This window comes from Adiantum capillus-veneris, chromosome 22 (genome assembly GCF_014529385.1).
Source record: "Adiantum capillus-veneris isolate H3 chromosome 22, ASM1452938v2, whole genome shotgun sequence".
NCBI lineage: Eukaryota > Viridiplantae > Streptophyta > Polypodiopsida > Polypodiales > Pteridaceae > Adiantum > Adiantum capillus-veneris.
Genome location: NC_140952.1, coordinates 21,128,413 through 21,406,726, shown reverse-complemented (window position 1 = coordinate 21,406,726; position 278,314 = coordinate 21,128,413). Strand labels below are relative to the sequence as shown.

The 278,314-nt window shown below is 43.7% G+C and overlaps 1 protein-coding gene and 1 non-coding gene across 2 annotated transcripts; both read right to left on the bottom strand.

The window, feature by feature from the left end:
* Positions 1-144,251: 144,251 nt before the first annotated feature.
* Positions 144,252-268,275, bottom strand: LOC147429009 (SH3 domain-containing protein 2-like). The gene is made up of 11 exons (XM_086494869.1): positions 268,056-268,275; positions 267,664-267,771; positions 253,218-253,340; positions 253,053-253,122; positions 252,800-252,948; positions 251,659-251,760; positions 251,370-251,567; positions 230,490-230,552; positions 230,207-230,374; positions 229,407-229,481; positions 144,252-144,615 (listed from the first exon to the last, which is right to left on the bottom strand). The coding sequence occupies exons 2-11, from the start codon at positions 267,721-267,723 to the stop codon at positions 144,490-144,492; spliced, it is 1,134 nt and encodes a 377-aa protein (XP_086350995.1). The 5' UTR covers positions 267,724-267,771; positions 268,056-268,275; the 3' UTR covers positions 144,252-144,489.
* Positions 203,514-203,587, bottom strand: TRNAE-UUC (transfer RNA glutamic acid (anticodon UUC)). Its single transcript has one exon. It is a non-coding gene; the product is annotated as a tRNA-Glu (tRNA).
* Positions 268,276-278,314: the final 10,039 nt, after the last annotated feature.

Below are 278,314 nucleotides of genomic sequence, written 5' to 3'. Positions count from 1 at the left end.
GTGAGGTAAACCTCTGAAAGACAAGGTCGATTTGCTCTAGATTGTCTTTGAGCAGATACAATGTGAGTGTGTTTCGCCAATGCAGTGACATACGTTACACATTGTAGCTTGTGCCACAATCAAAGCTATGAAGCTGATTTATGATGAGATTCTAAGGCAACGGCTCTTGCAAAGCCATATTGTGCTGGGTGATGCGCTCATGGACATGCAAATTTGAAATGTCGTCTCTTGGACAATGTCACTCGTGGATGGGAAAGGAAGAGCTATCTTCAAATTCAAATCGCCTATACTTGCACCTTCTAACCTTTTTGCCTTATGCAAGAAATCAACATGGTTGAGAGAATTCATGACGAGATCACCATATGAAGCAGCTTTGGGTGGAGTCTGCAAAAACTACTATCCACAAATTAATCAAGAACCATTGCATGCCAAACTTGCATGCGTGAAAGGTATCAAGCTCTCTCTCTCTCTCTCTCTCTCTCTCTCTCTCTCTCTCTCTCTCTCTCTCTCCATCCATTTTCTTTTTCAGGGATATATACTCTTGTTGAATCTTCAAATGACACAATCATAGCTATGTACTAACGAGGTAATTAGAACCTAGAAGGGAAAAGCTATGAGGGAGAGAGACACACACACACACACACACACACACACACACACAGAGAGAGAGAGAGAGAGAGAGAGAGAGAGAGAGAGAGAGAGAGAGCGAGCTTATGCTTTGTTTTCTATAAATCCTATGACCCGAAGTTAGACACGGTCTTGTGTTTACAACGCCATGATCTTGAATCTTCTTGTGTAAGGAGATTCAAAAATTTTGTTTTCTCTTACCCTTGGACTGACTTCAATTCAATACAAATGCACCTAACAAAGCACTCTAGTTTTCTTCATGCGCCTTTTCCCCCCCCTTCACACTTTCCCTCTTCTTTTTTATGCCTATCACTTGTTCTCTATCCTTTCATTGGAACAATCACGGCGCCGTGTGACTGTTCCCTCGAAGGGAGAACATATTTTCATAAAAAAGAGACTTTGGTTTCCATCCCTTCACACATTATTGGGCGCCCTTATGGTCTTTTTGGGCAGCCACCCCTTAAGAGCTTGGGCGGATACTTATAGTGGATGGCCACCGTTCCTCATTTGGTCCTACAAACTTAGGTGATAGCATTTGGTAGAGAGGCCTTCCTGTTGCATCTAGTGAAAATAGCTCAGAGCTCCTTTGCCGCAGCCATTTTGGACAACGAAATCTCCTTTGCCGCAACCATTTTGGACAACAAAATTTTAAACCAAAATCTCATCGAGAACTTTATGTGCTTTCATAACGGCACCACATTTGGTATACGCATCGGCCAAAACATCATCGAGCACTCAAAAATGTTGACCATAGCAGTATCGAGCTCCATTATTGCCAATCACCACATTTTTCATACATACGGTCCAACGTATTTCTGAGCACAACTCTGGAACCATACCCCGTTACCAATGCACTGCAAAAGATGACATTTCAGACTAGGCTCAAATTGATGAGCCGTAAAAACAGGCTCGTCGAGCACCTTGAGCACTACAGTTCTAGCGCATCAACTTCCATTTTTAGTCACTTTAGATATATCCACTTTTAGCATAAGAAACATAAGTTTTGGCGCCTTAAGCCGCAGCAGCTGGCATACATTTAGCATTAAACTCGGCCTGTTAACAAGCCTTGATCACTGCTCAATAAATGTGTAGCCTTGAAAGAAGCTTACCTTACATTTCTTTGCTCTTTTTCCCATCATGGAAGCGGAGCGGTATGACATCCACCCCCTCTAAAACCTGCACATCCTCCGGCATGTGTCAACCGTCTTTCCTTTAATTTGCATCATCAAAAGCTTCATCTGACACATTGTCCGATGCATAAATATCATCATCATCCCTTGGCTATTGATCTAAGGTTTGATCCTCAAAATTAAACTCACCTTCCCGTTTCTTGAACAGTTTGATCCTTTTCCCTGCAAATAGGCACTCTAAGCTCAGTGCCATCGAGCTCACATAACTTATATGTTGCATTGTCATAAACATGAAGTACAACATATGCTCCAAACCACCACTTGACCATCTTTTGAATAGTAGAATATTGGTTTTCCAAGCTACTGTCATAAACGAGTACCCAATCTCCATCTTTGATAGCATACGGCCGTAGCCTAATGCTTCTCATCAAATGCTGCTTTATTCTTCAATCTGACCTCCTTGAGCTTTTCTTTGGCCTGCTCAATATCTTCTTGATGCCTCTCAAGTTGGCGAATACATAAAGCAAGTAAATCTTCTGTAGACATATCCATTTCCCATGGCATTATAATCCAAGACATAACTGCCTCCTCTGTAGGCATAATGGCTTTTTGTCCATGCATCAATGCAAATGGCATACAACCTGTAACTGAACTATGTGTAGTGCAATCAACCCACAAAGAAAAAGGTAGTAGCTTAGGTCAATCATCAATATGTCCTCGGCATGCTTTTGCTAAAGCCTTAACAATAGGGGGATGCCCTCTTTCACTTTTCTCATTACCTTCTGGATTGTATGCCGTAGTAAGAGCCAATTTGATGCCCAAACAAGTAAAGAACTCACCAGCTTCATCTGCATCCAGCTCTCCTCTGTCAGCAGTGATTTTGCCAACATACCTAAAAATTACATCTTCTAGCAAAAATTTGCATAGAACACTTGTAGCCTTTGTACGCAAAGCTCTTCCTTCAACTTGATTAGTGAGATCTTCTCTAGCAAGAACAATATACCTCATCTGCCAAACACCCACTGGCATTGTAATCAAATCTACTACCCACTTGTAATTCATAGCTAGTGGATAAGTAGGATGTAATCCGTCTCGATGCCATACTTTAGAATACTGCTGGCATACTAAGCATGTCTACAAAAATTGAGCAACATCTTTGTACATTCCATTCCACTAGTAGCGGTCCTTAATTTTGACAAAAGTTGCCCATACCCCTCTGTGTTCGGCCCATAAGCTTTCATGAAACTCTTTAATCACTTGTAAGAGTACTGAGGTAACAGCCTATCAAAATCCATTCTCCATCATACATCCCTTCAGAAAAGACTTCAAAAACTTGATCATGAGTACCACAACTTGCATGTAAATGAAAAGAGGTGTAGAACTTTAAGCCCACATCATCACTAGTGGTAAGCATCTCCTCTTCATCTTCATATCTGGCCCTTGACAACATATCTGCAACAGGGTTATCTCTGCCTGCAATGTGACAAAGCTCTGGGTTAAGAGACTTAATAAAGGCTATTCATCGCAACATCGCAATGTTCGGAGTAGTACATTTTGCAATCATCCCTATCAATGGTAAACAATCTGTCTCTACCACAACCGTGAAGCACCAATGAAATATTCTTTGTCAGACCTCAAGGCAGTAGCAACACCCCAAAGTTCCCTCTTAACTTGTGGGTAACCTCTTTGATGAGCATTTAGCACTTTTGCTCCAAACCGGACTGCATACTTGTGACCCGGGGGATTCACTCTATATATAAAATGGGACGCCATTTGCGAGCGGACACCTTCAATAAAACCCCTATATACGACTCATATTAGGGGATATGACCCCCCTTTCTACACTTATATGACAATTAATGATGAAAACTATCATACCCCTATCTTACATATAAAGTTTAGGTCTCACATGATCTAGCTAAGTAAAACTAGTCAAAGAGTGTGTAGCATAGTGATTTGCAACGTACTAAGGAACCACTTCTGTTGATAACTAGATGTACTCTCAACGTGTCTTAGTTTCACTTTCAAACTATCTACCTAATCAGCTTGCACTCTGGCTACTCATCCAATTTTGACCCATCCAAAGCTGCTGTAAATCAATCCTTGACCTGCTTCAAATTAGCCTTTATCTATGACCGCCTTGATGCAATTTTTGATGTGTGACTTGATTAAAAACTTCCCCAAAATTCATCCAAGTTCTAGTGTGCACACCGGTGAACAATCGTTACAAGTAATCAAAGCATGTTAGTCCCTCCTCCCCCCCCATAAATATGATACCCCCTCCCTTATTTTTAAACTTGGGAGATGAATTATTGGGGGCCTGCCCCTAACTTATACGCTTATGTAATTTGTAAAAAAACCCCCTCCCCTGTACTTACGTGGTGCAGTAAGTTTTCCATGGTGAATCCCCCTGGACTTGTGACCATCTTCATCATCTTGACCTATAGCCCACCCAATACCTGTCGGACTAGTGTCAACGGTTAAGATCACTGGCTTTCCACACTTATAGTCAACTGTTCTCAAGGTAGGAGCCTTGAGAAGCATTGTTTCAATTTTTTGATGGCCATTGTATGAGCTTCTTCCCATATAAACCTTTTACCCTTCCTTAGCAATTGATAAAGCGCCTCTACAACATGAGCAAAGTGCGGCAACCAAATACGCATGCACCTAGAACTTTCCGAACCTCAGTGACCAACGTGCATGTTACTTTCATCTTCTGTATAGCTTCAACTTTAGCCGGACTTGGTCGTCTTCCATGTGGGCCACACATATGCCCCACAATTAAAACCTCTTTAGCACCAAAGATTGATTTTGGCCCTGAAAGTGTCAAGTTAACTTCTTCAAGCCTAGATAAAATGGCATCATAGTCATCAATATGTTGGGCAACAAATTGTCCGTATAGCTTCAACTTTAGCCGGACTTGGTCGTCTTCCATGTGGGCCACACATATGCCCCACAATTAAAACCTCTTTAGCACCAAAGATTGATTTTGGCCTTTAAAGTGTCAAGTTAACTTCTTCAAGCCTAGATAAAATGGCATCACAGTCAGCAATATGCTGGGCAACAAATTGTCGGCACCCCCTATGGTCTTTTTCCTCATCTTTGAGCCCTTCTTCACATCCCTTGATCGGCAAATCATCAATGAAAGGCATAGTAACATGAGGAATAAAATCCCGTACCACCTTATTCATACCATTCATCATATGAGCTACAGAGTTAGTAGCACCCTGCGGTAGAGTGCACATCCTTACTAAACCAAGATGTGTACGCATTGTAGTAAGATCCCTCCTCTTCAAAGCAAGCTGAAACTGATCATATCTTGAGTAAAGATCACCCATAGAGTAGATAGATCTTCTTGCAAAGGCTTCATCAAACTCGTCCACTATTGGACCTATACCCACATTGCAGATTGTTACTTTGTTGATTGGTTGCATATCCTGAATGAACCTTAGGGTACCATTCTTCTTTGGAATAGTAAACCACCGATTAGAGTATGGTGCACATGATGCTTCCAAAATGCCCATCCTTATCTTCTCATTTAACAAATCAATAAGCTTTGACAAGTGAGCTTTGGGTACTGGAATAGGGCGTAAACTCCATGGCATATGAGGAACAATAAATATAACCATAGGAGAAACAACGTTTGGGTCTACACACCGAATCTCATCAGGCTCAAAAGCAAAGGCTTTACCATGATTTCCAAGCATCTCTCAAAGCATTTGATCTCCTCTTCAGTAAGGAAATCCTCCTCTCCAATTTTTAGCTGCTTCAATGTCTCTTCGGTGAACTTATGCCCAATGTGTTTTGGATCTCTCAATATAGGCTGGCGAGGTGTAGCCACCGGCCTCACCTTCTTTGCAATAGATTTATATTTTTTCTCTACGTGGACTTTGACTGCTTTACCCAAATCCTCCTTTATATGAGTAAGTGCTTCATCTAAATCCAATTCTTCATACATGTCCATTGAATGTACTTTAACTATATTAGTTCCACTTTGTAGCCTGTTTTGCATGATCTCTTCTAGCTCTGACATAGTATCCACATAAGAAACTTCTTCAAAGATTCCTGAAATCACATCATTTGGTTCAAGCACATCACATCCTTGCAATTCACTTTGAATACCTGACACATATTGCTTTTCCCATGTAAGTAGCTCATTAAACTTTCTGTATGACACCGAACCCTCAGATGTTAATCCCAAAACCCTCAGAGGAGAAAGTCTCTCTTTGTGAGAGCTTCCCCATCTCTGTACCACCATAGTCTCGCTTTATAGTGGCACCCCGAGAAAATCCTGTGAAAACCTATGATCTTTGAACTCTTTGTGTATCTTCGGCAATGATGATCACGTAGGCTATCTTTGTTTCTGGCATGTTCTACACACACAGTCAAAAACTGCACAGCCCTTTTACTATCCCTGCTCCTGATCCTTGCATAGGCTGAGCCATCATCTAACACCTTTGTTTCCATGCGCACAATCGTAACGTAGGGTTGTCCCAGTATGAGTAAATAGGACGAGTGCTACTGTATATAAAAGTTTTGTGCATCACAAACATCCCCGATGGTTACCTTAACATTTGCACATGCACCATAAAAGATCCCCTGAAAGCATATTGGCAGCTCGAATCCACCAACCGTGATCAACATCAATAGGCCATTTTCCTTTCTTGTGCAATCTCTTTGCCATAAGATTGATTTTTGACCCATCGTCCACAAGTGCTAAAACTGACTCTTCAATGTCCCCAAGTTTCACGATGGTTTCTGTCATTGCTCTGGCCCAATGAGTCCTAGAAAAGTAACTCTGGGCACAACTTCCTCATCTCCATCGTCATTAAAATGAACATGCCTTACCTCAGATATGACTGGATTTGAAACCACCACAGCCTTTGACTTTTTATCTTCAAATGCCTCTTCATAAGCATCCAAAATTGACACAATGTGATGAATCATTTGACTTTTAGCTGCATCAGGTTCCTGCTCACTTGGTATCTGACGTTTCCTCTTGATAATGTCAATAATCTCCTCATGAAACTCATGCTTGGCAATTCCCAAGATGTCACCCAATGTGAGCTCCACTTTGCCATTGAGAATGCGCTCTTCAAAAACCTTCTTTAGATCTGTATCCAACTCAATATATGATTTCAGCTTATAAGAAGGTCCCTTGGGCTTACTCTGCTTCTTATCTTTTGGTGCCTCTTCCATAACCACTTTTGGAGTAGGTTTGGGAACATGCCCTTCATCTTGCTTATTGCTAGATCTTGTTGCTCTTTTTGATGTTCCTATAATATCTTCATCTCTTTTGTGCTTATCTTCAACTATGGCTTCATTAGCTTGAGACCTGGCAATAAATGCATATACTAAAAGTGAATCTACTGGATCTTCCCATCCTGTTTTCCCTAATGAAATTCTAACCTGACATAATTTTCCATGAATCACCTTGCCTGCTTCTGCAGTCTTCAAAGCATAGGGCCACAAATCACCTTTAGTTCTTGCACCTTCATCATCTGCATTATTGTATACCTGCAACCCATATGTAGCTGCTTCTACCATAGCAACATTATGCTGTATCTCCTCCGCTAACTTCTTCATACCACCCCTCCCAAAATTCAAGCGGAGCGGCTCACCTGTTGCTTTGAGATGTATCTTGTTGTCTTTCCAAAAGACCACATTTTTCTTGTAAGCTTCATCAAAATCTTCACAGTCTTTGCGTTCATGATCTTTACTATCACACCACATACAGTGGTCATCCCAATCCTTGCGTGGAGGTCGTTGCCTGGGCTCTAAAGTGGAACCCTTGGTGCCTACCCCTTCAAGATTAATTACTTTCAAATTTAGATTTAATTCTTGTATGCCTTTGATCAGCTCGTTAAGAACAGGCTCCTCTAATTTTTGCTTTCCTAAGGCTGACTTTTCCTTAATTTCCTCATCCGTTGTCTCCATGAGATCAACCACAATCAGCTTATCCACCCTCATCTGCCGCTTTACAATCATGTTAACTGCTTCAGAAACTAGCTTCCAATCAGATGTTAAACCCAATTCACTTGTTGAATCCTTAAGTAGCTGCACCAAGCTCTTTTGAAGCCGTGGATCAGCATCTTGGACAAATAACTCTACCCGTTCTGGTTTCAATGACCGCTGCTTTCCTATAGATAGCTGCTCAAATTTCTTTTTGAATTCTCATAGCAGCTCTCTTGCAGATAAATCCTTGTTTTTCTGCTAGATCCACTTCATAAAACTCTACTTTGTTACCCTTTGAGAATCTTCAAGGAAATACTCCTCCTGTAATGCCTTTTTAAAATTCTGCCAATTGGGTCCTTGTGCATCCTGTATCTCCCCAACTCGAGCCCTAAGCTCTGGCACGAGAATCAATTGGAAACCTTCAACTGATTCAATCTCATTATCCTCCATGGATTGCTAATAAACTTTGCAATATTTTGAAACGTCTTGACCTTTGAACCGTTGTAATTTTTTTGTTACTGCTTGTCAAGCTTTCCGTATCCACTCATGCAAATTAAATTGCTGTTGTGCAGTCTGTTGCTGCTGCATGTAGGGAGCAAATTGCTGCATCACTGCCTCTTGCAGGTGTAGTCATCTTTCTTTGCTCAATTTTCCTGCCCCGACTCAGTTTCACGTCGGGTTCACCAAAGATGTCGGGGATAATGGGTTCGTGAGGTGAACTGGGTCAACACGGGGCTGCTCGCTGTGGGAAACAAGAGAGACAAGATGCAAGATACCAAGAAAATTACTGAAAATGACTCTTGAATTACTTAAAATGGACACCCATAATGCCTTAAACTGCTATTGGTTAGCCAAAGTGGGATTCAATTACAAATGTTGTCCGCTAACGGCACTGCTATGCCATCTCGAGCTTGTGAGAGCTTAATTCTCTCAAGAACCTGCTCGAGAGATCTGTAAAACCCTGGTTGCACCTGTAAAGCTTAACCCCTTTGGTATCCCTCCTATTCAAGCTTTAAAAAAACTCGTATCCAGTTTTCCTCCTTCGCCTCCTACTTGCTTTACCAAGTCGAGAGACTCAGAGAAAGTTCAAGAGAGTACATCCTCTTTCCTTGTCAAAGTCGAGATAGCTCGCGAAAGAGCACCTTTGATGAGAGTGAGAGAGATCTCTTGAGCTCTAAGCCAAGCTTTAGTTTCCTCCTTCTTCTCCTGCTTCCTCACACATATCTCACCAAGTCGCGAGAGCATGCGTGCAGGAGATCCCTCCTCTCACAAAACCTAAACATTAGCTAACAAGTGATAAAATCACAAGGCCTGCAAGTGAAAATCTCAACCCAACTAGGCAAAACAAACAATTAAGGCTTAGTAAGCATAGAATGCATGGGGCACAAATCCCAGTTTCTCCTTTGTCTCTTGTTCATTGCAAAATAACTCCAAGTTTGAGGGCTTAGCCTCCAAGAAAACAAGGCGAACTAATCTAGCAATTAGTTGAAGTAGAGACCAACTCAGAAAGGGCTAGTGCCTTGCCTGACAATTGCATTATACCATCGCACGACATCCACACCTCTCTCTCCCATTGATAACTCATCCACAAACAAGGAAGTTAGTGATGTTTACCCGAGCGTCAAAATAGTCCCATTAGCATAAGGAAGATAGTGGTCCCATTTGCAATATAAATCATTTCAATTACGATAAGCTTGCTGCCACCTCCACGATTTGTCCGCATTGAACTTGGAGCCAAGAGGAACCATTAAGGATAAATTTTTTTCTAGCCAGCTTTCTTTCCTAATTTGAAATACACTCCCTTTGAAATTGTCTTTCATGATGTTTATTTTGCAAAAGTTTGTTGCAGCCTCTATGTATTACGCTGGCTAGCCATCCTTGACCCCCAAATCTTGTGGGCATCTGAAGCTAGCTTTAGATGACAAGTTTGTGGCAAGTTGTTTGCTTGTCCATGCAGGTGGACAAGGCTAGAAGCTGGAAAACCACCTTCGTGTGAGGAACATCCAGCTACTCAACCTCTATTGAAAGGCCCAATCCACAATGTACAGCACAAGCAACAACAAGTATATATTTCTATATTTGAAGCATTTCTGTACAATAAATGCTCACTTCAAATATCATATACATCAGACAAGAAGTGGGCAACGCAACCCGAGTAGGAGGAAGAGGGCAACCGGTGTTGAGTTGTGGGAGGACCGACAGAAGCTACATGGGAGTTTAGTGCATTATGAGGGAAGGACGATGGAGGTGGGGCAGGTATGGGAGCTGCAAGACATACCGGACCGAGCTGTGTGCTTTTATGCTTTGAATTGTGGGTGATGACCCTTCACAATGGCTTAATTAGATGCAAGAACAAGCAGACTCCAAGACATCAAATAAAATTACAAAAACCACTCCTTGTTTCATTGAAGAGCTCAGTATGAGCGTCATGTGCATTCAGACGTTGGAGTCTTGTATGCGATGCACACGATGATGGACAACACACTCAAAAGCGCCACAAGCCCAAGACACAACTCAGATTCTGACAACAACTCACTTGGCTTGCTACATTTTTACCTCTTGCTCTCAGCCAGACATGACCCCCACCATTTGCTTTGCCAACAAGTGCCACCATGATCTCCACAATCGCCTCTACCCGACCTCATATATGAGGCCATTGCCATAGTGGCGCCTGCAACATAGAAGACAGGGGGGAGGGAAATCTCCCTTGAGATTCCCCTTAATGGGGTTGTGAGCATGTAGCGCAACACCTCATGACCCTCTTCTCTCTATTGCCACTTCAATGGAGAGAGAGAGAGAGAGAGAGAGAGAGAGAGAGAGAGAGAGAGAGAGAGAGAGAGAGAGAGAGAGAGAGAGAGAGAGAGAGAGAGAGAGAGATTGTTGCTCATGGTTTCGCCACAGCTCCACCTCTTTCGTTCTCCTACCTCACCCCTTCCCCCATCGGCCTCCTCCTCCTCACCTGATATCACCCTCACCCTCACTGTGCAGAGAAGGGGAGAGAGCTCATCCTCTTTCTCCTTGTGCAGCTCCAGCTATTGCCGCACCTCCCTACCCTACCGTCTAGCCTCCTCACTGCTGCTCTAGATTGCCGCTTCGTTGTCATGTTTCCCCAATACCCCCTTGACCTGTTGTGAGCATGAGAGAGAGAGAGAGAGAGAGAGAGAGAGAGAGAGAGAGAGAGAGAGAGAGAGAGAGAGAGAGAGAGAGATGCGCAGCGGCATGTACGCACATAACCAAGCCCTCTCAAAATTTCTAGAAACCTTGAAATAAGTAAGTGTAGCTCAGGGATTGTACTCTCTCTTTCCATAAGAGCAAAACCTGCTTGGGGATGCGCAGACGATGCTAGGTGAAGGTCCAAAGAGGAGCTGCCCTTGAGAAGTGTGTGCAAGATGGCTCACATCCACCTCTAGCCATGTGTCTTTTGCACCTGCACCTGCCTCAATATATGCATCGACGACGTTGAGCGCGCTCACAGAAGCTCCCGAATTCCAACTCCTGCACATAGAAACTGTGGAAAACATCAACAAGAAAGAAAATTTGCAACCCAACCCTCGAAGCCAGTAAGGGAACCCTGCCATTGACGCTTCCTCCAAGCAGCCCACACCCATGTCCATCCAGCCCGTTTGAATGGCAGGCGGGGGAGGGGCCCGTCAAGCTGATAATGGTAGGCTGTGTGTGTGTGTGTGTGTGTGTGTGTGTGTGTGTGCGCTTCCCTACCTCAATGGTGGCATGGAAAAACCTCAGCGTCGACCTCATCCTGCACAATGTAGACCTCGTCATGCAGGTCGTCAACGAGCATAAAAAAAGATGCAGGCAACAAGGAAGAGAAGAAAGATGTGTGTGTGTGCACGCCTCCATCTAGCTCTACAATTTTTTAGGCTCAAAGGCCTCTGTTTTGATGTGAAGAAGACGCTGTGAAGACAATGAGCTATACTCCTTCCCTCCTTCACAACCTCATAAGCTCCCACGCGTGACATTGCTATGAAGACGATGAGCAAGACCGTGGCCAATGACTTTTGTTGTGAGAGAGAGAGAAAGAGAAAGAGTTGGGCCCTTTAAAGATGTCGCATGCCTCTCCACAAAACAAAAGCACCCTAGTCCCTCAGGCCATATTCGGTGAGTATCTTTTGAATGAATGAAGAAATACATGGTGATATACCATGCATGCTTATTCATCGTTGCAGGTGCCATCATTTTCTTTCATGCATGCTTATTCAACGTGGCAACTTCCATCATTTTCTTTCATAAAATTTAATCATTGTTACAACACTACTGACCACTACTTGGTTCCGCGACTCTCTTTTGAGTGATGCAGTGTACTCATCAATCAAATTTAACCAATCAACATTTTCAGCTTATCAAAAAATGCTTGAAAATACAACTCTATGTTTTTTCTGTTTTAGTCAGCAAAAAGAGAAGGCATCTCTATAGCCTTTGCCCTTTGGGCAGGCCAAAAAGCCAAAATCTCCTCCTTTCTTCTTCCTTTCTCTATGAAGAAAGCCTATTCTTTTTCTCAGCTGGTTGGCACCTCTCTCCCTTTCTTTTCCTTGCTGAAGCCTTTTCCTTTTTTTTCTTCATGCGCCTTTTCCCCCCCTTCACACTTTCCCTCCTCTTCTTTTTATGCCTATCACTTGTTCTGTATCCTTTCATTGGAACAATCACGGCACCGTGACTATTCCCTTGAAGGGAGAACATATTTTCATTAAAAAAATACTTTGCTTTCCATCCCTTTACACATTATTAGGCGCCCTTATGGTCTTTTTGGGCGACCACCCTTAGGAGCTTGGGCAGACACTTATAGTGGACGGCCACCGTTCCTCATTTGGGCCTACAAACTTAGGTGATAGCATTTGTAGAGAGAGGCCTTCCTTCACATCCACTGAAATAGCTCAAAGCTCCTTTGCCGCAGCCATTTTGGACAATGAAATTTTGAACCAAAATCTCATTGAGAACTTTATGTGCTTTCATAATGGCACCACATTTGGTATACACATCGGTCAAAACATTACCGAGCACTCAAAAATGTTGACCATAGCAGTACCGAGCTCCATTATTGTCAATCACCACATTTCGCATACATACCGTCCATCGTATTTCTGAGCACAACTCTAGAAGCATATCCCGTTACCAATGTACTGCAAGAGATGACATTTCAGACTAGGTGCTCCTCGAACACTTATTGCCCTATTAAGTGCACTGTATTTCGGATCCTGGTCGAAGTCCAAAATCACCAAATCACACACTAATCGAGGCGACCAACCTGATACGGAACCGAGCCCCGCTGAAACTTAAATCGCCAATATCTTGGCAGCCAGAGCTCCGATTGCCGACCTAAAAAGACCGACACGCTCCACAAAGTGAGCATTCAGGCCCATGCATTCATACCGACTTTAACCCTTTATCAACAGCTGCCCAAGCCGATACAGATCTGCAATCGACTCAAACTTCTAACTAACATAACGTCTTCACCGTAGCTCAAATTGACGAGCCGTAAAAACAGGCTCGTCGAGCACCTTGAGCACTACAATTCTAGCCCATAAACATCCATTTTTAGTCATTTCACATATATCCACTTTTAGCATAAGAAACATAAGTTCTGGTGTTTTAAAGCCGCATCTGGCATACATTTAGCATTAAACTCGGACTGTTAACAAGCCTTGATCCACTGCTCAAGAAATGTGTAGGCTTCAAAGAAGCTTAGCTTACATTTCTTTGCTCTTTTTTCCATCATGGATGGAACGGCACGACAGTGGCCCGTAGGATTCTTTCCCGTATGATGCCTTAGATGAGCCTTGAGAAACTTTAGCAAGACCCAATCATTTTCCTTAAAGGCTAAGGCTCTTACGTGCTTATTCGCATTAACCCTTTTTTCCTTTGCTTTGAGATGGATATAACCTTTGTAATCTTTGAAAAAGATTCTTGTAATCTCGGCTATATTCATCAATAGGCGAAGATCTTCCCATGTACTTTTAAGTAGTAAGGGACTTTTGGATCTTTCCTCTTTATCCTCGAAAGGTACTCTCCCCATGAAAGTATGTACAATGTCATTGTAAGCATACTCTATAAGAGGTAGATACTTCTATCATTGAGAACGTTGATCTACTTCTATGACATAGGCTTTTAGTAGATCAAGAATCATTACACTAGTTATTTCACTTTGGTCATCCGTTTGTGGATGATAAACCTGTGGGGCGGGTGTCTAACCTCACTCTATCTTATTGTTGTAGACATAGCGAGAACCACGAATAAATTGTCAATCCATGGGATGAAGCTGACTCGACTAGTGCATAGAGGCTACAAGAGGTTGTCAACCTCTTGGAAAACAACAAACATTTCCCATCTAACTCAGGCTACACTCAAATGACTGAACTCACGAAAAGCTAATCGCTCATCTGCAAACAAATCACATTCGTTACAGCATCAAACGGCATCCAGACGTAACGAAACTTCTAGGGCATGTTTATGAGACCTAGGTACACATGCTTATGGTCTCAAACCTCACTTTAGGTCAAGTGTAAAAATCACGATTATTAATAGTAGTGAGTTTTTGACCTAGTCGTTTTCGACGCTGAATGTATCTAAACACTTAGCAATGATGCCTCAATACCCCACCTATACTTAGTTTTTGATTTTGAAGTGTAAACTCCTACTTATGATGAAATTAGGCCGCGGATCGACGACGCCAAAAGCTACGAAATACCATGAAATGCTTACGTCAATGCGTAGAGCTCTTACCCCGTGGTTGCAACGCAACAGACGTGACTGCAATGTGACAACCGAGGAGGGAGTAGGAAGCGCGAGAAGGAGAGAGGTGAGCCCCGTTAGCTCACGCTGTGTTTCTATTATCTAAAACTTATCAAAATCTTACAAAAATTGGCTTTTATACACCTTAGGCAAGGTTTTTGGTGGTCAAAACTAATAATCTGGGAGCTCTAACTAAAGATAGATTGATACAATTTGGAAGCTTGTAGCTCCGGCTCATCAATTACAGTATTTATTTGGAAAATAGGAGTTACAATATTTCCAATTCATTAAAATAATAAATGTTTTTACAATGAGAGCTTTGAAAAATGATATCCAAGTTAGCTTGCTGTTAACATTCCCCCCCTCCTCACCTGTGTCGTCCCTTGACACAGCTTTATGGGCTAAAGTAATCTTCGGGTTGATGGCTGGCAAGGCGGTCTTTAAGTGCATGTAAGGCTTTCTCATATCTGATCTTTCTTTCTTTGTCTGGAACCTGCAAGAATTACATGGTGACCCTGTTTTTGAGCTCAATGGCTTAGTAGCCAACAAATCTAGAGGTAAGGTTGCTTATCATTGGACCAAGAATCTTCGTTCACCAAGTGAAGAACCCTGTATAGACCGCTTCCTCGAACACCAACATAGTGCTAGATGGCAAGAACATGCATCGGACATAGAAGCCATAAAGGACTTCTTCGGAAGATTGGCCCGCTGAGGTCGTAGCAGAGACCCTTATTGCCCTCGAGGAATGACATCCACAATGCTCTTGCTTGCTCTGGCTCGTGAAAAGCTTCAATGCATGTGAGTAGCATTTGGAAAATTTTGTAGACCATAGCGCATGAGAGATCAGGGAGACTTTTGAAGAATGTCATGGCGCCCGTTAGGGTTTTCACCATGTATTCCTCTGTCGGTGTTCCCTCCTGCTCTGGAGCTAGCAATCTTGGATAGTTAATCCATATAGGCCGCTTCTTAGTCATTGCTTCATGTGCTTGCCATGTCCTTACCCGTGGTACAAGACAAAAGGTTGGGTCTTTCTGAAGTGGCGCTGCAGGTGCTCTTGTGAACAGAATCAAATATCGTGGATTCTTGTTCAACCAGCTCTTTCTCCACTTGGGGTGGACTTCCTCTGTGCCTTCTTCCTGCATATCTTTGTATAATCTTTCCTTGAATTGTAAAAGCTCTACCTTGATCAAGGGATATGGCAATGATTGTTAATACCATTGTGCATTAATTTGGTTGGGAGTAAATTGAGTAACATTGACTGAATGGAGAACTCTCAAGTCCCAATCCATCGCTACTTTCCTTGTAGGGTTCTTTATTCTATGTCCCTTTATCTCTTTAGGAACCCACTTTTTTGGGTCCTCTCCTGCAGCTTGGCGGCTTCTTTCATAAGTGTGCTTCTCTTTTTCAAACCTCGCCTTTTTCTGCTGAGGCTCTTCTTGGTGTGCAACCACTACTTTTCTCTTCATCTCTTCTATTCTGGCTTGCCTTTCCTCGTTGTCTGAGCTTTCATTGCTATGTGCGTCATGAGAGCTTTCAGCCGACTCTTCATCAGATTTGTAAACTCTCTTTGTCGAGCTAATGGTTCTTGGAGAAGGCTGTGCAGATACAATTCATGTGTTCTGATCTGGGGCAGGTGGCAAATTGTCTGCCATGCCGATAGCATGGTATTCTATTCTTGTTAGTACCTCAGGTGCACTTAGATACATGATCTTACCCTCTTTCTTGGTACCCTTCAGCGTTGATAGCACATACTGCACGTAATCAATGGGTTGCCTGGTTGTCGACTTCAAAACTTGTGGGAATGTAGTCGCAACTGCATGATTAGGTGTTGTGTACCTTGGCGATCTCTTGGCTAGAAAACGGAAGTGTTGATGATACAACCATGCTGGTTCTTCCACTTGCTTCTGGATGAGATCAACAAAGGTTGCCGCAGCAGTCTCCTTGGTGAAAGTGCATACTGTCTTTCTGTCTCACGGGCCCTCATTGTCATCCCCTCTGTTGGCAACTTCAAAGCCTCGGCCAAAATTTCTTTCGTGATCGCCACTTCAACCTTCTGCCCTTGTTGGTCAATAATTTGGGTTGTTCCACCTTCCTTAATTGTAGACAAGAGCTCATAGGCTTTTTGGAAGTCTACAACACATGGTTCTTGGTCATAGAATTGTTTGAGGCCGAGCTTTTGTTGGCCTCCTTTGTGTCAGGATTTGCTGCGACATCATAGATTTCTTTTGGTAGTAGTTGCAACTCTACCTAATGACCTTCTTCACTTTTAAACCTGCTAGTGAAAACCATTGTATTGTTTTCCTCAAGTTGTTCTCTAGACAGATATGTTGCTTTGGCTGTCTTTACCGAATTGGGGTCCAGTTGGTAGGGTGGCAGCTCTTGCAACTTCTCTTTTTGGGATACCCTTTTCTTGGCCTTGTCCGCAGCTTGCATTGCTCCTGTTAAGTGAATATAGTGCCAACGTTAGATTTTTTTGCAATTTAAGCTCTGAAATGTCCTTCAGTCTGAATTGCTGACAAATTGAGTCCAATTTGCTTTAAATCAATTTTGGAACATGCATAGATGCATAAAAACATGTAAAGATCAAATCCATAAAGTCCAAGCAAAAATACAAACAAAAGTAAATAATCGCAATTATTTACATCTGATGAAATTTTCCAATTTTTTGTAATTTTGGCATCATATGCTTGAAATATATATCAATTAGATACTCTGAATGAAGTGTGGGCTCATTTGAGTGCACAGGGTGAAAATGGTGCCAAATTTAGGCTTTCAGTCTCTAAAACAGTAGATATAAAAGAATTTTGAGATTTTACGGATTGATGAATGTACACATTGATCATCCATATATACTTCCAAGAAATTTCAAAGATATTCTTTAAAAGCATGGCTCATTAATCTTTGAAAGGTGGCAGGAGCATTAGTTAACCCAAAAGGCATAACTCGAAAAGCAGAAATACCCCATTCAGTTGCAAAGGCACTTTTATGCTGATCTTTGGGGTCAACCAAAAGTTGATTGTATATCGAAAAGCCATCTAAAAAGCTGTAAGCCTCTTTTCCTGCAGCTCGTTCTAAAACATGCTTAGGGATTGGAAGAGGAAAGTTATCTCTAATGGTAGCTGCATTCACTTTCTTGAGATTGACACTGTACAAGTTCAAAAGTCAAACCTGGTGTCTTTGTGTAGCAGTAGTAAATAATTACGATTATTTACTTTTCTTAGTTTTTTGCACTTGTGGCTTGATTTGCCAAGTATACAACTTGTTAAGGTCTCTACACTCAAGTTTTCGAAAGTCAGTACATAATTTAGTTTTTACCCAGTTTTTGGTCAGTTTGGTTATCCAAATTCTATGGGCCTTTACAAAAGTTGTTTGCACACATGCAAAGAGTCTGTGGTATCAACCTTGGTCAGTTTTGAGCTGAAAGTAAATAATCGCGACTATTTACTTTAAGCCTAAAATGAACACTTTTTTGAACTTTTTCACACTGGACAGTCTTTTCATGAGCTATTTTAAGCCTCTGAGTCAAGTCAAAACTTAATTTGGTATAAAATATCAAGAAAAAGTAAATAATCTGAGTTTTTGCAAACTCTTGAAATTTTTACCTCAATGTGTCCTTGAGCTTACCCACTGGTTCTTCATACAACTTATAAAGCATACTCTCCAGTCGGATTGAGTGTTTGGCCTGAAAATTTACAACTTCACATAACAACTCACAATTGATTCTTTTGGATAGAGCAATGTTCTGAAATCCACCTTGGATTCTAGTTACCCTACTCCTAGGTTCTACTGCAATGGGGTTGTGCAAAGTGTCCACAAACACTTGTTTTCTTGTTTTTTATGGTTTTTTGTTATGAGTCTTGATCTTAAGACTTGTATCATCCATCAATCATTCTCAAAATACTAATCTAATTCTATAATCCTACAATCCCAAAGGTACTCAGCAAGTACGATTACTTCCAAGCTACCTCTACACAGCAAAAGATGACAATCTTAAGCTATGCAGTTTTAAAAAGAAAGTTTTTACTCTAGGAGACCCTACAGGAAGTTAAAGGATAACTTCACAAGACGCTCGTGTTTTTTCCTAGTTTAGGTCTCTTCATCCCCGAAAACGGCGCCAATGTGGGACGGGTGTTTAACCTCACTCCTATCTTATTGCAGACATAGCGAGAACCACAAATAAATTGTCAATCCATGGGGTGAAGCTGACTAGACTAGTGCATAGAGGCTACAAGAGGTTGTCAATCTCTTGGAAAACAACAAATAACTTGCATCTAACTCAGCCTACACTCAAATGACTGAAATCACCAAAAGCTAATCGCTCATCGACAAACAAATAACATCTGTTATAGTATCAAATGACATCCAGACATAACAAAACTTCTAGGACATGTTTATAAGACCTAAGCACATATGCTTATGGCTCAAACCTCACTTTAGGTCAAGTTTAAAAATTACGATTATTAACAACAGTGAGTTTTTGACCTAGTCGTTTTCGACCCATAATGCATTTAAATGCTTAGCAATGATGCCCCAATACCCCGGCTATACTTAGTTTTTAATTTTGAAGTGTAAATTCCTACTTATGATGAAATTATGCCACAGGTCGACGATGCCAAAAGCGACAAATTACCATGAAATGCTTACGTCAATGCGTAGAGCTCTTACATGCGGTTGCAATGCAATAGACGTGACTGCAATGTGACAACTGGGGAGGGAGTAGGAAGCGCGAGAAGGAGAAAGGTGAGCGCCGTTAGCTCACACTGTGTTTCTATTATCCAAAACTTATCGAAATATTACAAAAATTGGCTTTTATACCTTAGCCAAGGTTTTTGGTGGTCAAAACTAATAATTTGGGAGCTCTAACTAAAGACATGTTGATACAATCTGGAAGCTTGTAGCCCCGGCTTATCAATTATAATATTTATCTGGAAAATAGGATTTACAATATTCCCAATTCATCAAAATAATAAATGGTTTTTACAATGAGAGCTCCAAAAAATGGTATCCGAGTTAGCTTGCTACTAACAAGACCAAAAAAGAAATTTAATATAATTCTTAGATTCTGAAAGATACCCTTCCAAAAATTACTGGTTATTCTAGGATATTTGTCCGACATTATGGATGTTGGCAAGCCAAGACACTTGAAAATTTGACATCTGAAGAGGTTTTCCGTTTGATGTGCCTTAATAGTCTTTTTGATGGGCATAGAGTGTGTTTTCTTGTTAAGCCTGTCAACTAAAACAATCCAAGTTGCTTCCGTCGGTCAAATTTTGACTTTTGGCATACGATGCATTTTGAAACATACTCTTCATGGTAGGCCAACAGAAATACATTTTTACTCCTCGAAGAGTAGATTATGGAATCCTTCTTTGCCCTACATAATGAGAAGCATGGGATTCATAAATGACTTTCTTATTGTATGGGTGAGTAACACATACGTTTGGAAGATAACCATCCTCCAAGGTGAATGGTTCTTTTTTCTTCCCTAATGAAAAGGTTGTAATTACGTACTTAAAGTCTTAGTCAGTAGCATACTTATCTATCATAAAAGATAGATATATGTGAGTTGCTATAGACACCACATTTACCCTTGACCGTCGTGAAAGTGCATCGACCACTTGATTGTGCTTGCCAGCAATGTGAGCAATATGAAATTTAAATTGCAACAGAAAATTTCTTACCTCATTTGTTTGTCGGAGAGCTTGGTTTGCGTCATGAAGTTCTTGAGGCTTTGTGACCCATTAGTAGGATGATTGGGGCCCCTAAGAGATATTGTATCCATGTGTCTAGGGCATACAGAATGGCTAGTAGCTCTTTTTCATATTTGCCCAACACTCGCTTATCAGAGTTGATTCTTTGACTCTCATATGCTATGGCATGCCATTCTTGAAGCAAAATAGCTCCAAGGCAATCACCACAAGCATCACATTGGACCTCAAATGTCTTTGAGAGATCTAGTAGTGTGAGCACAAGTTGAGAGATAAGCTTCTCCTTAAGCTTCTCAAAGGCTTCTTGCACTTTTGCAATCCATGAATACTTAACGTTTTTTTTTGTGAAGTCTTTTAATGGGCTTGCTATTAGCGAGAATTTTTCTATGAAGCATATATAGTATGCACTCATACCTATAAAGCTTCATACCTCATGTAGATTCCTTGAATTAGGCCATCCTTTTATTACCTCTAACTTTGTTGGATCCATACGGGTGCCATCTTTAGAGATAATGTGACCTAAACATTGAATCTCTTGTAGGAAAAATCAACGTTTCTTTTGATTAATAAGAAGCTTATTCTGTCTCACAACTTGAAAGATTACCAAGAGGTGTCGCTTGTACTCCTCAAGAGAATTTGAGTGGCCTGAATATTTTTGTCCATCATGAGTTTGAATGCGGCAAGAGCATTTGTCAAGTCAAAACTTGTAACTTATCAAATAGATCTTCTACTCGCAACATGAGAAATCTTTTTTTTTTATAGTGATCCTATTTAGTGTTGTACAGTTGGCACACATGTAATATGTGCCATCTTTCTTTTGCACTAAAAGTACTGGTGTGAACAGAATGGAGAGGAGCTAGGCCTCACCATCCCTTTTTCCACCAATTCATGCACTTGCCTCATGATCTCCTCTTGTTGAGCTTGTGAAACTCAATAAGAAGGTTTATTAGGTGGCGAGCTTCCTAGTAAAAGCTTTATTGCATGGTCATCATCCCCTCATTTTGGAGGTAGCTCACTAGGGATGTCATCAATGAAAACATCGTGGAATCCATTTAGGAGATTAGATAACTGTAATTCCTCTTGATTCCCTTTATTGCTACTTATGAAAATACTAGAATCATTTACAGATTCTCTAACAAAAATCATACACGCAAAAATGAGTTTTTCATTGACTTATCAAAAGCAAGAATATTTACCAAGGATATGGTGTTCCCCAACTTGTTAGCATCTATGTACATGATCTTTTCCCTGTAGGTGAAGTAGATTCTCCTTTCAGGGAACTTCATGTTGGCAGCCATACGGTTGAACCATGGCGCCCCAACAATAACATCCTCATGTTTGAGAGGGGAGATGAATAAATCCTCTTTGTCCACATAGCGTTGGACATGAAGCCTCTTTTTTCCAATTAAGGGAGTAACTGAGACGTCTTGTCACTTGATAGCTCCATCGACTTTCAATGCATATCCCATATCGTGGGCTTGTATGCCTAGCTTGGTGGTCAACTCCATGGATATGAAGTTGTGAGTTGAACCAAGGTCAAACAAAATAAATGCATCAGGCTCTTGCAACTTTTCCCAAGCATAGGAAAGGAGAAATCCTTGGAAATGAGCATCCTCTTTTGGAGCTTCAACCATAGAGGCTCTAGGTGCCTCATTGTGCACATTTCTTTGGGGGCAAGCATGATAGGCATGTTCTTGATCCCCACACTTGAAGCACATGTTATCTTTGTGATAACGCTCTAGCTCCTCGAGAGAAAGTCGATTCTTGCCTTTGTAAACTCCTTTTTCCTTAGCTTTATTGTTGTTGATAGAGTTGCCTTGGGGAGAATTTTGAGCATTGTTCTTCCCCTTTGCTTCATTTTGATCTTTGTTTCCATGGGCTTGGCATTCCTTTTATCCCTTTGTTGGACATTGATGCGCAAAACAACCATAGTGTGGTGGATTACTTCGGTGATAGAACTAGGCCACTGGGAGTTGACGTACTCGGCACCATCCCACACATACAACACTCTGGAAGGCTAACTAAACCACAATCAAGAAGCTCACTGCTCTCAACTACACCACCCAACCCACATACACATGAACGAAAGGAAACTCACAAAACCATACTAGAACCGTACAAAACTTAAGGAACACCATCCCCTCACTAGGATACACATGTCCCAAAGCCGCTACACACAAAACCCTCACTCTAGACCCATTTGCAAAAACCACGTATGAAGACAACAGAATTTTGGAAGTGCCTAAAACTAAAATCTATGAGTACTTATGCGTAGCTTATTTCGCCATGATTCTAATGCCTACTTGCACACAAAAAGCAGACATTGTTTAATACACTTACGACCACAAATAGCTTGTAGATGCGTTAGTGTGTTTGCTCCATTTTACGTGGAATGCTTGGCGTTATTGTGTAGCTCTCTCCGAGCATATCATGATGGTGTAGTTGGATCTCCATGTGATGAGCAAGCAAGGAGTCGTGTCAGGATGAAGCTCACGTTCTCTCTCTTTCTCTCTCACACACAATGGACAACAGCTCTCAACTTTGATTATGAAAAAGTTCTCTTTACAAAATGACCTAGGTACCTTATATACTAAGGTTACCATAGGTTAAACCAAAAATAGAGTTTAATGGGTTAAATGGCTTTGTATTTACAATCTAGAAGTGCCATCGTACTCCGACTTCTGCAACTAGAATAGCTACTCATTACAAATGATGTTTTTAACCATAATCCATATCATTTCATAACTCTAAAAAATTAAGACGTTGGTACAAAAATTGAGTTATGTCGTACTCTTGACTGTACTGCTGACCCTTGGGTCAACAACAAGTTAATCTTCACATTGCTAACATTGCTAGCAATGTTAGCAATCACAATCAAATGTCCGATGCACTATCACGATGGCCAAGAACAAATGCAGTATCTATAGCAACTCTCAATGATCTATCTTCTATGATACATGTGTATGCTATTGATAGCTAAAGTGAGATAGCTAACCTTATGATTCTAAACTACTAAAAGTCTATGTTATGAAAGTAGATCAATGCTCACAATGGGAGAAGTACTTACCCCTTGTAGAGTATGCATACAATAACACTGTACATACTTCTACAGGAAAGGCACATTTCGAGGTCATAGAGGGAAGATCTAAAAGTCCCTTTCTACTTAGTATACATGGGAAGATCTTTGTTGGTGATGAGTATAGCGGAGATCTATAGTAATCTTTTCAAAAGATTAAAGAGGCTATATCCATCTCACAGCAAAGGAAAAAAGCTACTACTAACAATCACAAAAGAGCCTTAGCCTTTAAGGAAAATGATTGCGTCTTGCTAAAGTTCCCCAAGGCTCATCTAAGGCAAACTATGGGCAAAAATCCTACTGGCCACCAAAAGCATTATGCTTAGATACTATGCTCCTTTTCAAATTCTTAAGCCAATCAACGAGATGGTCTATCAATTAAAGTTGCCTAATCATTGGCTCATACACAATGATTTTCATGTGGGCCTACTTAAGACTTACAAAGGAGAACTACCAAGAGAACCAATAATTGAGGACCCTCCGGATCAAGAAGAGGTGCTCCAGCCCCAATCCATCCTTTGACATGAAGATAAGGTGCTAAGACATGGTAAGATTATCTGAAGGTATCTTATTAAATTCAAGAACTATCCCTTTGAAGATTGTAGATGGATGTAAGAAACACATCTTAAGGATAATATGAACCTTGTCAATGATTACAATGCTATAGTAGAGTAGGCAAATGTAAATGCCCTTCTAAATTAACAAAATTTTTGTCTCATAAGACTTTCTCTCTTTCTTCTACTGTGCACACGTTTAAGCAGCATGCATACTTAGGATGATGTTTGTGGAGACGATGTCTCCCAAACACCAAGTAGAATTTGTCACTCTACCTTGGAGAGTACCAAATGGATTAGTCATCCATTTTGGAATGATTTTTTAGGGTAGAAAGGGATCCTTTACCTGCTAGGAAACCATGGATTAATGACTAGGCTTTACCTTCTCTACCTCATAGTCAAGGACGACTATGATTTCCAGACAGAGGTAATGTCATAAAATCTAATATCTACCTATCCCAAATGATTTGATCATACTAAACTGATCATTTAATATGGGAAGATAAAAGGGAACAAGATTTAGAAGATTGATATGTGATGTTAGATCTATGCTCACCAGGGGACGAAGGGGAGAGATAAACCTTATCTCAATAAGGGTCCAAATGGAGAGAGGTCTACCAAAGAGAAATGTACTTAATGGAGCTTTAAAAGACCTTAGGTTAAGCTTCATTAAAGCCTCCAAAGTTTAGTGTTAAAAGCCTTTAGGCCTAGGACCAATGGGATAGTCTTTTGCCTATGCTAGGTATTTTAAACCTTTTGTTAACCCTCACGGCTCACGGACACCCTATCACCTACGAGACGGACGTTGTATCCTACGGTGGACATTGTATTATTTATTTGGTAGAGTCAGGTACCGGGATTGTCGGTGCAATAGGAAAAGGGTAAGAGTGATCGCCGATGAGAGGCGCACTCTAACTGGGACATTCAAGGGATTAGTTGGCTAAGCATGGGCGCCCAAGTGTGAATGGGGTGAGCTCATATAAAAGCCAACTAAACCTAAATTCACTTATTCTCTCATTTGTGCAATGCAAGAAGAGTGCTCTTGCTCCATCTCCTTCTCCATCTCCTTGTGTACTAGTGTGCGTGTGTGTACTTGAGAGAGAGAGAGAGAGAGAGAGTGTGCGTGTGTGATCGAGCATTGCGGCGGCACGACGGCGGTGAAGCGATTGAGCGGGACGTAGCGGCGTCTCCTTCTTCTTTGCGGCGAGGAATCCTCCACGGCAGGAGCATAGAGCGGTGAGTGACACACCATTGCCCTCTTTTGAGCTTACTAGTTAAGCTAGTTGTGTGCTTGGAGCCGTCTGTGGCTCGCACACAGTGTTAGGTAAGTCCCTTGCTTCGACAGTGCGGCGAGGAGCGCACATTTTTGGCACCGCTGTCGGGGAATTGCCCTGCACTAAGCCCAAGAGGCACTTTGTGCTTCTTCTATGAGTTGTTTGTAGTAGGAAAGAAGAGGAAGAGGAAGAGGAATGAGTTATTTTTCTGCAAGTTGTTAATTTTTGTATTGTCTGCAAGTTCTGTGATTTCTGCATAATCTTGTGTTTTCTGTTTGCACACAATCTTTGCACAATTAGTAGTCGTTAGCTTGTTCGCAGTGAATGAGTAAGTAGGTAGACAGTTAGCAATCTCTGTTTGCACACAGTCTGTACACAGTTTTCTGTTAAGGTTTACCGCACACAGTCTTTGCACAGTAAGGTAGTGAGAGAGGAAGTAGGTGGACAATTAGCTCACTGTCAGTAAGCAGTTAGCAGAGTGGTTAACAGATTAGTTGGTAGATTAGTTAGTGGTTAGCAGCACTGTTAGTAAGTAGATAAGGTAGTGAGCTGTGAGCTGTTGACAGAGAGGTTAGGTAGGTGTTGACAGTGTGTGTGGCCAAGAAAGGGTCACCTAAAACGTGCACGGTCGTCGCCTAAAAAATAAATAAATAATAATTTTTTTATTTTTTTTTGGTAAAAAATCCGAAAATATTTAAGCATGAGTGACTGGGGGGCTACACTAAAATTTTGATCGGGATCAGGATCATTTCCCCAAGCCCAAGCCCAAGCCCAGGCCCAGGCCTCAGTCCTATGATATATGCTAGACTCACTCTTATATATATACCCTACCCCCTCAAGAGGGAATGAGAGCATGTGGGGCAAGTCCTCCACTCTCCTCCCTTCTCTTCCCGCTTGCACCCTTAGACTTTCTAATTTGAGCTTAGTTCCCTACTAGAAATTGACGGTTTTAGGGATTCTGAGGGCATAAAGTGACCAAACGGAGGGCTGTAAAGCAAGGCACGTCCCTCTGACCGAGACGCTCGTTTTGAGCTATCATACGTTCTATTCTATAGCTGGGTCAGAAAAAAAAGGACCAAAAAATAAAAAAAATAAAAAATTAAGAAAAGACTTGGGTTGCAAAACACCCAAAAATACTAGGTGAGCAGCCTTCACGGGCACTTAATGACACTTCTAGGGGATCAAAGTCATATGAACCTACGCTCTGGACAAGTGTTAGAGCACGAGCATATTGGTAGTGCCTCCATTTACGCGGGCACCCATTATTCCTCCACCCTAGGTTCTGGACCTTCGGCCGGGACTCAAGGTAGCGCGACCCAAGATCCTCATATCGCGTCTAGTGATTCTTCCTCTGACTACGAAGTCATGGAGGGGTATCCTACACCAAACCCTGATAGTTCAAGTCAAGACATGCATGCCATGGGCCCACGACCCGGGTCCAGCGTGTTTAGCCGCTTAAAAGAGACCCTTAGTAGAGCTACTCGCTCCGAACATGCGGTTAATGAAATAAATGAAGGGAGTGGGGAAGTAAATTCGTCATTCATGCCTAAAATAGACCCTATGCTTCTTGAGAGTGTGCATGTGAATGTTCCATCCACTGCACCTCTTGATCCTTTAGGACTATCTCCCTCTGAGGTTCTACTACCCGATGGTAGGAGTCTTGCCGAAGTACAAGAGATCGAACGCTATATGCAAGCAACAAGGGAGAGGGAAATTGAGAACCTACGAAGGCTAGAACAAAGTTGAGCCCTGAAATCAAAGGCTCCTATGACAACAATCATGCCAGCCGAGCAACCGAGTGCTCCCAAGGTAGCAGTCACGGAGGGGCAAGCGATGGGGAGCAATAATGCTTCCACTTCGAGAGAAACCTCCAGCACGCCAGGCCTAGATGGGATATTCCTAAACGAAAATTGGGAGTATGAACTACAAGTAGAAGCTTTAACGGATCGGTACACAGGACACACCTATCATGTGGGTTGGTTAGATGTTCTACAATCCACATCGGGTGCTACTAGCATAGATGAGCAACAACAGAAAGTCTGTGATGTCCTCCATAGGATTGTCGAGTTAGAAAGACAGAACACAGGGATCAACATGCCTTCAACAGGCCTAATGAGATTCTTGGATACGGGAAAGGCCAACTAACCAACCCGATCACAAATGGAGACTCCCTTAGTGAGCCCCATTGATCCTCCATATGTTGTTTCGCAAGGAGCCTCAGTACAATCTGAGCCCACAAGTGGCAGCTTTACCTTCCCAGATCTAGCTCATCTTTCTCTTAATGACACTACGGCTACCATGCATATCCCAGTGGTGAGCATGACAAGAAGTACACCATGGAGTTCATTTGTTAATACTGCGCCAATGCCTAGTAGCACACTGCCCCCAACTATACCTACATGTATGTATCAATCATGTGCACCTATCGTACCTCAGCCTCATGTAGCTCCTACACCTCCGATTATTCCAAGAGCTTACAATCCACAATGGCATTATCCAAGCTCTTATACAAGTGGATCCATGCCATTTAATAATAACATGCCATATCAGGCACCCCCTATGCCTAGGGCCACACCTGTAAAGTTTGGACCACCGTCTGGTACACCACCATACGAAATATGGGACCCAAGAGCCACACGTATGCCAAGGCCAAGGCCAACTCCCATCTCACATGTGGTTCTAGGAGCACATACACCCATTATACCTGCTCAAATAGGAGATTTGGCAGCATTTGCTCAAACTATCGGTCGCTCTATTGCGTAAAACATGCGTAGTGCACCTGATAGAGAGCCTAGGAGCAAGGCAATTCAAGTAGCTAAGCTCACACAGAAATTCAGTGGAGACGGAGATGCTAGAAATCATATGGAAGTCTTTGAACATGTGTGCGATTCCTTGGAAGAGCACAATGAGCTACATAAGTGTAAGGCTTTGAGTTTGACCCTAAGCGGAAAGGCTGGAGATTGGTATAGAACCTTAAGAGTAGAAGAGAAAAAGATCTACTCTACTCTTAGGAGACTGTTCTTAAAAGAATACATACGAGAGGGAGTACTTTGGGGTGTAGCCTCTCAGCTCCAGAAAGCCCAACGAGAAGAAGGTGAATCCGTGAGAGACTTCATTAGTCGCCTAAAGAATTTGAATTCTTGATGCAATCCAAACGAGCGATTCAACAACAACCAATTGCTCGATAGATTCATTAGGGGACTACGACATGAAAGTATCTATAATGGCCTAGTCATTAGAGGTATCACTACTTGGGAAGCAGTCACCATGAATGCAATCCAATTGGAGGATAATTTAATGATTGCAGGAGAAAGAGTGTCTGCCGAGCCAAAGTCTAGTAGCTCGCAAGCATCAGGGCATGAGCCAATGAAGATAAAGCCAATCGTGAAAGAGCAAACGATATCTGAGATGACTTTGGCAGATCTCACCAAGGCCATCCAAGAAAGCCTTAGGGGTAATCGTGCTCCACAAAACACTCATATGTATCCAAGAAGGGAGCAACAATGGTGCTCAATTTGCTTGGGCCCATATACTACGAGTGAATGCCCTACTTTCAGAGTAAAGTTTAACGGGACTTGTAACGCGTGTGGTAGGTATGGCCATCAAGCGAAGGATTGCCTAATGCTTAAACGCATCATGGAAAATAGACCGCCTATAGCTTGGGCAGACTCACCTCGAGTTCCTGCGTTGATGCCTACCCCACCCATGGAGCAAGAGTTGCCATTACAGCACATGGTCCCTAGAACCCAAAATGTGGTCCAAACCACACCTTTGCCACCTCCAGTGCTAGGACCGCAACCCCCTCATCCAAGAGTTACACCTATGAACCAAATAGGTTGCGAGTCATCTAGTACTTATGTAGATTGCGAAGAGGACATAGACTCTAGTATCACCTATGGAGTCGACATGCTTGAGGAGTGTCCCATGTACTATATGGAAGACCATTGGGGACAAATAAAACCTGTATATCAAGTAGCTGCTCTTGTGGCAAGAGGCCAAAATATCAACTACACTGCTAAGAGACCACCTCTTCAGTGCTACGAATGTGGTGGACCACATCGAGTAGCTGAGTGCCCCATTAGAATGCAAAAGAATGCTGCACTAATGCAAACAAGTCAAGGGAGTGCATTGGCAATGCCAATACTCACTTGTAATCGTTGTGGCATAGATCATTTGATCGCACAGTGTCCTAACAATCCAAACGCACCGAAAATCACACCATTGAACTCAATAGAGATTGTTGATGGGACACCACCAACTATAAACATAGTACCAGTAAACGCACTCACACGATCGATGCTCCAAAAATAAAATTATATTCTTGAGGAAAGAGACACGGCATCAATTGCCCAATCTCAAAAAAAGAAGAAAACACGAAGAAAGAGATCGCAAAAAGCAGCGAAGTCAGACCCCAGCTCAAAGACCAACATAGGGACTGGTGATGACCCCGTATATATGAACGACGCTGAAGAAGATTTTGATTCAGGTGAAACCATGGAGACCAAAACGACCACTAACATAGAGACCAACAAGGAAGATCTTCATGAGCCACAATGGCCAGGATCCAAAAAGAAGATAGGAACATACCCAAACCCTACAGAGGAGATTGAGCGAGTCAAGCAATTAAGGAGTTTGGTAGAAGATACCCAAAGGGATCTAGAACTAGCACCTAGGAAGATCCAAATTACAGACACCGTGTTCCCTACGCAACAACAACCTCACCAAATCCATAGACCCTTGGACATACCTAGTGTCATCCAAGAAGAAAGTGACTTAAAGTCATGGGAAAGTGGGCGTACTCACTTCTTGATGGAAAGTATGTTTACAGAGGGACTACCTGATCCTATCGAAGAAATGGAGATCCCATCTTCCCCACGTCAAGGGAATGAAGTCCAAAAGGTGCCGTTAAACATTGCAAAATTGATGGATTTCATGTCTTCAGAAGTTAGAACTACCATCATGTCCAAACTATATAAAGACCCTGAGCTAGTCTCAGCTCTTCGAGCCTTCCTCAATGGAGAACTAAAGTTTGGGCTACCACAATTTGCACAGATGGATGGAGCTGCGGAGATGCCAATAGAGGAGGAACACATAGATCCACAACCCAACCTAGATGAGAACCTTGTTATACAAATACCTGTTAACAAGTTGGGGCAATACTTTGAAGGTGATGAATCTAATGCTACTCTACCAATCACTACTAAAGGATTAACTATAAAGGGGGTCCTTGACGGTGGTGCGGGAGTCAGCTTGGTGACAAAGAGTTGTTGGGAGTCTATGGGGAGACCTCACCTTGAAGCCACAAGCGTAGTGGTAAAAATGGCTAATGGATCTATTGTTATGCCTATTGGAATGCTAAAGGATCTCAGGATCAAGGTCTTGGGACACAAGGTAAGGCAAACTTTCATTGTTATGGATTTTTCCAAGCATCCTATGTCATTTGAGATGATCTTAGGGCGTCCATTCATGAGGGAAGCAAAAATGGTGTATGACTGGTCCAAAAACCACGTCTACTTACAGTTCCAAGACTCTATCATTCGAGCTGATCTTTTAAGTGGTCGAACGCATCCTCTAGGAAATAAATTCATCATTGATAATCGATCAGACACAACAATTCACTCAGCTCCATTACAGTATTGTTACACGTGTAACGAAGACACGGATATTGGGGAGAACTCTCCTTATATGGATATCCTACCCGGAATGGCCGAGTCAGACAATGTCGATTGGGTACACCTAGCGGCAACTATAGATACATGGGAAGCTAAAGGAACAACCTGGGTAACACCAGATGGGGAAGAGATACCACACATTGCACCAGTAAACATGTTAGGTGTAGCGCATGTAACATCCGATGATAAGAAAGAGGCACACCTACCTGAGAGTGAAATTGATGATTCCTCAAAGGCTTCAGGCCAATACACATCGGAAACGAAATCTCATGGAGAAATGGATTCAGAACCTGAGGAAACATCGAGTGAACCAAGTATAGAAACTAAATGCTCAAGGCCTAGTACGACCATCTATGGTAATTTATATGAGAGTGAAGAAGATACAATCGAAGACCTATCAGGCGAGTCGAGTTCAAACATTTACCAAAATCAAAACCTTAACAAGAAACAAAGGTCATATAAGAGACAACGATATCGAGCAAATGTGAGAGCTAGGATAAACAAGGAAAGATCTACTGCAGAATGGCTTAGCTATCTAGGGGCATGTGATGCTCATCGAAAGCTAGTAGACAATTGGGGTGGACATCTCCAGAGTGTCATGTGGTGCAGCCCGCGACCCATTGACCTCGCTCAATTGGAGGTTACAAAGCCGAAATTGAGTCGAACTATAAGAAGACGTCAAAACCGAGAGTTAGCACAACAACGAAAGGAGGCAGAACTAAAAGAAAGGTCTCTGTCAGGACAAGAGCCTGCTGACTTACATACGGCTCCTGAACATTTTAAATCTTATACCACGGGGGAGCGAAAGGTTGTGTATGCCAAAGCCCAACGAATACCTACCAATGGAAGCAGTGGAGTCTATGATGGTCGAGCGGTAGTTAAAGAGATAGAATTAGCAGAACCAGGTGAGGAGTTTAAACCAGTATTTATTGCTCAAGACCTTACCGAAACTGAAGAGGGTGTACTTAAGGAGCTCCTCAAGGAATACAAGGATATCTTTGCTTGGACATATCATGACATGAAGGGCGTTCCACCTTCTGTGGTGCAACATACAATTCCCATGATCAACATTGCTAAACCCGTCCAGCAACGACCCTATCCAATGAATCCTAAGTACACCAAAATTGTACAAGAGGAGATTGAAAAACTTATCCAATGTGGATTCATATACCCTATTGAGCACTCAGAATGGGTTTCTCCAATAGTCATTGTGCCAAAAAAGAATGGGAAACTAAGAGTGTGCGTGGACCTCAAGAAAGTTAATGCAGCCACTAGGAGAGATCATTATCCCTTGCCATATTCAGAACATGTGCTTGAAAGAGTTGCGGGCAAGGAAGCTTATAGCTTTTTAGATGGGTACTCTGGTTACAATCAAATCACAATTGCATTAGAGGACCAAGCTAAAACTGCTTTTATCACAGAGTTTGGAGTGTTTGCATTTCGTGTTATGGCTTTTGGCTTAACAAATGCCCTTGCTACATTCCAACGATTAATAAACACTGCGTTTAAAGAATTTCTAAGGGAGTTTTGTGAAGCTTTCCTAGACTACCTTTGTGTTTATTCTCCTTGGGAGAAGCATTTGTTATATCTACGAAAAATATTTGAAAGGTGCAGATTTTATCGCATGTCATTGAACCCTTTCAAATGCCAATTTTGGGTTAAGCATGGAGTCATTCTAGGGCATATAGTGTCCAAGAACGGGATATCCACACATGAGAGTAAGATTAAAGCCATTGCCGATTTGCCACCACCTACGAACTATAAAGGAGTTCAAAGATTTATGGGCCATGTTGGTTATTATCGAAGGTTTATTTTAAACTTTGCCGAGATAGCGCGCCCATTGTACAAGCTTCTTATCGAGTTTCACTGGATGGAAGAATGTCATCAATCTTATGAGTTATTAAAGAAGGCCCTAACAAGTGCTCCAATCCTGCGAACACCTGATTGGAATGTACCTTTTCATGTGCATATTGATGCATCAGACTTTGCTATTGGGTGTGTTCTAACTCAACCAGGAGAACATAAATTGGACTACCCTATTAGCTTTGCAAGTCGCCAATTAAATGATGCCGAGATGAACTACACTACTACAGAGCGCGAAGGTTTAGCTATGATTTACGCAGTAAAGAAATTTTGCTATTACCTTCTTGCTACCAAGTTTGTGTTTTATGTTGATCATCAAGCATTGCTATATTTGGTAAACAAGCCGTGTTCCACAGGTCGAATTACACGATGGTTGTTAATTCTTCTTGAGTTTGACTTCACCGTTGTTGTGAGGCCTGGGAGGAAACATGTCATGGCGGATCATTTATCTCGTATCCCTAATGGCGAAGCTCCTACGGGGGTTGATGATGAATTGCCTGATACTCCTTTGTTCATTGTTGAGACAATGCCTGAATGGAGTGAAAAGATTGTTAACTTCTTAGTTAATGGTTTTCTACCCAAAGACCTGCGAAAAGATATAGCTCGAAAATTAATCAAGAAATGCGAATCCTATTGCTTACTGGCTGGAACTGTCTATAAGAGAGGAAAAGATGACGTTCTTAGACGCTGTGCCCGCGAGGATGAGTATTTATATATTCTACAAGAGGCACACATGGGCGTAGCTGGTGGTCACTTTTCAGGAAAGTTGACTGCCCGAAAGATCTTACAATCAGGCTATTGGTGGCCCACTCTGTTTAAGGATGCATCACTTTTTGCAAAGGGATGTGATGAATGCCAACGCTTCAAGAAGCCACAAAGAAGGGATAGGATGCCTCTACATCCCATGAAGGTAACCCAACCATTTGAAAAGTGGGGCTTAGACTTTGTAGGACCGATTAGTCCGGCTGCACGTAACACACAATCATGATATATCATTGTGGCTACTGACTATGTAACCAAATGGGTCGAAGCAAAAGCAACACGAAAGGCGGATGCAAAAACAACAGCTAAGTTCCTCTTTGAGAACATTATCACACGTTTTGTATGCCCCTTTGAACTTGTGAGTGACAATGGAACTCATTTTATAAATGAAGTAATAAAAGAACTCACATCAAACTTCATGATATCTCACCACAAGTCTGCACCCTATTATCCCCAAGCAAATGGCCAAGCTAAGAGTACCAACCAAACTCTCATCTCCATTTTGACAAAGACAGTTGAGGCTCATCGCACTGATTGGGACCTAAAGCTTACATCAGCTTTATGGGCTTATCGTACTGCGTATAAAGTTTCTATTAATTGCACACCGTTTAAGATGGTGTATGGCCAAGAAGCAGTTATGCCATGGGAGTTTGTCATTCCTAGTCTTCGAGTAGCTTCTCAAGAAGGTTGGGATGGTAACCCCTTAGTGGAGCGATTATATATCCTGGAAAGGCTAGATGAAGAGAGGCAATTAGCTGTGCAAAATGCTCTAGTGGAGAAGGATAGGAGAAAGAAGTGGTTTGATAGCCATTTAAAGGATAAAGACATCAAGGTTGGTGATAAAGTTCTTATGTACGGGGTACGTAATGAAAAGAAGAAATTGAAATACGCTGGTAAGGGACCATATCGAGTTTGTGAAATTACCCCGCAAGGTACCATTCGTGTGGAGACTCTAGATGGAGTTGAAACCATTGGATTCCTTAATGGGAGTAAATTCAAAAGATATTATGATCCTCTAAGCCAGGAAGAGTTGCAAGCCATCTATCAAAAGAAGGCTGCCAAGGAACAAGCAGAGCTTAGAAAAATCCAAGCAAGAGTTGAGGCTCGAGAACAACAACAACGTCTTAGACGCCAACGAGAGGCTAATCTGGGAATCACGCAAGCATTTTTTGAGGACATAGATGACGACTCATTAGAATTTGAGCCACCCCTACGATACGCAATTGAGCTTAATAGCCCCTATGGGAAAGTACTATACAATGCCTTATTAGATACGGGAGCTAAACACAATTTGTTATCCTATGGAGTTTGGTGTCAATTAGGGAAACCGACCCTATCCCCGAGTACGATGCAAGTCAAGGGCATTAATAAAAAGAAAAATGCTATTCTTGGAGTCCTTCAGACCCCTGTTGTCTATGACAATGGAAGCATAGTGCAGAGGTTTCTAGTCATGCCCGCGGGAGCTATGGAAGGCAACCTAAACCTTGGACGCACGTGGATGTTGGCAACCAAATGCACTATTGATTGGGATACTGGTAGTGTCACGACGCGACCACCGACTCTTACCCCTATCATTCAAGCAAAGTCACCTATGTTGCAAACTCTAGCAAAGTTGAAGGATAGCCAACATTCACAAGCCAAGGTGGTTAACTTGTCTTTTCCGGCTACCCATGAACCTAGCACTTCAACACTTGTAGTTGCAGCAAGCAGTAATATTGCAAGTACTCAACCTACACGACCTAAAAGTACATATCAATGGGTCCCCAAGGCCTTACTTCCAACTACCTCAACCCTCCCATCCATTCCAAGAAAAAATTTCCCTGGAAAACCAAGAGCGCGCTCTAGGAGAGTCAAGACCAAATCACGATGGATTCCAAAACGACTATTAGAAGCCCAAGGCTACTATGATGGAAATGAGCAAATTTGGGTACCTAAACGTAAAATGTGTCCTTCCCTATTGACAACAAACCCATATGAGTCAAACAGTGTAACGCTAAAGCCAATGGCAGACCGTGGGAAGGGAAAGATCACAGAATGCTACACACCTAGTCCAGAGCTAGTTTGGGCTCCAAGGCAAAACCAATGTATTCCACCTAGCTCAGGAAGGGGGGAGTTCCATGAAGCTTCTAGCTCCTCATGTAATACATCCATAGAGGTAAAAGATTCTACACAGCCTCCACCTACAATAGTGGACCTCCATGAAGCTACAAAGGAATCCACACCTTCCAGTGTTCAAGAATCACCTGATGAACCACTTCAAGTTCGATCCTGGGAGAGTACCTTACCACCCTTGCAACTCGACGAGGCACCTAAGGTAATAGAAAACTACTGGAAAAAATCTTCACCTATAACAACTTGGAACAACTGGTTTCAAAGGGTGACGACATCATTTCAAACGGTATGATCTACCCAAGGAAGGGGGGAGTGTTTGTGGACATCCATTATTCACTTGCTTCCCTCTCAACCTTTCTCCATGACCTCTTAATCTCCAATCTTAGGGAATGTATATATAAAGCCTTATACACACAAAAACAAGATAAGAAAGTAAAAGAGCAAGAGCCATAACACAAAATCATAAAAACAAATTATGCACAAGAACACGACCCTTGTAATATTTGCACTCTAACCATCATCTATTTGCGTGTACAGATATGGCTAGTACGCTAGAGTCATCCACTCCTGCCTTGGGTGAGAGGTACCCTCGTTACTATTCACAAATATTTCACATGGTCTTTCCAGTGCTTGCATGTGAATGGGATTTGATAGGTACGTTAGCATGTGAGAGGAATTTTGAGGAGTTAGAATGGCTGATACGTCTCTTGACCACGTCTGATCCATACTTAGTAGAGAGCGTTTCTCCCATTGCACAAGCCTATCCTTTTGACCAAGATGACTATAGGCGTTTAGTGACCTTCTTAGTAAACATGGGCACCTATGATGAAGAAGAAAATTTACAGGACTACACGGATGGCACGTATGATCTCATGGATGATGAATTTGTTTATCTCGACAACGAGGATAGGGGTTTAGCCTTAGGGTTTCCCCCCAACCTCTACAATATCCTATTCCCTTGACTCTCTAGGGGGAGTGCAAATAATTAGGTTAGAGTTCCTTATGTTTTTTGTTGTGTTCAATAAGTGTTGGTACCTTTTCCCAGTAATGTGCCTCTTGGAGGTATTCCTTTTGTTTCCTAGTGTGTACAGGAGCGTGTTGCTATTGATAGGATTTGGACCTTCATGGAACCTTTCTCTCGTTCACACTTCAGATCAAGCGCGACCATCAACACAAACAGGTGTTTTTTGTCCATTAGCATTGCCCCTATCTATTTTGCATCCATGTTTGTCTGCTTTAATTGTGATTGGTAGCCTAATATTCACCGCATTTGATTAGTATCAAACATTTAATTCAATGTAATTTTTTGTCATAATCACTTGTCTAGGTTTGAAAATCAAGCAGTCCGACTAAGCTAGTTTGACCAAGCTAGGTGTTAGAAATCTTCTCTTAATACCATGGGGAATGCCTTCCTAATAAGCAATGGTTACTTAGGTTCTTAATCCGATTTAGGCAGCATTGTGTGAAATGTACTAGGGCTTTCTAGTGGGCTTGACCCTATTGACCTTTAGCTTAAGTAATATAAAGGGAGTTCACTAGTGTGATGAGCCTGGGGAGGTGTATCAGAGTTATATGACCCCCCAAAGCTACAAAATTAAAATGATGAAAACAAACAACACAAAAAAATATCAAAGTGCCACAATGTAAAATTTTAAGCTGGAAGAGAAATCCCTGCTTAAATTGGTACTCCACTCACATGTATCGGCTATGGTACTAGAGCCCTAGAGGTTCCCAGTGTGGGCGCTTTTCCTTGAAAAGCAAAAAACCCAAGGCATACAAAATAAGCACACACATCAAAATTGAATCACTGTGAAAAGACTTTGGGGGGTCAAAGCAAAGGTAATCAGTCAGGCGATGATTTCATGAGAAATTCCTTTTATCGTAGCTTAACTACAAGGTCCTCTAGGTATAGCCTCTAGTCAGCCCTCGAACATGAAATACTTGGCTCTCGCGATTAAACAACTTAATTAACCAGAGAAAATTAAGAAGCTTACCCATGGTATTAATAGTCGATCTCTAGTGCCTTTTGACTGTTAAATTAGCGACCCCAGACTTGTTTAATTTTTTACCTTTACATCTGTTTATGCATTTGATTACATTGCAATTTAATGCTTATTGCTGACAAATTGTTTAAAATTCTGTTACCAATCAATTGTCTGCCTAAAATTGCATATGCTTTTTAATCGCTTATGAGAATGCAATTACTGTGCAATGTTGTTTGATTTTGCAGTGACTGAAGAAGGCTAAGGACATTCATCTCAAATGCTCTTCCACCTCGACCAACGAGCTTCAACTCAATAGCTTCTGAGGACGGAATCTACATTAGGAAGGGGGGCATGTTAACCCTCACGGCTCACGGACACCCTATCACCTACGAGACGGACGTTGTAACCTACGGTGGACATTGTATTATTTATTTGGTAGAGTCAGGTACGGGGCTTGTCGGTCCAATAGGAAAAGGGTAAGAGTGATCGCCGATGAGAGGCGCACTCTAATTGGGACATTCAAGGGATTAGTTGGCTAAGCATGGGCGCCCAAGTGTGAATGGGGTGAGCTCATATAAAAGCCAACTAAACCTAAAATTCACTTATTCTCTCATTTGTGCAATGCAAGAAAAGTGCTCTTGGTCCATCTCCTTCTCCATCTCCTTGTGTACTAGTGTGTATGTGTGTGTGTGTGTGTGTGTGTGTACTTGAGAGAGAGAGAGTGTGTGTGTGTGATCGAGCATTGCGGCGGCACGACGGTGGTGAAGCGGTTGAGTGCGACGTAGCGGCGTCTCCTTCTTCTTCGCGGCGAGGAATCCTCCACGGCAGGAGCATAGAGCGGTGAGTGACACACCATTGCCCTCTTTTGAGCTTACTAGTTAAGCTAGTTGTGTGCTTGGAGCCGTCTATGGCTCGCACACAGTGTTAGGCAAGTCCCTTGCTTCGACAGTGCGGCAAGGAGCGCACACCTTTGTATAATTGGACTATGGTCACCAAGTGGCGAAATGGACTATGGTCACCAAGTGGATGCAAGTGGCCAAATGGACATTCCCACTTGCATGGGGAGAGCCCTCTTAGTAGGGAGATGAGAGAGAACACACACACACATGTTGTGCTCTGAGCTAGCCATGGTGGGTGTAGCCTGAGGCAACCCATGGCGTGGAAGATGAGCAGCAGAAAAGCACGAGAGAGAGAAAGACTGGACACAGTAAAAACAACCACACGCTATATGATTTTCTTGTGTATTACTTGTAAAAACTGACCTTACATATAAAGGGTAGCCTTGCCATGCATAACTTGGAGTCCAAGTGAAGTCACCTGCATGCTCCATAAAGGGAATTTCCCATAGGCTAGACACTCAAGATAATCGACCGAGGGCTGAACCCAACAATCCCCCCCTCAAGCCCAAACTGGACAAGCAACTCATGATACCTCGAGTTTGTGGTGTACTCGTCAACCGTGAGTTTTAGGTTTTCTCACAACCAAGGATTTCTGGTGTATCCATAACTTGGTGCTAGACTAGTAACCCCCCCGTGAACAAATAGGGTGTAGGTCAAATATGTAGCTACCAAAAATGGAGTTTTTGGTTCACTGCCAAACCTTGGGTTTAAGGTGTACCCAGTAACCTCATGAGAAGTGACAAAAACAGGCTGAGAACTGACAAAAATTGGGAGGTCTTACCACTTATCTGTGTGGCAGTGTCTATAACCCATACAAATTTGATATGATGATAGCCGACAAGCATGACAATAACTGACAATTTATAGGCAAAAATAAGGCTTTGACTGAAAGTTTATGATGGTTTTGACAATAAAAGAGGACAAATTTATGACACCAAAAGTGACAAAAAATAGTTTTGAAACCTTGTACTGTAGTCTCAAAGGAGATTCTTCTTTGTTCTGGCAATTGTCGATGTGTTCGAACATGTCGTAAAGCTTCCTTGGCACTTGGAACATGCCTATGCACCGCATGTATTGCAACTGCAGGTCTATCACCTTCTTGATCTTCAATACCAAATAAATCTTCATCGATCATAGTCCCAAGAACCTGCCTTGATTTGACACTCACTGGCACATGATGCATGTCATATACCTTTGCTTGGGATGACCAAATGGTTTTACCATTGGACATGTTGGTGTTTACTGCTCACGCCACCAAAAGCAAGGGAGCTGTAGTCCTCCGTGTCGATATGAGCTTAATCGCCACCGTCGTCAAGACCTTGGTTGAGTCACACACCGTCTTGGGAAGAGTGGGATGGTCCTCTTAATTGAATAATTCAATTATTTTCCAAATGGTGTGAAACACCCAAGAAAAGGAAAAATCTGCGTTCCCTGTAGCAACAGTCGACGACAGCGCTTGTGGACAGTTTCGCTCACAGCAGGCTCAAGAGGCCGATTTAGGAGATGATGCAATGTCGAAACTGTCTCAGACAGCCAGGGCGAACAACCTGATGTTGTTTTTGTGTGTTTTTCAGTAGGTCAATTCCGGGTCCTTCTTCTCTGCAGGCAGCGCTTCCCCACAGGGTAGCTTCTTCGAGTCGAGCCGAGACCGGGGCAGGCTCTTATGGCTCTGATACTAGTTGTTGTGCTCTGAGCTAGCTATGGTGGGTGTAGCTTGAGGCAAGCCATGGCGTGGAAGATGAGCAACAGAAAAGCACGAGAGAGAGAAAGACTCGACACAGTAAAAACAACCACACGCTATATTCTTTTCTTGTGTATTACTTGTAAAAATTGACCTTACATATAAAGGGTAGCCTTGCCATGCATAACTTGGAGTCCAAGTGAAGTCACCTGCATGCTCCATAAAGGGAATTTCCCATAGGCTAGACACTCAAGATAACTCACCGAGGGCTTGAACCCAACAACACACACGTGCGTGCACACGTGTGCGCGCGTGGGCACACAGACACACACACACACACATGCATGCACACGTGTGCGCACGCACACACGCACACACACACACACACACACACACACACACACACACACACACACACACACACACACACACACACAAACACACAAGAGCCCCCTTTCACATAAGGCCAATAATAATTAGTATCTCCTATATTCCTATTGGACAATGTACCAAGGGGTTCAGAGTAGACCATGTGCAAGCTTAATTCCTATTGGCCGGTTGACCATGAGAGCGAAAGAATTTAGCTTCATTTAACTAATGAATTAAGCTCTCTCTCAAAGGGGGAAAGAAGGACACTTGTCACAATGTTACACCCCTTGCTTGAAATGAACTAATCCTTTCATTGGCTAGGCCCTGGCTTGGACCAATAGGCTTCAAGCTAGTGTATCAAGCTTGGTTGCACTCTCTCTCTCTCTCTCTCTCTCCCTCGTAGATCACGAGCCCCACTCATGCACACACACTTTTGTGCAATGCAAATCAAGTCTCCATCTCAAGGGAGAGGAATGGAGAAGCCTACATCAACAACTCTTGACCATGGAATGCAAATCCAAGCAAGAGACAAGCTTCAAGCATGCTTATCATTTTCTCCATCTTCATTACTATGCTAAGATATGCTCTAAGAGTGATGATATGTGATGAGAATACTTCTTTCTTGTATGTTATATCTTCTTCCTCTTCACTTCCCTCACTCCTTGTCAGCTCTATCCATCTTTGAAGGTGTTTGAGGTCTTGGGATTGATGCCGGGGACAAGTTCTTGTCTATTGCAAGTAAGTTATTTGTTTTTTTGGTCATAATATTGGTGCATGAAGCTTTTCATATTCATAGCATCAATTGCTCTTAAGGAACACAAAAATTGTATTGTACCAAGTCTCTCTTTATGGGAGAACCTATAATATAAAAGCCTTTTGGAGGGGGACCGCCAACTCCAAATAAATCCGGTCCTCAAATGTTGTCAATTTCTCTATTTCTCTCTCTTTTACAAGTATTGTTCATGCCAAACTAACTAGGTGTAATTTTTGTGTTACTATTTTCAATCAAGCTCTCTCTCTCTCTCTCTCTCTCTCTCTCTCTCTCTCTCTCTCTATTAGGAATTCTCTTAATGTAATGCTCATTGCTATCACTTTAAATCCGCTACAATCAATTTTATCAGCCTAATTGTGTTACATATCGACGATCCCTTCTACTTCTCAAATCCCTAGCTTGCATATTCTCTAAGTCTATGCACCATAATGATGCACGCGCACGTGCGCGTGCACGCACACACACACACACACACACACACACACACACACACACCCACACCTAGATTAAAAAGCATACCTCTGAGATGTAGGTAGCTCTCTTTCTCATAAGTACACAGTAGAAAACCCTCAATCTCTGTCACTCTCTTGCACGTGCGCACACTGTAGTAGAAGACACACACTCTCTCTTTTTTATTTTTATTTTTTGTTGATGAAGAATGACCCTAAGACAAGAAAGTCACTACATTTAAAACCTTGGCACATTTAAGCAAATCTACCTCCCACACAAATGAAAAAATATGACCACCTTTGCTGCCTATGCCTACAGTGGTAATGTTCATTATCAAAATCTAGAGTCCATCACAAAACTTTTACTCATTTGCGAATGGCCTTTCTTCTAGAATTTGTGTGCTTCTTGGATCCTAAATTTTCTATTCGTAGACTTTTGTGCTCAGTGCATAGCTTTGTCAAAGCAGCTGCCTTCAATCAAGGTGATAGCCATTTGTGGTAGCCTGTTTTACTACTATGGCTGCCATCATGCGCCTGACACTCACCTGACATCGCTCTTCATATGGGACTTGTTAACAAAATCCTTTTTCTTGTTGCTTCTCTTTGTTTTGGTGGGAACAATTGACATTGTATTCTTGTTAGTGATACCTAAATACTTGAAGGTGTTCAGGTTGTACAATTCACTCTGTTGAACTACAAAGCGGTGTTGATGATGCCCTTCCTCTTCATAAGGAGCTTGCTGTTCTCAGGAGGGATGCCAACCATAAGAGACAAAGACATTTGTGCTGTCATCTATGAAAATCAATCAAAGATTGCCCAATTGTGTAAGCGACTACTCTCTCTCTCTCTCTCTCTCTCTCAGTCTCTCTCTCAGTGCAACCAGACTAGAATCCTTGATTTTTACTATTTTGAGCTTTCCCCTTTTACCATAAAAAGTAACTCTTGATTGCCTCCCAAGATATCTTGCCACATTTTGTCCACAAAAATTCAAAACGATGCATTAGCACATGCCTCGGGCAGTGCCAAAAAATTATTGTGTGTGCTTGTAACTTTGTGGCTTATTGGGCAGGAGCCTCAATCAGGGGCATAAGGGATCTAGGGTCTCTTTTAAGAGAATGTTCACACATGCCATAGTTATTGTAATAGATAACTAAGACCAACTATGCATTTGCAGATTCTACAAAGGCAACTACATATACATTGTGGTCACGAAATGTTTGTAATGTGAGAATAATAGGCATGTGATGGTGATGCAAACGATGGCAACATGTTATCTTGTGAAGAGAGAGGCAAGAGAGGAGAGAGAGAATATATTTTTTACCGCTACGATAGAGAGCTACAACTACTTCCAGGTAGCTGAAAACGATGAGCTTGTGCACTCTATGCTACCAAAGGTGCTAGGAATCACCTGCATTTAATGAGTCTCCTTGGCATAATTATACAACTATGATGAATTTGGCATACTTATTGAATTTCTTTCATAGTTCTACTATGCCGACTAACTATGCCTCATGTGACCATGACGATGCATAGTTATCTATCAAAGTTACAAATAACTATGCATTGTGTGGCGACCACCTAATATAGGATGCGGATAAGAACCACAGTCTTGCAAGGCAACTGACCCTAAGACTATCGTTATACCTAACATTACTTCATTGCCAAATCTTCATCATAGATCTTCAAGGTCACAATAACCACCCTTGATCCAACCCCCTCATGCCCATTGTATTATTGGGAAGGCTTGCAAAGGCACATCTGTGCATCATTTCAAGGGTGACCATGTACCTTGATTCCTTAAAAGAAAGTTTGATTCTCTTTGTACCAAAAGCAATCACTTTATCACCAAATCTAATTTTTGCTCTACATAAATTGGATTCATCTCACTATAATTATCCATTTGAGAGAGAGAAACTAAAATTAATTAAATGGCCAATGATTACAATGATAGAAAGAAGGTGCTTTTATGGCTTATTAATACCAAAAGGAATTTTTTCTTCAAAAGTGAATTCATTCTTGATTAAAGCGTGTTTCTTTAGAACCAACTAGCAATGAATAGGAAGCACTACAAAAATTATCAATGCAAAGAGAGAGAGAGAGAGAGAGAGAGAGAGAGAGAGAGAGAGAGAGATCGTTCTATTATCGTCCTCGGAGGTCAAATGAACATGTCACGTGGTGTGAGTGGAGGTCATAAGTGACTCTCGATGCTCAAAAATTGCTGAAATGAGCGTCGCAATAGAGAGTCCACCTCGTGATTAGGAGAGGAAGTTATGTAGGGAGACCTCATGGCTGAATATATGGGGAAAAGAGGACCTAATGTGGTCAAAAGCTGAGCACTCAAGTAGTGTGTGGTACTCACTCTCTCGCACTTGCCGAGGGCATAAGGTGAAAAGTCTATGAGACTCCTTGCCAGTGCCCCTACGTCTTGTCTCGTAGCGTAGAGAATGGGAGCAAAGACAAATGGAGGCGATGGTGTGGATAACACTCAACAGGATGGGCTCAAGGATGTAGGGATGGGTTCGGTTACCTCATATGGAGAAGAAGAGAGATTTGTAGTTTGGGGCAATGTGTGTGGTGTAATGGCTGAAGTGAGAACCTCCAGATTTCTCCCAAGCCGTGATACATTGGTGTTGTAAAAAGGCCTCAATAACTTGGGAGTCGATCAACGCATCCTTGACCAAGTGACATGCATCCCATCTTCCAAACCATTTCTTGATGTCAAGCATCCACCCTGAACTTAGTATTTTGCTCTTGCATGTCTTTTGGACCTTTTGACTTGCTTCATATGCGATTCTAGGAAGTCGATACAAAGGGCCACATTGTATCTTAAGCATGTACTCCACAACCCTTTGCATGCCCAAGACCTCAATGGGAAGAGATCCGGACTCATAAGTAAGAGCATGTAGGGTGTTTGTGTCTTGACGTGGAGAAAGTTGGTGAGAAAACGCTTTTGGACATTCTCAAACTCTTTCCAAGTAGACTTCGTGGTGCTACCACCCCACACCTCCGCTCCATAGAGAAGCACTGGTGTCACCAATGTGTCAAAGAGGTACTTTATGAGAGCCCAACACTTGATCTCTCCGGCATTGCACACGTTCTCAAATGCATAATAAGCCTCTTTCCGGCTTCCAAACAACGCATTGCGCAATCCTTCCATTTATGATTGGATGGAACCTCAAGGCCAAGGTACTTGAAGCTATCTACCACTTCAAGTTGCTCATTGTTGTATACAATGCATGGATTTTCATCATTGAGTGTCTTTACAAGGATAATCTTGGTTTTGGATCCATTCAGGAGATCAGCCCGCCATGTAGGCAAAAGCGTTCCAAGACACTCATAAGCTTTTGTGCATCGTCTAAGGTACGTGCCAAGAGCACTACATCATCGGCATAAAGCAAAAGCAAGATCACCGCATTTCCGATCTTAACCTCTTTAATGCCTTCTCGTTGCATAAAATTAAGAACCATGCATTCCAATTCATCAATGAGTAGCCCAAAGAGGTTGGGAAAAGGAATCCTTGTTTGACACCAATGGTGCTTGCAAAAGAATCTCAAATTCCATCTCCCATACATAGTCGACATATCACTTTTTGGTAGATGCGAAATACCGCATGCATAAATTCTCTCGGCACTTGAAGGCTTTGCATACATCTCCAAAGATTTCCTCGCGGTACCATGTCAAAAGCTTTCTTGAAATCCACAAAGCAACATTAAAACTCTTTTCCTTTCAATTGAGACGCTTCCATAAGAACTCGAAGAGTGACAAGTTGATCAATAGTGCTATGATGCTTTCAAAAACCTGCTTGGCCAAGCGCACGTTTGCCGTTCTTTTTAGCCCCATTCACTTATCTTCATCTCCATGATACATCCAAATAACTTTTCCATCAAAGAACCAATCATTATAATGCGATATTTGTTCACATTGTTTATATCTCCTCCTTTGTGCAAAGGTTTGATCCAATTTGCACTCCAATCATGAGGCATGCCATACTGAAGTGCAAGGTTAAACATATCGCATATCCAATATTTTGTTTTCTTACTTGTCCATTTTAGCCTTAACATCTTGAAGGTCCCCTGACTTGCGAGTAGCAAGTTTCTCAAGCGCGCGGCATACATCTTCAATGGTAGAGAAGGGAGGCATAAATGGAAGGGAGCTATAAAACTCCATGTTATCAACATTGGGTTGGTCATAGAGGTTCTTATAATGCGTATACATATCCTCAAGAGTCAAATCACCAAAGATCTCAACACGCTTGCCTTTTAGATTTTGTCAAAACTTGCCACATGCATGTGCTTTCTCTTGCGCTAAAAGAAGTTATTTTTTAACTTCCCACCTTCTTTTCTTTTTTTGAACAAGTGCTTTGTATGTGTGTGAACGTTCCAAGTAAATTTCCTTGTCTTTGATTGCATCACAACCTTAGCGAGTGTTTTTGGGCTTGACTATATTCCATGTCAAACCATTTCTTCTTGGTGCTACCCTTCTTAGACCTTTTGCAAGACATGTGTTTCGCCGAAAAGCATTCCTTTGCACAAGAGAAAATTACCTCTATGAAAAATTTCCACTTGCATTCTAATGTTGGGCTCTCTTGATGCTCTATCATGCTTAACATTTGGTCCACCATATCAGCATCTATAAGTGCTAGTTTGAAGTCTAGACGTAGGTACGAATGATTCACATCATGATTCGAGGCTACATGCTCGGGTCTTTTACCACACTTGATGTCAATACATAACATCCTATGATCCAATTCCGGATTCCATTCGCCAAGTGTAAAGCTTTGTATGCATTCTAGAGTGGCTTCCGAAAACAACATATAGTCAATCACGCTATCACCATTGTGCTTTCTACATGTAAAGTCCTTGGTTCCTAGCCATAAAGATACACCATTTGCAATGAGCATTCCGGTATTATTGCACGTATGTAGAAGTGACTTTCCATAGTGATCCACTTCTTTTGCATCGTTAGAACTTAGATTATACATGTATGAGGCATCCATTCTTCTTGAGACATGCGGCATGTCGACTTGTTGTGTGTCATGTTGTAACATATTTGTGCGAGCATTCATGTCTCCAAAGACAATGACTTCACCCTGGTCTTTGTAATGAGCAATGTCTTCCTCTAGTTCAACAAAGGGCTGATCTCTATCCATATCCAAGCGAGCATAAAAATTGGAGTCATAGTGAGGAATGTTGCAACCAGCCACAAACATGACTTGACCATTTGGTGAGTTGATTTTCAGCCATAAGTAGCGTTTATACTTATCTTCTTTGACAATGGAAACATCTTTCAAACCCTTTTTGATCATACATGCTACGCCTCCTTGGCTTCTATGTTGCTTTGCATTTTTGGCCCACATCAAAGAATGTACATCGTATTTGTCAAATCCAAGAATTCATTGTGCATCATTCTCCCATGTTTTGACAAGAAGTATCACATTGGAATCATTGGTAAGCTCATCAATGCCAATTCCCGCATTCCATGGATACCCGTTACAACTCCAAAAGCTTACGTGCAAGTGTGAGTTGGTCTCATAGATCATGTGTCCCTATTTGTTGGGTGGACTTGCATCCTCCTCAAGTGACTTTTCTTCTTGAGATGACACCTTAACCTTCTTGCTTCTTTCCTCATATGCTTTGCAACGTACATTTTGTTGCATAAGAGTGCGATCCTCATATACATTACAACTTGTTCCTTTGAGGTAGATCCAACTATTGTCAAGGATGATCTTTCCCTTTACCTCATCAGCCATGGTACATACAATAGGTCTTTCTCCCGAGCGAGGGACTCCTTGTTTTCCAAGTTGATGTGCACTATAAGCCTTGATTCCAGACATACCGAAGTATGCAGCAAAAAACTCTTCAATAACAACCACAAGAGATTGGGGTGTTTCCATGCTTGCTCCTTGATTCCACAAATGACGATGTTCTTTGAGCGTTTTTTTCGTTCTTGCAATTCTTGAGTGTCCACACTCTCTACATTCTTTGCTTAGACAACGGCTTGCGTGATAGGAGATGTAGAAACCACATTATCCTTACATGTATCAGCCCATGATTTGGATGCATTTGTCATCTCACATACATCATGTCGTATTGTATCTATCGTTTCCTCTTTCAATACATGATCACTCTCAACTTTGCTTAAGCTCTCTTTCAATACATTCATGTCAACAAGAGAGCACTTACATTCTTGAACTTCATTCTCAAGATGCATCAATCATGCTGTTTGCATTTCAAGAACTTTCTTGAGGTGCTCATTCTCCACAACAACAACTCTTAAAGTGCCATTCTCCACTGCAAGTGCGTGCAACTCTTCACCTTGCTTGTTGATGGTTTCTTGTAATGAGACCAAGTAAGCCATGATCATTGCTTCTGTTGTTGTAAACAATGTGGTTGGATTAGCATCCAAATTCCTTGGAGATTTTTCATCATTGTCCATGGCAAGTGTGGATTTTCCACCCTTGCGAGTTTTGTCCGACATTGCCTTCAAGTCGGCAACAAAAACGCAAAGTTTTGACAGTTTTTTTGAATTCTGAGATGCTATTACAGAAAAGCTTTCCATTGCTAAAAAAATATATGTCTTTACATCAATGTGTAGAGGGCTTCGTGCTCTTCGATTGAGGCTATAGATCACCTAAATTGGAGTTCAAATGGAGAAGTTATGATCAAAAGAGTGAACTGCTGTCTACTAGGTCAAAAAACGGCTGTGTGTGTGTGTGTGTGTGTGTGTGAGAGAGAGAGAGAGAGAGAGAGAGAGAGAGAGAGAGAGAAAGTCTTATAGATCATCTTGTAGAGGTGGCTTCTATCCGCTCCTTGTAGAGACACAAACAACAATAGTCCTTATATTATCAGTGATATTACGATACACATTTGATTACACATATTTAGTGTTGATCATACATTTGTGCACGTCTATGCTATAGTGATTATAGACACACCACACACAATTTTTAGGCAAGCGTGCAAGGGGAGGTGGTGCTTTTCTCCCCTATTAAAGTAACCATGAAAAGGCGTTCCCTCCTTTCCTTAAGCATGGAGGGCTCCTATAGTCAAGAACATGGTTTAGCTTCCACTGTTGGAGCCAAGTCTTTTGGAAAATTGTTAAAATAGTCATCACAAGAACTTATGTTTGATATGAGTCTATTTGTGTGTGTAGATATTATGAAGCAATTTTGGGATGAGGAAATCAAAACGTTACAATGATATCCTCAAGAAAGTGTTGAAAGTCCTTCTATGTTTGACATTGAGAAATTTTGTGAGGGTTTGATTAAAGGTAGAGTGTGGTTTCTTCTTGTCAAGATTAAATTGACATCTAAACATGGCTGGTGGATGCCTTAATATATGTGGACCAATTTTCCTCCTCCTAGTCTACCACTGCCACAAGGCTCTTTAGCTCCTTCCTACAAAAACACTTGAAATAATCTCAACACCATTTTTGATTGGCAGCATTTAGCTTACCATCACACTTGGTGCCCAAGCTAATAAGTTTGATTTCTTGAATAGAATTGAAACCTTGTAGTAAGAAAGTGTTGAAAGTCCTTCTATGTTTGACATTGAGAAATTTTGTGAGGGTTTGATTAAAGGTAGAGTGTGGTTTCTTCTTGTAAAGATTAAATTGACATCTAAACATGGTTGGTGGATGCCTTAATATATGTGGACCAATTTTCCTCCTCCTAGTCTACCACTGCCACAAGGCTCTTTAGCTCCTTCCTACAAAAACACTTGAAATAATCTCAACAGCATTTTTGATTGGCAGCATTTAGCTTACCATCACACTTGGTGCCCAAGCTAATAAGTTTGATTTCTTGAATAGAATTGAAACCTTGTAGTTTTTAGTTTTTGTTAATCCTCACAGACACCCTATCACGTTCGACGGATGCCTTATTATTTATTTGATTGAGTCATGGATTGGGTTTGTCGGTCCAATAGGTGTGTAGGTGATCATTGACAAGAGACGCATCACTTATCTTATTTTTACAGTAGTTTTACAACGATTGACCACCGTTGGTGCCCATGTGTGAATCGGTCAAACTCTTATAAAAGGTACATTTGACCTAAAAATCCTCATTCTTGGAGGTGGAAGTTAAGAAGTGCTCTTGCTCCATCTCTGTCTCCTTATCCTTCGTGTGCTTACGGGTGTGTATGTGTGTGTGTGTGTGTGTGTGTGTGTGTGTGAGAGAGAGAGAGAGAGAGAGAGAGAGAGAGAGAGAGAGAGAGAGTAATCGAGCATTGCGACGGCATCGGCGATTGAGCACAGCAACTGCGGCGGCTCCTTCTTCTTTGCAGCACATGATCCTTCATGACGGAAGCATTGAGCGGTGAGTAACACACCCCTGCCCCTTTGAGCTTGCTAGGATCTTCTAGTTGTGTCTTTGCAGCCTTTCAAGGCTTGCACACAGTGCACAGACAAGTTCCCAGCCTCCAACACGTGCGGCAAAGCGCACATTTTTGGCCCCATTGTCAGGGATTGCCTTGCAGTAAGCTTGAGGAGCACTCAATGGTACCTCTTGAAGCTATTCACTTCTGTCATTTTTGGTTTTTTGCTAAGTTGTGCTAGATCTGTTAAGTGGATGTAATGAGCAGTTTTAGCAGGTTTTGTTAGCTTCTATTAGTGGTTGTAAGGTGCAATTTAAGCAAGATTTGTAAGCTCTGTTAAGTGCTGCAAGTATTTTTGTTAGATCTGTAATGTGCAAATGTTAGCAGATTTATTAGTTAGTGTAAATCTATAATGTGCAGTAGATAGTGAGTAGATTGAGTACTCTGTGAGTGAGCAGTTTTGTTGTGTTAGGAAGTGTAGACAATGTGCAGTGTTGTGTTAGACAATGTGTGAGCAAAGGTAATTAGCATTAATTAGCTCTGTTAGCTGTAGACACGTTAGATAGAGCTGTTAGGAGCTGTTGTGTGTGCGTGTGAGCTCAGCGCCCACATGCAACATTATCCACAAAAACTTTTAATTTTTTTAATAAATATAAAAAAAAACGCTCGAAATATCTGGGACCAAAAAGAAAAACTCAAAACCAAGAAGAAAATAAAAAAATCTTATTTTTAAAAGGAAGGATCAGGATCGGGATCATTCCCCCAAGCCTCAAGCCCCGAGCTCGAGCCCGAGCCCAGGCTAAGTCCTCAAACTTATGATATAGTATACACACTACTATATATATATATATATAAAGACTAGGACCTCAAGTAAAGGGAGGGCATGTGGGACAAGTTCCTCAAGTCCTCCACCGTCCCATTCACACTCACCCTTTGGACTTACTAATTCTAGCCTTCTTCACGACTAGGAAAAGACTGTTTTAGGATTCCAAGGGCTTTACGTAACGGAATCGGGGGCTATAAAGCACGGCAAATCCCTCTAGCCAAGATGCTCGTTTTGAGCTATCACATGCCATATTCCATGGCTTGGTTAGAAAAAAGAACCAAAAATAAAAGAAAAATTGGGTTGTAAACATCTAAAAAACTAGGTGAGCAGCCTTCACGGGCACTCACCAACACTTCTAGAGTGTTGAGGTCACATGCACCTGTGCTCTGGTCGTATGCTAGAGGATGATGACATAGAGAGTGTTCCCGTTTACACGAACACTCATTATTCCTTCACCTTAGGCTCTAGGCCCTCATTGGGAACCCAAGGTAGTACCACTCATGACCCACATATCATGTCTAATGACTCTTCCTCTGACTACGACGTCAAGGAAGATTACTTGATGCCTAATCCTGATAGTTCAAGCCAAGACATGCATGCCTGCATGCCATGGGCCCACGGTTTGAGCCGAGCGTGCTTAGCTACTCGAAAGAGATTTTGAGTAGAGCCACTCGCTCTGAACATGGAGCTAACGATGGGAATGAAGGGGGTGGGGAAGTAAATTCACCATTCATGACCAACGTAGACCCCATGCTCCTGGAGAGTGTGCATGTGAATACTCCATTCACTGTGCCCCTTGACTATTTAGAGCTATTCCCCTCAGAGATTATATCACCTGATGGGAGAAGCCTTGCAAAAGTGCACGAGGTTGAGCGATATATCATTGCGGCTAGGGAAAAGGAAATTGAGAGCCTAGCAAGGCAGAGCAAAGGAGAGAGTAAAAAGCAAAATCCCCTATGTCAACATCCATGCTAGGTGAGCAATTGAGTGCTCCTGAATTAGCAACCATTATGGGTCAACCCATAGAGAGCCACATTGCATCTAGTTCAAAGGGCACCCCTAGCACGTCAATCCTAGATGGAGCGTTTCTAAATGAGAACTGCGAGTATGAACTACAAACGGAGACTTTAACCGGCCTATACACAGGTCACACCTATCACGTGGGTTGGTTAGATATCCTACAATCCGCAACGAGAGCTACTAGCGTAGAGGAGCAACAACAAAGATTTTGTAATGTCATCCATAGGGTTATTGAGCTGGAGAGGCAGAACAAGGGGAGCCACATGCCTTCATCGGGTCTCATGAGATTCTTGGATACAAGAAGGCTAGGCAACCACCTTTATCACAAATAGATACTCCCTCGGTAAGACCGATGGATCCTCCATATGTCAATTTTATTGCCAAGAGACCACCTCTTCAATGCTATGAGTGTGGAGGTCTACATCGTGTAGCTAAATGTCCTATTAGATTACAAAACAATGCCACACTGATGCAAACCAATCAAGCAAGCACATCCACAATGCCAATACTCATGTGTAATCGATGTGGCATAGATCATTTGATTGCCCAATGTCCTCATAATCCAAATGTACCAAAGATCATGCCACTAAATTTAATTGAGGTTACTAGGAGCCAACACAAAGTACGCATGTGACACTAGTAAATATACTCACACGATTGATGCTCCAAAACCAAAATTATATTCTTGAAGAAAGAGACACAACACCAATTTCCCAATCTCAGAAGAAGAAGAAAACACGAAAGAAGAGATCGCAAAAAGCAGCGAAGTGAGACCCCAATTCAAAGACCAACATAGGGACTGGTGATGACCCCGTATATTTGAACGCCGTTGAAGAGGATTCTGATTCAAAGGAAAACATGGAGACTAAAACAACCATTAGAAAAGAAAAAAACAAGGAAGATTGTCATGAGCCACAATGATCAGGACCTAAGAAGAAGATAGGAACTTACCCAAACCCTACAGAGGAGATTGAGTGAGTCAAGCAATTAATGGGTTTGGTAGAAGAGACCCAAAGGGATCTAGAGCCAGCACCTATGCATATGCAGATTATCGACACAATGTTCCCTACGCAAAAGCAACCTCACAAAGTGTGGGGCTTGTCCTAGCGGATTGTGCGTGTGAGGAAGCATGCAAGAGAGGGAGAAGAGAATTAGGAAAGGGGATGAAGCACAGTCTGTTTTGGGTTAGTGGAGAGGAAAGTGAGAAAGTAGTCAACCTTCTCACTAAAGCGTAAACACTTGCTAGCCGTACCCTTCAAGTATCTAAGGATTTTCTTCACTGCTTCCCAATGCTTCTTGCCAGGGTTTGCCATGTACCTAGTAACCACTCCAACTGCATGTGCAATGTCTAGTCTTGTGGCCACCATAGCGTACATCAAATTGCCAACTGCTGAAGAATATGGCACTTTCACCATTTCCTCTTTCTCAACAACTTTCTTTGGAGAATCTTCCTTGCAAAGATTGGAGTATGGTTGCATTGGGATACTCAGTGACTTCCCCCACTGTATACTAAAATGTTGCAAGACTTTGTGGATGTACTTTTCTTGAGATAATTCAAGAATTCCACGTTGCGTGTCTCTCTTGATGCACATACCAAGAAAGTGATTGGTACTTCCCAAATATTTCATGGAAAATTAAGTGCTTAACATCTTTTTCAATTGATTGATCTCATCAATTGATTTGCCTACGATAAGCATATCATATACATACAAGATCAAGATTATTAAGGAACCATCATTCAGCCTCTTTGTGTATAAGCAGTGATCCTTTTGACTTGGGTAACCCTAAGACTGCATGAATTTGTCAAATTTTTGATACCACTGCCTTGAACCTTGCTTGAGGCCATAGAGTGCCCTTTTAAGTCTACAAACCAATTTTTCCCTCGTTGGGTGTCACACACAAAACCCTCTGGTTGTTTCATGTAGACATCTTCATCTAGATCCACGTGAAGAAATCCTGTGTTCACGTCCATTTGGACAAGTTCTATGTCCTGGAAAGCAAACAAGCCAAGCACAATGCGAAGTGTAGTCATCTTGACTACTGGAGAGAAAATCTCATCAAAATCCACACCTTTTTGCTGCTTGAAACCCTTGGCAACTAGACGAGCCCTGTACCTAGGCTCGGGATCTTTCGCTGTATACTTCTTCTTGTATACCCACTTGCAAAGAATTTTTGAGTTTTGGTAGTTCAACCAAATCCCATGTCTCATTAGCCACAATCGAATTGTATTCTGATTGCATAGGTCTGCTCCCACTTAATGCTATCATCCATTTGTATAGTTTCTTTGTAGCAAGTTGGCTCTCCATGTCAATGACCAAAATGTGGTGTATACCTGACTCAAACTGCTCGGGCACATGTGATACTCTTTCAGAGCGTCTTAGTGCCTGACTGCTGGACTTTGCTATCTTCGAAGCAATAGTAGTATCTTGCACTTGAGGATTAGGTGCAACACTACTAAACTGAGTTCGTTCGGAGGCTACATCCACAAAACGAACACGTTTGTACTCAACTTCTTTAATGGGCTTCTTGTGTATTTTTGATTCATTGAAAATCACGTGTGAGCTACAAATGACTTTGTTGGATTCCGGGTGCCAGACACAATAGCCCATCTCTCCATTTGCACCATAGCCGATAAAAATGCATTTGTGTGATCTGGGATCTAACTTGCGATTAAGTTCTTTGGGCACATGTGCATATGCCTCACATCCAAATACACGTAAATTTTCATAGCTTGGCATTTTCCCAGTCCATAATTCCTTTGGAATTTTGAAATTAAAAGGAGAACTAGGTGACCTATTGATGATGTGCACTATTGTTAGAACCGTTTCCTTCCAAAACTCTGGAGTAAGCTTTGCCATAGACATCATAGAGATAAATCTCTCTTGAATCGTGTGATTCATTCTTTCAGCTATCCCATTTTGTGTAGGTGTATAGGGAGCAGTAAACTGCCAAGGAGTGCCTCTTCAATTGCAAAAATCCTTGAACTCCGTGGAGACGTATTCTCCACCATTGTCCATGCAAAAAGCTTTGAGCTTTTTTCCTGATTGGTTCTCAACCATGGCGAGGAATTTTTGGAACGCAGAAAAGACATCTTCCTTACGCTTAAGGAGATACGCCCACACCTTTTTGGTAGAATCACCTATGAACGTCAGAAAGTAGTTTGCCTCCCCTAGAGTTTTATGTGGCATTGGACCACACAAATATTTGTGCACTAAGTGTAGGGGTTTGCCTAGTTTCTTGTTCAATGGCGAAGATGTCAACCTAGTATGTTTGCCATACAGACAATGCTCACACAATGGAAAGTCTGTGTAATCTAACACAGGTAAGTAGCGAAAACGCTGAAGTGTTTTCATTCCCTTTTGGCTAATATGCCCTAGCTGGCTATGCCACAACTCAGTAGAGGATAGCTCGGTAACATAGATAGAGTGTTCGTCGACACTCAAAATAGACATAGAGTACAAGGATCCGTTTTTATGTCCTTTCATCATGACAAGGTTGTTCTTGCAAATCAGCCAAGAACAATTACCAAAAACTGTATTGTAGCCAAGATCATCCAATTGCCCTATAGAAAGCAAGCTCGTTGTAAGCTTGGACACATGTCTGACATTCTGAAACACAAAAGTAGCACCATTATGCATCTGAAGTTTCACATCACCAATGCCAATAATGTCAACCTCATAGGAAGCACCAAGCTTGATATGCCATGCATGGATGCATGAGAGGTAAACAACTCTCTATGCCGTGTGACATGAAAACTTGCACGAGAATCAAGAATCCAATTTTGTGCATAACCCTCATCCTGTGCAACTAAAGCATCTGGAGTGAGATCTGAAGTGAAAATGAGAACATCTGAGGGATCTGCTGTCACCTCTGTATGAATCTCTGTTGGCATAATGTTCATCACTAGAGGAGGAGCATCCTCTACTACAGTGGTAGGTGTGGGAGACTGAACCACATTGAGCTCCTCAATCTTTACCGTACTTTTGCCTTTGCCAAAATTATCTTTTTGAATGTTTTTCTGATCTCTTAGGAAATTGCCACAATTTTTTTTGTAATGAACCTTCTTATGGCAATAGTAACACTCGACATTTCTGGCACTGCGGTCTCTACTTGAGTTCCTGTGTCTGCTAGGACTACGAGGATTTTGCTCTCTAGTTTTGATTTTGTATTTGTTCCTGTCACGGCCTCTTGCCTTCATTGAACTGCCAGCCATATATGGATCTCCATGACTAGCACTGTCGAGAGATTTACGTCGAATTTCTTCAGTGAGAAACACTTTTGTGACAACATTGAACACTAACTTGCCATTTGGAGCGGAATTGCTAATGGCTGTGCAAAAAATGTCCCATAAACTGGGTAGAGAGCATAACAAGAATATAGACTTGAGTTTGTCAAACTCCTTAAAGCCATGAGATGTCAACTGACTGAACAAGGAGTTGAACTCATCTAAGTGACCATAGATTATGCTACCTTCTTTCATATTGAGCTTCATAAGCTTTTTCATGAGAAAAACTTTGTTGGATGCACTTATATCATTATAAACCAAGCGTGCGAGTACTTCACCAAGAGAAAATACGAAAGGGTTAATATGAAAATACACATGATAAAGGGAAAGAGAGAATTTCACTAAAAACATGGCATTTGCCAACGCGTTTCGACTTACAAAGTCTCATCAGGGCATTCCATGGATACAAAAATCTCTCTTGAGGTTTATGCTTTTATAAGCAATTTTGGAGGGAAAAGTGTTAGGTGGAGCATTTATGGGTTTGACATGAGCTGTAGAGCTCTATTGGTGGATGTGTACCCAAAGCCTCTTGATTGGAAGTGAATGTGTTTTACCTTGAGAATGGTAGTCTCTTGATTGAGAGTGAAAATGTTATTTCTTGGGAATGGTAAATTCAAGTTGTCTTGATGAAGTTTTAATTTTAGGAAGGACCATCACTTGTGCTTGGTTTTATGGTTGAAAAAAGGGCTGGAGGTTTTGACGAAGCATACTAGTGCTCGTTGACAACCATCTTAATTAGAATCTAGGAGGATATTATATTGCACCTTATCATTATGTTTGCATGAGGCAAATATTTAACACAAGGACAATCCAGTGCATCCATTGGCGTTCATGAAAGCAAATAGGGAAGCCCAAGACAAGAGAAGTAATCATAGGTGATACGGAGATGAGCTATTTAAAATAGGCTAAGGTGGGCAATTTCTTTGAAATAAAGGTAGAGTGGTGAAGGTATTAGCTTTGGCTAGGTTTTGAGCGTTTATAGGAGAAACATGCATGGTGGGTATACAAGGCTTGCTTGGGTTACGGTTCGGGTGCAAAGAGTGTTGTGTGAATAAGGTTAGTTTAGGTTAAGATTGGTGTTTAGCACAAGTCTGTGGTTTATGCTGGGGTTATCTTCATGGGTTATAACAAGGCGCATATACAAAAGCAACCAAGGTTAAGAATAAGGTACCTATGAGGTTCAGGTTGGGTGCTGTCCATGAAAAAATTGAGGTGTCTATACAAAATTTGTATAGGCTAAGGTTTAAATATCTATGTTGAGGACAAGATTCGTTCTAGGAAGAAGAGTATGTAGGACGTATGTGGTTAGATTTGTTTGTCATGGGGGTCTTTATTAGGACAAGGCTTGCATGAGGCAAAGAATATACAATGCTAGCACAGTTTAAGGTTGGAGTGAATGTAAAGAATGTGGTAAGTATAGGGTGGTTACTCAAGGGTATTGAGGTGCAAAAGATTGAGTTTTTGGTTTATAATCCACATAGCCACTTGGGTCCAAAGACATAGAGCTAAAGGGAAGAAAGGGATAAGATTAATCTGGCATAGGAATACCTGGGGTTAGGCTATTGCGCTATCTCTATTCATATGATTGATGCTAACTCTTGTTTTGATTTGGGTAGCAAGCGGTAAGAAAATTTATGAATTAGGAAATATTTCTTTGAAAGTTCATACAACCCTACTTGGCATACAAGCAAGGTAGGTTACAAAAGGTGGGTAATCAAATGATACCTGGCAGTGGGTGGACTGGAAAGGAATGTATTCCAAGCCGTCCTACCTTATGTGTTGATTGTGTATGACCTTCGATACCTCTGTAGTGTTGGGTCCAAGGGAGTAAATGTAGCACAAAGATAGAGAGCTAGGCTATGAAAAGGTTCAAGTTCCATAGCATGTAGATCATAGGCATGAAATATGGGGCCTTTTGGTGGCTAGTATAGTTTGGATAGAAGCATTATGTTAAAAAAGGATGGGAGACTTAGAATGGGGGCTTGTAGTGCCGAGTATCGTGAGTAAATGGTGTGTATACTTTAGCTCCCATGCCTAAATGCATGGATATAGCAAGGTGGTGATTGGTAAAATGTAGCTTGAGTAGACATGTTGTCAATTGGGTAGATAGGTTTTTTATCGCATCTGTATGAGAATGTAGCATCAATAGGGGCCTAAGATGTAGACTGCTAGGATAAGAGCTTCAATCTGATAGGATGCATGGGCATACCTAGTTCAATCATGGTTAATGATGCATGGTTTTAGCATGACTAGACATGTATACTCGACAAGATTAGAAGCAATATTACAAGCCTACTATTCTCTAAAAATTAAGATTGAATCCAAAAGCAAGCCTTGGAACTTGGATTGAAGGTAGAGGCTTTACCATGGCCTTTGAAACTAGGAGTAAAGGTAAAAGAATCATCATAGGGCTAGCTGAGAACCACAATGTTAGTGGCATGTCCATGTATGGAGGGTAGTTACCTAGCCATTAGAGGTGTTGAAGGATATCTGTTTGTTGGAGGCTGTGACTGCTGCCAGGAATATATTTTAAAGTAGGCAGAATATTTGTGTAATGGGTTGACACTTGCGAAAAGGGTTATGTCTTGGGAATGAGTATATTTAGGTTGTAAAAAGATTCAAGTTCCATATCCTGTAGGTAGTCTGAATCATGGAGTATTTTGGTTGCAAATAGACCTTTGGTAGCAGTATTATGATTGAAAGGGGATGCGAGGTTGAGAAGGGGGTTTGTGGTGCCAAGTATTTTGGCTGCAACTAGACCTTTGGTTGCAGCGTTATGATTGAAAGGGGATGCGAGGTTTAGAAAGGGGTTTGTGGTGCTGAGTATGGTAAATCCAGGGTTGGTAGAGTCTAGCACCATGCCAAAGTATGGGTAAAATAAGATGGTGAGGATAAAGCAAAGGTTAAGAAGATATGTTGCTGATAGCATCAGTAACACATGCCCAAAATGGGAGTATTGGTGGGTTGATGAGGCTTGAGCTAGATGTCCATTAGAGTTTGCGTGGCCATTAGGGTTTGTGTGTCCAGGTGAGCAAACTGTTAGTATTACGGCAGCATTGGCGAGTACTAGTGCTCGTCCTCAAAATTAGAATTGAGCCGTACTGGAAGAATTGGCATGTGCATGGGGTTTATGCAAGTAAGCTTTATACTCAGCTTAATATCTCTGTTCTTTCTCATGTGTCATGTTGGTAACCACACGGACAGAAGTGAGGGCAAGGCATATCCACAACCAAGGGTCAGAGGAGCCAAACAAGAGAAAATTAGAGGAGCTTATCAAAACGTGAGTCCTGGCAGTTAAGTCATGCTGTAGAGGATGCTTAAATGTAGACCTTTCTCTTCACCCTCTATCTCCCCACTAACTTGGTTATCAAATCACCATCATCCCCAAAAAAACATAACTCTATTGGGTACAACATGTCTACCCCAACTCTTTCCCTTTGTACTTTTGTACATTACCATTAACTCACTTGTCCCTAAACTCTTCCACCCTAACTCTTTCCCTATGTACATTTGTACACTACCATTAACTCCCTTGTTTCCCCCCCCAAAATCCACCTCAAGCTGCCCCTCTATAAAATCCCCATTCACCTTCTTCTTTTGTATATGAAATCTCACACCACTGATGAGCTCAACGCGTTTGGTGTCCCACCCTTTTCTACCTTAATCACCCTTTAACCTTCCCGTGTATCCCTATCTACTTCAAGGTTCTTCAACGTCCCACCGCCTTTTTTCTCTCTATACTTGGAGTCGTTTCGCACGCTTTCTTTCGTTTTTATCTTACAACATTGAACACTAACTTGCCATTTGGAGCGGAATTGCTAATGGCTGTGCAAAAAATGTCCCATAAACTGGGTAGAGAGCATAACAAGAATATAGACTTGAGTTTGTCAAACTCCTTAAAGCCATGAGATGTCAACTGACTGAACAAGGAGTTGAACTCATCTAAGTGACCATAGATTATGCTACCTTCTTTCATATTGAGCTTCATAAGCTTTTTCATGAGAAAAACTTTGTTGGATGCACTTTTGCTCTCCCATGTTGAACATAAGCTATCCCAAAGTTCCTCGGTTGTTGTCTTCCCTATGATAGTGAAGAACACTCACTCGGATAGATATAGATGGATCGTAGCCATGGCTCTTGCATTCAAAAGCTCCCCTTGAGCTTGCGTATAATCACCATCCTCTGCACGCTCTTTCAATGGTTCTGATAGGCCTTTGTTTGTCAAAACATCTTTCATGCACTCTTTCCACATTGTGAAGTTGTTGCCATCTAACTTGCAAATGAAATACTCCTCCTTTTCTAAGAAGAAGCCATCACTGACAAGAGGGTTTGAAAGGTGCTAAACTATGGCGAGAAGCTGCAGAAATTTGGGAAGAGTAACCTTTGTATTGGGAGAAAAATCTCAACCAAAATAGGCTCAAAAGTGCCAACAATGAAAGTCACGACTCGCGAGAAGGAAATTCAGCAGAGTCTCCTTTGTATGAGGAGGCAAAAATCAACTCAAAATACGCATAAATGTGCCAGTTGCACTAATTGGGCATGTACTGTACAAACTGTGTGACCGCCAACTCAGTGTTAAAAACATAGAAAATCGTCTTTATACATTTCCTATGGCGAGCGTACCGAAAGTGGGGAACTCCAGCTATCTGTATCACCGAAGGTGTTTCAACATTTGAGCACACCCCAGCTCAAAGAAAACCTCACACTATCGACCCTCCAAAGGCTAATGTATACACAAATGGACTGGCCACAATCTCAGAAAGGGCTCTTCCGGTCCGAGTCTCGAAAATGATCGAGAAAAACTGCCAAAATAGCCAAAAATGGTTCCACACATAGTACAATGGGCAGTGTCTACAACTCAACGTACATGAGTGAACCACGCTCAAACAGACACCAAGGAATGCTTCATGCAGTAAAAGTGATCCCTGTAGTGATATCTGCTCTCAAAAGAGCTCAGTAGCACTAGGTGTACTCACAACAAAATGCATTTGTCAACGCGTCTGTCCGCAAAGGAACTGTTGTTGAAATGACTGCTAAAATCGCCTGAAAAAAGCTGTGTCTGGAAACTTGGAGAATCTATGTGTAAACGGGCTGAAAAAGCCCTCTGTAACCTGTAACCTGCGTGTCGGTGCTGCTATGTGCCAATTTTTGCCGTCGAGAAGAAGTATGCTAGTCGAGTAGCCGCCAAAGGTGCCGTAGCAAAAAACCGTGCTGTACAGCGCGATTGGTGCACTCGGTGCTGATGCCGAGCGTCACTCCTCTATGGTAGAGGCACCTCACCGATGCATGTGACAAGTACGACTGTCGAACGCGGAAAAATGTCATCCGCGTGAAAACGGTGTCGGGTCGGATGTCAAAAATCCGTTTGTAATGGGAGTAATGTCAAGCTGATGCCGAAGCGTGAGAGTCTGTGTCAAAACGGCTCTAATCGCCGATGCCATCTAAGTCGATGTCAAAATGCCAATAGTTGATGCTCAAAGCCGAGACCGACGAGCCGATGCGAAACGCCAAGAAGAATGCTAAAGCTGAAAACACCGATGTCGATGTCGTCTCGCACCGTCGGACGGGAGTGGCTAGCCAAATAGCCATAGATCGGTGTCGATATTGATGTGCCAAGCCAAGCCGTCAATGTTCAATGCCGTAGAGGAGGAATGCTGAGAAGCTGAGAAAAAAACACCAAAATCGATGTCGAAACCGATGTCGGGTCGCCGAAATCCAAAGTCGAGAAGAAACCAAAGAAATAGGCCAATGTCAGGTGATGTTTGGGCTTACTCGTCACATGTGTGTATGTGCATGGACACACACTCCTAGTTGTTTTCTCGAATGCCAGAGTAAGAACGCCCACCAACTCTCCACTCCTTGTTTTTCGTAGTTGTTTTTTTTTTGGTTTTCGATATCGACACTTTCTCTCTCTCGCTTGCATGTGTATGCACACACTCTTAGAGTTGAGAGATTTTTTTTTTTAATTCTTTGTTTCACAAAACTTTGGCCAGTGCTATGAAATGGCTTTCAATTGCAAGATGCCCCAAAATTTCCTCCTTTGTAATCTCCTTGCTTCACTGTGGACTGTGTGTGCGTGTGAGAAATACACACACCCTTTGCTTTAATTTCCCCCCCCCCATAAGCTTTCAAAGCACTGTCAAATTAGCTTTGCTAATGTTCCTTCAAGTACAACACTCATCAAGCTTCCAAGTTGAAAAGCCTTCTTTCACTTCCAAGGTAACAATTCCTCCCTTTGTTTCAATCTCAACCGAAATTGAACATTAACGTTCAATTTCACTGCAAAAGACACAGGCTTTGATTTTTTTTTTAATTTTTATTTTTTTGCAGCTTTGCTCCATTTCTTTGCACATTCTCTTGATTCTTTCTCAAGATCCCTCTCAAAAAGAAGGGCTCCACACACAGGGATGCATCGAAGCTTGAGATTTTTCGATGTCACCAATCCTTGGAGGATCTACTTCGCGAAGCTCAAACTCAAGCTCCGAGCTTTGCCATAGCCAGTGAGCTCACCGTCGCCACTAAGGGATCGTCGCCAATGACCATCATAGCTCTGATACCAATTGTGGGGGTTGTCGTAGCGGAGTGTGCATGTGAGGAAGCATGCAAGAGAGGGTAGAAGAGAATTGGGGAAGGGAATGAAGCACAATCTGTTTTGGGTTAGTGGAGAGGAAAATGAGAGAATAGTCAACCCTCTCACTTTTTCTCCCTATATTGATTAGGAAAGAAAATGAGGAAGGGTGGTTTCCCACGGCCACTAGGCCTACATCCCAACACAAAGTCCATAGACCACTAGCCATACCAAGTGTCATCCAAGAAGAAAGTGTCATGGGAAAGTAGGTGTACTCCCTTCTTGTTGGAGAGAATGTTTACAGAGGGAGTACTTGACCCTATCAAAGAAATGGAGATCCCATCTTCCCCATGTCAAGAGACTAAAGCCCAAAAAGTGCCATCAAATATTACCAAATTGATGGATTTCATGGCTTCAAAAGTTAGAACCACCATCATGTCTAAACTATATGGAGACCCTGAGCTATTCTTAGCTCTTTGAGCTTTCCTCAATGGAGAACTGAAAGTCGGGCCACCACAATTTGCTCAGAATGGATGGAGCTAGGGAGGTGCCAATAGAGGAGAAACACTTAGATCCACAACCCAACCTAGATGACAACTCTATTGTTGAAATACCCGTTAACAAGTTGGGACAATACTTTGAAGGTGATGAATCCAATGCAACCATACCAATCACTACCAAGGGACTGACTAACTGTGACAGGAATCCTTGATGGTGGCGCTCCGGTTAGCATTGTGACTAAAAATTGATGAGAATCTATGGGATGACCTCACCTTGGGACTACAAACATAGTAGTAAAGATGGCAATGGGACGCCTATTGGGATGCTAGAAGATCTCAAGATCAAAGTATTTGGACACAAAATAAGGAATATCTTCATTGTTATGGATTTTTCTACGCACACTATGTCATCTGAGATGATCTTAGGACATACTTTCATGAGGGAAACAATAATGGTGCATGACCGGTTTAAAAACTATGTCTACTTGCAGTTCCAAGATTTTGTCATTCGAGTTGATCTTGTAACTGGTCGAGCATGTTAAGTATGGAGCCTGATTTACTCTTGTAATTTTCTGTGGTAAAAGTGCACATTTGTAAGGCCCCCATTATGAGGAGAAGCCATCGTGCGTGAAGGAAAATCACTCACCGGAAACCAAAATTTTCACAGACAAGAATCAGGGGCAACTTTAGAGGAGACTTTTTTTTGCTGGAATATTCCTTTTGGTCGAAATATTATGGCCGGCCGGCGGCCAGAAAGTGGTCGGAAAACAATCGGTCGGTTGGCCGGTAGACAATGGCCGATGGCCGGTGGTCAGAAGTCAATGGCCGGTGGCCGGTGGTCGGAAGTCAATAGCCGGTGGCCGAATTCAAAAGCAGACTTGTCTTCTCAAGGGCGGCCACACATGGGTGGATTGGAGGGTCCGATTTGGACTTATTCGCACAAGGGCGGCTACACATGGCTGTCTCTCATAAGACAGGGCAACCCTTTTGGCCTATAAAAGGATGCCATTTCTACACACATTTCAGAGTGTGAAGTTGATGCAACAAGGTGAGTGTGAGGTGGTGAGAGTGAAGCAAGGCGGGAGCTCTATCAAGGGTTTAATCCCTTTGTAAACTACTTCTTCTTTTGAAGTGCTAAAGCCATTGAGTGGCTGCTTTCCCGTGGACGTAGCGCACATTGGGTGAACCACGTATATCGTGTGTACTCTCTCTCTCTCTCTACTCTATGATCTCTTGTGTGTGAAATCTATCTCTTTCCATTAAGTAATCTACTCAAAAATCTATTTAGCTACGTCTTATTTCCTAACAACTGGTATCAGAGCAAGGTTTGCTCTTAAATAAATTTCTCAAGGAAAGGATTCCTTGAATTGAGTGGGAGTTATGGCGGAGGAAGGGAAGCTCAAGATTGAGAAGTTCAACGGCAAAAACTACCAACATTGGAAGATGCAGATTGAAAACTATCTCTACCAGAAGGACCTCTATTTGCCACTAGGCGGTCTTGCGAAGAAGCCTGCAACAATGGCAGATGAAGCATGGATTGTCCTTGATCGAAAGGCACTGGGAACAATCCGGTTAATCTTGGCATCAACGGTGGCCTTCAATGTTTCGGAGATGAAGACCACGGAGGACTTGATGAAGTCACTTGACGACTTCTACGAGAAACCATCAGCATCCAATAAGGTATTTCTTATGAAGCGCTTGTTCAATCTAAAGATGGCAGAGAATGGTTCAGTTGTTGAACACCTAAATGACTTTAACACAAACATAAGTCAACTTCGATCAGTGAAAATCAATTTCGATGACGAAGTGCGAGCTCTCCTTATACTATCATCTCTACCGGATAGTTGGGACAGCCTTGTGATGGCTGTAAGTAATTCTATCTCTGGCACAAATACTCTTAAGTTTGATGATATTGTGGGTGTTCTCCTAAGCGAAGAAATGCGAAGGAGAAGCACAGGAGAATCATCAAGTGCTGCACTATCAGTGGAAACAAGAGGAAGGCCTAAGGAGAGGTTCAAAAACCAAAAGGGTCGTGATCGCTCAAGGCAGAGCAAGTCACGCACAAAGTCAGTTCTTGAATGTTGGAACTGCGGCAAGAAGGGCCACGTCAAGAAGGATTGCTGGTCCAAGAAGAAGAAGGAGACAGAGTCTCAAGACAACAAGCCAACATCGGAGGCCAATGTGGCAGGTAAAGTAGAGCAAGATGCTCTAATTCTCTCATTAGACAATGTGTCTAATTCCTGGATAGTAGATCCCGGGGCTTCATTCCATGCGACACCACACAAGCAACATTTCCAAGACTACACCAAAGGTAATTTTGGGTATGTATACTTGGGAGATGATGAAGCTTGTGAGATTGTCGGCAAAGGTACATTTTTTGTCAAAACTGCTAACGAAAATGAATGGAAGCTTAAAGATGTTAGGCATGTTCCTTCTCTTTGCAAAAATTTGATCTCTACAGGATAATTGGACGATGAAGGTCACAACATTGCATTCGGAAACAAACGGTGGAAGATCTCAAAGGGATCTTTGGTGGTTGCCAAAGGAGAAAAAGTCGGTACACTTTACTTGTGTACTGTTAGCACGCAACCTTCAGCTTGTGCAGCAACTACAGAAGTTGACAGTGCGGTGTGGCACTACCGACTTGGGCATATGAGTACCAAAGGAATGCAAATCCTTCAAACAAAGAAGCTTCTACCATGTTTGAAAGAAGTGGACTTGGAGTTCTGTGAAGATTGTGTTTATGGTAAACAAAAGAGGGTAAAATTTCAAAAATCAGGAAATGAAAAAAAAAAAAAACTTGAGTTGGTTCATTCTGATGTTTGGGGTCCTGCAAGTACACCATCACTTGGTGGTTCATTGTACTATGTAACATTCATAGACGATGCGAATAGAAAAACATGGGTTTATGTCATGAAGAATAAATCCGATGTATTTTCCATATTTCAAAGGTGGAAAGCCTTTGTGGAGAATGAAACAGGTACCAAGGTTAAATGCCTCAGATCCGACAATGGAGGCGAATATTGCAGCCAAGCTTTTGAAAGCTTTTGTGCTAGCAATGGCATTCGGAGGCAAAGGACAACCCCAAGGACACCTCAACAAAATGGGATTTCGGAAAGGATGAACATGACAATCATGGAACGAGCACGAAGCATGCGGCTACATGCAGGCCTACCGCTTGAGCTTTGGGCGGAAGCTGTAAGTACGTCTGTGTACTTAATCAATCGGTCACCCTCAATGGCATTGGATGGGGGAGTTCCAGAAGAGGCATGGACAGGAAAACCGGTGAATTATGCATTTCTCAAAGTGTTTGGGTGTGAGGCTTTCATGCACATAGATAGAAGCCTAAGATCAAAGCTAGATGCAAAGTCCAAAAAGTGTTTCTTCATTGGCTATGGAGAAGGAGACTTTGGGTATCGCCTATGGAATCCTGAAGATGGTAAAATCTTAAGGAGTAGGGATGTAATTTTTAATGAACAAAATATGTACAAAGATTACTTGGAAAGAAAACAAACAAAAGAAACAGGTGATGAGTACATGGAGCTTGAGGACGGTGAAGACTCAAGGACTGCAAACGGTGACAATGTGCAAAAACGTCAACCAAATGAGGAGCCTCAATCTATTCCCCGAAGATCTACAAGAGTAGGTAGACCTCCAGAAAGGTTTGTTCCTTCCTTCAACCATCTCTTGATCTCAGATTCTAGAGAGCCGGAATCATACGAAGAAGCTATGCAACATGAATCCAAAGAAGAATGGACGAAGAGCATGCAAGTGGAGATGGACTCACTACATTGCAACCAAACATGGGAGTTGGTTGACTTGCCTAAAGGTAAGCGGGCACTTCAAAAAAAATGGGTGTACAAGCTGAAGGAAGAAGAAGGTGGGAAGAAAAGGTACAAGTCTAGGCTTGTGGTAAAAGGTATTTCTCAAAAGAAAGGTATTGACTTCAATGAAATATTTTCTCCTGTTGTAAAAATGAACTCAATTAAGCTTGTCTTAAGCCTTGTGGCTGCTCATGATCTAAATCTCGAGCAAATGGATGTAAATACGTCATTCCCTCACGATGACTTAGAGGAGGAAATCTACATGCTTCAACCAAAGGGGTATGAAGTAAAAGGTAAGGAGAAAATGGTTTGCAGATTAAAGAAGAGCATGTATGGTTTAAAGCAAGCATCAAGACAATGGTACTTGAAGTTTGATCGATGGATGTTGGATCATGGATTCACAAGATGCAACTCGGATCACTGTGTCTACACGAAGAATTTGGGAGATGGGAAATTCATCATCCTAATGTTGTATGTTGATGACATGTTGATTGCAAGTGCTCACATGCAGGACATCAAAGACCTAAAAGAGGAGCTGTCCAAATCTTTTTCAATGAAAGATTTAAGTGCTGCAAAGAGGATACTTGGCATGAAAATATCAAGGGACAGGACGAAGAAGACAATAAAGCTATCTCAAGAAGATTACATCAAGAAGGTACTAGAAAGGTTTGCAATGCAAAATGCAAAACCAGTTTCTACACCTTTGGCTGGTCATTTTAAACTAACGAAGGATATGTGTCCAAAGACACAAGAGGAGATAGCCTACATGTCTAAAGTTCCATATGCTACAGCGGTAGGTTCTCTAATGTATGCTATGGTCTGGACAAGGCCAGACATTGCACATGCAGTGGGAGTTGTGAGTAGGTTCATGGACAACCCAGGTAAAGAGCATTGGCAAGCTGTGAAGTGGATACTTAGGTATCTAAAAGGGACAACAACAAATGCTTTGTATTTTGGAGGAACTGATATTTTTCTAGAAGGGTATGCTGATGCAGATATGGCAGGTGACAAAGATACTTGAAGGAGCACTACTGGCTATGTGTTCACGGTTGGAGGCATAGCAGTAAGCTGGGCTTCAAAGCTGCAGAAAGTGGTTTCACTTTCTACCACGGAAGCAGAGTATGTAGCAATGACGGAGGCAAGCAAAGAAATTCTGTGGCTTCACAGATTCTTAGAAGAGCTTGGATTCAAACAAGACAATTGTGTCTTGTACAGTGATAGCCAAAGCCCTATCCATCTTGCGAAGAACTCAGCCTTTCATTCAAGGACAAAGCACATTGAGGTGAGATATCACTTCATACGCACTCTTTTGGAAGAGGGACAACTAAAGCTAGGAAAGGTGCATACAAGTGAAAATCCTGCAGACATGTTTACAAAGGTGGTCAACAAGGAGAAGTTGAGCTTTTGCTCATCTTCAATCGGCATTCAAGGATAAGAATCCAGAAAGGAAAGCAGTCACAGGTTTGGTTTGGAGATCATAGATATGACACCACAATTCACTCGGCCCCATTGCAATATTGTTACATGTGTAAAATGGACACTGATTTGGGGAAAGATTCTCCTTATATGGATGTTCTACCTGGGATGACTAAGTCTGACAATGTGGATTGGATCCACCTAGCAACAACCATAGACACTTGGGGAGATAGGGGGACAACTTGGGTAACACCTGAGGGGGATGAAATGCCACCACTTGTACCTTTAAATATGATAGGAGTAATGCATATAGCTTTTGATGACCTACCACATAAAGGCTTGACTGACATTGGAACCAATAGTGTCTCAAAAGACTATGGACGACACGATTCGGAGTCAGAATCATCAATTGAAATTGACTTTGAGGATGAAGAATTTGAGTTAAATCTTGGTGCAAATGTGGGGACAAACTATATTCCGAGCCCAGCGGTACCCAAGATGACAATGTATTCGGGAGAGGAGAAGACAAGAGTAGAAATTAATCTAGTGACTCTTCACTGGAGGAAGGTTGTAATAAAAAATTAGACAAGAAGAGTAAGAGATATAAGAGGTGATGATATCGAGCAAATGTGCATGCTAGAATAAATGAAAAGAAATCTACCACAGAATGGCTTAATTATATAGGGGCATGTGATGCTCATCTGACATTGGTAGATAACTGGGGTAAACACCTTCAAAGTGTTATGTGGTGTAGTCCACAACCCATTGACATCGCAAAGATAGAGGTTACAGAGAAGCCAAAGTTGGGCCGTACGATAAGGAGATGAAAAAATCAAGAGTTAGCTTAACAAGAAAAGGAAGCAGAAGAGAAATCACATTCCACAGAGCAACAAGACCCCACAGACTTACACCCTGCACCTGATCATTTCAAATCCTACACCACAGAGGAACGTAAGGTTGTGTATACAAAGGCCCAGAGAATACCTATCGATGAAAGCAATGGAATCTATGATGGTCCAGTGATAGTTAAGGAAATAGAGTTAGTAGACCCAGGTGAGGAGTCCAAACCTGTTTTCATTGCCCAAGATTTGACCGAGACCGAGGAATATGTGCTCAAAGATCTTCTCAAGGAATTCAAGGATATATTTTCTTGGACATATCAATGATCATGATATGCATTAGGAAGAGAATGGGGTCTAAGAGGGACTCTTTATTTGGCAGTTTAAGGAAGTCAAACCTTTAGTATTAAGAAAGTAATCAAAGGACAACTTTTGAATTCAAACATGCAAAATGACTAGTTTATTTGAATTCAAAGTTCCCCCCCAAAATCGAATTTAAAATCTAATGAGTAAACCCATATCAAATAGCATATCTATAGAAAGAGCTCAACACGTAGATTGCATATTTATGATCTCCGCTCAAATCGAGATCATATGTGGCAATTATGGAAGGCCGAAAATTATATAATTGTCCACCTCTTTTTTGGGAGAAAAAGTGCATCCTTTGACCACTCTTACACATCTCTTACACACCCACCATTCTTGCACACATGGCATACACCTATTTGTCGAAATGTTAATCGCCTCCATAAGATCATGGAAAATAAAGAGGCCCTCCTACACCCCATCCTCTTCCTAATGGAAAGATGTTCCACCTTTCGTGCTGCAACACACAATTTTCATGAATAGCATGGCTAAACCAGTCCAGCAACGACCCTACCCAATGAATCCTAAGTATGCAAAGATTGTTCAAGAAGAGATTGAAAAGCGTGTCAAAGGCGGATTCATTTACCCTATTGATCACTTCGAATGGGTGTCTCCAATAGTTATTGCATCGAAAAGAATGGAAAACTCAGAGTGTGCGTGGATCTCAAGATGGTCGATGCCACCACTAGGAGGGACCATTACCCCTTACCATATTGAGAACATGTGCTTGAAAGAGTTGCAGGGAAGGAAGCTTTTAGCTTTCTAGATGGGTACTCTAGCTATAATCAAAACACAATTGTACTAGAGAACCAAGCTAAAACGGTTTTTATAACCAAATTTAGAGTGTTTGCATTTCGTGTTATGGCTTTTGGCTTAACCTATGCCCTTGCTACCTTCCAAAGATTTATAAACATTGCTTTTAGAGAATATTTGAGGGAGTTTTGCGAAGCGTTCCTAGATGACCTTTGTGGTTATTCTTGTTGGACAGAACATCTATCATGCTTACGAAAAGTGTTTGAAAAGTGCAGATTGTACTGCATATCATTAAACCCTTTCAAATGCGAATTTTGTGTTAAACATGGAGTCATTTTAGGACATATAGTGTCCAAAAATGAGATTTCCACAGATGAGAGCAAAATTAAGGCCATTTCCAATTTGCCACCACCTACAAACTATAAAGGAGTTCAAAGGTTTATGGGCCATGTTGGTTACTACAGGCGGTTTATTTTAAAGTTTGTCGAGATAGCTCGCCCTTTGTACAAGCTTCGTATTGAGTTCCACTGGACCGCGGAGTGTCACCATGCTACAGAATACATCACATGTAACTTTGGTCCCATAGGGTCATATATGAACTCTGAGAACGATAATAAAATCTCTCTCTCTCTCTCTCTCTCTCCTACCATCACCTTGCTTAATTGCATCCCTCTTTTACACCCTTCCTTATTGTTTCTTCCTCCATCCCTTTGCTTAGAGAGATCCCACTCCCATGATGTCTCCTTCCCTCCCCCCCCGCCCCTCTCTCTTTTTCTCTACGTAACCATGGACATAGAGAGAGGAGGAGGAGGAGAGAGAATATAGTAGAGGTGAGACACACGCACACACATACATACATATATATATGTATAAATACATATATATACATTTATATGTACGTATGTATTTATATACATGTGTATATACACACATATTTTTATATTATATATGTATTATTATGTATATGTATACATATACATGTGTGTGCATATGTGTATGTGTGGGTAATCACCACCACCTTCCGACTGGTGATATCACTAATGGGGAAGTCCGGTGAAGGGAGAGCTGGGAGGGATATGGGGTGGGAGGGGGCCAAAGAGAGAGACAATAGTGGGCAAGACGGGCCATAGAGAGAGAGAGAGAGAGAGAGAGAGAGAGAGAGAGAGAGAGAGAGAGAGAGAGAGAGAGAGAGAGTTCTATTATCGTCCTCGGAGGTCAAATATGACCTATGGGACCAAATGAACATGTCACGTGGTGTGAGTGGAGGTCATAAGTGACTCTCGATGTTCAAAAATGGTTGAAACGAGTGTCGCAATAGAGAGTCCACATCGTGGTTGGGAGAGGAAGGTATGTAGGGAGAGCTCATGGCTGAATATATGGGGAAAAGAGGACCTAATGTGGTCAAAAGCTGAGTACTCAAGTAGTGTGTGGTACTCACTCTCTCGCACTTGATAATGGCATAAGGTGCAAAGTCGATGACACTCCTCGCCAGTGCCCCAACGTCCTGTCTCGTAGCGTAGAGAATGGGAGCTAAGACGAATGGAGGCAATGGTGCAGATCGCACTCAACGGGATGGGCTCAAGGATGTAGAAATGGGTTCGGTACCTCGTTCGGAAAGGAGAGAGATTTGTAGTTTGGGGCAACGTGTGTGGTGTAATGGCTGAAGCGAGAACATCCGGATTTCTCCCAAGCTGTGATACATTGGCGTTGTAAGAACGCCTCATTAACTTGGGAGTCGATCGACGCATCCTTGACCAAGTGACATGCATCCCATCTTTCAAACCATGTCTTGATGTCAAGCATCCACCCCGAACTTAGTATTTTGCTCTTGCATGTCTTTTGAGCCTTTTGACTTGCTTCATATGCGATTCTAGGAAGTCGATGCAAAGGGCTACGTTGTGTCTTACGCATGTACTCCACAACCCTTTGCATGCCCAAGACCTCAATGGGAAGCGATCCCGACTCAAGAAGTAAGAACATGTAGGGTCTTTGTGTCTTGACTTGGAGAAAGTTGGTGAAAAAACGCTTTTGGACATTCTCAAACTCTTTCCAAGTAGACTTCCCAATGCTTCCACCCAACAACTCCACTCCATAAAGAAGCACTGGTGTCACCAATGTGTCAAAGAGGTACTTTTTGAGAGCCCAACACTTGATCTCTCCAGCATTGCACATGTTCTCAAATGCATAATAAGCCCTCTTTCCAGCTTCCAAGCGACGCATTGCACAATCCTTCCATTTATGATTGGATGGAACCTCAAGGCCAAGGTACTTGAAGTGATCTACCACTTTAAGTTGCTCATTGTTGTATACAATGCATGGATTTTCGTCATTGATTTACAAGCATAACCTTGGTTTTGGATCCATTCACGATCAGCCCGCTATGTAGGCAAAAGCGTTCCAAGACACTCATAAGCTTTTGTGCATCTTCTAAGGTATGTGCCAAGAGCACAACATCATCGGCATAAAGCAAAAGCATGATCACCGCATTTCCGATCTTAACCTCTTCTATGCCTTCTTGCTACATAAAATCAAGAACCATGCATTCCATTTCATCAATGAGTAGCCCAAAGAGGGTTGGGGAAAGTGGGCATCCTTGTTTGACACCAATGGTGCTTGCAAAAAATTCTGAAATTCTATCTCCCATACGTAAACGACATATCACTTTTTGATAGATACGAAAGACTGCATGCATAAATTCTCTCGGCACTTGAAGGCTTTGCATACGTCTCCAAAGATTTCCTCGCGGTACCATGTCAAAAGCTTTCTTGAAATCCACAAAGCAACAATACAACTTGTTTCTTTTCAATCGAGACACTTCCATAAGAACTCGAAGAGTGACAAGGTGATCAATAGTGCTATGATGCTTTCGAAAACCTGCTTGGCCAAGCGTACGTTTGCCATTCTTTTCAGCCCATTCACTTATCTTCATCTCCATGATACATCCAAATAACTTTGCCATCAAAGAACCAACCATTATAGTGCGATAGTTGTTCACATTGTTTACATCTCCTCCTTTGTGCAAAGGTTTGATCCAATTTGCACTCCAATCATGAGGCATGCCATACTGAAGTGCAAGGTTAAACATATCGCATATCCAATATCGTGTTTTCTTGCTTGTCCATTTAATCATTTCAGCCTTGACACCTTCAAGGTCACCTGCCTTGCGAGTAGCAAGTTTCTCAAGCGCGCGGCATACATCTTCAATGGTAAAGAAGGGAGACATAAACGGAAGGGAGCTACAACACTCCATCTTATCAACATTGGGTTGCTCATAGAGGTTCTTGTAATGCATATACATATCCTCAAGAGTCAAGTCACCAAATCTCTCAACGCGCTTGCCTTTTAGATTTTGCCAAAACTTGCCACATGCATGTGTTTTCTCTGGTGCTAAAAGAAGTTGTTTTTTGACTTCCCACCTTCTCCTCTTCTTTTGAACAAGTGCTTTGTATGTGTTCGAACATTCCAAGTAAACTTCCTTGTCTTTGATTGCATCCAATCTTAGCAAGTGTTTTTGGGCTTGACTACATTCCATGTCAAACCATTTCTTCTTGGTGCTACCCTTCTTAGACCTTTTGCAAGACATGTGTTTCACCGAAAAGCATTCCTTCGCACAAGAGAAAATTACTTCTTTGAAATCTTTGCACTTGCATTCTAATGTTGGGCTCTCTTGATGCTCTATCATGCTTAACATTTGGTCCACCATATCAGCATATATAAGTGCTCGTTTGAAGTCTAGACGTAGGTACAAATGATTCACATCATGATTGGAGGCTACATGCTCGGGCCGTTTACCACACTTGAGGTCAATACATAACATCCTATGATCCGATTCCGGATTCCATTCACCAAGTGTAAAGCTTTGTATGCATTCTAGAGTGGCTTCCGAGAACAACATATAGTCAATCACGCTATCACCGTTGTGCTTTATACATGTAAAGTCATTGGTGCCTTGTCATAGAGATACACCATTTGCAATGAGCATTCCGGTACTATTGCACATATGTAGAAGTGACTTTCCATAGTGATCCACTTTGTTTGCGTCATTAGAACTTTGATTATACATGTATGAGTCATCCATTCCTCTTGAGACATGCGGAATGTCGAATTGTTGTGTGTCGTGTTGTAACATATTTGTGCGAGCATTCATGTCTCCAAAAACAATGACTTCACCTTGATCCTTGTAATGAGAAATGTCTTCCTCTAGTTCAACAAAGGGTTGATCTCTATCCATATTCAAGCCAGCATAAAAGTTGGAGTCGTAGTGAGGAATATAGCAACCAGCCACAAACCTGACTTGACCATTTGGTGGGCTGATTTTCAGCCATAAGTAGCGTTTATACTTATCTTCTTTGACAATGGAAACATCTTTCATCCCGCATTCCATGGATACCCGTGACAATTCCAAAAGCTTATTCGCAAGCGTGAGTTGGTCTCATAGATCATGTGTCCCGATTTGTTGGGTGGACTTGCATCCTCCTCAAGTGGCTTTTATTGTTGAGATGATACCTTAACCTTCTTGCTTCTTTCCTCATATGCTTTGCGACGTACATTTTGTTGCATAAGAGTGCGATCCTCATATACATTACAACCCGTTCCTTTGAGGTAGATCCAACCGTTGTCAAGGATGATCTTTCTCTTTACCTCATCAGCCATGGTACATACAATAGGTCTTTCTCCCGAGCGAGGGACTCCTTGTTTTCCAACTTGATGTGCACCATAAGCCATGATATTGACATGCCAAAGTGTGTAGCAAAAAACTGTTCAATAGCAACCGCAAGAGATTGGGGTGTTTCCATGCTTTCGTCCTTGATTCCACGAATGACGATGTTCTTTGAGCGTTTTTGTCGTTCTTGCAATTCTTGAGTGTCCACATTCTCTACATTCTTTGCTTGGACAACGGCTTGCGTGACAGGAGATGTAGAAACCACATTATCCTTATATGTATCAGCCCATGATTTGGATGCATTTCTCATCTCACATACATCATGTCGTATTGTATCTATTGTTTCCTCTTTCAATACATGATCACTCTCAACTTTGCTCAAGCGCTCTTTTAATACATTCATGTCAACAAGAGAGCGTTTACATTCTTGAACTTCATTCTCAAGATGCATCAAGAATGTTGTTTGCATTTCAAGAACCTTCTTGAGGTGCTCATTCTCCACAACGAGAACTGTTAAAGTGCCATTCTCCATTGATAGTGCGCGCAACTGTTCACCTTGCTTGTTGACGGTTTCTTGTAACGAGATCAAGTAAGCCATGATCATTGCTTCCGTTGTTGTAGACGATGTGGTTAGATTAGAATCCAAATTCCTTGGAGATTTTGCATCATTCTCCATGGAGAGTGTGGCTTTTCCAGCCTTGCGAGTTTTGTCTGACATTGCCTTCAAGTCGGCAACAAAAAGAAATGTTTTGACAATTTTTTCAGTTCTGAGATGCTGTTACAGCAAAGCCTTCCATTACACAGAAAAATTCTGTCTTTATATCAATGCGTAGAGGGATTTGTGCCCTTCGATTGAGGCTATAGATCACCTAAATCGGAGTTTGGATGAGCAAGTTATGGTCAAAATAGTGAACTTCTGTCTATAACTAGGTCAAAAAACGGCAGAGAGAGAGAGAGAGAGAGAGAGAGAGAGAGAGAGAGAGAGAGAGAGAGAGAGCCAACGACACGGGGGGCGGGGGGCAAAGAGGAATATAAGGTGGGAGGGGGAATAGTGCAAAAGAGATTGTTACACACACACACACACACACACACACACACACACACACACACACACACACAGAGAGAGAGAGAGAGAGAGAGAGAGAGAGAGAGAGAGAGAGAGAGAGAGAGAGAGAGAGTATTGAATGTGTGCATGTGTGCATGCGTGCGTGTGCGTGTGTGTGTGTGTGTGTGTGTGAGAGAGAGAGAGAGAGAGAGAGAGAGAGAGAGAGAGAGAGAGAAAGAGAGAGAGAGAGAGAGAGAGAGAGAGAGAGAGAGAGAGAGAGAGAGAGAGAGAGAGAGAGAGAGACTGCATGACAATGTATATATTTTCTTCAAGGAAAGTTCAAAATATATCCTAGATTTTACAATTTTACTCTATGTGCATAGGTGTGTGTGTGTGTGTGTGTGTGTGTGTGAGAGAGAGAGAGAGAGAGAGAGAGAGAGAGAGAAGAGATAGAGAGATAGATTGAATTATCTTCCACGGAGGTCAGATGCCAGAAAAAAAATTAAGTACAAAGGATTCTTTCTAAGTGAAGGGGTTGTTAGATACATCTCAGTTAAGACTCAGGGTCCAACGAGGAGTAAAAAAAGGAGAGAAGATAAGATGAACAAAATCTAAGGGTGGGTAGGTGAGGGTGGATCCGGTTGGGGAGTTTGAAACTCTTAGATAATGGCTAATCGCCTCGATAAACTGCCCATTTTTATGTCATGTGCGCTTCTTGCATGTTATTTTTCTCTACCTTGTTTTGCTTGAGTTGGGAGGGTGCTGCAAACCAAATTTTAGCTGTGTACTTGAGAAGCTTAGATTTCTCACGGAGTTTGATTCGGTCCGCCTTGGTTTTGAAAGTGAGGATTACATGGTTAGTGCGACGTTCATGTGTAAGGGAGGCGATTGTTGCTGGATCTCAATGTATCATGTGAGTTGTTGTTTGGATGCAAGAAAAAGACTAGTGGAAATTGAGATCCCGTTCCCCTTTCCAGTCACTTGGAGGCCTGCTAATGCAAACATTGAGGGTGATATCCTCTTGTCATTGTTGTTTGTGTAGCGTGGATGCCACACGGTCTTCAACCTTGTGGAGAATGACCTCCTACACTTGATTCTTGATAGCCTTGGTGAGGGTGGCCTCTACTTCTACCTTTGTTTTGTTTAAATTGATTTCCATTTGTTCCATCTCTTTTGTCTTGCCGTTCTCCAATGCGGTGAGCTGAGCCTTAATGGAAATGATTCTTTGATTCAACTCATCATTCTCCTTGTAGAGTCTTTCAACTTCATTTTGAAGGCAGGCGGTGCTGTCCATCTTTGGGGGTGTTGCCACACGACCTCGGCAAAGGTGAGCTTGTCTCCGGATGAGGCCTGAGTGGCCATGGTTGTTGCTCAAGAGATGTACCCAAGGGCATCTTCCAGATTGTTGCTCGCAAAACACACCTCTTGTGCTGAAAATAATGCATCTAAGGGTTTCGATGCACCAAGAATTTCCTATTTTTTCTCAAAACGTGCACTCACTCAGTTTTGGTCGGAGCCGTGCAGTCAAGAGAGCAGAGAAGAAGAAGAAGAAGAAGAAGAGAATTCTAACATCGCAAGAAACTATCCCAAGATACCTCAAAGATTTATCCGATGTGAGTTGAGCTCATGACCTGTTATGCAAGAGGGTTTGTGTGTTGTGTGTGTGTCAGAGAGAGAGAGAGAGAGAGAGAGAGAGAGAGAGAGAGAAAGAGAGAGATTTAGGCCAAAGGAAAGAGAAAAATGCATTTTCTCTTCACATTCTTAGTGCATTATTTTTTCTTTAAAAGGGGGGTTTGGACATACCACTCTCCTTTCCTTTGGACTCTCTCTCTCTCTCTCTCTCACACACACACACACACACACACACACACACACACACACACACACACACACACACACACTCTACACATTGTTTGTAAAAAAAGTTTTAGTTTTTTTGACTTATTTAAAACTCTCTCTCTCTCTCCACCCGAACCCCCAAAAAAAAACTCTTTCGCTTGCATCCCAGGCCTCCTCTACTTGGACCTCCCCTCCCACACTCCCCTTAGCTCGGCCTGGCACGCCCTTCTACCTCTCACATCCTATAAAGCAGAGCCTTCTCTTGCATCTTACATGCTTGTAAAGCCCTTTATGGTGCTCTCTGACATGCTCTCTCTCTCAGTCGTTTTTTGACCTCGTAGACAACAGTTCACTCTTTTGACCATAACTTGCTCATCCGAACTCCGATTTAGGTGATCTATACTCTCAATCAAAGAGCACGAATCCCTCTCCACTATGATATAAAGATATAATTTTTTTGTGTAATGGAAGGCTTTGCTGTAACAGCATCTCAGAACTAAAAAAACTGTCAAAACTTTTCGTTTTTGTTGCCAACTTGAAGGCAATGTCAGACAAAACTCGCAAGGGTGGAAAAGCCACACTCGCCATGGAGAATGATGCAAAATCTCCAAGGAATTTGGATGCTAATCCAACCACATCGTCTACAACAACGGAAGCAATGATCATGGCTTACTTGATCTCGTTACAAGAAACCGTCAACAAGCAAGGTGAAGAGTTGCGCGCACTTGCAACGGAGAATGGCACTTTAAGAGTTCTCGTTGTGGATAATGAGCACCTCAAGAAGGTTCTTGAAATGCAAACAACACGCTTGATGCATCTTGAGAATGAAGTTCAAGAATGTAAACGCTCTCTTGTTGACATGAATGTATTGAAAGAGCGCTTGAGCAAAGTTGAGAGTGATCATGTATTGAAAGAGGAAACGATAGATACAATACGATATGATATATGTGAGATGAGAAATGCATCCAAATCATGGGTTGATATATGTAAAGATAATGTGGTTTCTACATCTCCTATCACGCAAGCAGTTGTCCAAGCAAAGAATGTAGAGAATGTGGACACTCAAGAATTGCAAGAACGACAAAAACGCTAAAAGAACATTGTCATTCGTGGAATCAAGGAGGAAAGCATGGAAACACCCCAAGTTCTTGCAAGTTCTATTGAAGAGTTTTTTGCTACACACTTGCTTGTCAGGAATCATGGCTTATGGTGCACATCGAGTTGGAAAACAAGGAGTCCCTCGCCCGGGAGAAAGACCTATTGTATGTATTATGGCTGATGAGGTAAAGAGAAAGATCATCCTTGACAATGGTTGGATCTACCTCAAAGGAACATGTTGTACTGTATATGAGGATCGCACTCTTATGCAACAAAATGTACGTCGCAAAGCATGTGAGGAAAGAAGCAAGAAGGTTAAGGTATCATCTCAAGAAGAAAAGCCACTTGAGGAGGATGCAAGTCCACCCAACAAATAGGGACACATGATCTATGAGACAACTCACGCTTGCGAATAAGCTTTTGGAATTGTAATGGGTATCCATGGAATGTGGGAATTGGCATTGATGAGCTTATCAATGACTCCGATGTGATACTTCTTGTCGAAACATGGGAGCATGATGCGCAACGAATTCTTGGATTTGACAAATGCGATGTGCATTCTTTGATGTGGGCCAAAAATGCAAAGCAACGAAGAGGCCAAGGAGGTGTAGCATGTATGACCAAAAAGGATTTGAAAGATGTTTCCATTGTCAAAAAAGATAAGTATAAACGCTACTTATGGCTGAAAATCAGCCCACCAAATGGTCAAGTCATGTTTGTGGCTGGTTGCTACATTCCTCACTATGACTCCAACTTTTATGCTCGCTTGAATATGGATAGAGATCAGCCCTTTGTTGAACAAGAGGAAGACATTGTTCATTACAAGGATCAAGGTGAAGTCATTGTTTTTGGAGACATGAATGCTCGCACAAATATGTAACAACACGACACACAACAAGTCGACATGCCGCATGTCTCAAGAAGAATGGATTATTCATACATGTATAATCGAAGTTCTAATGATGCAAAAGAACTGGATCACTATGGAAAGTCACTTCTACATATGTGCAATAGTACCGGAATGCTCATTGCAAATGGTGTATCTCTATGGCTAGGCACCAATGACTTTACATGTATAAAGCACAATGGTGATAGCGTGATTGACTATATGTTGTTCTCGGAAGCCACTCTAGAATGCATACAAAGCTTTACACTTGGTGAATGGAATCCGGAATCGGATCATAGGATGTTATGTATTGACCTCAAGTGTGGTAAACGGCCCAAGCATGTAGCCTCCAATCATGATGTGAATCATTTGTACCTACGTCTAAACTTCAAACGATCACTTATATGTACTGATATGGTGGACCAAATGTTAAGCATGATAGAGCATCAAGAGAGCCCAACATTAGAATGCAAGTGGAAAGTTTTCAAAGAAGCAATTTGCTCTTGTGCCAAGAATGCTTTTCGGTGAAACACATGTTTCACCGAAACATGGAATGTAGTTTAGCCCGAAAACACTTGCTAAGATTGGATGCAATCAAAGACAAGGAAGTTTACTTGGAAATGTTCACACACATACAAATCACTTGTTCAAAAGAAGAGGAGAAGGTAGGAAGTCAAAAAACAACTTCTTTTAGCACAAGAGAAAACACATGCATGGGGCATGTTTTGGCAAAATCTAAAAGGCAAGCGCGTTGAGAGCTTTGGTGACTTGACTCTTGAGGATATGTATATGCATTGCAAGAACCTCTATGAGCAACCCAATGTTGATAAGATGGAGTGTTGTAGGTCCCTTCCGTTTATGTCTCCCTTCTTTACCATTGAAGATGTATGCCGCGCGCTTGAGAAACTTGCTACTCGCAAGGCAGGTGACCTTGAAGGTGTCAAGGCTGAAATGATTAAATGGACAAGCAAGAAATCACGATATTGGATATGCGATATGTTTAACCTTGCACTTCAGTATGGCATGCCTCATGATTGGAGTGCAAATTGGATCAAACCTTTGGACAAAGGAGGAGATGTAAACAATGTGAACAACTATCGCACTATAATGATTGGTTCTTTGATGGCAAAGTTATTTGGATGTATCATGGAGATGAAGATAAGTGAATGGGCTGAAAACAATGGCAAACGTGCGCTTGGCCAATCAGGTTTTCGAAAGCATCATAGCACTATTGATCACCTTGTCACTCTTCGAGTTCTTATGGAAGAGTCTCGATTGAAAGGAAAAAAGTTGTATTGTTGCTTTGTGGATTTCAAGAAAGCTTTTGACATGGTACCGCGAGGAAATCTTTGGAGACGAATGCAAAGCCTTCAAGTGCCGAGAGAATTTATGCATGAAGTCTTTCGCATCTACCAAAAAGTGATATTTTGATTACGTATGGGAGATGGAATTTCAGAATTTTTTGCAAGCACCATTGGTGTCAAACAAGAATGCCCACTTTCCCCAACCCTCTTTGGGCTACTCATTGATGAAATGGAATGCATGGTTCTTGATTTTATGCAGCAAGAAGGCATAAAAGAGGTTAAGATCGGAAATGCGGTGATCATGCTTTTGCTTTATGCCGATGATGTTGTGCTCTTGGCACATACCTTAGAAGATGCACAAAAGCTTATGAGTGTCTTGGAACGCTTTTGCCTACATAGCGGGCTGATCGTGAATGGATCCAAAACCAAGGTTATGCTTGTAAAGACCCTAAATGACGAAAATCCATGCATTGTATACAATAATGAGCAACCTGAAGTGGTAGATCACTTCAAGTACCTTGGCCTTGAGGTTCCATCCAATCATAAATGGAAGGATTGTGCAATGCGACGCTTGGAAGCCGGAAAGAGGGCTTATTATGCATTTGAGAACATGTGCAATGCTGGAGAGATCAAGTGTTGGGCTCTCAAAAAGTACCTCTTTGACACATTGGTGACACCGGTGCTTCTTTATGGAGTGGAGGTGTGGGGTGGAAGCATCGGGAAGTCTACTTGGAAAGAGTTTGAGAATGTCCAAAAGCGTTTTCTCACCAACTTTCTCCAAGTCAAGACACAAACACCCTACATGCTCTTACTTCTTGAGTCGGGATCGCTTCCCATTGAGGTCTTGGGCATGCAAGGGGTTGTGGAGTACATGCGTAAGACACAACGTAGCCCTTTGCATCGAATTCCTAGAATCTCATATGAAGCAAGTCAAAAGGTTCAAAAGACATGCAAGAGCAAAATACTAAGTTCGGGGTGGATGCTTGACATCAAGAAATGGTTTGGAAGATGGGATGCATGTCACTTGGTCAAGGATTCATCGATCGACTCCCAAGTTAATGAGGCGTTCTTATAATGCCAATGTATCATGGCTTGGGAGAAATCCGGAGGTTCTCGCTTCAGCCATTACACCACACACGTTGCCCCAAACTACAAATCTCTCTTCTTCTCCGAATGAGGTAACCGAACCCATCTCTACATCCTTGAGCCCATCCCGTTGAGTGCGATCCACACCATTGCCTCCATTCGTCTTAGCTCCCATTCTCTACGCTGCAAGACAGGACGTTGGGGCACTGGCGAGGAGTGTCATCGACTTTGCACCTTATGTCCTCGTCAAGTGCGAGAAAGTGAGTACCACACACTACTTGAGTGCTCAGCTTTTGGCCACATTAGTTCCTCTTCTCCCCATATATTCAACCACGAGCTCTCCCTACATACCTTCCTCTCCCAACCACGATGTGGACTCTCTATTGCAACGCTCATTTCAGCCATTTTTGAGCATCGAGAGTCATTTATGACGTCCACTCACACCACGTGACATGTTCATTTGGTCCTGTAAAGAATGAGGATGCAAGATAGCTACACAAGACAAGCACAAAGCACACAGAGATGGAAAGCTTCTTCTTCTTCTTCACAGAAAAGAGAGTACAAAATGACTAAGTGCTAAAGCTGAAAGGTAGCACATATGTACATGCGGTCACTAAGTGTGAACTCGCTAGAAGCATACTAGGCTGGCACTATAAGTGTAGTCCAGCTGTAGAATCACTGGCAGAGATCCTCCGTGTCGGTCACCTAACGCGCCAGTGAGTAAATGCCGTAAGCGGCCAAGACCCGTAGTGGATGCCAGCTCAAGGTGTAGAGCTCGACATCTCAACACTCCCCCTCGAGCTCTGCATGTCGCAGAGTCCAAGCATAGTCCGGAAACGTCGAAGCTTCTCAGCTCCGAGGGCCTTGGTAAAGATATCCGCTATCTGCTCCTCTGTGCTGACGTAGACCAAGTCGATGTCTCCCGCCAACACTCGCTCTCGAACGTAGTGGTAATGGACCTCTATGTGTTTGGTCCTAGCATGGAACACTGGGTTCCTAGCCAACTGCATGCTGCTGAGGTTGTCACAATGGATGAAAATCTGCTGGTCCACCTGCACCCCCAAGTCCTCAAGTAATGTGCGTAGCCAAGCTACCTCGCACGCCGCAACTGCTGCACCTCTGTACTCGGCCTCTGTGCTCGATAAAGCAACCGTAGGCTGCTTTTTGCTGCTCCAAGTAACAGCAGCACTCCCAAAAGAGAACATGAAGCCACTCGTAGATCTCCTATCAACAATGCTACCTGCCCAATCTGCATCTGTATACCCATACAATGCTAATGGTGCATCTGCTGCATAGAACAATGCGTAGTCAAGAGTACCTTGCACATACCTAAGTGTGCGTCGTACTCCATCCAAATGTGGCTTCCTCGGAAGCTGCATGAACTGAATCTCCAAGCCTACTGTGTAGCTCAAGTCTGGCCTTGTGATAGTCAAGTAGATTAGACTACCCACAATCTTCCTGTACATGTTGACATCCTCAACAACATCACCCTTCTCTGCACTCAGCTTTGCATTCACATCCAAGGGAATAGAAATTGGCTTACAATCAGCCATACCATACTTTGACAACATGTCCAAAGCATACTGTCTCTGTGATAGCCATACACCCTCTGGAGTCCTGATCACCTTAATGCCAAGAAAGTAGCGCAACTCGCCTAAATCTTTCATTTCAAACTCCTGTTTGAGAAGACCCTTCACATGGTCAATCTCCATAGCATTGTCACCAACAATAATAAGGTCATCTACATATATGGTAATGACCACAATCCCCACATCACTCTCACGTACATAGAGTGAATGATCAGCATGAGCTCTCCTAAAACCAATACTGACAAGATACTTGGCAATCCTGTCATACCATGCTCTAGAGCCCTGCTTCAAACCATACAAAGCTTTGAGAAGTCTGCATACATAATCTGGGTAACCTGGATCGACATAACCAGGTGGCTGATCCATATACACTTCCTCTTGCAACTCACCATTCAAGAAGGCATTCTTTACATCCATTTGATGCATAATCCATCCTCTAGATGCAGCCACTGCTATGACAGCTCTCACAGTCGTCATCTTTGCCACTGGAGCAAAGGTCTCCTCATAGTCTATGCCATACGTCTGTGCATAACCCTTTGCAACCAGCCTTGCCTTGTGACGCTCAATGTTACCATCAGCCTTATGCTTGGTTTTATACACCCATTTGCAGCCAATAGATTTCTTGCCACTTGGCAATGGCACCAACTCCCATGTGTCATTTGCTTCCAATGCAGCCATCTCTTCATTCATTGCATCATCCCAATGCACATTTCCAACTGCATCCTCAAAACATGTGGGCTCCACATCCTGTATCACCTTAGCCATGTAGGCTTGGTGATGTGCTAGATACCCATCATAAGTCAATTTCTGACTCTATTAGATCTGCGCGGTCCTGGGTCACTCCTTTGCCCTCTAGCATCTTCTTGTACTTTCCTTACACCAGGTGTCCTGACAGCCGGAATTCCAAATTCCTCATCAAGACTTTGTTCAGAACCATCTGAATCCATGTCTACATGTGAAAAACCTGATGATGCATCAGCCATAAAGGGAGGTTCATCAACCTTTTCCTTTCCTTTTCGTGATACATTCCCTGTACCTGTTGGTGGAGTAACCTGCGTACGTAGTCTACCATTCCATGGTTTCTCAACAGAGCCACGAGAAGAGGACTCTTGTGGTCCACTCAAAACCTGTGACTGTGGCCTCACATTTTGTACAACCACATCATCTTTTACATCAGCCCCAATAGTGCCATGTGCATTACTGTACCGGCTGCTCATCTCATCAAAGACTACATCTCTGCTCACTCGTAATTCTCGTGTAGTAGGATTGTAGCACCTGTACCCCTTTTGTTCAAGGGAACATCCCACAAGAATACATTTCTCTGCTTTAGGATCCAATTTCCTACGCAACTCATCTGGTACATGCACGTAAGCTATGCAGCCAAACACTTTCAAGTGTGCCAAATCAGGCTTTGTACCTGTAAACTTTTCTTCAGGTGTTACATCATGCACCGCAGCTGTAGGTGTCCTGTTCATAATGTACACAGCTGTATTTACAGCTTCAGCCCAGAAATGATGAGGCATGTTCTTCTCATTCATCAATGCACGTGCAACCTCTGCAATGTGCCTGTTTTTCCTTTCTGCGACCCCATTCTGCTGTGGAGTATATCTGCATGTAAACTGCCTGTGTATACCATGCATTCGCAGAAAATCTGAAAAATCATTGGAGAAGTACTCTCCCCCTCCATCTGACCTCAATGTCTTGATTTGCATATCTGTCTCCTTCTCAATCATGACTTTGAAGTCTTGAAAGTGACCAAACACTTCACTTTTGTTACGCATGAAGTAGACCCATACTTTCCTTGTATGGTCATCAATGAAAGAGACATAATACCTGCAACCATGTATACTTGCAGTATCGGTTGGACCCCAAACATCTGTGTGCACCACCTCAAGTGGCCTTTTACATACATTGCGCTCATGTGGAAATGAGGCCTTTGACTGTTTTCCAAACTGGCATGCTGCACACACTTTATGCATACCATCCACCTTGAATTTGGGCAAACCTTTTACAATCTGTTTTGTTTGCATGCTACGCAATCTCTGCTCATTGACATGGCCAATGCGTTTGTGCCAAATGTCAACATCAGCCACAACACCTGTGCCCTGTGCAAATAATGCAGCTTTTACCTCAGGCATGTCTACATTCAGCGTAAACATTCTGCCCACACATTTGCCCTCTGTGATCAGCTTACAGCCATTCTGGAAATCTTCTACATAACAGCCATTTGGATTGAAGCGAACCTGCAAACCCTGCTCAACCATTTGTCCAACAGAAACAAGATTCTTTGTAATGTTTGGGACATGAAGTACATCTGCTAAGTACTTTGATTTCCCATTCTTCGTATTTAGAGGTATGTCCCCTACATGAGCAATGGGGTGAGCTGTGTCATCTCCTGTCTGCACATAGCCTGACACATCTGGTTTGCGCATATCTCTAAACCACTCTCCACGAGACGTCATGTGATTAGAGGCACCTGAATCCACATACCAAACATCATCTTGGGTGGAATTCTCTGCAGTCATTGTATTCATTACATGCTGCATAACAAACATGCGCTCGTTTTTGCTGTCATCTGCATCTCTGCTAGTAGATGCATAGTTGCCCTGTTCTCTCTTTCTACTTGCTTTTCCCTTTGGACAGTCACGTGACATGTGACCTCTTTCACCACAAGTCCAACATTCTCTACTATCTGGAGTATGTTGCTGCCTGCTTGATCCTACACCACGACCTCTTTGACTCCCCCTGCCTTGAGACTGGTTTCCCCTGCCACCTGTATTGTTTTGATTTGATTGACCTTCCAGAAATTGGCCCCTGCAACCCCTTGGGCCTCGACCACGACCTCTACCTCTACCTCTGTTGGAGTTAGAATAGAAGGCCTGTTTAGAATTATTTCTGCCATGAGAAGAAGATGTGTCAAGGTTCTTCTCCTCAAGAATAAGCATAGAAATCAAATCTTGGAACACGGGGATGTCGTCTCTTGTATTCATGGAAGACCTAAAATGTACATACTCATCTCCTAGACCATCCAAGCATGCACGGACAATGTCATCGTCTTCCACTGAGACTTTAATAGATCCAAGAGCCTCAATGATACTCTTTATCTTCAAAGCATAATCATTGATGGAGAGGTTGTTCCTCTTAACCTGATTTAGCTCCGACTTTAGTTGAAGCTTCCTGGCCTTGGTGTTCACCTCGAACACTCTGCCTAAGTTTTTCCATGCAATGGCGGGGGTTTCAGCATCCTGTAGATAGCCCATCATGCCATCTGTGATGCTCATAGAAAGCCAATACATCACTTTGCTCTGGCCTTGTTGCCAGTCCCTCAAAGCTTTCCTTTGTTCTGCTGTAGCATTTGCCTCAGGAATCTCTGGTTCCTTTTCATTGTCTCCTTCTACATAGTCCCAATAACCTTTTCCTTTTAGGAAATTTGTTATTCTGAACTTCCATGCAGGGTAGTTATTTTTCTCAAGCTTCTCAGTAACAATCTGACTGAAACCGTCAGACATCTTGAAGCACCAAGACAAAATAGCTGCAATCTGCAAAAACCTGCAAATCTGCTGAACCTGCTATCGTGGTTCCTGTAACGCTTTCTACACTCAACGAGTGTCCACAATCAAGCGTTTCACAACCACTGTACTTGTACAGTAAATCTCTGTATACTGCACTTTGGAGACCTGTTCAGAAACTTGTGCGAAAAACTCGTGGATTGCGAACGAAGGGATTGTGATGCTCTTGCTCTCTTAGCCTCTCTTGCCTGCACCAGGCTCTGATACCATGTAAAGAATGAGGATGCAAGATAGCTACACAAGACAAGCACAAAGCACACAGAGATGGAAAGCTTCTTCTTCTTCTTCACAGAAAAGAGAGTACAAAATGACTAAGTGCTAAAGCTGAAAGGTAGCACATATGTACATGCGGTCACTAAGTGTGAACTCGCTAGAAGCACACTAGGCTGGCACTATAAGTGTAGTCCAGCTGTAGAATCACTGGTAGAGATCCTCCGTGTCGGTCACCTAACGCGCCAGTGAGTAAATGCCGTAAGCGGCCAAGACCCGTAGTGGATGCCAGCTCAAGGTGTAGAGCTCGACATCTCAACAGGTCCCATAGGTCATATTTGACCTCCGAGGATGATAATAGAACTATCTAACTATCTAACTATCTATCTCTCTCTCTCTCTCTCTCTCTCTCTCTTTCTCTCTCTCTCTCTCTCTCTCTCTCTCTCTCTCTGTCTTTCCAGCCCTCCTGTATTTTTAGCCCCCTACTTGCCACTATCCTCTCTCTCTCTCTCTCTCTCTCTCTCTCTCTCTCTCTCTCTCTCAGGCACACTCCCACACCATATTCCTCGGTCCCTTGCCCACTATCATCTCTCTTTTTGGTCCTCTCCCACCCCATATTCCTATGTCTCCCCCCCCCCCCCCTTCCCCCCTTCTCTCTCTCTCTCTCTCTCTCTCTCTCTCTCTCTCTCTCTCTCTCTCACACACACACACACACACACACACACACACACACACACACACACACACACACACCAATGTATTTTGGCTTCGACAGAATCCAACATGCTATGCTGCGTACATGGCATCGCCCATATTGGCCTCAATTACAAAACCATGTTCTTTGCTAAAAAAAGGAAACCGTACTCCTTTCAATATGCTTGAGGCTATCCTCTTGTCAATGATACATACTATGTCAATCATTTGGCCTGGCTCCCACTCTCCTCAGTGCGAGACGAGACACTGAGGAAATGGAAAAGACTCGCATCAATTGTGTACATTATGTTCACTGCAGGTTTGAGAGTATAAGTCTCACACACTACTAGAGTCAAAATCTTGTGCATTACATGATAGAATATGAAAGGCTACAAAAATATATGCAATATGTCAAACGCACATGCTCATTCCATATACACCCTCTTCAATGCACAATAACGAGAGAGATGGGGTACACACTTGAGAGAGAGAGAGAGAGAGAGAGAGAGAGAGAGAGAGAGAGAGAGAGAGAGAGTTTGGTAGGAGGGATAGAGAGTGTGTGCATTTTTTTTGGGGCGGGGAGAGAAAGAGGAAGAAAGGAAGGGGAGGGAGGGAGAGAGAGAGAGAGAGAGAGAGAGAGAGAGAGAGAGAGAGAGAGAGAGAGAGAGAGAGAGAGAGAGAGAGAGAGAGAGAGAAGAGAAAAACAAAGGAGAGGGAGAAAAAAAACATGAGATTGTGTGAGAGTTAGAGAGGAAGAGGGGGGGAGGAAGAGAGAGAGACAGAGGAAAGAGAGGTCGGTTGGAGGTTGAGAGAGGAGAGGAATTGGAAGTTGCTGGTGCAATGTGGAGGAGCAAGAGAGGTTACGGTGGCTCAAAAATAATGCCACTTGCCGTTGATGGTAGAGGCAAAAATGGACGACGTCTGGTGGTAGTGAGCGGCAAGGTGGAGGAGGAAAAGTATCTCGCTCCAAAGCTTGCTTCACCAAGCTCTCTTATTCTCCTTCCCCAAAAATAATGCCTCAATGCCCTCCAATGCATAAAATTCAATTTTTCTAAGTAAATTCTAAGTTATCAGTAGATTAAGGAGGAGGTGAGCAGCAACAAAAACACAGTTTTACTACAAGAGAAGCACAATGCCGTAAAGAGCTTTCACTTGTAAATGCGATGAAGCGGACGTCACTTCAAATACACACTTCTTGAAGGAGTTATGAGCTTGACAATAAAACAAAGAGTACACAGTGCTTTGCAGGTCAGTCTGAAGTGCCGTCTGCTTCATCATATTTATATAGCCCTTTGGTAAAGCCAAGTGTGAAATTTTTTGAATGAATTTTCTATAAGAACTACACAAACCAAGAAAAGAATGAATCTTATGAATACATTGAGGTCTAAGCCATTCCTTGATGCATTGAGTCTTCTTAGAATCCACATGGATTCCTTTGCTAGAGAGAATGTGACTTAAATATTCAATCTCAGTGTTGAAGTAAGGTTTTCTCAGGATTCAAATAAAATTGGTTTTCATGCAACAAATCATTAACCAATTCCAAATGTGTATAATGGTCTTTTTCATTCTTATTAAAAAAACAAAATATCATCAAAGAAATCACAACACAGTCTTGATGCTTCAAAAAGATGCGATTCATCATGAATGAAAATGTAGCATGTACATTTGTTAAACCAAAAGGCATTACAAGGAATTCATAATGATCAAATTGTGTTTGAAATGCAATTTTATGAACATCACTTTTCATCATATGCACTTGATGAAATCCAGATTTAAGATCTTTCTTATAAAAAACGGATGCATCCCTTAGTTCATCAAATAAGTCATCTACACGAGGAATAGTAAAACAATTCTTTATTGTGATTTTATTAAGAGCTCTATAGTCAATGCGCAAACGATAAATACCTTTTTTTTTGGACTAAGAGAACCGGTGCACCGAAATGTAAACTACTTGGCTTAATTTAACTATGATTTAATAAATGTTGAATTTCTCTTTGTTCAATTTGATTTTGATGATATGGTGCTCGATAAGGTGGTGCACTCGTTGGAATCAACTTTATTATGTGGTCAGGAGGTAATCCTGAAGGTAACCTTCAACAAGACTTCTTTTATATTTCATCAAAAAAAATTCTCAAGAAGGAAACAATTGGCCTTCGTGTGTTTCAAATTCATTGATTAGAACCAAAAATTGTTTGTTATCTTTTCCAGCTAACTTTTTACCCTGAGTGTGATTAAAAAGAGGTTCTAGTTCTAGCTTTTGGTTAGCTTGTAATGTAAAAATATTTTCATTATGTGTAACAATGAGTGTATGCTTATCATAGTCAATCTTTGGATTAAAATGATGCCTCCACCAAGGCATACCTAAAATTAAATTTGTGTTTTGTAATGATGCTACTAAGAAATCCCGTACTTCAATGAAGTCTCCTAATTGGTATTATAAATCAAAATTTATTTTGGTTTCTTGGAAAGCTGCTTTTACTTTATAATTCATGGGAGTCATATGTAATTTCAAGTTTTGTGCAATGTGTGTAGAAATGAAATCATGTGTGCTCCCATGATCATGTAATAACTTGAAACCATGATCACCAATTTTAATATGCATACCTAAAATACTATGTAGCTAAGAAGTAGGAGTACCTGAGTGATCTTGGTAGTCTGAGTTACCTTGAGGTTTTTAATTGCTATCTTCAGAAGTGTCGACAATGTTGGCATCTATCTCCATGTTGTACACTTGTAGTCATTATCATCTTCAATCCGCTCAATAAAATGTGAGGAAGGTGCTGACTTGCTTTCAAGGCACTTGTTAGTCATACGTGCACCCTTTCTTCCATCATACTTTTTAAAATTAAAAGCCTTTTTAGAGATCTTGTTTTGTTTTTTCTTGGCTTGAGTGTCCAAAGTATGCTTAATCACTTTGATAAGCCACTTGTCTTCGTTGTCATCTTCATGATTGCGCTTGTGAGGACTCTACTTTTGTAACTTCTCAAGATTTTGTTGAAGGAGAGTACATGCAACGCATTCCTTTTCAAGCTTTTAAAAAATAACATCAATGTTTTGATGCATAACAAGAGAATCTTTGGTGGTCATAATTAGTTAACTCAAGAAAAGTAAAATTAAAATATAGATCTAAATCCAAAATGTATGTAAGAGTTAAATTGCAAAGAACAAAAAGAGCATAAAAAAGGAATAAATGATATCTATTTATATTGAACGAGCCAAAAAAATTCTAAGAAGACCTATAGTAAATATGCAAAGCCTTTGAACAATCCACAACAGCGGATAGAAGCAATTGAGAGAGAATCTTCTTATTTTGTTGATAATTGTAAGTACTTTGATCAACTTTGAGATTGATTTTTCAACACTTTGTGATTGTTCCTTGAGAATATATGAGATGCATGCATTTTGTTTGTTGCTTTCCATCAACTACTTGCATCGTTTTCCTCAAACTAACTTGCTCATAAATGTGTGATTGAAACTATTGAGACGAGGAAGCTTGTTGTTCTTGCATCTTTAGCAAAGAGAGGGCTTCCAAAAGAAATCTTCCTGAGAGTCTTCATGCCAAAATTTATTTGATTTGCCCATAAGAAGCACTCTTCTCTGCTTCTACACATTAGTTGGAGCATTTTCAAAGCTCTTATACCACTATTAGCTTCCCAAAATCTTTCCAACAGTTTCAACACAACTCTCATTGATTGCAACCAAAATAACTTCAGCAAAATGATTGATTGAATAATCAAAACACATGAGGAATATTTTTTGGTGAGCATTTTCCGGCGAGCGCTTTTCAGGATTTTGGTGAACAGATTTGAAAAAAGATTCATTTTCTCTCTCCTCAACTTTATTCTCCCTCCTGATCCTTCGTAGGCCTCTCTCTCTCTCTCTCTCTCTCTGATTTTTCTCCTTGGAAAACACACCTTGATCAAACATCATCGTCACCATCACTTTTGCTCCTTTTTCCTCTTTCTTGATCCTCCGTCAACCTTGGCGTCTCTCTCTCTCTCTCTCAGTTTTTTTCCCTTGGAAAATACACTTCAATCAAACATTGTTGCCACCATCGCTTTCACTCCTCTCTCTCTCTCTCTCTCTCTCTCTCTCTCTCTCTCGGATAGAAACATAGAGAGAGAGAGAGAGAGAGAGAGAGAGAGAGAGAGAGAGAGAGAGAGAGAGATGACAAACATCCATTATTGATAGTGAGGTGGTCCGGGGCAGGCGGTCCGAGGCGGGCAACAAAAGAGGCGACCTCTAAACACCACCTCAAGGCTCCTGTGCTGCTCAATTGGGGCTGGGGCAACCACAAGCACAACACAACAACAAACCCACAGCCAAACCCAAACAAGATAGGGGCACCACCTAGTTATGGTATGCAAACTAGGACGCAAGAGAGATTTTGTCACGACCATGAAGATGCGCCACAAAAAACACAAGCAACCTCACAACAAGACACACACAAAATGAACCAAGGAGAGCTAGAGCAAAGGGAAGAGAGAGAGGAAGGGATCTTGCGTAATACCTTATTTGTGACTTGCAAATGGAGATGGTATGTTATGATGCTATCGTTGAGCTTGTACAAAAACTAATTCAATGCTTAGTGAATGCTAGAGATTGCCAACACACACACACATAGTCTTAGGGTGTGGGAGACCTCTCACCACAATACCCTCTTACAATGGACACAAAATTCGCAATGAAAACACACTAAAACACTTTCTAAACTAAGATTAACTAATAGAAACTCAAAATACACAAGTCATCTTGAATTCACCAAACCATATTGCACAAGTGGAAGGACGAAGATTTGAACGTCGAATCATGCCTTTGATGCACCAAACCTCAATTTATTGATGATGGAGGAGCATATACAATAGTGGTTCTGAGATTTTAGAACTCACGCTCTCTCACTTGCAATGTGTAGCTTGAAAGCTTCTCTCACACCAAAAGTGAAGCTCACAAAGTGGTTGCTACGCCTAAGTCACTCACGCATAGTGTTGGGGTGCTTTGTGAGATATTGGAGGTTGTTTTACAAGAAGGAGAGGGGCCTATTTATAGGTTGTATACCCCTCATTAAGATTATTGGAATCCTAATTTACAAGCTAACGAATCAAGATTATGATTTTTCCTGAATATCAAAACATTGCGGGCCTTCTTTTTCTGCTTGAGTCATGGATGTGGGCTCAAAAGAGAACATTATTTATGGTAGATAAGATGAAAGTAGAGTTTTAAGGAAGGAGAGAGAGAGAGAGAGAGAGAGAGAGAGAGAGAGAGAGAGAGAGAGTTACTATGCACATGTCTTGAGGTGAGGTGTCTTTTATGGTTAGGTCAATGGCTATTTTATGTTAGTATGTTAGTGGTTAGTGTTAGTAATCACTAGAAAGTTAATGATATATTTACAATGGGTAGAACAAGGTGGATGGTTGAAGTAAGATGGTTGAATGAAGTGAGGAAATCCTTGTGATGGTGAAGCTTGAAGAAGTACTTACTTGTGTAGGTTCCCAAAATGACTATCGATCCTCTTTGTCTTCTTCACTTCTTTATGCCACCGTCGTCAAGGTTGATTATCGTGATAAAAATGGCAATTTGGTTGATGAAATTTCTCAATTTGCAGAGGTTAAGCATGGTTTACATGCTGAATTTTATGTATATAGAGAGGGGTAAGATGGAATTGCAATTTGGAAGTAATACAGAGAGGCATAGAGATGGTGTATGTACATGTAGAGCTCATATGAGAGCTATGGAAGTAAGAGGGGAGGTTATTGGTGAAAAAGGTGAGAGAAACCATGGAAGGTGCAGGTTTGAGTGAGGGATTGAGAGGAATGAGTATGTATGTGTGGAAGTGAGAAAGGAGGTGAGAGAAGACTATGGGTTACTTTGTGAGAAAAGTGGGTAGACTAGGGTCCACTCAAAAAATCCTATTGCATCGGTGGTAGCTCCAAAAATCATGAAAAAATTTGAGGTGATTATTTAGCTTATTGGCTACATTTTGCTGTTGATCACATCTTCAAATTTCAAGCGGAGATAGGTGCCAAAAATCTCACCAAAAAACCTATTTTTTATTCTGCAAAAGTCTTCTAGTGGCCCCCTCCTTTGCACAATGCATCCAAGAGTGAGCCCCTCCTTTGTCATATCATGATACAAAGAATCCAAGTTACCTTTACACATGCATGGAGGAGGATTATTGATGAAATAAGAAATATATACATTGTGGGACTAGTGTATGGACCATTCATGGATTTTAGTTCAATGAGCACATGGTGTTAGTATTATGAGTATATACTAAGAAAAAATATGGAAGAATTATGGATATGAAAAAAGATATTGGAATCATATGATATGGTTCCTCTTTTGTATTATTTTGGGTGAAAGAGGAAAAGGCATGCAAGTAAATGAAAATAATATAATAAACATGACTAAGAAAGTAGAAATCAATTTTTTGTTTTCTCGAGGGTGAGGGCGAAAATGTGGGGGTGATTTGTATAAAAGAAAAATATGAGGTTAGAGTATGTACACATTGACAAAAAATATACTTATTGTGCAAGAGGATGAAAGAAGGCGTACATAGGTTTAATAGGACATACACCTAGGTATAAATATTTAAATAAAATATCAAAATAATTCTAAAAATCTCTATATTTAAGCCATATATACAATGAAATATTTACACACAAAAAAAACCATAATATACTTTTTTTTATTTTTTGTATTTTTTTGGCTCAACTAGCCCAGTGATTAGCTAATTGAGGGTTTTTAAGGAGACATGGGGAAAGTTCCCTAACTCACACACGCCTATGTACAGTGAAAGGGTGAAGATAACCATAGTGTTTGAGTGATTTGATAGGGTGAGGTAGCTCACTATGACAATTTCGAATAGCCAAAAAATGGCTATCATTAGCCCCCCCCCAGATAATGGTACATTCATGTACCATTTATCTGATCACACAACATGTAGATCATGTAACTTCTGTCTTTGTCTGCTTTCATCTTTGAAGAACCTTTGTTGTATGATTAAAAAACCTTGTGTGATGTGAAAGGTTCCTAGAGCCAATAGCAGGATGTAATGAAGTGGCTGAGTAAACCTCCTCCATTAAGAAAGTTTTCATAAGCACCCCCCAGGATCAAAGATCTTGAAATTTCTTTCCCAAAGAGAGATGTATGGTATGGAATCACTTAGTGAATTCGGTTGAAGAAACTTGTAGGTCTTATTGTTGTCCATCATTGCATCTATCACTATGAATGTGATATAAAAGATTGGTTGCTCTTCCTCCTGTGTAAAGTTGATGTATCTGCTACGATCTTCAAGAGCTTTTATGAGCAAATCTCTGAACTATAGCTCATAAAATTCATTCAACCTAGGTAGGCTCATCAAGTCAAAAATTCTATGACCTTCATGATTTAGAAAGGCTTGATCCATGCTTCCAGCTGCTATTGGAAGATATTGCAAATAGTTTACCACATAAGTAGATAATAGACGAAGGTTTCTATTGCTTCCAACACATTGGAAGAGAATAGATTTTGGTACTGGTTGATGAAATATCCACATGTAGCAATCAACAAGTTTTTCATCTATGATGAAGACTAGAATCATCACAATGTGCGACCTCCATACACCAAAGAACCAAATGAAGAAGGTTTGGAAACATCCGTTCATCACCAAGTATTCATGTCCTCTTCCACTTAAGAAGGTATGGTGTCCCCGATGAAAGGTATATGTAAAGAGAGGAGAAGTAGACTTTGAAGAGGTGAAACCCAATGTGAAGTTGATTGGGGCTTCAAAAGCTTGGATTTTCTTGCTAAGAGATTGTCCTATGAATGAAAAGCCACCCACTAAAACACCATTGGAGAGAATGATACCCTTCTGACAGTTTCCTTTTATGATTTTATTTTTTACTACTCTCCCATGTCATGGATGTGGGCTCAAAAGAGCATTATTGATGGTAGATAAGGTAAAAGTAGAGTTTTAAGGACCCTTGTGACAGTTTCCTTTTATGATTTTATTTTTTACTACTCTCCCATGTTCTTCATCCCCTTCTAAAGATGTGGGCTCAAAAGAGAGCATTATTGATGGTAGATAGTAGAGTTTTAAGGAAGGAGAGAGAGAGAGAGAGAGAGAGAGAGAGAGAGAGAGAGAGAGAGAGAGAGAGAGAGAGTTCCTATGCACATGTCTTGAGGTGAGGTGTTTCTTATGGTTAGGTCAATGGCTATTTTGTGTTAGTATGTTAGTGGTTAGTGTTAGTAATCACTAGAAAGTTAATGATATATTTACAATGGGTAGAATGAGGTGGATGGTTGAAGTAAGATGGTTGAATGAAGTGAGGAAATCCTTGTGATGGTGAAGCTTGAAGAAGTACTTACTTGTGTAGGTTCCCAAAATGACTATCGATCCTCTTTGTCTTCTTCACTTCTTTATGCCACCGTCATCAAAGTTGATTATCGCGATGAAAATAGCAATTTGGTTGATGAAATCTCTCAATTTGCAGAGGTTAAGCATGGTTTACATGCTGAATTTTATGTATATAGAGAGGGGTAAGATTGAATTGTACTTTGGAAGTAATAGAGAGAGACATAGAGATGGTGTATGTACATGTAGAGCTCATATGAGAGCTATGGAAGTAAGAGGGGAGGTTAATGGTGAAGAAGGTGAGAGAAACCATGGAAGGTGCAGGTTTGAGTGAGGGATTGAGAGGAATGAGTGTGTGTGTGGAAGTGGGAAAGGAGATGAGAGAAGACTATGGGTTACTTTGTGAGAAAAGTGGGCAGATTCGGTTCCACTCAAAAAATCCTATCGCACCGGTAGTAGCTCTAAAAATCATGAAAAAATTTGAGATGATTATTCAGCTTATGGGCTAAATTTTCTCTGTTGACCACATCTTCAAATTTTAAGCGGAGATAGGCGCCACAAATATCACCAAAAAACGTGTTTTTCATGCTGCAAAAGTCTTTTAGTGGCCCCCTCCTTTGTTGAATTTGCACAATGCATTCAAGAGTGAGCCCCTCCTTTGTCATATCATGATACAAAAATCGAAGTTACCTTTACACATGCATGGAGGTGGATTATTGATGAAATAAGAAATATATACATGGTGGGACTAGTTTATGGACCATTCATGGATTTTAGCTCAATGAGCACATGGTGTTAGAATTATGAGTATATAATAAGAAAAAATATGGAAGAATTATGGATATGAAAAAAGATATTGGAATCATATGATATGGTTCCTCTTTTTGTATTATTTTGGGTGAAAGAGGAAAATGTATGCAAGTAAATGAAAATAATATAATAAACGTGACTAAGAAAGTAGAAATCAATTTTTTGTTTTCCCAAGGGTGAGGGTGAAAATGCGGGGGTGATTTGTATAAAGAAAAATATGAGGTTAGAGTATGTACACATTGACAAAAAATATACTTATGGTGCAAGAGGATGAAAGAAGGCGTACATAGGTTTAATAAGACACACACCTATGTATAAATATTTAAATAAAATATCAAAATAATTCTAAAAATCTTATATTTTGGCCATATATAATGAAATATTTACACACAAAATATTCCATAATATATATATATATATATATATATATATATATATATATATATTTTGGCTCAACTAGCTCAGTGACTAGCTAATTGAGGGTTTTTAAGGAGACATGGAAAAAGTTCCCTAACTCACACACGCCTATGTACACTGAAAGGGCGAAGATAACCACAGTGTTTGAGTGATTTGATAGGGTGAGGTAGCTCACTATGACAATTTCGAATAGCCGAAAAACGGTTATCAATAGATAACACTACATTTATGCTACTTGGAGTACATACAATATCACTTTATATGGTGTGGCCACATTCATTGTTTGGAGGCCCCGGCTTTGTAGGAATGTTGCCCTCTCTAGACAAGAGACAATTCACCACGCACCCTAGTTGTGCTTTATATCTCCACTCCTCCTATGTGATGATTTCACCTCTTTTCCAGCAAGAGAATGCAAATTGCCCCTTCTCGTTCAAGGTCAACAACGAGTGCAAGTTGAGTTCCGTGCGGCATCGATAGAGATGATACACCTCTACTGTTGCCTTGTGAGCCTCCCCCAAACCATTCGGGTCCATATGTTGCCCCTCCGTTGGGGATGCCCTTCATGGCATCTCAAGATCATTAGACATTAAAGCAAGATAGAGAAGCTCTCAAGGATAGTTGTTGAATACTTATACAAAATAATTGAAGGCATTATCAACTTTATAGCATTTGGGAGATTATTAATTTATTATTCATTACTTTTTGACTGATGTGATACCTCAACAGCGTCATACCACACAATCTCTCTCTCCCTCCCTCCCTCTCTCTCTCTCTCTCTCTCTCTCTCTCTATGTTACACACAAGGAGAAGTATACACCTAAATCATTTTACATCAAGATTAATGCTAGCAAAAAGAGAGACAAAATGATTTACAAACCAAGATAAACCAAAACATCTTTGCCAAAGGTCCAATACCTGCACAATCCATATCAATTTTGCCAACTTTAATACATGGTGAAAGATGTATCACAAAATTATACAATCATGGGGCTTTACTCCCAGTTTGGATATGTGGGTTCATGGCTAAGAGCACTGTAGACATCTAATTTGCTTATCACACGTTGATTTATGAACATGTTTTCATTTTTGTTGAATCCAAGCACTCTCAAGAAAATGAAGTACAAATGCTTGCAAGCCAATTAAGATTTTTTATTGGCCTCCCTCTCGGTGAAATCGGGGCATGTGTAGTAGGGCTCATCCTTGATGTGCACCTCATACACACCCACATGTCTATCTATAGTGTGAGACTCAACCTTGAAAACTTCATGTGCTTTGTCTACAATGCACTTCTCTTCAATCACATTAGCCTTTAAACAAAAAACCAAACGAATTTTCTTTGTTGCATGCTCTAAAGTGGAAGTACAAAATTTGACTCTTATACCACTTCTTAGTATCGAACCACTGCTACTTGCTTTTGTTGAAGTGAAAGAGGAATCACCTCCACCCATAGGAGGATTTCCACATTGTGGTTGCACTCATTTGTTCTTTTCCAACCTTCTCCACTTGAAATCCTCCTTCAAGCAATATCTCAACTTCTTCATTGGTGAGATTTGTTCCTAGATCAACCAACCAATGGCCTTGATTCTATGTTATGATCCACCACATAGCAATGAATAACATGTTTGGGACATACCCAAAACCACTGCATGAGTAGCCCCTTTCGATGTTTCCTATACCCCTCAAAGGATGGTGCACGACTCCCTTTACTACAATTTCTATTGGTGTACTTGAGTTATTAATTGTTAGTAAAATTTTACATTTAAAAATAGGGTGACTCGAGACCATGTGCCTCACATCACTACCCACAACATACTTATGTTGCAGAAATTAATGCTTGTCGACCCACAATTCTTATTCGACAAATTCAATGAAGAAGAGAGGGTGAAAGCTGAGAGGGCACTTTGTGGCATGGCAATGAACCGATCAAAATGGTTTATACTGCCTATATCTTTGGTAGCACAACTACTGTGGATGATAATTCTAAAGTTATAATACACATGTATTAGGTTAGTATATGGGATTTTTCTTGGAAATTGCTTTGTTTTGGTGATTTGTATTGCAAGAAGAGTTTTATGCAATATATTCGCTGAAAACACAAAATTGCTAGCCAAGGGGAGTAGAGAGTACCACATGCAGGAAGATGATTACAAGGCAAGCTATGATTTTGCTGTAAAAGAGATTGAGAACTTTTTTGTGCGTAAGGGACTAGAGATAACGGTCATGGCCAATCATGAGAATGGGGCATAGTTCTTTTCAAAAATGAAATTTTTTTGTGGATTGTGGAGAGAAGGGGTGCAAAATGACCGCCTTCAGAGTCTCCAAGGTTGCATGCGCACGCATTAGTCCTGCGAAGTAAGTACTATTTGCTTTTGAAAGCACTATTTATTTTTCTTAATTTTTTAAAAATGTTATCCAATGGTAAATTGCAAAAATTGTCGCCTGGTTCATATATTGGCTAAGGGCGATGTGTCGTTGGTGGAGGCATATATTCCAACTCAAGAAAATCCATTCTCGCAATGGTTTAGAATGCACGTATATTGGTGGTAGCTTCAAAGGTGAACATAGTAACATTAGAGTACGGGGTCTTATCTAGTATTACCAAATTACTAATACTTGGAGTGCAGGGGTATATTGAGATTGGTAGAGAAGATGGAGGCCAACAATTCTAGGTTGAAGAAGCTACATGCACGTGCTACACACGATTGTGGCATGTCTCTTGGCGAGGGAATGTAGGCTTTTCGACAAAAGCACTTTGGCAAGGCTTTTGTGTAGTGGAATCCAACCATACGAGCCATACACAACATAGAGGAGTAGCCGCATTTTGCATGTACTATTCAATGCTTGCTATACAGATATTGAACTATAAAATTTTATTAGGATGTAAGATTAAAATTATGTGTTTTGAATGATGGAGTTGTTTCTCTTGTTATGTAGATGGTGGTTAGACACCTTTAAGATAATTCTTTGTAGTCCATACCCCGAGCATCCTAGTGACGCGTGGGTAGAGTGTAAGATAGAGGAGATCAGGATTTATCTTGATGATTGGTTAAACAAGCTCCATGGTAAGGAAACATGGAGAGATTGTTCATGGTTTTTGGACTATGTGGATGGCGAGTTTCTAAAAAATGAAGCTAAAGAATACAACAGTAAATTATATTTTTCTTGTTCAACCAATGTGGTTTGGTTTGCTATAGTGTCCTCACTTTTTTTTTGGACTTGCAACATTGCATAAGAAAGTTAGGGGAAAGGGCAAAAGAAAAAGTGTCACCATTAACTAGCCTCCCGCCAATTCCATTTCCCCTAGCACGACCAAGGGATGTCGAAGTCCAAAAACTACAGTGGGAAGACCTCAACAAGGTAAGAAGAGAGGACGACCAGGTATCGAAGAATTTGAGGAGTTCTCAAAAGAGTGTCAGAGTGAGAGGAGCGAGCAGCAAGGTGGCGGGTCAGATTATGAGCAGGGTTACTCCGAGTGACACTTGGAGTCACAAAGATCTAGTCCATCACAAGGTTTGAGATCTCAGGGTCTCGAGAAAACCATATCCATTGCTACTAAAAAAAGCAAGGCCAACCACCCAATTTTGGTTCAATCACTCGAACCACTTGCTTCCTTTTCACTAGGTAAGAAATGCAACCACAAATCATTGCTTTTTTTTCAACTTTTAGTGGTACTTAACATTTGATTCAATTTTGCGTGTGAGATAGTTTTGGCTCACTCTAACATAGAAATGGCAGAAAGTGTAAGTGTCAGAGTAGTCCTAGTACATCTCAAAGTACTTGTTGATCTATACAACAACTACGAAAGGCACTCATGGATCCAAACAACAATTCTGAGTAAGTTTATGACACTTTGGCATCTAATTTCAATTTTGAACTTGATAAGCACTCAATCAATCTTTTACTGCATGGTATTGTGTATTGAAGGAGTCTTCAAGTGATCCAATGTTTGATTGGGTCTCTCTCCCACTCCAGCAAAATGGAGCCTGATCAGTGGCTTGGAGGGGTGCAGCTTGTGTGGGCAAACCTTCCCATACATTGTAAACTTGAAGCTGATGTTGTTTGCATACCCCGATGGAATGTATTCTCTAATGAGCTCGTTGCTACTGTGTTCACTCTAGTTGCATAGTTTTAACTACCAAATGGCGTAGTAGTTGTGGCGTGCCGAGTAAACCACTTGACACTCATCACTAAGGAGGCCCGCTTGTGCGATTTTTGCCATCTTTGCACCATCTTTCTCCGGATGGTGTCACACACATGCGCCATGATAGATGACTTCACAGATCCAGTAAGTTTTTAACCATTCCTCCACGAATTTCATTGTAGACATTGGTGTGTTTTTGTTTTAAACATTAACCATATTGTAGGTCGAGACCTTGCCTGTCGGCCATGTTCACACGTAAAATTGAAGGGATTCCAATGATTCCATTATATGATCGAGAGATGTGGCAACAGACAATGATGAATTCAAATTTGATATAGTGACATGATTCGAGAGCCACTACAAGACCTGCCATGGATGCTAGATGTCCTCGGAGAACCATTTCAGCCTGGGGTGGAGAAGAGAAATTTCTTTGCTCGGTAAGTCAACAAGGTACTTCTATGCTCGATTTTTGCCATTGCAATGTCCACTAATGTTTGTGCTATCATAAACATGTGGTTGTTGGGTATCTTCACAAAGGCTGGGGATTTAGTTTTGGATTGTCTTGCTGGATGTGGCAGCTTGGCAATGGAGTGCAAGCGTCTACATTGACATTGCGTCAGCATTGACCAAGATCGTAAATTGTTTTTGGCACGCGCTCAACCGTAACAGTGGCTTTCTAGTGGTCTAGGATCGACTCTTCATGTGGGCGAGGTATCATGTTCAACATAGTCACAGCCACCTCCATCGCCTTTACGAAATCACCAGGAGTCGATTGTGCCGTCTGCTTCTCCTCCGAGTAGACCTACAATTGTAGTTCCAGGTTGGCCAACCATGGTCAACAGCTCTATCGGCCACTATTTTCCACACTAGATGCTTCAGGTTAGATGCAGTTTTCGCTCACGATCATGACTGAGATGTTGGCACTGCGGCCATAATGGGTATATTAGGTGCCATTGCTTTAGGCGTATGAGGCAGCGGAAGAGGTAGATGCATGGTGCTACTATGAGGACAAATGCTAGAGAGTATGCATGTGACGGGCATGTCACTTTTGAATCTATCTTGCCTTCAGACTACTTCGTGTCTTGGGATATCACATTGTCTACGCATTTTCTACTAGACGAGCATGTAGTTTTTTAACGTGACGCCACGTCGTGATTTGTTTTTCTCTTTAGCTATTGGGAGACTTGGTTGTGTGCAGTTTGCTGATGGTTCATCATATGAAATAGAGGGTGCTGGAGATGTATGCATGTCTTTACCTAGAGATGCATTGCTTACGCTATGAGATGTACGTTATGTACCAGGACTCAGCCAAAGTCTCATTTCAGTGCGTCTGTTGTAGAGTAGTGGACATTGTGTACTGCTTGGAGAGCAATCATTTTAGATGCATAGGTGATCACTAGTGATAGCCCGAGGTGCTAGGAGTGGTCTGGTATACACTTTACATATTTTTGACACACGAGGTGGTGTAGTCTCTGTGTATTTGCAGCCATGTTTGGAGCGAGAGACGAGGCGTGTCTCTTTTGCAGATGTGTTGCATGGAGAGCAGGTCATGCATTTGTTGTGTGGTGACATTCACGCAGACAGTGGTATCTCTGGGGATTCATAGCTTGGTCAGTCATTAGTTGAGCCATAGTAGACTGATGCATTGTTCTATGATGTGTATGATACGTTTGAGGGTGACAGTGTCGTTCAGACAACTGTGTGTGATTGCACTGGTGCTGATTTTTGATTTTGCAGTCATTCTCAGCAGACATGCCTTTGCCAAACGATGCTGACATGATGATGCATAGTCAAGTGGTTCCTGATGAGGATGCATATGGCACTGAGGTTGCTGATAGGGATAGGTTGGCACACATAGTGCATGTTTTGTTGGCTTTTGGGTCTCTCATGTCTAACCTTTTGGTCTCAAGAACTGATTTTGCTTATGCGGTTAGTGCATTTGCAGTGGGAGTTGTCAATTGTGTGATGATTGAAACTAGCATTGTGCATTGTGGAGCCATGCAGGTCGTCACTCGATACCTACATCATGAATATCATTGTGGCTCTAGCCCTAGTGATATGCATGTTGCATTTCCACTAGAGCGGTTACAGATGCACTCACATGTTTGGAGTGAGCCAGTGGGCATAGGTTGAGAGCCGTCTTCTGTAACCTCTTGTATATACTAGTTGTAGGCTAGTCTTCTTGCCACTTATTGGCACATAGCCTTTAGTGGAATAATGTTAGGTAAAGGCGGTGTGTCTCACTGTGCTTTGCCCATGCCCACATTTATCTTGTTATTCTTTATACATACAAAGAACAAGGAGCTCTTACTCATTCTCACAATATGCTCATACAGTGAGATTTGGGAGCTCCACCCCACATCCCTATGTCGTGCGCTCTCTCTCTCTCTCTCTCTCTCTCTCTCTCTCTCTCTCTCTCTCTCTCCCCCTATCGCACTCTCTCCATCTTCACTGCACACACTCACGCCTACAATCCATTCCTTCACACCACACAATGTGGGCATGACGCCTTGAGCGTGATCGACCCCCCCCCCCGTGTTGGTTCCATCAACAATGTGCATGCTAATTACATCCTCAACAATGTGTTTGCTATGAATAAGTGATTCACAACACAAAGTGCATACAACTACACAGAGACTTTTCGTGCAGCAATGATGCCACAATGTCCATATTCAATGCCATGTATGGCCTTGATTTAAATGCACATCCAACCAAAAGGGCTATTGAGCAAGTTTCCGCTCTTGCCAACAATGCAATGATGATTTGGGGGAAACATGGTTCTCTTACCCCACACAAGTGTGCAGCTTTTGAACGACATGTGAAGGCTTGGATAGAAGTTTGAATGACGTACATTGCTATGCAAGGGCAAGATAATGGAGCCAACAATGACAAAAACAAAGCCAACAATGACACTAGCAATGAGGACAACTAGATTTCACCTTTATTCATAATATTTGAGAAATAAGCCCTTGACACCATATGATCATATTGTAGTATTTTGTTTTGGTCCATAACTACCTTATTGTAGTGGTTGTTTTAAGATGTGTAGTTTCAACCCTTTAATATTAGTCTATGTAATTTTGTTATTGCAGTCTTTTAATGTTGTTCAAAGTCAAATTGGATTATTATGGACTGTTAATCGTTGAAATTGGCTTGTTGCGAATGATTTTTGTGCATGTCACATTGTCCGGTTGATGGCTAATTTTATTGCATGGTGTATATGATGATGTTTGGAAATTTTGTTGGTGCTTTGACCTGGGTATATTTTTTGTGTTTGTATATGAGTGTTCATGTGTACAAGTGCACACAAATGTGACAGAATAGAGAGACACTTATCAAGTTGGTCGTTAAGCTTGTTGTATATCACGAGGTTGAGAAGACTATGTGTGCAATGATTCGGGTGCATTTATGTGCTGGTATGAGTGTACATGAGAGAGGCAAAAGAGAGAGAGAGAGAGAGATTTGTAATTATGTATGTCTGACCGAGGTGTGTTCGCCAAGAGATAAATTCAATGTGTGTGTGTGTGTGTGTGTGTGAGAGAGAGAGAGAGAGAGAGAGAGAGAGAGAGAGAGAGAGAGAGAGAGAGAGAGAGAGAGAGAGAGAGAGAAGAGAAGAGAAGAAGAAGAAGAAGAAGAATAAGAAGATTTTTTAAATGTCGTACGAAACTATCCCAAGAGACCGTGAAGATCTATCTGACAAGTAGAGTTGAACTCAAGACATGTTATTCAAGATGAAAATGCAACTTTTTTTTTAGCACATATACAACCACCGGCAAAGCACACACACACATGTTGTGTGTGTGTGTGTGTGTGTGTGTGTGTGTGTGTGTGTGTGAGAGAGAGAGAGAGAGAGAGAGAGAGAGAGAGAGAGAGAGAGAGAGAGAGAGAGAATATTTTTGGAATCTGCTTGTCGAATTTCAGAACAGTGCTCGCCAAAAAATTATGTCCAAAACACACAGAGAGAGCAATATAAACAAGAATCAAAAGACAAGACACTATAGTGGGTACCAACCATCCCCCTCAATCAATATGATTGAGTGTTTTCCTTTTGCCTATTTATTCATCTCATGGAGCATGAATAACAATAAGATAAATATATGAAAGATAAGAGAGCATGAGCTACTCAATTGAGAGAGAAAATTAGCATAAAAGAGGACAAAAGTATATCTTCTACAACTTTTCTTTGATTGAGGTTTTGATGGATTCATTGGCTTTGAAAAGGGAGTAAAACTACATGTCACTTGCTCAAGAGCTCCTGGAGCGCTCGCCTTCTTCGTGAAGAGTCAAGAAGATGATTCCTGTTGAAAAAGTGTGGTGCACGTGCAAAGACACGATTTCAGGATTCTCTTTCTCTCTTCATGCATGAAAAAACATAAGTGGTTTCTTTTCACTTAAGCTCTAAGAATAGTAGGTAAACGATAGTTCTATTTACATTGCTTGATTTGAATGGTTTTTGAGAATAAAACATAAGGAGAATTGATCAAATGAACAAAGTAGTAATAGTGATAACCCAATGTACTCCAAGAGATGACAGTTCAAAAAAAAAAGCTCATAAGGAACTTTTCATGCTTTTGTAAGGGCACCACATTTGGCAGACAATGAACCGTAAAAAATGACATCTTTCTCCAAACTAGCATTCTCATCATGAATTTTCTTACCCATATCAATGTCTTGCTTGCATCTAGAGAGAGTTCTTTTCTTTGCATATGGTTAAAACAACCCAAAGCTTCCTTGCCACAACCATGTTGGGATATCTTCCAATCAATGCACTCCAAGAGACAATATTTTGGAGAGGATGGCCATTAATAACTTTTTGTGCTTTTGCGAGGGTGCAACATTGTATTATACGATGTCACTTGCATGGGACACGTAGTTACAATTGGTCTTGTTTGGACTCTTGCTTGGACACTGACATGTGGCATGACACAGGGAGTGGTAGTGGAGAGGACACTGTGGCTAGTTCACCAGCAACACAGCTCGGAGATAGGTGCAACTCAACTATCAGAGATATTTGTGTTAGCCATTGGCTACTCTTTATGGTTGTGTATATGCTCAATTGGTTTTAGTCATTGCATGCTTCCTAGATGTCTTGTGAGTCATTGAGTCTTGGGTCGAGTCAAACACTTGCACCTCTCTAGTCTCAATGCACAGTTGGAGTCTTGACACTCCCATTATACTTGTGAGTCCCATGGTTGGATATGAGTGTGCTACTAGCCAAAGCCTATATTGATTCCATGAGCTAGTCGAGTTCCATTGAGTTTGGCATCTTCTATTGTGTTGTTGAGTTTTCTTTGTTCCATTGATTTGTAGTGTTTTCTTTCTATTAGAGTGAGGTTTTTGGCACATTGCACTAAGGAGCACCCATAGTAGAGAGCATGGATACTTTTTTTCTATAGGTGCTCTCATTTTTGGCACACATGGTGGGACCTCAATTGCAGTCTCACTTTGCTTAGTGTACATGGTTGAGGAGCTAATTGGTTAGTCTCTCATCGTGGTCTAGTCTACTCATCTAATTGGTTTAGTCTTGCCATGGTCTTGTCTACTCATCTAGGCCAATGAGGAGCTAGTTGGCCTAGTCTCTCACCTTGGTCTAGTTTGTTGGTCTAATTGGGCCATTTTGTGCTACAGATGCGCGGAATATGGACACTACCAAAGTAAGTGTCCTCTGTAGAAGGGTATCCTCCTTGCCAACATTGTCCAAATGCCAAGGATCACTTCAACAAGGACTATCCATAGCAGCATGCCTGAACACTTTCAAGCGTGAGTTAGTAGAACCAACAAGAATTCACACTTCTAAAGATTAATCTAGCTAAAATTAGAACCATCCCTCAACCACCACCTTCTGCCCATGTGGTTGCCCCTCAAGACAAGTTGCAGCTCTTAAAGGAGCATGTTGGTGTCCTAACTCAGGCACAAAGAGTATCCCTTGGCCTCAATCTTCAATCATGCTCAACTCTTTTGGGCCCAATGAATCGACCTCTCCTAGCATCAGATGACAAGCTATCCAATTGTGCTAAGGGTGAATCTACTTCTCTACTCTCTGATATTGATGGGGCTTTCTTAGAAGCAGTCATTGACCTATAGCAGATTAAGGAATTAGAGAAGTCAGTGATCCAAAGAGAAAAGCCTACATTAGAAACTATCTTGAGGAATATCCTTCAACAAGTGTTGCTCTATGACATGCTTCAACTAGATGTGGGTTTTCAAAGTGTCACTCCATATGATCACAGTTAACACCATCCCTTAGACACCCTCTTCAACACATGTGGCTGCTCCTCAAGACAAGTTGCAGCAAGAGAGGAGCCCAATGATGTCCTCACTCAGGCACAGAGGGCAGCCCTTGGCCTCAGTCTTCCAACAGGCTCTTCCATCTATAGTCTCACTAATGAATACACCTCCTCCAATAGTTGACAAGTCATCCATAATGTTGGGTATTCAAGCCCTGGACCGATTGGTCTGTCAAAGCCCATGGGAAATTGCTCTTAAGTAGCATGCATTACAACCTCAGTTTTACTGAAGTCTTTTTGCATGGCTAATGTTTGCCTAAAAGGCTATATATATAAAGATTTTATTAATCAAATACAACGTGCTTTTTTATTGTTGTGTCGACTCTTGCTCTCTCGCTCTCTCCCTCATTCTCTGCACTTTTCCTCGCCATGGCTGCACTTCATCATCCCCCATAAGCTCTCAAGCTTATCACTGGTATCAGAGCTTCACCGAGGGCCTAAATCTCAAAGCGCTTCGCAGGAACTGCCACTTGCATAGGGGAAAGCCAGCCTGTCGATCTGCATCAATCCACACATAACTGGCATCAAACGAGTCGCTTGGGCATGCATGTGAAAAGTCAATATATTGCTGCCTGCTACTACGTGCTCCTCAGCCTGTGATGATTGGCAACATATTGGCAAGTTGTTGCTTAGAATTTACAAGCTACAATCTGAACGGCATTAAAATAAAAGGATATCTTAAAATGACTCGCAATTTTGGAAATTGAAGGTGTGGAAAACTGCTGCCGGTTTAAGAATATCTTTAGATGCTTAAATTGGCTTGGCAACGATAATTGTACCCAACAAAAGGTGCTTCAATATGGCATCAAAAGTCGATAAGTTTAATGGATCCGGCTTCTACACCTGGCAAATCAAAGTGAAGGGATATCTGATGCGAAAGAATATCTGCAGTTGTGGTCAAGCCTCTGTCAACTGACAAAGCTGCCACGTCGGCTGTAGTTACCAGGGCATTATCTTCCGAGCAACAATGCAAGGACGAGAAAGCATTAGGTATTATTTTGACATCTCTTGAAGATGATTTTATTCATTATCTGGATGACATGCAATCCGACAACGCTACCTGGATATAGTTAGAGAAGGTTTTGGGTGCTAAAGCTAAGTATTCAATGATGAGTCTAAAGATAAATTTGTACTCTCTTGCTATGCGTGTTGTTGAAAACACTGCATCTTTAGTTAACCGACTGAAGATTATTAAAACTCAAGCCCCACTGCCAAAAGAAGATCTCATAGATGTTTTATTAAAAATTTTGCATGATAAAATCCATTAGATTTTTAGTGTTTTAAAGGAGAAAGATCCGCTACCCTCCTTGGATGGTATCATCAATTCATTTGAGGAAGAAGAATGAAGGGTATCCCATACCAATTCTCCTATTATTCCTAGTGCATATACAATCTCCAATGCAGTATCCCCTTTCAGTTCTTCTGATACTTTGAGTACCTATGCATTCACTAATTGTGCTTCTACCTCAGCTTCATCTTGACCATCCATTGGTACCAGATCTTGTGCCATTTGTGAACGCAACAATCACCAGACAAAGGACTGTTTCAAGAAGAATCCTTGTGTTCACTGTGGTAAAACAATTCATCTTTCAAATCGATGCTTTCAAAAGGGTAAAAATCAAATTCATGTGATTGAGGGAGACATCAAATCTCCAACATGTTTTGTTGACAATGAAGCTTTTTAGATCAACTCCTTTCATGTTTTTTCCTAGTCAAAATAAACTGTATGGGTTATAGACATTGCCGCACATGAGTGGTAAGACCTCCCAAACTATCAGTTTTTTGTTGAAGTCCTATTTTGTTCTGCTTCTCATGAGGTTACTGGGTACACCTTAAACCCAAGGTTTGGCAAGGAACCAAAAACTCCATTTATTGGTAGCTAATTTCTTGACCTACACCCTATCTGTTCAAGGGGGGTTTATTATCATAGCACCAGGTTATGGATACACCAAAATCCTTGGTTGTGAGAGAACCAAAAACTCACGGTTGACGAGTACACCAAAAACTCGAGGTATCATGAGAGTGGTCTGTCTAGTTCGGGCTTGAGGGTGGGATTGTTGGGTATTCAAGCTTTGGCTCTTAAGTAGCATGCATTACAACCTTAGTTTTAGTGAAGTCTTTTTGCATGGCTAATGTTTGCCTAAAGGTCTATATATGTAAAGCTTTTATTAATCAAATACAGCGTGATTTTTTATTGTTCGACTCCTGCTCTCTCGCTCTCTCCCTCGTTCTCTGCACTTCTCCTCGCTATGGCTGCACGCCATCATCCCCCATAAGCTTTCAAGCTTATCACATAAGTGCCAAGGGTGAAACTGCCTCTCTGCTCTCTAACATTAGTGGGGCCCTCTTGGAAGTAGGAGATGACCTACAAAAGCTCACGATCGCAGATAAGGCACTGACCCAAAGAGAAAAACCTATAGTAAAGGATATCTTGAAGAATACATTCCAATAGGTGTCACTCTATGAAATGCTTCAACTTGATGTTGGATTTTGAAGTGACACCCTTGCAGTTATTCAATCTCTTTACCCTTAAGCAGGTCCTAGTGGAAGGCACCTCCTAGTGTAGCCATCCGAGTCTTATATGATATCCTATCGCATTGCTCACTTTCCTTGTCCTGATTGAGTCCATCTTGGTGTGGCAATTCTCAGGTGTGATAGTTGATGGTGGACCTAACATCAAGATGATGCTTGAGTTCATTATGCTAGAATTAGGTCTCCAACCTACCTGACCTTCCCCATTCACAGCTACTTTGGCAGACCAAAGGATACTCTATCCCTTGGGCATAGTGGACAAGGTGCCTCTACATGTATAAGACTTCACCTTGAGCTTGGATTTTGTTGTGGTTCTCTTCCCTAGGTCAAGGGCAGCTTATCCTTGCTATTGGTAGACCATGGCTATGAGCACACTAAAGCGTACATGACTGGGAAAATTGCTACCATATATATGTGGTAGTGATGTGTGTGAACACACTAGGACCGCCGGGGCATCTTTTCCCTCTTTAGGAGGCTTTTTTCCCCGGAGCATCGCATATACGCCCATCACTCTAGGGCTATATATCTTTCCATTGCACACTAAGTAACACACTCTCTATTGTGTGACTTGAGCTTCCTTCATCTTCTCAAAACTGTGTGCGATTCTCTGCAACCCTAATTTCAATAATTGGTATCAGAGCAACTTGCGTCCTCCTGGGCTCAGTCGCCAGCTGCTCCAGCACACGCCTGCTCACTTTCTCTGATTTTTGTGAGCTTTGGCGAGCGTTCGAAGGTCAACAAATATTTTGGGAAAGCTCGAAGAGTTTAGTCTGCTCAAATTTCTGATTCGGGCTCATTTCGGCCTCCGTTTCCACTACAGGCAGGTCTACACATATAATTTTTTCCTTTTGTGTAGAATTTCTATTAGTGCCGTTTTTTGCATAACAGGTGCCTTACAGTCTTCTACGGTTTGTGCTATATAGCACGCGTTGTTCCCACGTCATTTCTCCTCTTTACGGACAGTTTTCACATCAGGCGCATCATTTACCATGGCTAACAACAACACAGATGTGTTCAAGATGTTTAATGTTGGATGGGGACAATTACCCTATGCGGGCATACATGATGCAACCTTTTCTTGAGTCAAAGGGTGTCTAGAATATTGTGCAGGACATTGATGTACATCCTAGTTCTGAGGATGCAGGTGATGTTGAGGATGTTGCAAGTCTTGCTGCAAGAATTTCTACTATTAGAGTTGTTTTGCCTACGGCAGAACAATCTCATTGGGATGTACAAGATGCGTAGGCTCATGCATTCATTGTGTTGTTTGTAAAGTGTACCATTGTTCCTCACATTTGTTCAGCAAAATCTGCAAAACAAGCTTGGGATATTCTAGCAGGTCTTTAGAGGCTAAAATTGCTTTACTGCATAAAGAGCTGGAATCGAAGATTATGCATAAGGAAGATGATATGGACACTTTCCTTAATGGTGTCAAGGATATCAATGAGCAACTTATTTCTGCAGGTGAAGTCATTTTAGACAGTTCCCTTGTGCAGACTATTCTTGATGCCTTACCAGATTCATACCAGACTTTTGCTAGTACTTGGAGACTAATGACCAAGGAAATCTTGAAGTTTTCAAGTTTGATGCATTATGCACATTGTTGTTGCAAGAATCACTTTCCAGAAAAAACACGACTAGGCAGCGTGAAGTTGAGCAGGCTTTTATTACTTCTCAAAGAAAGGGTGGTAACAACAATGCAGCCACGTCTTATGGTTCTGCTGTGAGTGGCAAAAATTTTGTTCCTAATGCTTCTACTGGCAGCAATTCGTCTAGAAATTTTGGTGATAAGGGCAAAAAGAAGATGCGTTGCCATTATTGTAAAGCTAATGATCACTTGATCAAGCATTGTCCTAAGCTGAAGGCAAAAGAGGCTAAGAAGAAAGAGGGTGGTTCCACTTTTGCAAATGCAATTGCAGATTCAAGGGCTATTTTAGATGCAAAACTTTGGCATGCACATTTTGGTCATCTGAATTTTGCCAGTTTGCTGCGTTTGCAAAAATCTAATATGGTTGCTTCTTTGCCGCCTCTTGAAGCACCTGCCAAACATGTTTGTGAAGGCTGTATTTTGGGTAAGATGCAGCGTTCGAAGTTTCCAAAGGATGGTTCAATTAGGGCCACATGCAGGTTGCAGATTGTGGATAGTGATGTTTGTGGGCCCATGCAAGCTCCGTCCTTGGGCAATTACCTTTACTTTGGGACTTTCATTGATGATTACTCCAGGCATGCATGGGTATTTCCGCTTAAAGCAAAGTCCGAAGTTTTTATGTGTTTCAAACAATTTCTGGCTATGGCTGAAAATGTCTCAAAATGTACTATGGGCACCCTCCGTTTGGATTGAGGGGTGGTGTATATATCTCATGAATTTAATGCATTTTTGTCTAGTTGTGGGATAAAACACCAATGTACAGTTCCTTATACACCTCAGCAAGATGGTGTTGCTGAGAGAAAAAACGGATCACTTACGAAAATGGCACGTTGTATGGTCAAAAGTCAAGCTTTGCCGCATTCTTTTTGGCTTGAGGCCATCATGTGTGCCACTTATGTACTTAACAGGTGTCCCACAAAAGTGTTGCAATCTATGACTCCATATGAAGCATGGCATGATAGAAAGCCATCTATTGAGCACATGCGTGTTTTTGGCTATTTGGCTTATGGTTTAGTGCCACAAGTGCAGCACAGAAAATTGGATGATAAGGTTGTCAAATGTGTTTTTGTTGGTTGTAGTGCTGAAAGCAAAGGTTACAGGTTGCATCATCCGCAAACAAAGCGTATTTTGGTTTCACGGGATGTAGTGTTTGTGGAAGATTCTGTTCAGCCCTTGCTGTCATGTACTAGAGATAATAATGTAAGCTCACAGGACATTTATGACACTTTTTTGCCTCTTTTCAATGGTGGAAGTTTGAATGTAAATTCCAATGAGGCAAATGTATAGCCTATGGGGGTTTCCAAAAATGTTATAGATCGGCCTATTACTGATGCAGATGTACATGATGTACTTGATGAGGAAAGGGCTGAAAATGAGCAGGCTAGAGGTATGCCAAAATGGCTGGTGCACACTTTGCGTGGTAGTAAATTGGATGCACCTTTGTCTAGTCGTACTCGTTCAGGCTCTCACCATGCATCTTATGCATCAAATTGTTATGCTTTGGTTGTGTCTAGCTTACATGATGTTGAGGAACCTCTATCTTTTGATGAAGCACAAAATTCAAAAAATTGGATGTCACTCCGAAAGGGAAGAGAGGAAATAGTCACCCTCTTCTTCTTCTTCTTCACCTTCCTCCTCTTCCAACGAATGATTTTGCTATTCTCCTAGAGACTACAAGAGGGGAGGACATTGCAAAACCGGCTTCTAGTTCAATTCAACAAATATTTAGATATTTTCACCTATTGAGATGTAACCATCTCTTCTCTTGGTCCCTTGCGCTGATGTAAATCTAGAAGCACTTATTGCATATTGCTCTTTGGTAGACCGTCTCCATTTCACTACAACACTACATGGAGATATCGACACGCGTATATCGACGAAATTAGCGGGTGTCGATATACGCATCGATATACGCATCGCAATGTGCGTCGATATACACGTGGAAAGGCTTTATTTCCCATGCGTATATCGACGCGTATAGCGATGCAAAAAAATTTGGGGAAAAAAAGCAAAACCCGCGAGCAGCAGGGGCCATTTTCGCCTGCGCTCTGCTCAAATCTTGGCCTCCACCTGCTGCGCAGGTATTATGCCCCCCCCAACCCCTCTCTCTCTCTCTCTACATCGTGTGTGTGTGTGTGTGTGTAGAAGAGAGAGAGAGAGAGAGAGAGAGAGAGAGAGAGAGAGAGAGAGGGGTGTGTGTGTGTGTGTAGGAAATATATATATATATATATATGTATATATATATATCTATATATATATATATATATATATATATATATATATATATATATATAGAGAGAGAGAGAGAGAGAGAGAGAGAGAGAATTAATGTATGCTTAGGTGATTAAAATTAAAGAAAAATAATTAAAGAGAAATGAAATGAAATGTTATATTAACGTCTTCGAAAGGCCAAAGTGACCTATGAGACATGAGACAAGGAAGTTACAATGTGATGGATCTGATACAAAGTCAGAGTAAGAAGGTGACAAAATAAAATATTATGGAATCCTAAACTGCTGGGTATGGACTAAACGGCTAAACCAGCTAGCTGGGATAGGTAGATCATAGGAGATCCAGCAGTTGTCGCTAGCGGATCTCATCAATCTCCTCCATGGTCAGTAGTTTGACCGGGCGTTATGCATGTCAAGCCAAAGTGACCTAGCTAGATTCTCTGATGCAGCCTCTGTCGATGTTGTGTAGTCCTCCGCAGTCGTGGACGTCTAGATCTCCCTAGCTCAGTCGCTCGTTCGATCAGTAGAGAGATAGGGAAGTAGAGAGAGAGAGAGAGAGAGAGAGAGAGAGAGAGAGAGAGAGAGAGAGAGAGAGAGAGAGAGAGAGAGAAAATAGCTAGAGAGATAGAGAAAGAGAGTTATATATATATATATATATATATATATATATATAGAGAGAGAGAGAGAGAGAGAGAGAGAGGTAGGGAAGTGGAGAGCGAGAGAGAGAGAGAGAGAGAGAGAGTCAGATCGAGAGAGAAAGAGAGATCGAGATCGTTTTTTTGAGCAAGAACCATGCAAGGATTCTGAATCTTTCTCAAGTTGCTCATCCATCTCCACATTATCTTCTGGCTTGGACATGGAGGCCCCGTCCGGTTTACAATCAGGTAGAAAACTTTCATTGGGCTGAGAACTTCCATGGCTTGTGCATGTGGTGAAAAAAACACTAGGATGGGCATAATATCCTTGGAAAAACCTGTGCAAAAAATTGCAAACAGACGGAACATTACAAAAATGACAAAAATAGTCATGCTTTAATATATGATTCATCAAGTGCGGCATTGGAAAGCTTTCTCTGACAGGCTACCTCGGAATGGAGGCAGGTGGGTTCGTAGACAGAGAAGAAACTATGGAACTAAAAGAGGTAAAGGGGTTTTGCCTGCTACATGCATTGCCATGTACACCTGGGAGTGCACGTATGTGTCTACCCATATAGGATTTGACCAATAAAGACGAGATTTTGACCCGGTGGTCCTGATCTCCGTACACCTCTGGACTGAGGTGTACGGAGATTGGGCAAGACTAGAGAATGCGAGAAAAGATCATGAAGTTCTGTATACTAAATTCAGCGCCGATGCAAAAATGGCTTGAAAGGTTAGTTTCATGCAAAAGAGCAGGGCCAGTGCTAGAGACACGAATGAGAGCACTAGCAACCTGGATTACTGTGGTCTGGTGTCAGATATCTTGAAAGTAAGCTTCAAGCGGTTTGAGATGTTTTTGTTGGATGTGAAGTGGTTCAAGGTGATTACTTCTGGTCGCAATGCAACGATACGCAGAGATGGAAACAAACTTGTGCAAATAGATTCTACAAAGACTTGGACAGATGCGAGCGACACATTTGCTCTCCCCGAACATTGCGAGCAAGTGGTCTTTGTACCGGACCCTCGAGAGCGACAATGGTGGTTTGTGGTTCAGGTTGCTCCAAGAAATAAACAAGTATTTGAAGGGCAAGATCTCCTGGAGGAAAGTCAGTCAGACGACATCCATACTACTGTGACATTAGATGAGATGGACGAAGGTATGGCAGAGGAAGCTGACAGATATATGAGGGATGACGTAGACGAGCTAGAATTGACACTTGTAGATGAAGATGCAATGGATGAAGACAATCTGCCAGAACGAGTTGGGGCAGAGTTATGTTTGCAATTAGAGATAGACGATGATACGGTGCAAGATCTTATCGATGATGCCTCACTCGTCGAGGCCAAGGCCTGTAAGTGTTTGTGTGAAGACTTTGATTTAAAATTAAGCTTAAAGTTAATTTAAACAACTGTGTTTTGACGCTTTATTTTACTTTCTTTGTGCAGGACTTTAGTATGGCAGACGAGATTCCAGATCCCGCTTCCATGAGTGCAGATGCATTCATGGGCTTCGTTACACAGATGACGCCTGCTCAGATGGCAGAGGCTTCTCAGTACTGGGTAGCCAGAGGCACGGGTACTACGCCTCCCGGCTTCACACTCGAGGGACCGACGCCTAGGGGGGGGGGAGGCCTACGGGGTTCAGGACGCCTATGGGTACGACGCCTTCTTCTCCCATCACGGTCGCTTCAACACCTAGGGGTGGGGCAGAGGCGGGTACGTCCTCATCTCCACAACACAGACGCACTCCCCGATCTCGAAGATCGTAAGGTGGAGGTGGTGGTTGCTGTGGAGGGTCCACAGATGCTTCGACCCCTCCTCGCTCACGACCCTCGTCTTACCCAGGCACACCTCTTGGCATACCTCGGACACCTTGGGGGGCACACGATCCTAGTGCCTCCAAGCTCTATACTGTACGGGGAGATGGTTCTGCTGACATGGATATAGTCGGGACTGAGATGCGACAGCGGATTCGCCAGCTCGTGAAGCTGCAGTTTTCGACCAGCATTCTGACGTCTTGGGATCAGCAAGAAAAGGAAAAAGTCACTTACATAGTGGAGACCATCCTGAGAGAGTACCAGCCTGCTCCGGGTTCTTCCGTTTTTTCGGCGCGGTGAATCAAGGGTGTTACACGGGACACCATCAAACATCGACGAGATGCAACTCAGAAGGCTTTCAGGACCGGCTCGCCAAAGCCTTCGGGCATCCCACACGAGACGTGGCTGCAGATCAAGGAGGATGAGTGGACATCGGCCACGCGGTTTAGACAGCAGCGTGAGGCCGCGCAGGTACGACAGATGACTAGGGGGACATCTCATCTTGGCAGCGGAGGCTTCGACACCTTTCACTATGAGTTTGTGAGTTTCTAATCCAATCTTAACTATGGGGTTTTTTAAAACGCGATGAATCATGTATTCTTATTACTTTGATTTTTGTATAAACGCAGAATCTTGCGATGCATCGAGCTCCATCACGCGAGGAGGAGTCAGATGGATATCGCAGAGGTATCTATGAAGTACTGAATGATCTTGAAGATTCACGAGACCCTGTAGACTGGGAGGCCTTACAGTCTCGCTGATCGCTTGAGGTGAGACGTTCATATGTCTGAGTTGATTTAATTAAGTCAGTATATGTGAAGTAATATCAATACTAATTTTGTGAGTTGTCCTATGTGCAAGTTGCGACGCCTAGTCATTAGTGGACCAGATTTCATCTATATGCTTTGTGAGACACAGACACGCTTCTGTGTCTCTTTTTTGTACAAACAGTTAGTGTTCAGACAGTTATTGTTTCCCTTATGGTTATGATTATTGTCATTGTCATTGTATAGACAGTTATTGTTTCTCTTTCTGGTTATGCTTATGGTTATTGTTAATTTTGTTTATGGTTATGGTTATCTGCATTATGGTTTTGATCAAAGTGATTATAGCCGGTTATGGTTTTAAGTTATGGTTATGGTTCGTTATGGTTATGCTTTTAAGTTATGGCTATGCTTTTCAGTTGGTACGATTGTCTTTCATTGCCCTTAAATCTCATGTGAGATCCTACATGGATAGCATGTAGGAGGCGTATACATGATATGGTTTTTTTTGAAAAGTTTATGTAAAAACAAAGGGAACTCTGCCAAAATTTTTGCGCGCAGGAGCATGGTTGATATTTTGGTGCTGCTCGCTTTCTTGGGCAGAGGGCAAGAAGTCTAGCTGTGGCTGTGTCCATCTTTTAACTGGGCACAGGCCAAGCTACCTGCCCTCTGCCCAAGAATTTTTTTTTCTGCTATGGTCGTCACTATATGCGTCGCTATGCGCGTCGCTAATAGCGACTGGTTTCACAGTGACGTGTATAGCGACGCTCATAGCGACGGGCAGCGTCGATATGCGTCTCGATAACACCTTCTTTTGTTGTAGTGTTTGGACCCATATTGAGATACAACCATTTCTCCTTTTGGTCCCCTGTTGAGATAGGTCTAAAAGCATATATCTATATCCTAACTCTTGTTCCCCTTTTATCTTCTCGTATTAAATGATCAGTTTAATATGAGAAAATCATTTGGTAAAGTTAAATATTATATTTTATGACATCACCTCTCTCTTGAAATCATAGTCATCCTCGACTATGAGGTAGAGAAGATAAAGCCTAATCATTAGTCCATGTTTCTTAGAAGATAGAGCATCCTTTTTCACCCTACGACATCATTCCAAAATGGATGACTAATCCATTTGGTGCTCGGGAGACTTAGTTGGCGCAAGCATGTCTGCTCTTTAGTCCATATCATACCTCCAAAGTAGAGTGACAAGTTCTATATGGTGTTTGGGAGACGTGGTCACCACAAACATGATCCTAAAGCATACATAATTCTTAAATTTTGTGCACAATAAAAGAAAGAGAATGAGTCTTATAAGACAAAAACATTGTTCATGTAAAATGCATTGTCATTTGCTTACTCTAATGTAGCATTGTAATCATTGACAAGGTTCATATTATCCTTAAGCTAGGTTTCTTGTATCCATCTAGCATCTTTAAAAGGATAATTCTTAAACTTAACAAGATATCATTGGAGAACGTTACCGTTTCTTAGTACCTTGTCTTCGTGTCGAAGAATCGATTCGGGTGCAACACCTCTTCTTGATCTTTGATCTCTAGCGGGTCCTCCATTATTGGTTCTTTTTGTGGCTCTCCTTTGTAAGGCTTGAGTAGACTCACATGGTTAGCATTGTGAATGAGCCAATGGTTGGGGAACTTTAACTAATAATGCATCTCATTGATTGGCTTAAAATTTTTAACAGAAAGGACCATAGTATCTTTTTGCTAGTTTAGCATAATACTCTTGGTGGCTTGTAGAATTCTTACCCGTAGTATGCCTTAGATGAGCCTTGAGAAACTTTAGCAAGACCCAATCATTTTTCTTAAAGGCTAAGGCTCTTCTGTGCTTATTAGTAGCAGCCCTTTTTGCCTTTGCTGTGAGATGGATATAACCTTTCTAATCTTTGGAGAAGATTCTTGTAAGTCTCACTATATTCATCACAGCAGTGAAGATCTTCCCATATACTTTAAGTAGTAAGTGACTTTTGGATCTTTCCTCTTTAACCTCGAAAGGTGCGTTCCCCATAGAAGTATGTACAAAGTCATTGTACGCATAGTCTATAAGAGGTGGGTACGAGAACGTTGATCTACTTCCATGACATATGCTTTTAGTAGATTCAAGAATCGTTAGATTAGTTATTTCCCTTTGGTCATCCGTTTGAGGATGATAGGCCGATAGAGAAATTTAATCTACTTCCTAGATTCTCAAAGAGACCCTTCTAGAAACTACTGGTCATTCTAGGATCTTTGCCCGACACTATGGATGTTGGCAAGCCATGATACTTAAAAATTTGAGATCTAAAGAGGGTTGCCATTTGGTGTGCCTTAATAGTCTTTTTGACAGGCATAGAGTGTGTTTTCTTGGTAAGCTTGTCGACTGAAACAATCCAAGTTGCTTCCCTCGATCAAATTTCAAGTTTTAGTATACCCCGCATATTGAAACATACTCTTGTATGTTTACTTTTCATGGTAGACCAACAGAAATACATTTCTACTCCTTGAAGAGTAGATTATGGAATCCCTCTTTTCCCCGCACAAGGAGAAGCATGGGATTCATACATGACTTTCTTATTGTATTGGTGAGTAACACATAGCCTATTGCTGTTGGAAGATAACCATCCTTCAAGGTGAATGGTTCTTTTTTTCTTCCCTAATGAAAAGGCTATAATTACCTACTTAAAGTCTTGGTCAATAGCATACTCATCTTTCATAAAAGATAGATCATTGTGAGTTGTTATAGACACCACATTATACCCTTGGCCGTTGTGAAAGTGCATCAACCACTTGATTGTGCTTGCCAGCATTGTGAGCAATATGAAATTTAAATTGCGAAAGAAAAAATTTCCACCTCATTTGTTTATCGAAAAGCTTGGTTTGCGTCATGAAGTACTTGAGACTTTGTGATCCATTCGTAGGATGAATGGAGCCCCCAAGAGAGAGTGCTTCCATGTGTCTTGGGCATGTAGAACAGCTAAAAGATCTTTTTTGTATATGCCCAAGACATGTTCATCGGCATTGAGCCTTTGGCTCTCATATGCTATGGCATGCCCTTCTTGAAGCAAACCTGCTCCAAGGCAATCACCATAAGCATCACATTGGACCTCAAATGTCTTTGAGAGATCCAAAACCATAAGGACTGGTTGAGAGGTAAGCTTCTCTTTGAGCTTATCAAAAGCATTTTGTTCTTTAACAGTCCATGAGTACTTAACGTTCTTCTTTAGTAAGTCATGCAATGGTCCTACTATTTGAGAGAATTTTTCTATGAAGCGTCTATAGTATGCACACATACCAATAAAGCTTCTTAGCTCATGTAGATTCCTTGGATTAGGCCATGCTTTTATTACCTCCAACTTTGATGGATTCATACATATACCATCTTGAGAGATAATGTGACCTAAATATTGAATCTCTTGTAGGAAAACCACTTTTCTTTTGATTAATGAAAAGCTTATTCTCTCTCACAACTTGAAAGATTACCTGGAGGTGTCACTTGTACTCCTTAAGAGAATTTGAGTGGCTTGAAGATTTTTGTCCATTGTGAGTTTGAATGCGGTTGGAGCATTTGTCACACCAAAACTTGTAACTTATCAAATAGACCTTCTACCCGTGGCATGGAAAATATTTTTTCTTATAGTGATCCTATTTAGTGCTCTATAGTAAACACACATGTGATATGTGCCATCTTTCTTTTGCACTACAAGTACTGGTGAATAGAATGGAGAGGAGCTAGGCCTCACCATCCCTTTTTCCACCAATTCATGCACTTGCCTCATGATCTCCTCTTGTTGAGCTTGTGAAACTCAATAAGGAGGTTTATTAGCGGTGAGCTTCCTAGTAGAAGCTCTATTGCATGGTCATCATCCCCTCATTTTGGAGGTACCTCACTAGGGATGTCATCAATGAAAACGTCTTGAAATCCATTTAGGAAATTAGACAACTTTAGTTCCTCTTGATTCCCTTTATTGCTACTTGTGAAAACATTAGAATCATTTATAGATTTTCTAACAAAAATCATATACGCAAAAATAGAGAAGCAAGCGTATTTACCAAGGATATGGTGTTCCACGAATCATTAGCATCTATGTACATGCTCTTTTCCTTGTAGGTAAAATAGATTCTCCTTTCAGGGAACTTCATGTTGGCAGCCATGTGGTTGAACCATGGCGCTCCTGGGATAACATCCTCATGTTGAAGAGGAGAGATAAAAAAGTATTTTTTGCTGACGTAGCTTTGGACATGAAGCCTCAACTTCCCAATCAAGGGAGTAACAGAGGCTTGTTGTCCCTTGAAAGTTGTGTCAGCACTTACAGTATCTCCCATGTCAAAAGCTTGAATGCCCAACTTAGTTTTGTTGATATGAAGTTGTGAGTAGATCCAAGGTCAAAGAGAATAAGGATATCATGCTCCCTTACTTTTTCCCAAGCATAGGAGAGGTATGAGCCTTTGCAATGAGTATCCTCTTTTGGAGCTTCAACCATGGAAGCTCTAGGAGTGTCATTGAGTACATTTCTTTTGGGGCAAGAACGATAACCATGTCCTTGCTCCCCACACTTAAAGCATTTATGGTCTTTATGAAAGGCCGCTAATTATTTGGAAGAGAGCTTATTTTTACCTTTGTAAGCTTCTTTCTTCTTGGCCTTGTTGTTGTTGGTGTTGGTGTTGCCTTGGGAAGAGTTTTGAGCATTGCTCTTCCCTTTAGCTTCGTTTTGATCCTTGTTTTCCATGGGCTTGAAATTTCTTCTCATCCCTTGTTGAAATTTTCCATGGGCTTGAAATTTCTTCTTATCCCTTGTTGAAAATTGGTCCTTGAAGCAACCATAGTGTGGTGGATGGCTTCGGTGATAGTGCTAGGCCATTGTGAGTTGACATACTCGGCCATTTCTTTAGGTAATACCGCACAAAATTGTGGCTTTTGTTCGAAAAAGTCTATCCTTTGAAAGACTGTAGCTTTTAGCTGTAAATACCAAAACTTGTCTACGTATTTGTGGATAGATTCGTTAAAGAGCAACTTCAAGACCCGCCATTCGGTAAGCACTTTGATCTTTGCATCATTTGCAAGGAATTGGTTCATGATGAAACCTCATAGAGTTTTCCATGTCTTTGGGGCCTTGCCATTGCCACAAAGGTTAGCCCACCATTGACGATCATATTTTTGGACGTGCATAGCTACATGGTGTAGCTTGAGAGACTCTGTGAAGCCCTCGTCTCCAAAGGCCACATCAAATTGCTAGATGAAGGCCAATACTTTGTTGGTGGCACCAAAGGTGCCATCATAGGTGAGAAAAGACATACTCTTTTCTCCCTCTTTGAATTTCTTGAGCTTTTGGGACCTTCACCATGCAGGGTAAGTTTTGCAATGTCCTCCCCTCTTGTATTCTCTAGGAGAATAGCCATAGATTTTGTCGAAAGAGGAGGAAGGTGAAGAAGAAGGAGAAGAGGGTGACCTCTTTCTTGCCTTTTTCTTCCTTTGTTTCCTGTCTTCCCTTTCGGAGCGACGAGGAGAAGGACTATGGGTTGACCATTTCCTCTTGGGAGGAGTTGATGATAGTCTAAACCGCTGTCTTCATGGAGCCACTTCTTTAGAGGAACTTAGGGATTCACTTATTTCTCATTCTTTCGATTCCTCCTCTCTAATGGGAGAGAGTCTTCTTTTGGGAGTCTCATCAAGAGGACTCCTAAACTCTCTCTCCTCTTGGAGAGGAAGGAAAATCCCATAAGCACGAAGTTGTTCGGTAACTTCGGCTTGCAAAGTAGGGTTGCCCATAGCTTGGTGCAACCTAGTAACAAGATAAATGATAAACATGGGGGCATCATGATTAGCACCTTCATGTGCAAAATCAAAGTTATCAATGTTCATTCTACTTTCTTGGTTATTGTCAGCCATGCTAATTATACTTATGTGTTTACTTAGTGTATCCTTTGGCAATTCAAAACCTTGGTTGCTACTCCACTTAGCCTTTGAAAATAAGCATTGAAGTATCTACACCCACGGCTCGAATTGGTTAATTATAGAGAGTAGTGAAGTGGGTCTAACATAGCAAAATTTTTGAGGGATAACGAACTTCTTATAACTCAATAATGGTAAAGCCGTAGGCAAGTCTAAAAAGACCCCATTATTAAGACCAAAGCTCCCGAGGTGTGCACCATATCCCACATAGTGGGCTCAACAAAACCAATAGTAGATCCCAATCCCACTTACCCTAATATAATTAACAAAATCAACCATTAATAGGCTACTTAAGAACCTCTCTTCTTAAGTAAGAAAAGAGAAACCAAATGCTCTGATACCAATGTAATGGAAATGGCCTATGAACTCTGAGAATAGCGGAATTAAGAGAATTAGAGTGAGCATTTTTGTGAGATTACTTTGAGAACATAGAGGGTGAACTTAATTGATGGTAGTAACATGAACATAGTACTTAATTAACTTGGCATGAACAATAATTTTGCAAGAGAGAGAGTATTAGAGAACATGACAATAGTTGAGGACCGGATTTACCTGGAGTTGGTCCCCCCTCCAAAAGGCGTTTGTATTATAGATTCTCCCATCAAGAGAGACTTGGTACAATACAATCTTTGTGTTCCTTGTGACCTTGGGGATGCTATGAAGATGAAAAGCTTCATGCATCATGAGCATAACATAAACTTTGCAAAACGCATTAACTATCCCAAGCCTCAGTCCCAAGGCCTCAAACACCTTCGAAGGTGGAGAGAGCTAGCAGGGAATGAGGGTAGGGAAGAGAAAGAAGAATCATCCATAGGAGAAAGAAATAGTTCCTCACTTATCATCACTCTTCTTGCTTAGCATAGCATAATAGCATAGTAATGAAGATGAACATGGCAAGCTTAAGCATTGAAGCATGGCTCTTGGTTGGATTTGCATTGCATAGCCAAGAGTGTTGGTGTAGGCTCTCCACTTCTCAACAAGCTTGGAGAAGGAGAAGGAGATGGAGCTCTTGCACTTTTCACTCCACACAATGAGTGTGTGTGTGTGTGTGTGTGTGTGTGTTGTGGGAGAGTATACCCCCTTTCATGCTTGGTCCACCTCCAAAACCCCAAGACTGCCAACCACCATAGCCAGGCTACAAGTATTTAGGACAAGCATTGGAATCTACAGGTCAATGGTTGATTAACTTTGAACTAAGTTTGAAGTCATTTTTTTTTTCAATTTCTTGCATAAGTAGGCAAGACTTGGTGATACTTTTGCACCATCCTCCCACCATCTCTGCTCAGAAGGTGCTTTCACTTGATTCTTATTAGTAGGAATGGCAAGCATTCTGGTGGCTAGCTTCCTTGTTTCCCCGAAAGTGGTGCCCACCTTACACAGATTCTCCCTCAACCTTAACAATCGGCTCCACATCGTCATGCTAAGCAAAGGGAATCAAAGGCACTGAGTGTTATGTAGCAATGTTGAGCTTTTCACAAAGAGAGCGAGCTCATGCTTACTTTCTTATAGACTCGCCCTCAATCATCTTGTTTGATGTTGTTTGCAACTTGTGCAATTGTGGTGTAAAAATGGTCCTTCGCAATGATCCAAATGAGACTTTTCAATTTGCTGCTCTACAAAGCCCAGTTGGACGAGCGCTACTTTGGACGTTCCTATGATGACATTTCTAGCAGTGTGCTTGTGGAGAAAGACAAATCATATAAAATTAAAAGTTGTGTTGCGGATAATAAACTATCCACAAATACCTTTTCCTTTGATAACAAGATTGTTGAACCCTTTTCTACTTCTCTTCAAGGATATAGTGTATGATACAATGCAAACGATCGTTAAAACATATTTGGGCAAACAAGCAAATGCTGTATGACAAACACTTTGCATGCACAAAGATTTAATGAGCAATGAGTTGCATTATGTGTATACATTGTAAATTATGCAATATACAAAAATTATTTTTTCTCACAAAGAGAGAGAGAGAGAGAGAGAGAGAGAGAGAGAGAGAGAGAGAGAGAGAGAGAGAGAGAGAGAAAGAGAGAAGAAACACACATGAAGGGTCACACATAGGCTAGAGGCGATGAAGATGCAATATAAAAGGCTACCATTATAATTGATAAGGGGAAGATTCAAGCCAATCACTCCTTGATCAATCTCATTTGATACTTAAATGATACAAGAATCTTCCTATGATATCCATGTTTACATCTATCACCATGATCTATCACTATGGTGTACACATTATCATGAATGCCAAAAATAAGCTAAAAGGAAAATATATGTAAATATGTTGGTGTGTGTGTGTGTGTGTGTGTGTGTGTGTGTACACGAGAGAGAGAGAGAGAGAGAGAGAGAGAGAGAGAGAGAGAGAGAGAGAGAGAGAGAGAGAAAATGTGCACATCTATAAGAATATTTGGTTTTTCTTATATATGGTGCCTCTAGATGTAGAGAAATTTAATAAGCCAGTTTTCATGCTTTTATAGCTTCAAGACTTCTTACGTGAAATTAAGTATTCCCAAAATGTACCAAGATTTGACAATGCTTTGTATGTTGTCCTCTTTGATTGGTTGGTTTTGCTCGCTTTTTTGGTTCGCTCAACAAATCTTGCTCGGTCTTTGGAATTCCTCCGCGGCGGTAGGCTCCACCTCTCCTAAACTCTTTGCACAACCTTGATTGACATTCATCTACCCTGCAAGTCGCATGCTCGAAAATTCACCAGGCAGCAAGGCGATATGAGGAAGCTCTATCACACACACACACACACACACACACACACACACACACACACACACACACACACACACACACACACACACACACACACACAGAGAGAGAGAGAGAGAGAGAGGTGGGCTTCAAAAGAGCAATAACTCAGAGATAAAAAGAGACAACTCAGAGAGAAAAAGATCATCGAGGAGGAGAGCAGTGCCAAGAAAGCAGCAGTCTCTTCTACACAAGCAAACATGGAGATGAAGAGATCAACTCACTTAAAGCCTGTGCTAAGAAGTAGGATACATGCTAATTGCAGGATATACTCAACGGGGGCAGCAGATAGAAAGCTTTGGGATGTTTTCAGTGGATGCAAAGTGAGGGCATTTATCTAGATGCAGTCACCTATGCTTGCATCTTGAAGGCATGTGGCACTATACAGAACGCCAATATATGGGCAAAGATAATTCATGACGATATTGTTATCCAAGGGCTGTTGAAACAAAATGTTGTGCATGGCATTGCCTTGGTTGACATGTATGTCAAATGTGGTGTATTTTAGAAAGCACCTAAGCTTCTTGTCCGAAACATCATCTCTTGGAGGACACTATGCAGCGGATGAGAAGCAAAGACGTCTCTCTAGATGCAATCATCTTTGAAGGTATGTGACACTATGCTCATATAGGATATCTGAGCGCACAGCTTCATCCATGTAGCGCAATTCTCTAATGTCAGATTAGTTGCAGCATCGACGTATGATCGATCGGAGCTCCTCTACGCTCCCTTTTCCAAATCTATGCTCGCTTTTCATAGCCAATTGCTGGTATCTTTTCAAAGAGCTTTATAAATTACTGGCAGCGATGTCGTACGGTCACAGAGTAGCACCAAGAAAGCAGCAATATCTTCATGGATACGAAGAGGTCAACTCACTTAAAGCATGTGCTTGGAAGTAGGATACATGTTGATTGCAGGATATACTCAACAGGGACATGGACAAAAAGCTTTGGGCTGTGCGAATTTCTTCTCCACAAGCAGTCCGCAGGTTCCCCAGAGGCAGCTCGGATTGTTTGCAAGTTTGTTTCTGGCCACTCTTTGCAAGAGAGAGAGAGAGAGAGAGAGAGAGAGAGAGATCAGAGAGAGAGAGAGATCAGAGAGTAGGCTATGACACAGTAGTAGGCAATGATGGATTTGCTCATGCATGAGCTTTAATGGAACCATCAAACGCGGACCCTACTGCCTTCTCATCCTCTGATCTATGGTGCTGGAAGTGGCAACATCCATCTTATATATTGGTGTTGGAAGTAGCAACACCCAGCTAGCTGTACTGGCACCTTACACCTGTTCACATGAAAGCGAAGAGCCTTGGAGAAAATCCTACCTCGTCGAGATGATGAAAGCATTCTTCAGTAACATAGAGTTTGTAGGCCAAGCTCCTCCATATTCATTCCAGCAGTACAAGGTCGACAATGTCACTGATTGCTCCATTGGTATATTGGAATCGGCCTTCTTTTGCAGTGAAGCCTCCCACGTAGCGATCATAGCAGCTTTGTGTGCAACAAGACCCAGCGGCCAGTTGAATAGTATGTCCAGCTTCCAACTACCTTATTCATCTTGTTTTTGCAGGTGCAACTAGTTATGGCCAGCATTATGGCCTTCCAAGTATAGCTCATGCAGATTCAACAACCCTATGCCCTCTGCCATGCTTCAACGTTTATGGAAATGATATGCAGCAGGTCCCCATGCCTAATTCTCAAGATTCACAACAATTCTTTTCCGTGTAATTTGCCCATGCAGCAGCAAGCCGGGCCTTCCAACCCTGGCTATATTTCGCAGATCATCAAGTTGGAGGGTAGTTCGGAAGCTTGCCGACGTGATCAGCACTCTCAAAGAAAATCTTCCCAAAAAAAAAAAAAAAGAGATCTTAAGAGGTAGTGGCAAGTGGATTCGTGCAGTCACAGACGCCTGGGCGCAATGCAATGGAGGTTAAATGGCGCAGGCTTGTGGGTAGCTTTGGGGGTGGTTTGGATGGGCGAAGAGGCAAAGGGCCAGGAGATACACGTGTAGCAAAAGGGCGAGGTCGAACCAGCATTAGGAGGCGAAGCCGCGAGGGTGAAAGCAAGAGGAGGCGGGCTGGAGGGAGCGTGAGGAGGTGGATGTCGGAGACGAGCCTGCGGGTCTAGACAGAGAGTGGAGGTCGCGGTTGAAGAGGTTTCACAGGTCAGAGAGACGAGGTAGGCCAGTTCAGTTTGGGAAGATGGGCATGCGCAACCAAGCGTGAGATGGGCTCGAGCAGAGGCGAAACAGGGTAATGTGAGAGAGTTGGTGGAGACAGGCTTACATTCGGAGAGGAGAAGAAAGGTTCAAGAAAAATAAAACCTTATCTTAAGGGTTACAGTCAATGCACTCAAAGAAGGCTAAGCTATAGTCCACTGAATATAGTGCCTTTCGCTATGGGGACATAGACCTCGAGATGCGCATTATCATGTGCAGTTAGGAAGCACGATACATAACGCGGGTTAGTCAACAAGGAGGCAAGAGGACATAATTGTTGACGGAAGCGACTTACGAGAGAGAGAGAGAGAGAGAGAGAGAGAGAGAGAGAGAGAGAGAGAGAGAGAGAGAGAGAGAGAGAGAGAGAGAGAGAGAGAGAGAGATATTAATCAGAGGACATATAACATAAAGTTACATCTGTGTGTTTTGTGTATGGCAGGGAGGACATATATTTACAACACTGCACATTCCAAGTGCACAAGCGCAACTTCAACTCGACAACACTGCAAGGTTCGTTATCTGCATCCAATTTCTCATGCACATGCGTTTGCTTGGCGTAACACATAAACGCTACGGAGCAGGGCACGGCTTCTGTTTCTTGTAATTTTTTAGAGAGACCACAGTGCCAGCTCTCCACCATACTTTTGTATGGCACCTCTGTATGACATGCACTGTATGCTTTGCACTTTCAGACTGTGACGTTTCATTGGAAGACGATATGTTTAACTATTCACATTGCTTTTTTGTAGCTTGACTCAAATATTGGCATGTAGATTGGACAATCAAAAAGCAGTAATACAACATTGCAGGTCAGTAAGACACCTCATTTATTGTTACAATTCATTCATGCTTTATCTATTTGCTTGTTTTAGAATTTTTTGCATTACTTTCTTTGCTTCGGTTTATTTGAATCTCGTTTTCAGAACTATACACTTGATGTAGATCAACATCTGCACATGTTAGCTACACACGCAACTCTTTGCATACGGTTGCTAGCCAATGCATGTGTTATATTACAGTAGTGAATGCATGTGGTGTATCACAATCGTGAATTAACCTTGTGCATCTTTACTTTAGCTCTAAATAATTGATACCATACTATGTGTCTAGATAATTGATGCCGTACTATATATGTCCTCGTTTCTCCCGTACTATGTGTCCGTATGAAGTTCTCAAGACCTATAAAATTACAGTCCAAGCATCAATAAGCTAGGGATCAAACTGCAACCAACTTGAAACTAGCTTATTGTCCATATGTTAGGTCATGGTTTAAAATTACTGCATTGTATAAATATTGGATCATGCAATGTGACATCTTTGCTCACAATCTAGAAATATGTCCCCCCTGCATGGCGGCATACCTTACATGTATAGCGATAAACGAGGTTGACAAACAAATGAAAGACACTCCTGTTGCTCTCACTTCTGTATTATTTTAGGGTGCTTTTCCATTGGAGCGGCAACAACAAGACTTAACAGCATTGCATCTACAACCCATTACCAATTCAAGATACCAGCCCCACAAATCAACAGTATCCCCTCTCTATTCATGAGACCAATGAGTGATATTTGGACATAAAAGAGGCAGATATTATAATTATAGACAAAGCTATCCATGTTAACCAGCCCAACGACTTTTGACCTTATCATAAGACAAAATGTCAACGTAACAAGCAGTACATTGGCAAATCCCTTCAACAATAAATGTGTTCTCTTGCTCAGTGATCTTGTTCAACTACCCCTAGTTTGTAGTCACGTACGAGAGCTTTGTAACGCATGCCATATCACAAGCTCAGTCCACTGGCTACTTGTGCAACTTTATACAAGATGTCATGTTTTGTAAGACATGCAGTGGACCCTGAGTTTCTTCAGTCCTTGACCATTATTTGTGAAAGAAAACCAGCCGTAGATAAGATCAATTGTACCTTGGGTGCATGTATTATAGATGAATCAAACTTACATTACAAAAGTTGAAATGAAGACGAAAGTGGGTAACATAAATGTCCTTCAGTAGTGGCTCCTAGACCCTAAGTTCAATGAGCTGGATTTGATTGCAATTGGTATGTGTTGCATGATCACTGAAAACAGCGACCTGACAATCGGTGCGGAAAAAGTTCATGAACTCATCGAGGAGAACAAAAAGCTGAAGGAACGCTTACATAAACTTGAGGAAGGGAAAGAAGTAGAGAGCCAAGCTCTGCTTGCAAAAGCACAGGAAGTCAAATTTCCCCTTGCCGAGAGTGTCATCGAAGTCCAAAAGAAAGCTCACGAGGCAGCCCATGAAAAGATTGACACCAAAATTCAAGCCGCACTACAAGAGTGCCGACTGCAAGAATCTCTTGCCTCAAGGTCTGGATTGGGGGGCTCCAGCCACCATGGTGCAATGACCAAGACACCCTTGAAGAAGCCATCAACAAACTTAATGACATTCTTCAACCAGTTGAGATCAAGCCCGAAATTGTTTCTTGGATCAACAACACACATTGGCTTGTGCAACCCAAGCAATGTATACAAAGAGGAGCAGGTCAAGTTGGTATGCCAATCTGGACTCTTGAAGGGAACAAAGCTTTGGATTGCCAAAAAACTAACCACGATGCAACTCAAGATGAAAGCAATAGAACTCAAGAGGATGCACGAAGCCCGCAAGCAAGGTAAATGGGCAGTCTATCGAGGTGGTAAATCCAATCACCTGCTTGTGGATGTGCCACTTGCGGTTCTGTTCAACCCCATACAAATTAATAGGGCTTACCACAAGCCCTCGATCTCACCACTCTGTTAGATAGAGTTTCGAGCAGCAACATTCAACTCAAGCACCAATTTGGTCCAATAAGAGTAGCCTTTGCAAGCCGTATTTGCAGCATCGATGGCTTCCTTTAGCACCCCCATGTCGTGCAAGAGTTTTCTTGCGATGGTAGCGGTGCCAAGGAAGAACCCCATCGCTTGCCAAGAAGCAAGGATCACAAAAGCTCAGATCCAAGAACTCATCGGGGAAAATGAGCGACTCAAACAACGTTTACTCAAGCTTGAATACGCGCAAGAAGAGAGCCAAGTTCTGCTTGCAAAGGCTCACGAAGTTGAAGCCTCCCTCACCAAAACTGTCATGGCGGCTCATAAGGAATCCCATGAAGCAACCCACAAGAATATTGACACCAAGATACATGCGGTTTTACAAGAATGCCGACTACAAGAATCTCTTGGCCTCAAGGTCAAAATTGGAGGGCCCGAAGCAGTCTCTTGTATCAACACACATAGGCATGTGCCACCAAAGCATTGCATTCTCACTTTCAAGGACAAAGACGAGCGGATGAATTGCTTCAATAATCTCAACTTCTCAAGGGAAAAAAGCTCTGGATCGATGAGGAACTAACCACAAATCAACTCATAATAAAGCAGCTCAAGAAGATGCATGAAGCACGTAACAAGGTAAATGGGTAGTCTATCGAGGTGGTAAAGTGGTCATCCAAGAGTTTCGAACTCCCAAATTGGCTTCCCAATCACCTGACCCCCCTAAGGTTTTTCTATTTCTCTTTTGGTTCTTTCCCTATCGATTGTCCCTCAGACCTTAACTGGTATGTATTCCATGCTCTCACTCAAAAGAAATTGTTGTACTGTTTTGTTTTGGTCCCATAGGTCATATCTGACCTTAGCGGACGATAAATCTCTCTCTCTCTCTCTCTCTCTCTCTCTCTCTCTCTCTCTCTCTCTCTCTCTCTCTCTCTCTACCTACCTCTACCTCTACCTCTATTTATTTCCTCTCTATCCTTCTTTATTTCTCTATTTTCCTCCCTCTTTATCTGGTTCTATTTCTCTATTGATTTTCCTCTCTTCCCTCCTCTCTCTCTCTCTCTCTCTCTCTCTCTCTCTCTCTACCTCTACCTCTATTTCTTTCCTCTCTATCCTTCTTTATTTCTCTATTTTCCTCCCTCTTTATTTGTTTCTATTTGTCTATTGATTTTCCTCTCTTCCCTCCCCTTTTGCTCTCTCTCTCTCTCTCTCTCTCTCTCTCTCTCTCTCTCTCTCTCTCTCTCTCCCCCCCCCCCCCCCCCCCCCTTCCAGGAGGTCTCATAAATATGTAAGCCTATTATGTGGTTTGAATATAAGCAGGTTTTTACTCTCTACTTTACATTTAATTTACATACAAAATGGACTCAATTGAAAGGGTACTTATAGATTAAATAGGAAAAGGGTGAGTTTTCATTCATATAAATTTATAAATAAGGGTTTTTCTTAATATAGGCCTTCAATACATGTGACATAGAGAGATTAGATAGTCAATACCCTAGGATCTCTCTCTCTCTCTCTCTCTCTCTCTCTCATATATATATATATATATTTCTTTCCATCTTTATTCTCTCTTTCTCTATGTCTATCTGCTTCATATCTCTTTCTTTTTCCACATCTCTCTCCCTCTTTTTTTTCTATTCTATCTACATAGCCCCCCCCTCTCTCTCTCTCTCTCTCTCTCTCTCTCTCTCTCTCTCTCTCTCTCTCTCTCTAAAAACGCAGCCGTTTTTTGACCTAGTAGACAGCAGTCCACTCTTTTGATCATAACTTCTTCATCCAAACTCCGATTTGGGTGATCTATAGCCTCAATCAAAGAGCACAAAGTCCTCTACGCATTGATGTAAAGACAGAATTTTTCAGAGTTATGGAAGGCGTTTCTGTAGCAGCATTTCCGAAGTGAACAGGTTCAACAAAATTGATTCTCATCTCCTATTTTACATACAATGTCTTCCGGCACTCGCAAGGGTTCTTCTTCTTCAACAAGGTCCACAACCATTGTGGAAAATGATCCAAAATCTCCTAAGTGTGGAGATAGCAACACAACCACCCAACCAACGACATCGGAAACCATGATCATGGCGTACTTGGTATCATTGCAAGAGACCGTAAACAAACAAGGCGAAGACTTACGAGCACTTGCAATGGAGAATGGCACACTAAGGGTACTTGTGGTTGAGAATGAGAATCTCAAGAGGACACTTGAGATGCAAACAACACGTTTGATGCAACTTGAAGAGGAAGTCAAGGAATGTAAACGCTCTCTTGTGGACTTGAATGCTTTGAAGGAGCGGATGAGCAAAGTAGAGCATGACCATGTATTGAAAGAGGAGAAATTTGACACTATGAGCCGGGATGTATGCGACATGAAAAATGTATGCACAAACAAGTCTTGGGCTGATGTATGTGGTAGCAATGTTGTTTCTAATTCCTCACTCATGCAAGCTATGGTTCAAACAAAGAATGTTGAGAATGTGGATGTGGAGGAGTTGAAGGAACGGGAGCGACGTTCCAAGAACATTGTTATTCGTGGAATTCCCGAAGAGAAGTTAGAGACACCTCCTTCTCTTGCCATTGTTATTGAAGATTTCTTCAAAACCCACTTTGGCATGTCCGGAGTTATGGTCTATGGAGCACATAGAGTGGGGAAGCAAGGAGCTCCTCGCGGGAGAACGGCCAATTATATGCACCATGCCGGATGAGACCAAGCGAAAGATTATCCTTGATAATAGTTGGATCTATTTGAGGGATACAAAATGTTTTGTATGTGAAGATCGCACTATTAAGCAACAAAATATGCGTCGCAAGGCATATGAGGAAAATAATAATAAAAACAAGGAGATCTCTCATGAAGAAAATGTGCCCAAGGAGGAGGCAAGTCTCTCAAGCAAATAGGGATGCGTGACCTATGAGACCAAGTTACAATTGAAAATATGCTTTTGGAATTGTAATGGATACCCATGGAATGCGGGGGTTGGCATTGATGAACTAACAAGCAAAGCCGATGTTGTACTTCTTGTTGAAACTTGGGAGCATGATACACAAAGGATTAACGGCTTGGAGGATTACAATGTACATTCATTGATGTGGTCAAAGAATCTGAAGCAACGAAGAGGACAAGGAGGGTTAGCATGTATGGTTAAGAAAGGATTGAAAGATTTTGTATCAATTGTGAAAGATGACAAGTACAAACGTTATGTATGGCTGAAAATTATGACACCAAAAAGAGCACCCATTTTTGTAGCCGGTTGCTACATTCCTCATCATGATTCTCCCTTTTATGCTTGCATGGATAGAGATCAACCATTTTCTGATTTGGAAGAGGACATTGCTTATTTCAAAGGTGAAGGTGATGTTATTGTATTTGGGGATATGAATGCTCGCACAAAAACATTGGAACATAATACTCAACAATTTGATATGCCATACATTTCAAAGGAGTTGGAGGAAGTTCACTTGTATGATCGTACTTCAATGGATGAGAAAGAGCCGGATCACTATGGAAAGTTACTTTTACACATGTGTAATAGCACGGGTATGCTCATTGCCAATGGTATATCTTTGTGGAGTGGAACCAATGGATTTACATGTAGGAGACATAATGGGGATAGTGTGATTGACTATATGCTACTCTCTGAAGCCATCATGTATTGCATAAAGAGTTTTATTTTTGGTCAATGGACCCCGGAATCCAACCATCGCACCTTATGTATTGACCTTTCATGTGGAGAAGCAACTAAGCATGATAATCTCAGCCAAAGGAAAGAGAAGTTATCACTATGTATGGATTTCAAACGGGCACCAATGTACATTGAAATGGTTGAGCAAAAATTATGGATGACAAAGCTTCAATGTGATGCATCATTGGAAACTAAATGGGAAGCTTTCAAGAAAGCTATTTGTTCTTGTGCGGAAGAATGCTTTGCCATAAAGCATCTCCATGGTATCAACAAAGATAGATCACACAAAAGGTGGTTTGATAAAGAATGTCAAGATGCTCGAAAGTCCTTGATAAAGCTTGATGCAACTATGGACAAAGACAACTATCAAAGTCATTTGCATACATACAAGGCATTGATTCAAAAGAAGAGAAGAGATGGGAAGTAAAGAAACAAGAATTTCAAGTCCAAGAAAAGGCACATGCATGTGGAAGATTTTGGAGAAATTTGAGAGGCAAGCGGGTTGAGAATTTTGGTAACTTGAGTCTAGTGGATATGTACACACATTGTAGGCAATTATATGAGCAAGCAAATACTGAAAAAATGCCATTTTATGGTTCACTCCCATGTATGCCATCTTTTTTTACTATTGAGGATGTATGCGGTGGGCTTGAAAAGTTGGCCACTCGCAAAGCGGCAGATCTTCAAGGTATCAAGCCGGAGATGATCAAATGGACGGGAGATTTTACCCATGAGTGGATGTGTGATATGTTCAACCTTGCACTTCAACATGGTATGCCTTATGATTGGAGTACTAATTGGGTTAAGCCTTTGCATAAAGGAGGGGATGTAAAGAATGTAAGCAACTACCGGACTATAATGATTGGGTCTCTTATGGCAAAGTTGTTTGGGTGCATAATGGAGATGAAATTGAGTGATTGGGCTGAAGAGAATGACAAGCGTGCAAAGGGACAAGCGGGTTTTCGTCGATGCCATAGCACCATTGATCATCTTGTCACTCTTCGTGTTCTCATGGAGGAAAGTCGGTTGAAAGGCAAGCGATTGTATTGTTGTTTTGTGGACTTTAAGAAAGCCTTTGATATGATTCCACGTAACAATTTGTGGAGAAGGACGGAAGAACTCCAAGTGCCAAGTGAGTTTATGCTTGCGGTTTCTCGAATCTATGAGAAGGTGATTTGTCAATTGCGCATGGGAAGAGAAATTTCAGAAATTTTTGTAAGCACTATTGGGGTTAAACAAGGATGTCCATTGTCACCAACTCTCTTTGGTCTATGCATCGATCAATTGGAACAAATGGTACTTGACTTTATGCAAGAAGAAGGCATTGAAGAGGTCACTATTTGCAATGCGGTAATCATGCTTTTGTTGTATGCGGATGATGTAGTGCTTCTAGCACACACTTTAGAAGATGTACAAAAGCTTATGGTTGTCCTTGAGAACTTTTGCTTGCATAGTGGGCTGATTGTAAATGAATCCAAAACAAAGGTTATGCTTGTGAAAACCAACCATAAGGAGAAGCCATGCATTGTGTACAACAACGAGACACTTGAAGTTGTTGAGAGCTTTAAGTACCTTGGCCTTGAGGTTCCATCCAATCACAAGTGGCATGAATGTGCTATGCGTCGTTTGGAAGCGGGAAAGAGAGCATATTATGCATTTGAGAACATGTGTAATGCGGGAAACATCAAGTGTTGGATTCTCAAGAAGTATCTTTTTGATGCATTGGTGACACCGGTTCTTCTTTATGGAGTTGAAGTGTGGGGCGGGAGCATCTCAAAGTCTACTTGAAAAGAGTTTGAGAATGTCCAAAAGCGTTTTCTTACAAACTTTCTCCAAGTTAAGACACAAACACCATATATGCTCTTACTTCTTGAGTCGGGATCTCTTCCAATTGAGGTTATGGGCATGGAAAGGGTTGTGGAGTACATGATAAAGATGCGTCAAAACCCCTCACATCGACTTCCTACAATTGCATGGGAAGCAAGCAAAAAAGTTCAAAAGACGCATAAAAGCAAGATCTTGAGCACGGGATGGATGCAAGACATAAAGAAGTGGTTTGGGAGATGGGATGCATTACACTTGCTACATGATGCTTCAATTGACTCTCAAGTGAATGAAGCTTTTCTACAACGCCAATGTATTACGGCTTGGGAGAAATCCGGTGGGTCACGCTTCATACATTACACCACCTATATTGCCCCCAACTACAAAACCATGTTCTTCGCTGAGAGAGGAAACCGTACTCACACTTACATGCTTGAGCCTATTCCCTTGTCCGCGATACGCACTATCGCAGCAATTCGGCTTAGCTCCCATTTCCTTCGATGCGAGATAGGGCGTTTGGGCAATGGAGAAGAGTCAAATCGATTGTGCACATTATGCTCACTGCAAGTTCGAGAGTCTGAGTACCACACACTACTAGAGTGCTCAGCTTTTGATCACATCCGAACTTGCTTCTCTCACATTTTCAGCCATAACTTAGACCTACACACTTTCCTCTCCCAGCCAAAGTGTGGGCTCTCCATTGCGACTCTCATCACTACAATTTTGGAGCATCGAGAGTCACTCATCAGCCATACACATACTACATCACATGTAACTTTGGTCCCATAGGTCATATTTGACCTCCGAGGACGATAATAAAATAAAATCTAAAAATCTCTATCTCTCTCTCTCTCTCTCTCTCTCTCTCTCTCTCTCGCATGGATGTTGTGTGAAAGTTGTGTGCGTGTCATCTTTCCTTCCCTACGTTGAGTCCCCCTCCTTTCAATCTGTGTGTGTGTGTGTGTGTGTGTGTGTGTGTGTGTGTGTGTGCGCGCGCGCGTGAGGATGGTAATGTATATTTGGAGTGGCAGAGCTTGTTTATGATGATGGAGGTAAGTGAAGAAGATGCAGCTTGAAAACAAGGTAGAGCTTGACAAAGAACCAAAACAAAGAGCTCTGGGGGATAAAGATGTACTCGAAAATAGTGGCAAAATTTTTTATTTTTTTAAAATTCAACTACATTACATCGTATCCACTTGCAAACATTATTGTGCACATTACTGTAGATAGTATCTTGAATTTACGCATGGAAAACACAACTAGGAAAACTTCTCTCTCTCTCTCTCTCTCTCTCTCTCTCTCTCTCTCTCTCATTTTCCTTAGTTCTCTATATTCTCTCTCCCCTTTCCATGGTAAAGGTCCAAGGTAAAGGACTCAACCTCTCATAGCAAGTACCACTTGTGAAGCGGTAGTTTGGTTTGATGCTAAACATTAAATTTAAGGAAAAGGAGAAGATTAAGAGCTTGCAGCAACACAAAAGTATATACTAATGGGTTTGGACAAATTTAAGGGTTTTGACATCAAGGGTTTGCTTTGGAGACGTTGACTCGCATATCCACAACAATTGTTTAATTTTGAAACAATTAATGTCAATACAAAATCCCACCCCAATAATTGTTTCAACATAATATTGTGGACAATAGTAAATCCTTGCAAAAGCAAGTCAAATTTTAAGCGTCAAAAATTACTAAATGGGAAAAGAAATCTATGCTCATGACTTTGTGTGACATCATCTCTATAACATAAAAATGTGTGTATGAGTTGGTAGGTAATTACTAAGGTAGGTAATTGATGCATCTTCTAGATTGGATAATGAATAGCCTCTAACATACTCAACATATTGATCATATACTCTAGCTCCAAATGGAAAAAGTTGTCTTGCCCGAATGAGTGTCATCTGGGATGTGAACAAAATTTAGGAAATAAACAAACGCTTAACTAACGCAAGAAAGGAGCGTCCAATAGCAATTTGTGACCCTATTTGAAAGCCTAAAAAGCTGAATAAATTATATAAAGAATCAACATGTCCGCCCGTAGCTAGGAAGCTCACAATATGCCCTCCTGATGTTTATGTACAGGGGAATAGGAAGAGGGGTTGGTAACTTGGGGACAACGATAACAATCGTTTGGATACTTGTCTTCAATAATTACAACCTTAGCTCTTACTAATTGTGATCATTGGTTGGTTGCTAGGTATAGGTTTCTTCCTTCCAATGATAGGTTGTTCGGAATGTTCTCCACCATGTTATTCTATCAGAGAAATTGATTACAATTTGAATATTAGCTAGATTATTTTGTGTATTTTCCATTATGTGGTCTAGACAAGTGAACTTTATTATTCTCTTTGTATACAGTTATGTAAAGATGAGATTTTTACAATAAACACACACACACACACACACACACACATCAAGGTTGCTTCTAAGTAGCAAAGTGTGTGTGTGTGTGTGTGTGTGTGTGTGTGTGTGTGTGTGTGTGTGTGTGTGTGTGTGAAATTATATTGTATTTAATGGATTATGTTCCTTTGCATTTGGCCATTGGCATACCCCCTTTTGGGATGGTTTTTGGTTGGATATTTGGGTATATACCTAGCTGTCCATATGCCACTCAAATTGTTGGTGGCTGGTAAAAAGTCACTTGCCACGTATCTTGGCATCCCAAAAGTAATTTGGCCAGTAATTTTGTTTTTTAAGAAAGCTTACATTGGAATATTGATTTTCCAACTACATTAAGTGATCTTGTGCATCAAAACCCATATTTTTTTCGCACAAAAAAGAGAATATGTATTTGGTGATTTGGATGACAATGGGCACGTACTTCGTACTGCTTGACATCATTTTGGTCTGGATAATCATCACGGCTATTTTCGGTATCAAATGTGTGATTGACTTTTATCCATTGTGTCAATTTCTCCTTTGAGTGCTCAGGAGAGATTGGCTAATTGACACCTTTGTGAGCTCTCTCTCTCTCTCTCTCTCTCTCTCTCTCTCTCTCTCTCTCTCACACACACACACACACACACACACATGCAGGCCTTTAGTTCACTCGTCAAATAGATCTTTGAGGTCTATTGGGATTGCTCTATGCTATTAAAACTGATATTCTTTTCTGTCTCTTGATATATATATATATATATATATATATATATTATATATATATATATATATATATATATATATATATATATATATATATATAGATATGAGAGAGAGAGAGAGCATAGGGCAAAGTAGGATTGAGGAGAGTAGATTCCCTATTGGATTGCATCCTTACTTTGAACACAATTCTTGAGAAGGGTAGATTTCTAGGGACAAAGACTTGTTAATTCTTTGTGAAAATAGCTTCAAGGATGTATGATATTGGGGTACTTAAAGAGATCATTTGGGGATTGTAGCATTATATGAGAGTACTTGGTAGAGTGAAGACAACCTAATGAGGGGTAAGGCAATGATATCCACATTTCATTTTGTACACTGATGAGATTGCTAGTTCGTTGATGAAGAAGACGGGTACCTAGTTTAGACCATCACGGTAGCCTAGTGTACATACACAAGAAGATTTAGAAATTTTCTCGGTGTTTTTCAAACAGTGCATGACATCATGAGCTTCTGCTCAAGAGGCACCACATACCTAGCTAGGTATTGGGGGCAGGGGACCCCCCACCCCCCCCCCCAAAACCGGGCCAACGGTCCCCTGCCCCCAATCGTACCTAGCTAGGTATGTGGTGCCTCCCTCACAAAAGCTCATGATGTTGAGGTAAGTCACAATGTGAGAATTATTGTGAGAATCTATCCAATGTGAGGTAAGTCACAATGTGAGAATTATTGTGAGAATCTATCCAAAACTTCTTGTGATATGAGAGAGAGAGAGAGAGAGAGAGAGAGAGAGAGTTTGGACTGCAATGCATCGGATTCACCAAGCTATTGGATATGCTTCCTTGAGGAAGCGTGAACTATACGGGCTAACGGCTGTCATGTTTATTGCGGAAAGCCTCGAGTCTTCAATAGTTGCTTGTAGATACGTTGATGGGCTCCTTGCCATATTGCAAGTAGGTCCTAATGAGTTTTTTGTTTGTGCCGCGCTCAAGTCATTAGGTGACTGGCGGCAATAAATGCGTCAAAATTACCTTCATTTGCTCACCGATTGTACTGCAAAATGACACCGATTTTTCTTGTGAGAGGCCAATATCGGGAGGCAATGATGTGCAGAATTTATCGACGAGCCATTCCTTATTGAGTTTGGAGTTCTTAACAAGTCGCCTTGGTCGAAGAGGATCAAGCAAGCAAGTAGTACCAAAAGCATATGTCAATAACCTTGATATGCAGAGTGATTTGTAGCCTTAATCCGGATCAGAGTACAGAAATAGATACTAAGAGATTAACTCGCTTTAAGCAAGGGTTAAAACGCTCAGCATGAATTCATTAGGATAAAATAGTCTATAGGTTTAAGAAGTTGCTAGACCTACTCTGATGCCATGTTAGGATTAACGAGAGACTCGAAACTAGGCAGAGAAGAAAAGTAGTAATGACGGTAAATAGAAATGAGTACAATGAAGCTCAAACTGTGAGCATGAGTAGCTCAATGTGATATGAGTACAAAACATTGAGAGTAGGTCCAAGTGTATATATACAAGAGGTAGCCTTAGGAGATAGGGTAGGCCAGATTGAGGTGGCCTTTTTTTTTTCAGGAATTGTGTTAAGGCATGTGCTTCATCAATTTTGATTTATATGGCTGATTAGCAGTGCATAGGGTTTCATTCTAGTGTCAGAATTAAGTGTAGCTTTTCCCTGGTACTCAAATAAGGATTCCTCTTCGTACTTTTGTCCAAGATTGCTTTCATTTTATTTACAATTTGCAACGCACGATGTACAGTGTTGTTCATTCTTCTTTAACGACATGGGAGTCCACTTCAAAACGTCCTTCATATATGCTCTCAGCAGCCTTTAAATATAGGAAACCATGTAAAAACAGCATTTAACGTAATGCATTTTGAACATGTCTTCTTACTATTTAAGGAATCATAATTATTTGTACATGCTTTCTTTTGCAAGCTGGAAGACATAATGGCAGTGGGACACCTCATAATAGACGTGAGTATCCCCTAAGATTCCGACATTTTCCAAAACCGAGAGCACATACTAGTAGAGAAGTATGAATTGAACATGCTTGTAAAGCATGATGAACCATATTTCTCTTGCCACGAGAGAATATGTAAGGATAAGAAGCATATGGAATATATGAAATTTACTTTAGGCACACGCAATAAGGATGTATTTTGATGGCATGCATCAAGTGCTCTTTTTGGAAATACGACAGGGAAGCTCTCTTGCAACCATCATGTTCCAATTTCATCAAAAACACACATCCCTTCTCAATTTCAGCCCTGAGCCTACTCGCATATAAAAAGATCCTTCTCTCATTCAAGGTGCGCTCAAATAAGCTACAAAGCTCTACCGCAACTCACAGGCATTCTCTCACAAGCTCTACTCTCTATTTCTCTCCATGATAGGCTCTATGCTTGAGGGTGTTTCTCGAATGGTCATGGAAAGGAGTACACATGAGATCATTGCCAAAGCACTCTACAAAGGCTTCACTCTCGCATTCAACTACCGGAGCATATGTTCAACTACGTGACCCATTGATAGGCCATTGGGGCAACACATAGATGGGTGAGTTTCTCCAACTCTTGGGCATGCTCACGAGGGCATGCCCAAGTGGCAACATAGCAACTAGTGGCATGCACTTCTTATTGGATTATGCAAGCCATGTCCCCATAAATGATTACCTTTCCTCAAATCATTGGGCATACAAGAGGCACAAAGACAAGTACATCCGTAAACAAGTGTTGTAAAAGGTGGTCCTGGCACCCCAATAAGTAAATTCAAGTTTTCTAATAGAGTAATACACCATTCAGTAAGATTTAATGATAGGCTCAGTTAGGTCAGTAAGCAAGGAGATTAACACCAACAAGTGGTCAGGGGAAACATGCATGTTATCCCTCATATTACCACTAATCAGCATTCTGACATTTGGTGTTTTCAAGCACTGGGCGAATATATGATCTTGCATATTAGCCCTACTTGCGTCCCTCATTAGTCCCTTTTTTTTCAAGCATGTGCATACGTCTTGTGATCGTTTTGTAATTTCCGGATTTTTGGCTCCACACAAGCGGCACGTGCATGCAGCTACCGGCCAGAGTGTGAAAAGCTATGCGATAATTTTAACTCTACAACCATGATAAGACCATAAACAACAAGCAAGCGACCAAACTTGGATGAGGATCAGGATAGAGGCTGTGAATGCGTGGGTCATCCTCTCTTAGAGTTCTTCAGGGATAGCATTATTGTTGTCCAAAAAAAGGTTTATCCTCTGCAAATAATTGATGGTGAATGAGAACACAGCATTGCATATTATAAGTGTCATCAAGCCCACATACAAAAGTAAGATATAACCACTCTAAACGAGTATCATGTCATTGCAACGTCCCAGCAGTCCCAGCACTTGCCTTTTTGCTCAGAGAAGCTTCTGTAAGAACCATAAATCTACAAGCGTTTTCAGTAATACATGTTCACTATAATAATATGCGGAGATTATTGTCTCTCATTGGCTAAACAAATGTGGTTTGACATGGTCACTACTCTGAAACTGGTCTTCCCATAAATTCCATCATCACCATTCACACCACAATCAGCTCCAATTCTTGGATGCAAAACACTTCTACTGGATAATGTTACTCATGAGGACACTCTTACATGCAGCTCATTTACATCAATAAGCATGAGAGTATATAAGCGTGGTTATCTCTATGCTGCTAGAGCAGTTGTTCATGATGACTGCAAAGCTTGCTTGGTCGTAAGCCTTCAAAGCCAGATTACAGTGTTTCTAGCTTTGAACGGCTTTGCAAGCGTGAAAGGCCTCCGTTCTGTTCTATCTCAGTTAAAGGAGACTCAGATTCATTTAAGTAAATAAAAACACTCCAAATCAAAATCATGACTAGCTTCTCCAGCCATGTTGGTGAAAAGGAACTTGAGAATGTCAATTTGCACATCTTGGATTCGCATCACAAGCAATTGGAGTTGGCCTCATCTTGGAAAATCGGCCTCAATACAAAAAGCAAACACAAAAACTTCCTTCAGACATATGAGACAAAGTCGTATAATCTATCGACATATCTATAATTTATTTTAAGAAGGTACAGCCTTGTTTGTGACAAACCTTGCAAATATACAGCTCGAGAATGTTAACGCTCAACAGACAAAAGCTTTTGAACAGCCATCTTGATAGCAACAAAAAACAACAAGACTATAACCTTCGCAGTAAAGAATCAAATGAGGATAAAATATGGCTTCATAGTAGTGAGCTGGCTTCAACTACTTTGCTTGCTGGTGCTCGCTGACGCCGTTCCACATGTGATGTGGGAAACCAGCCACATTTCCCTTTGCTTTCTCCTTCCGACCAACCAGTTGGTGAAACCTGATATTCAAGCATCTCTCTCTCTCTCTCTCTCTCTCTCTCTCTCTCTCTCTCTCTCTCTCTCTCTCTCTGTGTGAGGGGAGACTATGTATCACTTTGAGGTCCCATGGGTCATTTCTGGCCCCCCGCGGATGTTAATACCAAATCAAATCAAATCAAATCTCCAGTTGCGGATTGCTTTCCGGCGCCTTGTGCGAAAGAAGAAACGAGCTTACCTGGCCCAGATGGAGCGAGACTTGTATCAGTTGTTCTTGAGTAGAGACTCAGGCGAGGCATGGCGACTCTTCCATGAGCACTCCCCTCCCCCAGTGATTACTTCTCCTAATGTGTGGGGCCAGTATGCGACATCGTTATATACGGTTCCTGGGCAGGATCCCCTTCCAGATCCTACAGAGCCATGTCCACCTACGAGCACCTTCTTTACCACTGAGATGGTAAAGAGAGCCATTGACAGGATGAGGACCAGGAGGGCTTACGATCATGACGGTCTAGTAGCGGAGCACTTTATACATGCTAGGGATATGCTGATGGAGGTTCTTGCAGTGTTGTTCAATCGTGCCATGTGTGAGGGATTACCTGAGACTTGGAGGTTGTCTACTATTGTGCCTATATTCAAGGCAGGTGATCCTACAGAGCCTAGAAATTACCGCACTATTATGGTTGGACACACACTAGCACGATTGTATGCATCCATTATTGAGCAGCAGTTGAGTAACTGGGCAGAGGGTGAGGGTGTACGGGCAAAGGGACAGGCAGGTTTCAGGAGGGGTTTCTCCACTCTTGACCATATTCTGACACTCAGAGCTATCATTGAGGAGGGCAGGTCACATGGGAGACGGATTTATTGTAGCTTTGTGGATTTCCGCAAAGCATTTGACATGGTACCGAGAGCTCAACTGATGCGCAGACTGCAGGAGATGGGGGTGCCCACAGTGTTGATTTGGGGGATTATGGCTTTATACAGATCAGTGATGGGACATGTACGCACCCCAGAGGGGATATCTGACTTAGTTCACTCCACTATCGGGGTGAAACAGGGTTGCCCATTGTCTCCTACTCTATTTGGTATGTATGTTGATGAGGTGTCTGATTACATTGACAGAGAGGGTGATAGAGGTGCCCAGCTGGCAGGGACGTGGATCCCATTGTTGTTATATGCTGATGATATTGTCTTGATCTCTGACTCACCAGAGGGTATGCAGCGACAGTTGGATGCATTACACAGTTTTGCAGAGGATAGTGGATTGTCTGTAAACCTTGGTAAAACCAAGGTCATGGTGTTTAACACCACACCGCAGTGGATCAGGAGATCGGCACCGACCTTCACGTATGGTCAAGAGATTGTGGAGTATACAGATGCATACACTTACCTTGGGATAGTCTTCACTGGGCCGAGGTTTTCTTTGGGGAGAGCAGCAGAGACTAGACTGACTAGAGCTTATGCGGCCTTGGGAGGCTTGGAGAGGATGTGTTCGCAGGTTTAGTTCCAGGAACCTCGGACAAAGTTATGGCTCTTTGATACTTTAGTAGCCTCAGCTATGATGTATGGGGTACAGGTATGGGGACCTTCTGTAGGCCAGGATGGTTGGAGACGTATGGAGAGGCCCTTGGTGTCTATGATCTCCCGATTGATTAGAGCCAAGGCCTCCGTACCTCACGCGATCATTCGAGCAGAGCTAGCTGCCCCCCCCATGGAGATTGAGGCGCTTACCAGATCAGTGTCCTTTGTGCACAGCCTATGGGATACTACTAGAGACAGATATGCTAGATTGGCCCTTGAGTCTTCCAGACAGTTAGCTCTACAAGGGGACACTTCATGCTGGTATGCACAGATGACTTCATGGTTTCAGACGCATGGCTTCACCATGGACAGGTTGCCCCCTTTCCAGTATTCTCTTCAGGCACCCTCGCTGTCTCTTACACGGGTGGAGATCACTAGACTCATTCGTCAGGACCTGATCCAGCTCGACACCAGGAGGACATGGATAGAGCCGCCTCAGGAGTTGAGCACGAAGATGGCTTTCTATAGAGAGCATCTTCTCCACCTCACAGGAGATGGGTTTGTGATTCGACCCAGCTACATGGACACACATATGTCTCATGGTTTGCGTTGTGCCATTGGTCAGATACGCACATCCTCACATCAGCTCGAGATTGAGACTGGTAGATTCAGAGGGATACCAACAGACAGCAGGATATGCCGATTATGCCAGAGAGAGCCAGAGACAGAGTTGCACTACATATGTCATTGCACAGTGTTCTATGAGATACCGGGGCGTTTCCACTGCTTATTCAGAGAGGGTTTTGGTCCTCTATCTAGGGTCATGAGTTATGAGGATCAGAGATGTCTTGGACTATATCTACTTGAGTTACACAGGTGTAGAGACACTTTACTGGGGAGAGCTAGAGAGAGGCAGTCCCAGAGACACATTACAGATTTCTTTTCACTAGATATGGGACAGCCAGAGGAGCAGCCACCACTGCAGAGCTCGTCCCACACTCATTCGACCACTACTGGCACTCTCATCGACCGAGCATTGGAGCTACAGAGATACAGACGACCGCGACTGAGGAGAGGAGCTACACAGCATCGACGGAGACTACAACAGAAGATTCGAGCCATACTCTCTCGACATCCAGAGTGCAGATGAGGATGGATCCTCACCATTTCTTCCATCTTTGTTTCACACACTGTTACATCCAGTTTACCGGGTACCTATTGTATCAGCTGCTACACCCACGTAGTTTTAGATTGTAGTAGTAGTAGTAGTATTTTGTTCCACTTCTAGTTCTTTTGTACCCAGACATGGTATTAGATTCACTATTTTGTAACTGATTGGTCTCATAGGTCATTTTGGCCTTTTGAAGACGTTAATATAACATTTCATTTCATCTCTCTCTCTCTCTCTCTCTCTCTCTCTCTCTCTCTCTCTCTCTCTCTCTCTCTCTCTGTGAATCCGGTGCATACCCGTTGGGGCTGCATCTCTTGTCTTTGGTGCCGAATATACCCTGCACCCTGCGGGGTAACCTTTTGGCAGCGAGCTGACCAACTCAAGGGGGTAGCCGGTTGTATGCTGGACAGTTTTTGGCAGGTTCAGTTGCATGACAGCGGGCACAAGGCACTTCATCTTGTTCTAGTGCTGATACCCACAGTGGGCTGGAAATGTGAATGTACCCGCAACGGGTTGTGGATGACTGATTCTCCACCGGGTCTCAGCTGAGCCAGAGTGTCGAGGTACTTTTAAGTATTTGGCTGGTCTCTCGAGTGGGACTCGAGCCCCTACTTTTGTATGTCAGCTGAAGGGTGAGCAGTGGTGCTCCGAACCCCTATTTATCCCTATTTACTCCCTTCTTGGTAGAGCCGATACCCGCATCGCCAATGGAGGCCATGAGCGCATCGCCAATGGAGATCATGAGCGCTTCGCGAATGGAGGTCATGATCGTTTCGCTAGTATGTATGCCCCATACGAAGGCAACCTTTGTGCTTACATACAAGCGGATAACACATATGGAAAGGGAGATGAAAGAATGGAAAGCAAAGACAAAGGGGTGGTGGAAAGAGAAGGCCAACCTTCTTCAAATGTTTCTCAATGAAGGCGTGCAATGGAAGAAGGAGAAAGAGGACTTGCACGCAAAGCTACAAGCACTTAAGGCGGATTCACAAGAACTTAGAAAAGAGGTCACAACCCTCAAGCGAGAGCTTGCGGATAGAGTAAGCAGTGGACTGGAAGAAGGGGAATTCCAGCCCTCGGTGATAGAGGAGATCAAGGTTGTGGGGAGGCAGGAGAGAGAGCCCACTTGCTACTCTATGCAATGAGAGTGAAGGAGAAGAGGAGAGTGGCGCAGAAGAAGCACACGCAAAGAAAATACGTGAGAGAGAGAGAGAGAGAGAGAGAACTCGTAGAAGTTTTGGGAAAAGTCACGTTCTATTTCTTTTGGGCTTGACCTTTGAGTATATGAGTAAGTGACTAAGGGGCCATTCACACTTGGGCCCCTTCACTTATAAGTCTTTTAACTTATAAGTTAATAAGTACAAGGCACTTAGGCCTTTATTCCCTAACAACCTCCCACCTAAAGGCAATGTACCTTGGGAGATCAAAGAATCAGCTAACTATGATACATCAGCTGATCATGCACTTACTCATCCAACACCCATCATCTGACGGCAATATGCAAACCGCTCTGCTGGAAGACTCTTGGTCAAAAGATCTGCAGGATTGTCATCTGTGTGCACCTTGACAAGTGTAATGCTCTTGTCATCAAGCACACTCCTGATAAAATGATACTTCACCTCTATGTGCTTTGTCTTGGCATGAAAAACAGGATTCCTTGCAAGCATAATAGCACTCTGACTATCACAGTGTAGCACAGGAACCGGTGACTTAATGCCAAGCTCTTCTACCAAACGCATGAGCCACAAAGCTTCTTTGCATGCCTCAGTGGCAGCCACATACTCAGCCTCAGTGGTAGACAAAGCAACACATTTTTGCAGTCTAGAAATCCAAGAAACTGCACCTCCTGTGAATGTAAACACATATCCAGAGGTAGACTTCCTGCAATCTGGATGTCCAGCAAAATCTGCATCTGTAAAGCCATGCACAGATGTCTCACTCTTCCCAAAACAAATGCACAAGTCTTTAGTGCCTTTCAAGTATCTCAAGATACACTTCACTGCTTCCCAATGCTTTTTGCCAGGATTGCTCATGTACCTGCTTACCGCTCCCACCGCAAATGCAATGTCCGGACGTGTAGCAAACTGCCAACGGCTGATGCATAAGGAATCTTGGCCATTTCAGCCCGCATATCATCTGTGTTTGGGCAGTCATGTGCAGTCAGTTTTACATATAGAGGCAGCGGAGTACCAAGTGCCTTTCCCCCATCCATATGAAAACGATGTAGCACCTTATTAACATAATCTCGTTGAGATAGATACAGACGCCTGTTGAGTCTATCTCGAGAGATACGCATGCCCAAAATATGATTAGCATTACCAAGATCCTTCGTGTCAAAGCGATTCTTTAAGCTTTGCTGTAATGCATCCAACTCCGTGACATTTGTACCCGCAATAAGCATGTCATCAACATACAAAATCAGCAATAGAAGAGATCCATCACTTGCCGTTTTGATATACAAACAGTGATCAGAATTACTTCTTTTGTATCCTTGAGACCTCATGAATGTATCAAACTTGTGATACCATGCACAGGGAGACTGTTTCAAACCATACAAGCTCTTCAAGAGTCTACATACTTTCTTCTCTTGCCCCTTTGACACAAAACCTTCTGGCTGCATCATATAGATCATCTCAAGCAAATCGCCATGCAAAAACGCTGTTTTGACATCCATTTGCTTTAACTCCATATCTTCAGAAGCAACCAGGCTTAAAACAAGACGTAATGTGGCAAGCTTTACAACAGGAGAAAAAATCTCATCAAAATCAACACCATGCTTTTGCTTGTACCCTTTAGCAACCAAACGTGCCTTGTACTTAGAAGAAGCATCAGATGTGACCTTGTTCTTGTAAACCCATTTACATGGCAGAGCCTTATGCCCTTTAGGCAAATCAACCAAGTCCCATGTATGGTTTTTCTCCAAAGACTGCATTTCCGAAACCATTGCTTTAAACCATTTCTTACTGTCTTCCCGTTGCATAGCCTCTTTATAGCAAGACGGCTCACCACAATCAGTAAGCATGACATAGTCCAAAGACGGTTCATATCTATCGGGGGGCCTTGTCACCCGAGTAGACCTACGCACCCAATGATCCATAACAGGTGGATTTTCAACCTGTAAACCATCAAAAACAGCAGGCTGTTCAGCCGGTTGCATCGCAACAACGGGCGGTCTAGGAGCATCAACCTGTTCCCCTACCTGTGGTGCATCAATGGCAACTTGTTGGGGCTGATTTTCAGCAGCTAATGGCTGATTTTCAGCACCATTTTCAGCATGTAAAGGCTGCTGAACATTGGGCCTTCTTCGTTGTCCATATGTAACATCTTCACGACCTTTGTGGGCTATTTGTGCATGCAATCCTCATTGAAGATGACATCATTGCTGCGTATGATTTTCCGTAATGTGGGATCCCATAATCTATACCCCATTTCACCATCCTCACCATATCCTAGGAAAATGCATTTATGAGACTTTGGTTCTAGTTTGGTGGGCAGTTCACTCCGGATGTGAACATAGGCCTCACAACCAAACACTCTTAAATGTGCATATGAGGGTGGCTTGCCAGACCACACCTCCTCAGGCACCTTTCCACCCAAAGCCTTGCTAGGTGAGCGATTAATCAAGTGAATAGCTGCTTGCACAACTTCTGCCCAAAAACCATGAGGTAATGCAGCATGTGACAGCATACTCCGAACTTTCTCTTGGATAGTCCGGTTCAACCTCTCTGCAACTCCATTCTGAGAGGGATTAAAAGGAGCCGTGATCTCTCTTTTAATACCTTTAGTAGCACAAAAGTCAATAAATGCTTTTGATACATACTCCCCCCCATTGTCTGAGCGCAAAGACCTAAGCTTCTTGTCAGTTTGATTCTCAACAAACGCAAGAAACTTCTTGAAAGTATCCAAAACATCGCTTTTAGCACGTATTGGATACACCCACACCTTACGTGTAGCATCATCGATAAACGAGACAAAATATTTCTTTCCCCCTAAGGACAACTGTGGCATTTCACATACATCGGAATGCACTAAGTCTAACCTGTCAGACTTCAAAGAAAGAGACCTTTTGTGCGGTGTTTGACTGTGCTTACCATAAATGCAGTGCTCACAATGAGAAAAATCAGCATACCTCAAACACGGCAAATAACCACAACGAGACAGAGTTTCCATTCCTCTTTTACTAATGTGTCCCAACCTTGCTTCTTCCATATAGCAAAGTTATGGGCCCCTTCAAGCTTGCGAATGTGCAACAAATTGCCACTTTCACTGCTAGAAGCCATTCTGAGTGATTGCAAACACTGAAACCCTGTTTTGCCGACCTAAACACGCCCAAATGTGCGCAATCGGGCAAAAAACAGCTTGCTGTTACAGAAAAACAGCGAGCAAATTTCACGCGAAATCACCCCAAAACGGCGTACATTCACTGCCAAACCCTTACCAAAGGTTTCCACAAGGTGTATACATCATTTGCTTGCTGAAATTCCCTGTTTTAGGGCAAAAATCAGACCTGTAAACACCTGTTTTGCTGAACTTTCAGAACCTCGTTGATGGAAACACCTGTAAGATTGACCTGTGAGACTTGCCCTAATGAAATTGCATCAAATTGACCCCGAAATTGGTCAATTTCAGCAGAAATAGGCTGCTGTTCGCCAGTTTTTGAAACCCTAATTTTGGGGAAACTGTCACCGGAGGTCGATTCTACACGGTGAGAGGATCCCTTCGCGACAGAGTTGATCGAAAACGGTTGAATATCCTTCCCGCAGCGAGCAAGAACAGAATTCTGATCTGTGTTGCGAAAAATGGCTCTCTAGGAAACCCTAAAGCTCTGATACCATGTGTGGGGGAGCAGGAGAGAGAGCCCACTTGCTACTCTATGCAATGAGAGTGAAGGAGAAGAGGAGAGTGGCGCAGAAGAAGCACACGCAGAGAAAATACGTGAGAGAGAGAGAGAGAGAGAGAGAGAGAGAGAGAGAGAGAGAGAGAGAGAGAGAGAACTCGTAGAAGTTTTGGGAAAAGTCACGTTCTATTTCTTTTGGGCTTGACCTTTGAGTATATGAGTAAGTGACTAAGGGGCCATTCACACTTGGGCCCCTTCACTTATAAGTCTTTTAACTTATAAGTTAATAAGTACAAGGCACTTAGGCCTTTATTCCCTAACAAAGGTCATCAAGGTGCAGGTACGGATGATCACAGAGGAGGAGAAACAAAAGGTGGTAAAGACGTCTTCGTGGATGGAAGTGATCACGAAGACACAGAAGAAGGCGGATGAGGCCGAGAAATGGATAGAAGTCGCTAACAAAGGGAAAGGGAAAGGGAAAGAAACCACATCCGTCCCCACTCCTCCAATCATCAACATGACTCTAGAAGAAGAGCAACGAAGGAAAACTAGAGCCTTGCATATAAGAGTAACCGGTCTACAAGACCGAGATGATGTGGAAGGGGAAGTGGAAGAACTTCTCCGCATGATGGGTAGTGAGGCTACTCATACAAAGGCATGGAGGGTAGGGAAGAAGACACAAGGCAATGGGGAGACTTCAAAAGGGAGAGCTTTAATCATCCATTTCCCATCCATGGAGGCAAAGAAGGACTTCTTGAAGAAGCGCCCTACACTAAAGAAAACGGGCATATTCCTTGGAGATGACCTCAGTCTCACACAGCTTGTGCATATGAGAGAGGTAATGCCAGATATTCAAGCGGCAAGGGCGAAGGGAAAGACGGCCTTCTACAGAGATGGCCAGGTGGTGATTGTAGAGCGGCACTCCACATGACGGTGCAAGACCTATGGGACCACACTCAAAGTTGCCACATGGAATTGTAATGGATCTATGCGCCTTGATGTGGGTGCTTGTGAGGATAGTTTTACGGGAAGAGACATCGTCTTCTACTCTGAGACGCATCAAGCCCCACGGCAATCTTATGCCTCACATTAGTGGATATAGATGAGAGACAACACACATCAGGTGCCAGGGCAATCTATGCCTCACATTAGTGGATATAGATGAGAGACAACACACATCAGGTGCCAGGGCAATCTATGCCTCACATTCAAAGATATAAACAAGAGACACGATCAGAGCACAGAGGGCGGGGCTGAGGAGGAGTGGTAGTGTTATTCAGGGAGTAGTTGCAACCATTGATACATATAGCCCGCTGGGATGAGCAAGCTAGGTACATGTGGATGAGATTGAGAGCAGAGACAAGCAGATATCTGAGTACGTCAGTTTATGCACCACCGAGAGGACAATACCCCTTCTCTATTTTGGATGATGACATATGGGAGTTCTCTAGAGATGTTGACATCATCATTCTAGGGGATTTCAATGCTAGGACTGCCCATCATCAGACAGTATTTTATGTTACTTCAGAGGAGATGCTGAGAGAGTTGGATGTTGCAGAGACGGGCCTATCCAGACCATCACAGGATAGAGAACACACTGAGTATGGACGACACTTGATAGACATGGGGACTACACATGGATTGGCCATCTTGAATGGCCTACAGGGATTTCCCGCTGCAGGGGGGTTTTACATGCTTTCCACACAGACATGGAGCCAGCACAGTGGATTACGTCATGGCACAACCGAGCCTCATCTCTAGTATCCAGGATCTCACGGTTGGACCCAGACCTATTGTTGTGGCAAGATCATGCTCTTGTGTCGTTGACCATCTCTTTTCAGTTTAGTGTAGCACACACGCTACAGGCAGCAGCCCCTACTCACTACACCTTCACGCAGGAGACGGACTCTGTATACATAGATGGGATCTACAGACGCCTGAGCAGAGAGGAGCCAGAGCGACCTCTGGAGGAGCTTACTACTATATTGACATAGACACTACATGATGCAGCAGCAAAGGCATACCCACATACCCAGCCTGAGCAGAGATGCCGTTCGAGGAGCATGCCCCAGAACAGTTGGTATTATGAGGAATGCCGGGACACTAGAGCTAGACTTCAGAGGGAGGTGCTTTTGGGGGACATCACTCACGTACAGTCACAAATTGACTTCCGACGCCTAGTGCGGCGGAAGAAGAGGGTATTTTTGGCTCGCCTAGAGCAGGATCTATACCAGCTATTCTTGAGTCAGGACTCACATGAGCCATGGCCGCTCTTTCATGAGCCCCCCCCTCCCCGTTGAGGAGGAGTGGTAGTGTTATTCAGGGAGTAGTTGCAGCCATTGATACAAATAGCCCGCTGGGATGAGCAAGCTAGGTACATGTGGATGAGATTGAGAGCAGAGACACGCAGATATCTGAGTACGTCAGTTTATGCACCACCGAGAGGATAGTCCCCCTTCTCTATTTTGGATGATGACATATGGGAGTTCTCTAGAGATGATGACATCATCATTCTAGGGGATTTCAATGCTAGGACTGCCCATCATCAGACAGTATTTTATGATACTTCAGAGGAGATTCTGAGAGAGTTGGATGTTGCAGAGACGGGCCTATCCAGACCATCACAGGATAGAGAACACACTGAGTATGGACGACACTTGATAGACATGGGGACTGCACATGGATTGGCCATCTTGAATGGCCTACAGAGATTTCCCGCTGCGGGGGGTTTTACGTGCTTTCCACACAGACATGGAGCCAACACAGTGGATTACATCATGGCACAGACCGAGCCTCATCTCTAGTATCCAGGATCTCACGGTTGGACCCAGACCTGTTGGTGTGGCAAGACCATGCTCTTGTGTCGTTGACCATCTATTTTCAGTTTAGTGTAGCACACACGCTACGGGCAGCAGCCCCTACTCACTATACCTTCACGCAAGAGACGGACTCTGTATACATAGATGGGATCTACAGACGCATGTGCACAGAGGAGCCAGGGCGACCTCTGTAGGAGCTTACTACTATACTGACATAGACACTACATGATGCAGCAGCAGAGGCATACCCACATACCCAGCCTGAGCAAAGATGCCGTTCGGGGAGCATGCCCCAGAACAGTTGGTATTATGAGGAATGCCGAGACACTAGAGCTAGACTTCAGAGGGAGGTGCTTTTGGGGGACATCACTCACAGACAGTCACAGATTGACTTCTGACGCCAATCTCAGAGACACATCACAGACTTCTTTAGAGCTGCCACTGGACACCCAGAGGAGTTACTACCACAGCAAAGCTCGTCGCCTTACACCAGAGGCACATTGATCGATCAAGCAACTGAGCTGGGGAGATCCATACGCCCACGACTGAGGAAGACTACACAGCATCGACGAAGGCTGCATAAGAGGATTCGGATCACTTTGGCTCGACATGCACAACGCCCGGTCAGACTACTGACCATGGAGGAGATTGATGAGACCTGCCAGCGACCGATGTTGGATCTCCTGTGATCTAGCTATCCCAGCTAGCTGTTTAGCTGCTGAGTTCACACCTACCAGTTTAGGATTCCATCGTATTTTTATTTTGTAATTTTGTTATTCTGCATTTTGCCATCTTGTTACTCTAACTTTGTATCAGATCCACCAAATTGTAACTTTTTGGTCTCATAGGTCACTTTGGCCTTTTGAAGGCGTTAATATAACATTTCATTTCATTTCATTTCTGTGTGTGTGTGTGTGTGTGTGTGTGTCTGCTGCTTCGCACTGCTGCTGTATGGTTTCTCCCCCCTTAACGCATGAGTCTCCCCCTGGGTGAGAGGCAACCCTGTAGGGAGCCGTTAGGCCAATTACCATAGCCTCATTCTCGAGCCAAGCCCCTGAATGTCGTGGCGATGTCAGCGCCCCTTCTTGGACTGTCCAGCCTCGAATTTTTCTTGTCAAAGCTCTCGCAAGCCCTAAATCTCTCGCAGCCTACTCCATGAACTCACGGTCCTGTACCTCACTATGGTGCACCACCAACGATACCCGCGAAGAAGCAATTATCAAGCTCAACAACATTCTTCAATCAATCAACATCGAGCCAGAAGCCATTTCCTGGATCAATGACACCCATAGGCAAGTTCCACATGAGCATTGCCTTCTGACTTTCAAGGAAAAAGAGGAGCGGATGAGGCTATTGTGAACAAAGGTTTGGATTTCACTGCTGTCGCGCCCCCCCCCACCCTCTCGCCATCGCTGCCTTCCCCCCTGCCCTCACGCGCCATGTGCCTCTCAGCCCCCCCGCCTCACCCGCTGCCCCTCAGCGCGCCCCTGTGCTCGCAACCCCTCAGCGCCTCCCCCCCCCCCCCCCCCACCTCTCCCACTGCCCGCTGCGCCACCCAGCCCGTCTGCTGCCCTCGCCGCTCAGCCCGTTTCCCCGCCCGCCTTTGCCCAGCCCGCCCGCTGCCTCTACCGCTAAGCCCGCCTGCCACTCGCCCATCACGCCCGCTGCCTCTCCCGCTCAGCCCGCTACCCCGTTGCCGCTGCCTTATCCGCATTGCCCCCCCCCCCCCCCCCCCCCCCCGCATCCGCCTTTGTTTTGTTTTTTCGCCTTCCTCCCCGAAGATTTCCTTCAGCTGGCATTGGCAGTACCCCCCTCCTGGGACAGTGCTCGTCAAGGTCGTTGACAGCGTTATCTCTCTTTCCTCCTTTCCAACACAGCAGTAGACACAGATGGAGGCTCCAGCTCCGCCACAAAGGGACTCGCCCGAAGCCCCCTCGCCCGACCCCGCTGAGCCCACCATTCGACTTGCTCTTTCACCGACAGAGCAAGCGAGCCTAGCCGCTGAGGTAGAGCGCTTGCAAGCGACGTCGGTCATCTGCAAGATTCTCGGCACCCGACCTAGTAGAGGAGAGCTGCACGGTCTTCTCCAAGCCCGCCTTCTCGCAAGATCTTGGATGTCCAGATTCTCGGACGGGGGTACTACCAGATCGAGTTCGAGACCTCCAAGATGGCTTCCAAGGTCATAGCTATGAGTCCACTGGCCATCCGAGCATCACGCGCCCACTTTCGACAGTGGCGACATGGTTTTGACCCGACTTCCGATGTGCTAGTAGAGAAGGCAGACATCCCCATCTCAGTCTGCTTTCCGGGTTTACGGAGGGAGTACCTACCACTTCTTTCCAGGATTGGCTCCGCCATCGGGACTGTCCTGGAGACACCTCGTACGACAGCATCAGTAGCTGCCAAGGCGGCTGGCATCCCCTCAATTCGAGTTTTGGTCAGAGATACCCACACACTCTCGAAGGTCATCCTTCTGCCTCGGGTGAGTGGGGGTTGGTTTTGACAGAGAGTGGAGTACTCGGGCCTCCCGAACCAGTGCTTCATTTGCAGACAGATGGGCCACCTAGCGAAGGCCTGTCCACGGAGGAGGCCACGACCTGCACCTCAGCCTCAGCCCCAACCTGCCAAGGCTGGGCCGCAGCCACAACCAGCGACACAGCACACAGATTCAGAGCCACCCTCCGAGCCTGGGGCTCCAGCGGAGGAGGGGTGGCAGCACGCCCGTGGCCGTCGACGCCAGGGGCCACAGCGACAGCCTGGCACTCAGAGTGGGCCTCAGGTGCCTACTCAGCAGCAGTGGATTCCCACGGGGAACCGCTTTGGTCCTCTTGAGTAGGAGGAGCCCCCTACATCAGCCTCCACCTCCGCTTCACTCTCGCCAGCCGCCCCTCCTTCAGATGTCCCCTCCTCCTCCTCCTCCTCCTCCTCCTCCTCCGCCCCCGCCCCCCCCCCCCCCCCCCCCCCCCCCCCCCCCCCCTCCTGCTCCAGTTTCACAGTCGACTCAGGAGACTGGTCACTCGCCGGCAGCTAGGAGATCTCTTGGCAGCGCCTTTGCCACGAGTCGCCTAGCGAGAGAGGGTCAACCCTTCTTGCGGCCCCCTCTGCAGATTCAGACATCTTCCCTTGCAGCTATCCCTCGCGGTCTGACGAGCGTTGACCTCCAACGCCGCTGGGATTTCTTCGACTACGGGTTCACTCGCTTTCTCGGCGATTCCGCAGCAGACCACGAGGCAGCCTGCTTCAGGGTCCATGCTTTGTTCCTCGCCGCTAGGGGGACAGAGGCCTTGGACTCAACAGTTGGTTTCTCCTTCCCCCTCTGTGGTAGGGCCAAGACAGAGTGGTCCCTCGACTCAGTGTTGGGATGGTTGCATACACAAGTTCTCGAGTTCTCTCACCACATGGGAGAACTTGGAGTTACAGATTTGCTGCAGACTTTGTGGCCACTGGCCAAGTTTGCGGTGACACCCCCAGACTCAGCAAGATGTAGGCACATTGTGGTGTACTTTTTTGCTGATATGCAGTGTTTGCCTTGCTATGTATACATTCATGAGGACTCCTGGACAGAGGAGGTTGCTTTACGCACAGCTTGTTCAGCTTGGGCTTGGGCTAGGCACTCACTACAGTCTCGCCTATCTAGAGGACGCTCGGATGCGGATTACTCCCCATCCAAGCCAGCCTTGAAGATAGCACGTCTTGCTGCTGCGGCAGCATCTGTTCTCTCTCGCTCACCATGAGGATCATCTCATGGAACGTGCAGGGACTAGGTGGGCCCCAACTTCAGCGATAGCGGGGCCAATTGCGTCAGGAGCTTCAGCGTTGCCTTGTGGGAGGAGATTGATCTCCTTATGCTTCAGGAGCACCATCTGTGTGAGAGCCACATTCGGCGATGTGGTCAGATTTTGCGTGGACGATATGATACCTTTTGGTCAACTGCTTTTGGACCTGGAGGCATCCAGGGTGGCGTATGTATGACTATTGCGGATTCATTGCAGCAAGCCATTGTGGGCAGAGGGATTATTGTGCCAGGCAGGGCTCAGTGGCTTACTATGCAGGTTCAGGGTGGTCTTGTGGGCTTCCTGAACATCTATGCGCCCAATGTGGCGAGTGCTTGTGCAGAGTTTTGGTCACAGATTGTTGAGTCCTTGCCGCAGGCCGACCATTGTGTGTAGGAGGGGACTTCAACATGTTGGAGGACCCTTCTGACAGGATTGGAGGCAGCAATGCTACTGTGCATGGCGTCGAGTTAGCAGCTTGGGAGAGGTTGTGTATGACTTTGAGGGTCTCGGATACATGGCAGCACTCTGGCTTTGTGAGGCCTCCAGACAGTCTTGCCTTCTCTAGATCGGATCGCAGAGTGGGAGGAGTGAATCTATCGCGTATAGATCGCTTCTACACTAGTGACCACTTCAGTGACTTGGGGGGATCAGTGGGCATCCTGGCAGGGACATCCTTCTCGGACCATGCACCAGTGATCCTCACAGTGGCAGACAGGCAGAGGAGTGGGAGCACGATGCTTCGCATCCCAGAGCGGGTCTTGTTGGACTCAGCACTCAGAGAGAGGGTTGAGGCTCTCTAGACAGAGGGCATGGACAGCCAGGTTCTACCTGCAGACAGAGTGGCCTTAGGCCTAGCTCAGCTGAGCCACTTTTTTCTTCAAGAGTCTCTGGCTCGCCAGGCTGCAGCGAGAGAGGAGGAGCAGCGTCTCAGACGAGGCATTGCTTCACTACAGAGGATGCAGGAGCAGCATCCAGACAGTCCATGGTTGGAGGAGCAATTACAACAGGCTCGACAGTAGCTTGCTAGCACAGAGGAGAGGCGTCATGAGTTTGCCTTCCACCGACAGGCATCTCAGTGGACTCAGGTGGGTGATAGAGTGACTGGGGCTTTTTTTGAGACAGTGGGACCTCGGCACTCGCATGCCAAGGTCAATCAGTTGAGGAGACCCGATGGGTCACTTGCTTGTGAGCCCGAGGATATGCATGCAGTTGCTACTGACTTTTACCGTGAGTTACTATCAGCTGAGCCCCAGACAGAGCGGCAGGACGCATGCAGGGAGCAGGTTTGGGCACAGATGCCTTGTCTTGTGACAGAGGAGATGCGCCACAGGCTAGAGATGCCACTTCAGCTTGAGGAGCTGCACACGACTCTTAGGGCCCTCCCTCATGGTAGCTGTCCAAGTGAGGATGGGTTGACTCCCAGCTTTTTCTTGGAGTACTGGGACCTGCTTGGCCCAGATCTTTGTAGTGCCTTTCAGTACATTTTGCACACAGGAGTGATGCCTGATAGCATGAGTGAGGGCCTGATCTACCTCATCCCAAAGGAGGGTGGCTCCTTGGATGAGATTCGACAGTGACGCCCCATCACCATCCTCAACTCAGCCTACAAAATGCTTGCCAAGGCTCTGAGTTTGAGGATTCAGCCACTTTTGGAGAGCCTTATACATGGAACCTAGACAGGTTTTGTCAAGGAACGCAGTATCCTTGACAACATCTTCACTTTCTGGGAGGCTTCTGCCCTGGCACGGCTCCGTGGGGAGGACCTTGTGATTCTTCTTCTCGATTTTGAGAAGGCATACGACAGAGTTGACTAGGACTTTCTAGAGGGCACTCTACGCAGGATGGGCTTCTCAGATGCTTGGATCAGAGGGGTGTCAGCCTTGTACCGACAGGCTCACAATCAGGTGCTTTTGGCAAGAGGTGGAGATGAGCGCTTCATGCTCACACGCTCGGTCAGACAGGGTTGTCCTCTCGCCCCCTTTCTCTTTCTGTTCTATGCGGAGGCGATGAGCAGATTTTTGGTGTCACAGCAGGTTGGTATGCGGGGCTTAGCACTCCCTATTCGGGGAGATGAGCTACTGGACGCTGAGTTTGCCGATGACTCAACCTTGTACTTAGAGGGCCAGGAGGCCAATCTACACAGATGTGAGCAGGCTTTGGAGACCTTCTGTCGTGCATCGGGCGCACTGATCAACTGGAGAAAGATAGTGGCTTTCTCGGTTGGTAGTGCTCTTGTGCCAGATTGGATGCCAGGCGAGGGTTTCAGGTGGATTCCCCCAAGGACTGCAATTCGGTACTTGGGTTGTTAGGTTGGTTTGGACTTGTCCCCCGAGCAGCAGATTGCTCCTCTTCTCTTGTCCATCAAGAGAAAGCTGTTACATTGGAGCTCAACACGACTTTCGCTGGAGGGTAGAGTAGTAGTTGCCAACCAGATGTTGTTGGCGACTATGTGGTACATCACTTCTTGCTCGATCTTCTCGAGTTCTTGTATCAACCAGGTAGAGAGGCTGATCAGGAACTTCCTTTGGTCAGGTCGTGACACTCAGATTGCCCGAGCCAAGGTGGCTTGGTCGGTCATCACACTTCCTTGTTCTCAGGGAGGGCTTGGGATCATTGATCCAGCACAGCAGAGCAGAGCCCTTCTTGGGAAGTTCGTAGTCAGAGGACTTCTTCCAGAAGAGGAGCCTTGGAAGGAGTTCTTGCTGCAGAGGCTTCGTGCCAAGGTGCCTCAGTCAAGAGGCCCTTGGCAACCTTCGACCAGATGGATCTTTACAGAGTTGCGCCGAGTTGGTTTCAGCAGGAGACTGGAGGACCGCTTTGCTGTGAGTTTGCTTCGATCTTGGGAGCTCTTACGGCGTGGCCTGGAGCAGAGACAGTCGACGTGCACGGAGGAGCGCCTACGGCAGCCCCTCGTCTGGAACCCCATGGTTAGCACGCACAGAGGCCACTTGGTTGGTAGTCGGCCTCATGTTTCTTGGGGTCCCATGGCAGCAGGTCCAGCTGGCTCTCTAGGTGACAGGCTAGAGTTCACAGGTTTGTCAGAGGAGGTGTAAGGTTTCCAGCTACAGGGCATGAGAGGGGTGCAAAGCATGTGTCAGGACATCACAGAGTCAGTTCCAGCTAAGTGGCTCACGCCTCTCGAGCCAGTAGCACCCCGGTGGATGGGAGCCTTCACACGACTGGAGGTTCTCATTTCAATCAGGGCCTGCTCAGAGTCTGTCTCAGCCTTGTTCTTCGAGATTCAGGGTGGGGGACGACTACAGCGAGTTGCAGTAGAGGCCCCGCAGGTAGTAGAGTGTTGTTTTCAGAGGATCCGAGTAGTGGGCATCTGTGGGAGGACCTGCGTCATAGACCCTGACCCTAACCGTGCCATGTGTGAGGGCTTGCCTGATACTTGGAGCCTATCTACTATTGTACCTATCTTCAAGTCGGGAGACCCTATGGAGCCTGGGAATTATCGCACTATCATGATTGGACACACATTGACACAGTTGTATGCATCTATTATTGAGCAGCAGCTAAGTAGATGGGCAGAGAGGGAGGGGATACGCGCATCCGGGCAGGCAGGTTTCAGGAGGGGTTTTTCTACTCTTGACCATATTTTGACACTCAGAGCCATCATTGAGGAGGGAAGATCGCGTGGGAGACGGATCTATTGTAGCTTTGTGGATATCCGCAAAGCATTTGACACAGTGCACAAAGCTAGATTGATGCGCAGATATAGCAGATGGGAGTACCCACAGAGCTCATTTGGGGGGTCATGGCATTAATGATTATACAGGTCAGTAGTGGGGCATGTATGCACCCTAGAGGGTCTATCCACTTACTCCACTATTGGGGTGAAGCAGGGCTGCCCGCTCTCTCCTACTCTATTTGGTATGTATGTGGATGAGGTTTCTGACTACTTTGAGAGAGATGGTGATAGAGGTGCACAGCTGGCAGGGACATGGATTCCACTATTGTTATATGCTGATGATATTGTGTTGATCTCCGACTCTCTTGAGGGGATGCAAGGTCACTTGGATGCTTTGCATAGGTTTGGCCAGGAAAGTGGTTTGTCCGTCAACCTTGGTAAAACCAAGGTCATGGTATTTAATACCACCCCCCAGTGGATCAAGAGGTCAACGTCCGCATTCATATTACGGCCAGGAGAAGGTGGACGATACAGATGCTTACAGGTGGAGTGGTTTTTAGTGGGCCAGCATTTTCATTGGGGAGGGCAGCGGAGACTAGATTGACCAGAGCCCATGCAGCATTGGGTAGATTGGAAAGGATGTGTTCACAGATTCAGTTTCAGGAGCCTCGGACGAAGCTCTGGCTCTTTGACACTTTGGTGGCTTCTGCATTGCTTTATGGAGCTAGATTTGGGGATCTTCATTGGATCATCACGGGAGGACAAGCCGCAGTGATGGATGGGGGGACATGGAGAAGCCTCTGGTCTCTATGATCTCGCGGCTCATTAGAGCCAAGGCTTCAGTACCACGTGCTATTGTACGTGTATGAGCAGAGCTAGCTGCCCCCCTACTAGTGGTTGAGGCGCTCACCGGATCTGTCTTCTTCATACACCGCATGTGGGAACTTCCCAGAGACAAATATGCACGCCTTGCACTTGAGTCCTCTCGACAAGTAGCCATGCAGGGAGATACAGCATGCTCGTATGGGGAGAGGACATCATGGTTTCAGACGCATGGCTTCAACATAGACAGATTGCCTCCCTTCCAGTACTCACTGGATGCGCCCTCTCTGACTCTTACACGGTCCGAGATCACCAGGCTCATTCGCCAAGACTTGACTCAGCTAGACACCAAGAGGACATGGATACAGCCACCACAGGAGTTGGGCACGAAGATGGCTTTCTACAGAGAGCATCTCGTCCAGCTTACGGAGGATGGTTCTGTGACGAGGCCCAGATACATGGACACCCACTTGTCTCATGGGATACGATGTGCTATTGGCCAGATACGCACATCTTCACACCAGCTACGGATCGAGACTGCGAGATACAACGGAGTACCAGCAGGGCCAGGACATGCCCCCTGTGTGACATCGAGCCTCAGACAGAGTTGCACTACACATGCCACTGCCCCGTCTACTACGAGATACGAGGCCGCTTCCATTGCTTGTTCAGAGAGGGCTTTGGACCAATCTCTAGAGTCATGCGGTACGAGGATCAGAGATGCCTGGGTTTGTTTTTGCTCGAGCTACGCAGACACAGAGAGCCTGATGAGAGGAGAGGCTAGCCAATCTTAGAGACACATCACAGACTTCTTTAGAGCTGCCACTCGACACCCAGAGGAGTTACTACCACAGCAGAGCTCGTCACCTTACACCAAAGGCACACTGATCGATCAAGCGACTGAGCTGGGGAGATCCATACGCCCACGACTGAGGAAGACTACACAACATCGACAAAGGCTGCATCAGAGGATTCGGATCACTTTGGCTCGACATGCACAACGCCCGGTCAGACTACTGACCATGGAGGAGATTGATGAGACCTGCCAACGATCGATGTTGGATCTCCTGTGATCTAGCTATCCCAGCTAGCTGTTTAGCTGCTTAGTTCACACCTACCAGTTTAGGATTCCATAGTATTTTTATTTTGTAATTTTGTTATTCTATCATTTTGTCATCTTGTTACTCTAAGTTTGTATCAGATCCACCACATTGTAACTTTTTGGTCTCATAGGTCACTTTGGCCTTTTGAAGGCGTTAATATAACATTTCATTTCATTTCATTTGTGTGTGTGTGTGTGTGTGTGTCTGCTGCTTCGCACTGCTGCCGTATGGTTTCTCCCCCCTTAACGCATGAGTCTCCCCTTGGGTGAGAGGCAGCCCTGTAGGGAGCCGTTAGGCCTATTACCATAGCCTCATTCTCGAGCCAAGCCCCTGAATGTCGTGGCGATGTCAACGCCCCTTCTTGGACTGTCCAGCCTCAAATTTTTCTTGTCAAAGCCCTCGCAAGCCCTAAATCTCCTTGAACTCACGGTCCTGTACCTCAATATGGTGCACCACCAACGATACCCGCGAAGAAGCAATTATCAAGCTCAACAACATTCTTCAAACAATCAACATCGAGCCAGAAGCCATTTCCTGGATCAATGACACCCAAAGGCAAGTTCCACATGAGCATTGCCTTCTGACTTTCAAGGAAAAAGAGGAGCGAATGAGGCTATTGTGAACAAAGGTTTGGATTGCTGAAGAGCTCACCATGAATCAACTAAAGATAAAAAAACAAGAACTCAAAAAGGTCTACGAAGCAAGAAAACAAGGTAAATGGGCAATATATCGCGGAGGTAAGGCCATCATCCAGGAGTTTCGAACTCCCGAAGGGGCTATCCCCTTACCCGACCCCACCTAGGTTTTGTTTCTTTTTTCCACCCTCCTAACGGACCCTTAGTCCTTAACTGATATGTATCTAATGCCTTCACTTAGAAGGTCAAGTTGTAATGTTTTTGTTTCCGGTCCCATGGGTCATATTTGACCTCCGTGGACGATAATGCTCTCTCTCTCTCTCTCTCTCTCTCTCTCTCTCTCTCTCTCTCTCTCTCTCTCTCTCTCTCTCTCTCTCTCTCTCTCTCTCTCTCTCTCTCTCTCTCTCTCTCTCTCTCTCTCTCTCTCTCTCTCTCTCTCTCTCTCTCTCTCTCTCTCTTTTTGGAAAAATCAGGGCTATATATTACTGAGTACAATAAAATCCCTAACAGATGCCAAAATAGCCTGTCGCGTGGGGTGTACAAGCTGAATGTAAGGATGATAGCCACTAGAGTGACAACTCGACTAGTACAATCTCATGGTGGTCGGTGTGATGAGTGGAGGAGAAACCATTGAGGGGGGGCATAATGCCAGATAATCTGACCACCTGTAAGTGTGAAAAAGAGTGGAGCTCGGGCCCAACGCCGAAGAAAGGCAAATCGTCGAACCTCGGCTGCTCTAGATGTACCTGAGGAAGAATCCCACTGCCAAATCAGGGTGTGAATGATGTCCAGCCAAATGGCAGTAAGGGTATCCTAAAGGAGCTATGGAGCCGCACTGAGAATGTGAAGACAACGAGCTCTCCAAATATTCCATAGTGTAATGCTAGTGATGACTGAAAAAACTTCACGTGTCTGAGGATCCCCCTGCCATGCGATCTGTGGTAACATAGCCAAAGTCCCTCGCCGATAACCAGACGAGGTAAGCATAAGAGCTGGATCTGTGTCTGAGCCCTCGTAGAAAAGATGCGGTCCAGGCATCGGCATCAACCATGAGACAGAGCCCCAAGTGAGAACTCCATCCTGAACACATGCTCTGCTAAGTAAAAAGCAAACTGGTAGCCACACTATATTAGAAGAGGAGCATGACCAAAGACAGTGTGCAAGTGACTCATGTAGTCGCGAAGGACATCGAGCGCATAACGGATCATGACCCATAGTAGCAAGCCAAGTCCCAATTGGAAGTCCTGCATGTGCAATCATCCACATGAAAAAAGGAATACGACGAGCCGCATGTAAATCCCAGATGGTTGACCAAAACTGCTGTAGATAGGCATGGGAGAGACCTGAATGTAACCAGAAACGCATACGAGTGGGTTGCTCTGGGTGCTGTCTCATCAATGCGAATCTTCCAATTCTGACAGTGTACTCAAAAAATGATACATGTGCACCGGTGGGGTTAGAGTGAGGCCAGTGCCACTCTCCTGGGTCCCAATAAAGCTGTGATAAGGCACGACCCTCCCACACCCAAAGCCTCCAAAGAGCGGCATCAGCGGATGCGAAACAAGGGTCAACACAACGACGCTTCCCACGAGAGCCAACTACTCGTATGGCCTCCCATCGAGCGCCAGGGTAGACAAGGTGCGGAGAGGTGGTAGCATACGTCAATCTAGCATGAATCCCCTGAGAGGAGTCTAAATCAACTGTGAACAGCATGGTGTCAAAACGAACTAATAAGAGAGTGCTCTGAGCAAAGAGACCTTCCCAGTCACTATGTGGAGGCATCTGAACCGTGCCTCGCATGACTGCATCCCACTGTGAAGGAACGGCGGAGTCAATCTCAAGAAGTCTGTCTGTCACCCCGCGACCAATGTCATAATGTTCTGCTATGAAATCTGCATCCAGAATACGCGTCTCATGAAACAACCGCATAGAGGCAGCAGGGCCAGTGTCCCACGCAACCCAGTCAATGTGAGTCCTCTCTCCAAGCTGACGAGGTGGGTTAACCGAAGAATCAAGAACTGCATCATTCCAAATGAGAGGCTGGCCCTCAATCTCCTCACGACATGAGGGAGGTGAGCGTATGAGAGCTCGTCGCATGGAAACCCAAATCTGAAGGAGTGATCGGATGAAGGGTGAGAGAGTGCGGGTGGTCAAGGGGGCATCCGTAAATAGAAAACGAAACCCTGTATGCCAAGTATGGCCATCTCTAGTGCCGAGGCGTGGAGTTGTTGTGCAAAGAGCCGCCTGAAGAAGCATCTTCCAAGGTTCTTGGCCGGGAAAAAGACCCCGAACAATAAGCTTGGTAAGAAGGGCGCGACTCTGTAATTCTGGATCAATAATACCAAGGCCTCCCTCTGACCTAGGTCGAATAATCGTGGACCAGCGAACTCGAGCACGAGTATCAGTAGTCCCATCTGTGCCACTCCATAAAAAGTTCCGCACTAATCTGCGGAGCTGAGCTCACTCCAGAATGTAGCATCCAACAAGAGGCCGTATACCATACTGTAGCCAGAATGACCTGGTTGACGACCAATGCACGGCCAACCAACGACAGATGACGTGAAGACCAATGACATAGCTTTCTGCGAATAAACTGTAGTACGGGTGCAAACTGCTGCTGTAAGGAAACATCAAATCCTACCTGAAAGCCCAGATATCTACATGTCTGGCCCGGCTGCAGCCATGTGAAACCATCAGCTACCCCCCAAGTAGGTATGTCATCACTGCCAACCAGTAACCCATAGGATTTATGCCAGTTAATACGTGCACCACTGGCAATGCAAAAAACCCCCAAGGCCTGCCGCATGGCATCAAGCGCTGCTAGCAGATAGTGCAACAACAGCATAGTGTCATCAGAGAACTCCTGATCGATAAGGTCCGGAGCTGAAGGTACGGGCATGGTCAAGCCACGAAATGCATGACTCTAAGCACAAAGAAAATCTGACATAGTCTCTCCAACAAACAGATACAGATATGCTGCTAAAGGACATCCCTGTCATAGAAATCGAGAGAGCTCAAAACTACGACTGACACAACCACCAATAGTAATGGCACTGCTGGCAGTCCTGCCTACTATCCATCGCGAGGGGAAACCCATCCTGGCTAGTGATCCTTCGAGAAAGTCCCACTCAACATGATCATATGCTTTCTCAAAGTCAAGAATGAAAAAAGCGAGAGGTTCAGAAGATGATCTGGCCCACTCTACTGCCTCATAAAAAGTGAAGATATTATCCAGTATGCATCGATCCATGACCAAGCCTGTCTGAAAAGTATGAATAATATCTGGTAAGAACGATCGCAAGTGATGGCTGATCAGTAACGCTAATATCTTATAGACCGAAGGGAGTAGGGTAATAGGTCTCCACTGGCGAAGCTGAGTGGTATCGCCCCCTTTCGGAATAAGAGATATTAGACCTGAGCAAAGATCCGGATGCATATATCCTGATGCAAAGATGTCCTGACAACCGCGAAGCAGTGGTATATGCAATACATCCCAATAAGTCAAAAAGAAAGCTCTAGTGAGGCCATCCTCTCTTGGACAGGAGGATGGATCGAGACTCTCGATAGCAGCATGAAGCTCTGCAAGTGTGAAGGGTGCCAACAAGATGTCGGCTATAGTATCAGTACAACGGCGTCGGGTGTGATGCCAGATCTGCTCACGGGCAAGTAAAACCTCAGTAGTGCATACATCAGCACTGAACAATGCCTCAAAATAATCTGCAGACATATCAAGAATAACATCAGGATGCATATGAAGTGTCCACTGAGCATCGCACAAAGTCCGGAGGGTGGTGCCAGGAGGGCGCTCTTTGTGCGCGGCGAAGAAGCCTTTATTCATTCGATCAGCTGTAGCTATCCAATGAGATACCGAAGCATGATGAGTGAACTCAGACCTAGCCTCCTGGACGCGACGAATTTCCTCTGTGAGCTCTGTCTGTCTAGCAGCGAGATAAGCATCCTGAGGCCACACCTCAAGCAAGCGCTCTGTGGAACCAAGAGGAATGTGAAGATCAGACTCGCGTACTCTCAACTGTCGATGAATAATAGCAGTTTGATCACGGCAATAAAGACTAGACTGAGTAATGCAATGAGCAAGGAACTCGCCAGGGGGACCACAATAAGAAGCACCCGTGGACCATAAGTCACGAATCTGTTGCTGCAAAACTTCAGTGTTGAGAACACTGTCAGGGATGCGGCAGCCCCGTCTCTGTGCAGAGGATCTAGTGAAGGAGATAAACAATGAGATGGGTAAGTGATCTGTGTAACCGGCCCGTAGGACGGTAGGCGTTGGCTTTCACCCGAAACTCTTTACTTTAGACACACACACACATAGCACTTTGCATAGGAGACCTGCAACGGGAATTAACACTTAATCACACATACAGCTCGGAAGCTAGAATGCTCCAAGCAGACGCCGACAACCTGTAGGCCCCAAAATTGGCGCCCCTTTCGGTATTTCTTTATTCTTTAGGAGGGTAAATTACAAGGTAAGGTCCTAGGAATCCTTCACGTGTATCCACCTACATACCATTTGATTTGGCCAAATTTTGGCAGCATAACAACCCCAAAACTTACGCGAAACCAATTCCCCTGCTAGAACTCACTTGCACTGGCGTATACCCTCTGATTCCTGCCCAAAAACAGTAAATTCAGCACGCTGTATTTACTGGTTTTTGCCCTGTTTTCAGCCCCAAACAGTCCCCTAACTGTCCTCTGCCAGTGGGGCACGATTCCCAATGGTCCTGGCGTCCGTATGGCTGAAAAACAGTGAAATTACAGCGCATACACAGCGCTGATTTTGCACCTGTACGGTGAGGTTATGACCCTCACCAGTGCCTGCTTTGGAGCAACAGTTAGCTACCCCTGTTCCTGCTCAAGGAGGCTCTTGCCTCAGCACAAAAGCATGAACCCACACAACTGTACATCAGTCAAATGAGTAGCCCTCTTGTGGGGCATCACATAACTGCACGTAGGGGAGAGAGAGAGCAGTGTGTAGTGTGCAGGGCATCACTCCTAGCACCACACTGTACATGAGAGGGAAAGGAAGCACTCCATAGCTCTTAACCTGTGACAAATGCTGAAATGAGGCCTCTCCCAGCTTAAAAATCAGCGCCCATTTTTCTACAAGAGGAAAGTTCACGAAAATGTGACACTTGGCGCATTTTCAAGCATTTTCCCGTTTCGGGTTCGTCGCTTAAAAATATCCCAACCGACGCGTCAATTGACTTCGCGGCAGAGTTATATGATGTTCCCCTAGTCAGACCGGAGGTAATGACGCAAACACATTTCACAGCCCAAAATAGTAGTTCCCTAAATTTTAGGAGATGCTTCCGTTGGGCTCCTACTGGTCTTCTGACCATCTATCCTCATTGGGACCGCATCCAAAAGTGCAATGTGGCCCAACTGTCGGATACTTTTTGTTGGTAGTCCCACCTTGACTTTACGCCTTAATCGAGTTCACTTCCTAGTATCCACCAACTTGCTAAGTGCGACGGGGGGAACTATATGATCTTGCTCTGAGCCTAGACATCATCTTACCATTCGAATTCCAGTGCCGACCACTTCCCGTCTGCGGGTGAATCTACCGTTCACATTGGCCATACAATGTCCGACCGTTTGCTACTTCAAAAAGAGGGTCTCAAAACAAATAAAATAAACCCCATTGGAAAGAAACCAACAACCAAGGTTAGCAGTTGCCACATCTCTGTGACATGGTTAATAACTGTCACGTCCTCGTGACAATCTGAGAGACTGGTCCCTCTCCAAATAGTAGTAAATCCACCTAGAGCAGCTGCCAGCTACCCAAGGGCCAATGTAAAAACGATCAAGTCGCTCTAATAATCTCCCCTGCTGTCTCTGAAACCCCCACGAGTAATGAAGTGTAGCAGGGTGATGACCAAAAGAGGGTATGTGCCATGCATCAACACCTTGAATAGCTAGAAGAAATCGATCCCAAGCTGACTGCTCATCGGGAGAAATGGATGATAAAACAGGAGGTGTGATAGATCGCCAATCAGAGTCGCTTTCAACATTGTTGAAGTCGCCTCCAACAACCCAAGAGTCTACGGCAGGTAGAACAGTAGCCAAGGAAGTCCAAAAAGTAGCCCTCTCCCGGGGAGTAGTGGGTGCGTAGACTGACATAAAACCAATGATAGAGTCCCAAATCCGAAGAGACACATAGACTGCTCTGCCAGCGACAAGGGTGCCATGCTGCTGAACTGAGGCCAAGTAACGTGGCCCCACTGAAATGCATACACCGCAACTCTGTCTATGAATGCCCAAAGCAGGCTCCCAAAAAGTGTGAGCGCCGGAGGGCATGAGATTACCAAAGGGAGTGGCAATCTTATGCTCCTGTACTAATAATATATCCACAGTGCCTACTACATGAGCGTGTAAATCTCTGCGAAGTAAAAGCTTGCGGGAACCTCTTACTCGAGAAGTCTGTAAACCATTAGCATTCCAAGAAACTACATGTAAATCAATAGTCTGCATGAAAGAATTGGTAAAGCATCTGACTAACTGCGCATCTTCTTGGAGGCAGCTGGGCCATCCAAGGGGTGAGCTTCAGTCGGGAGGAAAGCAACCCTCAACCCTCAAACCCTCTCTAAAATATGGCGTCTCATTGCACCAACTGCGGACCTCAGCTTGTTTACATTGCATTACCGATGCTGCGGCTTTGACACCCCAAATGCGCATAGACATAGGAAGCACCACATCTGAGGATACATGAATGACCATAGGCAATGAATAGCAAGCATAAACATCACTCCATTCCATAGCACCGATACAGGAAGGGAAGTGTGGAGACTGTACATCCGGAGCGGAAGTAGACAACCATGAATGAAGCTGAGCCATAGACTGGGCACAAAATGTAGAACCTGATCCTCAGACCATTCCTGAGCTGCGTGGAATGGAAGGAAAAAAGAGTGGGTGGGCTGAGAGCGACTGCCTTTTAAAGAGGGAACACAACCTGGCTTGTGATGCATAAGGTAGAGCTGCACCCGCAGTGGTCCTTCTGGGTCACCACACATTTCGGCCCGATGAGTGCCCCAGGAAGGAGGACAAGAGCTGAGGAAACTGCGTGGGACGTAAGTGTGAGCGGCTGAGGGAGGGGGAGGACGAGAAGGGGGGGGGGGGGGGGGGGGGGGGGGGGGGGGGGGCAAGGGCAAGAGGGAGAGGAGGAAAAGGGAGAGGTAACAGCGGGGGATGGTCCATCTGCATGGGAATAGGGATCTCGGGAGGAGGGGAAGGAGCGGGCGGGAGAACGGCATGAGAAGGAGGAGCAGGTAGCAGAGGTAAGTGATCCTGTGCTGAAGAAGAAGAATGGCGAGGAGAAGCAAGGGGTAATGGGGTGGTGGAAACTTGAGAGGGAGCAGGAGAGGTAACACTGGGGACTGCATGCGATGGAGGTTGTTGACGGGGACGGAATGAATGGTTACGACCCACTGTCTGCCATGAAGTCTCAGAAGGAATTGAAGAGGAGGGAGGGACATGGAGGGTCGAAGCTCGAGGAGCACCTGCACGCTGTCGAGGTACTCGAGTAGTAGTAGCAGGAACCGGTTGTTGACGCTGACCCCACGGCTGAGCATGAGTGCCAGGAGCCGGCTGTTGTTGTCGCCGATGGCGTGGCAAGGTGGGGCAATCTCGTGCCAAGTGTCCCATCTCGTGACAACGTAAGCACTGCCCTAGGTGGCCGGTGACTACCATTCGGCAAGAGTAGTCTCGATCGCGCACAGCCATAGTAACTGTATCTGGTAATGAAGTATCCCCAAACACCAAGACCTGAATGCGAGGTGGACCAGAGGAGAAGATGCAGGATCCTGGAACTACTGTGCCAAAATGAGCAGCAATCATCTGAAGGAGATGCTCATCAATAAAATGGAGAGGCATATCCGGGAAGGAGAGCGTCAGAGGGAATCTGGGAATAAGGTGTCGACTGTCAAACTCCTCAGTAGTAAACTCGGGATACCACCTCGTCAAGTATATCATCCTGCGATCAGAGAGTATCGGAGACCGAGCCAAGAGAGCTGAGGCAGTGGCAGGATCTGAAAGACGTACCATGAAGATGCCTCTGCCAAGAAATGTAAGCTCCGAGACCCGTCCCTGAGTAGTACCTAATGCAGTCTGACACCAATCACGTATAGAAGAGCAAGGTGGAGACTGTCCAATCATCCGGCCAACCAAGGCATGCTATGCCTAGTGTTGTATTTTGGAGTCAATGCGTGTCAACAGGTCGCCAGTACAATCCACGCGACAAGCAAGTGGTGATGGAGCGCCGTGTGTAGCACTCGAGACCGGCAAAGCCGCCATGAAGAATGGGGTAGACTGGTGAACTGGAAAAGAAGGACCCGAAAGGAATCTTGGACGCTTTCTCTCTCTCTCTCGTTCTCTCTTTCTCTTGCTGGCGGTAGAAGAATGCGCACAACAAGGGTTTGGGGCTGAGGCAGTTAGGGTTTACGAGATTAGGGTTTCAAGGAATTAGGGTTTACGGGATTAGGGTTTTTGAGGAATTAGGGTTTTTGAGGAATTAGGGTTTGCAGGGCACGCACAGGCAGCAGCAAGCCAGCTGCAAATTTTGCGCGCAGCAAGTCAGCAGCAAATTTTGTGCGCAGCAAGTCAGCAGCAGAGACGCGCGCGAAATCTGACAGGCAGCAGAGCACGTGCGTTGGTGGCTGATGTCGCGCGCGCAGGCAAGGCAGCAGCAGACACGGCAGGGCTGCAGCAGGTCGCACGCGACAGGCAAGGCAGGCTTCACGCGACAGGCAGGGCAAGCTTCGCGCGACAGGCAGGGCCCCCCCTCTCTCTCTCTCTCTCTCTCTCTCTCTCTCTCTCTCTCTCTCTCTCTCTCTCTCTCTCTCTCTCTCTCACACACACACACACACACACACACACACACGGATACATACCCACACACACACTACACACATACACGCATACATACACGTACTCCCTCTCTTCCCCTTCTCCCCTCTTCTTCACAATATGAAGAGAGGGTAGCTTCGAAGACAACCATGTCTTCCCCCATCATCAAGACGCCGACATCAACAATGAAGACAACCTTCATGCTCACGAACAAGAGGCTTGCACAATTGGAGAAGGACATGAAAGAATGGTGGATGGAGAGAGAGATATGGAGGGAGGAGAAAGCCACCTTCATCAAGCTATGGAACGAAGAGAAGGAGGACATGAGAGCGGAAATCCAAAACCTCAAAGAGAAGAAGGAGAGAAGGGAACGGGAGAACGAGAAGGAGAGGGAGAGATGGAGGAAAGAGCAAGAAGAGATGAAGGCACAAATCGATCTCCTTCATGCTTCCATCACATCCCTCACCCCCGAGGAAGGAGAGATTAAAGAGGAGCCTAAGGAAGCCCTCAAGGAGGAGATCACCAAAGCCCTCACCGCAAGCATTGAGGACAAATTAGAGGCCACCAAAGAAGGATGGGTCGAAGTGGTCAAAAAGAATATCAAGAAGGTAGCAAGAGAGGAAGCCCAAAAAGATGAGGTACTCATCGTACACACAACCATCGAGGAGGAGAAGATGCGACAAGCTCGCCGTCTCAATGTGCGAGTGACCGGCATCAAAGAAGAAGAAGGGTCTACACCCGAGAGCGATGGGAAAGCTTTATGCAAGAAAGTGGGATACAAGGAAGAAGAGATCCCTTTCTCCAAAGTTTGGAGAGCCGGCAAAGATCCAAAGAAGAGAGCTCTCATCCTCCAATTCGCCTCCGAGGAGTCTCGAACTTCTTTCCTCCGAAAGAGGGTCATCTTGAGAGGGCTAGAAGGCCCCCCGATTTATCTTGATGATGACCTCACAAAGATCCAACAAGATCACCGTCGCGCGTGCATGCCTAGAGTCCACCAAGCCCGCAAAGAAGGGAAGAAGGCAGTATATCGAGATGGTAGGGTTATCATTGATGGCAAGACCATCGCATAGGGACTCGCGGCCTGTGGGACACACGAGGAGATTCATGTCACGGTTTGGAATTGCAATGGAGACCTATGGACACACCCAGAGAGACTTGAGGAGGTGATGAGAGGTAGAGACATCATTCTACTTACAGAGACACACGAGAGCCCAGAGAGAGGGTTACCACGGATACATGGATTCCAGTGGGAGTCTCTACATCGAGGATGTATGCGCCAGCACACCACTCGCGGTTCAGGAGGAGTGGCCATACTCTTTAGACAGGGGCTCCACAGCAGACTACAGATTGTTGCCCGGGACCCACAGGCCCGCTACATGTGGATTCGCCTCGAGCTCTCACGAGACAGGATCGTCTACATTGCCCTTTGCTACTTTGCTCCCACAGGCTCCAGATTCGCCCATATTGAGCAGGAGTCACCGTACGCATGCCTCACGGAGGAGATTATGGAGTACTCCACACTGGGTGAAGTCTTCCTTATGGGAGACTTCAATGCTCGTACACGCAGTGAGCAGTGTGAGGCATATGACCACGAGGACCCAGAGGCACTACACACTCTAGATAAGGAGGCTACTATGAGAGATACAGCAGACAGAGCTCCAGTCACAGCCTACGGACGACATCTACTTCGACTTGGCTCCCAGCACCGTCTCGTTATTTATAACGGGATGGCCCAGTGGCCCACCTCAGGGGGCCTGACCTGTATGCCACATGGAGTTATAGAGGGAGGGGGGTGTACAGTCGACTATATTCTGGGACCCAGGGAGGCTACACACCTTATCACATCCTTCACCATTCCACCCATACCCATCGGAGCCGACCACACATACCTCTCTTTCTCCATCACCGGAGATACCATCCCACACAGCTCCACAGCACACACTCCACACACCACCATCCATTTCACACATGAGCTAGCCTCTCTTTACTCGGCCGAGGTCGAGCATGGCCTATGCCTCCTCCACCCATCCACACCACTCTCAGTTCTCACATCACATATCTCTTCCGTTCTCCACACTTCAGCTATTAGCTCTTTTCCACACACCACTCACACAGGACGCACTCCCCCCCCCCGGGACTATGCCTCAGAACCGCTGGTATGATGATGAGTTCAGAGAGCTATATCGACGCCTCCGTGCACGGCGAGCCTTAGGAGAGATCACAGAGAGAGAGGCCAGATGGCATATGAAGACGCTGACACGCCAAAAGCGGCGAGCATTCGAAGAGGCACAGGAGCTTGAGCTATACCGCCTATTCATGAGAATGGATAGCACGACGGCATGGCGCACCCTGCGCAAGCCACGTCCGACTACAGCTATTGAGGATCCACAGATATGGCATGATTATGCAGAGCGACTTTATGAGGTGCCAGGGCAGCCTCCTATCCCACAGCCACACGAGCCACGCCCCACGTGCTCCTTCTTTACAGCAGAGATGGTAGAGAGGGCCATACGCCGCATGTAGCACAGACGATCAGCTGACCATACTGGATTACAGAGTGAGCACATCATTTATGCGGCCTCCACTATAGCCCCGTTGATTGCACATGTCTTCAACCGGGCTATAGGGGAGGGCTTCCCAGAGGAGTGGACACAACACACCATAGTGCCTATCCACAAATCTGGCGACACCCTGGACCCAGGGAACTACAGGACTATCATGATTGGCCACACGATGGCCAAGCTATATGGAGCAGTACTTGAGGCACAGCTCAGCTGCTACGCAGAGACCGAGGGTTTACGAGCCCCAGGCCAAGCAGGTTTCAGACGAGCTTTCTCCACCACTGATCACATCTTCGTTCTGCGCTGCCTCATTGATGGGGCAAAGGCGCGGAAGAAGAGGCTTTACTGCTGCTTTGTGGATTTCCGCAAGGCCTTTGACACAGTCCCACGCGAGAGACTCTTCCAGCGCCTTCACAGCATTGGGGTACCAACAGAGATGATTTGGGCCATATATGCTCTCTACGAGAGGGTGACGGGTCGAGTTCGCTGCCCAGGCGGTTTTTCAGAGACCATTGCTAGTGTGGGGGAGCAGGAGAGAGAGCCCACTTGCTACTCTATGCAATGAGAGTGAAGGAGAAGAGGAGAGTGGCACAGAAGAAGCACACGCAGAGAAAATACGTGAGAGAGAGAGAGAGAGAACTCGTAGAAGTTTTGGGAAAAGTCACGTTCTATTTCTTTTGGGCTTGACCTTTGAGTATATGAGTAAGTGACTAAGGGGCCATTCACACTTGGGCCCCTTCACTTATAAGTCTTTTAACTTAAAAGTTAATAAGTACAAGGCACTTAGGCCTTTATTCCCTAACAACCTCCCACCTAAAGGCAATGTACCTTGGGAGATCAAAGAATCAACTAACTATGATACATCAGCTGATCATGCACTTACTCATCCAACACCCATCATCTGACGGCAATATGCAAACCGCTCTGCTGGAAGACTCTTGGTCAAAAGATCTGCAGGATTGTCATCTGTGTGCACCTTGACAAGTGTAATGCTCTTGTCATCAAGCACACTCCTGATAAAATGATACTTCACCTCTATGTGCTTTGTCTTAGCATGAAAAACAGGATTCCTTGCAAGCATAATAGCACTCTGACTATCACAGTGTAGCACAGGAACCGGTGACTTAATGCCAAGCTCTTCTACCAAACGCATGAGCCACAAAGCTTCTTTGCACGCCTCAGTGGCAGCCACATACTCAGCCTCAGTGGTAGACAAAGCAACACATTTTTGCAGTCTAGAAATCCAAGAAACTGCACCTCCTGTGAATGTAAACACATATCCAGAGGTAGACTTCCTGCAATCTGGATGTCCAGCAAAATCTGCATCTGTAAAGCCATGCACAGATGTCTCACTCTTCCCAAAACAAATGCACAAGTCTTTAGTGCCTTTCAAGTATCTCAAGATACACTTCACTGCTTCCCAATGCTTTTTGCCAGGATTGCTCATGTACCTGCTTACCGCTCCCACCGCAAATGCAATGTCCGGACGTGTAGCAACCATAGCATACATCAAACTGCCAACGGCTGATGCATAAGGAATCTTGGCCATTTCAGCCCGCATATCATCTGTGTTTGGGCAGTCATGTGCAGTCAGTTTTATATATGGAGGCAGCGGAGTACCAAGTGCCTTTCCCCCATCCATATGAAAACGATGTAGCACCTTATTAACATAATCTCGTTGAGATAGATACAGACGCCTGTTGAGTCTATCTCGAGAGATACGCATGCCCAAAATATGATTAGCATTACCAAGATCCTTCGTGTCAAAGCGATTCTTTAAGCTTTGCTGTAATGCATCCAACTCCGTGACATTTGTACCCGCAATAAGCATGTCATCAACATACAAAATCAGCAATAGAAGAGATCCATCACTTGCCGTTTTGATATACAAACAGTGATCAGAATTACTTCTTTTGTATCCTTGAGACCTCATGAATGTATCAAACTTGTGATACCATGCACAGGGAGACTGTTTCAAACCATACAAGCTCTTCAAGAGTCTACATACTTTCTTCTCTTGCCCCTTTGACACAAAACCTTCTGGCTGCATCATATAGATCATCTCAAGCAAATCGCCATGCAAAAACGATGTTTTGACATCCATTTGCTTTAACTCCATATCTTCAGAAGCAACCAGGCCTAAAACAAGACGTAATGTGGCAAGCTTTACAACAGGAGAAAAAATCTCATCAAAATCAACACCATGCTTTTGCTTGTACCCTTTAGCAACCAAACGTGCCTTGTACTTAGAAGAAGCATCAGATGTGACCTTGGTCTTGTAAACCCATTTACATGGCAGAGCCTTATGCCCTTTAGGCAAATCAACCAAGTCCCATGTATGGTTTTTCTCCAAAGACTGCATTTCCGAAACCATTGCTTTGAACCATTTCTTACTGTCTTCCCGTTGCATAGCCTCTTTATAGCAAGACGGCTCACCACAATCAGTAAGCATGACATAGTCCAAAGACGGTTCATATCTATCGGGGGGCCTTGTCACCCGAGTAGACCTACGCACCCAATGATCCATAACAGGTAGATTTTCAGCCTGTAAACCATCAAAAACAGCAGGCTGTTCAGCCGGTTGCATCGCAACAACGGGCGGTCTAGGAGCATCAACCTGTTCCCCTACCTGTGGTGCATCAATGGCAACTTGTTGGGGCTCATTTTCAGCAGCTAATGGCTGATTTTCAGCACCATTTTCAGCATGTAAAGGCTGCTGAACATTGGGCCTTCTTGGCTGTCCATATGTAACATCTTCACGAAAAACAACCCGACGCACTTCCTCAACCTTTGTGGGCTGTTTGTGCATGCAATCCTCATTGAAGATGACATCATTGCTGCGTATGATTTTGCGTAATGCGGGATCCCATAATCTATACCCCATTTCACCATCCTCACCATATCCTAGGAAAATGCATTTATGAGACTTTGGTTCTAGTTTGGTGCGCAGTTCACTCCGGATGTGAACATAGGCCTCACAACCAAACACTCTTAAATGTGCATATGAGGGTGGCTTGCCAGACCACACCTCCTCAGGCACCTTTCCACCCAAAGCCTTGCTAGGTGAGCGATTAATCAAGTGAATAGCTGTTTGCACAGCTTCTGCCCAAAAACCATGAGGTAATGCAACATGTGACAGCATACTCCGAACTTTCTCTTGGATAGTCCGGTTCAACCTCTCTGGAACTCCATTCTGAGAGGGATTAAAAGGAGCCGTGATCTCTCTTTTAATACCTTTAGTAGCACAAAAGTCAATAAATGCTTTTGATACATACTCCCCCCCATTGTCTGAGCGCAAAGACCTAAGCTTCTTGTCAGTTTGATTCTCAACAAACGCAAGAAACTTCTTGAAAGTATCCAAAACATCGCTTTTAGCACGTATTGGATACACCCACACCTTACGTGTAGCATCATCGATAAACGAGACAAAATATTTCTTTCCCCCTAAGGACAACTGTGGCATTTCACATACATCGGAATGCACTAAGTCTAACCTGTCAGACTTCAAAGAAAGAGACCTTTTGTGCGGTGTTTGACTGTGCTTACTATAAATACAGTGCTCACAATGAGAAAAATCAGCATACCTCAAACACGGCAAATAACCACAACGAGACAGAGTTTCCATTCCTCTTTTACTCATGTGTCCCAACCGGCCATGCCACAAAGAAACACTTGGCTGCTCGGTTACGGCGACAACATGGTCACGCACACTAGATACATGCAAAGGATACAAAGTGTCCGATTTACAACCCTTGGCTACAATCCGGGCCCCTTTACAAATTTTCCACTTGCTATCACCAAAAGTGGTGTGATAGCCTGCATCATCTAGCTGCCCTGTACTAATCAAACTCTTCTTGAGTTGTGGCACATGGCGCACTTTGTGCAAAACAAAAGTCATACCATCAGCAAAGGAAAACTGGACACTGCCAATACCTGCAATGTCACATGCATAGTTATCTCCCAAATAAACAGTGCCCTGCACCTCACCTGAGTACTGTGTAAACCAATCCCTATGAGGTGTTACATGAAAGGAGGCACCTGAATCAAGAATCCAAGTATGCATGTCCACATCAGAACCCATAGCAAGGGTATGTGCATCCACAGAAGAGGCATTGAGTACATCAGTGCTGCTGTCACTGTCACAACTACTAGCAACATTGATTTCCTCAATCAACATAGTGCTCTTCTTGGCATTTCCCTTGTCCTTTGCATCAGTTTCAGCACCCTTGTTCTTCTCTTTCTTCCACTCATAGCATTCCCGTTTATAATGCCCTTTCTTTCCACAATGATGACACACAACATCTTTCCTACGAGATTTGTTGCGTGCCCTGTCCTTACTGTCAGATTTCTCCCTCTGTTGAGACCTACCTCTCAAGTGCAATGCATTAGAAGACCCACCTGTGGTGTTCTTCCTGTTCATCTCTTCCATCAAGAGAGAACTCTCTACATCTGCATACTTAAGTGACGCACTTGAGTTACTAAGAGCTGTCCGGAATACATCCCAACTCTCGGGCAATGTGCATAGCAGAAAAGTAGCTTTGAACTCCTCATCAATCGTGAATTTCAGCTCTGTCAGTTGGCTGAAAATAGAATTGAATTCATTGAGGTGCACTGACATGTGCGTGCCCTCCTTCATGCGGAGATCCATAAGCTTCTTAAGCCAATACACTTTACTGGGAGCACTCTGCTGTGCATACAACTCGTCTAAACGCTTCCACATGCCCCATGCTGTCTGCTCATTCTCTACATTGAAGAGTAAATTGTCAGACACCGAAAGCATGATCGTGGAGCGAGCCAACTCGTCCACTTCTTCCCATTCTTCAACCTCCATATCAACCGGTTTCACACCCTGTAACTTAATAGGTTTCGCCTGTTTCTTCTGCAACATCACATTATAACATTGCTTCTTCCATATAGCAAAGTTATGGGCCCCTTCAAACTTGTGAATGTGCAACAAATTGCCACTTTCACTGCTAGAAGCCATTCTGAGTGATTGCAAACACTGAAACCTTGTTTTGCACGCCCAAATGTGCGCAATCGGGCAAAAAACAGCTTGCTGTTACAGAAAAACAGCGAGCAAATTTCACGCGAAATCACCTCAAAACGGCGTACATTCACTGCCAAACCCTTACCAAAGGTTTCCACAAGGTGTATACATCATTTGCTTGCTGAAATTCCCTGTTTTAGGGCAAAAATCAGACCTGTAAACACCTGTTTTGCTGAATTTTCAGAACCTCGTTGGTGGAAACACCTGTAAGATTGACCTGTGAGACTTGCCCTAATGAAATTGCATCAAATTGACCCCGAAATTGGTCAATTTCAGCAGAAATAGGCTGCTGTTCGCCAGTTTTTGAAACCCTAATTTTGGGGAAACTGTCACCGGAGGTCGATTCTACACGGTGAGAGGATCCGTTCGCGACAGAGTTGATCGAAAACGGTTGAATATCCTTCCCGCAGCGAGCAAGAACAGAATTCTGATCTGTGTTGCGAAAATGGCTCTCTTGGAAACCCTAAAGCTCTGATACCATGTGTGGGGGAGCAGGAGAGAGAGCCCACTTGCTTTCCTATGCAATGAGAGTGAAGGAGAAGGGGAGAGTGGCGCAGAAGAAGCTTGCGCAGAGAAAAAACGTGAGAGAGAGAGAAATCGTAGAAGATTGGGAAAAGTCACGCTCTTTACTTTTGGGCTTCACATTTGAGTATATGAGTAAGTGACTAGGGGGCCATTCACACTTGGGCCCCCTCACTTATAAGTCTTTTAACTTATAAGTCAATAAGTACAAGGCACTTAGGCCTTTATTCCCTAACAGCTAGCACCATTGGTGTTAAGCAAGGATGCCCACTCTCCCCGACACTCTTTGGGCTCTACATCGACGAGATCTCCGACTACATACTGCAAGCAGGGGGAGAGGGGAGCGACTTGGCAGGTACTCCGGTCCACATCATGTTATATGCTGATGATATTGTGTTGATTTCAGAGTCACCCGAGGGCTTGCAACGCCATCTTGAGGCCTTGGACGAATTCAGCACACACAGGGGGTTGACTGTGAACCTTGGCAAAACCAAGGTTATGATCTTTCACACATCCAGTGCAGTAAGGAGTGCTGCAACCTTCACAGCAGCAGGAGGACAGGTTGATGTAGTCACCTCCTATGTCTACCTTGGCATCACATTCACCAGCCTACCAGGACCCTTCACTATGAGGCAAGCTGCTGCTGACAAGCTCACCCGAGGATATGCAGCTCTGACCATGCTAGAGCGGAGATGCCACCAGGCACACTTTCAGGAGCCCCGCACGAAGGGGTGGCTTTTCGACACCTTAGTCACCCCGGCCCTGATGTACTCGGCGGCAGTATGGGCACCAGGATTGACAGCTGACCAGTGGACACGGCTTGAGAGGCCACAGGTATGTATGATCTCACACTTGCTCCGCAGCAAGAAGACAGTGCCACATGCCATTATTAGAGCCGAGCTCGCCACACCACCTATGGTTGTAGAGGCACTATTCCAGACAGTCTGCTTCATCCAGAGGATGAGAGAGCTACCTCCTGATAGACTTACTCGTAGAGCATTTGAGGCAGCTATACAGCTATCAGAGAGTGGGCATGAGAGAGCATGGTACTCACAGGTCAGAGCATGGTTTGAGGGACACGGTCTTGACATGGAGAGCCTACCACCATTCCAGTACGACCCCCACTCACCATATGTTCACCTCTCTCGCAGTGAGAGGAACTCGGTATTGAGACAGGATCTGTGGCAGCTATACACTAGGAGAGTCTGGGAGTCACCTGGCTTGGGGACGAGGATGTCAGATTACAGAGACCAGTTTCTCACCATATTGTCTGGGGGGTTCATACAGAGACCACGCTATATGGACACATATATGCCACATAGCTCACGGGTGGCGATTGGTCAGCTGAGAGTGGCTTCACACAAGTTAGAGATTGAGATCGGGAGACATACTGGTGTTCCCAGGGAGGAGCGAGTCTGCAGAGCCTGCACAGAGGAGGTGGAGAGTGAGGAGCACTTTGTATGTAGATGCAGAGCATACACTGAGATCAGAGGCAGGTATGAGGCCTTATTCAGAGGAAAGCCCACTCTCCGAGAGATCATGGACTCTCGAGATCAGAGACAGCTCGGACGTTTCTTACTAGAGATACAGAGCCATCGGGACACACTACTACAGCCACACACAGCTACACAGACAGCGGGGAGACAGTCGCAGCTCATAGACTTCTTTCAGAGGATTGCTGCCCCTCCCTCACCAAACACTTAGAGGGGAGTGACACTCCCACAGGCGGAGGTGAGCCGAGCTAGACGGCGACCACGAGTCACAGGCTACAGGGGCGCGAGCTCCCACCACCGACAAATCGAGGAGATCCGAGCCCGGGAGCGCCGTGCCACTGAGGAGCGAGTAGCTCAGATGAGGGCCGACCCGACAGCTTTCATCCGGGTACCCTTGGCACCAGCCCCGCCCATGTACCACATCTTACATCCCCCCATTAGTACAGGATGGAGCTAGATATCTTGATGCATTCCCATGATTGTACTACATTGAGCACATAGACATGCATATACCCCTAGAGATAGAGCTCCATCCCTCCTCAGATACTCCACTACCTACATTCAGTTCAGTTTTGTTTCATTTGTCTTTCCGATAGACGGATGACATACACACCATGTACATTTGATTTGTCTCATAGGCCGATTTCGGCCTGACATAGACGTTAAAAATCTCTCTCTCTCTCTCTCTCTCTCTCTCTCTCTCTCTCTCTCTCTCTCTCTCTCTCTCTCTCTCTCTCTCTCTCTCTCTCTCTCTCTCTGTGTGTGCTCTGCTTTATAGGGTTTTGGGTCTATTTTTTGCTGATTTTAAGGGTTTTGTTTGTGTTTATTGCTGTTTTGTAATCTATTTTTATATTGTTTTCTAGGGTAGTGTGTCTGTTTGTTGTTGTTTCCTAGGGTTTTCCCTTTTACTGTTGTTTTGCAGATTTTAGGATTTCAAGTCTCATTGCTCTTGTTCTTAGGGTTCCATCCATCCATCTAGTGAACACATAAACCCCTAGTGTTGGGAGTAATATATGCAGCTCGATGCATGCACTCAGCCGTACATCTAATCTCAATAGCATCTCGGAGCTTGGTTGCGGGCTAGATCTCATACACTTGAGTTAGAGACTGGAGCATGGGCTCGTTTGCCACAGTATATGAGGATATGTCACATATGCGAGCTGAAGGGCGTGGAATCCAAGGAACATACGATCATGACAAGTCTTGGATATGCACATATACTACAAGATTTTGAAATACATTTTCAGGACAACTACATAAGTTCCTCTCAAGTATCTCCCCACAACTTGGAGCATTGACCACTTGCATGTTCCGTCATCGCGAAGGTATGATGTCAGCTTGCACACTTTGAGCAACTCCATCAGTGTATCAGCTTCCATAACACCCTTTTTTCCCTCCATGGAAAAAAGGAGACACATTGTATGCTCTTTCAGGTCCCATGGGGCATATTTGGCCTTCCGTGGCCGATAGTAGACACTCTCTCTCTCTCTCTCTCTCTCTCTCTCTCTCTCTCTCTCTCTCTCTCTCTCTCTCTCTCTCTCTCTCTCTCTCTCTCTCGGCACAACAGCGGGTCTCTCCGGCACAGCAACAGGTAGCGACTGCTGGTCTCAGCAAGAGGGGGGGGCTCGCGCGATACAGCAAGGGCAGCCCTGATCTTTTGATCTTCTCTCCCTTGCGCGACACAGGGCAGCCGCAAACCGTTTAGCGCCTTGAGGTAAGGGAGTAGCCCCCCCAAGGGGGTTGAGGGGGGGATCCCCCCTTTGGCGGGTAGCTCTCTAACAACCCCCCCCCCCCCCCCCCCCCCCCCCCCCCCCCCCCTTCCCCCTTTTATACATCCACACCCGCACCATGACAGGGAAGCAGAAGAAGACTTTTGCTGACATCCTGACACAACCAGATCGCATCCCTCCACCAATCATAAAACCAACAGGATGGGAATCTTACCTGCTACAAGAAATGAAGAAACTTCAAAATGAACTCAGTCTTGTCAAACAAGAGCTACAAAAGAAAGAGGAACACATAGCAGACCTTCAAACAAAAGTACAAGAATTGACAACAAAGCAAACAGCATGGAAGAACTCCCACCAAAGGTTGAAGAAGACCAATCTACAGCTAAGGTAACTCTTACAAAGCTTCTCTGATGAAGTTTTGTCTGTTATTAAAGAAAAAGAGAGAGTACAGAGCATAGAAAGACATATTCGAATTGGAGGTCTTCCCGATGGGTGGGACACGCAAAGGCATGAAGATGAACAAGATGAATCTGAATACACTGTAGAGACAGATACACTGACTAAACGATTGTCTCGGGTGGTCCCCTTCATCGATTTGGGAGAGCCAATGCATGTGGAAGTAAAAGGGAAACAGGCAAAGGTTTTCTACTATGATCTGAAAGAAAAGATAACAATCATGAAGCAGACAAGGTCATTAAAAGGTACATCCATTTGGATATCAGATTAGCTGACACCTACCCAACTAAAGAACAGATCAGCAGAACTAGAAAAAGTAAGAGAAGCAAGGAAAAAGGGGAAGTGGGCAGTCTATAGAGGAGGAAGAGCCATCATTAGAGACTTTGTCAACAAATCACCTCAAGAACAGGAGACTAAAGAAACCTGATTGCACATCTTTTCTTTTCTTTATATGTAGAAAGCATGGGTAATACATGTTGTAATGGTAAGCTCATGACCATAGAGCTCTGAGCTACTGAGGTAGTTTTATTTTTATTTTCATTTTGCTATGATGGAAGACAATGTAACCAAAGATGTATTCTGATCTGTCCTATAGGTCAGCTTTGGCCTCGACAGGACGTTAATATATCTTTCTTTCTTTCTTTCTCATGGGTTTGGACTCTCTCTCACTGTTTTTAGGGTTTCGTCACCTCCTTTTTCCTATTTTTAGGATTTCGAAACTGTTTTTTTACTGTTTTCTACAGTTTCGCCATTGTTTTTTAGGGTTTCGTCACTATTTCTTGCTGATTTTTAAGGTTTTGAAACTGTTTTTTGCCATTTTTAAGGGATTCGCCACTGTTTTTTAGGGTTTCAATTATGTATTTTGAAACTGTTTTTTGCCATTTTTAAGGGATTCGCCACTGTTTTTTAGGGTTTCAATTTTTTTTATTTTCGAAGCTAATTTTCTTTGTTTTTAAGGGTTTCACAAGCGTTTCTGGCTAATTTTTAGAGTTTCTTGCATTTTCTTGGTTGTTTTAGTCACTCTCTCTCTCTCTCTCTCTCTCTCTCTCTCTCTCTCTCTCTCTCTCTCTCTCTCTCTCTCTCTCTCTCTCTCTCTCGGTCTCCCTCCATTGGGCTACCCATTGACCCCCTTTCACATGGCCTCTCCAGTGGCTATAGCCCGCCTCTCTCTCAACATGAAGTTCTCGATTACCAACAATCGGATATCAACACTTGAAATGAAGTGAAGGAATGGAAGAAAGAGATGGAGGCAACCTTTCTTCAAAAGATGGAGGAATGGAAAGAGGAGGAGAAGAACCTATGCGAAAGGATTTCTCGCGTCGAAGAGCAAGCGGCTTCACAAGAAGCCACAATCCGAACTCTCCAAGGTGAACTTCTTGCAACAAAAAGTCAGTGGCTCGAAGAAGGCGAAATTCAGCCATCCATGATGGAGGAATTGAATACCATGAAAGAAGAAATACGGGTTATCAAGGAAGATGAGGAGAAGAAGTCATGGGCCGCGGTCATCTCCGCAACACAAAAGAAAGCAGAAGAGACCGAAAAATGGATTGAGGTCCGGAAGCTCCTTGTACACCCACTCTTATTAACATGACCCTCGAAGAGAAACAAAGGAGGAGAATGCGGGCTCTACATGTGAGGGTAACCGGCCTCAAGGACATAAACAATGTGGAAAAAGAGGTCACAATCCTCACATCCATGATGGGGGTGGACAAGCCTTCACACACAAAGGCATGAAGAGTGGGCAAGAAGAGTGGTGGCCCGGGAGAATCTTCAAAAGAGAGAGCTCTCATACTACGCTTCCCGTCCTTGGAAGAGAAGAAGAAATTCTTGAAAAAGAGGCCTACTCTCAAGAAGACAGGTATTTTCCTCGATGATGATCTTATACTCTCACAGCTTGCGCATATGAGAGAGGTAATGCCAGAGATTACGACGGCAAGGGAGAAGGGAAAGACCGCCTTTTACAGAGATGGTCTGGTGGTGATTGTAGAGCGGCACTCTACATGACGGTGTGAGACCTATGGGACCACACTAAAGATGGCTACTTGGAATTGTAATGGATCTATGAGGTTGGACGTTGGTGCCTTTGAGAACAATTTCAGAGAGAGGGACATTGTTTTCTTCTCAGAGACTCATCAAGCCCCTGCACACCTTATGCCACATGTGGTGGGATACAGATGGGAGACAGCCCACAAGACAATCACGAGATCTGAGCATGGGAGTAGAGGTTCAAGAGTAGTAGCAATGCTATTTAGGGAGGAGTTACAACCACTACTAATATTGTACGTAGAGATGATCATGCTAGATACATTTGGGTGAGGCTAAGAGTTGACACAGGCCGATTTCTATACATTGCCATATGTTACTTCCCTCCCAGTACATCATTATATGCTGCACCCAGAGGATAGTCGCCTTTTTCTATACAAGATGATGATATATGGGAGTTTTCTAGGGATGGTGATATCATCCTCCTAGGGGACTTCAATGCCCGAACGGGCAACTCTCATACAATCTTCTACGACACTTCAGATGAGATGCTTAGAGAGCTGGATGTGGGTGACTTGGGGCTTGACAAATGCTCACATGATAGAGAGCAGACGGAGTATGGGAGATACCTCACGGAGATGACGACCACACATGGGTTAGCCATAATTTAAGGCTTACATCGATTTCCTGGAGCAGCCAGTTTCACATGCTTTCCACACACATACGGGGCCAGCACAATGGACTATGTCACAAGACGGGCACCACGTGCCAATAGAAAAGAACAGACTGAACAGACTTTTAACACTTTAATAACAACTGAACTGAAAGAAAGAGACGACACACAACATGGAGTGGCGGAATTCTACCCCAGAGAGTATTGGCCCCAAACCTTGGCGCCCCTTTCAGTATTTCTTTATATTGCATCAACACAGTACAAGCCGGTACTCCAGACTCTGCACCTTCTCCAGGAAGTATGCCAGAGAATGAGCCTTAGCCTCATATTTGAAGGCCCTTGGCCTGAAAAGTAGTTATAGTGAAAAGCCTTCAAAACTCAAAAGCATCTGGTCCAAAAGCAATGCTCAAAAGCTGCCAACGTAAATCACGAAAATCCGTACAGCCTGCCACATCATCAACCAATGCAAACGCAGAAATCCGTACAACATGTCACGTCATCATGTCAACGCAATTTTCGAGAATCTGCCACGTCGTCAGTTTTTGCGTGTGTGCGGGTCTTGCTTTATTTTGATCCTTTATGTCACTTGGGGCCCCATCGGACGGGGTCCCCATAAGTTGGGTGGACTTCTTTTGTTACTTATCCTTCTTAGGGTTTAGGCCCCTCGGTCGACATCTGCAAGTTGACTCCATTCTTCAGGGCTTTGACACGTCAACAATTTGTTACATCCATAGTTACCGGGGAACGCGTTCCACAGGCCCTAGAAGGCCGGAACGCCGTTCCCTCCCCCTCTGCCAAGCTGGAACGCCCCGAAACGTTTTGCCGTTCCGGGTGACCACCTGATACCGGAACGGCCCGGAACGGTCCGGAACAGCCTCGGAACGGCCCGGAACGGCCAACTCTCCAAAATGGGAAGAAATAGGCAGTTTTTTGCAAATTTGCAATGAACATTAGGTGTTTTTTTAGTGTGCAAGGACTCAAAAATTAAAATGCACCCCCTCACACCCATTCCCTTCTCAAGCATTATTTGGGTGTTTTTTATGCCTCCCGTTCTGCGCCGTTCTCGTTCCGGACCCCTTGCCGTTCCCCCGTTCCGCGAGGGTCCCCGTCGCCGTTCCCGTTCCGCGTTCCGGGTAACTCTGGTTACATCTCCCCTTATTGAAAGAGAGTAATCGTCCGCGATTATAGCATATCTGCAAAACAACTCAAGTTAGCTAAAAAAAATTCTGAGGGACATTCAAAGGGACAATCAGTTTGCTCTTTTTATTAAGGAGTTAGCTTCTCCTTTCTGCTCTTTTGATCAAGGAGTTAGCTTCTCCTTTTGACTGTTTTGATCAAGAAGTTAGCTTCTCCTTTCTGCTCTTTTGTAGGACCGGTATGCTTTCAAAAAAGCACACGCCTGATGCTCTGATACCACTGTCACAAGATGGGCACCACGTGCCAATAGAAAAGAACAAACTGAATAGACTTTTAACACTTCAATAACAACTGAACTGAAAGAGAGAGACGACACGCGACACGGAGTGGTGGAATTCCACCCCAAAGAGTATTGGCCCCAAACCTTGGCACCCCTTTCGGTGTTTCTTTATATTGCATCAACACAGTACAAGACGGTACTCCAGACTCTGCACCTTCTCCAGGAAGCATGCCATAGAATGAGTCCTAGCCTCATATTTAAAGGCCCTTGGCCTGAAAAGCAATTAAGTTCAAAACTCAAAAGCATCTAGTCCAAACGCAATGCTCAAAAGCTGCCAACGTAAATCATGAAAATTCGTACAGCCTGCCACGTCATCAACCAACACAAAACGCAGAAATCCGTACAGCATGCCACATCATCATGTCTGCGCAATTTTTTAGAATTTGCCACGTCATCAATTTTTACATGTGTGCCAATCCTGCTTTATTTTAATCCTTTATGTCACTTGGGGCCCCATCGAACAGGATCCCCATAAGTTGGGTGGACTTCTTCTATTACTTATTCTTCTTAGAGTTTAGGCCCCTCGGTCGACATCAACAAGTTGACTCCATTCTTCAGGGCTTTGACACGTCAACAGTTTGTTACAGACTATGTTATGGCACATCTGAGCTTTATTCCTTGTATTCAGGATTTCATAGTGAGAGCCAGACCAATGGGCGTAGCAGTGGATCACGCTCTTCCGTTTCATTTCTGTATAGTAGAGCCCAGACATCAAGAGACAGGTCACATACCCATTATACATTTACACCAGAGATTAACTCGGTTTATACAGAGGAGATCTATAGCCTTCTATGCACAGCTAGTCCTGGTCTCTCAGTGGAGGAGTGTACCACTTTACTGACTGAGACACTGCATGATGCAGCATCAGAGGCATACCCAGACACTCAGCAGGGTTTTTGTTTTGTTTTGTTTTGTTTTCGAAGTCAGGTAGGGCACGCCCGGCCGCTACCCTCATACACCAAAAAGTATACAAGAAGAACGACCAGAACTATGCACCCAGAAACCGAAGGCAGACACTTTTGTCACTAGTTTCCTCTGGACTACGAGAGTTCAGAATTATCTACACTCTTAAGGCCATGACTAATCCCTTGAGAGACCCACTCGCCACTTGGATATGGACGTGACAACGACCAAGTACCTCTATTCAGAGGCCCAGGTACTACGGGACTTGCTTCGGTCTTCCCTTTGGAGTTGCCTCCTCTAGGTAACTTATCGCTCACCTCACTAGACTGCCTTTGAAACCCGACGGTTTTCCCCTAGGAAATGCCATACTCGCTTGGAAGGGCGTCGGCTTACAGGTGGCGTCCGCTGAGGTTGATGATGTCTCCCTTTTGCATCTCCCAACCCCTTTTAGGTGAAGTTGACCCCCCAGGGGGGGAATGGCACTTGAGTGTTCTTGTAGCTCATCTGGCTTCGCTTGGGGAGAATTACGTCATTTCCCTCGGAGCTTGGGAGGAGGATCCAGGGGAGCCTAGTTGCCTAGTTTCATACAGGAGATCCCCATACTTTTTTCTCTTTTGGGAGGGCCCCCCCCCCCCCCCCCCCCCCCCTCTCTCTCTCTCTCTCTCTCTCTCTCTCTCTCTCTCTCTCTCTCTCTCTCTCTCTCTCTCTCTCTCTCTCTCTGTGTGTGTGTGTGTGTGTGTGTGTGTGTGTGTCTCTTTGTAGACCTCCCCATCGCCAAACAACTGTCAATAGGGCAGCGTGCGCTCTTGCCGAGTGCAAGGAGTTGCTTTGAGCCTTTGAGGCCTTAAATGCCCCCCCCCCCCCCCCCCCCCCCCCCTCCCTCCTCTCTCTCTCTCTCTCTCTCTCTCTCTCTCTCTCTCTCTCTCTCTCTCTCTCTCTCTCTCTCTCTCTCTCTCTCTCTCTCTCTCTCTCTCTCTCTCTCTCTCTCTCTCTCTCTCTTTGTGGACCTCTCCATCGCCAACTGTCAATAGGGCAGCGTGCGCTCTTGCCGTGTGTGCTTCCTACAGAGTGCCATGCCGATGTCTTGTATCATGATGGCTTCTCTATAATGCCCCGCCTGCTACGTGTTGTCCATCGACAAATACAACCTCCTGCCCATGTGGAAATTGGACGCCCTCTTCGGCTTGCACCTATGCGGCACGTCTCTCTCTCTCTCTCTCTCTCTCTCTCTCTCTCTCTCTCTCTCTCTCTCTCTCTCTCTCTCTCTCTCTCTCTCTCTCTCTCTCTCTCTCTCTCTCTCTCTCTCTCTCTCTCTCTCTCTCTCTCTCTCTCTCTCTCTCTCTCTCTCTCTCTCTCCCTTCCTCTCCTCGTCTCCTCTCTCTTTAGCTCTTTTCTGCACTCTTTGCACTTGCTACTGCGACGGCCACTCTTTGGCTACCCTTGATCTGCGCTACCCAATCCTCCTTGCTCAAGCTATCAAAACTACACAGGTTGTCATGCCCGCAACAATCCGACCCTGCTCGGTGCCAATCTGCTGAAAATCATTCGAGTGGAAGCGTGCCAACAGTCTTCGGGAAAATTCATTTTTACAAACATAAAAACTTCCTTTCCTTAATTTTGTCAAGAGGAAATGTTTAAAAAATAAGTTTATCTTGTCGGGTTTTAACACTGTTTGTCCTTGACGTTTGGGTGGAATTTCTCCCTTTCCTCTTGCCCTAAACCTGCATTTTGAAATTGAAACTGGCATTATATTAAGGTGAGACACATTTTTGACAAACCCTGCTTGACGGTGCCAGACAATCCCCCCCTCTCTCTCTCTACCGGTCTCCCTATTGAGCGGAAGCACTAAGCAATCTCTCTCTCTCTCTCTCTCTCTCTCTCTCTCTCTCTCTCTCTCTCTCTCTCTCTCTCTCTCTCTCTCTCTCTCTCTCTCTCTCTTTTTGTGGACCTCCCCATCGCCAACTGTCAGTAGGGTAGCGTGCGCTCTTGTCGGGTGTGCTTCTTACAGAGTGCCACGCCGATGTCTTGTACCATGATGGCTTCTCTATAATGCCCCGCCTGCTGCGTGTTGTCCATCGGCAAATCACAACCTCGTGCCCATGTGGAAATTGGACGCCCTCTTCGGCTTGCACCTATGCGGCACGTCTCTATCTCTCTCTCTCTCTCTCTCTCTCTCTCTCTCTCTCTCTCTCTCTCTCTCTCTCCCCCCTTCCTTGTTTTCCCTATACTTATCCCCTCCTCAATCCTTGCGCATTTTGGAGTTTGATCTCAAGTATGTTGTGTTTGGTGCTCTTTGCTCTGGGCTCTTTGCAATTGCTACTGCCCGCCACTTTTTGGCTACCTATGATCTGCGCTACCCAATCCTCCTTGTTGAAGCTACCAAAACTACACAGGTTGTCATGCCCGCAACAATCCCTGCTCGGTGCCAATCTGCTGAAAATCATTCGAGTGGAAGCGTACAGTCTTCAGGAAAATTCATTTTTCCAAACATAAAAACTTCCTTTGCTTAATTTTGTCAAGAGGAAATGTTTAAAAAATAAGTTTATCTTCTCAGGTTTTAACACTGTTTTTCCTTGACTTTTGGGTGGAATTTCTCCCGTTCCTCTTGCCCTCAACCTGCATTTTGAAATTGAAACTGGCACGATACTAAGGTGAGACACATTTTTGACAAACCCTGCTTGACGGTGCCAGACAATCCCTCTGTGTGTGTGTGTGTGTGTGTGTGTGTCACGACTCGCGAGCAATCCATATTCCAACTCTCTCTCTCTCTCTCTCTCTCTCTCTCTCTCTCTCTCTCTCTCTCTCTCTCTCTCTCTCTCTCTCTCTCTCTCTCTCTCTCTCTCTCTCTCTCTCTCTCTCTCTCTCTCTCTCTCTCTCTCTCTCTCTCTCTCTCTCTCTCTCTCTCTCTCTCTCTCTCGTGTTCGGGAAAAATGTGTCTCAGCTTAATAGGAAGGGATCGGATTCAAATAACAGCATAGAAAGGGGAGCATTATCTCCCCATCCGCCTATGCAGAGCACCCAAATACCGGGGTACAACTTCACCAAGGAACTTCGCCACAAGCACGTGCCGTGGGGTTCCGTCCCTCGAGTGCGGATCATGACGTACCCAGAAGGGCTGCCGCTTCCCGCAAGCCTTCCCACCAAGGAGGATAACGGTCTTTTCTTCAGGGTCCAACGAAGGGTCAATTGCGTTGAAGGTGGAGTTGAATCGGTTTAGCCATCTCCCCCTAGATTCATCTACCGCCGAACAACTCATCAGCAAATGCGAAAGCGAACGACCCTCTAACTGGGAGCACAACGTGCAAATGCTGTGTCCGCGCATGTAACTATCAGCCAGTTTAAGCCCCCCTACTCTCACGAGAGCCAGCATTCTCTCCTCCTTTCTATTCACTATAGTGCTCCTATTGAGCTGCAGTAGGTATCCACGTGTTTGTTCAAAGCCGGCCTCCTTATAGGGCTCCAACGCCAGGCACGGATGCCTCTCGTCCCACTTGTCCCATGCGTGGTAGCGAACTGAGCTAAAGTCAGCCGTTGGGATATACTTATTCATCCAATTCTCGGTTCTTGTCGTCCAAGTCCACTTCTTGAACGGTTGGTTCTTAGGCTTCTTGTTTACTAAGGACCCTATCCAAGTAGATGAAACCGAGCGGTACTTGTCGAAAAGCCCTTGCTCGTTGTCCCCCACAAAAGGCAGGTACGGGTGATATATTAAACTCGTGATGGAGAGTTGTCGTCCCTACAGAGGTTGACCTTGCTCCCTTTCCGAGTAACATTCGCATCCCGGTGGCGATGAGGCGCTGCAAAGAGTGAAGGGGCACGCTGGTCGTGGGCCCCCATAATTTCCGTGCCATAACAAATCACTGGATATACGCACGCCTTAAAAACAATCAGTCGAGACCAAATAGGGATGGCTCGGTTCGCCTGTAGGTGCTGACATGCGAAGGGACTTTTCCTCCCCTTGTCCGCTCGCTCTTTAACGATGCGTTCAATGGAGAAGGTCGAGTCTACGTCGATGCCAAGGTACGTCGCTGTGGAACACCGTGACCATGCATTTGTCAATTCCAAAAGTCATGCCCCAGGTCTTTGCCCATTCACTTACCTTGTCAAGGTTCGTTTGTAGGCTTTCAGGAGAGTCAGTGTGGTAATCAGCAAGTAGAACCAGGTCATCAGCAAAAAGGAGTCCTTTTATTCTTTTGAGGAGGTTAGGTACTTCCAGGCCCCATGTTTCCCCATTTGCGTCTAAAATATCATTGATGTATATATTGAATAGACAGGGCGATCCCGGGCATCCTTGGCGGACTTCCCGCTGCACCGGAATCGAATCCGACAGTTGTTCCATATGTCGGACTTTAACAAAGGTGGACCTGTAGAGCGCTTGGAAGAATCTAAGTGAACTGCAGGCCAGCCGCCGCAGCGAGCTTTAGGAACAACGCCTCGTGCGGTACTGTGTCGTATGCCTTCTTGAAATCAATGTAGGCAGCATAAGTTGGTTTCCCATCCTTGTCACAGAGTTTCACGATCTTTCAGACATGCGACCTGCCCTATGCATTCCTCATTAGTACCGAAGCCTGCTTGGCCGGGATTGAAGAAATTCCTCTTTTCAAGTAACTTAGTGATCCGCCTAATCACGACCGTAGTGACGACTTTTATGGCAACGGAGATTAACGCGATCCCGCGATAGTTATCAGTGTTGGTCAAATCGCCCTTCTTGGGAATTGACACAATCACTGCGTCGCTAGCGTCGGCCGGGATGTCTCCGGTATCGTAAATGCCCTCAATCATGTGCAAGTAAGCATTGCCCATCTCCGATCGTGGCTTACGCGGATCGGACCTAAGCCCTTTATCTTTCACAAGCAGCTTAAAGAATTCGGGTGGTAACCCATCACCTCCAGCTGCCTTGTGTCTCTTCAACTGCCAACAAGCCTCCCGCACTTCGTACCAGTTCAACGGGTCACATACTTCAGGCATATCGGGCCAGATGCGCACGTGTTTGTCATACCAAGCAAGAGGATCCTTGCTGGTACCGTCCGTATCGGCGAATACCTTGGAGTAGTGACCCTCCCATACTTGTAATTGCCTCTCTGGTTTCATTACTAGCTCCCCATTTGCGTTCAAAGGTTGATTGGCAATAGTTTCTTGCCCCTTCCCAACAATTTTCTTGAGGTGGGTAAAGAATTTCTTCATTTGACCCTCCCTCAGGAGCTCATTCCCTTTTTCCACGAAGCGCTCGAAGGATCTTCGGTTACTGTCACGGACAGCGGCCTTCGCACGAAGTGCTATTGCCTTATACTCCCTAATCGCTTGCCGGCCAGCCCTAGTGTTCGCAGTCTTGTTCCTCACCCTATTCCAGGCTTTCCGACGCGCATTAATGAGTCTCTGGGCCCGAGGTTCGAGTCGACAACCTGACCTTGGCCTCGGCCAGGGCTTCGTGGAACGAGCTCCTGCCTCTTTGGCAATTGATGTAGCAACGAAAACAAACTTGTCATAACACTGTTGGGTCGCACGTCCATCCTCATGCTCGAGGTGCAGCAGAGTATTCCACCGATCGTCATCGAGAAATAACCTGCAATTCACATCCATCTTACATGCATCCAATTTGGGTACGGATGGCAAAGTAGCTTTGGCTGCTACTCCGGAATCCACAGAGTGTAGGTGGCACACTAGAGGCCAGTGGTCTGACAAATCTATCCCCCTCTGTACTGTATTGTTGAGAAGTGGTCTCGCGGCGGATTCGTTCACGATGAAGTGATCGATGTACAACTTTCCCTTCCCCCACCTGGAATGGTATGTCAGGTTCGAGCCTCGAAACTTTAAGCTCTCGAATCCTCTTCCGCATCTCAGTAGCCACTTCTTCAACACCCCCGTCTTCATGTTGAAGTCACCTCCAACTATTACCGGTAGGTTTTTGTTCGAGATGACTCCCCAACGTTCCGGCGAGGGTCTTCAAAGCGACTGTCTTGGCTTCGCCCAACTGGCGCTGCGGAATGTACACATTGCCATGAATCCAAGCCCCTGAACCTTTGCGGAAAAATTGTATGAAAATTTGATTCGGGGAAGAGAAGTTGAGCTCAAAGGGCCTGAGCTCAATCGCAACCAGAGACACCATTCCACGTTCTCCTAGTTTTGTGGTGCCTAGGGCATTAAAGACTATATGACCGGGGAGTCTAAGAGGCCAACATCCTTGGAACATTCGGGTCTCTTGCACCCCGACGATGCTCCATTTACCGGTTCCCATCAACGATCCAAGTTCGCTCCTTTTGTTTCTGAGTCCGTTAACGTTGAAGGTGGTTACCTTTACGTGGTTGACGGACTGCTCCCCAACGGCGGAGGTGGAACTTGGTCTACGTGCCCGGTCTTGGTAAGGTCTCGACATCCTGCACCTCCATCGGCTGAAGCGCTGCTCTGCATCTAGCCTGCCTACGAGCGCTTCAGCTGCGCTAAGAGAGCATGCCCCAAAATAGTTGGTATGATGAGGAGCGCAGAGAGATGACAGCCCAACTCCAAAGAGATCTTCTTTTAGAAGTCATAACTTACAGATAGTCACGGATTGCTTCCCGACACCTTGTGCGACGAAAGAAACGAGCTTATTTGGCCCAAATGAAGTGAGACTTGTATCAGCTGTTCTTGAGTAGAGACTCACGAGAGGCATGGTGATTCTTTCATGAGCACTTCCCTCCCCCAGTGATTACTTCTCCTGATGTGTGGGGCGGGGGCCAATATGCGACATCGTTATATACAGTTCTTGGACAGGACCCCCTTCCAGATCCTACAGAGCCATGCCCACCTACCAGCACCTTCTTTCCCACTGAGATGGTAAAGAGAGCCATTGAGACGGGATGAGAACCAGCAAGGCATATGATCATGATGGACTAATAGCAGAGCACTTTATACATGCTACAGATATGCTGGTAGAGGTTCTTGCAGTGTTGTTCAATCGTGCCATGTGTGAGGGGTTACTTGAGACTTGGAGGTTGTCTACTATTGTGCCTATCTTCAAGGCAAGTGATCCTACAGAGCCTGGGAATTACAATACTATTATGGTTGGGCACACATTGGCACGGTTGTATGCATCCATTCTTGAGTAGCAGTTGAGTAATTGAGTAGAGAGTGAGGGTGTACGAGCAATGGGCTAGGCCGGTTTTAGGAGGGGTTTCTCCACTCTTGATCATATTCTGACACTCAGAGCCATCATTGAAGAGGGCAGGCCACATGGGAGACGGATTTTTTGTAGCTTTGAGGATTTCCGCAAAGCATTTACGATTGATGCGCACGCTGCAAGAGATGGGGGTTCCCTTAGTGTTGATTTGAGGGATTATGGCTCTATACAGATCAGTGATAGAACATGTACGCACCCTGAAGGGGATATCTGATTTAGTTCACTCCACCATTGGGGTGAAACAGGGTTGCCCATTGTCTCCTACTCTATTTGGTATGTATGTTGATGAGGTGTCTGATAACATTGACAGAGAGCGTGATGGAGGTGCCCAGCTGGCAGGGACGTGGATCCCATTGTTGTTATATGTTGATGATATTGTGTTGATCTCTGACTCACCAAAGGGTATGCAGCAACAGTTGGATGCAGTACATAGTTTTGCAAAGGATAGTGGATTGTTTGTAAACCTTGGTAAAACCAAGGTTATGGTGTTTAACACCACACCACAGTAAATCAGGAGATCAACACCGACATTCACATATGGTCAGGAGATTGTAGAGTATATAGATGCATACACTTACCTTGGGGTTGTCTTCACTGGGCCGAGGTTTTCTTTGGGGAGAGAAGCAAAGACTAGACTGACGAGTGTTGGGGTATAAAGCCCAATGTGGTCGCCCAGGTAAGTGGGCGGGCCGCCAGGTATGTACACATATTCTTTTGTAAAAACCTAATAAGAACTCACTATGCTCTACACATTACAGTAGAGCAAGTTCACCATATCGTCATGCTCTTCTTCTCGCACTCTCTCTCGCGTCGCACTTCCGCTCGTACTCCTTCAACTGGTATCAGAGCTCAGATCGAGGCTCGGGGCAGCATTTGCAGGTAGCCAGAGTCACCTGCTCAGATATGAGTGAGATTCGACAGGCGAAGACACGGCCCCAAATCTTGTGGGACTGCCCGAAGGGCTTAGTGTTCTCAGAATTTCATTCTGAGGTCATCTCGGCCACCGTTCGGCTTCAACAAAGTTCTACGCAGGCCATTTTCGACTACGTGATTTCGGCAGGTGCAAATCCGACTCTGCAAATTTGGGGTTTCGGCCTACGACTGCAGGTGCTGAGCATATCGGCACTCCCAGAGTGCTGATTTGTGGCTGTCTACACATCGAAGGACGGCTCACAGTTCTTGGAGGCGTGTCACATACGACACGGGCGCACCTACACACAGACTGTAGACGACATCCACCAGTTCATCAGGTAGCTTGTGTTTGCTGCTTGATATTCCAGATTTCATCCTGACATTGCAGGTACTTCCACATGGGATGTATTGTCAGAGATGATGTATGTCTGTTGAGGGTTTGCTGGCTGTGAGTGACGCAGCAAACAACCGTCGCAGCGGTTATAGCATACAGTGGGAAATTTGTGGATGTATGACTTTGTGGGAAGTCTATGTATTGTCAGATTTACTGCAACCTTTGTTGAGGGTCGAGTGAGGTTTTATTGAGCTGAGGGATTCTCGAATGTTGAGATCCTTTCGGTGATACAGGTCTTCGAGCGATCCCTCGAGCACCCTTAGATAGGCAGCTAGGATGTATTGACTGTGAGTTAGACAGTTGGGATTGCATCTTTGCTTTACTGCCGTTGAGGCATTGTCGCAGTCTACAGTGACAGGACAGTGAGAGACAGTATAGGTGCAGGAAAGATTTACCCACATCTTACAGTGTTAAGAGAGAGTGGTTTTTTGAGCTGTTTTTGGTCTGTTTTTTGAGTACACCAGAGCCATTTTACAAAGGAGACTCTGCCAAAATTTCTATAGAATCTGAAGCTTTCTTGGTTCATTTGAAAGGTTGATATTGGTTCAGAGGTCAGTTTACAGGGGAAACTCTGCCGAATTTCTCCCAGGAAAGTAAACTACTGTGAAGCGTAGCTATGGCCGGATCACAGGACACTGCTCTTTACAATATCAAGAAGTTGGATGGAACCAATTTCCCATTGTGGAAGCAGCAGATTTGGCACGTGTTGGTACAAAAGAAGCACATAAAACCTATAAAGCTCAAGGGGATAAAACCACAAGATATGGACGAAGATGAATGGAGCGAAATGGATGAATTGGCACTTTCTACCATTATGCTGACTTTGGCAAAAAGCGTTTACTTCAATGTAGCAGACGAGATGTCGGCTTATCAAGCATGGTTAAAACTGAGTAATCTTTATGAGAAGCAAAGTGCAGCTTCACAGGTATACTGGCTTAAGAAGCTTGTTGACTTGAAGATGAAAGAAGGGACACCTATGTCCAATCATCTGAATGAATTCAACACAATCTATAGTCAGTTGTCAGCTCAAGGTGTCAAGTTTGATGAACCTGTTAGAGCTATGTTCATGTTGATCACATTGCCGGAAAGTTGGGACACTTTTCGCACAGCTTTGAGTAATTCTGCACCTCCAGATGGTTTGAACATAGCAAGTGTAGAAGGAAGTCTGCTTACTGAAGAAACCAAAAGAAAGACAATACACAAAGGCAAAGGAACGGCCTTAGTTGTCAGGGGAAGGACCAAAGAAAAGTACAAAGGTGGAAAGAGGAATCAGTCTCGTAGCAAGTCCCGCAGTGCTAAAGGCAAGAGTGACATAGAATGCTACCATTGTGGCAAGAAGGGTCACATAAAAAGAGACTTCAGAGAATGGAAAGCAGAAAAAGGCAAAGAGAAAGCTGAAGACCATGGTGAGAAGAACAAGTCCTCAGTGAAAATTCAAGAAATAAATGTGACAAACACTGTTGCAAAGGATGACAGTCTAGTGTCAGGAGACATCTACTGTTTGAAGAATACAATGGACTCAACTCTTCTTACAGCATCTGATGGAAATGCCCTGAGTGACTGGATTATAGACTCAGGGGCATCACTTCATATGTCTCCAAACAAGGAGTGGTTTACCTCTTATGTGACCACTAAAGATCATGTTCGGCTAGGCAATGGGCAGACGTATGAGATCTTAGGTGTTGGAGATGTTCAATTGAAGTTTCAGAATGGATCTTCTTTCACGCTGAAGAATGGGAGACATGTTCCCGCAATTACAAAGAGCTTGATTAGCATAGGTTTACTTGATGATACTGGCTACGTCACCACTTTTGGACAGAACATGTGGAAGATATCCAAGGGTTCTATGACAGTGGCACATGGAGTAAAGTCTGGAGGACTTTACATGATTTATGTATCAAATGTCTCTAAAAATGTAATCAATGTAACCGAGCAGCCGAACGTTTCTTTGTGGCATAGCCGGTTAGGACATATGTCCAAGAAGGGAATGGAAATCTTGTCTCGTTCTGGTTGTTTGCCTGGCTTGTCATTTAATGATTTTGAATTCTGTGAACATTGTCTGTATGGTAAGCAAACACAGCAGCCACATAAGCATAGAAGCAGTAGAAGAGATACACAGTTGACACTCGTTCATAGTGATTTGTGTGGACCTATGCCTAACCTATCTCTAGGGGGAGCTTTTTACTTTATGACATTTATAGATGATTACTCGAGGAAAGTATGGGTTTACTTTCTCAAGCACAAGGATGAAGCGTTTAGTGTTTTCAAAACGTTTGTGACACTTGTGGAGAATCAAAGTGGCAAGAAGCTTAAATGCTTACGCACTGGCAATGGTGGAGAGTATGTTTCAAAGGCCTTTCAAGACTTTTGTGAGTCAAAAGGTATAAAACGTGAACTTACTACTCCTTACAATGCTCCTCAAAATGGTGTTGCTGAGAGGATGAATAGGACCATACAAGAGAAGGTCAGAAGTATGTTGTCTATTGCACAGCTGCCAAATGGGTTTTGGGCTGAAGCTGTATCAACAGCTGTTCATCTTATAAATAGATCTCCTAGCAAGGTTTTGCAGAAGGATTTAGTGGCAGAGATGGTATGGTCAGGCAAGGCGCCCTCATACAAGCATCTCAGAGTCTTTGGCTGTGAGGCATATACTCACGTTGCAAAGGAATTTAGGAACAAACTTGAGCCAAAGAGTAAAAAGTGCATCTTTCTAGGCTATGGTAATTCTGGTGAGATGGGGTACAGACTTTGGGATCCTGAATCCAGAAAGGTTGTCTGCAGCAATGATGTTCACTTTAATGAAGCCAAATATCATTCTAAACCAGAGAGAGTTGAGGAGATTAGAAGAGTTGTCTTCCAAGAAGATGGACCTGCACGTGCAAGACAAAATGTCAGGGCTCAAGAGGAGCAAGGACAGAATAGAGTGGAACCCAGGTTGTGGCTGAGCCTGTGTCACCAGCGTGTGACTACTATCTATCCTTTTTGTTGATTTCTTTCTTATTATCTATTTACTTTCACTTTTTGGAAACACCCCTCGGGAAATCTAACTGCCCTGCATTGCATAGCTAGTGTGGAACTGTCCAGAGGGAGTCCAGGCCTGAGGGCAAGAGAGCACTAAGGTTGGACAAGGACTATGGTTAGCCAAGTGGGGTCATTGACTAGCCAAAGTGGAATCCTTTGCTACAGAGGCTACATTTCAGTTTTGGATGTGGCCACAATGTACAAAGAGGGTCGGATGACCTAGAAAGATATAATGGCAGCATCTCCTAAAATTTAGGGAACTGCTATTTTGGGACCTGAAAATGTCTTCGCGTCATTACGTGCAGTTTGACATGGGGATCATTTTGTTACTCTGTGGCCAAGTCAACAGAGGCTGCAGGTGAGATATTTTTAGACCCGAGGGTCTAAAGCGGGAAAATGCACAAATGAGTGACACTTGGCACTTTGAGGCCAGTTTACTACTTATAGAGAAGGCAAAAACGTGATTTATAGTTGGGAGGCTCATTTTGCAAGTGGCTGTCACAGGTTAAGAGCTATGGAGTGCTTGCTTTCCCTCTTATGCACAGTGCGGTGCCAGGAGTGATGCCCTGCACGCTACGCACTGCCCTCTCTCTCCCCTTTGGCAGTATGTTATGCCCCTCTAGTGGGCTCTTCATTTGACCAATGTACAGTTGTGTGGGTTCATGCGCGATTGCCGAGGCAAGAGCCTCTTGCACAGGTACTGGATTAGCTAGCGGCTAATCCCCCCGCAGGTACAGGTGAATTCGGAGAGGTTTCACGCCAGAAATCTCGTCCGATTCAAAGGGCAAGTAGCCCTACAGGTGCGGGAGCTCGAGGACTTGCTAGGGATGCGACCGGCACGCAAAACGGAGCCCGAAACAGTGAATTACAGCCTGCTGTGTATTTTTGCAGGTTTAGGGTTTTGGCCCTAAACGGACCCTAATACCCCCAGGAGGTTCGGGGACGCAAGGGGACCGCTGTACAGGCGATCTGGCGCATTTTCAGGGCTGAAAACAGAGAATTCAGCGTGCTGCAGATTCTCGCCAGGTTTTGCAAAGTGCCCGTAGGCGTCGGGAAAGTCAGTCAATGCGTGGGAATACTGACCGTGAAGGGTTCTAGTACAGTTATGCTGCCGAAATCGGGCTGGAACAGTGGAAATTCAGCCGAGTTTGTGCGGGGCAGCTTGTAGGGAACCACAGCGTTTATTCCCTCTTTTGAACAATAAAGAAATACCGAAAGGGGCGCCTAAGTTAGGGGCCAATCTGGTGTCCGTCTACTTATACAGGTGCAATCTAGCAGCCTGTATCCCTCTCCCCTTTGTTGTGTCTTGAAAGTACAGGTAAAATAGACGACTAATAATGGGTGAATGCTAAATCAAGGTTTAAAGTAAAGTCTACCGCCCTTTTTGGATTGAACAGGCCGGTTACATGGTTCCATCGCCGGGATTTGAACCCGGGTCGTCTGGGTGAAAGCCAGATATCCTAACCGGACTAGACGACAATGGATGCAAACGAGGACGTTTGAGATTTCAAGAGGGGGGTATGTCACCAGCGTGTGACTACTATCTATCCTTTTTGTTGATTTCTTTCTTATTATCTATTTACTTTCACTTTTTGGAAACACCCCTCGGGAAATCTAACTGCCCTGCATTGCATAGCTAGTGTGGAACTGTCCAGAGGGAGTCCAGGCCTGAGGGCAAGAGAGCACTAAGGTTGGACAAGGACTATGGTTAGCCAAGTGGGGTCATTGACTAGCCAAAGTGGAATCCTTTGCTACAGAGGCTACATTTCAGTTTTGGATGTGGCCACAATGTACAAAGAGGGTCGGATGACCTAGAAAGATATAATGGCAGCATCTCCTAAAATTTAGGGAACTGCTATTTTGGGACCTGAAAATGTCTTCGCGTCATTACGTGCAGTTTGACATGGGGATCATTTTGTTACTCTGTGGCCAAGTCAACAGAGGCTGCAGGTGGGATATTTTTAGACCCGAGGGTCTAAAGCGGGAAAATGCACAAATGAGTGACACTTGGCACTTTGAGGCCAGTTTACTACTTATAGAGAAGGCAAAAACGTGATTTATAGTTGGGAGGCTCATTTTGCAAGTGGCTGTCACAGGTTAAGAGCTATGGAGTGCTTGCTTTCCCTCTTATGCACAGTGCGGTGCCAGGAGTGATGCCCTGCACGCTACGCACTGCCCTCTCTCTCCCCTTTGGCAGTATGTTATGCCCCTCTAGTGGGCTCTTCATTTGACCAATGTACAGTTGTGTGGGTTCATGCGCGATTGCCGAGGCAAGAGCCTCTTGCACAGGTACTGGATTAGCTAGCGGCTAATCCCCCCGCAGGTACAGGTGAATTCGGAGAGGTTTCACGCCAGAAATCTCGTCCGATTCAAAGGGCAAGTAGCCCTACAGGTGCGGGAGCTCGAGGACTTGCTAGGGATGCGACCGGCACGCAAAACGGAGCCCGAAACAGTGAATTACAGCCTGCTGTGTATTTTTGCAGGTTTAGGGTTTTGGCCCTAAACGGACCCTAATACCCCCAGGAGGTTCGGGGACGCAAGGGGACCGCTGTACAGGCGATCTGGCGCATTTTCAGGGCTGAAAACAGAGAATTCAGCGTGCTGCAGATTCTCGCCAGGTTTTGCAAAGTGCCCGTAGGCGTCGGGAAAGTCAGTCAATGCGTGGGAATACTGACCGTGAAGGGTTCTAGTACAGTTATGCTGCCGAAATCGGGCTGGAACAGTGGAAATTCAGCCGAGTTTGTGCGGGGCAGCTTGTAGGGAACCACAGCGTTTATTCCCTCTTTTGAACAATAAAGAAATACCGAAAGGGGCGCCTAAGTTAGGGGCCAATCTGGTGTCCGTCTACTTATACAGGTGCAATCTAGCAGCCTGTATCCCTCTCCCCTTTGTTGTGTCTTGAAAGTACAGGTAAAATAGACGACTAATAATGGGTGAATGCTAAATCAAGGTTTAAAGTAAAGTCTACCGCCCTTTTTGGATTGAACAGGCCGGTTACAGCCTGAGCCACCTATTGTGCGTAGATCTGGACGTGTCACGCGTCCTCTTGATAGGTTTGTTCCATCTATGATCTATGTCATGTTGACTGATTGCAATGAGCCTTCATGTTACAAGGAAGCAGTGCAAATGAAGGACTTCAGGAATTGGCAATTGGCAATTGGCTATGCAGTCAGAGATGACAGCTCTGCATAAAAACAAGACATGGAACCTAGTTAAATTACCACAAGGCAAAAAGGCTCTACCTTGTAAATGGGTTTACAGGTATAAGATCACCCCTCATGATAGTCAGCCAAAGTACAAAGCAAGGCTTGTTGCCAAGGGCTTTAAGCAAAAACAAGGCATTGACTTTGATGAAGTCTTCTCTCCGGTGGTCAAGATGACTACATTGAGATGATTTCTTGCATTGGTTGCCATATTAGATTTGGTGTTGCACCAAATGGATGTCAAGACAGTGTTCTTGCATGGTGATTTAGATGTGGAAATTTACATGCAGCAGCCAGAAGGGTTTGTTGAGAAAGGCAAGGAAGATTGGATATGCCAGTTGTTAAAGAGTCTTTATGGCTTAAAACAATCACCGAGGGCATGGTACCATAAATTCCACAAGTTTATGCTTTCTCAAGGCTACAAACGTAGTGAGTTCGATCACTGTCTATATACAAAGAAGGCTAAGGATGCTAGTTGGCTGATCCTTATTTTGTATGTGGATGACATGTTGATTGTTGGCAAGCACTTGGAAGAAATTTCAGCTTTGAAGTCAAAGATGGCAAAATCGTTTGATATGAAAGACATGGGTGAGGCAATCCATATAATTGGTATGCGCATTGAAAGAGACAGATCAAAGAAGTTGATTTGGTTGTCTCAAACAGAGTATATTGACAAGGTTTTGCAAGGTTTCAATATGGAGAAGGGAAAGGCATTGAGTGTTCCATTGCCACCATATGTGAAACTTAGCAAACAAGATTGTCCTGTATCTGAGGAAGAACAGGCTGAAATGGATAAGATTCCATATGCGTCTGCAGTGGGTAGTTTGATGTATGCAATGATTGCTACTCGCCCAGACATTGCATTTGCAGTGGGAGTAGTAAGTCGATACATGTCAAACCCACGCAAGAAACATTGGGAGGCAGTGAAGGAATATTGAGATACCTGAAAGCTACAAAGAGTATGCGTATATGCTATGGGAGTCAAGAGTTAAGTGTAAAGGGTTTTACAGACTCAGATTATGCAGGTGACTTAGAGAGGTGACTTAGACAACCGAAGGTCTACGTCAGGGTATGTCTTTACATTGGCTGGTGGAGCAGTATCATGGCGTTCTAGATTACAAGATTGTGTTACTCAGTCTACTACAGAGGCTGAATATGTTGCAGCATCAGAGGCATGCAAAGAATCAATTTGGCTTAATCGACTAGTAACAGATTTGGGAATCAAAGAAGAGATGTCTGTGTTATATTGTGATAGTCAAAGTGCTATACAATTGGCTCGCAATCCAGTTTATCACTCAAAGACAAAGCATGTGGATGTGAAGTATCATTTCATCAGGGAAATGCTCGAGGATAAGCAACTTCAGCTTGTCAAAGTTCACACCACAGAAAATCCTGCTGATCTACTTACAAAAGGACTTCCCCCAGAGAGCTTTGCGCATTTTCGCAAGCAGTTAGGTGCAGGGTAGTACATCACTTCTCTACATCTCTTGTATATTAGCTTGTATAGTAGCTTCTCTCACACTTAAAGTACCACATTGGACTTTAAGTGGGAGGTTGTTGGGGTATAAAGCCCAATGTGGTCGCCCAGGTAAGTGGGCGGGCCGCCAGGTATGTACACATATTCTTTTGTAAAAACCTAATAAGAACTCACTATGCTCTACACATTACAGTAGAGCGAGTTCACCATATCGTCGTGCTCTTCTTCTCGCACTCCCTCTCGCGTCGCACTTTCGCTCGTACTCCTTCAACGAGAGCTTATGCGGCCTTGGGAGGCTTCGAGAGAATGTGTTTGCAGGTTCAATTCCAGGAACCTCGGACAAAGTTATGGCTCTTTGATACTTTAGTAGCCTCAACATGTATGCGTTGCAGATATGGGGAGCTTCTATAGGCCAAGATGGTTGGAGACGTATGGAAAGCCCCTTGGTATCTATGGTCTCTATACTGATCAGAGCCTAGGCCTCCGTACCCCACACTATCATTCGAGCAGAGCTAGCTACCCCTCCTATGGAGATTGAGGCGCTTACCAGATCAGTCTCCTTCGTGCACAATTTGTGGGATACTACTAGAGACAAATATGCTAGATTGGCCCTTGAGTCTCCCAAACAGTTAGCACTTCAAGGGGACACTTCGTGCTGGTATGCACAAATGACATCATGGTTTCAGATGCATGGCTTCACCATGGACAGGCTACCCCCTTTCCAGTACTCTCTTCAGACACCCTCAATGTCTCTTACACGGGTGGAGATTACTAGACTCAATTTGTCAAGACCTGATCCAGCTAGATACCAGGAGGACATGGATAGAGCCGCCAAAGGAGTTGGGCACGAAGATGGCTTTCTATAGAGAGCATCTTCTCCACCTCACAGGAGATGGGTTTGTGATTCGACCCAGCTACATGGATACACATATATCTCATGGTTTGCGGTGTGCCATTGGTCAGATACGCGCATCCTCACATCAGCTGGAGATTGAGACTGGTAGATTCAGAGGGATACCAGCAGACAGTAGGATATGATGTTTATGCCAGCTAGAGCCAGAGACAGAGCTACATTACATATGTCGTTGCACAATGTACTATGAAATTCGAGGCCTTTTCCACTGCTTATTCAGAGAGTTTCGGTCCTTTCTCTAGGGTCATGAGTTATGAGAATCAGAGATGTCTTGGGCTATATCTACTTGAGTTACACAGATATAGAGACACTTTACTCACGAGAGCTAGAGAGAGACAGTCCCAGAGAAGGATTACAGATTTCTTTTCACTAGATATGGGACAGCCAGAGGAGCGGCCATCACTGCAGACTTCGGCCATCACTGCAGAGCTCGGCCCACACTCATTCGACCACTACCAGCACTCTCATGGACCGAGCACTGAAGCTACGAAAATACAGACGGCCACGATTGAGGAGAGCGGCTACACAACATCGACGGAGACTACAGCAGAGGATTCGAGCCATACTCTCTCGACATCGAGAGTGCAGATGAGGATGGATTCTAGTAGTAGTAGTATTTTGTTCTAGAATTTTTGTACCCAGGCATAGTATCAGATTCACAATTTTGTAATTGTTTGGTCTCATAGGTCAATTTGACCTTTTGAAGACGTTAATATAAGATTTCAACACTCTCTCTCTCTCTCTCTCTCTCTCTCTCTCTCTCTCTCTCTCTCTCTCTCTCTCTCTCTCTCTCTCTCTCTCTCTCTCTCTCTCTCTCTCTCTCTCTCTCTCTCTCTCTCTCTGACACACACAAACATACTACCCACACATAGCCTATCACGAGGACGTGGCAATTGCTAACTTGAGTTGTTGGTTTCTTTCCGATGATTTTTGTTAAATTTTTGGGACCCTCTTTTTGAAGTTGCAAATGGTCAGACATTGTATGGCCAGTGTGAAACGACCGACGGCCGAGAGTTTCACCCGCAGTTGGGAAGGCCGGGTCACCACGAGTTGGTCGGGCCAATCAGCATTGGAATCCAAGAGGTAAAAGGGTGTCTAGGCTCAATTCAAAGTCATTAAGGCCCCTCACAACACTTTTAAGTTGGTGAGTACTAGGAAATTAACTCAAAAGAGGCATAAGGGACACATGGCGACTCCAGATCATTCTGCCATATCTGCATGAAGAGGGGGCGCCCAAATTGAGAGAGGAGGCTGATTTTGTTCATTAAGTGCTACAATGTGTGTGAGTAGTGGGTGTGAGTAGTGGGTGCAGGTACTCACAGCTTTAATGGAAAGCTTTCCATCTCCCTTGCTCTATGTAGCACGAGAATTTGCTCTCGCGCGTCTCTCTCTCCCCTTTGCACATATGGCGATGCCTCTCTAGTTGGGCTTCTCATATGACCATGTACAGTTATGGGGGTTTTATGCGCATTTGCCAAGGTAGGAGCCTTCTATACAAGAACCAAATTAGCTAATTGTTAATCCCCTTCAGGTACGCACAGTTCCATCGCGAAGGAATGAGAAAACGGAGAGTTTTTTCGCGTGAAAACTTGTCCGATTTACAAGGGAGCTGTCCCATTGCGTGTGGGAGCACTTGAGACATGCGTAGACACGCTTGTCCACTCGAAACGGTCCAAAACAAAGCATTACAGTCTGCTCTGTTTTTTTGCAGGCTTAGGGTTTCGCACCTAAACTACAAGGAATCGCAAGGGGAGCTTCGGAAAGGCCTTGGGATGCGTGTACAGGGCAGTAGGCACCTAACATTGGCAAAACACAAAATTACAACATGCTGAAATTGACCTGCAGCTCACTGGAAAGCTTCCATACCACAAGGGAAAGTGTCCTTGATGTGTACTTTTGACCCACAGGGATTTTTGAGCCGTTATGCTGGCGAATTTGGGTCCAAAACCTGCAATTACAACCATGGACAGGGTTGGACAACTTGGTGAGGGTTAGGTGAAAGCGTTCGGATCGTTTATTTGCAAGGGGAGCCTCGAGAAAGCATTGGGTGCTTGTACAAGACAATTTAGAGAGATTTCCCACGAGGAATCTCGTCTAATTCAAGGGGCAAGTGACCCTACACGTGCGAGAGCTTGAGGGCTATCCACAGAAGTGATCTGCACGCGGATCGGAGTGCAAAACAAAGAATTTAACGAGCTACAATTTCTCGCCAAGTTTCGCAAAGAGCTCTAGAGTGCATGGAAAGTCAGTGTTTACTTGGGATTTTGTTCGTGGAGACTTCTACTGTGGTTATGTTGCCAAAATCGGGTTAGAGTAGATGAATTTCAGCCCGACAAGGGTGTGGGACAGATTGTAGAAGTTTACAGGTCTTTCTCAAGTATAATAAGAATAAAGAAATACAGAAAGGGGCGCCAATCTTTGGGGCCAACAGGGTGTCTTGTCTGCTTGGTAGCGCTCTAGCTGCCAGGTCGTGGTTTGTCTTGAAGTGTTGAATTCCAATCACAGGCTTATTTGCAAAGTTTCTCTGTGTCCTAAAGTCTAAAGTAAAGAATTTGGGTGAAAGCCAAAGTCTATCGCCCTACGGGCCGGTTTCACGGTTCCATTGCCGGGATAGAATCACTTTTTCCTCAAGAAGTGAGCCTCGGTTGGTTTGGTAAAGCTACAGGAAATTCCGCATGTTCGCCCTACCAAAAAGTGGTCAGAATAGGGCTTATTTTTTGCTGTGTTTTTAGGGTTTGCAAGTATGAACCAAGATGAGATAGGGAGAGGTCTCACTGTGGTAGATTGGCCACTAGATTTCCTACAGGAGTGATGTGGGTCTACCAGGTGACACGTTGCTCGTCGATCCTCTGAGGTGATTGCTTGGATACTATGACCCATTGGTAAATCATCTTGAAATTTGAGCTTACTTGGTCGTGGGTCGTACGTCACAGTGTTGTGGAATTATGTGCAAAGGCAAAAGCCTTTGCACACGTAAAAGTTAAGGACAGCTTGCAAGATGCTATTTGGTGAAGTTCAAGAACTATCCACCTATGGATGCAAAGTGGATGGAAGAGCATGAACTGTCAGAGTCACCAAATGTATTGCAACTTTACCTTGAGGCCTTTGGGTTACAGCCTATGTATGCCCCAACCCAACGTCTGCAAAGGAGGGGTAATGATAGAGCTAGCACATCAAATGTACTCATGGATTCAATGCAATAGCAATGTACATTGTTTGACAAAAGTATGAAGGTCTCATTAAGTCATTTGTACACATGTATTGACAGTCTTTCTTGCGGATACATGCGATGATAAAAGGATGCTTACCACACTAAATCATCTATGGCATGTATATATGACACGCAATCGAGGACCTTTGCCATTTTAAGAGGGCAGTATGTCACGAGGACGTAGCAATTGCTAACTTGAGTTATTGATTTCTTTCCGATGATTTTTGTTTAATTTTTGGAACCCTCTTTTTGAAGTTGCAAATGGTCGGACATTGTATGGCCAGTGTGAAACGGCCGACAATCGAGAGTTTCACTGGCAGTCGGGAAGGGCAGGTCACCACGAGTTGGTCGGCCAATCGGCACTGGAATCCAAGTAGTAAAAGGATGTCTAGGCTCAGTTCAAAGTCATTTAGGCCCCTCGCGACACTTATAAGTTGGTGAGTACTAGGAAATTAACTCAAAAGAGGCATAAGGGACACATGGCGGCTCCAGATCATTCTGCCATATCTACACGAAGAGGGGACGCCCAAATTGAGAGAGGAGACTGATTTTGTTCATTAAGTGCTACAGTGTGTGTGAGTAGTAGGTGCAAGTGCTCACAGCTTTAATGGAAAGCTTGCTTTCTCCCTTGCTCTATGTAGCGCGACGATTTGCTCTCGCGCATCTCTCTCTCCCCTTTGCACATATGGTAATGCGCCTCTAGTTGGGCTTCTCAGATAACCATGTACAGTTATGGGGGTAAATGTGCGTTTGCCAAGGCAAGAGCCTTCTGTACAGGAACCGGATTAGCTAATTGCTAATTCCCTTCAGGTACGCAGAGCTCCATCACGGAGAAATGAGAAAACAGAGAGTTCTCTCGCCTGAAAACTTGTCCGATTTACACGCGAACTGTACAATTGCGTACGGGAGCACCTGAGACATGTAGGCTTCCTTGCTCCGCTCGAAACGGTCCAAAACAAAGCATTAAAGCCTGCTGTGTTTTTCTGCAGGTTTAGGGTTTTGCACCTAAACTGCAAGGAATCGCAAGGGGAGCATCGGAAAGACCTTGGGATGTGTGAACAAAAAATTACAGCATGCTCACGGGAAAGCTTCCATACTGCAAGGGAAAGTGTCCTTGACGTGTACTTTTGACCCACAAGGATTTTTGCGCCATTATGCTGGCGAAATTGGGTCAAAAACCTGCAATTACAGCCATGGACAGGTTTGGACAGCTTGGTGAGGGTTAGGTGAAAGCGTTCGAATCGTTTATTTGTCAAAGGAACCTAGGGAAAGCATTCGGTGCTTGTACAAAACAATTTAGAGAGATTTCCCGCGAGGAATCACGTCTAATTCAAGGGGCAAGTGACCCTACAGGTGCGAGAGCTCGAGGGCCATCGACAGAAGTGATTTGCACGCGGATCGGAGCGCAAAACAAAGAATTCAACGACCTGCAATTCCTCACCAAGTTTTGCAAAGAGCTCTAAAGTGCGTGGAAAGTCAATGTTTACTTGGGATTTTGTCCGTGAAGACTTCTACTATGGTTATGTTGCCGAAATCAGGTTAGAGGAATTTCAGCCCAATAAAAGTGGGACAGATTGTAGAAGTTTACAGATCTTTCTCAAGTATAATGAGAATAAAGGGGCGCCAGTCTTTGGGGCCAACAGGGTGTCGTTGTCTGCTTGGTAGCGCTCTAGTTGCCAGGCCGTGTTTGTCTTGAAGTGTTGAATTCCAATCACAGGCTTATTTGCAAAGTTTCTCTGTGTCCTAAAGATTAAAGTAAAGAATTCGGGTGAAAGCAAAACTCTACCGCCCTACGGACCGGTTTCATGGTCACCATGGAGGCTCCCCCCTTTGAGCCTCATTGAGTCTCTTCAAGACTCTTGGGCTGTTTTGAAAGCCTTCCTCTCCTCCCATGGCCTCCACGGCAAGCAAAGTGGTTTCCCCATGGCAGGAAAGTGACCACATTTGCCGCCACCAACAAGCACCTTTCCACATTCGACAGAGATGAAAGAATGGAGGAGGGAGAAAGCAACCTTGCTCAAAGAGTGGATTAAGGATAGAGAGGAATGGAATAATGAGAGACACAATGCAAGAAGAGATGGACGTATTCACCAGGAAGATCGCCTTCCTCCGAGACCACCCATCATGTGAAGAAGGGGAGATTGTAGAGGCGACAAAGAAGCCATCAAGGAAGAGTTTACAAAGCAATCACGCAGAGCATTGGGGGCAAGATGGAGGCCACCATGGAAGGATGGGTAGAGGTAGTGAAGCAAAACATCATGAAAGAGGTCAAGGAGGCAGAGAAGAAGTGAAGACCAAGAATAAAATTCCTTATTGTGCACACTACGCCAGAGGAGGAGAAGATGCGTCATGCTCGCCGACTCGACATAAGAGTCACCGGCATAATGGAGAAGAAAGACTCCACACCCGATATGGATAAAAGAGAACTATGTAGACTGGGTGTAAGGTGCAACGGAAGTGAGTGTTGAACTTTGCTCAAGATGAGTGCTCCGAACTGTGCTCAAGGGTTCCTTTTACTTACGGAAGGGAGAGCCATTTGTTCCTTTAGTGAGAGAGTGCATATGATCACAAACAAAGTGGGTAAACACTGAGAATGAAGGTGTTGAGACTGAGAGAAAGAGAAAGAAGAATACGACACCAGAATGTTGGCAAACCCTCCTCCGAAGGCCCCACTCTCTATGGTGAGAGTGGTCTACTATTGATTGCACAAATCTCTACAATGCTTGGACTTGCCGACGATGACGACGACAATGAGAATGACGACGAGACGGGCTGAAATCTAAAAACGCTAAGGGCTGAAATCTGCAAATCTTCTATCTGCTGAATTTTGACTCTCTGTCGTTGACGATGTCGATGGCGACGACAATGCACTGAAAACACAGATGCTGAAATCTGTGTTTTCCGGGCTGAATCTGCAAACTTAGCTTTATCTGACCGTGCAGCGAGGATCTGCTGCGGGAAGGTAAGATCTGCGAGGTTCGGGACTTGTTTTGCGGAAACAGATTGCTGAAAACTGAAAACGCTGGTGCTTCTTGGGGTTCCGTTGCGGTGAATCTGCAAAACGTTAGGGTTGCTGCCTGATCCAAAAACACTAGGGCTGAATCTGTCTTCTATTGCAAAAACGCTAGGGTTCCTGCTGTCTTGCTGTCGCCAGTTTGTCCTGCCAATGCAAAACGCTAGGCTGATGCTGTGGATGAAAACGCTAGGCCTTCAGACGCAAAAACGCTAGACCTGCTTATGTGGGGGGAATCTTGCTGAGAAGGTCCCAATTGAACATTGGTTCCTCTTGCCTCCTTTGCCAAAAAGTGCTAGCGCTAGGTTTCCTTATATATTTCCTTGTCAAAATTGCCCTACCTAGTTCCCAACTAAAGTCACTTAAAAATAATAAGTGAAAATTGCCTAAAATGGGAAAAATAGGTCTATGCACTGTAAAAATGCTCCTGATGGGTTCTGACTGAAATCTGATGGTCATGCTGTGTGCAACCAGAGGATATGCATCTACTCTAAGTGTCATGACATGCGCGGTCTACGAACAGACTCACAAAAGTGCCAGAACACTTCCTAATCTAGCTGAAGTGAACCCATGTCATGAAGTAGCTTGTCCACGTACACATAGGGTTAGATGTGCACGTGACATCCCCTCCTTTTCAAAGTGAGGTACTGGTACCGAACTGAATGGCGTCGAGGGAGATCGCCAACAGCGTCTGGAATCCTGAGGACTCTTCGCCGGCCCACTCTAATGCATAGGTCATGCGATACTTGAACTTCATAAAGGTCTACAACGCTTGCTTCTTTGGGCCGCGCCAAAAGCGACACAAAGTCTTATCTAGCTCCTTCGGTGCTTCAACTTCGTCGATAGTCATGCGTCTATCTTCTTCAAGAATCTCTGAGGATGAAAATTCTTGAAACCCACATCCAAGACAAAAACATGAACATACCCATTCCATGTAAAGTGACTGGAAAAATTCTAGTCTTCTTTAAAGATTATGCATGCAATGTAGATGAACATATAGACGGAGTGCCAAACCGTTCATCAAACACATGCAAACAATGGATTTGAAACTTGTCTTTCTGATCTAAATCAATCAACTCTGGCAAATCACAATGGAAATGCCGATGCTTGATACTCAATCCTTCCTTCTTATGCTCTTTCGGAAACTGTGTCATGCCAAGGAAGAGACATGGAATGATTTCTTGAATGCAAACATTTCATCTTTCCATGAGTAATCCGCATATATCCGTGCTCATTCATGAGTGAATCGTGCTCATCGTACAATATGTCATGCCTAAGAAAAGGGATCACATAAGGACGGTGACTAAAATACAAGAAAGCATCACGAATGAAACACTCAAACAATGCGTGCTGACTAACCATTCGAACACATAATACTTCCTGTGGGGGTTCTTTGGACCTCGACTTGAGAGCCGGGATTGGTTCTTCGTGATCGATCGAATCTGCAATGAGGTTAGTTTCACTAGAAAAAGCACCAACTAAACCATCATCCTTGTGAACAATCACATCTTTTCCCTGCAAATCATCATGCTTGTGAGTAATCACATCTTGATCATGCAAATCATCATGCTTATCCTCTGTGTCGTGCTTTGGAGAAGAAGAGACTGAGAGAGTCTCCTTTTCCGGATTCTTTGCAATCTTTGCCTGCACATTAGAAATGAGAGATGAAGAATGAACAACTTGCTCTCCATGAATGACAAGGGGAGAGTCACTTTTGGCATTGAAAATGAACGTATTTTCCGCCCAATCAATGAGAGGGTTATGCTCACGAAACCATCGAATGTCCAAAAGCATATCATATCCTGAAAGAGGAGAGACTACAAATTTTAAGCGGAAGGACACTTCTTGAAGTAGCTTGTCCACGTACACATAGGGTTAGATGTGCACGTGACATTGGGATGGCTCGGTTTGCCAGCAAGTGTTGACATGCGAATAGACTTTTCTTACCCTTGTCCGCTTGTTCCTTGACGATGCGTTCAATGGAAAAGGTCGAGTCTACATCGAGGTCAAGATACTTGTACGTTTCACCAATTGCAACCATCTAACCACCCGTAAGAAAGATCCTCATAGAGAGATCCTACGGGTCCCCGTGGAACACCGTGACCATGCATTTTTCAATTCCAAAGGTCATGTCCGACTTTAACAAAGGTAGACCTGTAGAGCGCTTGGAAAAATCTAAGCGCTCGACCTTGCAGGCCAGCCGCAACGAGCTTCAAGAACAACGCCTCGTGCGGTACTGTGCCATATGCCTTCTTGAAAGCAATGTAGGCCGGATAAGTTGGTTTCCCATCCTTATGACGAAGTTTCACAATTTCCTTCAAACATGCAGCTTGCCCTATGCATTCCTCATTAGTACGGAATCCAGCTTGGCCGGGATTGAAGAAGTTTCTCTTTTCAAGTATCTTAGTGATCCGCCTAATCACGACCATGGTGAGGATTTTAGCATCTTGGTACTCGCATGTGAGACAGTGGTTTGGAGCACGTGGACTAGACATCGACAAATTACCACCCTTTGACTCACCCTTCATCCAGGTAGAGAGGAGATGTCATTAGGCACACTCTCAAGAGCCTTGGTGGCTCTTTGACGCTTTTAGTCACCCCAACTTTAATGTATGTTACAATAGTATGGGTCCTTCGACTATCAACCACCTCATGGACAAATTGAGAGACCACAGATATGTATGATATCATGCTTGTTCCACAACAAGCCCTCAATATCACACGTCATTATCAGAGCAGAGTTGGCTACTCCACTCATGCTAGTCGAGGCTATTTTTCGGACAGTTTGCCTCATTCAAAGGATGAGAGAGATGCCATCAAGTAGACTCGCACTCAAAGCCTTCGAAGCTTCCAGACATATTTCAAAGTCAAGCAAGCACGAGTCTTGGTACATGCAAGTGAGACAGTGGTTTGGAGCGCATGAACTAGACACATATAGGTTACCACCCTTTTAGTATTATCTGGACTCACCCTTCATCCAACTCTTACACAATGATCAACACACTTGTCACGTGACACATCCAACCCTATGTGTCCGTGGACGAGCTACTTCGATAACAAGGGTTCCGTCAATCCAGTCAGTCTAGATTAGAAGTGATCTGGCACTGTTGTGAGTCTATTCGTAGACCGTGGATGCCCAATCACTCAGTGCAGATATATATTCTCTGGTTGCACACGGCATGATCATAAGCATTCCCCTCAGAATCCTTCAGGGGAATTTTCCAATGCATTTAACCTATTTTTGACATTTTTCACTTATTATTTTTAAGTGACTTTTGTTGGAAAGTAGGTAGGGCAAATTGAGTAAGTTTGTATATAAGCAAACCTAAACTAGCACTAATTGGCAGATGAGCAGGGAGAACACAGGCCTTCGGCAACAGGTTCCCCCTCTCTCTCAGCAAGACTCCCTCACCATTGGCGATTCCCTCAACCAAGCCTAGCGTTTTTGGTTCCTCATCGCCTAGCCTTCTCCCACTTGGCATTTTCAACAATCGTCACCGCATGGCAATCATTTGACATAGCGTTTCCACCAGAAGCTTTAACAAAGCCTAGCGTTTTTCATCCCAGCAAGAAGCGCTACAATTTTCAGCCCTTGCCGATATTTCAGCAGGTCAATTTCAGCCTTTTCCCACAGCCAATTCAGCCCCACACTAGCTGCAGATTTTCAGCCCTAAAGACCAGCAAAATCAGCGTTTTTCATAGCGTTTCCAGCCATAGCAGAATTCAGCCAGCAGCGTTTTTGGACAGCAAATAAGGAGTATCAGTTTTCAGCCATAGCGTCGGTCTCGCCATCCCCGTCGTCGACATTGACCTAGCCTAAACTTGCATCAGTTTCATGCATACACTTTGTACCAGTTTGTGCAATCAATCGTAGACCACTCTCGCCAACGAGAGTGGGGCCTTCGGAGGAGGGTTTTACATCGTCTCTGTAGTATTTCTCTTCTCTCTCTATCTCTCAGTCTCATACACTTGCACGCACAGTGTCCACTCACTTTGTTCGTGACCATTATTAAAGACGGAAGGCTCTCCCTTCCATAAGAACAAAAAAGGAACCTTGAGCACATTATGGAGCACTCGTCTTGAGAAAGAACAACATTCATTCCGCTGCACCTTACATTGGTATCAGAGCTTTGACAGTGTTCTGTATCACTCAAGGAAAGAACCACAAGAATCACAAGAATTTTTTTCTGCTTATTGCGGTCGCACGAACCCAAGTTTGCTTAGGCGTGTCGATTCCTAATCGTGTTTTTGAAGAGTGACAAGAATCCCAAGAAAGAAGGGCTTGTCCAGCCTCCCCTTGTGCCTCTTTTCACTCATTGAGAGCGGACCATGCACTTAGCGACCGGCCAATCGATGTGAGGTGGGAAAAAGCAACCTTGGTGTGAGCGCAAGGCCGCCAAGGGGTGCGCCCGCGGAAAAGAGTAGAACTCGGGTGAAGAGAAGATCCTTCTCAAACACAGATTGCAAGCGAAAGAAAACCCTCAAGAACCTCAAGACCCTCAAGAACCCAAGTTCCTCGTGAACTTAAGAACCAAAGATCATGGTGCATGGTCATCACCCGAAGCAGAATGGATACTTCGCATACAGGTGATGAGCATGAGCGAGGCAACGAAGGACTTTCCCCACCAAGAGATTTTTCCGACCCTCCCCCTTCTCCATCTACGTCACGAGTTGTATTAACTTCCATGGAGGCGATGGTCAAGTCGATGTTGGACATGATGGCCCAACAACAAGAAGCAAATCGCGAAGCGAATCGCGAAGCAACTCGCCATGCGCTAGCACAAGAAGCGAATCGAATTGCGCTGGCACAACAAGAAGCGACTCGCATTTTTTTGGAACGCGAGCGCGAAGAACGAAATGAAAGAAATGCAATAAAACAAGAAGCGACTCGCATTGCTTTAGAACGCGAGCGCGATGAACAAAACAAAAGAAAAGCACAAAGAAAGAAGGAATGGGAGGCTCAAAGAGCGGCCTTGGAGGCCGAGGGTGAGGCTCAAAGAGACCTCCGCACTCAAGAATTGGTTCGACAAGTACTTGCCTCGAAGTCCGCACCAGCCAAAGTTTGTGGAAGTTCCTCAAGTGGCGCAAGCCACGATGCAGACTCCAACAATCCAGTCACATAGAAGTTGACTTTCAGTAAGTATGATGGTAAGACGGATGCTACGGTTATTCATTCTTGGTTGCATCAATTTAATGCTTATTTTGCGACAACTAAGAAGACAAGGAATAGCAAGGTTTTGATAGCAGTTATGTACCTTGCCGGAGATGCCTTCAATTGGTACCATGCATGGCAAGAGGCACAGTTAGCCGCACACCTAGAGGAAGCCGACAAATTCATGCCCCTTCCCTTTAATTGGGCTGATTTCCAAGACAAGCTCAAGGGGCGGTTTATGCCACCTCAGTACCTCGCACGATCGAAGGACGATTGGCGCGCTCTCAAGCAAAATGGTATGCCGGTTATGTCTTTCTCTAATCGTGTTTTGCAGCTCAGCACTCAATTACGTAAATCGGATTCGGAGCGCAAGGAGGCATTCCTTTATGGATTGGACGAGTATATCAAGTATGATGTCAAGGTACTTGATCCAATCGATCTCAGCAAGGCAGTAGCGATTGCTCTCGCACACAAGATGAAGCACAAGGGAAAGCCTAAAGAAAACAAGACTTCTCAAGGAACCCCTCAGAATTCTCAGAACACGCAGAATGGTAAGCATGGTAAGAATGGTAACTCTTCTAGCCCTTCTTCCTCTAATTCCTCGAAAAAGAACTCTTAACAATGAATCTAAGGGTAAAGCTAAAGCACTTGCAAAACCTAAGCTAACCCCAGATGAAAAAGCTGCACAAGGAATTGTAGGAGGATACATCACGGCTGAAGAACAAGTGATTTATGCTAAGGAAGGTAGATGTTATCAATGTCACGTCAAGGGTCACATTAAGAAGGCTTGTCCTAAGACAACCCCACCTAAAGAACCAAAGGCACCCACAGCAACCACAAGCACCTTAAAGAATAAAGCTGAATCTTCTCATGTCTCTGAAACACACATTAATGAGTCTCTCATGAAGTGTCATGGTCATGTAAAGGGTCAACGTTTTATCATATTGTTTGATCCAAGTAGAGTGTGCATGATGTGATCAGTCCCTCTCTTGTCAAGAGAGCCCGCCTTGATGTGATGTTTACCGTTCAACAAGCTGCTTTCCGTCGGAAATTTCTTGTGTCTCCTCTCTCAGGATGTGATATGATTTTGGACATAAGATGGTTTTGTGAGCATAACCCTCTCATTGATTGGGAGCCTAACACTCTCACATTAAATGCCAAAACTGACTCCCCCCTCATCATTCGTGCGGAGGAGGGCTTGCATTCTTTGCCTATCATCTCTCATGTGCAGATAAAGCGTGAATTACGACGAGGAGCACAAACGGCATTTATCTATGCTGCTCCAGTTTCCTAGAGCATTCAAGCTCTAGCTAAGTATTCAGGTTTGTTTACGAAGTTTAAACATCTCTTTTTGTAGAATGATCTTCCACCTCATCCCCCACCCGAGCGGCCGGAGGACCATCGCATCGAGCTTATGGAAGGGGCACAGCCTGTCAATAAAGCTCCCTATCGTTTGAACAAGACACAGGAGGAAGAGTTAGAGCGACAACTCACGGAGTTGGTGGCTAGAGGATTCATACGTCCTAGTGTAAGTCCTTTTGCTGCTCCTATTTTCTTTGTTCGCAAGAAGGATGGTTCGTCTCATTTGTGTGTTGATTACAGGGCATTAAACAAGATGACCGTCAAGAACAAGTTTCTGATGCCTCGCATTGAGTATATCCTCGATAGGCTCAATAGGGCAAAGGTTTCAACAAGAGCAATCTCAAAAGTGGATACCATCAAGTACGGGTATTCAAAGGCGACATTTTCAAAACCGCTTTTCGCACCGAGCGAGGACAATGGGAGTTTATTGTTATGCCTTTTGGATTGACAGGTGCCGTGGGTACATTTAATCGTCTCATGGTAGGTCGTTTCGGCGATATGATCGATGTATGTGTCTTCATCTTTTTGGATGATATTCTCATTTTTTTTGCATCGTGGGAACAACATGAAAGAGATGTCGAAAGGGTACTAACTCGTTTGGATGAGTGTCAGTTGTACATTGCAGCTAAGAAGTTTAAATTTTTTCTTACTGAAGTCACTTATCTGGGTTATATCATTTTTGCAGAAGGCGTCAAGCTAGATCCCGCGAAGGTGGAACAGTTTCGTAATTGGGATTTGCCAAAAACTGCATATGATGTGCGTTCTTTTCTCAGTATATGTCAAGCATATAGTTCGCACACATAGAGAATTTTGCACCCATTGCTGCACCTATGACTGATGTTTTGAAAGGTTTAAAGACTCACCGTCAGCGCGTAGATTTGCCCAAAGCATCCATTGAGGCTTTCGCAGCTCTCAAGGTTCCGGTGACAGAAGCACCGTGTCTTATCCTTGCCTCTTGGGATGATCCCGCCATAAGCGTTGTGCTTCAGCAGCATGGTCTTCCTGTAGCCTAGTGCACATTGGAGTGATCGCTAAGCAAGGTGGTCACAATTTTTTGGCAATTTGGAAGTTTGATTGAATATGTGCCTGGAAAAGCTAACCCTTGCAGATGCGTTGAGTCGCAAAGGACAGATTTTGACTCTTGAGTAAAGATCCACATTTTCTATTCAGGGTGAGTCTTTTGACAGCATGAAGAATCAGTATGCGGATTCCAAGTTTGATGAGCATTGGTTGCAGGCTCTTGCTTCCCAAGGGCCAAGCAACTATCTCATTCGTGATGGTTTGTTGTATTTTCGTCAACGTTTATGTGTGTTGCCCTCTCTTAGGCCAACCATATTGCATGATGCACATGATTCTCTCACGAGTGAGCACGGGTGGGCACAGGGAAATGAACACCACTTTGGAAAAAATTGAAAGATTCTTTTATTAGCCTAAAATGCGAAAAGATGTGTTTCGTTATGTCACACAGTGCACTATATGTCAAAAAGTAAAAGCTCCTCAGGGTAAGCAACAAGGCCTCTTGCTTCCGCTGCCTATTCCCGAAGGACCTTTGCAAGATATTTCTATGGATTTCGTGACTAACCTACCACCAAGTTTGCATTCAAGGAACACTCAATGTTTGACAATTGTTGATCGTTTCAGCAAGTTTTACATGTTGATTCCTTGTAAAGCCACAGACACGGCTCAAGATGTAGCACGGTTGTTCATTAAGCATTGGTACCCCCTCTGTGGTTTGCCAAAATCAATTGTTTCAGATAGGGATGTTAAGTTCACGTCCAACTTTTGGCGCGCACTCTTTGAAAATTTTAGCACTAAGTTGAATTTTTCATCGGCTTTTCATCCACAGTCATATGGTCAAACAGAAATTTACAATCAATTGGCCTTTGATGTTTTAAAGTCATATGTGCATGATCAACAGTCTCAGTGGGAGCTCTATCTCCCATTGGTCGAGGCTATTTTAAATGACTCTTTTTCTTTTGCTATTGGCCGAACTCTGTATGAGGCGGCTTTTGGCCGCCCGTTCCAATCACTTTTGACTCGCTTGGTCAGTCAAATGCCTAATGCCAATGCTGAAAGTCAATCATTGAATGAGATTTCTGAGACTGTGAAGCTTCGGCTAAGCAAGGCTCAAGAATCTTATTCACCGGAGGTAAATAAGCATCGACGGGATGTTTCGATCAAGGAAGGAGATTGGGTGTATTTAAGAATCATGAAGCAACGTCTTAAGCAAGTTGGAAAGAAGTGTCCAAAGTTGTCTTTTCGTATGTATGGTCCATTTCCAGTCATTAAAAAGATAAATGAGGTTTCAATGAAATTGCAGTTGCCTAACTCATGGTCAATGCACAACGTTTTCCATGTTTCTTGGTTGAAAGTGTTTCAGGGAACACCTCCAAAGGACATTTCGGAAAAAGAAGAACCAGAGATCATCGATGAAGCTGAAGTCATGGAGCCGGAGCAAGTGTTGTTGCATCGATTTCGACATGGTTCGAAGAAGCAAGTGAGACAATACTTTTTGAAGTTCAAGGATCGACTCCGATCGAGGAACCCACGAAGCGGTGTGGGTCGACGAAGAGTTTTTCAAGGATTATCCAGAGTTGTTGGCCGACTACAAGGAAGCCATGCAGCTCGGTACCAGTACCTCACTTTAAAAAGGAGGGGATGTCACGTGACATCCAACCCAATGTGTCCGTGGACAAGCTACTTCGATAACAAGGGTTCCGTCAGTCCAATCAGTCTAGATTAGAAGTGACTGGCACTTTTGTGAGTCTATTCGTAGACCGTGCATGCCCAATCACTCCGTGTAGATGAATATCCTCTGGTTGCACACAGCATGATCATAGGCATTCCCATCAGAATCCTTCAAGGGAATTTTCCAGTGCATTTAACCTATTTTTGACATTTTTCACTTATTATTTTTAAGTGACTTTTGTCGAAAAGTAGGTAGGGCAAATTGAGTAAGTTTGTATATAAGCAAACCTAAGCTAGCACTAATTGGCAGATGAGCAAGAAGAACACAGGCCTTTGGTAACAGGTTCCCCCTCTCTCTCAACAAGACTCTCTCACCATTGGCGATTCCCTCAACCAAGCCTAGTGTTTTTGGTTCCTCATCGCCTAGCCTTCTCCCACTTGGCATTTTCAGCAATCGTCACCGCATGGCAATCATTTTGACATAGCGTTTCCACAAGAAGCTCCAACAAAGCCTAGCGTTTTTCATCCCAGCAAGAAGCGCTACAGTTTTCAGCCCTTGCCGATATTTCAGCAGGTCAATTTCCGCCTTTTCCCACAGCCAACTCAGCCCCACAGTAGCTGCAGATTCAGCCCTAAAGACCAGAAAAATCAGTGTTTTTCATAGCGTTTCCAGCCACAACAGAATTCAGCCAGCAGCGTTTTTGGACAACAGATAAGGAGTAGCAGTTTTCAGCCATAGCGTCGGTCTCGCCATCCCCGTCGTCGACATCGACCTAGCCTAGACTTGCATCAGTTTCATGCATACACTTTGTATCAGTTTGTGCAATCAATCGTAGACCACTCTCGCCAACGAAAGTGGGGCATTTTACAACGTCTCTGGTGTCATATTTCTCTTCTCTCTCTATCTCTCAGTGTCATACACTTGCACGCACAGTGTCCACTCACTTTGTTCGTGACCATTGCACTCTCTCATTAAAGACGGAAGGCTCTCCCTTCCATAAGAACAAAAAGGAACCTTGAGCACATTATGGAGCACTCATCTTGAGAAAGAACAACATTCATTCCGTTGCACCTTACAACACTACTCAAACAAGATCTATTGCAGCTCTACATCAGAGAGACATGGATTGCACCTAGACAGCTTTTTCCCCTGAAGATGTATTAGAATGAGCACTTCTTGACCGTGTTGGATAAGGAATTCATCTAGAGACCACGCTACATGAACACATACATGGCCCATAGTTCACGAATGACAATTGTCAAATTCCGGATATTATCACACTCGCTAGAGATAGACAACCCACCCAACAGATCATGGAGTCAAGAGATCGATGTCAATTTGGTCGTTTTCTAGTGAAGATCGATAGACACAGAGACACTCATGGCACTTGTAGCAACACCAAAGGGTGGGAGACAGTCATAGCTTACACACTTTTTCCTACCGTCACCCGTCACACACACGACAAGGGGTCATTCTACAGCAATCTGAGACGATAAGAGCTAGGAGACTCCCTTGAGCTCCACGATATAGAGCTCTGGTATAACAAGATGGCACTACGTGCCAACAAACTCGAACACACGTTTAGCACTTCAAAACAATGAACTAAAAGAGAGAGAATCCACAAGAGAGAGACACACGGAATGGCAGAGTTCCACTCCCAGACTGCAATGGCCCCGAGTTGTGGCGCCCCTTCCAGTATTTCTTTATATTGCTTCAACAAGGTAAAACTTTGTGGCTCTTCTCTGCTTCTCCTACGGGTAGAATGCCAAAGAGAGAGCCCACACAGCTTATTTGAAGGCCCAAAGCCTCACCAAAATTTAAATGAAAAGCACAACTTTGAAAAGCTGGAGGTCCAAAAGCATGCGTCCAGCTCGGCTTTCCGTAAACGCTGCCAGGTCATCAATAGCCTCCCCAATTTGCGAGATGGTCCATATAGCATGCCACATCGTCATTTATACGCAAGTCAAGTGGGTGTGTGTGCCTTGCTTTATTTTAGGATTTAGGCCCCTTGGCCAAAGTTTTGTAAGTTGTTAGGGTCAAGATTTTTAATCCTAACCCATTTCGACTCTTAGGCCACTTAGCCGATCATCAATAAGCTGGTAAGTTCTTCTTCTTCTTTTGTTTCTGATAGGGTTTTAGGCCCCTCGATCGAGATCTACAGGTTAGCTACGGTTAGGATCAAGGAGTCCTAGCCCACTTCGTCTTCAGTGGTTGACATGTCATCAATTTGTGACATACCCCTCTTGAAAGAAGAGTCATCGTTCGCGATTATATCTGCAAAACTAAGTTAGTTTCAAAAAGAAACAATACCCGAGGATCATTTTGAGGGTCAACCCCAAGGGTCAATGAATTTTCTCATTCCATATCGGAACTCTTGATAATCTTGCGTAGCAAAATTAGCCATCACAGCCAAATCGCGCTCGTCTTTAAAAGGGTGTCGTGATGCAATAAAGATGCACACCCAACAAATCTCACCCAATTTAGAAATCTTCACCGCGTTGATCTTTAAAAGGATGTCGCGATGCACAAAAGTCGCATACCCAAGCAATCTCACCCAATTTAGAAATCATTTCGAGGGTCAATCAATTTTCTCGTTCCATATCGAAGCTCTTGAGAATCTGACGTAGCAAAATTAGCCATCGCACCCAAATTGCGATAATCATTAAAAGGGTGCGCGATGTACTAAAGTCGCATACCCAAGCAATCTCACCCAATTTAGAAATCTTCATTTGGTGACACATCACGATGCAATACAAATGATTACACATGTATGTTGCACGACATATAAACATACAATCGCCGATGAACACTCCCCTCGTATGTCACAAAGTAATGACGTGGCATGGCCTAAAGGACGGACTCTGCACAAAGAGTGGGTCAAAACCCTAGTGAAAGAGGCAAAAGAAGTTTTACCAACTTGCACGTTTCTGTCGAGAGTCCAAAGGGGCAGGAATAATGTCACGTGCACATCTAACCATATGTCCATTTGGATAAGTTGTGGCTCCTACTTCTGAGGTGTAGGACAACCTAAGAAGTGTTCTGGTACCCTTATGAGCCTGTACGTTGGACGTGCATGTCCATGCACTTTAGATTAGTTGCATACCCTCTGATTGCACATGAGCATAGCCAATGTTTGCTACGTGTAGGCATTGGGAAGTGTTCCATTACAGTTGCATTAGTAGCCAGCCTAGGTATTTATCTACATGTGAATCACCTCTTATTCGTGGGTCATCAACTTAATAATAAGTGACATTTTTGCATCATTTCTAGAATAGTGGGATTTTTAAGTGGCATTGCACTACCCAGCTTCTGCCCCAAGTGACCTAGGGGTCACTTCTCAAGCATAAGTCAGCACCCACAATATAGATTGGTCACAGTTCGGACCAGATAAGAATTGAACAACACCACAAAAAAGGAAGGGAAAGCAACAGAAAAAGAAACCTTTAGGCCCTCGATTGTGAGCGGAGCAACGCACCGAATACTTCAAAGAGGGTAAATGCTACGACTGTGGGCAACAAGGCCATGTATTTGCCAGATGCCCCAACAAAGCACCTAAAAAACAGTTAGAGGACAAGCCAAACAATTCCAAAGCAACCGACGAGTGAGCAAAGAAAGGAAAGACAAAAGCAGGACTAGTAGCAGATTTTGTGAAGACCGACCCTGAACAAATGGACAAAAGTACGGAGCTCTGCAGAGCGTGGGACAGAGTGCGAGATCAAAAAGCCCTCGATTCTTCAACAGAGGAGCCAAGGCCTACTTCATCTCTATTGAATTGGCGGCTCTACTTGGAATCACGCCAGACGAAATGGGACCACCCCTTGAGGCAGTTCTAGCGGCACCAGGAAAGGATGTTTCCATTACACTTATCATAGGCAAACTTCGGTTGCATTGTCAAGGGTATTTAGGGCACGAGAACTTTTTCATCATGCCTTTGGAGAGGTGTGACTTCCTTTTGGAAATCCCCTAGTTCCATAAAAACAATGTGGTGGTCGACTACAAGGCACGATGTAGTTCCGTGCCCAGAGGTATTGGCCCCAGAGTTTGGCGCCCCTTTCGGTATTTCATTATCATTAATCATTGCCAAGTACAACTCCCAGGGACTTATGCTCTCAGACTTTGCGTCCAGATGCTCTACAGAGTGAGGCCCCAAGGGTTCTATTTATTCTTACAAGGGATGCCCCAAAAGCAATTACTTCACTAGAATACTAGAAGGAGTGCCTCCTTTACAAATTCAAAGGCCCCTGCCCTCCCAAAAGCAACTGATATGAAAAGCTTCATCCTAAAAGTGTTTGGTCCAAAAGCGTTTGCCAAAGGGCTACTCTGCAATTCGTAGGTCTATTCGTACAGTTTGCCACATCAGCAAGGATTTCCGTGAAACACGGGTAGGTGGGGAAACTGGTGCATATGGTTGCATCGCATCCTGTGGTTGAATTTGAGACAAACCTCAGGCAGGAATGTCCCACATGGGTAGATGTGTAGCGTTGCTTGGCTTTGTATTGGCAACTATTGTCTCCCACTATGCAGCATTTTGGTAAGGTGCTCGTGCCACCTTGCATACGAACAATGAACGAGAATAGATTGTTAAGAGTATACACCATTGTGCTGCTTCATCTTGGTTAGGAAATACTTGTAGAGTGTGTCTCCCACGCTTGCCACCCACTACATCTACAGCTTCAAGCTGTCCACTTTGGCCCGACAACCCACGCAGTTGCACCCACTTATCCTATTTACTTATAGCCTGCTCGATTTCTATCAGAGTGAGTAGCAGAGGAGTATACAGATACACGCGAGAACACTTTGACATGGTATCACAGCATTAGGTGCTTCTCCTGTGAGATCGCCATCGCCCATGTGCCCTCTGCCATAGTGCGCCTTGATCGCACCCGCTCTCTGCCAGCGTTTGAAAACTGTGTGGCCTTTGGCGTAAAACAGTCCCACGTCAACCTTTTTTATTTTTATTACACTAGTGACCAGTTTTCCTTTTGAATTGAGGCAGTGTTAATTTTTTAGTGCTAGGCTATAGTAGCGTTCATTTTTGTTTCCGACAGACTGCAACGTGTTTTGTTTCCTGCAACCTAGTCACAAGTTGGTGACATGGCAGATCTGACCAACTTGCAGAGGATGGCCGAGGGGCCTAAAACCCAAACTGATGACTAAAGGGGTGAGGACTTTAAAAATCCTAAGGATTTGGCCAAGGGCCTAAAACGCCAAAAGACAAGAAGACCCCAAAAATTGCGTAAGTGCTGGCGTGGCTAATATGTACGGTCATACAGAACAGGCATCCGTCACAACAGAGCATAACGAGCATTGCACAGTTTGAAAAAGCACTTCATAAAACCCCCTATGCCTGTCAAAAATTTCTTCCACAAAATCTTCATTAAGGAGATTATGGCTGTATGAGGTACGGGATCAGCCAAAAGCTTCGTTTTGAGAGTTTAGAATACATTGCTCTCTTTGGAAGTCCAATGAAATGTTGCGCCTTTCTTTGTGAAATCATGCAAAGGGGAGCAATAAAGCGGTGATAAGAGAAGGCAAGGCCTAGAAAATTCCAAACTTCATGAAGTATGACCACCCTTGAGCTGCGTTGACCTGGGCAGGATCCATCAAACACCTTCATTGCTACGATAAGACCAAGGAAATGTATCTGCTCCATAAAGAAATCGCTTCTCTTTCCATCGATGACTAACTGATATGCAAAATTCTCCAAAAACTCAGGAGAAATCACTCTCTGTGGAGACAGATCGTTCTAAGCAGCCATGGTATGCAGTACTTACTAGAGATTTATGGAAGCCCTTACCATAATGCTCAATGTAAAGGGCTTCAACATCTCAGCAATGATATGAACCCTCTGCCACAGATTATAAAATGTCAGCCACATAACTTCATCTAGTGATCCCCAAGGCTAACTTGAGCTATCTAGCAACATGTGATGACCAAGCCTTGATTCACCACTATAGAGGAGTGACAGTAGCTTGGGCTAGAAACTTCAATCCAGAAATTGCCCTCGACCACCAGGACTTCGTCCTCCTCCCCTTTATCAGACCCTTATTGGTGACATTTTGGAGAGACATGCTACTCAAGAAAACGAGAGAGGGGACATTCTCAAAAGATAAAGCAAGTCAAACTATGTCGCAACTTTTCCCTTCTTTCCAGTGGGAAAAACCACTTCAAAAGGAGTAAAGAGGAGATGGTCTAAAAGCACAAATACACAATCAACAAATGGTCCTGCAACCTTTACCATCTTTCCAGGTCAAGAAATAGGTTAAAAGGTTGGACATCTTACTTGTCTAACCACCACATAATCACCAGGCACTAAAGATAGCTCTCCAGGTGCTTCAGCCTCAAAAGCGTGAATAACCTGCAAACAAATAAAGTAGAGTAAAAAGGTTTACCAGAACTTGCTTGCAGACTAAAGTAATTGCACAGAGAACCAGAACCACCAGCTTGTAACAATGGCAACAGACTTATGCAGTAATTATATGAGCTAGCACACCTACTACAAAAATTTATATACATGATTCTGTTCATTAAGAACACAAAAGTATCTTGCAGAGTCCCTCTGAATATATTTGAAACTATAAATTACTTGACTTAATGTTTCAACAAAAAAGACAACCAGCAGACTTCAAAGTCTACAAACAGTCTCACTTGATAACAATGAGGACACATGTCCATTCGAGTCTCTCTTAGAACACTGCCTTTTAGTCATGCACAAACATGGCAGGCAAACATTGTTAGTTTTACGACTGCATGTTGATCAGTTCTAAATGTTCAAGTGAAAACATGTCAGTGGCTCAGGAGAACATTGTTTGGCCCTCTACAGCTTTACTTGCCAAGCTTGTTATTTGAGCAAGGATTTCAGGTCCCGTGATTTCAGCGGCAACAGGTAACTAAGGAGCTCTTCCAGTAAAAACAAAGACAAACCCCCCTCCCCCTCTCGTTCCCCCCACCCAGCCACCCACCCACCCCCAACCCCTCCCTTCCACCCCCTCCCCCAAGAAAAGAAAACGAAGAAAGCTAGAGTCTGTTAGAACTATGACTCAATGTCCTTCAACTGGAACCCAACGAGCATGCAAGTTTTACCTCAGCAAAGAAGAACATGGATTTTTGAGTTGCAGTCCCTCCAGCATTTGACATATTAGAATCTGGCCCATTTGGCTTTATATCATCATACGCTGGAGGTGGCAAATATGATTCAGGTAAGCCACCAATTGCTGGAGTCACCTCACTGCGTTGACGTTCTGCAACCATCTACTCCAAAATACACCAAAACATGATTATCAGCTACAGGTTCCAACATCATCAAAGTGAAAGCCCACCCTGCTCATCCCTGGAATAAAGCACAAGTTAAAATAAGACAGTGCACCTGTATGTGTAAATGGTTCAGGACTTCAGTAGTACGTTGATGATACACTCGCTCTGCTTCAACCTAAAGGTAAGTCCAAAACAAGCAGAAAAAATACTTCAAAAAGAATTGCAAAGCAAGACACATTTCAGTCATAACAGGCGGTCCCCCCCCCCCCCCCCCCCCCCCCCCAAAAGTCAAATTCCTAGCACCCTCATGACCAAAAAAAATTTGAGGGTGCAAGGAAGTACCCTATACTCAACCACAGTGAGAATGATGCGACAGCAAACAAAGCAGATAAGCCGCAGAAATTAAGAAAAGTGATCAGAAAATAAAGAGCTCAAAAACTTTCAAAATAATGGGCGTGTCTGGACCTTGTATGAAGGATTAAATAACCCTCAAAAGTTCCCGGGCAGAAAAATAAACTCTCAAACTGCTTGTATTGGACATGGATCCTAATTATTCAAAGCTGGAGATTTGCCAACAAAAAGGTGGGACTTTTAAATTTCAAACAAAATTAAAACTCTGTAGAACCTACTTCAGATATCTTTACTTTGAGTTTACAGGGAAAAGAAAGCACAAGACAGCCTTGACTCATCAACCTAATGAAGATATATGTATCTTCATTAGCCTGCAAGCAATGAGATTACAAAGACAAATGATACAGACACAAAGAGAGAAACAAAGAGTATATCAATGTGTCTCTATGGCCGATGTCCCCTACGAGACCACAAGAGAACATAAAATAAAATGTCTCTCGTTTAAGAAAAAATAAAACATGCCTAAACCTATAGGCTTAAAACTGCATGTCTAATAGCAGATCATACTACATAGTCCCAAATATACAAGATGTTGTGAGCTCTCAATGAAGTCTCTCTCCCACGCAAGTACAAGGTGCCTGTCCATGTAACACTAAGGTCAACCACCAATTCTGTGGACAAGTTGGAGGGCGTTATGTCCTCAAGACTCCTCCCAAGGGATACAGTGTACTCAAAAACAGAAAGAGAGGACGCATCAGTCTCTAAGGAAGGCCACTACCACTCCATACGCTGCCACGTCAGCATCTGTCAACGTGAAATGTGGAGCTGTCCGTACGGTCTGCCACGTCAACATGTCAACATAGAAACGAGGTCGTCCGTACAACAGTGCCACATCATCAATTATTACGCTAGTTTTTTGTGTGTGTTGGGTCCTGCTTTATTCTTTTAGGCCCCATCGGACAGGGTCCCATAAGTGGTAGACTTCTCTTTAATGATTTGTCCCCCAATCAGCGAGGATCAGTAAGTTGGTGAGAACTTTTGCTTGTTCTAGGGTTTAGACCCCTCTGCTGGGATCTGCAGGTTGGCTCCGTTCTCTAGTGGCTTGACACGTCAGCAGTTTGTGACAGTGAGAGGGTCCAACAGTCTCCCCCAAATGAGGCCATGCTAGTCGGCAAAAATAGCCGCATCAATCTTTGCATACGTGCAACAACCCCTCTTAAGGATCCCATAAGGAGTACCAATGACCTCTACACCGCCTCCAACCAACACTGTAAAGATGCTACCGAACCATCCTCCCATCTAGCACAACCAATGTGCGTCCTCTCTCCTAGTTGTCACCCCTCAAAATCTGTCACATATGCATTTTAAATAAGTGGCTATCTCTCTACATCCTCCAAACAACAAGGTGGATATCGAATCAAAGCAAGTCCCATATCCATCCAAATCATCAAGAAGCAGCACATAAAGGGCAACAAATGAGCCGTGCATTTGTAAAAATGAATCAGATGGTTGAGCGCCAAGTGCCACCTATTCTTCTCCTAGGCCTTGGCATCTCTTCTTCATAAGCGCCATAGTGCTCCTAGTCGCCTGCACCCATGCCATATGATCCATAGGCACCCCCTACCGATGTTGTACAACCCATATGCATCAATACGTGCACCAAAAGTACCTCTGGCTGCCATATCTGTCAAAAAAAATCTCCTAACCGAAAAGCCAAGAAAAGGTGACGTCTCATGCCCCATGCCTAACCAATGCCTTCACCTTCATCTTGATCTTTTATTTAGGGTCAACCCATCCCTTTCATTGCAACAAATTATATTCATTGGTTGGCCTTTTATGTGCTTTGCGTATAGAGGATCCTATGAATAGGTGAGGAAGTGCTCCATGAGAAAGTCGACTTCCTCCCGCCTCGCTCTGTCTTGAGCATCAAGAGAATCAGGTAGATGGTGTTTGCTACAAGACTGCCCTTAGCACCTACCCTGTATGTGTTGACTCCCCATTCTCGACTTCCTATTCTTCTTCCACTTCAATTTCCTCTTCCATGGCTGATTGCTAAAGAATAGGATCAGACTCCATAGAAGAAGAATCGATTTCTTCTTCGATATCACTATAACCAACAAGTCTACTACGGGGCGTTGCAACAGGCAACAACGCCATTAACTAAACTGAAACAGCAAACACTTGAACTTGTAAGAGAGCTAGGACAAGACATAGTGGGGTAGTGTTCCGCACTCAAATGCGGTGACACCCCTTGCGATATTTCTTTACTAATTGATCTTCACAGATATAATAGCCAAGAGGGCAATAGTCAACGAGGGCCAACTCTGCAACTAATAGGCCCATACTTAAAGGCATGCAGCCAAAAGCAATTGCTATCAAAAGTAGGCACCCAAAGGCCATGAAAAGTCAACGCTTCCATAACTAAATTGAAAAGCGAGCCTGTGTTCCACGTTGCCACTCCATCCAGTGATTCATCTTCACAGATATAATAGCCAAGAGGGCAATAGTCAAGGAGGGCCAACTCTGCAACTAATAGGCCCATACTTAAAGGCATGCAGCCAAAAGCAATTGCTATCAAAAGTAGGCACCCAAAGGCCATGAAAAGTCAACGCTTCCATAACTAAATTGAAAAGCGAGCCTGTGTTCCACGTTGCCACTCCATCCAGTGATTCGCTCAGAGACACGCCCTCCCTTTCGGCTCTGACTCCTCTCATTCGATCTGTTACAATATGCCACATCTGTCACAAAGTGATGACATGGCCAAAACCCTAGCAAAGAGGCAAAAGATGTTTTACCAACTTACAAAACTCTTCCGAGTGGCCCAGAAAGGGTACCCCCAGCAAGGGGACTAAAACCTTAAAAATAAAGCATAACCCAAAATTTGCGCTACAAACTGATGATGTGACAAGCTATACGGACGTCCACGATTTGTCAAGCAAATAGCACTGACATGCTGATGTGGCAAGCTATACGGACGTCCGCAATTCACACTGATGTGGCAAACCATACGAACAACCCAAAGGGCGCTAGCTTTTGGTTACCACATGCTTTTAGACTATTGCTTTTCATGTATTTCTTTTGGCCAAGGGCCATTATAAGAGTTGCCATGGCCTCTTTTTCCGGCAAATTTGCTTGGGAAGCGCTACGGAGAGAGCGGGCCCTCGGACATTGTACTTGTTGAAGCATAATAATAAAGAAATACCGAGAAGGGGCGCCAGTCTTTGGGGCCAGTACTTGGGGCGCGAAACTATGCCGTGCCATGTCATCTCTCTCTCTCTCTCTCTCTCTCTCTCTCTCTCTCTCTCTCTCTCTCTCTCTCTCTCTCTCTCTCTCTCTCTCTCTCTCTCTCTCTCTCTCAATTTTGTCGAATTATTTCAGTTTCTCTCGCGTGTGTTGCACTAATCTTCCGCTTGGGGTGTCCAAGTCTATTAGAGTGGAGGATCCGATTCCTTTATTTGAAGCGTACATGGATTTAGTCGACGAATCCCACCATTAGAAAATTGTTGTACTCAACCATTTGGGTACAACGGAGGCAACATAGATTCGAACGGGCATCCACCACCTTCCGACAATGCCGTGCGGAAGCGAGCGCGAGAGAGAGAGAGAGAGAGAGAGAGAGAGAGAGAGAGAGAGAGAGAGAGAGAGAGAGAGAGAGAGAGAGAGAGAGAGAGAGAGAGAGAGAGAGAGAGAGAGAGAGAAAAAAAAAAAAACAAAAACGCTATGTGTAGGAAAGGGGGCGATCAGCCCCCCATTGACTACCAGAGCAAGAGAACCTCAGTACAATAGATGATGGAAGTGGGTACCCCCTTGGCCCTATAAATAGGTGCCCAAGGGGAGCTAGGGCAAGGCCTAATAAAAATCCCCACGACCCAACACAAAAATGATATATGGAAATATATGTGGGCGCTCGGACAAAAGTGGGCAATCGGCGGACCAGAAGAAACCTAGGCTATGGGTGGCAAGCCCGGAGACATACTAGCCGTACATGTATGCCCTAGACTTGTGAAGTAGCAGAGTGGTGTAAATCTAACACCCCCTCTCAGCACCTGATGCTAAACAAACCGTATGAAGCAAAAGATCGAGGCAAATGATGAAGATGTTTGCTGCGATGTCCACTGAAGAACAATACTCCATGAGTGTAGCAGCAGTCTGGGGTATCCCAACCGCCGAGAAATCTCCATGGTAAATGCCGTCACGAGCAGTGTAGTAAATTGTTGTACTCCGCCAATACAGGATGAAGATGCTACGTGAAGACCCCGAACTGAGTGTGAAAACAACTCCTTGTCGTAGAAGAAGTGCCAATAGACCTGCAAGTGTCCTGCCCAATAGGATCTGTGGTGTTTGTAGTCAAACCGTCTGAAGAAAATGGAGAAGCCCAAGAACCGTCATGAGAATGACCAGAAGCCTGTCAATGCATGAACCTGTAACCCAGTGTGGCCAAGTGGCTAAGCTGTGTAAAACTCCAGGAAGGACAGATGTAGCAATTTGTGCCGTGAAATCCTCCGAATCAAGAAAAGCCATACTAAACAATCTAGATTGTAGAAGCTACCGTAAGCTACAGCAGTCATTGAGAGACCGCACGGACCACCACCGAATGGTGTCCTCTCAATAGGTAGGGTAATCCACGATGAGGGGAAAGCCAGACTCAACAGTCTGTACTGTGAAGGGCCTTTGAGAAGAGGTGTTCTCAAACCAAGCTGTCTGCACCGTAATCATCCAGTAAAGGTAGGGAAGCCAGACTGAGAAGTCTACGCTAAGGAAAATTTGGGAATCAATGGCCATATCAAGATGTCTGCGCTGACCTGCCTGTAACTCCTGCTTCCAGTCCTCCGGTGTAAACCAAAACATAATCCCGCCAACACTACCACTAGACCTGGCCGGGTCGATGTGGCTCTCAAGATGAATGAGTTGGGAGTGGCCTACTACCCAGGTCAGGGGAGAGGTCTGTTGTAAAAGATATTGAGGGTGAGTGTAAGCAACTCTAAAGGTAGCAATCCAATCGATCAGGAATGTAGAAGAGCAGTTGCACTACCATCCAAGCCAAGCTCCGAGTGACTCCGGATGTAGTCGGGGGATGCCGGATCTCCCGCATCTCGCGGGTAAACTCTCCAAGAGAGTCCAAAGCACTGAAGTCCCACTCCAGGCTCTAGATCCAAGCAATGAACCTGTCCAAGAAGAGATCCAAGATCCTCTCCCTAAGTCCATGTAGATGCTCCCGTGTAAGCAAGTGATCTGACGTGTCCAAGTCAAGTGGTAAGTGTCTGTCCACCCAAGATGGTGGTGTCTTCTCTGGGAATGTTGGAATCCCATATGCCATGAGCATGGCCATATCTCGTGTGAACTTCTCTGATGAGTGCAAAGGTGTGTCCATTGCAACCGCCGAATGATGGCTGGAATGAATGGATCTCCCAAGGATCGTACGCTCGTAGATGATCAAGCCGATGTCGCAGATACCGTGTATTGCAACAGTCACAGATAGACCGCAAGGACCACCACCGTATGGTGTCCAGACAAGAGGCATCTCCATCCTCTGTGAAAAACGCAAGCCAAGTGTTTGCTGTCCACCCAAAAACGCAACTGCGAGGTGATGAAAACGCAGCTGTCCAGTAAATTTCCGCGTGCTCGTGTGCACCCGGCATAGCCCGGAGCATTGCAGGGGGTGTAGGGAGGGTGGGGAATCAAAGTAGCCACCCCAGATCGGCTGAAAACAGAGAAAACAGCAAGCGACACAAAGCTGAAATCTGGTCTGAATGATGAGGATTGTGCCGGCGATGCACTGAATGCGAGGCCGGAGGGTAGAGGCAAGACCAACGGTGTCCTTCGTGCCACAAGCAGCCCCTTGCCCAGAAAACGCAGCTTCTTCCAAAAGACGCAGCCCCCCCCCCCCCCCCCCCCTCCCCCCAAAAAAAATGCAGGTGGCTGCCTTGATAAACGCAGATGGAGGAAGGTAGTTCCGGCGAGGAAAAGGGCTCTAGAGGCCAGTGCTGGCAGCCAGCAGTAAAAAACGCAAGCCATGGTGATGAGATCTTGCAAAAAGGCAAGTAGCAAGGCATTCCGTCGCAAGAAATGTTGTCGATATGATGGCGCCACCCCCTCTTGCAGAAATCGTTGGCTGTTTTTCAGAAACGCTGGCTGTTGTGATCGCTTTGGAAGAAGGAACCTCATGCTGAAAAGCGCCTTGGAACACGGCAAAGCCTGAAGCTGTGATACCATGTGAGAGTGCGCGTGTACAGAAGCGTGTACAGAAGCGTGAGAGAGAGAAATGAAATGAAATGAAATGAAATGTTATATTAACGTCTTCAAAAGGCCAAAATGACCTATGAGACCAATCAGTTACAAAATAGTGAATCTAATACCATGTCTGGGTACAAAAGAACTAGAAGTGGAACAAAATACTACTACTACTACTACAATCTAAAACTACGTGGGTGTAGCAGCTGATACAATAGGTACCCGGTAAACTGGATGTAACAGTGTGTGAAACAAAGATGGAAGAAATGGTGAGGATCCATCCTCATCTGCACTCTGGATGTCGAGAGAGTATGGCTCGAATCTTCTGTTGTAGTCTCCGTCGATGCTGTGTAGCTCCTCTCCTCAGTCGCAGTCGTCTGTATCTCTGTAGCTCCAATGCTCGGTCGATGAGAGTGCCAATAGTGGTCGAATGAGTGTGGGACGAGCTCTGCAGTGGTGAGAGAGAGAGAGAGAGAGAGAGAGAGAGAGAGAGAGAGAGAGAGAGAGAACACAAACGCTATGTGTAGGAAAGGGGGCGATCAGCCCCCACTGACTACCAGAGCAAGAGAACCTCAGTACAATAGATGATGGAAGTGGGTAACCCCTTGGCCCTATAAATAGGTGCCCAAGGGGAGCTAGGGGAAGGCTTGATAAAAATCCCCACGACCCAACATAAAAATGATCTATGGAAATATATGTGGGCGCTCAAACAAAAGTGGGCGGCCGGCCCCAAACTCCGGCGGCCGGACCAGGAGAAACCTGGGCTATGGGTGGCCAGCCAGGAGACATACTAGCTGTACATGTATGCCCTAGACCTGTGAAGCAACAGAGTGGTGTAAATCTAACAACCCTATGTGCATGTGACAAGCTGTAACTCCTACTTCTAGGGTTTAGGTTAGCCTAGGAAGTGTTCATGCACCTATGTGAGCCTGTACACACAACGTGCATGTCCAGGCACTTAGTAGTTGCATACCCTCTGATTGCACAACCCATTAGTACCATGGGTGGTGCTGCTCTGCAGGTTCTTGGTACTGAGACGACGACGACGACGAGGTGTACTTCGACGACGATACTTGGTAGAGATGCTTGTACTGCGAGGCTATGGCTGAATGCTGAAACGCTAATGATGTCGATGGCTCGGGTCTGCAACCATGACGAGGCTATGGGCTGAAATCAGAAAACGCTGGTTTGCTAAGGGTAAAAAGGCTGGTGATGGTGACTGAAAAACGCTGGGCTAAAGAGGATAAAACGATGGGATGCTGCTGTTATCTAAAACGCTGGCAAACGGCTTGAGTGCTGAGGGCAAAAACGCTGGTGGCTGATGCTGATAAACGCCAAGGCTCGGGGGTGTTGCTGGTGCTTGGTACTGCGGGATACTGCGGGCCTTTGCCCTCCTCCTCCTGCTTCTTCTCCGCTTCCTAGCGCTGCATAGGGCTGAATAAATAGGAGTATCATGCTTGGTCCAGCAGTCACATATGCAGCACACGATTTCTTTTAAAACCCAAAGGTCACTTATAGCTTAAGTGAGTATAAGAGGTGGTTCACTTGCGGTAAAAGCTGGAATGACTGTACTGTGCAAGAGAGGGTATGTTTCTATGACCTACATGGGCATGCACGTCCTACTAGAGGCTCACAAAGTGCCAGGCTAGGTCCTAAGCTAGACTACGATTGACGCTAGACAGTAGCAGAAGCTTGTCCACGTGGCGCAAGTGTAGTGCACACGTGACATCCCCCCTGTTAAAGGTGAGGCACAACTGCCGAACTTCTACCTTGGATGCTTTTTGTACTTCCGACACTTAATGCTTCTGATGTTGAATGCTTTTGATGCTTGTGGATGCATAAGCCAATAAAAACTCCTCCAAACTTGTGGATAACACGAACAATACGCGAAATTTTTGGCGAAACACCCCCTTGACGAGGTGCACTCTCGATGGCGTGCAGCCATCCGTTCGCCTCTCAAATCAGCTTTAAAGAAGAAATCTACACCGGCAGTACCAAGACGAAGGGTGTACTTAGAGGATGAATTTAATGAAGTTGTAGAGCAACGAGTCGGCAGACTCATGAAGATCAAGAGGCAGCCATGGAAGAAGAGTCGTAGACTATCCCGACTACTTGGGTCGAAAGCCTACCTTTGAGGCCGCCAATATGCCAAAGAAACGTGTTCGATTTCACTATGTTTCCAATTCGTCCTCGTCCTCGTCCTCGTCTTCTTCTGACAGTTTGGAAAGTTGTTCTTCCTTTGACTCTAGTGACGAGGATAGAAAGAAAAAGAAGAGGACAAAGACTCAAAGACATCACAAAGGCGAGAAGAAGGCAAAGAAGAGCAGGTCTCGCAGAAGATTTCAGAATCACTATGACAGATCGGATGTGGACTTCTCGTCCTCCAAGAGCTCAGATTCCGATGAGCCGATGTACGCAATGAAGAGGAAGTACATATACCGAGCCAACAAGTATGACTACCTCGAGGACAAGGGCAAGCAGCCCAAGGATTTCTAGGAGGGTGGGCAAGCTTTCAGGTTTGATACGTTTTCTTGCCTTAAAGATGCTCACAAAGCCCTCGCTTTTATCCAATAGTTTTGACATCGCTTATTCGGGAGGGCACTACTCAAAACACTCCAAGGTACGAAGAGCAACGTCCTATCTAAAAGGGAATGCCCAAACCCACCATACTGGTACGCAGGGAAGTACCAACAAAGTGGCTACAATTCAAACGGGTTTTTACTTCTTCATGGCTCACTCAGGAATACGAACAAGATGTAATCACAGCTTGGAATCATCTGAGGATGACCAAGGAAGACACACTGGATGTCTATTGTCAGAAATTTTGGGATACTTTTCTACTTGCCTCTTCTTTTTTAAAAAAACACCTTCAATCACCAGATTGAGTGATTTTAATGTGGACTACCCAAAGAGATAAGGAGTTATTGTATGCAGAAGAAGTCTTAAGTCCAAGCCGCAGTTAATGGGACACTGGGTTTATCTTCTGAAGCAAAAGAGTAAAGTCTTTAGCGTCTTCCAGAAGTTCTTAGCATCAGTCAAAAACTAGTCAGATAGAAAGCTTAAAGCTTTGCGAACTGACAATGGAGGCAAATACATCTCCTCTAAGTTCAAGGACTTGTGCAATAAACAAGGCATTAGAAGACAATTCATCGCACCTTACACACCTACTCAGAATGGTGTGGTAGAAGGGATGAATAGGACTATATGCAAGCACTCTTACTTACCCTTCAAATAGGATTGTGGCAGTTCGGACCATGCAAGAATTGAACAACGATAATCGGATGAAGGGAAAGCAACAAAAAAAGATACCTCGATTGTCAGCAAAGCAGCACGCCGAGTACTACAAAGAGGGTAAATGCTACGAATGCAGGAAACAAGAGCATGTGCTTGCCAATTGCCCCAACAAAGCGTCCAATGATCAAGCAGAGGACAAGCCAAACAGTTCAAGAGCAACAAAGGAGCGAAAGACAAAAGCAAGAGTGGTAGCCCATTTTGTGGGGATTGACCCTTACCAAAGGGATGAAAGTACGGAGCTATGCAGAACGTGGGGCAAAGTACGAGATCACGAAACCCTCATCTTCTTTGACGGAAGAGCCAAGGCCAACTTCATCTTGACTAAATTGGTGGCTCAACTTGGGATAGCGCGAGGAAATGGGACCATGAGCCAAGGCAATTCTAGCGGACCCAAGACAGGATGTTTTTATTACACTTGCCATAGGCAAACTTCGGTTGCATTGTCAAGGGTACCTAGGGCACAAGGACTTCTACATCGTGCCTTTGGAAGGGTGTGACGTCCTTTTGGGAATCCCTTGGTTCCACAAGAACAGCGTTGTGGTCGACTACAAGGCGAGAAAAGCGACATTGATAGTAAAAGGGCAAGTCCGTCCCACTAGTATCGGCTTCGGCCATTTCAAAATTAATGAAATCTAGTCTGTTTGTTTACTCGATCTACTTAAATGAGTTAGACGATAATAAAACATCAAATTTGTCCAGACTTGAGAAGGAACGACAAGATTTTTTGCAAGCTCGAGCTGATTGTTTCTCTGAAGGCTTACCAAGAGAGTTACCTCCCCAACGTCCTGAAGATTCACACCATTGATTTGATTCCCACAGGACGCCACCGAACCGGCCACCTTATCGAGTTAGCAGAGTCCAAAACGAGGAAATTATGAATAAAGTGAAAGAGCTTCTAGAGAAGGGTCTCATTCAGCCCAATATATCACCTCGTCAGTGTTGTTTGCATTAAAGCAAGTTGGATCTTGGAGAATGAGCATTGACTACAAAGCTCTTAACAAAATCACCATCAAGAACAGCTTTCCAATACCTAGGTTCCATGATATACTAGACAGGCTACAAGGTTCTACTTGTTTTAGCATAATCGACCTAAAGAGTGGCTATCATCAGATCAGGATCGCTTCTAGAGATGTAAACAAGACCACGTTCAAGAAGTCCTTTGGATTGCCTTTTGGTCTCACGAATGCTCTTGCTACATTCAATAGGATGATGAACAGGATTTTTGAGAGTATCGATCATTTGCAGGCACCTTTTTCCACGACATCATTGTATTCTTCAAGTGTGAGGCAATGCATAGACACCATCTGCTACAGGTTTTCTAGGCACTACGACAACATCAACCGGTGGTTAATGGGAAAAAGAGCAAATTTTTCATGCCAGAGATGCACTTTCTGGGACACATTGTCTTTGCGGAGGGTGTAAAAAAGACTCGACCAAAGTTGAAACCATTTAAGATTGGCCAGATTTGAAGAATGTGAATAAGGTTCAAAGCTTTTTAGGTTTATGCTTGTACTACCGGCAGTTCATTCAAAAGTTTGAAGAGATTGCTTCTCCCTTACACATTCTGGCACAAAAAGGGGTTCCTTTTTCTTGGGACTATCTGAGATTGCATTATTTAAGACTCTAAAAGAGAAGTTGACAACTCGCCTAGTGTTGGTTCTACCAGATTTACAAAAGCCATTTGAAGTTTATTGTGATACAAGTGGTCGCAGTCTTTGGAGCGGTCTTAATGCAGAAAGGCCATGTTGTAGCTTATGAGGGCAAAATGCTTTCGCGCCCAGAGTGGGTTGCACAGATTTATGTGAAAGAGCTATTGGCAATCATCCATGCTCTTACTCAATGGCGCCATTTTCTACTCGGAGTGATTTTACAATGTTCACCGACCACCAAAGTTTGCGGTACGTATTGTTCCAAGAACAGTTATCGGACAAACAAATGAGATAGACAAATATTTTGTCACAGTTTCACTTTCAAATCGTTCATTTTAAGGGAAAGAAGAACTTTATAAGGTGCAACGGAATGAATGTTTGCGCTTTGCTCAAGATGAGTGCTCTGAACTGTGCTCAAGGTTCCTTTTGTTCTTATGGAAGGGAGAGCCTTCCGTTCTTAATGAGAGAGTGCAATGATCACAAACAAAGTGAATGGACACTGTGCGTGCAAGTGTATGAGACTGAGAGAGAGAGAGAGAGAGAGAGAGAATACGACACCAGAGACGTTGTAAAACCCTCCTCCGAAGGCCCCACTCTCATCGGCGAGAATGGTCTACTATTGATTGCACAAAATCTCTACAATGCTTGGACTTGCCGACGATGTCGACGACGATGAGGACGACGACGAGACGGGCTGAAATCTGGAAACTCTAAGGGCTGAAATCTGCAACTCTTGTATTTGCTGAATTCTGACTCTATGTCGATGACGATGTCGATGGCGACGATGCGACGACGACGCGCTGAAAACGCAGATGCTGAAATCTGCATTTTCCGGGCTAAAAACCTTGCGGAAACTGACCGTGCGGCGAGGAACTGCTGCGGGAAGGTGAGATCTACGAGGTTTGGGACTTGATCTGCGGTGTCTAAGGGCTGAAAACTGAAAACGCTGATGGTTCTTGAGTTTCCGTCGTGGAGAATCTGCAAAACGCTAGGATTGAATGCAGATGCAAAAACGCTAGGGCTGAAAATCTGGAATCTGTCGTCGTTTGTCTTGCAAATGCCAACGCTAGGCTAGTCTGATGTCCTGCTGTCGCCGGAATCTGCAGGTGCAAATCGCTGGATGATCTGGTGTTGAAAACGCTAGGTATTGGCTCTGCTCCAAAAACGCTAGGTCTCTTGGGGGGGATTCTGTTGAGAAGTTGCATGTTGAGCGTGTGCTCCTTTTGCCTCTTCTGCCATTTAGTGCTAATCTAGGTTTGCTTATATACAAACTTACTCAATTTGCCCTACCTACTTTCCAACAAAAGTCATTAAAAAATAATAAGTGAAAAATGTCAAAAATAGGAAAAATAGGCTAAATGCACTGGAAAATTCCCCTGAAGGATTCTGATGGATTCGGATGGGAATGCTTATGATCATGTTGTGTGGAACCAGAGGATATGCATCTACACGAAGTGACTGGTCATGCACGGTCTACGAATAGACTCACAAAAGTGCCAGATCACTTCTAATCTAGACTAACTGGATTGATTGAACCCTAGTCATGCTATAGCTTGTCCACGGACACATAGGGTTGGATGTGTCACGTGACATCCTCCTTTTCAAAGTGAGGTACTGGTACCGAACTGTATGGCGTCGAGGGAGATCGCCAATAGCATCTGGAATCCTGGAAGAGACTCTTCGCCGGCCCACGCTGATGTGTGGGTCGTGCGGTACTTGAACTTCATAAAGGTCTGCAACGCTTGCTTCTTTGGGCCGCGTTGAAAGCGACACAAGGTCTTTTGTGGCTCCTTCAATGCTTCAACTTCGTCTAGAGTCATGCTTCTTTCTTCTTCAAGAACCTCCATGGCTGAAAATTCCCGAACCCATTTCCAACACAAAACCATGAACATACCCATTCCATGTAAAGTGAGTGGAAAAAATCTTATCTTCCTCAAAGACTATGCATGCAATGTAGATGAACAAAGAGACGGAGTGCTAAACCGTTCACCACATACACACAAACCATGAGATCGAATCTTTCTCTTATGATCTAGAGCAATCAATTGTGGCAATTCACAACGGAAATGCCCATGCTTGGTGCTCATACTTTCATGTGCTCTTGCTACAACTGTGTCGAGCCAAGGAAGAGACATGGAATGTGACTTCCTTACATACATAACTTTCAGCTTTTCATGAAAAATCCGCATACATTCGTGCTCATTCCTTAATGAAACGTGCTCAACGTACAATATGTCATGCCTAGGAAAAGAGATCACATAAAGACGCTGACTAAAATACAAGAAACGATCACGAATGAAACACTCAAACAATGCGTGCGTATCAATCATGCGAACACATGATACTCTTTGTAAAGGTTCTTTGGACCTAGGCTCGAGAGCCAAGATCGATCCTTCGTGATTGATCGAATCTGCAACGGGGTTAGCTTCGCTAGCAAAAGCATCAACTAACACATCATCCTTGTGAACAATCACATCATCTTCATGAAAATTCATCATGCTTGTCAGAAATCACATCTTGATCATGCAAATCATCTTGCTTGTGAGAAATCACATCTTGATCATGCAAATCATCATGCTCATCATGAACATCCAAATCATCATGCTTATCATTGTCAATCAAATCATCATGCAAATCATTGTCATTCAATTCATCATGCTTGTCATTGTCATTCAAATCATCATGCTTCTCATAATCATGCAAATTCTCTGTGTCATGCTTGGGAGAAGAAGAGATTGAGAGAGTCTCCGTCTCTTGAATCTCTTGCATTTGTGCCGGCACTTGAGAAAAGAGTCGCAACAACTCTTGCATGCGTCGCTCGCGCTATTCTTGTCTTGCCTTTCTTTCTGCTTTGTCTTTTGCGTGCCTGCAATCCATTTCCGCTTTTATTTCTGCGTGTTTACGATTCATTTCTGCTATTCTTTCTGCATTTCTTGCTTCGCGTTCTAAGTTCCTTTCCATAAACATCAACTCCAAAGCCTCCATAGGAGTTAGTGCAATCCTTGATGTAGATGGAAAAGGGAAAGGGTCGGAAAAACCTCCTGGTGGGGAAAATTCTTCTTCGCCTCTGTCATGCTCATCACCTCCAAGCGAAGTATCCATTCCGCTTGGAGTGATGACCATTCTGAAGTCGTGGGTTCTTGTGGTCTTGGGTTCTTAAGTTCACAAGGAACTTGGGTTCTTGGGGGTCTTGGTTCTTGAGGTTCTTGAGGTTTTCTTTCGCTTGCAAACCATGTTTGAGAAGGATCTTCTCTTCACCCGAGTTCTACTCCTTTCTGCGGGCGCACCCCTTGGCGGCCTTGCGCTCACACCAAGGTTGCTTTTGCCCACCTCACGTCGAGGGGCAGGCCGCTAAGTGCACGGTCAGCTCTCAATGAGTGAAAAGAGACACAAGGGGAGGTTGGACAAGCCCTTCTTTCTTGGGATTCATGTCACTCTTCAAAAACACGATTAGGAATCGACATGCCCAAGCGAACTTGGGTTCGTGCGACCGCAACAAGCAAAAAAAAAATTCTTGTGATTCTTGTGGTTCTTTCCTTGAGTGATACTGAACACTGCCAAAGCTCTGATACCAATGTAAGGTGCAACGGAATGAAAGTTTGCGCGTTGCTCAAGATGGGTGCTCCGAACTGTGCTCAAGGTTCCTTTTGTTCTTATGGTAGGGAGAGCCTTCAGTTCTTAATGAGAGAGTGCAATGATCACAAACAAAGTGAATGGACATTGTGCGTGCAAGTGTATGAGACTGAGAGATAGAGAGAGAATACGACACCAGAGACGTTGTAAAACCCTCCTCCGAAGGTCGTCGGCGAGAGTGGTCTACTATTGATTGCACAAAATCTCTACAATGCTTGGACTTGCCGACGATGTCGACGACGAGACGGACTAAATCTGGAAACTCTAAGGGCTGAAATCTGTAAATCTTGTATTTGCTGAATTCTGACTCTATGTTGATGACGATGTCGATGGCGACGATGCGACGACGACGCGCTGAAAACGCAGATGCGGGCTGAAACTGTAAACCTTGCGGAAACTGACCGTGCGGCAAACTGCTGCGGGAAGGTGAGATCTGCGAGGTTCGAGACTTGATCTGCGGTGTCTAAGGGCTGAAAACTGAAAACGCTGATGGTTCTTGAGTTTCCGTCGCGCAGAGAATCTGCAAAACGCTAGGGTTGAATGCAGATGCAAAAACGCTAGGGCTGAAAATCTGGAATCTGTCGTTGTTTGTCTTGCAAATGCCAAACGCTAGGCTAGTCTGATGTCCTGCTGTCGCCGGAATCTGCAAGTGCAAATCGCTGGCTGATCTGGTGTTGAAAACGCTAGGTATTGGCTCTGCTCCAAAAACGCTAGGTCTCTTGGGGGGGGGTTCTGCTCAGAAGTTACCTGTTGAGCGTGTGCTCCTGCTGCCTCTTCTGCCATTTAGTGCTAGTCTACGTTTGCTTATATACAAACTTACTCAATTTGCCCTACCTACTTTCCAACAAAAGTCACTTAAAAATAATAAGTGAAAAATGTCAAAAATAGGGAAAATAGGCTAAATGCACTGGAAAATTCCCCTGAACGATTCTGATGGATTCTGATGGGAATGCTTATGATCATGCTGTGTGGAACCAGAGGATATGCATCTACACTAAGTGACTGGTCATGCACGGTCTATGAATAGACTCACAAAAGTGCCAGACCACTTCTAATCTAGACTGACTAGACTGACTGAACCCTGGTCATGCTGTAGCTTGTCCACGGACACATAGGGTTGGATGTGTCACGTGACAAACTTGGTGGCAAACACGTTGTCTCGCAAGCCACAGATTTCAGCTATTTCCACGATTCATCCTCAAAACTTCGAGGATATGGTAGGTCACTACGTCGCAGATCTAGATTTTGTAGACATCTTTGACCGGTTATAGAGTGGGGAGACAATTGCAATTTGTTCCCTAAATGAAGGCTACTTGATGCGGAAAACTATGTTGTGTGTTACTCAGGCGTCGAGAAACAAGGTTTTGACAGAGTGCCACTATCGACCTTTTTCGGGCCATCGCAGCATTGACACCACCTTGAAAACTGTGGAGAAGTACTTCTATTGGCCGAGGCTCAAAAAGGATATAGAGGAGTTTGTTCACAGTTGCTTAGTATGCCAAAAGGTCAAGTTTTACAGGCATAAGGCACTAGGCCTTCTACAACCTCTACCTATTCCTAGCCGACCTTGGGAAAGTATCGCAATGGACTTCATCTTTTATCTTCCGAAGACTCAGAGTAGGCATGATGGCATTTGGACGGTCATCGATCAATTCAACAAGCGAGCTTACTTCATTCAGATAAAGAAGACAATTAGAGGCGAACATTTTGGCTAAGTTGTTTGTCTAGCAGATTTTTGGATTACATGAGTCTATAGTTTCAAATAGAGACCCCCATTTTACGAGTTTCTTTTGGAGAGAAACCTAGGAGAATATTGACACACGGCTACAATTCTCGTCCTTGTTCCACCCCAAGACATGTGGGCAATCGGAGATAGCCAGTTCAGTGATATTGGACTTGTTGAAGTCGTACATCTCTGATCAGAAGACTCAATGGGAGAAGTATTTGCCATTGGTGGAGTTTGACTGCAACTAAACAATTCATATGTCTACAGGGAAGGGACCATTTGAGATTATCGAGCGTGTCTACAGGGTAGGCACCATTTGAGATTATCGAGCATGTCAAGAAGGTTCCACCTGTTTTGAACACCAAAAATAAAGATTTTTGAAGCAGATCAGTACACAAAGGATCTCGACACTACTCTCGACAAGGTACGGGAGGCTCTGGATAAGTCTCAAGCACGGCATAAGAAGGCCGCAGACAAGCATCGACGTGACTTGCAGCTTAAGGAGGATGATTAGGTACTATTTCGGTTTGAAAAGGCACACTTAGGAAGCGGAAGGGTAAGAAGGGGCTTTTCCCAAAGTTAAGTATGCGATACTAAGGCCCTTTCCAGATTCAAGAGAAGATCAATGATGTATCCTTCAGGCTCAAGTTACCATATACTTAGAAGATTCACAACGCATTTCATGTGAGTCTATTGAGACCTTTGAAAGGTGAAGTGTCAGTGGACAAGGAGCCAAAGGAGCAACCCGAAGTGGAAGAGACAGAGGAGATTCTCATTCCAGAACAAGTCTTGGCTCAAAAGGAAGGAAAGTGAAAGGTAAGCTGACAAGTCGAGTTCAGGAACTACCCGATATTGGATGCCAAGTGGATGGAGGAGGAGGACCTAGCAGATACTCCTCAGATTTTTTAGAGCTTTACCTTGAAGCTTTTGGCTTAGCACCAACTATTCCAAGAGTTATCGATGAATCAGCAGGTTGAATCTCATGCGATGTGAATTGCACAAGAGGGGAGTTACTCCGCTCCTATGTCACAAGTTACCTCAATGGAATAAAGTAGCTAATTTCTTTTTGAGATTTCACGGATACTGACGGGCTGACAGTATTCTGTTGAATACCTTTGTATAAATAAGTACTTTGAAATGGGAATTCCTAAAATGAATCCGTTACATATGCTCTCTCTTATGAATGGTCTGAGTGCGTGTTTGAAAGACGAAATGACTACAGCATTTCTATCTTGTTCACTTGAGGGGTGATGTGAATATAATAGTCACGAGATTTAGACAACCAAGACATACGTCAGAGATCAGCGCGGTCTGGATGTGATTGCTAAATAAGTTACAAAGATCATGATTCTCATCTAAAGATCTCGATGTGGATAGTGATGTAAATGTGATGTGAATGTCGTCTTCGTGCGAGTGCTGGATATATGCGGTCTAGTACGTCGGTACTTAGAGTGAGTCTACTGAACTAGTTTTTGTCATATGTCTGTTTTGCAGGCGTAATCGAGGGCAATTACAATTCTTTTTAGAGGGAGGTATGTCACAAAGTGACGACGTGGCATAGCCTAAAGGACGGAAGGAGGGGCCAAAACCCTAAAGAGGCAAAAGATATTTTACCAACTTACAACACACTTCCAAGTGCCCAGGAGAGGTACCCTCGGTCGAGGGGCCTACAACCTTAAAAATAAAGCAGAACCCAAAATTTGTGCAGTGAACACTGACGTGGCAGGTTGTACGCACGTCTGCGATTTGCGTCGCAAATCACACTGACAGGCTAACGTGGCATACTCTACGGACTGCCATGAGGGCGCTAGCTTTTGGTTACTAGAAGCTTTTAGACTACTGCTTTTCATGTATTGCTTTTAACCAAGGGCCTTTATAAGAGTTGTCAGGGCCTCTTTTCCAACAGATTGCTTGGGAGCATTGCGGAGAGAGCGGACCTCGGACATTGTACTTGTTGAAGCATAATAATAAAGAAATACCAAGAAGGGGAGCCAGTCTTTGGGGCTAGTACTTTTGGGCGAAGAACTCCGCCGTGCGGTGTCGCTTCTCTCTCTCGGTTTTGTCAATTATTTCAGTTTCTCTCGCATGTGTTGCACCAGACCTTCGGCTTGGGGTGTCCAAGTCTATTACTATATCATCACTTTGAGACAATCCTTGTTTTGAGGTCGAGTGTCACCGTGAAATGATTCACGACTAAAATGTTTCAGCCTCAAAACGCGGTGTTTCAACACGGAACATTCTATATTCTAGTGCCATATTGATACGCGATACAGAAACATGCATATATGGCTTCTGAAAGGCCCTAAAAACTGAAACTATGGTAGCTTGTTGATAGTGAACAAGCATGTGTTTCACTTGATCAATGAAACGTTTCATGTGTCCAGACCCACCGAAAGGCATTTTATGGTGACCATGTTTTGAACCAACGGTACTACTCACTAGATCTGAATAATGCACACCTAGAGTAGTACATTTTAAAGGCATAAACATTAAATCTTACCCCTACAGGGATCCCAACATCCCTTAGTCTTCTCATCAATCTCGCACATGGCATTGTACCAACTGCTTCATGGAGATCTGCAACACAGCATAGATCCTCTTTTTTCAAGCTCAACCTCAAGACCATTAAAATATGGTCTCGAATTGTGGACCCTCGACTAAACCTGCTTGATTTGCTCATCGCATGTCTATCTGCGACTATTCAAAACCTATTCAACAACATATCCGTTTATCTTGGCCAAAAGATGGCCCAACATAATGGTCCTACAGTTGGTGGAAACAAGTAGGTCACCACACTTAAATTGGTCAGACAGCTAGCTGGAATTTGGAAATCCCTCAAGCATTGCCCTTTTGAATAAGTGAGTCAATGTTCCTGCGAGTCTCTCTCAGGCATGTGCAAATTGCTCCGCTACCAAGCGTTGTGTTCTTGGGCTCTCCCATTCATTGATCTCTAGAAACGATGATTCACCTTCTTCCCATGGAAGCAATTGCAGTATGATCGCTTAGAGGTGCTTAGAGGTCAATGGAAGAATGGAATCCTACAGTATGTCAGCATGCTCATGGCATACATCGAGAGCAATAAGATATATAGGTGCTTAGCACTTGTGAAACCTCCTCCATGCCCTCTTGTAGTCTTGTTCTAAGAGCAGCTAATACATCTCTGCCTCCAAGCTAACCAAGAAATCTGTCTTCTTCACCCATACAAGCCTATGAGAACATGTACGAGCATGCCCCATGTGTACATGTGAAATGCCACTTTCTGTTTGATAAAATTGTTCAGTGGGATGTGAGCTCAACATGACTCTGTTTCTTCTGCATGCTCAAGTGCTACTGCAGATTCAGGACAGCATGGTCCACTCCTAGGCCAATTGATATACCTGAAATCCTAAACCTTTGGATGTTTGGTATTAAGCCCAGTGATACAATCAAAGAACCTGGTGATCCAATCAAATAATCTAACATACTTGATCCTATCTTACTATTCCAGCATGTCAAACCATGTGCCTGTGTAATAGTCCACTAAGGATGGCAGATCACATGCACGTCCCAGCACTAGTAGATGGGTGTCATATGTTATAACTACTCTATATCCTGGGCTGATCTGAGAAGCCCCACTTGATTATTGCAAGCTTCCGAAACCAAAGCACAACCACAAACTCTTCAAATGAGCAAAAAAAAGAGAGACATACGATTCCCAAATTATTAATCTTAAGTGCCAAAGTACAGATTAATGCACTTCAAAGACAAGCAATCACCCTACCAACCATATAAAACTGAACATCATCCACCACTACTTTGTGATTGTGCAAAACATCATGTACAAGTATAATCACCACTATCAACTGCAGATAAAAGCAGGACTTAAGACAGCCCTATCAATTTATTAATGCCTAGAACATGTAATGTTTGTGCACACTTGGTCCAAAGCAACAAGTTGCTCAACAAAGCAAAGAACTCAGATCCTACAACAGTAAAGGTGAAAGGCAACCTCAGCCATTGTAAAGGCCATCTCTTGGATATAAGAAGACGAGCAAACAACGTAACAAAGTTATATTACAGTAACACATACAGATGTGAATTATGTACTCTCACCAATAGTGCTTCATACCATGGCAATAAGGCGTTGAAGAGTAAGTCGCTGTTGTTGAGCCTCCACCGCGATCATTGCTGCTGCAGCTTCTTTCCCCAATGTTGTCATTGCTGATGTCAGCTCTGATAGCTTTGTTTCTGCCTGTTGCAGTTTATAAGTGTTCTCAACATTAGCTGCTTCTTTTGACCTTACTTGCCTTCTTGCGACCTCAGCTGCCTGCTTCGTAAATATGCAGCAAACTCAAAAAAAGGAATATATTCGTCGTACTTAAAAGCAGCACATGTTCAAAAAGCTTGTGTATGAAGACCTGGGCTTCTGCTTCTTGACGCAGGCGATCATATCTTTGGCATAGATGCCTTGCATCCTCCAAAGGAGCCCCCATCACCATCGCTCTAAGAGGCTCTGCTACCTAGTACCAAGAAAAAAAGCTTTGAAAATGTGGACACATTCGAACTGCAAATTCTGGAAAAACCATTAACAATGCACATAACGTCATAGAGTACTCTTTGTGGCACAACAAGTATTAGATCAGACAAGAAAGGGCAGTTGTCACTGCAGTTCGTGGAGATAGTTTTCACAGTGAACGGCATTAGGCACAGAGAACATTCTGCAGTAATAGAAATGTGTAGGGCAGTTGTCACAGCAGTGCATCAAGATAGTTTTCACAGTGAATGCCACATTGGCTCAGAGAACACTCAATTGAAATATGTGAGCTAAAAGGAGAAATTAAAGCAATCACCTAGACTCCACAGCATACCTCAAGGTAGCACTAATACTGTTTCTCAAGGAGAAGCAAAGGCTGTAGAATAAGTGGGAAATTTTGCTTGCTTCCTTGTTGCCTCCCATTACCACATATCGAACAATGGTACGTACTTATTTAGTACAGCAGTTGAGTTACTCTTAAATAAAAACTTTTTCCCTTTTCCACTATAGCAGATATGATGATTAAACCAAAGGCCGTTTCAGAAAATTTGTGCATGGGCAAGCCATTGAAGGTGCCAAGTTAATAAATGAGGTAAATTTAAAGAGACTTGAGAGTCTAGAGGGCCTTAACTTCTCGGCTGGCAACATGCTTCCTTCTCCCCTAATTTCACAGAGTTGAGAGTGACACATACCAACTTAGAAGTACAGCTGAAGCACATGAGAAATAAAACAAAAAACTGTTTTTGTGAACAGTTTCCTAAGCTCCCCCCCCCCCCCCCCCCCAAAAAAAAAAAAAACCAAAAGGGATCTCATGTTGACAGCTCAATCCCTCGAAAGGATAGTGAGGAGGCTTTAATCCCATTGTAAATTCCATCTCCACGTTTGGAGGAAAAAGCTCAAAACCTCACAACACACCACACAGGTAAAAATAACTCCATAAATGGTAAGGCATGCCACAGCCTCACGGCTCAAGGGCAGTATACATATAAGTATAGTCACTAACAAAAGATAACCTGTGTCTATACCTGCGTCCCAAGCGCACGGTGTAAAGTCTCTCTCTCTTTCTCAATCTGAAGAACTGAATTTCCAAAGACGTTAGAAGCTCGTGCAAGAGCCCCTGTAGCATTGGGTCCCTCAGATGCATACTTGCAACAATCGTCTGCCAATTTACTGGCTGCAAAAACAAACAACAGCAGCAGCAGCAGCAGTGCTCTATAAGCTTTTCCATTTGACCACTTTGAATCTGCAAAGATAGCAGGAAAGGGAGAAAGCACGCACAGACTTCGAGCTGCTTTGAGCCTGTGGAGATGAAACCTTCGATGCCCCTCACAATTTCCCTTTGAAAATGCTGCAATGGCAGCAGAATCATATCTATGTCAGTGAGAAATCCAAAGAAAGATTGCTTTAGTACTGTAAAATAGAAAATGCTGCAGCTTAAACTACCTTTCCAGCTCTTGTAGAAATGTAGAGCCTCTCCAACTGTTGATGCCTTTTTAGGTCAACTTCATCTGCAAATATATCGGGTCCCTGTGAGCCTGTGTAGCCAGCAAACTGCTTCAAGACAGCCTGAAAGCACAGTGCCACAAACAAAAGGTTAATGCTTGGTCGTTTGACTGCGTCAGATACAATGGCATCAGAGTCTACAGCAATATGATTCTAATAAGAAACCTCTCAAAGTCGTAAGCAAAAGTCTTTAAAAGCAAGAAATCTGAATTCATACTTCAGAAACATTGAAAACCATCAGACTGAGATCCAAGGGCAGCCCTGCATTGGTGCCGGGTGAAAAACATCCAGCAGATTCAATTGGCTGATGCATATCCCAAGTTGGTTACCAGTTAAGAGTAATATCCTGCTGCTTTCTTGTTAAGGCATCAGCCATATTGAATGGCTAACTGTTTAGTCCTTTTCCTGCATAGCTCTGTCATAGGCCATTTTTGACACCTATCTTTGGAAGGCCTAAAGGTATGAAACAAATGACATTGGGGGTAAAGGCATCCTCGCCCTCGCCTTCTTTTTCACCAGATGGTCATTTACCAGAATGTCATTTATATTTTTGTAGCATCTTACAACCCACCTAGGAGGCTGTGTGTAATCACCAACTACCATAGATAGGAAGACATAAACATCATGTTACAGAATTGCAGCACTTGAACATCAAAACATAACGTTGAAGCAATGTAAACTTGAGCTAAAATGTCACTGTATATGTTGTCCAATACGATGCATGATGGAGCTGATGTTTATATGGTCTTGTGGAAGTTTGAACTAAAATACTAGTAAGGATGTCATATTATTTGGTCAATACTTTGCAAGATAGAGCTAACAATTATACTCTCTTGTGGTATAACTTCATGATGAAAGTCTGAACTTGATGATTACAAGAATGCCTAAAACACTTAGAAAACACACAAAAGGGAGGCACACAAGGCAATGGTTAAAGATGAAAAATAAAGCACTAAATACCTTACAGTTTCTAAACCAAAAAAAAATGAAGATACAAACATAACAACAATTACTTAAAAATGCTTTTCGAAACAGCTTTGGAAAAATAAATGAGACATTGAGATGAGATAATTACAAGCATAAGACAGCACAACAATTAGATACTAAAGACGCCAGACTTGAATCTCTTACCTACTATTTCTGTTTAAGATGAACACACACACACACATACACCCATACAAAAGCATCTAGATGGAACACATTCAAACACACAAATATATAGAGAAGAAGAGGATGGGCAGCCGGTGCTCTCACACATGATAGTTGTTGGTCTTGAGCTACCATCACCAGTGTCCCACATACATTTCTTTAGGCTTCATAATGACTGTCCTGCATCTCTAGAGTTATGACAAACTCAATACGCAGATCTTTGTACTGATGTGTAGCACATCTGGGCGGGTAGCACCCAAGAATTGCTTGAATAGGAAGCCTAGGGTCTATTATAAACACATTGGCCCTCAAAAGCACTCCACAAAATGAGTCTGAGATGTCCAGAGCTAACATGCGTAATATACTTCAAAACACACATAAAAACTCAGATTTGAGATTAAGCAAGCTGCAACACAAAGGCAGTAGCTGTTTCAAAAAGCAAGCCAAATATTAAAAATTAGGGGAGAGGAAATTCTGGGCCTAAAGAGAAAATACATCTACAGAAAAAATCAGCTATGGAGAGAAACTAACTTCTTTATAAAGAAGGAACTAAGCATTCTAGCAATACAAAATCAAAACACGGTCACGAAGGACTCTCACTCTGTCTAACAGTTCAGAACTCCGATATCATCTCTATTGCCCGTCACAACCGGCTGATGTGGGAAGCCGCAAGTTGCGGGCCAACCTGCACATCCCGGCCAAGGGGCCTAAACCCTAGCAAGAGGAGTAGAAATAGAAGAAGAAGAAGGTTTCCCCAACTTATAAAGTCTCGCTGAGGGGCCTAAAACTAATAAGGGGTTAGGATGAAAAGTCCCAACCCTCCCAACCTATTGTACCCCATCCAATGGGGCCTACAGCCATAAAACAAAGCAGACACCCAAAAATTGCATTGAGAACTGATGACTCCACAATTTGTGCTGGCTGATGGTGACATGGCAACAACGTACGGACAGCACTGCAACGCATGCTTTTGTAACAGGACAAGCGTGACGTGCCAGCGGAAAAGAAAAGACTGAACAACTTGAAGCACTTCAAACAACGGCTGAACTGAAAGAGATGCACGACACACGAGACGGGAAGTGGCGGAATTCCACTCCAAGAGAGCACTCGCCCCAAACCTTGGCACCCCTTTCCGTATTTCTTTGAATTGCTTGAACTCAATAAAACAGGTTGAGACTCTTGCTCTGCTTCCGCTCCTGCAAGAATGCCAGAGAAGAGGCCCTCATATGATATTTGAAGGCCCTTGGCCTCTCAAAAGCAGTTACATGAAAAGCTTCAAGTTCTAAGAGCATATGGTCCAAAAGCTGGCACCAAAAGCCTTCAGCGCGAATTGCGGGACGTCCATACAGCTACCACGTCATCAGTTCTTACCCAAGGAGGTTTTTGTGTGTGTGTGTGTGTGTGTGTGTGTGTGTGTGTGTATGGGGGGGGGGGGGGGGGGGGGGGGGGGGGGGGGGGGGGGTTTTATTTAACCTCTTTAGGTCACTTGGGCCCCATCGGACGAAGTCCCATAAGTTGGTAGGAACTTCTTTAAAAATTACCCCACTCGGCAAGGATCTATAAGTTGATAAGACTTCTTCTGCTACTTCTTCTCTTAGGGTTAGACCCCTCGGCCGGGATGTGCATGTTGTGTTACAGGCTTGGACACGCCAAGCGAGAAATCAATAGCAACACACGAACAGCAACTTCAAAATCACTGAACTTTAGTAGAGAGAGAGAGTCGACACGACACGACGGAGTTCTGCGACCAAAAGCACTGCCCCAAAGACTTGCGCCCCTTTCGGTATTTCTTAATTATTGGTCACATCAAGGTACAACTCCCGAGGGTCCTCTGCTCTCATACTTTGCGCCCAAATGCTCTGCAGAGTGAGGCCCTGAGGGCTCTTATAAACAGTACAAGGGATGCTCAATAGCAAAGCCCCAAAAGCATCTGCTCCCAAAAGCTAGCGCAAATCGCAGAATCCCATACAGCCTGCCACGTGGCACAACCAACGCAAAATGCAAAAAATCCATATATTCCTACCACATCAACATTTGTACGATTTGCCACGTCAGCATGCTATAGTGTAATAGGGAACGGGCAAAATGCAACCTAAACGTTCCAGACGAGATTTGGCTCCAGAACACCGTTCTGAAACGCGGTGTAACCGAAACGCTAACCCGGAAACGGGGGAGGGGGCGGAATGGGCATTTGGCACGGTCAACTGAAAAAATGTTTTTTTAACTAGCCATTTGCGAAGAACCAAAACGGGAGGGTGCGGAACGGGGCGAGAACGGGAGAGGAGAGGGGCGGAACGGGAACGAGGCCGGAATGGTAAGACTATAGAAACAATATATATATTGTATGTTTTATAAGCTCATATATTAGCTGAAAACTATAAGTTAAGCTTATGAATTCCACCACTCTAATTAGAGCCTATTTAGGCATGTTTTATGATGACGGAGCTTGAGAGAGAGGGATGGAGTTTGACGAGAGAGAGAGAGAGAGAGGTTGACACACGAGAGGGAGGGATGGAGCTTGAGAAAAAGAGGTAGAAGCCCACATTTGTTCCTTGAGGGTAGTGAGCTTTCTGAAAAAAAAGAACAGATAGAAGGTAGAGCTTCATGTCCAAGCTAAAAGCTTTAGCAAGGAGAGTAGCTCAGTAGAGAGAGACGTTGAGAGCTTAAGGAGGAGGTGAGACAAGCCCCCAAACAGCCCCAAACCTGTCCCCAATATGGCCCCAAATCTGCCCCCAAACAGCCCTAAATATAACCCAAATGAAGTTGGTAAGACTTCTTCTACTACTACTCTTACGATGTAGACCTCTCGGCCGGGATCGCCAAGTAGTGTTATAGGCTTGGACACTCCAAGCGAGAAATCAATAGCAACACACGAACAAAAACTTCAAAATCATTGAACTTTAGGAGAGAGAGAGAGAGACTCAACACGGCATGGCGAGTTCCACACCCAAGAGCATTGGCACCAAAGACTGGCGCCCCTTTCGGTATTTCTTTATTATTGATAACATCAAGGTACAACTCTCGAGGGTCCTCTACTCTCAGACTCTTAGTCCAAATGCTCTGCAGAGTGAGGCCCCAAGGGCTCTTATAGACAATACAAGGGATGCCCAAAAGCATTAGGTTCATAAGCGTTGAGCCCCAAAAGCCAACACAAATCACAAAATTCCATACAACCTGCCACGTGGCACAGATAGCACAAAACGCGGAAAATCCATCCAGCCCTGACACGTCAACATCCCAGTGCGATTTACGGAAGTCTCTCCCAAAGTTCAAGCCTTTGGTCTTTAGGGGTGAGAAACTCAAGGGTATTGCGGTAGATGCTGAGAGGTACAGCTAAGGATACTTGGTACTTGTGAGGCTAAGTGTTGGATATTGCGGGTGAAACTGCGGGGTACTGCGACGACGACGAGGGGTACTTGTGTTGCAATGCTGCTGACGTGCTAATGGGTACTGTTGGAGATGTTGGTACTGCGACAACGACGACGGCGACGGCGAGAAGGCTGTGGCTAATCTACTATCACTGAGGACGGTGATGGCTGAAAAATGAAAACGCTGATCTGATCTGAATCTGAAAATCTAAGCTGAATCTGAAAGCGCTGATATTGATCTGACCTGAATCTGAAAACGCTGATCCAATCTGAAGCTGATTTGAATCTGAAAACGCTGAACTAATCTGAGGCTGAATTAGAAAACGCTGGTCTGATCTGAAATGCTGAATTAGAAAACGCTGGTCTGATCTAAAATGCTAGCGATGCTGGGCTGAAAACGCCGGAGGGCTGTTGGGTAGTACTGAGAAGAGGTGCTGCAGATACTACTTCTTTTGCCTCTTTTGCCTTCTCTAGCACCCTAAGGGCTTCTTTTATAGGTCTTTTAGCCATTTTCCCTACCTACTTTTAATAAATGTCATGTCAAAGTCACTTATCAATAAATGTACCTAGATGTATCCAAGATAAGCCCAATAGTCACCCACAAGACAATATAACCATCACCTCCATCATGCATAGTATTGACTAAATACCACGACATCCCCACTAACGTCGTCAGTGCCCAATAGAGGGTGTAGAACTAGGTACTAACATATGCTCCCCAACACAACACACAACACACACCACACTTATTACTAAATGACTTATGTGACTGTTCATATGCCTATATGCTTAAGTGATTTAACTATGTAAGTGAGGGTATGCAACTATGACCGGCCTAGGCATCCACGTCCTGCTAGAGGCTCACAAAGTGCCAGATTAGATCTTAAGCTAGACTACACTTATCTTCTTCGACCCAAGAGCTATCGAGAATTTCATCCATCCAAACTTCCTTAAGCAGATGGACTTCGCGTATGACCAATTTGCTGGAGAACTTGAAGCTAAGTTAGCCACTAGGCAAACTCAAAAGATTGTACCCTCATTGGTTCTCTTCTGGTCACGATCCAAGGGTACCATGGAAAGGCAGACTTCCACATTATGAAGTTAGGCAATTGTGATGCTCTTTTGGGCATGCCTTAGCATGACAAGAATGATGCGACCATCCACATTTGAAACCATATCATCACATTGATGCAAAAAGACAAGCTAGTCGTGCTTACAGTTCGACTCACAAAGACAAATCTTGAATAAATTTCTTTGTACTTTGTTTGAGAAATTGTTTGAAATAAAATTAATCTGTTTTGACCTTGTTCTGATGCCGATTAAATTAATTCTAGTTTTGATGCTGGTTTCAATACTTTTTGAAAATCCTTGACTAGTCATGGCTCGGGCTTTCCTAGAAGGAGTACTGAATAGGAGATAATGAATGAAAATTGTTGCTTTAATCATGGCTGGAGATTGCCCGAGAGGAGTATCAAAATGAAAATTGGCTACAGTCTTGAAAGCATTTACTCTTGGAACCTACAAGCGATGCACGCTACGGTGTGGGGAGCGTTTGGTTGTAAAAGGCCTCTATTATAAAGACAAGTTCTCGAACACTTGAGAGATGCAAAAACAATGTAATTACGTGGGTCACGACAACTGTTAGTTTCTATGTTCTGTAACATGGATCTCTAATCATCTGTGTTGCATTGTGATGTGTCAACCGCTAAATAGTCCTAATTGGGTGAGATTGCCTGGGTATGTGTCACAAAGTGATGACGTGGCATGGCCATAAAATGCCAAGCCTAGTGAAGGAAGCAAGCAACAGAAGAAGTTTAGGACACGCCTAGGAAACGAGTGACTCGTAGAGAGAATCGTATTGAGAGGGCATTTTGGCCAACAATCGAGTAGCAATATCCATAGAATTGATCACCTTGCCAAACACAGCAAGCTCATCTAGAAGTTACTACATGTGAGCAATAAGGGTTTGAAGGGAATAGATTGTGAAAACTAAAGTTCAGCAAAGTCTTCTTTAAAGCAAGGATCCTTCCAGACGTCTTCGCCTCGTACAACTTGCAAAGGTACTCCCAAACCTCATGGCTGACGAAAAAGATGTAAGAAGTGATATTCTACACAATTGATGCAAAGGTACGAAAACACCTTGGAGGTAGTCTCGTTCCAAGAATCAACCATGGCTTGTATAAAGACGAGTGATGAAGTACCATATCCAATAGGTGGTCCACATGTAGTTGTAGTCTGTAGAAGAAGAAGGAGTTGCATGTCTCAAAGCAGTCGAAGACGCCAGCGTAGAAGATGATCCCAATGTTGAAACTGTAAGGCATTTGGCATTGGCTTTGTCCATAAGTCAATCCAAGAAGTATTTCATCATAAAACGTCCCCATGATTTTCATCTTCCAAATCGTAAAGTTGGAATTGTCTGCCTTCTCTAAAGGATAAAAAATCAACATCCCAACACAAAAGGTCGACAAGTCTGCAAAAATACTTACGTACAACGACAAACAATCTCGATGTCTTGCAAATAAGAGACAAAGGTCAAAGGAGATCTGAAAGCCACACCCAAGTAAACACAAAACCAATGCCAAAGAGGAGAAAGAGATTGAAAACCACCAAGAGAGTCAAGAAGTCACCGACGGAGTAAGATCTCCCAACTGTTACTCACCTTGACACAACAATAGGAGGTTGTTATCATGGTGGAGAACTCATGATAGAAGCAATCCTGTCGATGTCAAAGCATCGAAAGTACGCCTAATGGTGATGAACGAAGAGTAAGACAAGTACCAACTGAAAATCAGCAAACAAGAGACTCGAAGAGGTGATGGCAAGTCATGAATCCAAGTCAACATAGCATGTCACAAGTTAGTGGCGTGGCATGCCCAACTGAAAGGAACTGGCGGAGAAGACAAAGGGCTAAGGATCTGAACCCACAAGATGTGGCTGAGGGGCCTAAGGGGTTGGGAATTAAAAACCTAACCCCTTGCTAACTTATGTGCACCGGCCGAGGGAACTAAAACCTAATTATCAAAAGCTTGAGGGCTAATTTCCGAAATTTGTGTTGACATGCTGACTTGGTAGGCTCTACGAATTTCCGCGATTTGTGATAGCATCATAGCGGGCAATTTTTAGTGAACGGTTTTGAACCCGAATGCTTTTGGTGCCAAGTGCTTTTAAAACTAATGCTTTTGGTGCCAAGTGCTTTTAGAACCGATGCTTTTGGGCATCCCTTGTTCTGTTTGTAAGGACCCTGGGGGTCTCACTCTAGAGAGCATCTAGACGCAGAGACACATAGAGAGCTAGACCCTAAGGGACTTGTACCTTTGCAAAGCAATAATAAAGAAATATTGATTGTTAGTCTTTGCGGCCATTGCATCTTGGCTTGGAACTCCACCGTGCCATGTCGACTCTCCTGCTCTCTCTCTATCTATCAAGTTCAGTGATTTTGCAATTTCTATTTGTGTTGTCATTGACTTCTCGCTTGGAGTGTCCAAGCCTGTAACACAGCACCAATACATAGCCGTCACCAAAAACAATTAAGGGTAGCGTCGGCAAGGGGGGCAAGCTTTGTCGAAAGTGCTACCCAAGAGGAATAAGGAGAAAATGCTAGAAGGCCTCAAACAGTAGGATCGACAACTATAGTGAGCCATACATAAATCAAAACCAAAGGTGAGCTTACTGAGTATTGAAAAACCAATGACATTTTTTATAACGCTGGCTAAATGAAAACGCAGGAGCAGCAATCGATCCATAGGAGGGAAGGTAACACAAGGGTTGAGGGGAGGATAGGCGAAAAAGAGTTTAGCCAGCGTTATAAAAAAGGTCATTGGTTTTTCATAGGAGGGAAGGTAACACAAGGGTTGAGGGAGGATGGGCGAAAAAGAGGTGTCGCGGAGAGAGACCTCCGACTCCACGAGACGCAAGGGAAGGAAAAATGTTGATGAGGGGAAGACGGTTTTCGCGATGGAACTCGACCCAAAGATCCTCTCAGTAAGGAAGATGGCGATCTCAGCAGATCATATGCTCCAACACCATGTCATAGTGTGCGACGGAGAGAGAGAGAGAGAGAGAGAGAGAGAGAGAGAGAGAGAGATAGATAGTTGATAGTTCTATTATCGTCCTGGGAGGTCAAATATGACCTATGGGACCAAATGAACATGTCACGTGGTGTGAGTGGAGTTCATAAGTGACTCTCGATGCTCAAAAATGGCTGAAATGAGCGTCGCAATAGAGAGTCCACATCGTGGTTGGGAGAGGAAGGTATGTAGGGAGAGATCATGGCTGAATATATGGGGAAAAGAGGACCTAATGTGGTCAAAAGCTGAGCACTCAAGTAGTGTGTGGTACTCACTCTCTCGCACTTGACGAGGGCATAAGGTGCAAAGTCGATGACACTCCTCGCCAGTGCCCCAACGTCCTGTCTCGCAACGTAGAGAATGGGAGCTAAGACGAATGGAGGCAATGGTGCGGATTGCACTCAACGGGATGGGCTCAAGGATATAGGAATGGGTTCGGTTACCTCGTTCCGAGAAGAAGAGAGATTTGTAGTTTGGGGCAACGTGTGTGGTGTAATGGTTGAAGCGAGAACCTCCGGATTTCTCCCAAGCCGTGATACATTGGCGTTGTAAGAAGGCCTCATTAACTTGGGAGTCAATCGACGCATCCTTGACCAAGTGACATGCATCCCATCTTCCAAACCATTTCTTGATATCAAGCATCCAACCCGAACTTAGTATTTTGCTCTTGCATGTCTTTTGAACCATTTGACTTGCTTCATATGCGATTCTAGGAAGTCGATGCAAAGGGCTACGTTGTGTCTTACGCATGTAATCCACAACCCTTTGCATGCCCAAGACCTCAATGGGAAGCAATCCGGACTCAAGAAGTAAGAGCATGTAGGGTGTTTGTGTCTTGACTTGGAGAAAGTTGGTGAGAAAACGCTTTTGGACATTCTCAAACTCTTTTCAAGTAGACTTCCCGATGCTTCCACCCCACACCTCCACTCCATAAAGAAGCACCGGTGTCACCAATGTGTCAAAGAGGTACTTTTTGAGAGCCCAACACTTGATCTCTCCTGCATTGCACATGTTCTCAAATGCATAATAGGCCCTCTTTCCGGCTTCCAAGCGACGCATTGCACAATCCTTCCATTTATGATTGGATGGAACCTTAAGGCCAAGGTACTTGAAGTGATCTACCACTTCAAGTTTCTCATTGTTATATACAATGCATGGATTTTCATCATTGAGGGTCTTTACAAGCATAACCTTGGTTTTGGATCCATTCACGATCAGCCCGCTATGTAGGCAAAAGCGTTCCAAGACACTCATAAGCTTTTGTGCATCTTCTAAGGTATGTGCCAAGAGCACTACATCATCGGCATAAAGCAAAAGCATGATCACCGCATTTCCAATCTTAACCTCTTCTATGCCTTCTTGCTGCATAAAGTCAAGAACCATGCATTCCAATTCATCAATGAGTAGCCCAAAGAGGGTTGGGGAAAGTGGGCATCCTTGTTTAACACCAATAGTGCTTGCAAAAAATTCTGAAATTCCATCTCCCATACGTAATCGACATATCACTTTCTGGTAGATGCGAAAGACTGCATGCATAAATTCTCTCGGCACTTGAAGGCTTTGCATACGTCTCCAAAGATTTCCTCGCGATACCATGTCAAAAGCTTTCTTGAAATCCACAAAGCAACAATACAACTTTTTTCCTTTCAATCGAGACGCTTCCATAAGAACTCGAAGAGTGACAAGGTGATCAATAGTGCTATGATGCTTTCGAAAACCTGCTTGGCCAAGTGCACGTTTGCCATTCTTTTCAGCCCATTCACTTATCTTCATCTCCATGATACATCCAAATAACTTTGCCATTAAAGAACCAACCATTATAGTGCAATAGTTGTTCACATTGTTTACATCTCCTCCTTTGTGCAAAGGTTTGATCCAATTTGCACTCCAATCATGAGGCATGTCATACTGAAGTGCAAGGTTAAACATATTGCATATCCAATATCGTGTTTTCTTGCTTGTCCATTTAATCATTTCAACCTTGACACCTTGAAGGTCACCTGCCTTACGAGTAGCAAGTTTCTCAAGCGCGCGGCATACATCTTCAATGGTAAAGAAGGGAGACATAAACGGAAGGGAGCTACAACACTCCATCTTATCAACATTGGGTTACTCATAGAGATTCTTACAATGCATATACATATCCTCAAGAGTCAAGTCACCAAAGCTCTCAACGCGCTTGCCTTTTAGATTTTGCCAAAACTTGCCACATGCATGTGCTTTCTCTTGTGCTAAAAGAAGTTGTTTTTCGACTTCCCACCTTCTCCTCTTCTTTTGAACAAGTGCTTTGTATGTGTGTGAACATTCCAAGTAAACTTCCTTGTCTTTGATTGCATCCAATCTTAGCAAGTGTTTTCGGGCTTGACTACATTCCATGTCAAACCATTTCTTCTTGGTGCTACCCTTCTTAGACCTTTTGCAAGACGTGTGTTTCACCGAAAAGCATTCCTTCGCACAAGAGAAAATTACTTCTTTGAAAACATTCCACTTGCATTCTAATGTTGGGCTCTCTTGATGCTCTATCATGCTTAACATTTGGTCCACCATATCAGCATATATAAGTGCTCGTTTGAAGTCTAGACGTAGGTACAAATGATTCACATCATGATTGGAGGCTACATGCTCGAGCCGTTTACCACACTTGAGGTCAATACATAACATCCTATGATCCGATTCCGCATTCCATTCACCAAGTGTAAAGCTTTGTATGCATTCTAGAGTGGCTTCCGAGAACAACATATAGTCAATCACGCTAGCACTGTTGTGCTTTCTACATGTAAAGTCATTGGTGCCTTGCCATAGAGATACACCATTTGCAATGAGCATTCCGGTACTATTGCACATATGTAGAAGTGACTTTCCATAGTGATCCACTTCTTTTGCATCATTAGAACTTCGATTATACATGTATGAGTCATCCATTCTTCTTGAGACATGCGGCATGTCTACTTGTTGTGTGTCGTGTTGTAGCATATTTGTGCGAGCATTCATGTCTCCAAAAACAATGACTTCACCTTGATCCTTGTAATGAGCAATGTCTTCCTCTAGTTCAACAAAGAGCTAATCTCTATCCATATTCAAGCAAGCATAAAAGTTGGAGTCATAGTGAGGAATGTAGCAACCGGCCACAAACATGACTTGACCATTTGGTGGGCTGATTTTCAGCCATAAGTAGCGTTTATACTTATCTTCTTTGACAATGGAAACATCTTTCAAACCCTTTTTGGTCATACATGCTACGTCTCCTTGGCCTCTTCGTTGCTTTGCATTTTTGGCCCACATCAAAGAATGCACATCGTATTTGTCAAATCCAAGAATTCGTTGCGCATCATGCCCCCATGTTTCGACAAGAAGTATCACATCGGAGTCATTGGTAAGCTCATCAATGCCAATTCCCGCATTCCATGGATACCCGTTACAATTCCAAAAGCTTATTCGCAAGCGTGAGTTGGTCTCATAGATCATGTGTCCCTATTTGTTGGGTGGACTTGCATCCTCCTTAAGTGGCTTTTCTTCTTGAGGTGATACCTTAACCTTCTTGCTTCTTTCCTCATATGCTTTGCGACGTACATTTTGTTGCATAATAGTGCGATCCTCATATACATTACAGCCTGTTCCTTTGAGGTAGATCCAACCATTGTCAAGGATGATCTTTCTCTTTACCTCATCAGCCATGGTACATACAATAGGTCTTTCTCCCGAGCGAGGGACTCCTTGTTTTCCAACTCGATGTGCACTATAAGCCATGATTCCTGACATGCCAAAGTGTGTAGCAAAAAACTCTTCAATAGCAACTGCAAGAGATTGGGGTGTTTCCATGCTTTCCTCCTTGATTCCACGAATGACGATGTTCTTTGAGCGTTTTTGTCGTTCATGCAATTCTTGAGTGTCCACATTCTCTACATTCTTTACTTGGACAACGGCTTGCGTGCTAGGAGATGTAGAAACCACATTATCCTTACATATATCAGCCCATGATTTGGATGCATTTCTCATCTCACATACATCATGTCATATTGTATTTATTGTTTCCTCTTTCAATACATGATCACTCTCAACTTTGCTCAAGCGCTCTTTCAATACATTCATGTCAACAAGAGAGCGTTTACATTCTTGAACTTCAGTCTCAAGATGCATCAAGCGTGTTGTTTGCATTTCAACAACCTTCTTGAGGTGCTCATTCTCCACAACGAGAGAGAGAGAGAGAGAGAGAGAGAGAGAATGGCACGCGAGAGAACACAAGAGAGACAAATGGTGAAACCTTCAACTTAAAAACTTTGGACAGCCATACAATGCAATGGATAACCAATGAATGAACCCTGGTAGCACATATCAAGTGTGCTAGAGATAGGACAGGCAAAACCTCTAGAATACCCAAAACCCACCAAAATTTCATAAATGGGGAAAAAAAAGAGTAAAAAGCTTGGTGCAAAGTCTAAATGTGCCTAGAATCCCTAACAAGAAGGTGAAAGGATGGCCCACCCACAACCGCAGACTTGCACACAAGTGAAAAGCCTGTAAGCAGGAGTGAAAGCATCCAGAAGGTAAACATAAAGTTCCAATAGGCTCATGGTAGTCATCCACAAGACTATATAACCATCACTACATCATGCATAGTATTGACTAGATGCTACAACATCCACACCAAGATCACCAAACGCCCAAATGTATGTGCAGATATATGCTCCCCCGCACAGACACACATGATCATAAATTAGTAGAAAGATCAACACACTAATTTTTTGATGCAAGGCAAAGTCACGACAAGCTTGGACAGAATTAAACCTAGCACTTGAAGAAGCATTGAATGGGAGGAATACATTGTACAGGTAGGTGATAGGGCATGCATACCACTAAACATAGAAAGACTTGAGACATATTTATTGACAAATGAAAGCAAACATCAATGCATTATGCATTGTCCATTGTGCAAAATGCACTTCTTTGTTGGCACATGGCACAATTTTGTAGGTTTCTAGGTCCAACTCTTAACGTTTATCAGAGATCAAGGGTAATTTCAAAATCTTTGAAATAAGTACCCAACATACCAAACATGTGATGCACAAGGAAGAGTACTCAATATATCCCTGTGTACAAAATGCGGCCATTTAAACACAAGGCCGAGCAGCTCACCTTTCAACCTATAAAATCCACTCTTATATGGCTTTTATATCTAGTTCACTTCTCCAGATCAGTAATCCAAGGAAAGCATGATGACTTTCTCTCGTGGGAAGTCCATGTCCGTCCAAAAAGCTTGAGAACTTCAATTCAAGCATGAAAACATGTTGGACCTTGTAAAAACTGTAAATACCTTACTGGAAGCAGCATCCTCGCTTGACTAGTTCTATGAGGAAAGTTGAATGCCCCAAAACCTCTTTGTCTACTTCTTACACAGTAAGTACATCATATTATACTTTATGAATGTACTTACATCATATTATACTTTATGAATGTACTTTGAGCCCCAATCAAGTTACATCCACCACTTTGAGCCTTGGACACGTTTTTATTCAAAAAATCTTAGGTCCCCTCAGTGAAATGGAACAGCCTGTTTGGGTTTGGAACTTGCTAAAAGAGAGATTCAACCCATACCTCATGTTTTATGACCATCTCACATGATTAGAAGAAAATTTGCAACTCTCTCTCTCTCTCTCTCTCTCTCTCTCTCTCTCTCTCTCTCTCTCTCTCTCATAATCATGCCTTCTGTTCAACTTTGTTTAACTGATCCCTGCCAAGCTTAATGCTATAAGTGAATTGCAGCTGATCTGAATAAAAAGCACAAACCATAGACTTAAAGTTCACCTGTTGTTGCTTGGCCACCTGCTCACGAAATTTACTCGCTTGCTTCCGTATAGCATCCATGATGCTCGAAGTCTTTCTATATGATCACACATATGACAACCACCACATCTGCATCAAAAATGTACACGTAAGCACATTCTGTGGAATGTAAATGGGGGGAGAGAGAGAGAGAGAGAGAGAGAGAGAGAGAGTTGCAAGTATGCACCGCAATAGCGTCTGGCTATCCATGATGGTAGCCTCCAAACTTTCATGGGTGAGGGCATGAGTGTCTTAAGTGCTAAGTGCTTGTGTGTGTCATCGGCGTTAGCAAGAGACAATAAGCGCAAGCGTTTTGTGTGTGTGTGTGTGTGTGTGTGTGTGTGTGAGAGAGAGAGAGAGAGAGAGAGAGTTACGAGCTATTAAGTCCAGAGCTGCAATCGATAACTCAATGAGCCGCAGAAACGGTGCTCTCGAAGGATGTCGGGATCTGAGGAAGACAAGGCACGGAGCGTTGGCGGGAGTTTCTGCAAAAGGGTGCACTTCTCTCCTCAGTGCCCAATGGGTAGCAAAATGGGACAAGTTTACTGCAGTCATAAGCGAGAGATGAAGTAACAAGGGTGGCCTCTTCGCTTCGAAGCTAGAAAAATAATGGGTTAGCTCAAGACGATGCAAGTTAGGTACCATGGAGACCATGATTTCAAACAACTCATTTGGCCATTTACTATTCACAGCCCATGAATGGTTTCAAACAACTCCTTTGACTATTTACAATTCACAGCCCATAGGGTAAAGGAGCCAGTTTAGAGACACTCAAGAAAAAAGTGTAATTTTCAGCCGGATTTTTTAAATTTGGTCAGATTTAAATTTTTAAGATTCTTCATGCAAAGGCGGATTAGGTAATACCAAGATTGATATTTTTTTGATTAAATTTGGCAGTCAATTTGAAAAAGTTTAAATTTTGAGGTCTTTTAAGGGTTAAAGACACCCAAGGGCCAGTAGTGGGACAGTTTTCAGCAAATCACAAGTTGACACATAAGCAAGATTCCTAGTATATTCTAAATTTTTGTCCCTAAATTGAGGCGTGAGTGACTTTTAAAAGGCACCCGTGTTACAATTGGCTTTTTTACGCTAGATGCATTCATCATTTGTGTTGTTTTTATTGACACTCCCTTTAAAGAGAAAACTGAAAAAACTAGTGATTATGTCGCTCGCTCTCACTCTGCCATCACCTACATGCAAACACCTTGTTGAAGACAATGCCTTTTTGAAGAAAGAGAGAGCCTACATTAAGAAACTGGGGATTGGCGTTCAAACTAGAAAGCAATTTAAACGCTATAATAGCCATCAATTTTATAGTGGCAACTCATGTTGAGCTTGCTCTTTAGTAGACAAAAACATTCCCAAAGATCTTAATAGAGGGAAATTCACTTGTAAAAATGGTCAACATAAAGGCACTATAAACATGTGAATGCTAGCCATTGAATCAAGTGTGTTTAAAAAGGCCGATGGTAAGACTTCTGAAATTATCAAATCTTTGGAATTCTATATTATTGAAAAATGCAAAATGTGGTCCTACTAAACACTCAACAACATCTGTCATATGGCCTATAACCTTTAAGCTTGCTTAAGCCAGAAATTGCAAAATTCATCCCTTGGTGAATAGTTCTCTTGCAAAGAGGGAAGTACATTGTAGGTAGCATAAGTTTTTGTCATCAACTTTATGCTTCTCAACTCCCCCATTAGCCACCAAGATTCTTGGCTACTTTAGGAAACCGTAGCCATCAATCAAAACAAGCAAGATTGCTTATATCTAAAGGAAAGTACCAATTGTAAGCAATAACCTCTTGATTCTAGCCACTGAATCAAGTGTGTTTAAAAAGGCCAATGGTAAGACTTCTAAATTTATCAAATCTTTGGAATTCTATATTTTTGAAAAATGCAAGATCTGGTCCTATTAAACACTCAACAACATTTTTCATATGGCATGTAACCTTTAAGCTTGCTTAAGCAAGAAATTGCAAAATTCATCCCTTAGTGAATAGTTCTCTTGCAAAGAGAGAAATACATTGTAGGTAGCATAAGTTTTTGTTGTCAACTTTATGCTTCTCAACTCCCCCATTAGCCACCAAGATTCTTGGCTACTTTAGGAAACCATAGCCATCAATCAAAACAAGCAAGATTGCTTATACATAAAGGAAAGTACCAATTGTAAGCAATAACCTCTTGTAGATTCTATTGGAACACTTTGAAAAGAAATGATATGGATGATTGATTACAAGCAACATCAACATTTCGTACAAGCATGAGTGGGTTCAATGGTTCCTAAAGGAGAAGAAATGCCCCTCAACCTTGAACAACAAACAAAGAGATATAATAGTGGATCTCAAGACTTGACATCAAACTTTTGAAGAGGATAAGCATGTACACACACACACACACACACAAACACGCGTAGATATGTTTGTGTGTTACATATCTAAATGAAAGAAAAGTGGTTGTGAATTCCCTTAAGCAACCATTATGCAAGGCTTATGAAGTTTCTCTTTGACAAGCTGATGAGGATGTAGTGTTGTGAAGATGAGTATGTGAGTGAGAGAGAGGTTGTCATGTGATCTAAACCAAGGAAGCAAGGGGACTAAGGTGTCCAATGCCTATAATGAGCATTTTCTTTTATGCTTACGCCATTTTTACCATTAGAAGTGGTGTATTGCGCAAATACTTTTTGATGCAAACTAAATTAAGTGATAATCAAATGAGGTAGGAAAACACTCTTTCACGGTTTAATTTTCATATTGCTCACATAGTTGGTAAGCACAACCAAGTGGTCGATGCACTTTCACAAAGGCCAAAAGGGAATGTTGTATCAATAGCTTCTCACAATGTTCTATCCTTTATGATAGATGAGTACGCTACAGATCCAAACTTCAAAGATGTAATGTCAGTTATTGCACTAGGGAAGAAAGAGGAGCAATACAATGTGTGAGATGGTTATCTTCTCTATGGCAATAGGCTATGCGTTACACATAGTTTACGTGAAAAGGTTATGTAGAAATCTCTTGTTCCACCTTATGCAGGACATAAAGGGATTCAAGCTACTCTCAAGGGAGTAGCGATGTACTTTTATTGGCTAACAATGAGGGCAGACATATTGGACTATGTTGCCACATGCATTGTCTATCAAAAGACAAAGTATGATAGATGGAAGCAGCCTAGCTTACTTTCGCCATAGCCTATACCTGATTCCCACTGGGAAAGTATATCCATGGATTTCATCTTTGGATTGCCAAAAATTCATACATGGAAATATGGGAATAGGGACAATAGTAGATTGGTTTAGCAAGCAAGTGCATTTCATACCGATCAAGAAGACTATTAAAGCACACCATATGGTAACCCTCTTTATCTCACAGGTCTTTAAGTACCATGGCTTACCAACATCTATAATCTCCAATAGAGATCCAAGAATGAACATCATTTTTGGAAGGGTCTCCTTGAGAATTTGGGTATTAAGTTGAATTTCTCCTTGGCCTATCACCCACAAATTGATGGCCAAATTGAGATAGCAAATTCAACCATCATTGATATACTTAAAGTCTATGTTACATAAGTGGATCAAAAAGATTAATGGGAAAAGTATTTACCCTTAGTAGAGTATGCGTACAATAACATTGTCCTTACTTCTACATAAAGGAACCCTTCGAGATAATTGTAGGAAGACCCAACCTCCCATTGATAGTCAAGACACTTGGGAACATATTTGTTGCTTGTGAGTATAGCAGAGACCTTATATTTTCAAAAGATCAAAGAAGTTATATCCATCATGCAACAGAAGCAAAAGGCTACTGTTGATAAGCACAGATGAGCCTTTACCTACAAAGAAAATAAAAAATTGCTTAAATTTCCGAAAGCATGCCAGGGAACACAAGAACACCCAACGGGTCACCAAAAATATTATAATAAGTTGGCAAAAAGATATTATGGTCCATTTCAAATTCTTAAGCCTTATAAGGGGGAGTGACCCAAAGAACCAGTAATTGAAGAACCACCAGAGTTTGAGGGTCAAGAAGAGATTTTGCAGGCAGAGAGCATTCTACAACATGAAGACAAGGTTTTACAAAGTGGTAAGACCATCTGAAGATTTCTTGTCAAATTTAAGAGCTATCCTTTCAAAGATGCACGGTGGATGCAAGACATCCATCTAAAGGATAATGTAAACCTTGTAAAGACTTACAATGACTCTTGTCAAAGGTAAGAATCAGGTATGAACAAGTATATTTTATAAAGATTTTTGTCTTGGTTTGACTCTAAGATTTCTTTTAAATGTTCATAACTTTTAACTTGATGCATACCATAAATCAATCTTGTGGCAACTTAGTCTCTCAAGCATCTAGTAGACCTTGCCAATCTACTATGAAAGTTGATTAGGGCTAGGTAAAGACATGCTTGTGATAGCTAAGCCTTCCAAGAACCAAGTGGAGTTATTCACCATTGTGGAAGAATGTCGACGAGTAAAAAGGGATCCTCTACCCAAAGCAATAGGACTAGCTATGACTTAATTTTCTCGAGGAATCACACCTTTTGAGCAAAAACTTCCAAGCGAACACAAAGCCGAGCAAGTTTTTCCAAATAAAGGCTATAAACAAAGAGTATTTACATGGATTTGTTAAAGAAAATAAAAGATTAATTTCTTGAACCCATTCATCTATCAATCAAAGAGACAATTGAAAACTAGTTCTTTCAAAAAATGTGGTGATTACAAATATAGTAATTGGTGGACTTGGGGACATGTGTCATCTCCTTCCACCCTCCCTTATCAGTAGACTATCATAGCCGAGCTAGCAGTACTGATGGATGGAGATGTGTGGAGAGGCCTTTGGATTTATTGGATGACTAGGGCCAAGGTCTATGTACCACATGAGATTATTTGTGGAGAGCTTATGGCTCCCCCACTGGTCATATCAGATTTATCTCTTTTATACACAATATATGGGATCTCCCCAAAGATAGATATGATTGTCTAGCTTTGGAGTCTTCTTGACATCTTACCTCATAAGGAGACACACATAGAGACACTTACTTGATCCGTCTCTTTTATACACAATACCTTCATATGACGCAAATGGCAAAACCTGCCCTCTGTTGGTATTCTCCTAAATCTATCACTCTCAATCTCTACGTGATGCAATGATATGTGCATCTGACCAATATTAAATCGTATCCCATGGGATAAATGAGTGTCCTTAGGGGTATTTTAGATCACATATCCATCCTCTATTAGATGGAGAAAATACTCTTTGTAGAAAGCCATCTTCTTGCCAAGCTATTGCGATGGCTCTGTCCAAGTCCTCTTGGTGTCTAGTTGAATCAAGTCTTGTCTGATGAGGCAAGTAATCTCAGTGCATGTGAGGGACAACGAGGGTGCATCTAGCGATTATTGGAAGGGGGGTAGTTTGTTCATACTAAATCCATGTTGTTGAAATCATGATGTCATCATGCATACCAACAAGATTTTTCTATCGAGAAGACTAAAGCTAGTCAAGCATATCTATCTTTGTGGAGATCGAAAAGATAGGGTTACGTCACATGTCATTGTCCAGTGTACTATGAGAGACAAGTCCACTTTCACTCTCTATTTAGACAGGGCTTTGGACCATTGGATTGAGTCGTGAGATTTAAAGATGAGAGATGCCTTGAGTTGTTTTTGCAAGAGCGGTCTAGACACAGGGATAGTCCCTCGAGGAGATTAAACAATGGGACACATCCACTTAGGGGCATCATGACTTTTTTAGAGTAGAGACTTGACAGTCAGATGAACAAGCTTCACAACAGACTTTAGATGGAGAGTCCACCTATACCAGAGATATATTGATTGATAGAGCCATTGAGCTTGGGAGAGCTAGACACCTATGCTAACGAGGACCACCACGACATCGATGGAGGCTCCATCAAAGGGATATCACTGACTTCATTAGAGCACAGACTCGGCAATCAGATGAACAAGCTTCACAGTAGACTACAGAGTCCACCTATACTAGAGGTATATTGATTGACATAGCCATTAAGCTTTTCATATCTAAAAACCCACGTCTACAAGGGCCATCACGACATCGAGGGAGGTGTTAAAATTAGGGTTGCAGGGAAACACACACAGCTTGGAGAAGATGAAGGAAGCTTGAGGCACACAACATAGAGTGTATTACTTAGTGTGTAATGGAAAGATTAGATAGTCCTAGAGTGATGGGTGTATATACAATGCACATGGGAAAAAACCTCCTAGTCACATGTATATGGTAACAAATCCCCCCTGGGAGTGCTCCGGTGAACGAGAGCTGGCACATAGAGTATAGGGAAGTGTCATGCCTTATGAGGACGTGATCAGTTCACAAAGGGGAGTAAGCCCAAATCTTTCCAGAAAGCTTCAAACTTTAAGCTTTGCGGAAAGCTTCAAACTTTAAGCTTTGTGAAAAGCTTTAAACCTTAAGCTTGACAATGCCTTTGTGAAAAGATCTGCAAGGTTGTCATGTGTTGGCACATAAACCAAGTTGATCTCTCTTGTTGAGAGCCTCTCCCTGACATAGTGGTAATGCACCTCAATGTGCTTTGTGCGAGCATGAAAAAATAGGTTCCTCACAACTACCAATGTGCTCTATCTGTCAGTGTAGATAGTGTTGACAATGTCCTGTCCAACACCCAAATCAACCATAAGGCGTCTGAGCCATACACACTCAACCATAGCTGTGAAGACTGCCATGGACTTAGCCTCGCAGCTGGAACTGGCCACATTAGGTTACTTCTCGCTCAACCATGATATGCATGAGCTGCCGAGCATGAAACAAACACCACTTGTGGACACTCGTGTGTCAAAACAACCAGCCCAATTTGAGTCCAAAAAGGCATGTAAATATGGTGGAAATGATCCCCCTTGGGATAAAACAACCCAAGATATAAAGTGCCACTCAAGTAGTGAAAGATCCGCTTGACAGCCTACAAATGATTAGACCCTAGGCTATGTATAAATCTGCTGACCTGTGAGACTGCAAAATGAATATATGGCCTTGTGTTGCATACATAAATGAGGCATCCAACAGTTTGGCAAAGAGTGAAATTGGCATGATCATCAGCATCATGAAGACACAATTTCAAACTTGCTTCCATGGGAGTGGCAATAGATTTGCATAGCAATGTCTCTATGTACTTGTATGGCACAAGGCAATACCACCATCACACTGCTTAAACGTTATGCCCAAGTAATGATGCAACAGTCCCAAATCTTTCATCTTGAAAGTAGCATTCAAATCAGCCTTAAATTCAGCAATATGTCTTTCATTTGGTCCAGTGATCAGCAAATCATCCACATAACGACAATGAGAAGTACATCACCCTAAAGCTTTATATACAATGTGCTTTGTATTTGGACTGTTACAAAAGCCTTGTTTGACTAAATGAGTATCAGCTTTCTCATACCAAGCATGAGTGTATTGCTTCAACCCATACATATCTTTCTTACGTTTGCACACTTTATCCTCTTGTTCTTTCTGAAGGAGTACGAGCGGAAGTGTGACGCGAGAGAGAGTGCGAGAAGAAGAGCATGACAATATGGTGAACTCGCTCTACTATAATGTGTAGAGCATAGTGAGTTCTTATTAGGTTTTTACAAAAGAATATGTGTACATACCTGGCGGCCCGCCCACTTACCTGGGCGACCACATTGGGCTTTATACCCCAACAACCTCCCACTTAAAGTCCAATGTGGTACTTTAAGTGTGAGAGAAGCTACTATACAAGCTAATATACAAGAGATGTAGAGAAGTGATGTACTACCCTACACCTAATTGCTTGCGAAAATGCGCAAAGCTCTCTGAGGGAAGTCCTTTTGTAAGTAGATTAGCAGGATTTTCTGTGGTGTGAACTTTGACAAGCTGAATTTGCTTATCCTCGAGCATTTCCCTGATGAAATGATACTTCACATCCACATGCTTTGTCTTTGAGTGATAAACTAGATTGCGAGCTAGTTGTATAGCACTCTGACTATCACAATATAACACGGGCATCTCTTCTTTGATTCCCAAATCTGTTACTAGTCGATTAAGCCAAATTGATTCTTTGCATGCCTCTGATGCTGCAACATATTCAGCATCTGTAGTAGACTGAGTAACACAATCTTGTAATCTAGAACGCCATGATACTGCTCCACCAGCCAATGTAAAGACACACCCTGACGTAGACCTTCTGTTGTCTAAGTCACCTGCATAATCTAAGTCTGTAAAACCCTTTACACTTAGCTCCTGACTCCCATAGCATATACGCATACTCTTTGTAGCTTTCAGGTATCTCAATATTCCTTTCACTGCCTCCCAATGTTTCTTGCCTGGGTTTGACATGTATCGACTTACTACTCCCACTGCAAATGCAATGTCTGGGCGAGTAGCAATCATTGCATACATCAAACTACCCACTGCAGAAGCATATGGAATCTTATCCATTTCAGCTTGTTCTTCCTCAGACACATGACAATCTTGTTTGCTAAGTTTCACATATGGTGGCAATGGAACACTCAATGCCTTTCCCTTCTCCATATTGAAATGTTGCAAAATCTTGTCAATATACTCTGTTTGAGATAACCAAATCAACTTCTTTGATCTGTCTCTCTCAATGCGCATACCAAGTAAATGACTTGCCTCACCCATGTCTTTCATGTCAAACGATTTTGCCATCTTTGACTTCAAAGCTGAAATTTTTTCCAAGTGCTTGCCAGCAATCAACTTGTCATCCACATACAAAATAAGGATCAGCCAACTACCATCCTTAGCCTTCTTTGTATATAGACAGTGATCGAACTCACTACGTTTGTAGCCTTGAGAAAGCATAAACTTGTGGAACTTATGGTACCATGCCCTCGGTGATTCTTTTAAGCCATAAAGACTCTTTAACAACTGGCATACCAAATCTTTCTTGCCTTTCTCAACAAACCCTTCTGGCTGCTGCATGTAAATTTCCACATCTAAATCACCATGCAAGAACGCTGTCTTGACATCCATTTGGTGCAACACCAAATCTAATATGGCAACCAATGCAAGAAAGCATCTCAATGTAGTCATCTTGACCACCGGAGAGAAGACTTCATCAAAGTCAATGCCTTGTTCTTGCTTAAAGCCCTTGGCAACAAGCCTTGCTTTGTACTTTGGCTGACTATCATGAGCGGTGATCTTATACCTGTAAACCCATTTACAAGGTAGAGCCTTTTTGCCCTGTGGTAATTTAACTAGCTTCCATGTCTGGTTTTTATGCAGAGCTGTCATCTCTGACTGCATGGCCAATTGCCAATTCCCGGAGTCCTTCATTTGCACTGCTTCCTTGTAACATGAAGGCTCATTGCAATCAGTCAACATGACATAGTTCATAGATGGAACAAACCGATCAGGAGGTCGCGTTATACATCCAGATCTACGCAAAATAGGTGGCTCAGGCTCAGCCACAACCTGTGGTTCCAATCTATCCTGTCCTTGCTCCTCTTGAGCCCTGACATTTTTTCTTGCACGTGTAGGTCCATCTTCTTGGAAGACCACTCTTCTAATCTCCTCAACCCTCTCTGGTTTAGAATGATATTTGGATTCATTAAAGTGAACATCATTGCTGCGGATAACCTTTCTGGATTCGGGATCCCAAAGTCTGTACCCCATCTCACCAGAATTACCATAGCCTAGAAAAATGCACTTTCTACTCTTTGGCTCAAGTTTGTTCCTAAATTCCTTTGGAACGTGAGTATATGCCTCACAGCCAAAGACTCTGAGATGCTTGTATGAGGGCATTTTTCCTGACCGTACCATCTCTGGCACTGAATCCTTCTGCAAAACCTTGCTAGGAGATCTATTTATAAGATGAACAGCTGTTGATACAGCTTCAGCCCAAAACCCATTTGGCAGTTGTGCATTAGACAACATACTTCTGACCTTCTCTTGTATGGTCCTATTCATCCTCTCAGCAACACCATTTTGAGGAGGATTGTAAGGAGCAGTAAGTTCACGTTTTATACCTTTTGACTCACAAAAGTCCTGAAAGGCCTTTGAAACATACTCTCCACCATTGTCAGTGCGTAAGCATTTAAGCTTCTTGCCACTCTGATTCTCCACAAGTGTCACAAACGTTTTGAAAACACTAAACGCTTCATCCTTGTGCTTGAGAAAGTAAACCCATACTTTCCTCGAGTAATCATCTATAAATGTCATAAAGTAAGAAGCTCTCCCTAGAGATAGGTTAGGCATAGGTCCACACAAATCACTATGAACCAGTGCCAACTGTGTATCTCTTCTACTGCTTCTATGCTTATGTGGCTGCTGTGTTTGCTTACCATACAGACAATGTTCATAGAATTCAAATCATTAAATGAAAAGCCAAGCAAATAACCAGAACGACACAAGATTTCCATTCCCTTCTTGGACATATGTCCTAACCGGCTATGCCACAAAGAAACGTTCGGCTGCTCGGTTACATTGATTATATTTTTAGAGACATTTGATACATAAATCATGTAAAGTCCTCCAGACTTTACTCCATGTGCTACTGTCATCGAACCCTTGGATATCTTCCACATGTTCTGTCCAAAAGTGGTGACGTAGCCAGCATCATCAAGTAAACCTATGCTAATCAAGCTCTTTGTAATTGCGGGAACATG

What these genes read in the sequence shown, in the direction of transcription:
- LOC147429009 (XM_086494869.1), bottom strand. Translation starts at nt 267,723, where the DNA reads ATGGATGCTATACGGAAGCAAGCGAGTAAATTTCGTGAGCAGGTGGCC. An exon ending in AGGTGGCCAAGCAACAACAG is followed by an intron (nt 253,341 to 267,663) that starts GTGAACTTTAAG and finishes CTGTGCTTTCAG; the next exon opens with GCTGTCTTGAAGCAGTTTGC. An exon ending in CCATGTTCTTCTTTGCTGAG is followed by an intron (nt 229,482 to 230,206) that starts GTAAAACTTGCA and finishes ATTTGTTTGCAG; the next exon opens with GTTATTCACGCTTTTGAGGC.